The following is a 202,091-nucleotide window of genomic DNA, read 5'->3' as shown; positions in this document are numbered from 1 at the left end:
TTCCCCATTTAGTATTTTTTGAAAGACATATACCAAATTCAGATGAAACAAATTAGCTTGTAGAAAGATAGAAAAACTTGGTATTGTATTTGATATATAGTCTTGTGAACACTTAACTGAAACATATGGAAAGGATTAAAAAATACACCACGTGTTCTACTTAAAGCTTAGAAATAAATATGCACTCTATATTCTCAGTGCCTGAAATTCTTTAAAAACAAATAACTTGGTATAAAATTATATCAAGTAATTGTCAAAAATGAGGGAGATGCACCTATATACCTGTTAAGATTCTGGATGCCTGCATCCCCACTACAAAAACTTGTAAAACTATATGCGCTTTCAAACATGCTGACCCAAACCATAGCCTAGCAAGGGCAAGAATACTGACTGACCTGGGGGAGCCAGTACTCTACACCACATCCCTCAAGACCTTCTTTACTCCAAAGTATTCTCCTTCCATACTGTACCAAGCCTTACAAGTGTAAATGTTCAATCACTTATACAAAAAGCAGCCTTACTGATCAGAATTTGTGGATGCCCTCAAGGCTATTTCATTCCAAGGAAAAACAGAGTACAAAGAAAAAGCATCCTCCTAAGATGATATACGTACTTAATATTATCATAATTCGTCTTCCTCCCTGCAATGCTGATAATAAACAGCAGTCTCCTGAGTGTTGCAGACTCGTTGCAGAAAAATGTCCTGCTCTATGGAACTATTGAACCATTATGGTCCAACACACTAAATGTCTTCTAGTTTAGGACTTAAGTTTACATGAAACTCTTCCCACCTCAGTTACCATGCTGAAGAAGAAAACTTGCAAGGAATTCTTCTTTTTACTTTTATACCAGACCTGGATATCCAATAGTCTTGGCTTTTAGGTAAAGAACCAGGTCAGCTTTTAGGTAGACAACCAGGTCTTGAAATTCTTCCTGTCCTCTTACTTGATACTTTTTCTGACAATGTCACTAGAGTGTGAATGAACTCAAGACTTGCATCGGCTTGGCCAAAGCTAACAAGATAACTGAGAATAGTTTTATTATCTTAAATAACCTTTAGAAACTTCACATCAATCCCAGAATGACAAAAAAACTCTTTGTGGAAATTCATAGTTCTTACACAACCATAACACAAAACTCAAACACTAAAAAAAACAAACCTACCTTTTCACACAGCTAAATGTTGGGGGTTTGGCCCATCACATTTAAAATGAAAGTCCTCTTAAGTAGTGAAGATTTAACTTTTTAACAGATACTATTTCTCTTGCCAAATGCAGCTAGTAGTAAATATAATAATTATTTGTAAAACCAGTTAAAAAGGACTTCCAGACACAACCCTTATTTAGAAGCTTTCATTTTCCTGAGAGCAGTCAAATTAAAAAATAAAAAAAGGTAAAACAAGAAATAAACAAAAACAGAAAATGGTTTTCAGATTGTGTGCTTTAGATTTTCAAAACCTGAAATAATTAGCCAAAACATGTCTTCCAGTGGTAGTAACAGTAATGTATTTCAGGATAAATAGTCATTTTTCCATGGTACATTATCATAGCCTAATTTTCAAGCTAAAAGTATCTCCTTTTGTACATCCAGTGGTCAGCACAGCTCACTGCCCCACTAGCTATTTCCAAGCCCAGTCCTTTTCCTGTCCCTACTCCTTCAGTCTTGTCTCCACTTTAAGCACTGTTCCACAGCTCCATTTCGCATGTTGTAGAACTGCCGTATCTTATCATTACAGCACCTACAATTACATTCCTTCCTTAGCACTATTTATGAGGCGTCAGAGATTTATTTACTTATTCATGTAGTAATCTCAGCTCCAATGTCTGACTACAGTCAGCATGACCATCGAATATGATGTCTCAGCAAAGTATTTTTTCATTGGCCAGATTTCTGTTGTTAGATGAATATTTTTAACTATAAAAATTGTAATTCTCCTGATTTAACACGAGAGCTTTTGAATAGTCAATAGAATATGTGAGGAGCTGCTTGTACTGCAACTAACAGGCAATAGAGATGTGAAATACCCTTTGGAAGAAACCAGTTGAAGGGCTGTACGACAAAGCCTCCATCTGTGGAAGGCACGGACCTCACTACAAAAACAATTCCCCCTCTGCTGTGATCTCCGGATCCACGCTCACCTGCGTCCCTGTGAGGGCTTGTGCTTCCAGCCAACAGCCTGAAGCAGCTTACGAGAATTGGACAATTCTGTCAACAGAAAATATCACAGGAAAAATCCCCTGCCTCGCTATGAACTTGGCAAAACTGAAGTCAAAGCACATTTGACCCTTGGATACCTAATGACATGCCCGGTTTCCAAAAAACATCTAGTACTATTAGGTTAAGAGATGTTTTTTCTTCAACTGTTCACAGTGTGAGAGGAACTACGATCCCATCGACTCTTTGTACTGAAGGGAGCTGGTTCTCATTGCAAAGGAGACCAGTTTAATTCTTGATGGAAAAAATAAACACCACCACAATCTCACTCTGATACTACAGTTACAGTCAGTGTAGGCCATCAGCATTTGTCTCCAGGTGATTGCAGGATTATGTGCAATTAAAAAGGAGAGGATGGCCAGCCTTTGGAAGGCAGCCCAGCATAAGGGAGACCAGAGTCCTATGGAGTTTTGTAGGTCTCTATGTTTAAAAACTGATTATATTGACGTCAGCACAAAACTATGTTAAATTAGTGGAACAATATACCTCCTGAGTGCTTAGTAAAAACCCTCTAAGACAGACAGAGCCTTTTCTAGTAGGGGCCGAAGGAGAAGTTTCTAGAAGTTAAAAAAAAACAAACACAAACTGGAAAAACAACAAAAAATACCACAATTTTCATTACTCAGAAGTTTTTTAAAGGAATCTAGGATTGAAGAAACAGCTTGGCTTCCTTTCACATTCACCATGAGTTTAAGAGAATTGTCAGAAGGCATCTACAATTATATTTGTTTTTTACAGGTTACATTTGCAGTGTAATCTGACTGCACTTGGTACATAAAGGAATCAAGTTCAAAATTCCAATTATCAATTTAGAAGGGGGCTGATTAATGAGTGTAGTAATTTTTTCACAATAGCTCTCAGGAAGTATTGTAATTGCATTCTGAATACATACAGATACTACTACGGGTTGTAGCCATTCAGAGGAGTCCTTGACTGTCATCCTTTTACCTACAGCCAGTAGTCTTTCTAAGCAGTGACAAAATGGTCAGTATGTCACTGATTTTAATCAGAACTCTAAAATTAATCATGAGTTTACCTTACAATACTTATGGCATAACGTCACTGAGCAAAATCTGTAAAGTAGAGCCCTAAATTAAGTTTCAGCCTGAACAATACTTTTCTTTCCAGCAAAACTATTTTAGAAAATACTACAAATGCTTCAATAAAAACCTTTTCATAGCAATGAATGTTTGAAATATTAGACGTCTACTGCATTTGCACCAGTCTGAAACCAAACAGAAGCACGGTGAAGCTAATGGCCTACATGCAACAAGTAAACCAACACACACACTGTGAAAACTGTGTGTTTATATGGCTAGCTTTATAATTTTGCATGTTAGTAGCAAAAATGGGTCATAAAAAGGCTTTTAACCTTAATGGATTTACAGTAAAGTTCTCTCCCCCTACTACTTACCTAACATATATTTATTTTCCCTGAAAGCAAGGAATTTCAAATTCAATGCTTTATGCTTTTTTATTGTAAAATATTTAAGTAAAAGGTTAGACTAGTCCAACAGCAGCCACTGTGACTATGCTAATAAAGTTGTAAAGTTTTTTTTTTACTTGCAATTGGTGAGCTAATCAGCCCCTAATACTTCTGCAGTTCTGTTTCAGACTGCATAGTAAAGCCAAAATGCAAACAGTTTGAGAAGCCACGTTTGAGTAATTATTCTGAAATTTTGCTTGGAGTTCAATTTGCTTGCCCAGGGAGGAAGGGATGAGAAGGGAAAATAGCAGTGATGGTTGAGCATTAATACTGCAAGGTTAACATTAACACTCTTCTGGTTAAGTTTGTAACTACGACTGGAGACCATCCTTATTGCCCAATTCCCATTAGTGCTAACAGGAATAGATTAGTCCTCCGCTTAAAATCGGTGGCAAGAAAATGTAACTGCTAGTATAATTTAATACAAGCAAGTTTCAATCACTAAAAAGAATTAACTTGCTTTATGCCATGGGAAATGAACTTACACAGGCTATTCAAACACAGCTACCAGAGATTCCCCTTCTGTGCATAGGAATTCCTTCATTCCAGAGACAGGATGCTTGCACACATCTCCAGAAACCTCTGCAGATAGCACTGTCATGACTTTACATCTGCAATTAATACTGCTGAGATTAGAGTCAGCAACCAGATGATACCAGTGCTAATGCTTCAGAAGGAAGCCTTTTTTTTTTTTTTTTGACTTTTAAAAAGGATTAAAAATACATAGGAAACCACAAAACTGCTTTCTTTCCTATAATTTGAAACTGAGCAAACTGCCAGTCCACTGCCAGTTTATCTCAAGCCAGAAACTTCATCTGATGTCCTGCCAGCATGCTGCTGCCTCGATTTTCAGTTTCACTAAGGATTACATATATTCACTAAGGTTAACAGCTTTAATTGTGGAGCTCATGATGTGCCCAGCACACCTGCATATGCAGACAGATTTCACCCTAGATGCTCTCTAAGCATTATTAACACCTTTTTATGGTAGGTTCACAACATGGACAACAAAAACTATTTTTAAAAGCAAGGAAAGGGGCAAATATTTGATGAATACCAAGGAAAAAAGCAGGTAGAGAGTGAGGGAAAAGGTTTGCTTTTGATTAGAATCGTGTTAAATGGGATTTTATTTTGGATTGAAAGAATACTTTCACAAGATAACCTGCAACGTGCTGCTGAAGGTGTTACAAAGGTAACAGACAGCCATCTCCCACCTGCTGTGGGTGAAAACACTGCTACAGTAAGCACGCTGGCTTGCAGCTTTTGAATGGGTAACTGCTTGCTACAGTAGGCACCGCATTGGATAAAGTCAATGATGACAAGCTTTCCTGGTGTATTTAGGAGTGTTGTGGTTCAGCTGACTGTTGGTATGCCCAGGGGTGCTGAGACCTGGCACAGGTGCACCCCAGGAAGAGGTGGGCATGGTTCCTGGGGTGCTGGGCATTACGCAGTGTGCAAGGACCTGCTGGCTGCTTTTTGGCTAGCAGTTCATGGCTCAGCTTCCTGGCACAGCAGGAAACATGGGCACCTCACTTCAACTCTGCGGGTGCTTAGACTTTGTCTGATGAAGATGCTGTAGGTGAAGTTAGTACAGGTTGTCATCATGGCTATAGCCGAAGGGAATCTTTTGTCTACTTCTTGAAGACTAGCTTTTTTCCTTCCTAAGTGGAAAGCTCCTTAGCACTGTCTGGAAAATCTCAGAGGAAGTACAGAGCTTTTGGAAATGCTTCTTCATCTTTCTCTATTCTGGGCCCTTGTGCCTGCCACAGCGTGACATAAGCTAAAGCGCTATGGTTGCTGATTGCATCTGCAGGACACAAAAGTTGGCTATCACTTGGGACATGTTCAATGGGAAAGGCTTCCCACACTGAGGAGAGAATATTTCACTCCATAGCCAGGAGGTGTACTGGTCTGACAAAGGTCAGGCTTCCTTTTCTGTACACCCTCCCTGCTTATCTCTTCAGAGCAACAGCACTGCCTATATAATCACTGAGAGCCAGCCACGTGCTCGAGGCAGCACAGGTAGCTGTATCTGGGCAGCTAACTCTTCATCACTTTCAAACAGGATTTCTTGAGAGTCCTCCAGGTGATGTTGGCAGCAAAAGAGCAAGAAGCAGCTTCTCAGTCTCTCTGGATCTTAATGCTACATGGATTCCAGATTTCTTTTGACAGCTGACCCGCTGTTGATCCTATCACATCTTTACAGAATACTGGATCATCGTGACTGATTTCAATTATTTATGTATGCATAAACACAGAACAAATAGGTGTAGTAAATATATTTAAATAAAAACTGACAAGATGCATTTATTCTTCTTGATTTGTACAAAAGCATAACTTAAAGGCAGACTAGTATAAACTTACTGTGTGCCAAATATTTAAACTTTTCATTGCAAGGAGTTTCTGGTTCAAAAATCGTAGACACAGTTTCCACCTGGGAAATCTCCTTTTTAGACCACAGATAACACAGGAGTGTAAAATCAAAATTCTGCAGTCCTTCAACTGAGCAAAAGTTGCACTCTGATTTGAGTGCCTGAGTTTTAGCTACTCAGTGAATGGATCATATGAAACATGAGCCATGCTGGAGTGACCTGATGAAAAGTCAGTTTGCCTACTGCTCGCTCATCCGTGTTCTGAAAAAAGGTGTGCATTAGCATCTGTGATGTGCAATTTTAGCAAAGACTGATAAATATGTGTGTAAAAATAGGGAGATGTTTGGATTTTTCTTTGCTACTTCATGCCAGCCAGAAGTAGAGCAGGAGAACCTATGTTACTTAGGTAACAGTCCCAGATGTCATGCAGAAGCTCAATTATTCCTGAAATCAAAGAATACTTTCACTCTGATTTTGCAAGTGGGGTTTCCTTTGCACAGGTAACACTTGCTCAGGAAGCCTGAAGGGTTTCCTCAGTCTTTGCAGCCACCACCACAGCTGCACCTGCCTTCCCACTTGGAGGGTGGAATGGCAGTCTTTGCTGACAACACCTCCGCTGACATTCACCTCCATAGGAAAAACACTCCCACAGGAACGAGCAGGATACCTCCCTGAGATGCCCTTTCAAGAATCTCCAAAGTGAGAACGTTAAGTTTATTTCAGAGGCTACTATTCCCACGAAACAGGGCATGCTGTGCTTCAGTGCTACCAAGAAGACTAGCACAAAGCTAGATTGATGTTCTTGTCATCCAGTGTCCACGTGCAACTTCCTGGAATTTAAAACATGTGGACGCACTGCGTTACAGCAGCTGTACAAGAAAGTGCTCAGCCGCATTCGTGTTCCACAAGACCATCTAGAGGAAAGTACCAAAAATAGATGCAAGCAAGCCTTGTGTATTTCAGCAAAATTAAGCATGAGGAAATTTGTGTCCATGCAATGTTTGATATACCATAAAAATTCTTTCAAATAACATTTTATAAGAAAACTATTTGTCAGTGAAGAGGCAAGACACAATGAACACTTTACATCTTGTAGGAGTTCATTGATATGAACAGTGGCATTATGACCAGTGACTCACCTTAGAGTAGGTTACTCATAGATTTCCAAACGAGCTAGTGTTTCATGGTGCTGTACAAATAAAAAGTTGTGGGGAGCATATGAAATATCTGTATTAAACTCCACTGCATTAAGTTATCCAATGCATGAAAAATGATCCAGATGCATTTAAAATAAATGCATATTACGATATCACATATAGTATTATAAAATTATTACTTATGTGCACAGTCCTGATATCTATAGACATGGCACCATGAAGAAAGCCTGGTTCCTAAGCGTTTTTATAGATACTTGATAGTGATACAGTTTGCTGTCAGTCAGATCGTAATGTCCCATCAACTTTGGTACATTCAGTGCAAAATATTTTTGGGAGTTTTTTACTCTTATAAAAATAAAAGGCTTTTTTTTTTTCCTTTGATAGTGCTCAAAGAATAAACACTAGCAGAATGTCTGTCCAAGCATGGAAAGTGACAAAAACAGAAAGAGCATTTTTGTTTGTTTCCTGTGTACACTCTAAGAAACGTAATACAATGAGCCTATAAAAATAAACAGAAGTCGCTGTGTTAGGATTTTTTTTCCTGATATGCTGCGATAAATTTCTAGTTTCTTCTTAAAATAGTTTCCATGCAGTACAAACCATAAAATCAGTCTGATTTTATGAAGTTATTAAGTTCATTTAACAGCTCATCTTTTGTCATATACAGCACTGGCAAACACATTTCCACAAACCTCCTTAATGCAAGCCATTGTTATTGCATCCTTTCTTACTGACTTTCCTTCCAATTCACTTCTGTCACAGGAACTTGAATTCTATGGTGCACACCATGCAGGCACTCGTAGTCTTAGGTACAGCAAATACTGAATATGCTGTTATAACATATGGCATAAAGTAATGTACCTTCATGAATAGTCTTAAAAAAAAAAAGTATATCGTATGATTTTTCGCTAATTTACTGAGTAGGTGGGGGCCTGAATGATTTCACATTTTGACTTGAATTTTCTATTCAGCAACTCTGGTGAAATCCAGTTTTCAGGTACATGTCAGTTTTGCAGTAGTCAGGTTGATCACAACACAGGATCACACATTTCTTGTTTGCTCAGAAAATAAAACATAACAAGTTTGGCCAACCTGAAAAAGTGTGGATTGCAAGACTTGTTTTTCCCTGCACGTCAGGCACACTCTAGATTCACTGCAGAGAATTCTGCCACTATCGCAACGCTTTATAATTGCTTCATAAGCTCTTTCATGGAACCTCATTATTTGAATTGCATCATAAAACAATTTTCCTCTAGGAAATCCAATACAAACGTTCATTCATTCTTTGAGAAGGCAGATCCACAAAAGTCCAAAGAGCCGGGCACTGTGGTTTGTGCATCACTCAAGTCCAAAAGTACTTGTCTCTTCAACTGCTGTCAACAGTTTTTCATATAGCATAGAGAATGATGGATAAGGGGGAAGGTCCAGACGATTGAAACAAGTGTGAGCCCTGAGGGGAAATAAAGAGGAGGTAGAGAAGTACATTATTTAAAAAGTTCAAAAGAAAATATGCAGACTGATACATGCATGCATATAGATGGCCAGATGGTATTCTTTCAGAAGACTGTTCTTCTGTCAAATGATGTTTTCCAACTGAACAAGTAGTAAGGTTTAATGCACTTTTTTTCTAATTAAAATAACCAGTAAGGAGCATGTATGAAGGCCTTTAGAAACACAATGACAGCTCAGGAGGCATGCGATAAATTTTATCCATTAAATGTGCAGGAGAAGAGAATGATATAACATGGTACAAATCAAGCAGTCTGTTCTGAAACCTTGGCTTTAAATGGATCTTAAGAAAAGTAATTTATTTTTCTGTATTGATGATATTTGAATACTGTATTTGTAATCATAAACAGTCCATTTCAGTATGATGAATATGCATAAGTTATTAGATTTGATGAAAGATTAAGAAATATGCAAGATATACAAGGAAACAATCCCATAGTAATAAAGAACAGACAAATTGGATGCTCTTCCTCGTACATTTCCTCAGCACACAGATCATGTTGCTGGGAAGTTACTGCTTGTGCTGATTTACACTGTGTGTGTATCTGGCCCTGCAAGTCAATGACCTTTAGAATACTACTTTTTGTAATTACACAAAACTATGCAAGTAGCTATAACATACCATCCTGTTTTCTGAAGAGGAAAACCACGTGGTTTATTTCTCAGTTTCCAAAGTCCATCTGCCTCAGTTTTCTGAGGCTTTGAACTGACTCTTGAAACCTCTTCCAGGGAATGAAAAGGGAGATGACAAAAGTTTCTTCTTTTAGTAGAACGAGTGTCCTTGCCTGGCTTCAGTGTAGGCTAAGGAAGATACTTTCTAAAGCACCATAGTGGATGAGCCTGCTCTACTGAAATAGATAGAGCTTTTAATGTGGTATGTTCTTGAGGAAGAAATGATAGGAAGGAAAGCTGGAGGAAGTATCTTTCCCACTTTGAAGATTTATACTAAAAATTGAATTTTGCACCCCTAAATACAGTATGCTTGAAAGTACACTCGTAGTATGTACTGTATAGTGGAGAGAGCATTTCCCCAGCCTGTACTCCAGGAGCCTGGTAAAAATTCTTCCACTCTGCCACCCCACTAAGGCTCTTGAAGGAAGGCTTTCTCTGTACTTCTGTTTTGCCTTTCCAAAATTCTTACCAAGTAACAGAGTAAACTATTATTGCCTTCATTATTATGATGATGATTTAAATAGAAATTTCCATTTAGAAGAAAGAGGCTGATTTACACCCAGCAGCAAATGGGCAACTGGAGCACAGTGTCTGGAAGGGCTCAGTGACTGCTCGGGTTCAGTGAAGATTGTGGAAGAGTCTTAGGCAATTCACAGCCTAACCACATGCTTCTGCTGCTTGGGGCTGACAACCACTCATTAGAAGTATGGATCATGCTGTGTGGGCTGTAAAACCACAACTTATAAAAGACACAGTATATAATTAGTGAGGGATTCATTACAAGCTGGTTTAATAGTAATTTGGCATATTATCTACATTTATTAAGAGAATTGAGTTTTATCTTAATTTTAAGGGCAATTTTAAAAACATAATCACCTACTTTGGAAAACCAAGTCATTAAAGAAGACAAAAACTTAAGATCTTGGCCTACTGAGGGAATGTATGCCTTTCTCACCCTCACAAGAAAATTTTAAGCCTCCAGGAGGAAAGGTTTTTCTTCTCTGGACAGCATTTTCCCATTCCAACATACCAAATCATGTGGACACTAATTGTTCATCTTCTTGGACTCACATTTGATGACATAAGGAAAAATACCTTGGTTCCTGAAGTCTAAATTTCCAGTTAATCTCCACTTCATTACATTTTGAACGGTATTACAGCAGTAAAATAGAGTGACTTAGGGTAAAGTCCAGCAGCAAGATGCATGCTATTTGCATGTGAATCATTGCATGCATTACCATTAGCTCCTATCTGTACAGCAATGAAAGCTACCTGGAGCACAACCAACTTCTCAGCAAGGAAGTGAACTGAAAGAATAACAGTCCCCCTGTTGATTTAGTCTGATATACAACACAACGTGAAAGAAAGGAATAGAAGTGGCATCAGGGATAGCAATAGTTAAGCCAAACTCATAAAAATCAGCCTTTTCAGGGCCTTTCACATGCTACTGACTTACTACTGTAAAAGACAGTGATATCAGCTAAGCAACCTGATGTGTCTCACAGAAATCTCACTCTTGATTCAGCACAACTGATTACACAGCAATCAGAACAGTGTAAACTCCATATCAAATTAATATGTTTGTTTATATTCAGAGACATTTAAACCACAATCACAAACCTACATAACTATATTAGTTGCCTTCTGTGCCTCAAAATCAAGAAGAAGAAATAGGGACAGGTGTTTTTGTGTGTTTTTAAGCTGTGCAGTAGTTATTTTAGAAACAGGAAAAAAAAAGCAAAATCCACTGACTTGTTGAATCCTAGCTTTTACCACACTCATGCCAAGCATTATCAGATTTTACAAGCACTCCCACTGAAATTAAAAGAGCGATTTACAAACTGTAACACTGCCACAAGTGAGTGATGGTGCCTGAACACAAATGCTTTAGTTATCTGAGAATCAGCAAGAGTCAGAGAGTCCTAGGGCAGCATTCTCATCAGATCCAGCAATGTGTTTACACACAGGACTTGTTTGGAAAACTGAAAGTTTGCTATTCAGGATCGCTGTTAACAATGTCTTACTTTCCAGCCAGTACTACTTGGTGTTTGCACAGTAAGCCTTTGAAGCTGGTGAGACTTGGGCTGAAGCTAGACTGTACACAGGAACTAGATATTTTAAAATGCAAATACAGCTTTCTGCTTAGGGCTTAGTCCATTTAAGTGTAAACATGGAAGATCAGTTATTTTTTATGAGGTCGAAGTTCCACATATGAATGCCAGGAATTGCCAACTCACAACAACTGTAGATGTTTGTCATACACAGTTGTTTATTTTAACAAGCACTGTAGCATTGGGTTACTTGAGCTTTCACATTTGTGAAAGTATGTTAAAAGCTATCTACAGAGACAGAAATCAAATGTTTCCTAAACAAGGGAATCATAAATTAAAACTGAAGTGCATGATTCTCCTAAATGCGAAGAGCTGGCATTTCCCCCTTACTTGCTGAACTGAATATGGTAGTTTATATTCTCTACACATTTCTCCATGTTGCTCTACAAGAAGTAGTTTTATTCTGCAGTTTATGACAGTCAGGGCTCTGCACAATTTTTTCAGAGGACATTCTGAGCATCCTGTTCAGGCAAGTCCTGACCTTTTCCACACTGCAAGCTGTGCTTGTTAGCACCAGGAATTTCAGTATTAGAGAACATGCAGATAGGCTTCCACAATCCACTTTCTTACTTAAACTTAAAACAAATGATTAGATTTAGGTCAGAAATAATTGAAAAAGAAAATCAAAGCTTTTTCTTTTTTAAACAGAATCAAAACTAGCCCATAGGTCATTCATAACAAAGTAGGCTTATCTGACTACAAGGTATCATTAAGCCTCTGAAAGATATTATTTAGTTTGAAATATCCATTTCCAGAATTTGCTTATCTTGTACCATAAGGTGGCAAGATGGCTTTGTTTAAAGGCTACCTGCTATGTCTGTGGATTTCACACTGTTGTTTCTGTTTCTTTGACTTTCTCAGTGTGGTTCAAATGGCAGCCTGCAGGCCGGAGAGAACCCAAGAGATGTCCCTGCCTCTGACATTAAGCTGGAGAAAGCAGCTAAGGGTTGCTGGTCAGAGAAACTCTCCATGTGTTGTACAACCAGTTTGTGCCTAAAACTAGGCTCTGAATGCAAGTTATTCCTGAGGAATCTGTTTAGGAGGAATGGGCTTAGATTTAGGTTGAATTTCTTCCATGGATCACTCCAGTCCAAAGCTACTACCACAAATTACAAGAAGCAGACTAAAAGCTGAGATGTGGCTAATCAGTTAGTTCACCTACATTTTACATGTTAACTGTATTTCTAACAGCTGTTAACTCATTCTAGAGACTGCAGAATTCCAGAACTGGATGAAAGGGAAACTTCCGGAAACGTATCAGCTTCCTCACAATATGGAAAAGGCTGGAACCTGCAATTTTATTTATTTATTTATTGTCAATGAAGTGCTCATGCTAGAAGGGGTTTCTTGTATCAGTCAAATGTCATTATTCTAGTCCTGGTATTGTTACCATTAAGCTTTGAAAACAACTCTCTTTTTCTGTCTTTACAAAATCAAACAATTAAAAAAGCAACTTTTTTTCGCATCCTACTTTTTTTTTCTTATCCTACTCCTCCAAACATGTCACTACCCAATTTAAATGCTGCTTCTTGTCTTCAAGGCCTTGCACAACTCAAATCCTGCTTGCATCTTGGACTCTCATACTCTTAAGTCAAACAACCCTTTACTCAAAATACACCTTTTCTGCAATTCGCAGCTTGCTTCTTCCAGACTTGCACACAGTTTTGGTATCAAATTATAAAAATTACACAACTAAACTCTACTTTAAAGGCTATGTGAATCCCATTCTAGAAGTTTGGCATTGGCTTTCACTCAGACATTGTCACAGGTGCTACTTTATTTTCATTTGCATTAACCTTGCTCCTAAATGATGAACAGCACCTTCAGCAAGTAAATACTTGCAGATTTAATCAAAATGTAACAAAATCAAGTTTAGATGTCGTTAATCATTCTAATATCATTTTCCATTAAAGTAAGCATTGACATATAGATGTCAGCCTCACACAGTCAGTTACACTGCCGTGTCCATCTTATGAGAAAAAAAAATGAGTTCAAAGAAAAATGCACGCATCAGACAGTGGAACAGTGAGGACGTAAATTTCCAAGTAAGGCAAAGTATATTCGCATATTCACTTAAAACTTGATTATGTTTCTCAAACGGCTTATCTGCTGTTCTAGTAACTAATATTCCAATGTACCTCTAGTATTAACATCACTAATGTGATTTTTACACACAGTTGTACCTTGGAAGAGCAGTGATCTTCCCCCACTTCTCCACACAGAACCTTCTTGGACCATTGCTCCCTCTTAGAGAGGCAAATCCTTCGTAAGGTATGCTGGATGTGCCTGTAACAAACTGCCAGCAAAAACAAAGCATCAAGGGTACTGGATGCAGATGGTGCAGGTTAGGAATTTATTTATATCAGCATACTCACTGCAGTTCAAATGCTTACGTGAAAATATTTGTAAAATAAGTAAATTTGTGACACACAAGTAATAGATGCTACTTTAAATGTACGATAAAGGAAAACATGCTGTTTCCTAATAGGGCTCTAGAACAGACAGGTTCCCAGAATAATTTCCTTCAAAGCATTCTCTTTGAAAGCCATAATATGAGAAATTATGCTACCTAAGTACTGTAGAATAAAACACCATTAATATCAAGTTATTTCAGCTTAGGCCTAAGTCATTTTTTCCTTCTGTTTTTATTCTGTATGAAGAGTAACTAAGAAAATGGTAATCATATAGGATAATGGCTTTGTGTAAGGCCTTTTTGGTCATGTGGATTTCAATATTGCAGCAATGAATACTATAAGAAAAGGACTAAATTCTGAAGCAAAGTACTTAAATAGATAAAGAAAATCCTTCATCCTACTCATGGGTAATTCAATGATCCAATGTAAATTCTGATTTGATAAGTGCTCAAACACATGGTATGGTTTGGGGTGTGGGGTTGTTTCTTTACAGTTATAATGGAGATAACCTGTATTTCATAAAATTTAACTCCATAGTAAGCCCACATGTATTCCTCTGTTGAAAGGAGTTTGTCCTTCATTAGCAAAATTCTGCAGGCTGACTTAGTGAAAATTGAATCGGACTAATTTTCAGGTTTTCATCATCATCTTCTAATTTGAAGTACTTCATCTTCCATCTAAGCTCTTTCATAAGCTGTACAAATATTATAATTTCTACCAAATAGCAAAACCAATTACAGTTTTTTAGTTTTAGTAGTCTTTATGCTTTACTGTCTTCACTAGTCTAAAACACTAGTAAAGGATTATTGACATCAGATACTTTATCTTAAACTTATTTTTTACATTAGAAAACTATAAAAATATAGACCGTGAGCTTTAGTCACTTAAAATTTTTCTGAGTCTCTTGAGGTTATTCAGGTTACTCCCATTAGCCATCATCATTGTTTTTGGCTATCATACACCTAGGCAGAACTATTTTAGCATCTAATTTTAGTGATGCAAACTATTTCTACACACAACCTACCTGCAAAAGTCTTAGTCGTTGCTCGTTGTTGAACCTTTCCACAGCAGCCCAGAACCACCGAATTACGATGTGGTTGTCATGATAACCTGTTAAAACAAGAAGAGCCTTTATACCTTTAGTATTATAAAAGTGGTTGAGAGAACAGTTAATAAATCTTTCCTAATTTGGCCCTAGCCACTGTAATGCCATATTTCTTATCAAATTGCAGCGAAAGGCAGGAGCTGAGAGAGAACTCCTCCTGAAATAATTACAAATCTTAGAGAATTAATTTACTGTGACAAAAAAAAAATAAATCTCTTTTGTAAGCATGTCTTGCACTATTCCATCACTAATAGGAAAGCCAATTCTTGAAGTATTCCAGTGCTCTGCTCTTTATGTATTTAAAAGTGCAGTGTTTCTCTTGAAGGAATTCCCAAATCTCCCATCATTTTTAACAGTTCTTAACTAGCAGCCTGCAGTCGCTGGGATTACTTCTGATTTCCTATCTTCTTTGAGAGTGGAAAAGAGGTAATGAATGTTTACCATTTCCATTTATCCCCAGTGTCTTGGTGGTACTCTACTAGTGTGCTAGTGAGTACAGTACCTTCTGCGGAGAAGAGTGCTTTTTGATGCTGTCCAGACAAAAAGAGGTAGGGGAAAATTCCAACGTAGCAAACTAAGATGGACAAAATATCTTCTCCTAAAGCAAACTTAGCCAGAGAAATGCAGAATATACTAAAGATGTATCGCACAGGATGATACATTAGAAACCTAGAAACTGGGTAATTTCAGGTCCCCCAACACTGTCAATGAACAAATAAAAACAGAACTTACCTCCTCTATATTCTGTATTATTTCTCCAGTCACTCAAGTCAATTTCTGCTGTTCCAGCTATAACCAGTTCCAGTTCTCTTGCATCAAATACAGACACAAGCCTTGCATCAACCACCTGTGAAAGGAAAGAAAAAAGGCTTGTCTCTTACTAAGACACTTATCTTTATAAGACATTTGTCTCACAAATAGAAAGAATTAAATGTTTTCTTTTTAAAGGCAAATACACGGACCTAATTTCTTACGCTGCAGTTCCATTCAGTTGCATTGGAGGACCACAGAGTTTGGGACAGAAATTTATTGGCAAATATTGAAGTATTTCAGGACAAATTAAGTTCAATACATCCAATTTAGTTGTTCATGATAAGACAGGTGAGAGAGAAACACCTTGAAATACACTCACATGTGCAATGCTGAGTATGGCATGCACTCAGAACCTCAAAGGCCCAAAGCAGAGACAAACTGGTCACTTTAGCAAGCATTCACTGCTAATCATACAAATAACGATCAAAAGTATTATAACCACAGCATTTAAGTCAATGACTAACACTGATTTTTGCACACACAGATATCTGTAAGGACACTTCTATTTGTATATGATGCTTTTTGTGATTGTGTACTCAGTAAATAGGAGAGAAATATTTTGGGGAGATAAAGGAAGAAATGAAATTTCAGCTGGAATTTTTTTTTTCTTTTTACCTCATAAAAACCACGAACTAGGCTTTCCGTTTGTTGTACAACTCCTCTCTCAATTCTCCATTTTACCATTCTTTCTATATATTCTTTCTTGTTCTTTTCAGTGACTGGAATGTTGGCTCCTCCTGGCTTTAATTCCCGTTCTGTGATCTTAGAGGAAAATGACCAAGTGACAATATAGCATTATAAAGACAAAATAAATAATTATAATGATTTAAACTTCTAAGTTGAAGTAATTCCTCAAAAGCACTAGCCAAGATTGACTTTAGCAAATTGGAATATGTGAAACAAGGGAACATAAAACACATCTTTTTGGATTAAATTACATTTAGTCCAAAGTAAGAGGAATAAACTGAAAGGAAAAAATGATCTTCACAAAAATTAAAGTAGTAAAGTTGCTGAAGTATTGTAACAGCAAAGGTGTTGTGATACCTTTGAATGATAACTCTACTGCAAATAAATTTAGGGAAACCACCTCCAACAAAACAATCTGAAATTTTTATGTTTCAGACAGTTTCAAGAAAATCTCCTTAACCAGAAATTCATGTTTGACAGGTTACAAATGATAACTACTCCTGAGAGTTCAACGTTTTCATCAACTAGAATTTTACAAAACCAAGTTCAAATTAGCATGGAATGACAGTCATTTTTCTGTCCAAGTGAATGTTTATCTAGCAGTAGAATACACAGAGGAAAGGAAAGGAAATAAAGAATATTGCACACCTGCCCAAAAACTTCTTCATTTACGGTAAATGTGAGGTCTAGGATATCATGTATATCATTGTCTTTCATCCACTGCAAACTCTGGTGAAACTCCTCATCAAGATATTCCAGGTCACTCAGGTCACAGAGTCTAACATAAACAAGAAAAAGATACATAAATACAGCTGATAGCAGTAGTGTGTGCTCAGTAACCAAACTCAGAACAGTACTGCGAAATAGACTGAGATTAATGAGAGCTAAGAGAAAAATCAACAGAATAAAGAAGATACCATTTCAAATCTCTCTTTATTGGCTTAACAATAGCAGTTAATGTATAAGTAAAACTGGTTTTGTTCATGTACAAAAATCCAAAATTTATTAACTTGCTTTTCAGGCTTACGGTGAGTCTGTCCCATGTTTTCTGAAAATACATAGATTGAAGAGAGAAAAATTTCAAATCATAAAAGAAATAAGTTTTTAACAACAGAAAACTACTGTCCTTTTTGCTTATGGTCCTACACTGCCACCTCTCATCTCTTTACTGTGCAAAGAAGTCTGTTCACATAGCCTGCTTAGCATAGGAATATCTTTTTTTTTTCCTTAAAGAAAAAAAAGTTTTTGCCATATTTCTCCATACCTGGTCCTTCTTTTACAAATTCAGTCTGTAAGCCAACTGCCCATTGCCAACTTTTAACAGTTTCTTCTCCAAAATTTGAACACGTGAGCTGCTAAAAATGTTCAATACTGGGTTGGTAGTTTCTGCCATTCTCCTTAACTCTGGGTAATATCATGTTATGTGAAACAGGACACTGGGACTAATCACTAAGCAAGCTGCTTTTCAGCTGCAGGGTTCCCTGCCTGCTCCCATTCTTGGGCATGTATAAAGTCAGCAAGTAGTCCTGTACTTCTGTTGGACACTCTAAGTGTAGTTGAAGTGGCATCCTGCAGTAACAGTCCATACATCAAGGCTGATGGATTTGGCACAATGCCCCATCTGCAGAGATAGTCCGGATGGCTCAAAAGCAAAGATCACGAGCTGAGATGGAGAAATTGCATATACTACACTACATACAAAGGCAGCCACACGATCATCCACCATCATCTTTAACTTAACTGTTCAAAGAACCACCAACTTAAACCATTGATTTAACATGGCAGCCACCCAATATTAGTATTTATTAAAGTCAATCTAGGACAAGTCCTCATCCTTACTAGGTCTTAGCACTTAGGTACTTTAAAAACATACATGCAACAGGAATGGATGAATTAACTCCTCACTATTAGAATGCATGTTTTAAAGAAAAAAATATCCTTCCAGACTTCTCAATAACAGCTTTCAAATTGAGGACAAAAATGAAGCGCCTGAAGTTCATTAGGTCTTAACTTCCAGACATGCTGAGCAAGTGCAGCTCTCATTGTTTCAGCCAGAACAGCAGCAGTAGTTCTGAAAATCAAGTCTGAAGCATATCAAAGTAAAACTCCTCAAAATGGTGATTGCCAGCAATCAGAGAATGCGGGTCTTGCAGTCTAGGTTATGAAGTGATTCATATCCTACCCTATGAGTCATTACAAGACAAATTAATAACATCACTAGTATCTGAAATAAAACCACAGCACGTCATTCAACTAGCTCAAATGTAAGATTTTGTAGAAGAAAGCTGATAACATTGCTAAAAAAACATGAGGTTTTCATACAGATCAGCAGGAAATCAGTAAGAAGAACATCCCAAGTTATTAGGTAACTGGCTAATACCATAAGCAGCAACAAGTAAGGTTTTAAAAAATGATGGATTAAAATGAAATGACTGCATAATTTATTGGTACACAAAATGGCATCATCTGTGGGGAAGGAACCAAACAGAAAAGGAGACAGAACAATTCCACTCACATTCGGAGAAGGGCTTTATAAAAGGGTCGTGTAAAGAAGGCATCCAGCAAATATTGATGTATCAGAGCAAGACCAAGGATTCGACCACTAAACCTGAACCTAGAAGAGAAAGAGTTACAATCACTATACTGAGACTGTGGTTTGTACACTGCTCTGTCATCAAAACTTACTTATACTTCCAAACAGCATTTTAAAATGAGACTGCTATATCTAAATTGTGGTGTTAGGTGTTTTTTTTTTTTTTGTAGTTGTTGTTTTTAAATTCTTTTATTTTTGTTTCTTTTACATTCTCACTAGGGCACAGAAAAAATACAAGTCCGCTGAGTATGGAAAATCCCTCAGATACCTAAGTTGCACCTTCTCAGAAATGTCAAATCTGTATTTAACCCAATCAACCTTTGCAATGCTATGCTCTTTTTAAAAGCATATCTTCCAAAATAATAGCCACTATTTATTTTCTTCAGACACCCCATATAGAATTAACTTGTTTTTGTGTCACTGCAAAGCTGAAGGTCCTCCCCTCCTAACCCTTTCTCCCAGCCTGGCACTTGTTGCTGTGTTCCTTTTCTGTTTACAGTGGCTCCTTACTTTTTTTTAAACAACAACAACAACAACAACAACAAACCACATGTAACTTAGTGCTCTCCAGCTCCACGTCAAAGCAATCTAAATGATCTTCAATCCCCTGGTGGCATGGTGGAGAAGAGTTTGATAGATTTCAGATCAGATTGCAGCAACTTTGTAACATTAAGGGTCTTTGCAAATATGCCCCTGAGAATAAAGATCCATTGTGAAAAAACCTCTACATCTCTGGAACTAGATTTTAGTGCTCCTAATGTTTACGAAATCATTTTTCTTAATCTTTCTGTTTATGCATCCTCAGCCACATTTCACCTGGAAAGATTAGGGCTTTACTGTACCTGCCTGTATACAGGCTTTGCAAGATGAGGATGCAATGCACAGAGCCTTCTCCTTCCATGCATAACTGCTTGTCACAGCTACTTTTTCTGAATTCCCCTTGAGGCTGTACAAGAGCAGTGATGTCACTGGCACCAGCACTGCCCAAAAGAGAGGGATCATGCCTCCCTCACCCCAGACAAGGTCTCTGGTCCCACACTGTGGAAGCCAGGGATGAATACAAAGTGCTGGCAGAAGCTTCACAGCACCAAAGGTTCTTTCTCCCCTTTTTGCCATATTGTTCTGCTTTTCTGGGACAACACAAACCATTTATTGCTGCAGTATTGGAATTCAACATGTAGGTTGATTCAACTAACTGAACATAGCCAACATTTAATTTTCTATTCATTTTTAAAACTAGTAATGAGATTTCCCTCAGATATTCACTCTCCACAACTGGTTTCCAGTAAATAAGAGACTAGTTCATATCTGTTGTGCACAGATGAGCAGGTACCATTCCACTCTTACTGTAATCTAACTACTTACACAGCACAATTCTCCATTCACAGAAAACCTTTATCAGCTTTTGGAGATGCCATGGTTTAGATGATGAGAAAATGATTTAAATTGGCTAATAATTGTGAAAATGGCATTAAAAAAATCCTTGCCAACTATTTTAGAACTGTGTGTGTATGTACAGACTTTTGCTTAAGAGCTATGCAACCACCAGTCTTTTTTCTCCCCTATAATTAAGATACCTCCATAGATCTGCTTCCAGTAGATACGTGTTGTTGTTAGTGTGTCCGTCCCCCCCCCCCCAACTAAGGAGACCTCATGCTTTTTAGGAAGTCCCAAAATTATATACAGTAACACCTATTTGAAAACTCCCTTAATCTACTTAGTTGACAAAAAGCCAATGTATCATGCACTTTTTTTTAATGCACGAGGAGTTAATATTACTTTCATGAAATGACTGTCTGCTAATGTACAAGAAATATAGAGTTGTGCTGTGAGATAATCCCATGACACCCATTCCAAATCACACTTTTGCTGACCTTGTGAGAAATAAGATCATTTAAAACCACCACAAGAGAAAACAAAATGAAGAAATGCTGAAGAAATGCAATTATTTTGTTGCTGGATAAAAAGATAAAATTATGTTTTATATGTCTGAGCAAACATGAAGCGTTCTCTGTAAGTGGGAACAGCAGAAAACAATCTGAAAACAAAGAAAGAGAAATAATTCTTACCACTCATGGTGATTGTCTACAAAAGCAGACATGGGACTTATTTGTACTGTATAGGTATCGTTGGCTGAATATTCAAACAAACCATAATATGGATTGAAGAGCTCTCTAGATACCAGGAAAAAAAACTCTCTTGAAGGTCCACTGTAGTCCAACCTTTAAAGAGAAATTTGACATTACTATAAAGTGTTTATTGTGTGCAAAGGAACACTTTCTCAAGTTTACATTCCTTACACTACATTTTCCATTAACATTTCCTAAGATTTTAACCAGAATCCTTATCCTGCAGATTGCTTAATGCCAAGGGATGTGAAGTCCTTGTGGGGATCTTCTGAAATGGAATGGCTTGGAGGACTGGAATGAAATGCTCTACGCAGACTGCCTTCATCAAAATTTTTGGCTCCAGCTGTAATGGTCTTTTGCCATGGGAATATAACCAAATAAATGGAGGAGGGGAGGGGAGACGAGGAAAGTGTCTGAGAGGAGAGGGAAGAAACATGAAAAGATCCAGCATTAGACCAATCTGCATTGGACAAATTAAGAATGAAAATGAAAAATGGTCATATTTTGTCTGTGCAGACGTACAACAACAGGACAGTTTGAAGGGCAATATTTCTGTTTTTCCTAGCAATATAACCTGAGATTACTTAAGTGATTTATCTTTCTTGGTCTAAATTTTCTTGTCTGTCTTCCAAAGTTGAGTGCATTTAAATGTCTTTTGGAGAGTGTATTTCCTTTGGTTTTTTGCTATTTCAAGATTCCAGTACTAATGAACAAGGAATCTAAATAACCCCTTCTTCCTGAATCATAAACAAACTCATTGCTGACAAAGCACTAACACTGAGTTTTGACATTATGCTGCAGGTCACCAGTGAAATGAGTTGAGTACAAAGTTAATGCTTTGGTAGAGGTAGAAAACTAGAGATTTTCCTGTGTGGAGCAGAGTTTACTATAATCTTAACAAATATATATCGAAATGCTTCTTCTTCTATAGCTTGAAGATTTCATGCTTAACTTTTATGAAGGTCTTGCTTTAGTACTACAACAATGCACAGCCAAAAGTATCGCAGAGAAGGTCAGCTTTTACATAGGACTCCTGCAACTAAGGTTTTGGCTCGTGAACTTTTCAAGAAGACAGACACAGATGAGAGTGGTTTGTAAGGATGAAGTTGTCAGGCAAGTAGAAGTTAGGTACCATTATCAAGTTGAGGACAAAGCCTCTTTCTTCAGTTGAAGGAAAAATATTTTCCCTTCAGTCATTTGGAAGCACTTAGCTTCTGCTAAGCTTCAGAAGTGAAGTACTGAAACAGATTCTTACCCTGGCAAGAAGGACAGATTCCATCCTCAAACTGCAGAAAAAATAACAGTTTGATATCATGGACAACTGTTAGATCTTAATCTTGGCACAAATACCAGATCAAGAAAAGGGTCATCTGGAAGAGTCTTGCAAACTTCTGGGATAATTAGATTCACTATGAAATCTGAAGATGGAACAGAAACTGTGTGCTTGACTATCAGCCATTGCACACAGCTCCTTTTGTACACAGTGTTATTGTGAGTCATGTTAAATAAATCAATCATGAGAGTCCTGCACTGTCAGTCAGATTTATCCCACAATTAAAGGCTTGGCACAAGGGTGAGAAAACTTCATACAAGAGGTATGCAACCACACAACAGCTGCAACTGTGGGGCATTTGGGTACTCAGGAGCAGAGCAATATGTTATTGGCAACATGACTCATGTCTCCTGAGAAGCACCACTAATACTTCAGCTTTACCACTCTAAAATGCAAACCAGCTTCTGCTAATATTAAATGGAACTTAGGGAAAGTAACTTTAAAGAATCATATTCTTTGCATCAAAATTTTCTTCGCTTTCACTACATGAAGCATGAATGTAAAAAACACTAAACTAGCATCACAGTCACAACTGTAGAAATTGAAGAGACTGACATTGTGAGACTTACAATAAAAGTTGTATGAATGGCAATAAACATGACTGAATTACCCCACTTACTAACATACAAATATACAATATATACATATTAGTAAGTACATAAAAAAAAAAAAGTTACTCAAAGAGTTTTAATCTGTGAGGATTTAATTTCCCTTACTTTAAGTCTTACATCGAGACTTTACCAAGAGGCAAAGCAATGCAACAGTGAAATTCCAATGAACTGTCTTAAAAAAGAAGCAAATAGGAAACAATTTGCCTCCAGTATTCCTCCTCTCCTCCACCCTGACCTGTCTTTCTACACCTAGCCAAATGAATAGTTTGATGTGATACGTATCCTTGCACCATCTCTGATGAAACAATACTGTTTGCACATATCCTTTCTTCATTCAAAACAGATTTGTAAACAGAGAATTGACATCATTTTAATTTGACTTTGCTCTTAATTAACTCATTCTTTCCCATTAGGAGAAAGTCTTGTGTAAAGCTGGATATAATGGCAACAGTATGTGTCACCTCCATTTCCAGGTCACTCTTCATCTTGCTGTACTGAGTGATGAAATGCAAAAGTCTGACGTCTGATGAAAGGAGACAGTTTATCTGGATCAATCTCTATCTCAGGTATGATTTTCAAAATTTCCCTTTCATTTTTAAATCTGAGTCGAGGTTGTAGCTGTGAAAGTAAAGTCTGGTAGGGCTGCGTAAGACAGGCCTTGTTCCTGCATCCCCACCCTGCTCCGTCAATATAGTGTAATCTCATCCTGCACCAGCCTTGTCATTCCAGTTCTGAGCTTTTCCTCAGACAGCATAGCAACATTATTTATATGAACATGCCCATACTTGGCTCTCAGCTGTCAACATTTTTTATTTTAAGACTTCACTAGGTCCTTATTAAGACTAAGCACTTCAGGGTAAACTTTAAATAAACAACAGTATTTAGGGTTTTCAAAGACAAGTTAACTTTATCTAATCTTGTATGAGATGTTTCTATTACAATTTAGGTGTTTTAAAGACTCACACATCACACGGCAGTAACACACGCTACAGGATTCCAAGAGCTGTGTGCTGCAGTTTCCTAAATATCAAGGAATAAAGTTTTGAATGTATTTACAAATACATTCATGAAATGTATCCATAACAATATCTGTGCCTAATGCAAAAAGCTTTAAGACCTGACAAAGGGGACACAAAACAAGAGAGACAAAATAGGCCAATAGTGCGTTGTTCCAGTTTCACTTGCAAAGAAAATCTAACCACATCTTGCCTTGTACGGCACATCTGACAATCTATAAGACATCAGACTTTCCTGAGACACAGACTGAGCATTCTCTGAAATTACTTTGAAATGTCAGCAATATCTGTGTTTATTTGACAACTGGCAACAGCCTAATTGCTTTTATTTGTGATGCAGGCCCTGGCCTAGAGAGACAGTGAGTACCTCCTGCAGCTCTGAGGGCCTTCCGCTCCCCACGAGCTAGGGATTAAGCATCTAGCTTATTCTGGAAGCATCCCCCATCCAACAAATGGCAGCTGTCTTTTAACAAGCACTAGAGATATACTGTCAGCACTGACAGAAAAGAAATATGAATAACATGAGAAAGCCGTTTGTTTTTCTCTTTGTTTTCCCAGCAACACTCTGAAACACACACTGACTACTGTGAAAATTCACACAAACACATGTATTACTTCTGCAAAGGCAGGATGCATTACATTTCACAAGGCCTAAAAAAAATAATCTTGAACAGCTGTATGTTCTAGGCTTATGTATGTGGCATTTCCTGACCGCAATCCTTCCTCTTTTCACTCTAGACCACAAAAAGTTTGGTGAAACAGCACAGCTGCAAGACAGAGTTTTGAGATCACATTTACTTCCCTGTTCTACTCACCCTTCTTCCCCAACAAATGTGACATAGAGCTTATTTCTCTGCAGGTCTTTTCTTGAGTAACCCATAATCTGGTTGAAGGCATCTTCTAGCAAGTGATCTCGCCTGATGATTAATCTGAAGAGCAAAATAATTTCGAAACAGCAATTCATGAACATGAGCCACACTTGGAAACATTTATTTACACTACAAGGTAACAGGGTGACTTATTAGAGCACTGATACCTATTTTTGCTGGATAATTTGATCCAGATCAGGCAGCTTCTGTCTGTTAGATCCCTGAAGCATCTGACTTTATATTTCAGTAAAATGTCTCTTGTACAGAGATGTGTCATTTTAATTTTTCTACTCTCTTTCCTCCTTACATTACGGCCACAATGGGAAAGATCCTGAAGTAAGCATTTTCATTAAGTCTAAAATCCTTTTGTAAGGCTGGGCCTTTAAATCTGTCTTGTTGTAAGCAAGAATCTAACCTTTTATGTAGAAATCAATCTCTTAACAAGGCAAAAGATGGAGTTGTGTGAAAGTCACTGAATGATAACTCCAGAACTGAACATCCCTACGTTATCCCCAGCATAGGTGTGATGGGACAAGTTTAGAAGCAATTTCAATTATTCCTCCAAAATCAGACTGAGGCATCACATGTAAAAACATACCATACCTTTCAACAGAAAAATGGTGAGAGTAAGGAAACATCATAAAGATCTGAAATAAGAGGTGAAAGAATCCTACTTAAACATTTCATCTTTTGTCAAAAAAAAAGTGTTTAATTAGTTTCCTGAAACTTGGCTTGCCTTATATTCAAATAGTGCCTTACGCATGTGTTTGATCAGTCAGTCAGACCGAAGGTGGGAGCTGCGCCCCACACAGAGGCAGCTTGCCCCTCCACACATCATGTTGCAAAGCCCTTACTGGCCTTACTGCTTGTGCAGTGATCAGTCTGTGGTTGCAGGGTGCTATCCTGCAGAGGACATAGAAGTGGAAAGGAGGAAGCCAGGAACTTGCATGGTACCTGTGCAATAAGAAGACCCAGGCAGCAGGCAAAATGTGCTGGGGTCCTGGTTTGAAAAAAAGGAGCAGGTCAGTGTATGCCTGGGAAAGGAACTCAGGGAAAACTTCTGTTTGAAGCCAGGCTGTCTTTCGACTTAAAAAATCCACGGAGTGAAGGCAAATAGGTCAGGTAAAAAAGGGTGCAAGAAATGTAATAGATCTTACAGGTAGCATCTTTACCAGCAATTTGCCCATGTATTCACAACAAAACCTTTATAGGTTAAGCTTTAACTTTTATGATTTAATTACATTATGGGACAATAATGTTCAATCCCTGCCTCTTAGGATTGTCTGAACAACATGATTTGAACTCTGTTTCAGTTGTGGAAAATTTTTATCAAGGTCATACAAACCAAGTCTGGGCTCTGCACAAATTCCTGCAAAACATGAGGAGTGACTGGCTGGGGAAAAAGCATCCCTTATTCTAAGAGAAAAAAAATGTTTAAAAGGGTTCTAGTGCCTCATGGTTAAGGGAGACAACTAGAGCAATGATTTGCTTGGGAGGAAATGTACTTTCTCATTACAGTTGATTTTGATTTGCCTAAACTATGCGAGTTTTTACCTGGCACAAGACGTGGTAATTAAAAAAATTATGAAGGTATCTTTGATGAAGATTCTTAACATAACAGTATGTAATCACAATTGCCAAATACATGAAGCAGGAGAGACTTCATTCTAAGCACTCCAGCAGTCAGAGTGCTAAACTTAAAAATATTAACAGTTTTTAAGGTGATCCTTCAAATGTAATATTTAATTTTATGAGCCCTCTTTAAAGAGCTCATAAAAGAGGACCTCTTTATTAAAGAGGACCACAATATCAACACAGGCAAGGATATACAAAAGATAAGAACATCTGCTTTTTTTCAACAGAAAAAAGCAGAAGAAAATTTTATTATTTATATCACAGCAACTGCTAAAATAGAGGAGTTCAGATGCCTCCTGTTCTGCACGCCTTTTCAAAAAGCGCTTTTTGCCACTGTTTTAGTAGTATTGTTCATATGACAATACAATTGTTGGAAATATGGAAAAGAAGAGCTTAGAACTCGCTGTATCCTCTGCTATTAATCACATGCTGGCACTAAGTCTTTTATCACAGGCTTTATATTTCCAGAAGTGCGAAGGTAACCGTAACATCTACATTCCTTCTAAAGGGAAGAAGCTTGTAGACATGCAAGACAAGGCAAACTGCCTGAGAAATTAATCCATTTTCATGAGATTCTTCAACGTACTTCAATTTCCCTGGGCCTTGTCCATATCCTTTAGTCTCCAACTTCCTGTAAAAGTTCCTCAGCTTGGCTTCAAAATCTCTTTTGTAAGGAGCAGGAGCTCGGGCATTGGCACGCTGAGTACCTGCAGGAAGCAATAAACAAAGAATGAGCTGTAGTGACATGAATTGATTAATATCCCATGCCTTACCGAAAAGACTCTAACAGCATGGGATGTGTTTGGTTTAGTCACCTTTATAAATGAGTAAATGCTGTGTATCTTCAAATCTGCTCTGCATCCAAGACTTTCTGGTTGCTCATTTCCAATAGTATCATGTTTCTAAAGCACGCCATAAAAGTGCAAATCCAGGTGAATGTAAAAGATTGATCAACTGGAAAGACTTAATTTTGTTTGCCACAGACACTTTACACCTAACCTTTAAAACAGTTCATGCTCATGAACTTGCTCATAAGTGTTCTGCTCTGTTCTGTTTTTAATGTTCTCAGGAAAAACAAGACCTCAGAAATAAAGTATAAATACTGTCCTCTGCTGTTCCCCAGTTGAATATACCAAGCTGAAAAAGGAAGACTTCTGGAAATTCCCCAGTGGAAGTTTTCCCTTGGGAAAGTACAAGGAAGAATGGTAAAGGTACTAGTTTTAAGCTTGTGGAACTTTTCATTTGTAACTGCAAGAACACACATGAAGATCTAAGTGAATTTCTCTTTGAGAATGTGTTTTTGAGGGTCAGTTTCTTAAAACTAGGGAGATCTGCATGCCAAAAAATTACATAGCCCCCACATCTGTGCGTGCAAGTCCAGTATATGCAAATCAAGTGTTCAGTCTGGTCTGTTCTGAATATTACAACTATTAGAACTTGAAACTTCCACTGCCTCCCTGGATAAATTACTTCAATTGATTTAATTGCAAGAAAGCATGCCAGAAAGGCAGTTAACTCTAGCCCTGTGACTTTCATCTTCTCACCCCTACTTTTACATTAAGAAATTACTTCCCTGTGTGAGTGTGTAGGCATCTCCCCCTCAAAAACCCAGAGGATATTAAAAAATTTCTCATGCCTTACAGTAAACATAGGTTTCTAACTACTTATCTGTAACTGGGTATCATCTAACAGGTCCATAATACACAGGAGATACAGTTTAGAAAAACGTATTTTAAATGTGTTTTAAATTGTATCAGTTCCTTACATGAGTTTTCTTTTGTCTTCCTGTATGAAACTAAGCCAATACAGAAACATTTCTTGCTCTTAAGGGTGATGGCATGATAAGGTAAAATTTCAGGCTATAAGAGAGAGAGAACATGCACCCTCACATGGACACATGAACAGGGGAAAAGCCAGCAGCTTGCTGAGCCACAGCCTATGTGGGTCTGAGAAAAAGGTAACAAGTACATCCTGCGGAAGTGGCTGCTGGAAGAAGCTGCAGTCATTCTCTTTGCAGAAACCAGAGAGGGAGAAGGAGTGAGATCAGTATTTACACTGAGTGCCATTCACCGGTGTTTAAAAGACCTATCTGACAAGAAAGACACTTGGCACTTGTTCTAAGTTCACAGTGACATGCAGGAGGACTAGCAAGTGTCAAGGAATCCTCGGAGCTCCAACGGGAACATGCAGAACCCCTCTGGAAAAACAAATCATGGTCATTGATTAATCTACAGTGGTTATCCTATTTTACTGAGAGCACTGAGGGTTTTGAATCGTATGCTTTCTCAGCTGAATTCTCTAGAAAACTTACAGAAATTTGAAACTGTAAACAGCCTTTTAATTATTGGCTTTTTCCCCCTACTTTGTTTATTCCACTTTGGGTCAAAGTAGGTACAAAATGTAGTCACCAAAAAATGCAACCAAAGCTTACTTTCATCTTAACCCTTGAGGGAAGTTTTTGCTAAGAAATACCACAGAATATAAATCTGGTAACGCATTACTTCATGGCTCAGAAATCAGCAGTATATTATTCTGTCAGCACATGACAAGTTCTCATTGCAAATCAGATGCATATGCCAAGAAATTCCTGGGCAATTATAGTGATTACTTCCGCCTTGGGAACAAAAGATGTTGGTGGAAGAGCTAAAAAATGCAGGTGATGTGATAATCACATTTGATTTTCAAAGAGATTATATTCTAAAAAGAGCAGCTTCATGACTATTCATCTTTCCCAAAAGAGAAAGTACAACTGATTGTGACTGATCTAAACAATGGATCCTTAACATGAAACCTCTTGCAGTGCAGCAAAGCCAGTTTAGCTGATGAAAAAACAGAACCTCCATAGAAGTCATGGGCCATTTATAATTTCTGGTAAAAAAAAAAAAAAAAAGACATAGAACTTTATTTGTACACCAACACAAACATGCGGACTCCCAGGCAAACAGGGAGATTCAATGGTCACTGTATCTTTTTCTCTGCAATAGCATAGAGACTAGAATTTTGAGAAGAATGGGACTAAAGCCATCACTGTTCATTCTTTATTGTGTGCTACTTCTTTGAGGAATAGACAAGAGTATCACATGTTATAGATTAAACACATTTTGAAATACTCTGTTGGACTGAAGCCCTGCCCAGCATGCTTTGGTGCATGTACTAATAGCAAACAAATTACAACTCTGAAAGCCAAAAATGTTTTTACTCATAAGAGACTGCCAGGTTTGTAGTTGGAAGTAAGATGCATACAAACAGATTCTTCCTTTCTTTGCAATGAAGAAATGGAACTGGGAAACAGTTCTAGCTAAACCATTTATGTACCTAAAGCATCAATTTTGCACTGCAGAATGCCATAAGATCATTAGTATCTTAGGATACTTTCTCTGAATACGTCCTACAGAGGTCCTATGCCCAGTAGAAGGACGAACTGCCACTCAGGACATACTTATGAATGTTTTCAGTCTGGCTGCCTGAAAAGGCATATCTTTTTGTCCTGATGATTGTAGACCAGGAAATACCCATGAAAAGCACAATACCTCTTCTGATAAAATGTTCATACTGTCTGGAACTACCCAGGATTGGTTGCATCCCAAAGGTTCTCATTTATCTATGTTTTTGTTCTCTAATTTGTAGAAATCACTCTAAGCCACATCTGATATACCTTCCTGAGAACACTAAGAATCGTGACATTCATGAACTTCATTACTGTACTTAGCCTTCAAAGGTCAGGTGAAACTTGCCACATTTGATATAATTTAATCAGCAACATAATTAGTTAAAACATGAAAAATCAACTTCCTTCCACTCTGACGTGTATTTTCAGCCACAAGATGCTCTCATTTGAACTCATCTTGAGACACAACAAACTGGCTTTACGTAAATTCATTATCACTTACTGCCCCACAAACAGCAACATTTTAATGTAAACTTACTAGATCTCGTATTTTTAATTCATCGAGATCGTCAAGATTTGAAGGCATCAAGATCCTGGCATTAGCAGTCACTTGGTTGTTTCACATCAGTGAAGAACAAGTTTGCATGTTTTTACAAGTCAGAACAAAATCATAAACTCTGGAGTTGGAATACACCATTATTTTCTACTTGCAAAACACCTTGTGAGCCTATGGCAAAGGTTCACGTTTGATAGTCAAATTCAATCACACTGGCTGGCTTTGCTCAAAAATAGGATTATATCTTTGTTGTTCCTGGAGCAACAGAGCTTGGATCTTCTTAAAGATGGGAAGTCATTACATGCAGCGTAACGTAAATGAAATTACAGGACTGGCTGTACTGCAATATTGTACAGATACCATCATAATGAAAGTACTGCAATGGAGAATGACATCAATTGCAAGCTCACTGACCACTCAGAAGGTGCTTCAGCTCTTCTAACATTGCCTATGTAAAAGCTGGGAACCGCAGATAGCAAAAGGTTAGGTTACAGTTTCCGAATGGCAGGCTCAGATTCAGGCTGCCATGAAATTCAATTTGGAAAGCAAACAAAAAAATTATAGTCAAGCAAGTTTTCTACTGTCTTTGTTCTCTGACTTCTGGGAAGGCAGCAGGATTGTGCCACTTGCTTTACTGATTTGGAACTTGTCTTTATTGTGTATGAGAGATGGCTTCTTATAGCCCCTGCAGAAACTTGTGCCTGAGCAACTTACCTGGAGAGTTCTGAGGCGAGGACACTGGTGAGCCTCTTGGGGACTGGCAATAACTAGGATGAAGTAAGGCATGTGGCGGCACATATGACATGATCTCCTCTTCGAACAAGCTGGTAAAAAGATGCAAATAAAAAATAACACATTCATTTGAAAGAATGAATGACATTTTTTGCTTTCTAAGAAAAATCTCTAGTAACTAACCCGCTTTCTTTCATAGTCCCTTGCCTATTTCCACTATGCACACTTAGTGTCTTACAATATTATTGCCATTCCCTCAACAGGATCTTGAAAGTTACTGGAAAGCAGTAGTTACTGCTTTGGGGGGACATTAATATACATAATGTGATGTTTGTTTTAAAGACTAAAATATACTTAATCAACCTTTTAATATTTTTTCTGTCACTTGGATTCTTATAAACAAAGGGGTCAAAAACCTTAGTTACTCATTCCTGGAAAAAGGTCTGTCATACTGCACAAAGACCATGAACAAAGGCAAATATTCTAAGCCTCCAGGGTTACGATTCACATCTGAACTTGTTGAGTGTATTGAATTGTAAGCTTGTTGGCAGAACAAGTTATTTCCTTATTTTATCTTTAGGGATAACACTGTTGCTGAAACTGGTATGGCATCTAGTCTGTTCAGGTTGAGTTATTTCATGCCTCATCTAGTATCGCTACACAATATTTAATGGAAAAACAATAAACATATTCAGCCTAATCATTGCATCTGTGTACAGCCTGTATATATTAAAATATCAGGTTTTTTGCACTGCTGACACAAGCAAAGCCAAAAATGCCAGAATAACTAGAATCAGAACTAATCTGATATCAAAGCCTATGTTGGATGTTAGACACAACACAGGTAAAAGTAAACTGCTGAGACCATATGTTAAATCTATTTTCAAAAATTGAGCTAAAGAAAAAATCACAAGCTAATCTTTTACTATAGAGCTTAAAAGCAATCTCAAATAAATGATGTTTCTTACTAAGTCTGTTCAAGGAACAAATACCTAGAAAAATTTTTGCATGAGATTTTTTTCTAATTGATATTTTCTGGCACTTCTTTTTACATTCATTACCATGTGTTGTTCTCCTTAAAACCTATGTGAATCATGAGCACAGTGCTCTTGCCCTCACCCTTCCTCAGACAGAATATCATGTTCTGTCTCTGCTAGGAAAAAAATGTGAATTCCAAGCTAACAACTACCATCTAAAAGCTGAACCCCACAAAAATCAAAAACCTGGCCCTTAGGCTTTAGCTACCCCAGCTGCAAGTCCAAGTTCTGAGGGGGAAATGATTAGTCACTAAATCAGTACACTCTGCTCACTGAAAGACTCCTCAGGAGCTGCCACAGCATATTCCATACATGCATTCAAAAGCAGCAGTGCCTACCTGAGCAACATGACAAGGTCTGCATCACTGGATAAACGCACCAACCCAGGTGTTCCTTCTGTCCGGATGAACTGGATCTTCTCCCTGAGTAAGCAAAAAAAGAGTTCTAAAATATCTCTTGCAAATAAGGCACCAACATACACCCCAGCTAAAAGAAAAAGTACAGGGTATATCATAAAAATCTCTGGGTTATGCCTCTGTATTTCAGAAACCATTTTTTCCCCCTTCTCACACCACATCCATGTGAGCAGTAACATATTACAACCAAAAAGCTAATTTGTTCTCAAGAATGGGTCTCCTGTTGTCCTCATCAATTCGATGCTCAGGCTGCTTCAGGTAGTACAGCCATGCACCCAATAAAAATCAGTCCTTCAAGTTCATGCCGGCTGTGGACCTGAATTCAAAGCAGTAAGCGGAGCCCTGTGGGAGGAAATTAGTATTCAGAAAGTGAACTGCTTAAAGAGGCACTGTCATTTTTGAACCTTTGTACAAATGTAAGGCATACATTACAATGCTCGCTTGTGATTTTAAAAGTGGGGTTTTCAAAACACACTGTATTTAACACATCTTCTAGAAAACCTTTGCACTATTTCTCCCTCTCTGCCTCACCCAAGCACACACCGCTCCTCCCAAACCCAATCTGTTCACTACTGTGGAATCCATACATCCTAAACACTGCACATGGTAACATACTGTGGATTTTTAGAATCTCATTATGGATTTTTATGATCTATATTGAATATAATTCTTTGGATGATTTCTGCTCTTTCTCTCTGTAGAGTTTTTTCCTGCATTCTAAAATGAAAGTACATCCTATTTATTTTCAGTATTATCAGTACAAGATAGAATTTCTCTCTATTATCATCATCATATGATTTGGCCTTGCTCTTAATGAGGAAAAGAGAACCAAATCCTGTAGTTAAAAACTATCCCAATTCCAAAGGGGTAAACAAAACAAAACAGAAAAAAGCTCCACATAAGAACAGTAATATCGGTTCAGATCAGAGGTCCATCTACCCCACTGTCTTATCACCAACAATGACAAAACAAAAACAATCCCTGCAATCAGCATTGTAACAAGGGTGAAGACGAGTGCTGGCAGCAGCATGCAATTTAAACTGCAGTATGCATTTCTGGAGCACATCATTTCATGCACAGCAGTTTCATCCAAAAGGTCAAACCAAATTTCTTGTCATCTGTCTCTAAAACACTGTGCACAAAGACCTTCTCAAACAATGGGCCTAATGTAAATTCCCTGGTAACTTCCAGTACTTTTACAGCATATTCAAGGGTTAAAAAGAGGCACGTTCAGGCTGTCCACAGCTCCTCAGTTCCTCCTTGCCAGGGTGGCAGTTGTGGCTGTAGCAGAAGTGTGTAATTCAGTGTCTCACTGTGAAGACAGGTACTGAAGGTCAAGCAACCACTTTGTCAACCCTGTGGTCCCAACACACCAAGACCCGAGTTCAGTCTGGAAGCCCCATTGCTTCTCTGGCACAGTGCTGAGCCAAAACTAACAAATGCTGCCCACCCATGAGCATGACCCCATAGTGCCCATGTCAGAGACATCTGCACACTTCCAGAGCCTACTTCAATTTACAACAGTACCCAAATGGCAAGGATTGAAGAAATAAATTATGATTTTCAAAATACATTCAGTTAGCAGCAACACTAGGAACCAGAAGGACATTTTCTGGGTTAATGTATGCAGCCCTCCAAATAAATGCAATCTATGACTTCTCAGGGATTACCACTGAGAGCTGTGATTTTTACAATAGTTTTTAAATATATGCCTTTTACCTTCTGTTAGGATAAAAATTATGTTTAAGGTATGATAGCTGCCTTTGCCGGAAGCCTTTCATATAATTTAACAGCCTCTCAGCCTCTCTTATCTATGATGGTTTGCAATGAGATTTGATCTTGGCTACATGCTTAATAATAGTATAAGTACAATGTTCTCACTCAACCATAAAACCTCTGAACAACGGTTTCCTCCTACCTGTAGTACCCTTTCATTGTACATTTTTATTAGACCCTCAACTTCTTACTACATCTCTTCAACCATTTTAGAAATGACAAATCGTTTCAGGCAGAAAATGTAAGACTTTTTTCAAATGATCTCTATCCTCTTCCACTTGCCAAATACTGATTTTCTTCCTCACCTATGTAATAATAATAGCAATAGCAATATTTAATATCACTGTCAATCAACTTTGGTTATACTGAGGACATCAAAGAAATAGTTTACAGAAAGTTGTACTAATCGTTCCTCCCCCCCCCAAAAAAAAGACAACTCATAATTCAGGATTTCACTTAGGTCCTATTTCATTAAGTATTTAAGCAACGATATTGACATAACTTAGTCTCACAACGTGTCAGATATGGATACCAAAATTTGCTAAATCAGGGTCTTAAAAGACTAACTGGTAGGATCTTTATAAAAATGTAAGTGATATTACTGAAGCATCAGCTCTATAAGAATATAGGAGAGGTATAACAGAAGACACTTTAATCAAATATACTAACTTCAAAGAGAAAGACCAGAATAGAACCATTCAGCTTAACAGAATGGTTTCTCTGACCAATAATACTTAATATAAAATGAAACCATGTACATTAAAATCCTTGATCATTCTGCTAAAGCAGGTACATTAGACATATTAAGCAATAGTATTCAGTCTATTTACGAAGTAAATATACCAAAGAATATACAGTCTCCAGTAACTGAGGAGTTGCAGAAGCCAGCATATTTTATCCTTTGATCTCCCATTTTTAATCCACAAATCATCTTTTCTTGAGAAGGGCTCAGCTTGTCGCAAATTACGATTTTGCAATCAGGAAGCAAGGTCATACAAGAGGCAGAATCTGATAATACCAAGAAGTCTTTTGAACAGTCTGAATTCTAAATCATCAAAACCAACACAAAACATGTGAAGAAAATAAAATTTTGATTGCTATCAGAGTAAAGAAAGCCAAGCACCCTGGGGAAAGGAAAACAGAACAATAAAACTACCAATAATTGGATTTTTTTTTTGTATATTATTTCCCAGCAGATAAGTTTGTTCACATCTCAAACCAACCCTGGTTGGACAATTTGCCTGCAGTAATATGCAACATAGGAACTGTTTTGACAGGATGAGAACTGTAGGATTTTTATTCTCCTCCTTTTCATTAATTTCTAGTGAACATGAATTCTACTAGTACTTCATTTCAGGGTTGTTAGCCAGGATTTATTTAGAGGATAAATCAGATTTTTAACACAGAAACCTCATCACAAAACTTGTTAGAATGCAATGCTTTGAGAAACTGCAAAACAGGGCAGCTTGTTGAATTTTGGGCACTTGTAGGATGTGGACAAAAAGGGATCGGTATGTAACACAACATAAATGTGAAAATCATTGCTGGCTGCTGTGCCATCCAATATGAACAGGCATTTGGAACCCTGTACTGCACTGGCAGCTCTCTGCACAGGACAGACCCAAACCAACATAATTATTATTACTACACAACCAGCAAACCAAGGATTTTTAATGTTAGCATCCAGGTAAGAACAGATATAGTAGTTTGTGCACTTAACACTAATATCCAGGTAGACAATTATTCCATCTTTTACACCCAAGAGCGTAAACTGAAGTGTCTTTGTGTAGGATACACTTTAAAAGGGATCTCATCACCTTCGGAATTTCACTTTTTCGCATTTCTATTCTAACCATACTGGGAAGTTACAGCCACTGTGTAACAATCGAAGACCATCCTTCATCAGATCTCATTGGGCTATACAAAAACTTTTATACATCCATTTTTGAAATTTTGGAGCAACACTAAAAATTCTGATTGCTCTAAGAGTAGTAAGGCCATTAGGTCAGGGCAGCCTTTCTGTAAGCGTGCATTGAAAAGATGAGAACAAAACCAAATACCATCCTGCCTCACACTCCCAGCTGTACACATACTCAAATGAATGGGCACATTTGCCTTGCCATCCAGCTGTCCTGGCACATTTTGAAGACATCAGCAAATCTCTTACATTAGTTGTTCTAAACATTATTTTGTTTGTTTGTTTTACCTTCATTTTGTAATACCACATTTCTATTGTTTCTCTAAACCTTATTTCAGGGAATTACAAAGTAATACAATAAAGAAATACTGCCCACAGCTTTATGGATATGTTTCTCTCTCACAGGCCAAAATTCTACAACCTGTTACGTGCCACTACTAATTTTAAAGAAAAACTAATCTGAACTCTCATTTTGTATTAGATTGGAATAGCAGATTCCATGAATTTTATTACCTGAGTGAATGATTCCTGGTAAGATCTGGTTGACGCTCTTGTAGAATTTCAAAGATATTGGGCTGCCGCAAAAATGCAACAATCTTGTCATTGTAAGCTGAAAATACCAACAAAAATATTGTGCTGAAACAATGATATACTAAAAGACAGGATGACATTTCTTTTGGTTTTTGAACAACAATGACAGCAAACTTTATCTTCACAGTTCTACCACCATTTTAGTGGTACTGTGTCAATATATTTATCATGTAAGGCTACTGATACTGCTATCGTGGGGAACATGCTTCCTCTGACAATGAACCAGACCTGATTATGCCATACACTTTCCACTGCTAGCAGTGCTAACTTCGGTAGCAATTTGTATTGCATTTTATCAGTCACACTGTTAGCTGAAGCCAAACTAGAGAATTCATTGCTGGAATAAAACTGCAAGGACCTTAGTTTTCACTGCACTGAACCATGTTCAGTCCTATAAGGGCAATACGAAGTGACGCTGAGCATGAGGGACGTTGCTTACTGTGTTATAAATATACCAGTTAGGGCAATGAAGAATCCAATACCTTGTTTTCTAGTGGTGTATTTAATAGTGATATAGACAAGGTTCTTTATTAACTACCTTTAGCTTCTCCTTCCTAGATGTTCAGCATCACTGTAATCTCCAGAGGCTCTTGAAGAGGAGTAGTGTAAAAGGGATGAACTGCCCTCTGGAGGTGTCTATCCGATTGCACTACTAAGAGACCAGATTAAGCACCTATCTATAAATCGATAGATAATTTAAAATGTCATTCTTCTCATCATTTGTGTGGTAACTTAGACCTACAATGCTATGTAAGAATACAAGACGACTATACCCTTACACATTACAAAGTTCTTACATTCTGCATGTAGGAAAACTAGCTGAATATTTTTCACCTCTTCCTCTGAGAAGTAACATGTAATGTTATTCATATTAAAGGCCCGATTAAGTTTCAGAAATGCAATGTATTCAAACAGATGACTGTACATCCAGGCTCCTCCCCAAACCTTAACCCATACTGCTTTGTGTGCTTACTGTAACTTTATCTGGTAGTGGGATGCAGCTTTTCAAGACTTTGACCAGACATATAATCAGGCCAGTTATGTCATTTTAATAGTAATGGATTTTATTTATCAATTCAAATTATTCAAAGATTAATGTTACTCCTTTTCTTCTTTGTAACTTTGCAAAAGGACAGAAATAAAATTATTAAATAACTTATACTTCAATAACACCTATACTTTCTTACTATCATTCTTAGAATTTTAAGATCATATATCAAAATACAATAGTAAATTCTCTCATTTTCAGCACTTAACAAACATTATCTAAAGCTAAACATACTTCTGATGGTATAAGCATTTCCAGAGTTGACTTACAGCCAAGACATATTTGGCCATGTTTCTCAAGTGCCAACAGACAGCACGTATAAGGAAGTAGGCTGTAGTCATTCAACCTTCCAAGATGAGCTGATAAATGCTAGAGGCAGACTTAGAGAAAAACTATTGAAATGTAATGAAATGAGTACCTACTTTTTTTCTTTTTTTCCTCAATGTCTTTTCTTATCTATGTATTCGTTGTTCTAAAGAGATGCCAGGACTCACTCAACGTTGGTGTCCAATCCATTCTCAAACATTAAACAACCATTGGAAACATCCACATTCAAATCCTCACTAATATCTGAGCCTACATTGAATGCACACCATGTCCATGGCAAGGGGAAGGATTTAAATTAGCAGAGATTTTCAAGTAAACATACTACATTACAAAAATCCAGTTATAGTCAATCGGATTAATTTATCTTGATTCAGCACAATGTGACAGCTGTTAGAGTCAGGAAGCTAAATTCTGTTCTTGGTGGCACAGAAATCAGTAATTTTGTGTGTATGTAACTGAGAACAGAAGTTAAGCTAATGACTAATTCCAAGCTGATTAACTCTTTCTGGACTCCTGCCAAAATAGATGCCCAGAAGTTCTATAAAATCACTTGGAAATACGTGGTGTCAAATTAGAACCCAACTTAACTCACTGTCTTCAGCTCCCTGACACCACTTTGAGTAGGGGGATTAGGAAGCTCAGCACAGGTAGAATTTTTGCATCAGTTGTTCAATTCTTTGTAGACACTTTCCAGTACGATTCCTGTAGGTTGCAACTGAATGATTGGTCGTAAGAAGTCATAACAAATGATAACTTCTACCCACCCCAACCAAATGAAAAAAACTTCAGTGCAGACGGACATGACACATTCAGTCACGGAGTATTTCTCTGAAAAGAGGCCATATGCTGACGTACCCACTGGAACCACATCCTGGTACTGAGCTCTGCTGACTGTATTAAATGTGCTGGATGGTCTTGGTAGAACTGGTGGTCCTGAATGACGGGAGTCCTCGCCAACCTGAAAATGTACAAGTAAGCACAATCAGTGCAGTTTATGTACATCTTTATCCACATTAAAGATCAAATTCAGCTCTTTCATTAGCACCATAACCTCTATTACCTCTGTGCATGAGGGGAACTTCCCTAAACTTAAACTGGAAAGAATTTTGTGGCTGAAACAGCAGGACAAAGAAGTGAGTTCACATTCAGCAAGGCAAATGAGTCCCAAACTGGTAAAAATATGCTTCTTACAATCATTCAGGAGAACTGTTCTGAATTTTTTGTGTTCTCCTTCTGGAAGTGAAACATTGCATACGAACTTTTTTTTTTTTTTTTGGTAGAACCACAACGTAAAATTGTTCCTGGTAGCATCTGTGATGTCAAAGCAACTTCCACAATTTTCTGTATGCTGAGGCTTCCGTTATTCCTACGGTGTATTTTCTATTTTATCTATATAAGGCATTTTGTTCAACCACTTTTTCATCCTCTTGGCCCTTTATGTTTAATTCTCAGTCCCTCGGCCTATATATAATTATTACCATGTGAACTACACTTCCACACTCCAAAGAACTCCAAAAAATCCAACTGCAAAAGATCAAGTAATTATAATGGTTTTGTTAAATCCAGTCTCTGTCATCACAAAGCAGCGGAAGTACTGAAACATCTTCCAAGATCTCTGTGCACTCTGATAATACTCTTTCAGAAGAAAAAAAAAATAATTCCTGTAGGCACTGTGCTGGAAAAGGAATAACATTATTATTAGCTCCAGCTTCATGCTGCAGTTCAGCTTTAGCTGAAAAGGCATTCCTTACACTAGTTATTGTTTGCTTTAGAGCATCTCCCTATAAAAACTGGGTCAATGGCTTCAAAACATCAAAGTTTGTGACAAGGCCAATAAAGTATTTTGAGAATTTTTTTCATTAAGTATTCATCTTTCTGCAATAACATACAGTGCCTTGATCAATGGGTTAAAAATAGCTACAAATATGCAATCCTTAAGTCATAAGGGCAGAAGAAAAACTGGTTTTCTGATTCAAACATATGCATATAAATGAACATCATAACATCATCAGTCCCAGAATGGGAATACTGTATTGAATTGCTCTGTTTCAGATTTCTATCTGGAACTATACCTATATTCAAAATAAAACTACAACTGTAACCATATCAAATAAATATTTCTAAAATGCCATGCAGAAACTAGGATTTAGGAATTTCGTGTATCTTGATGGAATAGGAAATTCATGCAGGAAATCAACACTGTATATGCAATATAATGTGATGACTTTCTGCAGGGTAAACTTACACTTATGTTGCAGTATTGACAACTTCAAGCAGCACAGCTGACATTTATCTCTTTGAGTGCAGAGCTTCTGCACTCTGAAGTGCAAGTGTGTATATTTGGTAAAGTCAAGAAAAAAAAATCTGCTCTCTTATAAATCAAACAAATACTTGTTTTACCCTGTGGAAGACCTAAACAACTATAGGAAGACACTTCCAGCTCTCTTGCTTGCTGCAAGACATGAGTGCCTATGAAACACAACCACATTGACAGAAAATGCTATTTAAAACCATTTGTAAAATATGTAAAAAAACCTGGGAAGGGGGTGGGTGGGTGGCGAGGAGGAAGGGAGGCTCTGGAAAGTATCACTTGCAACTAAACCATATTCATACAGGATATGACAAGACTTGCAACCAATGGTAAAACACTCACTGCAGCTCAGCGGAAGCTCTGTTAGAGAAGTGGCAGAGAAGATTCATGCCTGCTCTGAAGCAGCTATCTGGCAGAACTTCATGTGCCACAACACCGAGCTAAAAATAGGATAAATCAGAGCATCTCACTAGCTATTCTAATGCGTATTCCTCTTTGTGTCAGGGGATAGACTGCCTCAAAGCAAACAGTACGGACGTTAAATAACAACTACGACTGAAGTTTGAGTCATTGTAAATACACATTTGTTCACAAGTGAAAAGAATTTACAACAATATGGGGACTGCTGGTGAAAATGGTCCACAGTGACACAGCAACAAAATAGTCTTTTCCATGTATTTCTGTTTAGAAAGCAGAGATAAAATACATACATAAGTACATATAACAGTCTGACAAACCCATGTGGTAAGATGATTTTTTACACTTATTCAGATAGTTGCACATCTGGATGTACATACACGTGCACTTTCTCTTTTTTCTCTTATTTGCAGAGCTGTTACAACAAAGCTGGCAGACACCAAGCTAGACAGCAATTAAGTATTGACCATAAAAGACAGGATATCGATACTGGTAATCTGTAATCAGATGCTCTCCTGTTGTTAAATGGGGTTACTGAGAATTAAATGTAAAACTCATGCCTGATTTTTTTTTCCTTAAGCCATATATTTATGTATTTCCAAAGGAACAATGAGGTTTCTGGTTGGCAAATAAAATAATAAATGTTTATAGCTGAGTACCATCCAGTTACAGAACAATCATGCTCCTCGCAACAGAATGGAGTTGTGAATGTAATGATGTGAAAGAGTGAATGTAATGTGAATGACCCTAAACACTTGATGGCTCCTGACAAGAAGGGACAAATCAAACTTACTTCACCAGCACTGTGGCTGCGTTGCCTGGTTAAGTGCTGCCGATGGACTAAAGCACTAGTGGGCCTGCTGCTCTGCAAGGGAAGCCGAGGGTCAATGAATGTGGTCGTGCGGGAATTGTGGTCAACGAAGAAAGCCTAAACAAAGGAAAAGAAAAATGAATGTATAGTCAACTCTGTGATGAAAGACTACCCAACCACCAAAGAGTTAAATGTCTAAGGTTAATGTGTATTCAGGCTCTGATGTTAAGCTTTGGAAAATCTTTTTCATGTTGCTGTGGCTCACGAAAAAGATTCCCTTCAGCAGATGAAGCATAACAGTTTTTCAACTCACTGGAGGGATGAATTCTTTAATACCTTACTTCACTCATGTCTATAAAGCCCTTTGAAATCTTCAGCTGACAAGCATCAGAAATTTTATTATGATCGTTAAGAAGAGACTCAAATGTTTAATAAAAGTCATCCTTGTGTGTTTTTTCTCTTTCATTTCCTTATAAACATCTAAAAAGATGTCATTAAGTGGCAAAACTATTCCCCTTTGTGATCTATTTACCATATAATTATGAATACAATTGGGTGTGTATTTGTTAAGTGTATGATTGCATCTTATGATGCACCATGATTACAGGTCAAAAGGCATTTTTGCCATCCTCCGGTTGCAATGTTTGTTAACCTAAAAAAACATCAGTCAGGGACAAAAAGGTGGCAACAAAAACATTCAAACAAGGTAACTGGTGAGAACGACCTCATACTGACTGGTCAGCCATTTGCCGAAAGCAAGGTCACAGGAGCACATATCCTGGAAAATGAAAACCTCCTGCACTTCATTCCAATTTGAACCAAAAAAGAGTTTCTAAGCCCTGAGATTTAAACTTTTTCCAGAGCTAGTGTTGCACTTGGAAACCAGCAGTCCTATTTCAACACACACTAGGTTTTTTTGGTCACAATGCTGGAAACATGTGGAAATGGCAAAAAAATAAAACAAAAAATCCAGGTTTTGAGTAGGAGAGTAACAGGAAATTGACATCTGGTTTGAGGAACTGAAGAGTCTGGACCAGCAGAGAGGTGGTTAGGGACTGCTGGAACCATTTCTATTTGTGATACCAGTGAGGTACTTTGACCACAGTTTCATAAACAATTTGGTCCTGCAGTGTCAGCAAAATAAACATTCCCATCTTCCCCTACCCTGACCACTTGTTTCATCCCTTGTGCACCCCTCCTGACTTGCGCTGGCACAAGTGTTTGTGTGGCCAAGCAGTGAACCCAGCTGGGGAACTGGTCCAGGCTAAAATTACTCTCCTTTGTCTGTTTCCCTGCTTCTTCCTCTAACCTCAGTCAGCACACCAGGGACGAGAAGAGAGCAGAACTGGATCTTTCAGCAGCCTAGAGCATACATGAAATCATTATTTCAGGCTGCTTGGTATAGACAAACAGAGAAAATGGAATTCTTCTGACTGCTATGAAAGTAGGTAGACAAACCAGTGTGCCATGCTATATGGCAACTAAATATTGTTACGGATAGTGGTTAGAGAAAATGTCATTATTTCCAGTTCCCAAGGAAGGGGAATTATATGGAGCTGCTAACTGAGGCTGACACCTGGCTGTGAGGGAGGCAGGAGGGACACCAAACCTGCAAAACCTCAGAAACACTCCAGAAGAGGGCAGCAAGCCTCCTACAGCTTTAACAGCAACGCCTGAACCTGTGACCTGTGTGTACAAGCAGTGAATCACATCACCTGAACACTAATCGAAGGAAGAAGTTTAGAAGCTCCAAACTAAGGAAGAAGCTTTAAGAAGCTGTTCTCATCAACTGAAATAGTTACAGATATTTAAGTGAAACAATGCTCCACGGTTCACAAACTACACAGTGTTATCAAACAATTGCAATTTTAATTGCAGTGTTTGAGCCTGATGCAGGACTTGTTCACCTTGACAAACGATGACGTCAGCTGCAGCACAAGTTTACCTACTGGAGAACGTAAAAGCAGTGGGAAAGCACTGTGAAAGCATTTCTAAAATTTCAGTTTGGGGCCTGGGAAATGACCAAAAGGGACTGCTGCAACGTATCTAAGCTTTTTGAATTTTTTGCTCCTGATTGATAGGTCTACTTCATTTACTAACAGTTACTTTGTTTGTTTTGAAACACTAATATCTACTACTTTATCTAGTCTGGCCTATGCATATTTATAAGCTGTGAAGCACTTTCATCAAACCAAAGGTCGGTTTCATTAAATCAACATTATACTGTAAAATCACATAGGAAAAACAAAAAAGTACCAGTTCAACACTGGAAAAAGTACTACCTACAGATGCACTACACAGTTCTTTGATTCAATGCAGCAGTCTAATGCTGTACGTAGTGCTCTTTAGCATTACATTTAAATAAACAACTAACCTTAAACATTAAGTTTAAAACAATCGTGTCTTATTAAATATGAATGCTTGCAGGCCAGCTAGTAGCAGCATAGTTTCAAATAAAGCATAAATTACTACTTTAAAGCTTCAGTGAAGAAAATAATTGGAGCTTCAAACCTTTAGGCTAATCTGGACATTGGCACACAGCTCAAAATACAGTGCATCTCACAGTCTCTTTTACAAAAATCCCTTTCATATCTCCTGTTAGCTATAATTCATAAGTCTACAAAGCTTGAAGAGAACGACATAAGATTGGTGTGCCAAAACTGCATTTAATCCATTAAATGTGAATAGATGCCTAAGTTGTCTTTCCAGTTAAAGTCTATTACGCATGCTAAAAAAAACTTTTCTTCTTATTCAGGACATTAATAACCAATTACAATTTGACCATAGAAAGAAAGAAAAAAACAACCCTACTATAAACTTACTATTTATTTGAATATCTTATGGAGATCTATTTAAAAAGCACACACATTTACAAGTGTCTTTAAAATATTGTCATGTGCCTACACATATTGCACAAATGCTTATTGGGTGCTTATTGGTAAGTACACATATGTATACATGTACGTGGCAGCACACAATTTCAGAATAGTTGCTCAGACTGGGTTCTGCCCAGGGTCTTCTCTGGCCTAGATGATGCTTCCTGTTGCTGCCTTCCCCAGCAGCCCTCTGCCTCCCTGTGTTCAGTGACTGATGACTGATCCATAATGCTGATCAGATACTCTATCTGAGATATAGCAGACCTTTTCGGGAGAACTGTATGCCAAACAGGTTTTATCCTCTGAAGGGGATATGCAGAGGAGTCAAAGAAGAGTGGGCAATTGGGCTTAGCTGTGCTGCTTTGAAGGGAGTTCAGAGGTAGGAGGTCCCTGTCTGAGTATGAATGAGAGCCTGCAAAGAGGACAAGCCACCAGAACTGCAGTGACATCAGGGAGTATAAACTGCTGTATTAGGGTCAGAAAAATCACTGTGCCTTGTGAGCAAGAGCACCAAGCCTCTTACTACAATATACTTGGAAAAATAAAGGAAAACCTCATCTCAGCAAGAAAGAATAGGCAGGGAAAAGAGACGTAATTATATATTGTGGCATGGCTAATTTCTACTTGCTTCTCTTTAGCTTATGCTTTAATAAAAGTAGATTGAGTTTCGGTTTGGTTTCATAAAGTATTGGTCTCCATATACTGGCCATCATCTCTCTCAACTGCTGAATAAGCTTTCTTACCGGCCACAAGTGCTGCTTGTGACAAAGATAATTCAACATAATGAAAATGAACAATACTGAGCATAATTCAAAGTGAAGAAATCCCAGTGGGGATTTATTCAGTGCTTCCTCTTGTTGATTAATGTTTGTCATAGTATTACTGTTACCAAACACCACACCAGAAACCCAGAGGTCTAATTCTCTCTATGGAACACCTATTGAAGTAAATTGAAATGGCCGTATTCTTCAGGAGAAAACTGGCCTCTGAAGGACTGAACAGAAAAGGATGACGTAGAACAGAAGAGAGAGAGAGAGAGAGAGGTGCAAATGAGAAGGTTAATATAATTGCACATCCCTATCAGTGTTGCTAATGGGAAAACACAGTATTTTCTCAAGTCAGTAAATCCAGGAAGAAAACAACCCTCAAGCACTTTTTCTAGCCTTCAGTTTAGAAGCTGTCTGCAATCTTTTCAAGCATCAAGACTACTATTTATATGGACAGTCACAGCTAAGCCTACAAAGACTGACAAACATATAAACTGATAAGCTTAGTGTGCCTGTAGTCCTAATTAGGACATCTCATACAAACTGCTAAGCCTTATCACTTTCTCACATGCTAATCAGTCTATTTTTAACCTTACTATCTTCTGCAAAGGAAATCATATTCTAGATAGCAAGGATGCACTATTTTAAATTTACATTAAAATTACATTACTACTGTAAAAATTTGTCTGTTTTTCTTTGATTTTAAAATATTTTGTTAGAACTTCAAAAGCAACATCTGTTTTGAAAAGCAGTAGAATTTGCAACCATTCAAGATCCCTGTTACTTAATGGAACTCATTAAACACAGTTTCTACCCAGTTAACACAGCCAACAGAATGAGCATCCCGAGGGCTTTTGAGAGTACATTGATATCTCAGAAGCTGATGAACACTGGAGCTACTTAGTATTTGGATGGAGGATTCACCAAAGAAAATTGTTAACTATTAAAGAAAATAAGACCAAATAATGCATGCTAATAAATTCCACTTGAGATGCTGAAGATGACAGTTAGAGAAAAAAGCTCATATAAATACCTCAACAATAACTAAATCAAAATCAAAAAATTAAAAATTGATAAAAATTAAGTAACCTTACATTTAAATTTTCTTCTGAGTACACAGGCAAAACTCACTGTTTTTTTCAAAGTTCACTGAGCTGCACACTAGATAATTCTTTTCAAAAGAAACTTTTAATATCCAATTTATTTCACAGTAAAAATACTATACCATTTTCTACCATTTTTCCTTGTAGCAGTTAATACACACTTACCAGTCTCCTTCTTTCATATAATGTTTTGTCAGCAGAGATAAGAAGTTACAATCTACTTTTGACAAAAGAAGAAAAAAAGGATGCGCACCTTTTACATTTGGAGAATTATGTGTATTTATGCTCTTGTTAAGAGCAACCAAGTAAGTTTTAACACTGCAACCTCCAAAAATCAAACATTCAGCAGAGCTACATATACATTACAATTACCTTGCCCTGATGGTCGTGTTTCATTTCCCAACCTCTTGGCAGCTCCAGCTGTTTGTTAGCAAACATGTTTAGGAAGCCAACCAAATCACGATTATGCTGGTAGCGCTCAAAATGGTGGGTGTCCCGCCGGACTTTGGTGATCATGTGCTTCAAACACGTGTTATTTGTAAACATGCGGTAGGCACTCTGAAAAACACATTAACAAAAGTACGTAATTTTGAAAGACAAAATTTCTTTTTACTACAAAAAGACATTTCCACCATAAATAAATGATCTTAACCCTTAAAAATAATTTCCAACTAAGCCACACCAATAAAAAAATGGTCCTCTTTCTGCGGTTTTGGAATAAGTGTTCAATATTTCTTTTTTTACTTAATATATATGAACTTCTGTTATTGACTGATTTCAGCAAAGTGTGAAATACTCTATTTCGGACTCCTTCTACCACAGTCTTGTCCCTGGAACTGTGAAGAATCTTAATTGCTAAAAAGTAGAGATTTCAAAGATATTCTCTGATTTCTGGAGTAAGAGTCAAATGCAGCCACAGAACACTGTCATAAAGCTGGTAAGATTTTCTGCAAGATAGACACATATATCCTTGTAGAAATTTTCACAACTCTATATAAATATTGTTTCCACCTACACATTTTAAAAATATAAAAAAATGGGGGGAAGAACCCATTAATTGCATGCCCATGTGTAATGTATCTAATAAAATTAAAATAGAAGAGTAAAATGAGAGCACTAAGGAACAAATAAAACTTTAAATAAAAGGGAAAATAAACAGTTAATACCCTTTCCTCCAAAACAAGATCCCAGACAACCAGAAATCAAGTCTTTGTCTCAGGATTAGCAATAGACAGAAGATAAAACATAGGCCCTCCAATTGCACTGTGCTGTTGCCTAAATCACTCTGCTCTCCTACCTCTACTCCCTGGTCAAATGTCTTATTCACTTCTGCCCTATTTCAAATATTGAAGGTAAAGCAGTGCAGACCAAGCAGAATTATTCAGCCACATTCAGGCATACATACATGTCAAAATTAAATTAACACCAACCAGTAATTAAAAAAAACAACACTGGATTACTAACAAGTGTGCTTGCAGACAATAAATTATTCATCCCATTGCTTCCGTTTATACTATACACCCCATTATGCAAAGGAAAAAAAATACTGAAACAACTATATAGGAAGAATCACTGAAGTACAGCGAAAATAGAAAACATATATTAAGACGTCATTTTGTTTAGTGTGATCTCTAATACATTTTGATATAAACCAGGCAATCTGGGGAGTATACACAATCCCATGAGCAGCAAAAGGACCTTAAAACAGAAGCTGCACTTTTCATTCTGAGAATTGTCTGTCACCCTCTGCAGAGCACAGTAAGAAAGCTATTGTTTCAAATAAACAAGTGAGCTTGGTATCCTAAAAAAGGATGAAGAGTTGAGTCAAAAATAAAAATTGTAGTAGGTCTAATACCAACTATAGCTATCTCTGATAGCTCACCATTTGCAAGGAATGATATGAGCATTTGAATTTATCCTGCCTCCCTAGGTACTATCAGTACCTTAGTGTCAAACACTGAGTAGTCTCTTGGCATGCAAGACATCCATATATATAAACGCGTATTTATGTAAGTTTTTTTACCTGTACAAACTATACTCACAGGGTTAGAATGCAGCACTGTAAAGAACTCTGGGCTGATAAGAAATTTCACAGGGGGAGACTGGAGCAATAAAGTAAGTCTGGATCTGGAGGTAGAGTGAGGCAGCACATTCTCTCTTCGAAAATCTAAAAGCAAAGTGAATGACAAAGACGTCCACTAATAATCATTACCAAAACACTACTGCAAACAACTACATTAAATGGATTCACACAAGAAAGAAAAGCACTGTGTATACAATTATTTCAGACTTATTACATGTTATAATTGCTCCTGAAATGTTTTTAATATAGCACTGATGATCTTGAAAATATCAGAACTTGAGTTTACAATCATTTAAAATAAATAAATAAATTCCAATCATTTGTGTTCCCAAGCATGTCCATATATATAAATTGTAACAAGGTCCCCATGGCAAACCTATGAATGTTAAAAGGCCTTTAACACTATTTACTTGATACTCTCAGAATCATGTTGGGAGAGAAACATGAGGGGTATACAGCAGTTTCAACAATGTACTGAAGAATAGTTACCATTTAAGTAAAAAAAAAAAAAAAAAAAAAAAAAAAAAGGTACACCAAACGAGGTTCCATTGAGATCTGTATGGGTCTGGTCCCATTCATTACTTCTATTAATGACTCAATAGGGAGGACAGAACTTACTCCCACTAGGAGATGCTGCAATAGCTGGACAGCGGGATGGAAAAGATTCAAAAACCACAGTGACACATTAGAAAAATGAAAAGATCTATGTGCAGGTATGGATAATCAACTGCACAAACACAGGATGAATAATCAGTCTTCTGTGCTGAAGATCTGCACACAAAGGTCCAGGTGTGATTTTTGCAGATCAAAGACTGAACATTGGTGGTTACTATCATTCAGGAAAAAAAAAGGAATAATTATGTGTAAGAAGTTTTGTCTGTAAGACATGGGAAGTTTCCAGTCTTTTCAGTACAACAGTCACAGACACATTTAGTTTTCTGAAATATCCCTAAGGAGCTGCAGACTAACTGAAGACAGTCCTGAGTGGACCAACAAAATAAGAGATCTAACAAGAATAGGAATAGTCTGTTTCACAATGTTACAGAACATCCACTGATTGCATACAGTAAGGACACGTTAGTTGGAATTTGGCAAGGATGGGTTAGGTGTAGCTCATCCTATCTACCTTCACCAAGGAAATGAAATAGGTGACTGCTCAAAGTCCTTTCTAGTCCTATATTCTCCCATTTCAAAATGTACCAGCCTATAAAAAAATATTTGTAACCCAGACCATACCATTTTATACTTTCTCTGCAAATGTCTTGCCTATATTTTTACCCAGTCAGGCACTGACAGAAAAAGGCTCTAAATCTCACATTCATCTCTTCAGCACATCAAACAGGGTGAGCCATAATCTTCAAAAGTAGACAACAATGAAAACAAATGGCAACCCAGATTTTCAGGGGCAGAAAGTATGTTCTGCCTTATGTCACTAAATAAATCATCTACAGGATGAATGCTCCATTTAGCAAGAAATAATTTTTTTTTTTTTTTTTTTTTTTACCTGCATTAGAATGGTGAAAGTCAGTTTCCTCTCCAGCTCCATCCACTGCATTTGTATGCTCTTCAGGCCTGTCATTAGTCATTGTTCTGCGGATGCTCTGGTACCTACAGTTAGAAAACTATACTTTATATATAGTATATGGTAACTGTGATCCATCTCCAGTTCCGAGGGACTCTAATAATGAAGTCGGGCTTGCCCTTCTTTTCTGCCTTGTAGGTTAACATACACTAATCTCTCTAATTTCAGCATTAGGAGCCTTTTGAATTTCTGAAAACCATTATCAGGTATTTTTTTTTATCCACATAGCTGTTGAACACAGGTGGGATATGAAAGCCTTAGAAGCCCACGTGCAACATAAAAGGAACAGTCACATAAAAATAAATACATATGGCCAGCTGCAATAGCAACTGGGACCCAGTATTCATTGTTCAGTCTTATCACAGTGAATGCAGTTTTGTAAGCACACAATTCACAAGCAACAATGGTAATTCTTACCGGCGATTCAGCTGTTCCATTTGCTGTATGGAATTTGACCGCTGGAGAATCTGTGGGGCTGGGGGGGCTGTGGGTCGCTGCCACGTTGTTGTCCTGTTCACATGGTCCACATAAAAAATTCGTCCATGGCTGTCAATTCGAGCTTCCCAGTCTAAGTAGCAATAAAATACTGTTAACTATGGAGGTGTTTGGTTTTATTTCTGTATTTATTTTAGCTCTTTGTAACTGAATCTAATGTTCCAAGTTTCCATTTCTCTATTACAGGATGACTTCAGCACAGAACTTTCTCACTGAAAGGCTAAGAGGCTTTTCCCTGACTGTATCGCATAAGTCAAACTCCCTGTAGTAGTTTAGGTTCTATGGAATCCATATGTAACTAAAAGTACTTAAAGATGAGATGAAAACTACTTCAGTAAGCCAATGCCTAAATATCAAAAACCTTGCAAACCTGTCACTGTTTTTCCCCAGCTGATAGCAACAGTAATACTGTCAACCTCTTGTGCAAGCAATAACTATAATGCTGTCCCAGTTTTGGTTTTGCTACAGAAACTATGGAAAACATTAGAAGTCTAGCCCTAACCATTACGGTCTGTTTGATCTCCGCAACCAGTGTTACAAAAGACCAGAATATGACATCCCTAACTATTAAAAAATAGGAACCATTGCATTTATTAATAGTACCTAGCATACAGTCAGGTTGAAAGAAAGAAGATAGCAGCATGAGATCACCTGAATATAGTATTTCTTCTCTGTCCATATTATACATGTGATTTTGCATAAAATGTGCAAATCATTTAACATGTCACCAGCTGAAAAACAATCTTTAACAGCTCAAAAGGTTTTTAGGAGAGACTTTCTATATTTCAAGTCGAGGTGGAAACATCAGTCCCTGCAGTAACATTCAAAAAAGCACTGGCAGGCAACCAATTCTAAATGACCGCTGCTCGACGAGGAAACAGGGTATAGAAAAATCCTGACAGCAGAGAAGGAAAACTAAATTCTACTGTAAACTGTTTAGTACTGACAGCCTTAAAACCTCAGGCTTTGTTACTGCATGTGTATTATGACTTCTGTCAACAACTGAAGGCAGCTAAGCAGCTCGCTGCACTACACTGTAGGGTGAGTTGACTCACAAAGAGGTTAAAAAAAAAGTTCTGAGATAAACTGAATGTATCATCTCTGCAAGACTGCTGTGTATTTTAGCTGGCCGCAATGCAAATTGTTCTTCTATCTTTATGGTTCATAATCAGAACAACCTATTAGTGATTAGAGTATTATTACTGTAAACAAGAGCTATGTAGGAAAGTAAACTTGGAGTAAGAAAAGAAAAAGAAACACCATAGTGTAAGAATAAAGAGAACTGTTTAACAAACAAATTACAATTCCAGGAGAAAATAAGTATGTTGATGTCATCTTTCTCCAAATCCATAAGCAAAATCCAGAATTTTGTACTATATTGCAAATTAAAAGTTCAAAATAAACAAAATTGCAACGATGCAAAGGTTATGGATTCATCAATGTACTTGCTATACAAAATATAATGCATTTCAAAGTTACTCCACAAAAAGAAAAAATAATTTAATTTCTATCTCAAAAAAGCAAACTGAAACATTTCAGCATTCTCTGAAAAAGTTTCTCCCCCCAGAGACAAAAAAAAAGATTGGAAGAGATGATTCTGTGAAAAGTTCAAATTAATAAGCAGTATCTTTCTGATGAAATAAAAATACACGTTTCACCATTCCACATAGATTTCAAACCCTTAAATGCTGTATAACAGCTGAGATTTTTCTTGTAGTGATGTCTAATTCCAACACAGTCACCATTTCTGTAATGTGTTCTTGAGACAGAAAGAGCAGCTTTGCCTGCGTTCGTCTTTAAATAAGCAAGTCTGAATGCTTGTGCAATGTGTTCTAAAGTAAAGGACTTCTATCAGTGCTGTGATGGACAAAAAAATCTTCCTTTAGTCAAACTGTTGTTGGTCAAACGTGTTACAAAGGACTTAGCTTGCTAAATTGTGAAATTTTAATTGATCAAGGGTGAGCCTTCAAGCTGGTATTTGTTGATTTTTCCCCAGGAATGTAGGAGTTTTAAATGTTACATGTTCTAGGCAGACATACTAGGCATATTCTGTTCTAGAGACCTGTTCTGGGCAGAGCTTTGGTGAAGAAAATGAATCTAGGCAACAATTAGTATTTAGGATTTCATTCATATTAGCAGACAAATGATTAACATAAACTTGGCATTGGGCCTTGATTTTAAAGGATTGGTGCATGTACAACTATGTAAAATCCCAGCAAATGTCAGAGATCTTAGAATTCCACACAGCCAAGCCTTTTCCATGAACATTCTAATAGTTTTTTCCAAGTAGTTATTGTATCGTTTGCTTCTGAAACACAGAAAGCAATCTATGTACAAACCATGGTGCTACAAAAGCTGTATCTATGCATTTCTAAGTTATTACACCTGATCTTCCATAACGTTCTCTGTCTTCTTCAGCATGAAAAGTGATAAAAATGCAAATGAACTATACATCTCCCAGGCATAATTTTGTGAAAAATAATTCTGGGTTATTGAGGTGGCAGTTAATTAACTTTGGGATCTGTGCAGAGGACTAATTTGTTATATGCATTGCTTATAACAGAATCCTCGGGGAGCAAAATCTTCTCATCATCTGGCATTCCGATACGTGATTCTATCCATGTTCTGCTGTCAGGCTCTTTACAGCCACCCTATCCAATTACACAGCAAATGCAGTCCCATTTCACACAGCGGAATGGAATCTATTAATTGCACATTAAATACCCGAATACCTGGCTTCTTCAAAATCATAGAGCTTTGCCACTGAGTTCACTGGGTCTGATTTTTTTCTTTTCTAAATCCATGTTTCCTCATTAGCCATGTAGCTTTTTTCCGACCCTCCTGTCTCCTTTCTTTAAGCATCTAAGACTAAATAGATCACCACTGCCCACGTTTAATAAAGAGTGTCAGTCCGAAAACTGTGAGCAATGTGTTTTCTGTATGTATTAAAGAAATGACAATTTCTCAGTCAATTTAGCTCATCCAACAATTGCTTAATATCCAGATTTATTTTAATTTAAATGCCTTGACACAGCCTCGGAAAATGCAAGGAAAACACAGACACCTTTCATGTAATCTATGAGCAGAGAAAGATGTTAGATATTTCTTTGCAAATCATCACCATATATGACATATTCATAGATTTCAGTGTGCTTGCTATCTTTCCCTCAGAGCATGTCACATAGCATATCACCTTACCTCCCTACTCACGTGCACTGCCTGTTGAAAAGGCAGCATCATGCCTTCCTAATTTCTCTGCAAATTTCACTTAGCAAGTCTGTATACATCAGGTATAATTATCATAACACATCCTCATAGTTTGCAGACTGAGCACAATGCCTTTCACGAAACAGCACTAGACTTAATCATCATCCTTCCTCATTAAGAACTCCTCAGTTGTTCATTCTCAGTTCTCACATTTAAAAATGAAACATAATGAGATCTCAGTAATGACATCTTGGCAGCCTAACCCACAATTAAAGTATGAAGAACCTCACTTGGTGGCAGAGCTTCATCCACTCTCTGGTACCGGCTAACATCCTGACGTACCGAAGGCAGCGACCTCAAGGGCTGATGGCCATTGGCTTGAGCACCTAGAAACAAAATGCCCACAAATTACTTTTCGGTCAATGTGGGGAAACCATAAAGTTGCCTCTGAAGAGAACAAGACACACTAAAACTTCTGCAGGACTATGACATTTTAGGATATATCTATTAATCATCTGGCTTTTCTGGCAAAATAAGTCATGTCTACAGATCAGGGTGATTTCTCTGGCATACTCTGCAGTCCTGGTCCTGGAAATGTTACCTCTTGGGACACGATGTGTCCACTTGTGACCAATGAAAGCCAGGGCACTAACAGTTGCATGTGCCTGAGTCATATCCCACCAAGGGACATGGGCAAAGCTACATCCACCTGGCCACCACAGAAATCTGCTCTAACTGTCCACTGACGTTCCTTGCTGCAGCAATATTGATTAGCAATGTATGGTGTAATCTGACACCTAGCAAAGAGTCTTAAATGTCTAGAAAATGATGTAAAAGAATGTATTGACAGCATTTGAAAAAATACCAAAATTATATTTTACCAGGATAAATAGAGTAGATAAGATTAACTACAAACATATGCAGAACAGCATGGACTTCAAAGATAGGGAAATGAGCTCTGAACTTCTGAAATGTTACAAAAAAAGACGCATTCAGAAATCCAATTTGATTGCACCCACTTAATTAGATCCACTTCAATCTCTGTAGAAAGAGAATGGATGATCCATTGCGAAATGTGCTTGAAAAAAATCTGCAATGGACACATTTCTATTTTCTGTGATTTTAGTGAGATATGAAATCCTGAACTGCTAAAATAACTTTATAGATGGGAGAAGTTTTACGGTCTTGAGTAATGCAGTCTTCTTTTCCCATGGTTCCAACTGTGCTAGGATGTGTCCATACATATAAGTAACTGCAAAAGGTAAGATATCAGCCTGAAACATGACTAAAAAATTATCTAGCAAGCAAGGTAATACTGTGAAATTCTTTTCTCTTCTTCACACTCCTTCTCAATACTCTCTCAAGAATTAAAATATGTCCTATTTCAAAATAAACATGTCTTGGATATTTCAGTTTTGGTATTTTTGTTAAATCAAAAATCCCAAGTGTCTCTCAAACAAAGAATTAAGTCTCACAAGAAGAAAACCTTTGAAAGATAATGACATTGATAATTTAAGATCTTTACTTTCAGATGTTCATTTTTAATTAATTTCTACTGGCTGCAGAAAGGTCACTTATTAGAGTGCCTCCTGCAGTTGTTACCTCCAGTAGCTCCTTCAACCTGTGCTGTGGCACCCTCACAAGCTGCTTGGGCTCCTTCCGTTTCTTCATCCTGAGACTGGCTATTGGCAGCTGCTGCCTGCAGACTTCTTCTTTGCCAGATTTCTTCTGCTTCCTCTTGGTCTTGTAATTCACCTGCTTCAGCCTCCTGTACTTCCTCCTGAGGTAACTGTACTGCAGGCAAAGAGCCCGAAGTACTTGCAAAGTCTTGTGTTTCAGCAGCTGGCTGAGTTCTAGCCACATCAGTGGCACAAGCTCCCTCTTCCTCTTCCTGAGGAGAGAAGGTGGGAGTCTCAGGAAACCTAGCACTTTCAAAAGAACACCGCATTTCAACTGAGGAACGACGCACAGTTGCACTTTCGTTGCAAGAGCTGTCTGCCCCTTCCACATCGCTCTCCCCTTCCTGTCGGGTACTAGCCTCGCTGACACTTTCCGTGCGAGCAGGATCACTCTGCTCAGTTTCTGATGACAGCTGGGAAGGTTCAGACCCTTGATCAATGGATTCCGTTTCACTAACACCCCTTCTGCTCCCAGCAGCAGCATCGGCAGCTCCTGCATCTGTACTGCTAGGAGGCTGCTCTACCTCCTGAGCAGCATACGACCCTCTGCCAGCCTGCTCTGCTGGTGTTTCACTTTGAGAACCTTGTGGACTTTCCCCTTCTGCTAACTGTGATGGTGGAAGCTCTGGGGGACTCTCTGGCTGGTCATCACTTGAAGGCAAAGGAGCTTCAGAGGCTGAAACATTTTCATTCTCTGCAGGCCCCTGTGTTACCTGATCTGATGAGCAACTTAAACCATCTCTTTCAACACTTCTTGTAGCACCATTAAGCATTACCAAACCACCATCATCTTCCAAGGAAGATGGAAAACCCAGGTCTTGATGTAGCTCATGTTCCTCTTCATCCGAGTCAATGTGAAGCATCGCATTAAGTCTTGTGTCAGTAGGGAAGCTACTCCTCAGTTTTGGGGAGGCTCCACGTGGACATTCACCAGAGGCAGACGTCCCAGGTCTGGGATGAGCATTGTGATCTATTGCATCCAGATAGTCATTTAGTGAGTCCTGGCGACCTCTTGTAGGTGATGATCTTGAAGCACCTGAGGTTATCTCATCCTGGTCTGTTTCCAGAGTTGTACTAGTCCTTAAAATATGTCTTTGGATTGTTTCTCCAGAAGATTCCTCAAGGACTGGCCCATTGGAACACACTGTGGATGTATCGTGATGTCCTGTTGGCATGTCCTCATCATCAGAGGGGCTCCCCAAGTCTCCATTTACAGAGTTCACTCCTAGCAAAGTGCCGACTGTTTCTGGTGATGCATCTGCAGAGACACAACAACTGAATGTGAAACATGTAATGCATAGACAGTTCATTATATTTTCCCAGCATCACAGAAGTGATACATCACATCTTTCAAGATGTTGGCTTATTTCAATCCGACAAGTAAGTGAAGAAAATGCAATTAAAACAATACAGGCATCTACATCATTATAACAGCAATCACAGAATTTTCTCTGTATAAGTCTACCCTATTTTATAGGTCATAGAAAATTTCACAGGCATGGAATATTACTTTAGAGGACTCCTATTTTGCTTTCAAAAGACAAAGCATTGCCAAGCATCTTGACAAACTGCCTGCAAAACCAGCCTCACAAACAAGGAACGGGTTTTCTACAGCATCTCTCTTATATGCAGAAGCAGGATTTATACAAAACCAGTCACTGATGCCAGCTGTCCTTAGCAGCATGTAAACCCGCACCTGAGATCACATGAGCAATCACAAATTGTGCATTGATACACAATTCTATACACAACAGTTAGTTTGAATAAACTTAACAGACTTTTCCACTGTAAAGAATGGGAATCTACCTAAGCAAAGTTCACAAAATATTAAATACGTTTTGGTATGAAAAAAACGCCTAATAGACACGTGTATCTTTATAACCGTAACACGTAATTCTCAGTCCTGTAAAAGGGGGATAGGACAGAGTGATCAGCATGGACACAGAGGCAGAATCTTACTTGCAACTGCTCATCTCAGCCAAAGGTAGCCAAGGCACATGTCACAGAGTGAGAAGAAAGAATTAGATTCCCTCATCAATCCCATAAAATGAGAATCATAAGCACATTCATTTAAAATATATCTAATAAATCGGGAAAACAATAGGATAAAAAGAAAAATAACAGAATAAATGTTGGTGTTTTGGAATTACTATCTCCAAAGCCATATCTGAAATACCTAAAATATGAATCCCACTAGGAAAATCTACAGTAGAGGGGAGTTAATGGGGGAGTTAATTTTCACAGAAAATGTCAGAAACATAAATACATAGAAATTCTCTCTATACAACTGTCTAGGGATTCAGATCAGTGACAAAGTCTCACCTTCATGAACTGAAGATGTGATTTCCACTTTGAACTGGAGATAGCCACTTACATGATCAGCTGGGAGCCGTCTGCCAAGATTGTAACTGAGAATCTGGTCTCTGCAAAAATAAATATACTGTTGGCTTTGGTGTTTTTGTGTGTATGTGTGTTTTTTGTTCGTTTGTTTTGTTTTGTGCATGCATGCTTTTTTTTTTCCCCAAATTTTGACTGGTTTTATTTTTCCAATATTTTGTATCAGAATTTCTTATCAGGTAGAGTCAGTGTGAGAGATGGTAACTTCTATTACACTTTTATGATTAGCCACATAGAATGGCTTGTATGAAAAAGCACAAATACCAACAATAGTGTAAGATACTGTTTGTTGATGCACAAAACAGCCTAACAAACTACTATTTATCATTTTCAAATTCAGATTGTGCCCTATGAACTCTCACATATCCCTAAATCTGTTTTTAATTCCAAAAGAAACCAAACTGAAAAGGATCCCTCTCCCTTAGCTTCTCCTTCCTCCATCAGAAAATATGTTTTATTATTAACAAAAACCTTTCATTTCTGAAAACCTTCTGCCCCCTTGTGGTTTTTACTGTAAAAAAAAAAATCCTAATAGTTTCTTCACATTTTATTTCTCATTCAGTAAAGCACTTCTGCATCTGCCTAAACACATTATTACTTAGAAAAGCTTTTAATGCTAAGATTAAACTTCAAATACTTTCTTAAGCGTTTCTGACTTCAATAGGACTCAGACTTGATTAAGTACTTGTGTCAGCTTGAGACAGGATAAGATCCTAGGCTACACACAGCCAGAATTTACAGCCCCAGTCACTTTCAGCACATCTGACACAGCTGAAGGGAGAGGAGGGGGCTGCTGAAGACCTTCATGGGAAATTGCTGCTACTTATCCAATTAGATTTGTACTGGTATAATAAAAATCTCTCCCTCTACAGGGAGCATTCTTACTACACTAAGTGACAGACTAAACAGAATATAAGGCAATTATAGAGATAAACTTCAGCAGTTTGCATCCAAACATCAGCTTTGAGCAAAAAAAGCCCTGAGTGGACAACTTAAGGCAAAGCAACCACACTGTATATGGGCCACAGGACATCAAATCATCACAATATTGTGTCCTGAATCTGTGTCACAGATTCATTGCTCAGTACTCCAATTGCAATTCTTCAGTTAGACTTCGGGGAATCCTCAGAAGATTGCCAGCTGTGAATTCCACACTTTTTACATAAGGCTTACAATGCTCTAGGCACTACAAGATTAGAGAAAGCAGTGACATTAACAATGTCTGCTTTGGATTCAGACGAATCAATAGCATCAAATACGAGCACAAAAAGCACAAACAAGCAACAAATACAGATAAATTGGTAAAAATAACTGCAAGATTGATTTAATGTCAGTTCTAACTGCAACATGGCAAAACAAAACTGAATACTTACCCATGTTTTTGCTACATACTTATTATATAGCCTTCCATATCCCAAAAAGATTTGGTATATCAAATACACAGAACAGAGTGTACAGAATAGTACAGAGAAGTGAACAGTACAGAGAAGAAAACAGGAAATGTCTTCGAGACCAGCAGTCAGGTTTCACTTCTCACGCCAATAGAAATCCCAGAGCAGTTTTGGAATATAGCATGGAAATGAACACCCTAATATAGGTTTTGAAGCCAGTCTGTATCACTGTGCTATTTTTGAGTATCTAGCCGTGTGCAAATTTATTAGAAAAAGCTGCTTGCTCCAACATATCACGATTTGTTGAGATGAAGCGATTCTTAGGTTAAAACCTTAAAGTTAGGTTGTATGCTCTTGGGCAGGCTTTTTTTTTCTACTTTTTTTTTTTTAATTAAAATTCTTTATCAGAAGACGTCGTCAGAATTTTAAGCTACTCTTACAATTTTGTTCTTACATTACTTACCAGTGTAACCACCACTTTGGAAACTTAAAGCTGAAAACTCTTTTCAAATTGAGTTTGCTTTTCTCCATTTATGCAACATGTTACTTTGATGAGAGTATCTGTGAAAAAGGAGGCCAGTTGTTTATATCCTACTTTTTGTGTGAAAGGTTGATGATGCTGCCACTCCCTTAAACTTTCAGGCAAGAACATACAGATTTTCTTTCACCATCATTCCTCGTAGGCCTCATCCAATGGCCTCTTAAGTTAATGGAAACTCATTATCTTTGAGTTAGGTTCTATACAAAGCACATTTGAATAATTCAGTTCCTCCCATTGTCTTCTGAGGAATTACTTTTTCTTATTTGTCAAATAAAACAAACAAATGTCAAAATATTTAGACATAATAACATACCCTACAACGACTGCTTTCTCTTACAGGTAAAATTACAGTTTTGCATTCACAGCTGCATCTCTTGCAGACCTCCAGCCATTTGTTTTACACCAGCACTGTATCACAGTGCCTAGGTACCAAGTCTCAGGCTTTTCTGAGTGCATATGGCTGTCTGATGGCCTAATTTGATCATCCATTTGACTACACTACAATATGCAGTCCAGTAATCATCTTGAAGTACAAAACATCTTAAAAATTTGTTACTTGCTTCTTTAAACCATAACAGACTGCCACAAAAAAATGAACAGAACATCTAAAAATAACACAATAGATTAATTTTGAGTTCCATTAGTTCTCTATTCATAGCATAAGGCCATTTTAATTTGGTAGTACACCAGCACTCTAAAAAATAAGGAGTCATAGCCTTGCAGTTCTAGTCAATTAGCTGAACAGATATTAAATCTCTCTTTTAAATTGACAAATAAAAATAAAAGAGATGTAAAAGTGATACAATAAAATTTGCTTGTTCTAAAAAATTTGCACACAATCATACAGCATTGTGATAACAGTTTGCTTCTTGATTAGCTAGCCATAGGGTAACATTTTTTAGGAGGGTAATTACTTTTTGTATAAAGACACTAAGTTGGAAACAAATTATAAACATATATAAAAAGATGTATGTGTATTCAGAATGGGGTTAGAAACACCACCATTTTCCAATTGGGCAATAAGGCTATTCAAATTCCACTTTAATTTCTTACTACAGTTACAGTACAAATTGTGCCTGTGCCACTAAGCCAGAAAGGCTGCTCTGTGCCAGTATCCTAGATGTTGAATCTCCCTGACAAATGAAAGTTAGCATTAAGAATGTACTAATTACCCAATTGCATGTCTCTCCAATAGTCTCTGGACTGGTATGGTTAGCTTCCCAAGAAAGCGCTTGATGATTGGACGACTCTTGGCAAATTTGTCTTTAACCTCAATTTCCAAGACATCTGTTAGAAGTGCAACAAAAGAATATTTCTGGAAGGAAAGAACATATTTGACGCTATATCAATATATCTTCATTCAGAAGGCATGTGCATAATTACTAGTAGCTTGCAGTGAACTCTAAAAGCAGCGATTGGTGACTACGGCAGTTTCCATATTGCAAAACAATGTCAATGTCATTATTAAGCACTGAATTTGGCCTCTCAGAAAACCTCTATCTTTTTACCATTCCTTGAAAATACACGTTTGGTAAGAAGCTGCACTGGATGAAAGCACTTTCATGGTCCACATCAGAAAGGAGAAAGCAATGTATACTAGTGCTTGCTTCAATTTGGATACTAGAAAGCACAAAGAGAAGGAATCCTCACTATACTCTGTCATGCTACAGGAGAGTAGCAGAATCAATGCAGAAGAAAGGAGGAGTGCCTCAGTCTAGTCTGTGCTTAGTGAACTTCCCTTCCAACACCACGTTTTGTTGTAATTTTTTGTATGCATGACATTGGAAGGACAATGCACAGGCAGTATTTTCATGAGCACTGAAACTATAGGAGAGGAATTTTCCATAGATTTTTGCACCAAAGTTCATAAATCTTCCCAGTAAGCTCTAACAGAAGCTTTTCCTGCACTTGAGGCCTTCATACAAGATGGCACTAATTTATAAAAGGTTTTGTGATGTCTTGTAAGATCATCCTTCCACTTTCCCTTGTGGGGGGAAACAGCGTCACAGTCACTCTCTTCAGCCTAGCATCAGTTTTCATGAATTTATGAATACTTCATATTTGGCATCTGTGCTGCTCTGCTAAGTCTGGCTGAAGATGGCCAAAAGATTCAACAGAGGTACAGGGCACGTATTTGAGCACGCATATCAGCAGGGAAGCACACTTACACACAATGTGATGACAAATTCCCTTACGAAAGCAGACTTAGAAACCAAAGATATTTTTTCCTCTAGATTGTAAGATGTCAAACAAACAAAAAAGTACGGGTAAAATCTACAGAAAAGCCAAAGTCATCTGGTTACACTTTTACTGTCTGCCATCTTTAAGACCTCTGAGCAAACTGGCTAATGTACATCTAGCTAAATAGATGACAAGGTACTGAACAAGAAACAAAAGAAGGAACAACTCAGCTCAGCTGTAGATATTGGCTGAAAATATTCAAAACCAGCAATTAAATTGAGCCAGGAATTAAAAAAACTCCCTCATGCTGGGTAGAGCTGGGTTCCTGGGATAAAAAGAACTTAAAATTTGTTTCTCAGTTTAATAGAAAATTGCAAATTATTTTTCAGAAAGGAGTAGATGTAAAACAGGATCCATCCTGCACCACTAGGACAGCATAGATAATGGAATCATAAGCTGGTATCATCAGAGCATTGCTAGAGGGAAGACGCAGCAGTTACAGCAAGCCAATACAATGTGTGCACCAGTGAACATTATCACTTTTCTAATAAGCTTCAAAAAAACAAGGAGAACTGGAGGAGAAAAAAAGGGGGAAAAAATAAGAATAGGTTTTCTTCCTATCTACTGAATAATGAAATGGACAGATAGAAAGATGAAGAATCAGTTTAGAGATTAAAACTCATATACTTCTAAGATTTTAAGTCTTCCACAAATCTACAGTCTTTCCCACAACCAAGCATCCCTGGGCAGTGCTAATGTTCACACTGCTCTCTTCTGCTTTACTGCTTGTTTGACTGTAATTGTGGAAATATTTTCCAAAGCCCACTCAATTTTCTGATCTTCCTAAAGAACATATTAACATTCAAACAGAGTATAGGCATTTGCTCAATAGAAAATAGGCGCAGATCAAGAATGCTGCTAACTGGTCCCAAAAGGGTTAAGAACAATGTTCACAGTTTCCCACTTAAATATTAATCTTCAAAGACACTACCTTGCTCTTCTGTGCTCAAAGACAGTTGTGGGACTGAGCAGTTCAAGTTCCTTCTTTAAGACCTGCACAACATACCTGGTATAAACCAATCTAGAAAACTGGCTTCTAACAAAGAGCATCCACTCTGCCTTGCAAAATTGAACGCTTGCCACCTGCTATGTACACTGAGGATATCATTTCCAAATGAGCAGTCATTGCCATCACTAAGCATAAATGCTCTCTTATTGTACCTTTTCTTAAAGAGTCTTCCCACAACATATAATCCATTTTAATTAATTTATTTTTTGCAATTTCAAGGGATCTACAGGGCTGTTGAGTGATTCCAACTCTTTTAGCAGAGAAGCAAATGAAAACCTCACAGCACCGCAGCTTAAACACATGGCATAAATATGCAGATGATAGCTGTTTCTTTCCAACAACGGGGTTCCTAAAATTACTACAATTTTGGTGTCAGTTTAAATAGCTAGCTACAGAATAAGCTCCCAGCCTTCACAGAGTAAGGACTAATGCATAAAGAGAAAATACAAGCCTAGTATACTGCATCAGCTTACAAAGAGCTCTCAAAAGGCATACATTACCTCTCTGTGCCAAACAGGGTTAGTTGTGTTACTGATGATGGTCGACCTTCTTTCCTGACCATGATGAGCAAATGTAGGAAATGTACTTTTCTTGCCTGGCTGAATGGACATCTTTAGATAAGGATCGGGGTTGAAGAACATGCCTTTTTTAAGCCCAACTGCTCTAATATCTTTAAAGCAAAACAAGGAAGGAAAAAGGAACAGAGTAAATTAAAGCTAGTTCACAAAGTAGCGCATTCCTAAAATATTACCCAGGAAATCAATTCACCGTAAACCACTAAATAAAGCAACTTAAAGTTGCTAATAGAGTAACTGGATCCAATGTACAGAAGATAGTTGAAGCAGGAAGTCAAGTGTTTTCCTAAGAGAACACAGGGAGGAAAAGTATTGACGTCCTCATTTACATTTTGGACTCCAGTCATTTGTAATACAAACTTAGAGCATGAACATTCAAATGAGCAACGAATATTTTTCTCAGCAAGGTATTTCCACCCTAAAACAAACAAAAAAAAAAACCCCGCATTACAGTAGTTGCTCTTTTGCTGCTTGAGGAGAAATAGCTAAAATTAAAAAGACTGTATGGGAGGTAATGTAGTGAACTCAAGCTCTCCCAAAGCTGAGACTTTGAGAAACATGACTTTAAATATTCCCCACCGAGATTGCTCTGGCCTATGATGCACACTTTATCCCAACTTAGAAGAAGATAAGCTATCCCACTTAAAAGGATGCAAGGTTTTCTGAAAATGCTTCTTTCTTGCTAGGGAAATCTCAGTATCGCAGCCCGTGCCAACTTTCAACAATAAACAAGAATTTCCTCAGATGCACATCTTATACCTACGCACTTCAGCGAGAGTATAAGCTTCATCAAGAACAGAAAGAAAGAGGGCATTTGTGCTACAATATTAGATTTTAAACTTAATTGTAAAATATTTGTCTGTTTAGGTTTGCTGAAGCTTAAGATTTTTGTGCCTCTCTCCATTAGGTTCTCCAATATGCTGCACACAGTCTTCATGACCCTAATGCAATTGGCACATATATACTTAGATGAGCAGTTTATACATGCTGGCAAAATTCACTGCACTGAAATCAAATACTACATCTTCACAGTCAGTTAAAAAAAAAAAAAAAGACCTGCCTACAGTTCAAAATTAAGCTGTATAGTAAAATACTATGAAATATAGGGTAACAGCCTTTAGAAGCAACAACTTTGTATATGCAACTACAGCAAGTATATACATTACTCTCTATCACGATCTTTGCACTAAAGCTGTTCAGAAACTCCTACACGAGAGACCACAGCAAAATTTCTAACAAAGATCCTCTGTGTGCAATGGCACATGGTATTTCACCAGCTATGAAAGGGGGGAAAAGCCTGAAAAGACTAAGACATGTGAACAATGAAAATGCAAAGCAGTTCCTCTACAGCCTTAAAAAAAATAAAAAAATAGAAGCATATCCACATAATTTTGATTTATATCAGTCTGCACAAGCACAGATTACAAACCTGTAAGAACTTCAGGCATGTGGCAGAAGATTCTTCTACTCCATCAATAATATATTTTCACACTGATTTACTAGTATAATATGGTAATAAATCACAGAATACCACTAATGATGTATGAGAGATAGAGTCATGATTTATTAACGGTACCTAGTGAGGAAGATATAGCCAAGTGGTTCTCTTAAGTATTCTGTATTCATTTTAGAGATCACTAGAAAATATCTCTTCCCATCATAAGATATTCAACAATTTGAAATGCACTTATCTGAATGCAAAGAATCAACTGACTGTTTTCAGTCAGGGAGTCCATAACCCAGACAATTTATTAGTGATGGCAAAAGCTTATGCAACAGATTTGGTAGTATGGTTGTGAGAGTTGATCGTTTCATCTCTTTTTTTTTTCTGTAATTAAAAAAAAAAAAATTTTCCCACTGCTCGAAACTTATTGCTAGGTAGCATCTTGAAACCTGTCAACAAAAGAGAAGGTTATCACCCGCAAACATTTTGAGAACTCCTTGAAAAAGTGAATTTCTAAGTCTAAAATAATACAGAGAAATTCTCAAAAATAGAATTATTTTTCTGCACACGGAGTAATTCACAAACATATTTCAAAGAAAACAATGCTGTCCTCCAAAGGAGTACAGCATGAAATGTAGGAAATAATGTCATCACTGAATCATGGCTCAGCTTTGATTTGCCACAATTTCAGTTTAAGGTTTAACATAATCTTACATTTAGAGTTATCGTATTTGTCTGTTAACATAGTCACATGAGAAGTCAGGACCAGATAGTTCATTTTGGCTTCAAAAATACAGTTCTCTAGCATCTTAATCGAAAGATGTCAGACAATTATCTGTCACTACACCATGCAAAACCCAGGATATTAGAACATTCTCTGATAAGCACACTAAAAATCCATTAAAGATACAATAAAGTTAAAGAGGCACATTCAGATGACAACAAAATGCAGGCTCACCACATTCTACATGAGCAACCAAAAACGTTCTGGAAAGTACATGACAGACCTGTCAGGCAGTACATCTTTCAAACAAATTTAGGAAACTCCCCAAGCCGAGTTGTAACATTCCATTAAACACAACAGGTTTTTCAGATTTCACAAAACAATTATCTTTCTAGCTCTCTGTGTGACTCTACAATGTATTAGTGTTATACTGATTAACTGCTGCAAGACCATATCAAAGTATATTGTCTTCTGCTCTACTCCTACAGCGTTTACATGTTTTCATTGTCAGCTCCTCAGTATTCAGAAACATTTTTTTCTGTCTTCACTGAAGTTGAATATGCTCTGGTCTAACAAGACTTCCTGTGGAATAAAGTGCTAATCAAAACAAGTGAAGCTGGTAGACTGTATCCCTCAGCTATTTTACTGTAGTGACAGCTTAGCTCTGTCTGTTACAAGTAAAGATTTTTTTTTTTTTCTTTTTAAACCACTACTTGCAGCTATTGCTTTGTTACTACTTTCTTAAAAGTGACAGAACCAGCTTGCATTTTATTTAGAGGCTAAAATTTTTTTTTTGTTCGTTGCACAAACTAGAAATTTTTGTAAATTTCTCATGCTGAGATTCATCAAACTCGTTTCTTTCATTCCTGGAGATTTGTCAATCTGGCTTGTTTTCAAACAGAAGTTCTAAAGAAGTGATATCTTTCAAGCCACTAGAGTGTGCTCCTAGAGAAGCTAAGGAAGAAAAGTGCTCCATTTTTAAAGATTTTTAGAACATCTAATTATTTTTTTATAAAAATAATTTGTAAAAAGCGTATTTGTGTTGTCTTTTTTACCTGATAGGGTAAAGCTGACTAACTTCCGAGAGTGCTGGGCTCCAGAAGCACCTTCATCCGTGCCTTCTACTCCCATCTGAAGAGGAGAAAGAAATAACACGCCACAGAAGTTTTCATCTGCTTTATACATTATTGAAGATGATTATGCAGCTGCATAGAGGCATGCATGGGAAGAATCAGGCCAATTACTGCCTGTTACCAGGGACGAAGCTACAGCATCCATTTCTAGGAAAATATTATTTACACCACATGGTGTTAATACACTAGTCCTTGGAATCTTCCAAACAGAAAATCAATCACAGAAAGGGAAACGCTATTTTCTTGTGAGATTCATTTTTATAAAATAAAATCAACAGTATGGACTGGTAATATATATGTGAAAGCATGAGCTAGCCAGTGACGGCATGTGTAACTTCTGTCACTTTTCACAAGTGGGCAATTTACCATGCAACAAAAAAGGTAATGGGATCAATGAGATCAAAAACCTTCAGATTTATGAATGAAAGGTCTTTGTAAATGGAAAATTACATCAACGATATCAATACAAATGTCATCTAAAAGCTATGCTTATACTACACATATATTCAGGTTTGGTTTCTACAGAAATCTCTGACTAGGTAAAAGCATTACCTCAAAATAAAAGGCTTCTCATGTATTAATGTCTAAATTGCTATATCCACAGAACAGTTCCTTCAGCTGACAGACAAATTTCTGTCCAGACAGAGATGTGCATCCAGCAGAATAATCTAACATAAAAACATCAATGGAGCTATACCGAAAGTCAAACGGTTCTCCGTGTAGGCAGTGCACTCACTCCCAGACAGAGATTATGCACAGTGTGCTAAAAAAGCCTCATCCAAAAAGCTTTATATTAGTGATAAATAGGAAGTCATCCGACCTATTAAACAAAATAAGCTGATAACAAACTTGTACACCTGTGGGTGGATGAAGTATGTAAAGCAGCTTTTAGCACCTGAACAGTTGTCTGAAAGCAGAACTAGAAGCTACGAGACTGAAAATATTTCTGAAGCTGTGGTGGCCAGACTAGAATGTGCAGTCCATGAGGAAACCACTAAACAAGTCAAAAGTCCTTTTGCTATTGCTTTAAGCATTACCACGAGCTTTCAAATACTTCCCATGATGATTAGCAAACAAAAGCACAATCAGAACAAATGCTGGGTGCAATTGATATTGAAGGATTTATTCTGTTGCAAAATCCCATGCTTAGCATATAAAAGCAGTGAAGTCAATAAAGCGATACAGAAACCATGATGACGTTGACATTTGGCATCCCCATGGGCCTCAGCAGCCTCCTGAGGGAACAGACTGTGTCAGGAAGTTGCACTGCTCCCCGCCCGGCCCGTTTCCTGTCCTCATCACTGCGGTCGTGATTCACTGTCGTTTTCAGGGACAAGGTTTTCTCACCAGAACACTCTCAGCTCTCTCACCTCCCCACCGAGCATGGTATCATTACTCCCACAACTTCGTAAGGATACACAAGCAGTGACAGCTGGTAATAAAATTATGAGGGCATTGAAAACACACCTGGTTAACTCCAGCCCGACCAGCATCCTTCTGCTTAAGGAGGGTTGCTCTGGAAGCAAGAAGGGGCCAGTCCCGCTGGGAAGCAGAAGCCAAGCAGGCAGGGTTGCAGGAACTCTGCACATATCAGTGTGCTCTACTTGACTCCTTCTAACAGGCACTGATTTCTTGTTAAGAACTACTCATCAACAAAAAGGTCTTCCTCTTTCTGTATGTATCTTTCCACTACATCATGGACTACAAATAACATTGTTTATATTGCTAATCATTGCTTTAGTATGTTTTACAGAAAATATGATTTGCCCACAATTCAGCTATAATAAAACTAATTATAACAGTGTTCTCTAGCACTTCCACAGTTTCGTTCGTTTTATGCCATTTTCCAGCTCCATTATGATCTGAACAGCAGGTTCAGTTTTTCTGCACCAATTGGAAGACTTGATCCCACCAGACACACTTACATTTTGGCACTACAAAGGCTATCTCACCTGGTGTAAGGAAGTGTTTCTGAATACTAAATCAGTCCTTGCTTTTCCTCTAGCTGAAATGAATACAATATTAACTGCTTATCCAAAAATAAGATGAGCTGAAATTCCTGGTGGAATATTCCATTAGCATGAAGAAAACCAGAAATGGATCTCCCACCAAACCATGCAATGCAAAAATTCAGCATGATCCAAGTAAGCAGGTAACTTATCACAGCTTAAAAAAAAAAACAGAAGGAATGGGCATGCCTCGACTTTTACCACTCTCAGGACCAACGTATCAGTCACAAAGGACATGACACACACAGTGCTTAAGATTAACGCCAAAAACAGGAAAATGGTATGAGGTATTAATGCTTAATTATAGGTATACTTATGTATAACTAACCCAATATGATATTTTATAGGAGGCGTCATCTGAGCTATCATATGACATTCTCATCAGTGAAACTATCAGCTCACTATTACTGGAAGTCTGTGTTGTTAGAGCGAACAAAAAGGTTTACATAAAATTACACCTTCCATCAGGAGTACAAATTCTGTAGAATACCCAGGATCCTGTGCTACCTTTCAAAGGAAAAAAAACACAACAACTTCCACAGTGACAGCAGGTTAACCCCACAAGATGGACCAATGACTCTGACAGATGGGTTTTCAGGTAACTCCCAAGTAAATAAATGCATATTCAGAGAGAGGAGTTCAGATGTCTTTTTGCATAACTAGTCTTGAAAAAATACCACTAAGTGGCTTGTATGACAAGACCAAGAAAATATACAAGCTTAAGTGGTTTCTTCATTACTTTGAGTTGCTCATTTTTTATTTAAAAACAAAACATAAAACAATCAGGCTAGCTTTCATTCTGTAGTTTATAAATTTATATTAAAGACAGTTGCTGTCAAGCTCACTAACTGTAGCACATTTTCTTCTATAAAGTATCAAAAGCTCCTATGCCTGCTGTGAACATCCATTGTTCATAGGTCTAACTATTAAATGATGCTGTCATTTAGGTCAGGAATTCTAAGAGAAAGAAAAAACATTTGGTATAACGAGACATAGTCCATGACAGCGCATACAGTATCACATTGCCATAACATTCACTTGTATATAAATTTACAATGCTGAAGAACTGCAAGATCAGATTAAAAGCAAGCAGCTTAAATAAATTGTGCTCTACAGTATCCTCAACACTGTAGTTGTCAAGACACCACCCTGACAGATATAATCTTAAATACTTGGCAGGTAATATCAAAAAATCAAATGTACTGTGAGACTTTATGTCAACTGAAGATCTAGCCTGTTAGATGAATTACGTCCATCAAATGCACCTGGATACAAGTTTGAAAAGTTCTTCTTATAGGTTTGGAAGGTTCTTCTTATTCTTAATGGTATTTATTTAAACAACTAAAAAACTCCATTAAAACTTCTAGGATTTCAAAAGTGCAAGTAATGAAATTGTAATAAGGCAAAAATAAATCGTGAAAGTCAGAGAATTATCTAAATTTCAATGGTATATGAACACTCCAAAAAATTCAATAATCTCTGCAACAGCAGAGTTTTGTACGTTCTTTTTTTTTTTTTTTTTTTTTTTTTAACATACTAGTAACTGCTATCTCAGCAACAGTTTCATTTTTAATAATAACAAATAAGTGGAGACTTCCGATAAGAATTCTGCTGGAATTAGATAACCAGTGTGAAAAATTTCTAATATGGTGTTAAATTACATCAAACTGGCAGCATTAATTTTGAAAGCAAGTAAAATGAAATTGTTATCATAAAAGATTTCATTTCAACTTGGTGATTTTTACCTTCATTTTATCATGAAAAATACCAAACCATGAAAAGCATTTCCTAATTTAGGTGACTGTTGTCATACAATCTCTCTCTCTCTCTCTCTCTCTCTTTTTTTCCAAAAGTTGCAGTTAATAGTAAAACTAGGAGACCTATATTGATAGGTTTGTCTGGCAGTTAATATCGTATACAAATACAATGAACAAATAGGTTAAACTTACCATCACAGCAGGGTTTTTCACAGTGATACATGGAGTAGTAGCTCGGAGGGCTCCACTAACACCATGGTAGTATTTAAAACAGATCTTTATTTCAGCTAGAAGACAAAACAAAAATCACATTAAATCCATCGTGACTGACAGTAGGCAAAACACAGACAACTAAAGGAACGTGTGTATGGGGAGTTGCAGTTCAGTTCTGTTCATTGCGCGTGAGTTTAGGCTGATTCACCAGTACAGTTCATTGGTACATCTTTGCTGTAGAAGCACACAATAACTGTAAGTGAAATACATTTTCTTTTGACCTGTAGAACAGGACTGCAGACAATCAGGATACAAATTCAGGATACATTTCCCTGGATTGTAATACAACCCTATTTGCTGTAAGTAAACTGTGCTTTTTAGCATGAGTTGACTCTTAGGAAATGTAGGAGAAATCATTAGATCATCTACTCTGATCGTTATTGTGCTCTTTGCTGCTCTTTCTCCACTTCTCAAAATTAATATTGACATATGGACTCCAGAACTATACACAACACCTAGCATTAGCCTCACCAAAGCTGAATGAGAAGGATCATTCCCAGGTCCTACCAGATGCTCCTCTCTCTATATATCCAAGAAATGCAGTAGAGCTCTTAGTCACAGGTTACACAGCAAGTTGACATTAAGGTGTGGCATACACTCACTGACTCTGCAGGCATGGCTGGAATGTCTTTCATTCTGAAGCCAGCAGTATCAAAATTGATCTTATTTGGTTGTGCCCAGCTTGATAGTTCATTCTATATGGACCTTTGATTGCTTTTATCCAGATGAAACCAGTACAAACCCTAGGTAAAATTTGCAAACAGACAATTAAAATATTTAAAAGCACTGCATTTTTTTCAGTAACTCCTGCAGAGCCCCACTAATGAGATTTCCCTTTTGGTGTTTTCTGTCAAACCTTTTACTATCATTTAGCATGCCTATCCAAAAAAAACCTTGATCCTTGTAAAATAAGAGGGTAGTAATAACAGATAATCTTATTTATCTAATATCAATTCTAATATCAATTTTATTTAATATTTTATGTATTATATATATATATATATTTATATATATATAATATATATAATTTATCTAATATCAAATCTAATATCAATTGAGCATGAGATAAAATATTATAAAATTCAGGCTCTTATCACTTGGATTCTGCATTAGCCCTACAGATATCCTGACATTCTGGTAGGAATGGAGATCCAAGTACAGTTGCTCACGGTGGAAAGCTATTAACATGCTGTTCAGAGTGCTCTTTAAAGCTCATTCTGTATGAGTACGATCCATCACTCAGTGATGAGCCATTAGAAATACTTTAGCAGGAAATTAAGAATAGAGCAGCTGGTTATCTATTCTTTGTGTATTCTGCAGGTTGTATTTCTGCTACTATTTCAATATAATCATTATGAAAAAGACTTACTGAACTATTTGCTACTAGCTTGATTCTTGTCAGACTTCGGAAGAAGTTGCATGATACCTATCTGAAGGAAGCTTGAAGCAGTTTATACTGGAACACAGGAAAGGTGAACGTTTCACCACACTTCTGGTCCCACTGAATAAAGTTTTGTTTGCTAAACTGCATTTGCTGCAGACAAAAGAGTATTATGTTTCAGTGAAGCCCAACCTCTACTGTTGTTTCTCTGCATTCTTCTAACATAGCAGAACAGCTATAATCACAGCTGCCCTTGATCCTGTGGGATTTTCCCTATCTGGAACAATCTCCCTGTTTTCCTTCCCCACTGGAACAACTCTTCTGTAGGAGGTTGATGAGGGTTTACCTCTGGGTACAGAAATGACCACGGCCAGACAAAAATGGCTACAAGCATGCACAAATTACAGCAACCAGTTTGGACAGAACCAGAGGGTGTGCATAAAAGTACTGGCAGTTCAACTTCTTTCACTTGGTTTAACAGTATGTTGGAAGCCCAAAAATACAAAACTGCATGTACTGAATATGGTTGTGGGACATGATTCCTTGAGGGCTGAGGTACTTCATCACTGCAAGACAAAATGCCCACTTATCCCTACTCAGAAGGATGAAAAATCCATTCTGCAAGTCTGCTCAGCCAAGAAGGATTTTTTTTTTTAATTTTAATTTTTAATTTGCTGCAGTAAGTCAACATGCATTTAAGAGAGAGGATGCACCTCAGAACTGACCTTCAAAGCCAGGAGCTGGGCTCACAGGGAGGGAGGAGGTGGAAGAACTTCTGATCCCTCTTCCTCCCACTCTCAATTTGTCACTTCAGAAAAAGAAGCTAGCACTGGAAAAGCTGTCAGCTGCTGCTCCTATTTGCAGACATCCCATAATGCAGACAGAAGTTTGTTATACATTCCCACTACACTGGCACTTAAATTCTCCTGCAGGCAGAAATGCAATACTACAAGCTTTGGATCCTTGGATTTCTTCCTCTCAGTGATTTCTACAAGCATGCAGTACTCCCCAACACCTGTATGTGGCTGGTGGTAGAAGACAACATCTGATTCAATAAATAGATCTGACGATCCATTTCATACAAACTCAATTTAGGAAAAAAAAAAAAAAAGCTTAGAAAAACTATTAGAAAAAGAGAAGTTAAGACATGCCATCTGGAGACAACTACTCTCACCAAGAGAAGTAGCATTGATTTGGTTTGGGCTTTATACAGCTCTACACACAGGAACCTTAGAGGTGCTGTTAGCATTGTGTCACTGGGATTAACAGAGGAGAAGCTGTGCTTGAAATTCAGCATGAAATTGAAAAATGGGCTATCTGGCATGCTTATTCCAGATATTGCAGACGTGGATATAGGTTTGCAAAATCTAATCTTGTACACAGCAAGAATACAGTGCCGTCACAGAACCAGAGACAGTTAACTAATTTTTTATATACATACATATATTTATTTATATATATATATATATACACATACATATATAATAGTGCTGAAAAGTACAATTAATACTTAACAGTGAAAGAAATCTCAGAGGAATCCTGTCAATTCAAAAAGCTGAGGATGTAGCTCTTTGACATTTCTTCTTCTGTGTTATCAGAAAAACTGTGATTTGAATATTTGTTCTTCATGTCTGATGGATTTCTGTGCCGCAGATATATTGAAAATATGTGTCTGTGCCTGCTCCTGATAGAACACTTCTCTGCTTCTTACATATAAATAAGGCCCCAAAAATACAAACAAATCTTCAGAAACAGTAAGCTCCTGCAAACAGGACTTGAATATTTAGAAAGCTGAGTTCAATACCATATTAATATACAGGCTTCCTCTCAGCTGTTCCATAGTACAAACTGCTAAATAGCATGCATCACCTACAGTTTTCCTAGTTTCTTTTATTCCTCCTGCCACCTCATTTTCAGGTGTTTCCTTTAAGTGTAAACTTGCCCTTCTCTTGTTTCTCTTTCCTACTACTGCTTCCCCCAACAAGTTAATCAGTTGCTTTGTCTGTGATCTGTACTGAAAAATTTAACAGCAGTAAATCCAGCAAGGGGAAGACACTTGTACCTGACCACAGGACTATTTGCTGTCTTTTTGATTAAAGAAAAATGTGACCTTGCAGAACAAAAACTATTTTCATTCATGGGAAAAAGTGACTGTACCTAGCTCTCCGTTCTTGCTGCCACATGCCCCATTGTCCCTGACGTTCCTCCAGACATCAGACAGACCACGAGGAATTCCTACAGCGACCAGACATTTCCTCATTGTTTAAAAATAGGACAAAATGAAATCGGGGTATCTACGATTCTTTGAAAGATATCACAGAGCCATATAAAAAGGGATAAATGTTAATTAATCTGAATAAGACCATAATCCCATTCTTTAAAAGCTAATAGCTGTTAACATTTTATAACCATAGTTTTATAGCTCAAGTCCATTACATAAAAATGTTGGAATTAAGAAAGGTGTCACTTCAGAAAGGTTTCTGGGACTCAAACAGTGATATCTGAACTTCAAAAGAACTCCTGCCTGAAATGCAGCATAACGCTGAATTTCCCTCTATGGACCATGCACTCTTGCCTCTTCAGTAACAGAGAGATCTGCTTATACAAAATAATAGTTTGCTTTTAAAACATCAGTAGTTCTCCAAAGTCCCCCATGTTATCTGTGTTTCCTGCCTTAAATATTTTATCTTTGCCTTTAAAAAACTGCTTTAGGATAAAAAGGTACTTATAAGACATAAAGTTGGAATACATAAACACAAATATCATTCTAGAAGAATGCATTCTTCCCAGGAGACCAATAATTCAGGAAAACAAATTTGTTCACTTTAAGAACAGTTTGTTCCAGATATATCTGAAACACCTATATGAGAGGTGGAGCTGCCCCACACTCCACTGAGAAGGGATGGCAGAGACACCTCCAGAAAATAAGTCAAATCCTTGCCGGGCTGCAACGGCCTGTGGAGATGACCGGTGCTCCCTGTTAGCTGCACAGGAAGTGCTCAGCAGCTCGTAGCTCCTGGACTCTGCAGCAAAATGCCACGAGTCACTTAAGCTGAATCCATGGCTCTCTGCAGATATAAACATATGTCCCCATAATAAGAAAAAGCTGACATCAGAGAAACTCATATAAAAAACTATGAGAACATGTTTTGCAAAGCATTTAAGAAAACTCTGGTACAAATTAACAAATTAAACACAAAACAAATTAGATCACTCACATTCAGATTTTACAAATGTATAAAGGGAGAAGTAATCCAAGGAAAAACCACCAGGTTAAACCCTAATTTTTCCCAGCTGAACACAAACAGCCAATAGACAACTGCAAGAATTTAAAAGTGCTCTGCACATCCTGTCAGTTGAATTTACTTTCTTAGCGTGACTGTTCATTAAACACAACCTTCTTGTTCAAGTATTTAGCACTCTTTCCTCTGCATCATTCTAACCAAGCATCTCTTGGATTACTTCCTACTCATAACAGCGCAGCACAGCAAACAGCAGAGCAAATGCCAAAGCAGGCTGCCTCCTGGCACCCTCCCTCTCCCTCAGCAGGTATATCACGAAGTTTATTTTACAGAAGGAATAATTTAAAAAAAAAAAAAAAAAGTGATTTAAGCAGAATTACAGAGAGCTTTTTAGTTTAACTAGTATCAGTAACAGACGAATTCTGTCCCCCCTGTGGTCTCTCTGCACCTAACCTGCTTCAAAGGAAACCACTAAGCAACAGTTGCTCAAATAACAGCTTACCTGTCCCTGCCGCCTGCACTCACTTTGCTGCAACTCTTGAGACATTTCTACTTACAGTCATGAGCCCTGTCTGTTACATTCCAGTTTGGGAAAAAGGTTAACCTAACCTTTAAAACAAAACACTGGGCTATTATGTGCTTAAGGAAGTCAACAAGGCTTGCCACAAATTGTAAAAAACACAAGACAAAACCCTATTTCAGTTATTTGTGATACACAGAAATAGCTAGTAAGAGACAACACATATAAATAGCAGAACTATAATAAAAGTATTTCTTACTCAGCGAACAAGTTTATAAATAGGGTTGGGACAATAACCACGAGAAGCACAGTGCCCGGGTAGAGTGCTGGAAGGGCACTGGTTACACAGCACCACCCAGGCAAGCATCCCAGGCTCAGAACAACTCAGTGTGAGGAAAATATGATTTTCACAATTTCATTTAAATGGTCAAAATATAAACACTGGGTACAAGTAACAAGTTACATTGATAAAACATTTATTAGCACTGACCATTGACCAATGTTTTGGGCAGAGCACTAAACTGTGCTCCTAACCCTACTAGACAATAGCAACAACTCTTCACGAGAGCAGCCCTTTAAAGCTAAAAGCACATCAAGTTCAATTATGAAACCAATTTGTTTTTCTTCAATCTATATTAGTTTTTTTTTTGTGTGTGTTTTTTTTTTTTTTTTAAAGAAAAAACGGGGCTAGGAGTGCACTCTTCTAACTGCAAAGTGCAGCAAATTTCAGTCTTGGTACGCTATTTTTACAAACTTTGTAATTTCATCGTAATGGGCACTGAATACAGAGAACTCTATATAAAACCTCATTTGTAACATGATATTGTATAACGCAAACACATGTATCATCACCACGCTTTCTGAATATATCTCAGAGTCATGCCACAAAAGTGAGAGTTTAAGGACAAAATAGAAACAGTCTGTGCAGTCACCCATCCAAGCATTGCAGTGTGGCACCAGCAGTGATTTAACCACAAACATCCCAAGAGTGATTTGGAAGTGATTCATATGACAAGACTGGCAGCGTCTGGATGAATCCCAACAGTCGCCACTATGGATTATTTTTCAAGATGTAAAGAAAATATATGCAAATCCATGTTTATATTCTATTCACAGTAATGGCTATGACATCAAATGTTATAAGTAACAGCAAACACAGTACACTGCAAGTAAAGTAGGTGAAGGCCTTTCTTGTGGATACTGTTAATACACATGGGACCAAGACTATAATGGATAAACACAAGTCAATAGGACATTATTGCTCAATTCAGGTAACTCAGTCTCAAAGGAAGCTCTTGGCCTGCACCTGTATCAATAAACCAAGCAAGTACGGACTCAAGTACAAACACACGACCATCCATACTGCTGAACAGTCACTGAGCATCCCCAACACTCCTGTCCAATGTGCTGGGGAAGGGAGGACGGGCTGGCTGTATGGACACAAGCGCCATGCTGTGCCACTTGCTCCCGGCAGCAGAAAACACACCACGGTCTGTTTTAACTACTAGGAAGTTTGCAGGTTTAAGTCCTAGGGACTTTGTGCCTACGGAAGCACATAAGCACTGCAGTTATGTGTTGCCTGACAGTGACCACACTATACCGGTTCTCCCCCGTGGCACATCCAACACAACCTGTCCTTGCCACATTGCAGACCTCAAAGCTGCTGTTTGTCTGTGAGAGGCAGCTCTTATCAACCAGTCTTCAGAACACCTCAAGCTTTCTATGGTATGTTTTTTCTATCACCAAGATTTCCATGAATCATTTCAACTCCATCTTTCTGCTACCTCTGTTCTCCACAAGGAATGCCATCACCCCTGCTCCAACACCCCCGAAAAGGAGCCCTTGCCATCCTGAGCTCCCAGACTGTGATGCCCCAAGAAGCTCTCTGCCACGTTAACTCTGCTCCTGGGACAACTGCAGCCTCTCCTGCACCAGACACTAAAAGTCCTGACATACTTAAAGAACTTAACAGCCTGATGTCGTGATAAACACCACATGAGCACAAACATAACCATAAACACAAAGGCACTCAGCTGTGTTGCACCTTCACACCGTTGCCATCAATTCAGACTGACACACCTTGAACTCATCCTTTCATTTCACAGCAGAAGGAAGAAAACTGTTTGTAGAGCTGCGGTCATGTCTAGCAATCCTTCTGTAGTCTGTACAGCAAACAACCTGAGGGAGCCGTCTAGTGAGTCATTGTTTTCCTTTCCCCACATTTTTGCAAACTTCAAAGCAGAAAGTTTTAGTCACATCTGTAATGGAAGGAAACACCATCTTGCACATTCACCTTGTTGAATCTCTGAAGTGACAAAGATCCCTTCCATGCTCACAGTGCACTTCTGCTCCTTCCCCAGGTAAAACAAAGGAGCTCCTGCCTCTGTAGGCTTTGGCTCTGCGGTTCAGAGCCAGTCACTTCATCTGGAGGTGACAGCTTAAGGATACCAGCTGTTTGTCATGGTGAGCTGGGCTTTGAACTTATTTTCCTTCCAAACTCCTTTCCTCCCCCTCCTCCTCAGCCACTCCCCTCAGAGGCTGCTTGCACTTCTGGAATATATTAAGTTCACCTCTCATTATTTCACCATTGACTCCTTTGATTCTCTCCTCTCTGCATACAGTTTACGAATTTTTTTGTGTCGATTTTTTTTAAAGCATGTGAGAGTTTTCTTTCATCATCCTAATTTCGCTAATTTGGGTGCTTTGGGGAATTAATGCCTGTTTTTAGTATGAAGATAGTGAGATTCTCCCCACCCTGTTTTCTGAGGGTTGCCTGATCTGAATAGAGGAGATGACCTTCAGCTCTGCCTTTACAAGGTGCTTGCTTGGGAAACAGGAGATGGTGGATCTATAGGGAGGGATTTTAAGAGAAATAAACTGAATGACCAGAAAACTGAGTTAAAAGATTGCAGATACACAGTAATGTAAAATTCAGAAAAAAAGTTTAACCAAGGCTTAACTTTAAACATAAGTATAAATTCCACAGACTTCAATGAAACTATTAATAAGTTTATAATTATCCTCTTGAAAAAGTAGGTTCCCAAACTAAGGCATAAGATGCTTTTTTTTTTTACAAGGTACAAATCTGAGGATTTCAGAAGGAGCTTGAGGCCCAAACCAGCTGACTCCCACTGATTAACATTAATGCAATTAAAATGGAAATCCTCCTTCTTCATAAGATTTATTTGCATATGGCTTATTAGCGACGCTATCATCCTCTGCACTCTGCCCTGGAGAGATCGTGCACTATGGGTGAAAAGATATGCCATGTCCCTGAGCTCTGACACTGCTGGGAAAAAATGCAACCAAACCCTTTGGAATCATATGCACGCTGACTGATCTCAGCTCATCATTCAACATTAGTAACTTCAGTTTAAACACTTTTCTTGCCAAAAAGACAAATACCTTCAGGCCAGATTCATTTATCCTGGGCTGAGGATGGACATCACGTTGAGTATGAGCCAGCAACTGACCTCATCACAGGCACAGCAAACGACCTCACAGGTTACGTTAGGAGGTGCATGGCCAGCAGACAGATGGAATTTGTTATCCCCCCCTACTCAGTGCTGGTATGGATACACCTGGAATACCTCACCTAGTTTTGGGTCCCTCGAGTTCAAGAACATGGAGAACAGGGAGAGGGGAGAGCAGAAGGCTACAAAGATGGTTGGATTGAGAAAACGTGACCTGTGAGAAGAGGCTGAAGGAGCTGGCCTTGTTTAGTCTGCTGAAGAGGAGGTTAAGGCAACATCTAACTGTAGCAGAGGTAGTTTGAAAGACATAGTTACAAAGATTACGAATTAAAACTCTTTTCAGTTCTATCACAAGATTTTAAACCTTGCAATGGCCCCAAATTTAAGCTTCTGAGGTTCAGACTAGATGCCAAGAAAAATCTTCTTTAACTGTAGAAAAGCTGCAGTATTGGAAGCATCCTAAAGCATCTGCTAAATCTCTGTCCCTAAAGGTTTTAAAGACTGAGCTTTAAAAGCCACATCTGACCAGGTAAAGTGTTGGTAATAGTCCCACTCTGAGCAGGAGGTTGGATCAAAGACCTTCAGAGGTCCTTTCCAACCAGCATTTCGACACTGTGATTAATCTCCAGCTGAGTTTAGATTGATCCATTTACACGTTTTGTCCATCCTTTTCCCACAGACATTATCGTCTCTTATTGGATCTGCTGCTTCAAAAAATCAAAGATACTGCTGCTGATTGTACTCCCAGCTTTTCCTTTCATTCCTAGCAAAGCACTGCTGAGTTGGTAACGGTCTGCTGCATGTCATACCAAGAGGAGTAAATACGACAAACCCCTAATACCGTGACATGTATCTGATACATTCTGCCTCTTGGCAAAGACATTCCTAAACACAAGAAATCTAAAACTGTAGAATTCTTTCCAAAATTTGGAAAATAATGGCAAATCAATGCATCAGAGATACCTTAACTTCAATAATCAGGCATATATTTACTGGGGACATGAGCCCTTCCATTTGCCTCTCCCTCTTGCTATGACAGTGCTACAGGGAGTACAAATTATAACAGCACCAGGGCAGGAGAAAGAGCCTAAAGGTGAGGTAAGTTCATCTCCATGGCTGGCCCAGGCTGGCAGTGTCACTGCCTGCAGACCACAGCGAGAACCCAGGCTGCATCTCTCTTTCCCCAGCCCCCTGGTGCTGCACAGCAAGAGGCAACCCCACTGAGGTCGTACCTGAACCATGTGGCCACCTGTGCATTCACTGGGGCTATGATGTAGTGATACATCGCAGGGAAATAACGTGACATCACATAACATAAAGGAGAAGCTGCCTGTAACTGCATCAGAGATGCTCCCCCACTAAAAGCTAAAAGGAAAAGCCTTGCTGAGCAAACTTTGTCATGTATTTGGGGAGTCTCCCAATTTAAAAAGTGCAATTAGAAATTCAGTTAAGCATGTCAGTGCAATTTTTGGCCTCTCACTAGAAGCATAAGTGTCACTGGTGACATATTTATCTGTCACACTATGTGCTATAGCAGCATATGCTCATAAACATTCCTTTTTACAGTTCTCAGCTGCTGTGTAATTGCTTCTCTTTTGTTCATAGTATGCCAGTAAAACTGTTAATTAGGAAAGCTAGCCACAAGCAAGGAACACACATCCTTCTCTCCTTATATCAGTTGCTTGCAAAGTCCCAAGTCTGTTGAAAGCGATTTTAAGTCAAAACTGCTAATTCTTGAAGCATTAACCTAGGTTACTTATTCACATGAACTAAGAGCCTCACCTCCACACATGACACAGCAATGCTAAAGGACACAAACCAGCTGAAGGATACAAATATTCTTGAAGTCAAACTGTCAGTACAGGCAACAATATTGATATAAGTATATATAAGAGAAAGAAGAGGCAAGGAACCCTTCTAACATAGACTTTAATCTGCTTTAACGACGCTGTCTTTGGCACCAGTAAAGTTTTTTTTTTAATCCTTATTATTTTCTTGACCTTCATCTTCAGTTCAGCCATTTTTTTCTGTAGTAAGTTTCTGAAATTGATTTTGATTTTATACCATTAAACCTTTATTTTTTTCCTTGTCAAAAAAATGTGCTGTGTAATGCATAGATTCACTTGGCAATGTTCAATGACAACTTCTAGAAAGAAGAATTTTTAATAATTATCTACAGGACAGGGGTTCCAACACCTGTTAAAATGCATGTATTGATGTTATATCCGTTAATTGGAAGAAAAAATTCTGCCAAAACCTACAGTTAGCAGCACTGCAGTGTACAATGAAGAAATGGAGTGGGAGTATATGTATATATTTTAATTTATGGAGATTCATTACTGTGAGGCTAAACAGGTGGTAGAGCAGCTCACAGCTCTTTTGGGACTGATTGCCACTTTGATGATACTCATATCAGAGTTTCCAACAAGCTCATACACAATGTTCTAGAATTAAAACATCCAATTTCTGCAGGGGATCACATACTTCAGACAGTAAAAATACTCCTTTTCATTAAAAAGCAAACAACAAAGCAAAAATATCTCACAGCAGAGTGGCTTGCTTCCTACAAATCCTGGTCATCTAACGAAGTGGTGAAAAGCTGTGATGTGAAGCTTGGCTACCAATACACTTCCTGCAGAGCTCAGCTGAAGAGTGTTGCTTCCAGTCACACCAAGATTCAGTCTTTCAAAACTATCTAGTGGTTTCCCAGTGTAATGAAACATCAGTTGAGAAATCCTGATGCAACTGGACAAGAGGCTGGCACTTCCCAGAGACAAATCTAACCTTAATACTAACACATACTAGCAAGAACTATTGCTTTTTTATCTTTTCCTTCATGTGTGTTTACCATTAATGCTTTGTCCAGCTGAAATTTTAAACTTCCTAGGAAGGTACTTCATCTTTCAATGCATATATACTACACAACATTGAACAAGGCAATTTTTTGTTCCCTTAAACTGAAGTACATTGTCCAAGAACATCCCTACAACACAAATGCAGTTCTGAGCTCAACTTTTTCTTTTTTGTAAACTCTATAACTTTTTTTTGTCACTCTATTTTTTGTAATGTCTGGCAAACACATTGAAAAATATGCTGCTGCTTAGAAACATATGATCAGTTTCTTTGGTTTATCAGGGTTTGACAAAACGCATACCAAGCACTATCTGGATGGTTTCCCTTGACACAATGGTATGCTTGCTTGCCTTACACTGGATAAATATGTACTCACATTCCATAAAATAAGGGCCAGGTTCAATTCGCCATACAATTTGTCCTTTCTGTGTGCCAGTCACTCCACGATTTTTGGAATCCCAGAAATTGGCTGGAGAGTTCTCATCTGTAAGAGGAAAGAAAAGAAATTGTCACATAGTATTTAGCATTTATAATAACAGGGTTGCTTTTTTTGTTTGTTTGTTTGTTGTTTAGTTCAAGAGGCCCAGACACAAAAAATAAATTCTGTTAAAATAAATAAATATAAAAGCAAACTGGCAAAAGGTAAATGGCTTCTCTTTTACAGTTGATAGATAGATCAATTTATGCAGAGTGAGCAGACATACATACAACCAAAGTAAATATATGGTTTCCTGTAAGAGGTGGCCTGCCAAGGTAAAGCATTAAATCCAAAACTTCCCTGCCTCAATAGACCGGCTATTGGGAATGTATAGCTGCCTGTAACTTCATCACAGAGTTGCCACAACATATTATACAGTGGTCTTGCTCTGTGCTGTGGAAATCTAGCATTCACTCCTTAGCTATGATGTATGGAATTGGTGTTAGAGGTATCAGAACTTGATTTATTTTTTAGAGGATTCCTGCAGTTTAGAAACTGGTGAGAATATGTTTATACATGCACCAAAAAATCTGACACATTCAATTTCCTGGCATGTACTGTATTACCACCTATCAGTAAACTAGAGTTAGAGGTCCAAAGAATTGTCACGTAGTAAGCCAGAAATACAAATGAGCAATTCAGTGAAATACATTCAAAAGAGAACTGAAAAGTAAACATTAAGTCTCTGAAGATCAGCTTAGCACTATCAGTATTTTCCCCTCCCTAAGAAACCTTTTTGTCCTAACAGTAACAAAACCAGACCTTGGGGTTTGTTTCCTACTTACCAGCCTGGGTTCAGACACCCAGCATGCTATTTGAATGAAACAAAAACAGAGGGAGAAGCTGTTTGAAAGGGCACAAAGACAGTTATCATGACCCAGAGGAAGCTGACATAAATCCAGCTTCTTTTGTACAGAAAGTTCTTTGGAAGTATGCATCGTGACATGCTACAAGTGCATTTACACAGCTGTTAGACAAACATACCTGCTGCCTCCAATATAACGTCCTAATTCCTTCCAGTAGTACTTGATAACTTCACTCTCAAAATAAATAAATAAATAAATAAAATTGCTGTTTTAATACACAACTTTGAGTGCATTCTGCAATCTTAAAAAGACTTTAGCAAAAACTTAGTCTCCTGTAGCTTTGTTCAGGATGCTTTTAACCATTCCAGCATACTTTCTTTGTACTTTGATAAGAAGTCCCACATAAACCTAAAGAACTGTCATTCATGTCATCTCAAAAATCCATACACTATTTATGAAAGAGTAATTGACAATGCCGCTTCATCACTCTTACCTTAAAAATACACGAAAGCTTCTCTTTCTTCATTTCATCTGACCGAGCACCTCAGTGCACGCGTTACACCACTGAATTAGGGTTAGCGCAGTCCGTGCGCCTGCATCCCACTGAACTGACCTGCAAAGCACTGCCTGGCAGGCACCGGGGTCTCTGCCTGCTCAAGAGCCAGTTCCACACCCTGGTCACAACCTGAGAGATCTCTGCAGTCGAAAGGCAGCCAGGGCAATCCACTTAGATTTTTATGCTTTGAGGCACAGCAAATTTGAGAATTTTTAGTATGCTGCAGCCTGAACACCTCAACACCACGATGAGTCCAGAAGTTTCATAATTAATAATCAATGTTAAAGAGAAGGGACAGGAGGGTTCTCCTAATGTCTGTGATCCTCGAGCACTTGTATAATACCCTCAGGATTAACTTTCCATGTGGACTTAATAACACAGAAACTGCACACACCATAAAGGTTGGCATATAGACACTAAAAACATAAAGCATGCATACTTACTCTTCAAGACAGCCAAAAAAAAAAATCAGGGTGAACAAAAGTGTATCTCAACTGTGTATTTCATTTTATCAACACTAGATAAAGAGGAACTCAAAAAGCACAGCCTGTAAAAAGCATTCCATGGGCCTCAAAAATCTCTGTAGCTTGCAATGACACTAACTGAAACAATACTGTGGATTTTTGTTTATTTATTTGCTTATTAAGTGTGCTTTCCCTATCCAAGGTCCCACTTCTTCCAGAGACATATCTCATGGATTCCCAGAGTGCTAGTTTAACTTCTAGCATATCTATGTGACTGCCTATTCCATGACACAAACTTGGTTATCCAAACCATTGCTACCAAAAGCATGGAGATTTTTGAGAAGATCAATGGATATTTGAAACACGAATACTTTTAAACTATTCACTCTTCTAATTATGTCTAGGTAAATAAAGATGTGATGTATGGAGAAAAAAGTTCCTCTTACATGCTCTAGTTCTTCACAATAGCTGTATTTAATCAATTGGAGAAAAGTCCGTTCATAATTCCAAGCAGAAGGAGAGATAATCAGTATACTATGACCATAAACATGAATTGTTTGAGTATTTTCTTTTTCAGCAAATCAAGGAAGTTTGAAGGAGTGAAATTAACCCTTAATAGTGAGATTTCCAACACTTCAGGTACAAGCAATTGTTCTTTGTTTTTTAAATCAATAACTAAATAAAGCCAACAGAAATCTTTACCAGGACATTGGTGAGGTTCAAGAAAAGTCCTGCATGAACAACATGCAAGGTAAGCATGAAATCCTGAGCTGATAGTTACAGAAAAAAAAAAAGCAGCACATTTTCTAACACCTTAATTAATAAAACTCAACAATAAAGAAGATTTTCACCCATTTCACCCTGGACTAGTCCATTTTGCAGTAACAAAGACCGAAGAAGAATCCCTGATACTCTGCCCACAGGCACATTGCCATTGCAACAGAAGGTGGTGGAGACAGATGGATGGAAAATGCTCACAGGCCACTGCCTGACAGCAATCCACTCAAATTACAGAATTTATTTTGGGCAGAGTTCATTTTCTCCTGAAACAGATGATTTTTTCTACTTGTATGAAGTTTTTACATAGGGGATAAAACAACATTACTAATGTATATGGAAAATACAAACCCTAGTTCATGGATTTAGAAAAAGGAACCAAAGAGCAAAAGAAATCAAACAGCATGAAAATACTCAAGTATACATAATACTGCAGAAATTCACCTATCAAAATTGTAACCAAAAAGTTTAACTGTGATAGTCTCAGCAATATTCAGCTGGGTAAAATAAAAGTGTTTGAGAGCATGAAAAGCATCACGTCAGAAGTCAAAATTACCACTACCTCATCTCTCCTCTTCTCCAAAACCTTTACATACCCCCTAGGGAACTTCAACTGTAAGAAGCTCTGGTCCCCTTTTAGCTGGTAATTGTTGCTGTTTGTGAAACTGGCTGCTGTTCTAGAATCTGGGCCAAAGAAAAGATAAAAATATCCATTCTCAGAACATAAAATATGCAACCAAATATCATCATCCTTCTGCACTGGTATCTCATCAAGTCAGTCTACACTTCTGAAACAAACAGAGCAATGGAAGAGCCACAGTATAATCTTATCTTCTAAAAGCATTAAATATTACAGAAGTAACTTGATTCTCACTGTGCTGCAAGCCCTGCACACATCAGTGCATGTGAGAATGTATGTTGCTCTGCAATAAAAGGTGGGTTGTAATAAATAACCCTGTACAGACTCTACACTGCCTAGTGCTCTTTGAAATCACTGTGAAGCAAACCTGTTCAGGGTAATGTTTTCTGTTTCAGGCTTTGCCATCACTAAAAAACCCTTCAAGGTAAATGGCACATGCAACGTCTCCAGCTTGTGCCCTTCGTGTCAGCAGTGCATCTGTCCCCGCATCCCCAGCCTTGCTGTGGCTGTGCATGGGAGGCAGCTCCCCCTGCCAGCTGTCAGTTCAGCACGGCTATCTCACATGCAAGGCAATACGCAAGTACTGGATGAATGTATGGGCAACTCCATGAAAGATGGCGGCATCATTTTTACCGATGAGTTTGCACAATAAAACAGCACTTGTACAAGAGTAAGAGCCACCAGAACCTCCAGTGCATCCATGCATCCTCTGTACTGGGAGCCCAGTGCTGGACTCAGCACTGGGATGTGGCCTTACCAGTGCAGAGCAGAGGGGAAGGACCAGCTCCCTCCTGCTGCTGGCAACACGCCTCCTAATGCAGCCCCAGATGCCAGCGGCCACCTCCGCTGCAAGGACGCATCTCTGGCTCGACCCGTCCTCCACCAGCTCCTCCAGGACCCTTCCTGCAAAGCTGCGTCGCAGACAGTCAGCTTGGTAACAGCGTCAGGGGCTGTTCCTCCCCAAGGCCAGGACTTGGCATTTCCCTTTGAACTTCATCACCCTCCTGCTTGCCCACTTCTCCATCCCGTTGAGGTCCACCTGACTGGCAGCACGACTACCTGCTTGACCAACAGCTCCTGCAGGTTTTGTACCATCTGCAAGCTTGCAGAGGTATGCTCTGTCCCATCATTCAGGATGTTCAGCAGCCGAGCCCCATCACTGACTGGCACATCACTAGTGTTTGCCCCCGCTGGACTTCACGCTGCTGATCACGACACATCAAATGCAGCAGTTCAGCCAGATTTCAACCCACCTCACCGTCCACCTATTTAGTCTGTACTCCATCAGTCTGTCTGCACACGTTATGTGAGACAGCAAGAAAGCCCCGCTAAAGTCGGTATCTGACATAAAGAGTCAGGAGGCTTCTGTGGGGTCTGCATTTTATTCTTTGTGTCTGATCATTTTCACTATTTCTGCCCAAGCAAAAAGGATAAACTGCCTGAAATCAATCACCTCAGAGTCACCTTATACACTTCAAACTAACAAATAAAAAAACCAGATACGGTCTTAGAAAACAAAACAAGTTAAAAACAAGAACTGCTACTGGTTATTACCGAAGCCAGCCTGATATTCCCAGTGCACAGACTGCTCACGTGCAAACCAATGCTCAACTTCTGGTCCCACCTTTTGTGGTCTCTAGTGTTAGGCTGTGTGAGAACAGGCTTGTCTCCAGGAACACAAAGGATTTTTACTCTTCAAAACCAAAAGCATTAAAGAAGTTACAAACTCCTAGTAACGAAATATCATGGATTTATTGCATAGGAAAAAAATGTTGAAGTTCCCTACTGCAATCAAGTAACTTATTTATAGATGCTTGAACACAGAGCTCAGAGAGAAGGTGATGCTAAAGAGATTCAGAATGTCGCTGAATGGATTTAATTACATACGATTTTATAATTTTCATCTTTCACTACCGTATATGGATTTTTCTAATTCACAGCTCTTGAAAATCCGTGCAGCTGAGCTCAGAAAAGATCAATCATGTTGGTAACAGCATTGTTTCCCCATGTAATTCTGTTATCCTCATTTGGGATTTACCTCCTAATCTCTGTTTTTTCATCCCTTTCTGGAAAAAGTTCTATGCAAAATCTTTTTAAGAGCTTGTATTGTTTATTCTTAATTTTAAAACTTAATTTAAGTTCAGATTGTCAAAACGCTGACCCCGTAGCATTTTGGGTTAACTTTAATAAATTCCTGGGCACTGAAGAGGATGTGTTACCAAGGGGTGTGTGTATTCTCAGCCCAGAGACGCTCATAAAGCATTGTTCTAAACATTATTTTTTTTGTCAGGTGTTCTCTTACAATGCGCATCAGAGCAGCTGGAAGACTGGTAGATGGCAAGGCTAAGTATAGGTTTGCCTCAAGCCAAGATTCTCTGATTTGACACCAGTTTCTCTCAAAAGCATACTGTTTAGTATCATCCTCCATCCATTTTATGTTATCGTTTATCTTAGTCTTTAAGACTAACAGGATTGTAGTTAACAGCTGCATTGGAAGATAATCCTGAACTTAATTTTGAGTCAAGCATCAGGACGTTTCTAGGATGGCATTTGCAGTGCAAAACAGAAGTCTGATGTACATGCATTCTACTGCATGGCTTCCAAAATCCCAGCCCTGCTGCCAGTAAGTGCCTCCTGCTTGATGTTGTGAGGAAAGGGTTCCAAGCAATAAAAGAGACCGTCACCAAAAATGTAAAATTAGTAAGAACATGATGGAGAGTACCAACTGTGCATTTTGAGCAACTGACGACACAAGTTTATAACACTAGATTTTGTGCAGTATTTTCTCTTTGTACCTTCTATTCATTTTAATTCTACAAATACAAAAAATTAGTAATAATAACCTGTGGGTAATCATTACAGAAGTAGCACAGTGTTCAATGAAAAAAATGAAATAATTTAATTTCTCCCTTTTCTCCAAAATATGCTTAAAAGCAATACAAAACTGCATCAGGACACATTTAATGGAGAAGACAACTTTCAGCACCTGAGGCCTCGTTCCTTTTCTGGAAAGCCGGTAAGCAAATTAGCACTTGCAGGGAGAGCGTTCATTGAAAACAAGTATTAGAATAAATCGCATTATAATTAAATTGCATTAGAATAAATCACATTTAAAATACACCACATATCACCTACTGCTCTGCAACCAACTGTAAACTCACTGCATGCAGCATACAGCCTGGGATATTCACATAATTCTCAGTATCAGTCTAGAAACAGTTCAGGGGCTTTCTAGTAGAACCAGAGTATTTTTCACAGAAGGTAGCACCAGTGTGTGTAACACAACGCTGAAATGAGAGCAATACTTTGTGGCACCATCTAGCCTTACCTGGCCATTGCAAAAGGTTTCTGTGGATCCTAAAGTGCATGCCTCCATTTGAGTCCAATTAACAAACTGGAGAATTAAGAAAAAAAAAAACAGTTTTTACAGGATGGATCCTGAAAGTAGCATCCCTGTTCCCAATCACAAACAGTATTTTCTGCAGAAGTTGCCTTCTGGAGCCAGGCTGTGTAGCTCAACTTTGGAAGCTTTAGCTCTGCGTTAACACTGCTGCAGAGTCACTGCTTCTCGAGCTGCTTCTCTGTTCTCTCTTCCTCCTGTCATGTTAAGAAAAGGATTTCAGAAGGATGTCCTCAAACTCCCAGGCAGTTTCTAGCAGTAACACACAACTGTCTGCCTCTTCTCGTTTAATCAAGGTTTTTATCTAGGTCCAAACAGCCCGTGTTAAAACGTATGAAGTATTATGTCCTTCAAACTAATCTGTTCGTGGCCACTCCCCTCCAAAGGGTACAGGATGCAAAAGCCCCATCCTCCCTGCACTTCCTTCCTTGCCTGTTCTATGGGAGGATACCAAAACACAGCCCACGGCCCACGCAACAGGGAGCAGGCTGGTGTACACAGGAGGACTTTAAACCCTAGAAACAACGGCAAGGCCGACACAGCGACAAGTGCAGCGAGAGCCCACTGGAAGTGCTGGCCTTTGTTTACTCCATATTTCACCCGCCCACAGGACTCCCCTACAAATCCAGGTATTTTAGAGTAGAGCAGACTGCTTTGTGACGTTTAGCTGGGGTGAAGCTGCCGTTAACCCAGGGTGAGTGCCCGCAGTGAGCAGGAGGCTCACTGGAGCAGGAGGAGAAGCACAGGGCCAAGTGCTGCCATCCCTGCACCTCCTCATGTAGGTCAGTAGATGCTCTGAGCTTCCTGGTGGACACCAGCAACAGACTTAAAAATCCTTCAGTTCACGGCAAGGACCCAAACCATGCTAAAGCAGCCCCAGTACCACGCAGACAAGCGGGGTGCTTGGAGGCTGGTTTGCAAGTAGGGTTCAAGTATTGCAGCAGATGCCCAGACCTGGTCCACAGCCAGCAGCCCATGTCCTTCCCAGCACACAATGAGAAACTGTATGCTTGTGGAGTATGGTGTTAAACCTCTCAAGGCAAATTTTACTTTCTCCTAGTGAAAAGCAGAGGGGAAAAAAAAAAGAGGAAGAAAAACAACACTTACGGGACTACTTATTCCTCCTCAGCTTGACAAATTTCCAACAAATACTTCCAGTCACAGAAAGTATGATGGACTTTTTGCTAACACGGAACTGAAAGCTGCTGTAATATTTTGTTTCCATGAGCACCTCTAGGAATTGTACTTTCAAGGGGCACGAGGGGAAGGAACATCAGAATTCGACTACTGCAAGAGAAATTCAAACCATTGCTGGAAATGTAAGACTAAGTGGCTGGAAACTGTTCTCCCTTGCATACCAACAGAGCAAGCCCCTAAAAAGGTGAAAGGAACAAAGTTTCCAGACTGTTGTGTATCTTCTAGCCTCACGCATGAAAAAAAAGCAGCTGTCTGGGCTCTTCTTTCCAGGCAAAGGCATGGCCTCAGGAACAGACTGGAGTGTGTGGCTGGCTCTCACCTCAGCCCAGGAAGGGGAACGCTGGGTGGCATTTCTGAACTCCAGCCTACGTACAAGTACCATCACTACACTTGTAGACAGGTATTTAATACCGTGACCCTGAGTCAAACAAGTTGGGAGGTGGCTGTTCCTCAGGGTACCATAGCAATTTTTTCCCTTGCACACCGGGAGGAAGATTCACATCCATCCCCTTGCTGCTCTGCTCTGTGGGCAAAAAGGGGAAAGACTCTACTTGCACCCTCTTGAGTGTCATGCTCCGTGACTGCCTGCAAACCAAATGTATTATATTATTGACATTTATTGCACTGTACTACTTTACACAGCACAAGCAATTATTCACTTTTTGACCTGTGGCTGGCAGGATGGTGAGGAATAAGCTGTATTTCTCTAACACTTGCCTTCTTCAGCTGCAGAAGCTGAGCAAAGGGAGAAGCCATAACATACACCCCCATCCAAACAGGAAACAACCAATACTTCTTGCCTTTGAAGTTTAAATTAGCAGAGCAGTAAGCAAGGATCCTTGCCCTCATTTTTCACAGACAGCCTTTATTCTGACACAGGCCATAAAATAGACCATTTCCTACTTTTTCAAGAATTGTATGTCTTGCTTCCCTGTATACACACACTAACACTTCAAGTTGGGGATCAGAGCATCTCCACGCACCCTCACACAACATGGTATTTGGAGGCACAGTAGCAGCTCAAAGGATTAATTAACCAGAATACCAGAAATAAAGATAATGAAAAACCCCACAATTTCTCAGACATATCACAGAGTATAATGCCAGGAATAAAGTGCAATTCCACTTCTCTGTATTCAAAGCAAAGACATCATTTACATTCAAAGCATTCCAAGACAAAAATAAATCCTTTCACTCATCTCCTTGGCAAAAATTCAAAAGCGTAACAATAGGAAGGAAATGACCTCAAGTTTAACCTCTTTCCTGAAAATCTTACTAATCCCCTTCCACGAAGTGATGCGCGTTTCATTCTCACTGCACTTCAGGTGTTGCTTCACACATGTGCAAGCCCTACGGTGCAGGCACTCTTCCCACGGGGTCCCTGAGCAGCCCACCAGCCACACCTGGAAGCCAGATCCCACACAACGCTCATACACAGCGCTCGTCTCTCCTGCAATGCGTAGACACAATGACGCAGAGCTTCAGGGGAGTCGGAGTGTCTCACACCTTCCTAAAACGCCTCTACATTCCCTGCAAAGTGCAACACCTAATTCCCACTGGTGAAGCTGCGTATTTGGGCTCATATGGCAGGAGCTGGACAACAGAGCTCCTGCCTTCCCTTGCCTGTCTGTGGCAATATTCAGGAGAGGAAGGAGGGACAGACAACAATGCTGATTAGAGAAATCCATCTCCAGCATTCAATATCAAAGTAAATGCTAAAGAACTTAAGCCTTCTAATTAAAATTAAAAAGACATGCTAAAAAGACACATGGAATGTTCTCAGGATGTAGGAAAAATGCACACTTGTTGGCAGAAACAACTCAAGAACCTGCAACTATCCACACAGGACTATTATCCATTTTTCAGAAAGCCCCTTCGAAAAAAAACACAAACAGACATAATCTTTTACACATAGTTTCTTTTGTGTGGATTTTTTTGTTGTGGTTGGTTGGGGTTTTTTTTTTGCTTGTTTCTTTGTTCTTGTGGGGGCGGGGCTTTTTGTTTAATTTATCTACAGCTTTATGTCCCTATTTAACTGTTGTGTTTTTTTCCCTAGAAATATGGGTATATAATTTTCTGAAGTTATTTTTCTCTGGCTGCAAAATTTAAACCACAAAATATACACGTAGCTTTTCTGATTTCTGTTAAGGTTGGCACATTTCCTCCAGAAAGTCTCCAGCAGTACTGGTACACTGCTGCCCCATCCACCATTAAGAAGAGGGGTGCTCCTTTTGTAGAAGAGTCACTGCAATTGTTTTGATCTACTCAGCTCCTCCTATGTGGCCTTCTATTTCACTGCTTACTTTCTGATGATTTCCAATGCATGACCTCAGCAACTTCAGCTTCCATATAGATAACATATTGAGATCAAACTTTTATCATTTTTGTCCCCATTTTTTTTTTCCTTCCTCCTTGCCCCTGTGCTCTTCCATAGGCACCCTGGCAGAGGCTCTGCCCTGCACCATCCCAAGGCTCCTTGGATGCCATCTCCTAACTCTCCTCTTTCCCATCTCCATGCTGCATCTCACTGCAGGTACAACATACCCCCTCTCATTGCCTTCCTTCCTGCATCTGCCTACAGCGCCCAAAGACTCCTTTTCCTCCATGCAGATGAAGGAAATTCCCTGTTCTTCCCTAAATCTCCTCACTCCAATTGTTCACAGCCCTTAATGTATCTGAGCTTTCCTGAGAAGTTGTTCTGTGCAGGTAGCTGTATCTAGAGAAGATGAAATGCAGGATAAAAGGGCTAGTTGGCCAGCAAAAATGAACATAAAAATAAATCTTTCTTTTTTTTTTCTTTTTTTTTTGTGTGAGGGAAACCATAAATACAAGCTAGCTGAAGCCTGAAGGAACATGCAATAGTGAGAAAAAGGAAAGTACAAGTTAACACTTAGAGGATGAATTTCAGGAATGATGAGGGTGTCAGCATTGCGAGGATCAGGTAAGGAAACACACTGTTCTGCCAACCAAAAAATCAACTGTTTTCTCTGGCCTCCTGAAGACTTAGGTCTTATATTCCCAGTAAACCCACCCTCACAACCACCTTAACTCCCTCTCAATATACTCGTCTATGTGATACCCATATCGCCACCACCATATCCCAAACACATCCCTATGCTCCCACAACCTTGCAGCCTGACAAGAAGCAATGTTTAGTGTTATATGTACAAGCATAAAAATATATACAGTTTCTTGCTTAAGGGTGTTCTATTGCAACCTTTTCTTTCTAATCTTAGATGAAAAAAATTAGGTCCTTAGTTTGTCCTGGTTTGCTAATCAACTCCTCTTGTGCTGAGGCAATGTGAATTACATCGAATGCGCAAAGTAAAGGTGATTATCACCTGCCTTTAGTGGTAGCAAATCCAACAGAAATGAAAACTCTGTCTATGCAAGTATCCTAAGGGCCTGTTAGCCTGGGATGTATGTAACAAATCTAGAAACAAACCAATTTTTTTAAATAACTGTAAAAAGTCACCATTAGGCTAGATACTGTAAAAGCATCTACGCTTTTCTGTGTCATGTTTAATCTGCAAGTCTAGGTCTATTGTGGAATGTTTTTCATCATTTTCCCTCTCAACTGCAACTGTATATGGCCTGAGATAAGCACTTGTTTACTGACAGTGCACAAGCTGCTGAGCCTGCAGAAGAGGACTGCAGCTTCCCAGGAATAAAGAGCATGCACTTTTATGTGCAACCACCTTCACATCACAAGTCTTTACCAGAAAAACTAGAAATTATAACAAAGTATTCCTAGTGTGGAAGACATGATAGCAGCAAAGTTTTGCTTTTGTCAACATCACCTATCCTGCCCCCGGATAAATTCTGTTGGTAAATAAACATTATCAACAAAAGCACAATTTTGCTAGCACAGCTGCACTTACAGAGAGGGCCTTTTCTGGTGTGACCATGTGGGTACAGATCGTATGTTATCTCACAGCCAGTAGAAGTGAAAGCTCATTTATCTCATAGCCTTCATGCTGTTTTTATGCACCAGCAGCATTTGCTCATGAATGCAAATACCCAGTGCAGAAAAGTACCAGAGAAAAGTTTGTGTTTTTTTGGTTTGTTTGTTTTTCTTTCCTGGTTAAATGTTTCTGAGGTGGAAACAGCAAAAATCCCTTCAGGAAAGGCTGGATGTTTGTGGCAGCTCTGTCAAGACTGCCACTCAGGTCAGCAGCCCTGATCTTCTCCCTCCTTCACACCCCCTAAAAGTGCTCAGAAAAATCCCTACACTGCAATAATAACATTGTTAACATTCAGCCTCACGTTTCCATTCCTCAGTCAGTTACTTGCAGAGATCCCGAATGACATTTCACTCCTCATCCCCCTCTCTCCTTCCGCAGTGCACTCAAATGCCATGGCTGTCCCCTCAGAAGCACCAGATATCAGGTACAGGTGGCAATGTGGACCTCAACAGGACGATCACTCTTCTGAGGGGGCACATGTAGCCTGGGAGACACCACAACAGTATGTTCTGTTCCTATGACCACCAGATCTCACACTGGGAAGGGATCTTCCCTCTGATCAGACTAGGAGCACCCTCCAGGCCACACCGTGGCCTACAAAATGGAGAAGCGTCACCGCCAGGGGCAGTCCTGGCCCTGTGAGGAGAACCCAGCCATCTGTGGATTCATACCACCACCAGCCAGGCTGCTGCTGGTCTCTCAGCATGGCACATATTCCAGTTTTCTGAGAATTGCGATACTCAGGCTAGTTAAAAGTTTGGGCACCACTGAGGGGCCTGTAATAGAGGGGAAGTCAGACTGAGTCTGACTGCATGATGTATTGGTCTCTTCTGGGTTGAATTCTGGTAAAATCTAGGCTCACTTGGGAAGCCAGTAAGCTAACCTTAAATGTACTTCATTCCACATGTAGTTCTCCTATAACTAACTCACCCTTCAATAACAGATTTTTCTTGTGGGACCATCGAGCAGCCACAATTGCTGTAACTCAGAGGCCTTAAATAGAGTCAAAATGACCATGTGCTCTTTTTACTTTTATTTTCTTTGCAAATCTAAAAATAAAACACCATTTTGAATCATTGTGAAATATACATCTGCCCTTCAGGAGTCATACACATCACTGAAATGCACACATGGAAAAAGCACTAGAGACTGGCGGAGATCTTTAATGCATGTTAGTTAAAATCTGTATTGTGAAACCGTTCCAAATTTCCTTTGTTCTGGTTATATTTACGAAATTTTCAAATCAGATAACCAGTCATTGATTATTTGGCAATTGTTCACCAAAACATACCAAAACATTCAGCTTTAGTACCAACCTTTTTTCCACATTACATTTTGCAATATGCCTCATGCCACATAGATAGCCATGAAGCAGAATAAATTTATTACCAGCACGGTTGTTATTACCAGTCTGCAGGGTCACACAGAACATTTTCTACTTTCCTTCTTTCCTTTTTGTCCATCCTTCTGCTTCCATTTCCCTTCTACAACTATCCCACCTTGTAAGGGATTTACAATAGCACTGGTGCATGAGTAACAGAAACCCTGTCTCAATGCTAAGATGGGTACCTTAAGATATATCTAAGGAAAATATCAAGACTGTTACTGCCTGTGTAATAAACTATAAAACTTCCTACCCTAATTAGCAGGAGCCATCCCAGCCCTGATTAACAGGAGCCATCTCAATTCCCATGCCCTACAACTCAATAATGATATGATTATTTTAAAAATTCACCTCAGTTTTGCAAACATTTTTGACAAGCATTGTGCTTGTTTCTTTATTTCATCCTCTGGTTATAAAACTAAGGTTATGAGTTACTGTAAGAAACTATATTTTACTAACAAAATATTCAGGTTAACAAATGTACCCAAGTCAAAAAAAAATCACCTGACAAAAAATCACCTCAACATTGCTAGAAAGCAAGAACTGGTTATTGATCACCGTAATCAACAATAATTTTAAATGTCTCATTGCACCTTACTCAAGTGTTACTAATTCTGCAATTATCTTCTACAAAAACTGACTTGAATTCAATGGTGCATTATCCACAGATGCACTCTTTTTTCCCATTCATATTCCAAGACACATTTCTCACAGAAATATTTACATTTTAGCAAGTGAGAGAGAATAATCATACAGCTCAAAGGATAAGCTCAACCACTGCACTTCAGGAACCATTACACACACACTGTGTGCAACACCTTGACCGGCAGACCCTACATGCACTGCTGAGATACAAACTGCCAAGCTGCAGGCCCAAATAATTCCTTAGATACATATAGTAACAACTCTGAATAAATTCTGGCGAAAAATCTTTAATTGTGTGCATACAAACAAACTAAAAGGCTAGGTTTAGTAAACATATTTATTTTCTAGAACAACTAACACACAACTCAGAAAAAAGTACAAGAGGATGAAAGGTAGTATTTCTTAAATCCCCCTGAGGGCACAAAGCATCCTAATGAGCTGAAATCTTGCTCATGGGGAGCTCTCAGGCGTGCAATGGGAAGGAGGCACTCCCTTGCCAGATGGCAGATTCTGCTGACAGCCACCAAGGAAAACAAAGGTAACCACAAAAAAGACTCAGCTGATTGAACTGCCCACGTATGCACACCCTCCACTAGCTATGCCAAGCAGTTTTTTGTGCATGTAAAAGTTTCAATCAGAATCATCAAAAGATTTCAATAAGATTTTTATTTAAAAAGAAAAAAGATTAATTCTTCATGAGCAAGGGTGTAAAATTCAGGGCACAAAACATTCTGAGCTACAGAGCCACCATCACCCAAAGAGCTGACCCAGGCTCTGCACATGATGATTCATCAACAGATTTTATGGCCAGCTAGTTGGGTGATTTTATTTTGCTTTTGATAACGTCTCCTCTTCACGTTTCCCAAAGCTCAGTTTTCTTTCCTGGAATGAACCAGCAAGGAGGAAAGTCAGTGCCTGACAGTCCTTCAGGGTCTTGAAGAAGTTAATTGAACCTCTCCATCGTGTGTGTAAGTTTTATTTATTGCTACAGGGAAAGGACTAAAACAAGCCCTAGATGTGGTATACCCACAGATAAAATGCACAGAAAAAAGAAAAGAGTTGTGCCACATACAGTAACTGACAACTACGGATACAGGAAATTTGGTTTTTGCCTTTTCAGATTGTTGATGGTTTGAACCCTGGAACTATTATAATGGTAGAAGTAACTTTGGATTTCCAGCATTGTGGCATCCTTCAGCACTGCGTGGAGACAACTGATTCATCAGTGAAAGGGAAGTAAAGACTGCCTCCTGCATCCTCAGGTTCACTTTTGATTGCACTGGATTACTGCTTGCCATTTTAGATGTTATCTGATCAATATTCTTCTTGATCTTTTCCAGCCTCCTGACACAGTATCAGCTGGCATTTCACTCTCAGTGTTCAAGTCTATTCCCATGTCTAATACAGAAACATTTCTTAAAATGTTTTTTTTCCTTGCCAGCTCCAAGTAATTTCTCACTGCCTTTTACAAATCCTCCTAGTTTCTAGAAGTTGTCAATAACATGTCTCTGCAGCACACAACCCCAAAGGATCTTGTGGGATTTAATATTCTCTTAGCAGCTGCTTTTTTGTGGTTTTTATCTTCAAAATTATGAGCTGCTTAAGCAGGAATGCAAACTATTCTATTGTTGTCTTTGACAGTAATAGGTTTCTCAGGGAATTTATTAGAAAGTCAGAGAGCTTGTTGGTTTGAAATAGAGAAAAATATTTATGTTTAAACAACATACTTTAATCGTACATCAACTTTCCAGTAATTGAAAACAAAGTAAAACCCTCTAAAAATGGGAAACAGACCAAGAGCATGGATTCAAACACAAGGTAGAAACAGGCATCAATGCTTCCCCCTCTTGCCTTTAATAAAGGGTGAATCCCCTAGCTATGATACTGGGGACACCTCTTCGTAAGCAACTTCTCCTTTCCTTTTTTACAAACCACAAAACCTCTAGCTTAAGTAAACAGTAATGTCCTCCTGTTTTATTTATGTGTGTGTGTGCTCTCTAAGGCATCCAAATGGCTGATAGGCAATGCTGTGGAAAACCCACAGATAGAGAGGAATAATAGGTCAGCATCCTTGCAAACAGACTGCTAAGGAAGGCTACTAAAGGAATATGCCGAATCACTCTTCTTCACTACTTTGTCACTATTACCAGCTGTTTTCCTGCCCTGCTACACTTTCTACCTCCTCCTCATTGCCTCTCAATGGCAAGATTTAATCGAAATATCTCCGTCTTGTAGGTTCTCCATCAAGTTTATTCTAAAAAAACTTTGTTGTGGAATGGCATAAAAGCAGACCTAAACATTATAATATTTTCAAACGTACTGAGGTCATAGCAATTATTTTCCTTCAAATGTGCTGAAATGCTTTACAGTTTTCAGTATTTCATCTTCCCAGTTCTGACCACATTCCTCCTTTCACCTGCCTCCTGCTTTTAATGTAAAGATTTAGTTTAGATTTGATATAGATATTAATATTTAGCAGAATTAATACATTATATGGGATAATATAAATTCATTATGAAGCTCAGCAAAGCTATCAAAAGTGAAATGTCATCTTTAAGCATTTGCTACTAATGTTGCACCTGAAATACAGTATTTCAAACATTCTCAAAGCCATTCAAGTACACATTATTCCATTACTGACAGATGACAACAGCCAGTACTACTCAATATGGTAGAAAATATCCAAGGAGCAAGCAATATACAAGGAAACAATGCACAATTCCACACAGTGAGCCCCAACTCTGAAAACTTTGCTAACACTATTTGTGAAATGAGGCCCTGTGACAAACGTCAGCTGACCTGTGGTTTCTGGGTGTCTGTATATATTGTGTGTAACTGACTACTTGCAAATACAGACTAGCTCATTCGATTTGCCCCATTTTTGGATCTGGCGTAGCATACTGGCACAGCAGAATTTAGCAGCACAACTAAGGAAACTCTGCAGACACCAGAAGGTGGTTTTTTTGGATGAGCATATGACTGAAGCCTGACCTAGTTCACTTTACAAAAGTACATGTTTTTTTCACTCATTTCTACCAAACAACATAGTGTGGTTACACATTGTTTTAAGATTCAAATATACAAGGGATAACCCAGAAACAGTTCAGGGGAGCAGAACATTCTAAATTTACAAATACACTTTCAAAGATGTTATTTTTGCAAGGTATACAAGCACAGAAAATCCAATCTGTTCGCTTCTGTCTCAGTGCCTACAGATCTGTACTGTCTCTGACCTGATTCAGGTCCCTTGGACTGGAGCCTATGGCTTGTTTACTCGGCAGAAATCCACATGTTTTTGTTGGTTCTTTGCTGATGAGACCAACCATATTTTGTCACAATGTGCCTGACTGTTTTTCAGAAAGGTCAGCACTCACACATGCTGATATTTCACTCCTAGGGTCACACTAAAAAGCTTACAAACCTAAAGTTTCACTTTCCAGCTGCTGACACTCACACTCCAATGACAGCACTGCAGCGCATCTATTGCTCATGACTGCAAGTCATCAATGTTTGTTCAGAGACAACTGGGAAACCAGAGGAAGAAGTCTGCATCATCTTCCAGCTCACTCCCTTTTTAGTTTGGGATCGGGGGTAGACCTTCTCCACAGAGCATTGCAGCTCGATTTTGATTTTGTACCTGCATTTATCCAGCTCTCATTATTTTTAGATGCTTTACATGCCATTTTGAACTGATTAACATGTCATTAATGTACAGCCTCCTCCTTTCTTTTCTGCTTGAGAAAAATAAATACTTCAACACATATAGTTTCTACTTTTCTCATTCCACTTGTGTACATGGGCCAACCATTTATGCATATATATGACTGCAGCAAAGGTTGTGCAAACAGCCTTTTCTCCTCCCCTTGTTCCAAATCCCCTGTAACGAAAAACATCGTCTGTTCAGCAAATCCCTTGTACTGTTCCACCACTCCACAACGAAAAAGATAAAGCTCTCATTGCACTAAAAACAACATCTGAAGCCAAATATGACCTCTGGAGAGGATCAACCCTTATGCAGGTGCTCTGTGCTTTCTTCCTTCTGTTGTGATCTGGATGAATTTGGGTTTTTCCAGAGTGCCTAAAAAGCTGACAGTATGTGTCATCTGTTCAGAGATGCAGTATTTATTGCTTGCATCAGAGACCTTCTGTGTAACACACTGAAGCAGGGCAAGCTGGCTAATTAGTGTGGGATCCAAATTTGCAGTTCATATTGGATGCAGATGTCTAACTTCTTAGAAGTTCGGGGTCATTTGGTTTTACTTTTAGTTTGGCTCCTTAGAGAGAAAATCCCAAATAAAGAGGTTTTTTGATGCTTACTTCCTCATTTCTGTCCTTAAATTGCTACTTCATTCTTGGGAAGCAAAGAAAATTCCAAAGGCTTGTCTACCAATAGTATAAGGCATGTATGTTACTAAAATGGCGTCCTCTTACTGTTTTTTAAACTGTTTAGGATTCCCATGAGCTGCAGAGCAGTGACTCAGCAGCCCCCACGCAGAGAAACTCCCTCCCGGGATTCTGGCACCCCCGCACGGATGCTGGGCTGCACACTTTTTCTCACAGAGCAACCCCCTGCTTTGGGCTGCTGCTGGACACCACCAACATCATCACAAAGGGCTCCCAAAAGTCAGGATGCAATTTTCTGGGGAGTTATGACTAATGAGAGAAGCACATTGCCTATGCAGCACTCAACATTTGGGATGCTACTTTACAGGAGCTCAGTAGTACTCATCTCCACCTCTTACACTACACTCAAGCTGAGTGACATCCTTGATTTTGCATTAGAAATTCTGACCGTTAGTTCCCAATCTGCCCCTCTCACACTCTGGTACCAGGGGGTCTGGAAATATCACTACATTTCTAACAGGCAAGCTCGGATGCTCTTTCAGGATTTTTTTTTCCCCAAATCCTTTTGGAACATGGAGAATATAAAATATATTTTAAAGAACATCTATAAATTAATATCCATAGAACTATCAAGGGTGCATATGATTTCAAACACAGCATCCTCTATTCAGCCAGCAATTTATTTCAGGAGGTTGACTCATTTCCTTAAAGCTTTTTCAGCTATCTGTTGTGACTGGAAAAAAAATTCAGAAAATTTAGAAGTCCTCAAGGAAATGAGCCAACACATCCTGGAAGAAATGCATCCAATACGCACACAATAAGATAAGGCAGTCTCAGATTTGTAAAGAAATGAGCAGGAGGAAGTTCCAAGAGAACCATAAATATTTTCTGCAAAACACAATGTTTATTTCCCATCATGGTAACTCTCTTCATGCACACTTTAAAAGCCACTATGGCTAATCAGGAAGTTGTTTGCTGTTTTTTTTCCTCTTCTTTTTTTTTTTTTGGTTGATTGGGTTTTGTTTTTTAATTTCCCTAGAGAAAAACATATCAGATGAAAGAAAGCTGATATAGCTTAGTCAATCCCCTCAATATTTAAATTAAAAAAATAAAATTAAATTTAAAAAGAAAAAGTGATTATGCTTCATGAGAACTTGATTTCAGATTACTAGTGCTTACCCTCAGGGGCATAGGGTACACGGTCAAAGTATACATCCCAAGATGAGGCTTTTCAGCGCCACACACAACACACCACAGAACTACCTCACCCCAGAGCTTTGGGGATGCCAGCTACCTGGTGGTCATCACCCAGAGATAAGGAATCGAGCAGGCCCTACCTTGAAAGGTCTCCAGCAACGTAACCACGTGCACTCTCTTGGAAATGTTCACCTCACTGAAAACAAAAATGAACCAGAAACTTTTTAACAATCTTTCCAAGAACCACTCATATGCCCAGGGCTTCATGTCTTTGGATGTCTGAAATCATGACAGGAACAAATGAAAAATCCATTTGTCACGCAATAAAGCTTTCACGAAATAGTAGCTATTGCAAAAATAGCCTTTTCCTCTCTCTGGATTTTTACATACTTGTGAAGCATGAAGTCTATGATTCAAGTGTTTTGAGTATTCTCAGTCTTTATGTGGGGAAAAGAAATAATCAAGTTTTCATTAACGTTTTTCTATGCTATTGTCTGTGAGACATAAATTTAGCAGCATGACAATCCTGCATAAATGCCTTTGGCTGGACACGTACCAAGTGACAAAGCACACCCACATGCTCAGCTGGAAGAGGTGCTAAGCCTTTTTTCACTCGTGAGGCCTACTCTTTTCACTTGGGAGGCTCACCCGGTCCTCACGAACAGCTCTTGGGGCAAGGCAGCCTGGTTGCAGCGTGGCACCGACTCCCCCACAACGCACACAGCTGCACCAGTTCTGAGAGGTGCTCTCACCGCTGCCGCCCCACCACAGGAGAAGTGACCACGGGGGCTCTCCGAACGGAGGCAAATCACCCCCAGCCTGCAGCACAAAGCCACTCTTCAGATTCAATCAAGAAAAAAAGCCTCCGTGTCTCCATTTTCCCCATTAATTTTGACACTTTACAGCTTGGATCGATGTCTGCACAGTCTTTCCAGCTGACTGCACTGGATTTCATTTTACTGCTTAATGACTTCCCTGTGTCTGACTGTCCCTTGAACCCTCTGTGTTTTTCCCATTTCTTCTGGCATGGCAAACAAAGAGGTTTCCAAACCTTAGCATGCCCCTTTGCCATCCATTAACTCCTTCACCATGTAAATTCTTCAAACACCAATCCCAATATCCAGCAATATTTCATTGTTTCAAAGCTCTTATCTCATAGAGGCAAATCTAGATACAACCACCCTTCTCGTGAGATAACTTCCCGTTAGGGCTGACAGTTAGTCGCAGATCTGCAGCCTCATGCTGCCTCCTGCCACACTCTGTCAGACAAAGCCACCGCTTAGCTGCACAGTAAGTCAGGTCGGCAACTTTCCAAAGGAAATTTATAGCCAAATTAGATGCAACACAACTACTCCAAAACCGGTGTGTTTTTGTTTGCTTGCACTCCCCCTTTTTTTTTTTTTTTAAAGGAGAAAGTGTTAGTTTTTTCTAGGCAAGGCAGATTCAGCTTGGTGATTGCCTTCATGTATTCTCCTGTTCAGACTTCCCCTCACCTTACCACAATATGATACAAAAAAAATAGAAAAAGAAGAAATACAGAGGCAGAAGGAGAGACAGAGGAATAAGGTGTATGTAGACTCTATAATCCAACAGGAGCAGAAATAAAACGTGTATGGAGCTGGAAGAAACAAAATCATTTCCCACTCCAAATTAACTCATTTGTTTGTTCGCTTACAGAATCCACAATGTCGTAAACCTAAAATTTGACAGAATTCCACAGATTCTTCCAAGAAAAGAAACTGTGTGGAAAGAGCAGGACTGGGATCTGGAGAAACAAAACAAACTAAATAGAAGCCAGTGTATCCTTAAATAAATAAATAAATAGGATTTTTCCCCGCCCACCTCCCCCAAAACTCTACGTATTCAAAAATTTGACACAGAAGGTTCTAGCCTTCTTTTATGCACTAACAGAAGTCAAAAATCCAGCACTTTTTTCCAGGTTATGTAGATTATTACTAGGAAGGTAATTTTCAAAATGAAATTTCTCAACCTTTTCCTGAGCAAAACGTTAACTGGCCTAATGCTAAACAGTAATTCAGATTCCCGAAAAGTGAGTTTGTCCTGCTCCACTAGTCTGAAACAAAATACTTCAGAGTCTTCTCATCTTTAAAACAAATCACAAAACTCAAGTTTTAGTCAAATGCCATTTTTAGATGAATGCCCTTCATGTCCTACTACCCCAAAAAAGCTTTCAATTGTTCACAATGTCTGGAGTTTTCTGGTGAACACGTATCTACAAGATTACCATGACGTTAGTTACTAGTCTTGAGTAACAAATAACCTACCTCAAAGCAACCGTTGATTCATTCTAGCTAAACAAAAGACTGTTTTCTATTTGAAATTAAAATGGTGTTTTATGATGAGGTTTGGATTAACTATGTCTAACTGCACAGCAGTCCTAAGTAAAAAGGCATTACCCAGGCAATAGCATCTTGATAATCTATTCTTCATTATCTCTCATGCAGCAGATGCAGAAGATTGAAAAAGGAGCTTGGAAGATTGCCCAGGATCTTTTCAATCTGCTTCACCAAGAGAGAATTTAGAATTTCCAGGATAAATTAACTCCAGAGTAACGCAAGGACAGTATAAACAGTATTATACTTAATAATGAGAAAAACTACTATGTCTTCAGCACTGTCATGTCATTTTATAAGTAATAGGAATGACTTTTTCCCCTCATATATTCCCCAGATCTTTCTCTTGACATGTATGCTTTAGCAGGTTTGTAACATAATTGATTACTTCTTTAGGGTAAGGTTTACCTCTTAAACAAAAAGGATGCCAATATAGTTATTTCTAGTCTCAAATCCTTAATCTCATCTCACGAAGATGAGAGCAGATGAAGCCAAACTCTACTCATAGCAAGTTACTAAATGGCTGTGCCGATTAATCTGGATAAGACCAAAGCTAAAAGAAACACAGAGGTCTTGCTGCAATTCTTTAGAAGCGGTATCATTTTACCAGTGTGCCAAAAATCAGTCAATTATATTAAAATTATCACTAGCCAAAAATAAAGGACATAAATATCTCAGAAGTAAAAAGCTTCCTCTCTCCCAGTATTAACATGCAATAGCCAAAAGGTCCGCAAAATTGTGTAGGTTAATGATGGTAGAGATTCATTAGTTTAAGTATCTTGAAAGCACCTACAGATAAAAACATTTCCACTATTCTTTTAAAATCCTTATCAGAGTATTTTTAAGAACAGCAATTCCCCAGGGACTCCAGAAGCAAACCACAGAACCTCAAATTTAAAGGCAACTGGAAACAAAGGCTCACCAGCTCAGCTACTCTCAGAAATACAAGTAAACCCAGAGCATAAATAAGTAATTACAAAAAGCACAATCAGACTTGTACTCCTATTATAGCAGCCTACAGACCGCATCCCATCACATCATCTCTGCTGGAGTCACTGCTGAATGTCGCAGCCGAGCAGGTCTAGCAGTGACTTACAGCCCACAGGGACAGCCACTCTCCTGGTTATAAGCCACTTGAGCTACCTCTGTTGCTCTCCCTCATCCAATTGAAAAAGCTAAATCAGCAGAGAGAGGCTTGTGCTCTTTGGAGAGTAAATTCCCTGACGGTTTAGCTCCCAGCTCTACTGACTGGAAGAGCCATACCAGTCCAAGGAGGGGAGCAGAAGAACAAGGCCATGAGAGAAGGAAAGGGGGAAAGCAAGACCAAGGAGAAACCACATCCTCAGTCACTACTGCTGATGATGTGAGTTGTACTTCTCGATTATTTCATGAACAGTAAAAGGGGTTCCTGTAAATCACATTTATGTTGCTCTTATGTAAATCTCTACATTTTCCCCTCATAACCTGTACTTTGTATTGCATCACACTCTGTTACCTCTGCTCAGCCCAAGGGGCAGTAAAGACTAGCACTGAAGACATTAATCTACACTAATCTCAAAAGTGGTAATTTTTATTCAACTGCTTGAGCAGAAGAGCAGTACATGCAATTAAGTGTGCTGTAATTAAGACTGGTTTGTAAAATCAAAATCTTATATGATAATGATTCAGAACATCTAGCCAAATGAACAACAAAAGCCATAGCTTGGTAAAATCTCAGTAATGTCTGGAGGGTTGTGTTTGATTTTACTTGCAGGAAACAGACTGTTTTTTTTTTGTTTTTTTTTGTTTTTTAATAAAAAAAAGGAAAATACACTTTACATCCAATCACTCAAATATTTTAGAAGAACACATAAAAGAAATAGTGCTGTTGGCTTTATGATAAGTACTACCCCATCAAAGATTAACAACACTGAAAATCTTACCCATTACTGACTTTGATGGCTTGTTGCATACCTATTCAGTACCTTGAAAACAACTGCCTGACTGCAAGTCTGATAAAATTCAGAGATGCATCTATGTTGAAAAAATGGTCAGCTGAATTTTCTCTCTCCCTGCAGGCTGCCATCTGCTGAACTATGTCATGCATGAAACTCTATATACAAATTAAAGTACCATGAACATAAAAAAGATGTTCCTTTTTTTAAGAGGCCATTATTGAATATTTATCTTAGTGACACTGGTACATGCCTGGTATTGTGCTATAGCTTTCCACTACGTGTATTTCATCTTATAAAGTCAAACCCATTTAGACTTAATTGGCTTCATATGCAAGAAGGCTTCCACACTTGAGAGTAAAGATGAAACATGGATTAAGGTCCTGATCCTCCAAGGCAAGGAATGCCTTCAATTCTTAGTTCTCTTCATGAACGACACCTGGTAGGTCCAAGCTTTCAGTTAGAATCTGTCTAAAGTTATCCTGGTGTACAACTCCTCTCATGTAAAGCATATTTATGACCACCAGAATGCTTAAATCCTCCATGAAGAAAGAATTCACAGACCACTGGTGTTGATACAGTATCTGCTGATGAAAATTTCTAGTGGCAACTGAATAACAATGATCAGAGAATTATTGCCAGTGAAAAGCGGAAACTCATTTTCCAACCATACTTTCTGTAAGAAAATTAGGAACTGGTGACCTATACCCATCAAGCCTCCTGCGTAGGGTTAAAGAGGGCTTGATGTTAACGGTGATGTGCAACAACAGATCAAGCTCAAACTGAATTCTCAAGTACGTACTTTATGAATAAATAACATTTGTCCATTCCCTTTAAGATCTGATTATATGCAAGCTATTTTGAATATATTCTATAAAATTTCAGAATAACCTCCTTTACCTTCTCTGAATCCTTTATATTACACATCTTGCTTCTTCCATGCAAAGTAATGAATTTCTGCGGCATTTTTTCCTCTTCTCCTTAGCAAAATACATGGGGAACTAAAATTACTTTTGTGGAAAATTGTATGCTTTTTTGTTTTGCATTACTGCAGAATATAAAGGAATATAAAGGATTCACGTACTCCAAGGCCAGGTCAGGAATGACAAAGACAATGAACCTACCTTTTTTTTAAAAAAAAAACTTCCAAGGACTGCCGACATATTAGCGATGCAATGAATGATTAGTGATTTGAAATACCCCAGAAGACTAAACAGTTGGACATTAACTTCAAATGACTGCTAGGCAAAGGAGGCAGATCTTGTGAAGAGAGTCCGAGCAGATCTTGGAACAAAGCCCTGAAGCATGGGATTTGCTAGCCAGAGAACTGGCTGCCCACCAGAGCAAGAGCGCTGGAGGCCAGGATGCTGCTGGGCAGAGAGACAGGGAACACTGCCAATGCAGGCATTTGGAAGCTTTGCTTGTCCCAAGGAGTAGACGCCACCTAAGCACAGCCAGCCTGTGTTCTTACAGCACCTTCACCCCACACCAATGCTTCTCTGATGCCAGACATGTCTTGATGGGCTTTGCTAGGAAAGGAGGCCTACCAGGATCAATTCTTCAGTAACTTTCTCCAGTTATAATTTAAAATTTTGCTTATCAGCATATATTAAGTGGTTTCATTAAACACATCTACATATAAACTGTTAGTTTCAGTGTCCTACTATGCATGTGTTCCACCTTTTCAAGGGATACCAGTTTTAATTACATTGCTCGCGTCCTTAACATACATATAAAACACTCAGCTTGTAACACTTCCCCATTAATTCAGATTCTCGGGTTCATTGATAAATCTGTGCAGATAAAGGAGCCAAGAACGTCATAAAAAATTTAAAGCAGGAATTCTAACACTGTGCATAATGCAAAACTAATCCATAATCTATTACTTACATGAAACAGATCCATAAATGAATTAATGCAACTACTTTCTCAGCACAGTTGTCAGTGACTATGAATACATTTTCCAAAATTGCTTTGAAAATACTGTATGGCATGCTGATTTGATGATAGAAAACAGCTCAGGAAGTGTCTTTAAACAGCAAAAACAAAACCTAGAATATTGTAGTGTGATAGTTATGTCTGGAAGACGTTCAAGCTGTGACAAAGTGCTGCCAGAACATCCAAACTTTACAGTTAATTGTGTTTTTAATTTTGAGATACCCCTGACCTCAAAACTAGACAAAAGTAGCTTCAGGGAGGACTCTTTCAGCTGTGTTGTCAGCTTTCCACTGCAAAAGGTTTTGGCATGACAGCATTTATAATCCTTTGGATAGAAAGCAGTGTGCTTCCCACCCTGCCTTTTTGATGGCAAGTGGCTGTTCCAGCAGATGGGAAGACAGCAAATATAAACGTTGGATAATGTAAAACGATATACGTTTCTGAATGCATAATATTCCATTTTACCATAATGTTGCCTTGTGTTAGGGTGTCTTTTTATTTGTTTGGAACGGGCTGGCTTTCATTTTGATTATTTTTTTTTTTAATCAGGGAATTAATTCCTTTCTCCTTAAAATAAATATTGTGTATTTTAATGCATATATGTGTGTTTTTGTTTTATGAGTGTGTCTTAATAAGGTATCTGCTGCATGCAAGGAAAACACAGAGAAAGCACCTTCTATGCATTTCTTCTAACTTTTGCAGTAAAGAGAGGTATCGTACTGTTCACACACTGATTTTTGAGTATAATTTACTAGATTACAACAGTAAAGCACCAAATTCCATGCTGGGGAAAAAGTAGCTTTGCATGTGGGTCAGGCTCTGTGAAGAACAGACAGAATAAGATTAAAATGCAACACCTGGGGGGAAAGCTAGCTTCCAAAGACCCTTGGTTTGTAACTTTTTTTTTTTTTTGTAAACCACCACAGTGCTTAGATACTCAGCTGAGACAATACAAAGCACCCAGATCCCCACTGGCTGAGTAACAAAGAGCACAAAGCCAAGCTCCTGGAATTCTAAGCCAAAGCCTCTACCAAGGGCCAAGCTGGGTAGGGACTGACTTTTCTACACAGAAAGTCATGCCCATGTTTTACAGATTTCAGCAACAGCCAAAACTAGGAGTAATCACAAAATATTACTGCTATGCAGAGTAACTAGCCACAAGAAATTAATAGTACTGCTCAGATTTTCAGGTAAAGTAATCATATTGCTAAAAACAGGAAGGAAAAAAAAAGCAAGTAAGTAATCAGGCTTTTCTGGAAGATAATGAAGTTATTATTTTGTATGTATTCTATAATGGAAACCAGAGAAAACTTTTGAGGATAAAGTATCTTAAAATTTTATAATCTCTCTGTCTAATTTAAGCTACTACTGTAAATGTATTAAAGGCAGTTTACGTGAAAGCTTTTTTCTTTTTAATCTTGTCTCACATGTAATGGAAAGGCTCCAAACTTCACTACCCTAGGAGGCTTAGTATAAACCTAGATCTCATCTAAATTGCCCTATATAGCTCTGCATCAGTTTTTTTTTGTTTGTTTGTTTGTTTGTTTGGTCTGGATCCATGCTGTAGGTAAAACAAAAAGTCAAGCAGCCTGTGAGAAGAAGCTGAGGGGAATAAATATAATGACCTTTGATACCCAGCATTTTAAATGTGCTAAGGCTCTCTAGAATAAGGGCATGCATCTCATAATTAGAACTCCGTAAATTAGGACAAAAATAGGCCAACCCAGGCAACTTGGCCATGGGAGTTAATCTATTTAAACCAAAAGTAGGGTTTGCTTCCCTCTCCTGACTTTTTATTCTTTATTCTCTACTTTCAGAATTCTTTATGGGACTTGTAGGCAACCCATAAAACTCATCAAGATTTGGCTTCACTCAGCATCCTGTGAGCCATGGCCGGTCCACCCTGGTACCTGCTTGGGCTGCAGACCCAGGTAGCTCTTGTTCTGCTCACCTTCTTTAAGAGGTCTCACTTCCCAAGGAAGTCCTGGTACGCTGCTGCTACAATTAACACGCAATGACAAGAAAACCGGGACAGGTTGCATTGACTTATTGGAACTGAACTACCATATCTCCTTTTTGATTCTATCTAGGTCCAATATTTTGCACAATCTTTCTCACTAAAAGACTGATATTAGAAAAAAAAATCACTGAAATTAATGTAAAGATTTAGACAGAGTTCCAGCGTGTCTACAATGAAACATTTAAACTTGCTGATCACTGTAGGACACCTGTAAAACTCCAACAGCTTATATATTGTTTGGAACAAGCATTTGTAACGAACAAGTACAGAGCAAAAGCTGGGTCAGTACTGGACAAGGGAAACTTCACAGGGCTAAGAGGATGCAAGAGGTGTTTGCTAACTAGTGTAGTCTTCTGCTGTTTCAAAAGGTGAAGAAAGTTTTCAGTCTAAATCCAACTGTGTTTAAAAGAAATAGAATTGGCCTCTTATTTCTCATTACAACAAACACTAGAAATTTACCTTTACTCTTAAGATTATTCACAGGTACAGTACCTCCGCTGAAAAGCTCCCCTCTGAATCTCATTCTGCCCTGTCACCTTCAACTGATAATCTTCACAACCAGTCCTGAGGAAGAAAGAAGCCCATTCCAAGCAAACTTAAAGCCAAATTCAAAATGATAAACCTGTATTTTACATTCAACAATTTCAAGTTTCATGCAACCCTGCTTGATTTACCCCAAGAGAAGCCAATACTCAGAAGTAACACCTCTCCGCTTTCATGTAGTCTCAGTGGGATGCCTTTCTGTGCTTGTACAGCTGCACTATCTACATTCTCCACAGATCACGCCTGTGGAGCTAAAAAGCTGCTTTAACAAAACTTCAAGGACAAGACTGTTCAAGAAGTGTTACTGACACTTTAAAGAATTGAGGCAGTACAAAACCAGAAATAGCCAAGGAAAAAAAAGAGACCTTCCTCCACAGAATACACTGTGTCCCTCGCATACACTTTTCTTCTGGTAATCCTTAGGAACACGCTTGGAAAAGAAAGAGACCCTCTGTACACAACAGTCCCTCCACAAGATAACAGATCACATTTCTGCTGTGCAAGGTGATGAAACGGGGGAAAATACATATATGGTAATAAAGCAGAAACCATCAAACTCACGCTTGGGTCTAAAAGCATTCCTTAAAATATAGAATTGTAGAGAAACTGAGCATGAGTTTGGCTATATACAATTTTTCATGGTTAAGTTCAGCTTCTTGCATTTAACTAAAGATGTAAAGATCTTACATTCAACTAAAGATCAAAAGTTACCGCTGAAGAGTATCCTGATGACACTACAGTGAATGAATTCCTAATAAAACAAGCACTATTTTCTACAAAATAGAATCTTTTAGGTTGGAAAAGACCTTTACGATCCTGTCCAACCATCCACCTAATGCTACAAGTCCACCACTAAACCACATCCCTAAGCGCCATGTCCACACGTCTCTCAAACACCTCCGTGGGCAGCCCATTCCAAGGCCTAACCACCCTTTCTGTGAAGAAATTCTTCCTCATAACCAATCTAAACCTCCCCTGGTGCAACCTGAGACCATTTGCTCATGTGCTATCACTTGTCACCTGAGAAAAGAGGCCAGCACACTCCTCGATGCAACCTCCTCTCAGGCAGTTGTAGAGAACAATGAGGCCTCCCCTCAGCCTCCTCTTCTCCAGACGATACAACCCCAGTTCCCTCAGATTCTCCTCATGTGTCTTGTTTTCTAGTCCCTTCACCAGTGCCATTGCTCTTCTCTGTGCATGCTCAAGCACCTCGATGTCCTTCTTCTAGTGAGGGGCCCAAAACTGAACACAGTACTCAAGCTGCGGGCTCACCAGAGCTGAGTAAGGGGAGACAACCACTTCCCTTCTCTATTGCCCTACTATTTCTGATACAAGCCAGGACGAAATTGGCCTTCCTGGCCAGCTGGGCATACAAGCAAACTTTTTTTTTTTCCCCTCATACCTCCCCACCTTTTTCTTCACTTCTAATATGTATGGAAAAAAATGCACTGAAAAAAAATGTCAGTTCTTGAGGATAAGATGAGTCTGCCTTATCCACCTTAGGCTTTCCTGTTTCTAAAAAGAAAAGAAAAGAAAAAAAAAATATTTTCATAAACATCTAACAGACCAACATTTCGCTGAAGCTGTTTCACACTTAGAAAAAGCTCCATCTACTACTCCCTACTGTAAGCTAATTAGCCTTAAACCTCTACATAGTAGGAAAAACAGTGACTGATTACTGACTTTCTTATGATCAACTGTACCAACTGATGTACCTGAAAGAGTGAATTTGTACAGTGATTTGTACACAGTCTCTTAAAAAGAGAGGGATATAGTAAGTCTGGTGAAATTCCTCAAAAGCCAGTGCAATTTTAACCATGCAGTAAAACCACACTTAGAAGAACAGAAATAACTGCTTTCTTATGACAGAAAATGAAAGTTAATTGAATAGAAAATAATGACAGAATTAATTGAATACATTCATGAATGAAAAGCGAAGACAGCTTCCCAGTGTGTCACTTTCAATTCTTTTGGTAATAGATGTACTCCACAAAATTAATTTGAAATGAAAATTTACCTGGATTGCTCCAGACCTTTGACAGATCTCTCTGTACTAAAACCTCAGCTCAGAAACGATGATTCATTTTTAGAATTTCTCCATCTGTCCATTTACAGAATTAACAACCACTTGCCCTCCCCAGTGATCCAGCTTTCATTATGAAAGCTAATTGTACAACCAACATAAAAGAAAAAGCCACTGGACTGGGCTTTTGGTTATGCAACAAGTTTTGTTTTGTTGTTTTTTTTGTGTGTGTGTGCACTTTTGCTGTTGTGGGTTTTGTTTTGTTTGTTTTTAGTGAGGGCAAAATATTTGCCTTTTTCTATTCCTAGCTCCCTGAAAAAACAGTGCTTTACTAGAAGATGTGCGGGGACACTGAAGGTACAGCATCAGGCTGGCACAGACCTGGAGCTGTCTTGTGCTAGTGACCGCACAAAATCTGTGCTGCTTTCAGAAGGCAGTGCCACAGGAGAGGAACTGTGTAAAGGAAATGGTTTCCATTTTAAAGAAAGACCAGAATGGATAACCTCAAACAAATATTTTAAATTTTATTAATGCGTTTGGGAATAGAGCTTTTATTTTTAAATATATTCACCCACAAACATCCTTCTCCTAGGAAAATAAGTAGTGTCCACACTTTCCGAAGTGTTAAATGGGAACTGGGGGTAATTTACAGCAATCATTACAAGGGACTGCAAATCCTGGATTATACCCTGCAGTATTTTGGACCAATTCATTTCTCCCTGAACTCCATGTGAAAGCTTGCAAAGCTGGTAACCTCTCAGAACCAAAGTCCGCAGGAACAACTTCTAAAATACAAGCACACTGCCTTACAACAAACAGCCTATATCTTAGCTCCATATTTAGCTCCACAGCTTAGCAAGGTATATAAAAATATGCAAATGAAAGGCTTTCTACTATTTAAATGTTTATTTACTTTTAAAGATGCTAGATAGTTTAAAAAGTTTACTGAAAAAAACACAAATCAAAGATAGACAGGAATGCCTATCAGATTGAATATGCCTTTACCTCTCTGTTGTGCAAAATGTGCAATCCCATCGCTCAGAATGAGGAAACCACAAGTCTTAAAGAAATCTGCTCAGATCTATTTTACACTGAGTAACAAAACTCTCACCTATGCTGATGGACCTCAAGTGGCAGAGGAGAAGAAAGCTACATGCTGAAGGAGTTCTGAGACCTTTCACTACTTAAAAAGAAAACAGGAAACCAAACAAACATTTCATACTCTGGTATTACACAGTAGCATGATGGGGTTTCTAGACATAAGGACAGAATTTGGCTATTCCTTATAGGATTATAAGAAGTTGTAGTAAATTAACTTTGTTTTGTGCTTTAGGGGCTTGAAAAACAGAAGGTAGAAACATTTTTAATCATGAAAGTAGGATAAAATCACCACAAACGAGAACCTATTAGAATTTTATAGAAGTATGCTCTACTTCAGCATCTTGAATACCAATCCTGAAGTGCTATGAAGCTGATTAGCCTAAAAATACCTGTAAAATTTCACCTTTTTTCAGAGGAAACTCTCAGTGTATTTAAATTAGAATTTTTAAGCTTCATTTTAACGGTTTGTGTACTTTACAGCACAGACCACACTTCAAGCTGCTAATGCTACTGGAAAGATCTGTGCCTTTTGATTATGGAGATGATTGATTTAGGTGGCTTAAACATTAGTACATATCCACAGTTTATTCCAGGAGAGACTGCAGCTTGTGACGCTTCTCCAGTAGAGTTTTTACAACCAGTTAAGCACTGAACAGCACAAGTCATACTGTCCATTTTGTGGATCTTCAGTAAAGTTGGGAAAAAAAAAAAAAGTGGCCAAAAAAAAAAAAGAGTAAGAACTGGCAGCTCCACACCATGCAACATTAAGTGATGCAGCAACAGGATGTCTTGGAAAAAGCTGGCACAGCAATTATCTGTCCAAAATCCTATCGACTGATTTCATTGCAGTTAGCTCAGTCCCAGCACAGACAAAATTCCAATAGTCAGACCTGTTTCCACCAGTTTCTGCTCTATCTGCTTTTGGCAGGTTACACTGACAATTTCTTTCTACATTAGCAATTAGATTCAGAAAAGCAGTGCTATTTTGAAACAGATCACCCAAACATCCCAGTTACTGAGCAAAGGTTTAATTCAGAGAGTAATTTTAGTGCACATGAACTGGATTCCTTGAAAAGGAGACCAAACCCCATATGCCTGTACATGTACCCACTAAATACGCTCCAGTTCCTAGTGGCATTGTAAAGCTTGTCCTTTGGACAGCTCCAAGCCACATGCAGAGCAGGAATGTTTGGATCTAGGGACCTGATTAAGCATAATACAGTGTAAAAACCTAAATCAAATACATTGCTGATGTCAGGGTTTTGGCACAAACTGCTTTGACCTACTGATCCACTCCTTTTAAGCCACACTACTTACTAATGCACACACTGCCCACAGGCCCTTGCCTGCTAGCTTAGAGCTCTTTTCAGCTCCCTCCTATGAAATATACGTTCCTATGTTCCTGTTGAACAGCACAAGAAAGTAGACAAAAAAATTCTTCAGAGGATTTCCATCTATAAGAATACTTCATAAACAGAAATTCTCACTCATTCAGAACGGATACAATTTCATTTCTACAAAATCAAAGAATTACACAAAATACCTTTTCACAGACATTAAGAATTTACTTGTCCAAAAAGCTGTATAAATATTGGACAGTAAGCATGCCAAGTTACATGATGAATACAGTACTCTACATTTTCCAGTCTAAACCAGTCACCCGCAAAAGTGAACACGGAAATCATATGCACATTTGTTGTTTAAGAGGAATGTACTTCATCCTCTAGTAAGTCACTATGGAACCAGACCTACATTAATAATGTCTTCTCATAGCTCACTGCATTAAGAAAAGCAAAGAGCAATCCAAGGTAATTCTCTGCAATCTTACCCTGATTTTATCTTTAGATTAATGAAGTAGTATGCCAGAATGCATATCTGAAAAGGAAAGATGAAGTGACAAAAAAAGCAAGAAACACACCGAATTATTACAACATGGTTCTGGCTTACCTATGTGATAAAGTCCAATCCAGTCAGTCGGATCAACTTCTTCTTTAATATCCCAGAAAATGATAAGGTTCTGAGACTGCCCCAAGGTGTATTCATACATGCTGGCTGTCAAACTAGATCTGCTATCTGAGGTCACTAAATCAGTGTCACTGTTGGCACGCTGCAAGTTCATGTTCTCAGCCATGGTGCCCTGAGATGCCAAACTCTGCAGATTCTCTGGGCTCAGAGTATACCGGAGCTGTGGGCTGCGACGTCGCACAAAAAGCAGATGTTCTCGCGCTGAACTGGCCATGTCTTCTGCACTTTTGTCAATTTATGTGAAAAAGTTGTTGTTCAGAGATCTATCATGAAGAACAAAAAAAGAAACTGTTGAAGTGAGACAGTAGGTTATTCAGTCAAACATTAAATGCAGAGGTCTTAGCGCAAAAATATTTTAATTTAGGACCATTCCTACAGAAACCTAGAATGGATTAGATCTTTTACTTCATTACTTTACCACTACAGCCACTTAAACTTCTATAAATAAAAAAAAGCATGAATCATTAGCAACAACATTCAGAGTTAACTACATACCGTGAAATAACATTTATAGGCCAGAATGCAACAGAAAGCGAAGCATCCAAGATAGAATCTATAGATCGAATATTCAGCGTCAGAGAAGTGTTAAAGATATTCATAATGTTGGGCATATCATTTCAGTAGAAATACAGTATCACAGACCTATGCTACTATAAAACTATTTTGTAAGGATTTTATTATTGTTATTTTTAAGATACAAACATAGGTTCTGGGATTCTCTACATCAAAGAAAAAACGTCACATCACTGTCTGAGGTGCTTTAGAATACGGGCACATGTTCAATTAGTCCAAGTCAGTTTATCTGTGAAGTTAGATTTTGTCCTTCTTTTCCACACATTATAAAGCACAGGCCTTATAAATTCAACATCTTTCTTCTAACCCTGAGTAGATACTAAGTGGTCTTCACTGGAACATCAAGCTAATATCATCATACCATACCTTCACGTGCACAACCTGCAGCTCATTATCTGTAATGTGCGAATAAGCGTACCACTATCTGAAAATAAGCCCTCACATTACTCACAACTTGAAATAAATCATCAGAAAGGAAGATAGAAACAGGAAAATATTAAAACAGAGGGAACAGCTTGCAGCAGGATAGAATCAGAGATGGGAAACCTCTTGGCATAGAAGGGGATATGGAAATTTCTGTAACTAAGTCACGTGTCTTTGACCAAAGCCGTTTGCCTTTTTTTAAAAAAAAGTAAATGTGATATCTGTGTATTATTCTTAGGCTTTCTTTTTGGTGTCACAGCCTTCAGCTATCACACGCAGATACCTTTGTTGTCTTAAAATAACCTGAGCATTGTCAGGCAGCACTGAATGTCAGCTGCTATAACGATCCTGGTTTCCACCAGCAAGTAAGCTTCTAATTTAGAATTAGGTAGAGCCCATAAGAAATAAATGGGTTGGCTGGCCACTTCCAGAGCCTTCGAATTGTAATTAGACCTAGAGTAAACCACTGCTATCAATCACACATCTGACAACTGGTTTATTAAACAGACACCATTGCCTGTAGAGGTCAAAAGACATTTAGTAAGTAAAAATAAAAAACACCTAGAGCACTCTGAGATCCCAAGACTGTGATCAACAGAATTAAAAAAAAAAAAAGTCAGTTTTCTTTTCTTTTCCCATTCATTCTTCTTTCTGCACATGACCCTTCAAAAACTGTTTCTTCCCTTCAATCTATTTCCCACCACTCATCTTGAATTTTCTTTTTAATACTTCAGTGTATGCACCCTTCACTGTATCATAGATTCTTTTCCTTTTTTGCAAATTTTCTTTGATTTTTTTTTTGAAATATTAAAAAGAAATTCAAAAAATAAAGTTCAACTCAGCCAGTTGTATGCGATTCATCATACATTGCACATGGTTCAACATCAAACATTGCAGAAAAGGAAAGAAACAAAAACTGAGGTAAATAACTTTCCGCATCCAGAAGCGATATGGAGATTACCATACTTCATAAAGTATGCAGGACAGTCTTTCCTGACATGAGCAATGTTTTGGCTGCGTACACAAAACATTTTATTTTTGGTACTGGACGTCAGCAGGGTTCACTAACTCATTCTCTGTCATGTTCCTGGGTACTTTGCCTCTGACACCAACATCAATGATGAACTTTGTATAGCAACCTCTCTTAAATGAAAGTCTGGAAAATCAGCTTCTTGTTTCTCTGTGCAGCGTACTATTCTCTAGATTTGATAATACTGGGAGACTTAGAGACCAGAAGCGTAAATAAGGAATGTTGCCAATTGCCTTATGGCAATAACCCATGTTCCCCAATTGCCTTATGGCAATAACTCATGGAAACCTACTGAGATCAGATCAGCCTTTGCTTTCCAAACTCTGCAGGTAGGTGAGTCCCAGAGGACACCAACTTCCAAACTACGTTACGTGATCCTCCTTTTTTTTTTTTTTTTTTTAAAAAAAAGCTTTTTAGTTTCTTTCTTATAGCATGTGCTGTTGCCCAGATCCTGTTAACAGCCACACACAGTGAAAAAGAGAGATTGTTTGAGATTAATTAACAGACTGACTGATAATGTACTAACACGTTCATTTTCTTCTGTCCCCTATCTGGAGTTTTACATCGTTTTGAACCACTGTATACAGTTGTTTTACAACAGTCAGGAAGGGTGCAAGTTAAAGACAAAGTTTTAAATAGGAGGGATGTAAAAACATCTTTGAGCTGCAGAGCAGTACATTGTACCTGTGGCAACGCTGACATTTGTTGGAACATATTGAAAATTTATATCCAGCAGATGGACAAACTCATCCATGTATAAGCACACATGGGAATTAACTTGTAGTAGCTATAACTATCCTGCACTTGGAGAGGCAAGAACAGCCTGCGAAAAACGTTAGCTCCTTTCCAAGAGTTGATTTTCTTAAGTCTTAATTGTTATCATTTTGGTGAATCATGGCGCAATTACAATTTCTAAAGGTAAAGCAAAGCAGAACTCTACCTGCCGGATAGCTGCTCCAATTCTACTTATAAATCTGGGAGTCTAAACAAGTCATGATTTAAACAATGATTCCAACAAATACTCTATCTTAAAGTCATCAATGTCAATTTGCAATGAACCAATTAAACACCCACATAAATGAGCTCCTATTATGGAAAAAAATATTCAAAAAATTCAGGACTCACAGGCTTTTAGATTATTTTTTAAATTCAGTGAAACAGGTTGCAAAGGGGACCCAGTACCACATAAAACTGCTACTTATCAGCTCACAGTAAGCTGGGAGGTTCATTAAGGTTATCTGTAAATAAATAAATACGACATTTGTGTTGTAAGAGAGGAAAATATGATACCTATAAAATCCAAGCCATAAGGAGTGATGGAAGAGAGAAAAAGAGCCATTAATTTAATTATTCGCAGTCTGAAACTGAGATGAACGCCTTACACAGCGCTTTGCTGTCTACAAAATGACTTGCTTATCTACCATTTGGTTAACAATTCCCAAAGCCTGCTGTTAATAACATAACTAATAGCACACTAACAGATACGTCCTACCAGAGAGTGAAAGTAGGAATTATCCTCCCACCTTCACCTCCCGCTAAGCGCCAGTGAAACAGCATTTGCATCCAGAGCACGCCATGCTGACAGCATGCCTAATGGGCTCCGTGCACCTTCCCAGACACAGGAGTGTGGGCAGTCAGGCTGAGTGGGATCAGAGCAGGAGTTTCACTCCATGCTGGATCAAGTGTGCAAAGGATATTGCTCAATGCAAGCCAAAAAATGGAAATGGAATCTAAAGCATAGGAAAAATATAGGCATGTGAGAATTACTGGATAGCAACTTCAGCAAAGTATTTCAGTTGTAAAGTAAAACCAGTACCAAAGCAGCTTATCCGTATCACAGGGTTTTCTTCAATACTTCACAAGAAGCTTAGAGAAAAATAGGACTGAGTTTATTTTCATTTCTGACTGGCACAAAATCAGGATTATTTTTATCTAAATATACCTCTTAATTACTAATCATAGAGGGACCAGAACTGGGAAAAATAAAGAGTTTTAAAGGTTCCATATGATACACAAAATACAAGTAGAAAAAATCCCATTGACTTTAGTCTTCACTTTAGTCTTCACTAAAGGAGATTCCAAAGCAATGTCAAAGCATTTTTAACATAGTCAAACACTCTACAGTTTAAAAAAAATACATGAATGAAAGTCTGGGAATTCCAGCACAGGAACAACCTAAAAAAGCATCCCGCCATACAAAGCAACACGGAGTTCACATGCTGCCCTGTTTATCTTACTCATAACCGTGATTCACTTCTTGTTTACGCAGCGATCTCTCATGTGCCTTACGGGTCTCGCTCACTGCCTCTACCCACAGCATCTGCTGCAAACAGACTGCAGGGGCTGGCCCTGAGCGTGACGGCCGCCTGCTGCACCGCAGGACAAGGCTGGAGCTACGAGCGGTGACCCAGGGTGCTGCTGAGGAAGCACTGATAAATGCATTTCGTCTGGGGACTGGCTGCATGCCACGGCTTTGCAACGCTGCCCATCAGCGAGGATGGCTGATGGGGAAGAGGAGCGAGTGCTCCGTGCACCAGCACCCCATGGGCAGGACACGTCCAGCCTAATGGGCCAGAATCCCACCTGCCCCAAACGATGCTTGGTGTCCCTCCCTGATACCACTCACCTGCAGGGATGAGCAACCCACATAATCATGCGGGCAAGCAGAATGCATTGAGAACACAGAGAGCAGCAAACACACTGGTTTCCCAGTCACACGGTGTGTGACATTGCCTTATGCCATACAAAGATTTCCAATTGCCACAACAGACATTTGAAGTAAAGGCCTCAAACTGACCAGCTTTGAGCTCATAGGGGCTGAAAAATAACTTTTATCTTGAATAAATTCAGAACTTCAAGGGCCTTCCTCCCAACAGAATTCAAAGCTAGCCTGTTTTATGGCTGTAGCTCTTTCCAGCTGATATTTCCATTTGAAATATGCAGTACATCCCAAAACATCTATGGACAAATTTCCTTCTGATACTGGCTTTGACACCACCCTCCCACCCCCCAAATTCTGCACAGAGCACTTCAAACACCTGCCAGAAAGTTAAAATTCTGCATTTCAGATTTCTGAAAGTCTCATGTCAGAGAAGGATGCACACACACTTCTTGCACAATAGCTTTTACAACATATTTGGCGCTAATGTACTGAAGTATATTTAAAATATATATTTAAAATTTATATTTAAATAAATTATTTCAAATTGATATACTTTAACTAAACATCTTTCATTTAGCAATCAGCGATGTGCATCCATCTCCAAAACAAAGACTAGGCGCCTTCTTTCTGCTGTCTTGTAGTGAGATGCAGCTGCTAAACTTCCCCTCACTAGTGCTAACTTGTCAGTTCTTTAGTACTTTTTCTTTCCCTTTATATTGAAGCATTACTATTAATACACATTTTTAGTGATTTTTAACACAGCAGATGTGGACGGATGGGCCCCTGCTGGTAACATTCACCTGCTATTTATTCGGCAAAATCATGGGTAGCTGATCTTGCCTGAGATAAAGGGAGGAGCTTGGTAGCTCTTTAAGTTTCCTTCCAGACCTATTTTCTAGTATTTCTATGACTATCTGGAGACACAGATTTGGTCTGGGGAAAAAAAAAAAAAAAAAAAAAAAAAACAGGCAAAGATGACATGAAGCATCTTTTTCTATGCTGACAGAAATAAGAGAAAAGCTTCATCTTTCTGCCCAGAGGCCCTTTTTCTTGTCATTCCTCCTGGAATATTTCCAAGAATTTCTACTCATCACATTTCCTGTGATCCACGCCATGGAATTTCTCTCAGAAGGTATTTTTCACTGTCTGATCATTAGGACTTTTCCTTGCTAGCTAATGTTTTATCAGATTCAAGGAAAGCTAACCCATTTGGATGCTTCCTATTCAGCCATCCAAATAACAGCAAATGTAAAAATTGTCACAACATTCAAGTGCCAAGAAAGATCAGCCAGTCGTGATCTGTTTTTCTCCACTGTTTAGCAAGCAGAGGGTAATATGGCCTTTTTACTTCCATGACCATGGGTATATTCTAAGTCTTCAAGATGATTTAGCATATGAATTAATCAACCTGCATCCTGTAACAGAATTTTAATATTTTTCCAGTAGATCATGAAGTTTGGTATTTCAAAAATATAACCAACATAATATTATGCAATTACAGTCCTAGCACATGAAGCAGAAAACTTCATCTAAAACTGCATCTAAAACTGCATCTAAAATGTAATTAAACCTGTTCAATATTGCTGCATGGAATGCTGAATACACATTAGATCTGCATATTTTAAATAATAATAAATTATCCAGGTAAGCAATGTGAACAAGTCCAATGACTGGTACATTAGAGGAATAAAAGAGCACTGTAAGCCTACAGAATTTGTGATTGAATTAAAAGAAAAAGAGATACGCTATAAACTTGAAAAATCACATCGTTATAACTCTGACACCACTGTTTCGTTTTAATTACAAGGCTGTTAAAAATACCTCGGAGAGATGAGAAGGGAAAGATGTTTCTCTCTTTTCCCCAAGTTCTTCTAAACTTGGGCACAATGATAGTAAATTCGTATTCAATGATTTTCTTGAGTAGCCAGCTTTGGATATTTCTTTAATTTATGGTGTTCTTTTTACAAAACAGAATATATTCAAATGATAGGAAACTATCATCATAACCCTTAAAAACTGACACATAACTTAGATCCAATTTAAATGACCTTTAATTGCCTTTTTTCAATGGAGTTAAATCCAAATTTAATTCAACTTTATGTTAATTGGATAGTAACCATCCTGAAATATAAATTGTTGTATCCAGAAGATCAAACAGATTAAGTTAAATTCAGAAACATTTTATTTCTCTGCTGATCTGCTTATTTTTTCCTCTACCAAAGCCCTCAGACTTCTATAATGTGACAATTACTGGATACTTTTAAAAGCAGCTTAGCCCAAAGCAATGATGATGAAAGAATTAACTTCTGGAAACTGTATTCAGGTATTTTAAGGTAATAGTAAAAATTACTGTGCTGAAATTTGACAGTGATTGATATTTCCATACAGGAGAGAGGGGTAAGGGAGGGGGGGTGGAAGAGAGGGAAGGGAGAAGAAAAAGGGAAGCAAAGTGCACGTGCACACTCTTGTCTCCTTTGGACTCAGATCTGGTGACTCAGCTCAGATGTTAAACATCAGCTCCGATTACAAAACCAGCATATAATTTAGACTGGCTGAAAATCCTCCCTAAGGTAAAAAGCATATAGTTCAGCATAAATATGCATTTTTAAAAACAGTCTATGCAGAGCATTATACAGCCAGAGAATAGCTCAGTTAATTCAGAATGTAACAGAGTATCTGAGACCTTTTCAATGCATTTCCATACAGTTCATTTGGAAAGCCGCTCCTATATACTTCTGTATCTAGCAGAAAACAAGTATTTGTCACTCTCATTACCTTAGCTGCTTGAGTAAGGCTTACACCTTCCACCCACCAGCTGCGAGCTCCTTCCATCAGTGAGTCATTCCTCGAGCAGATTATAGAGATCTAGCTGTTGGAAGGCTTTGGTGCATTTCTGACAGGTGGACGCAGCGTGCCAAGGAGCCCAGGAGGCACTGCTGTACTCTCAGTACGACTTGGGGTATCGGCTCTCACACAAACGTCAGCGTGGAGCTAGCTGGTACGCAGATCTGGCCACCAGTCAGATCAGTAAAAGGTCATGAATCTGTATCCAGAGACAAGCATTCAGAAGTGATATAGCTTGCTGGAGGCTTTTCTAATTTTCTGGGTTTAAAGGCTAAATTTGTTGTGGCCACTATTTGAGCCTTGCCTTTATTCAAGCAAACCCAATACATTACAGCAAGAGATCCAAGACAAGACTTGAATCTTAGTACCAGAGGAGTACTCCCAAACAGCCATGACAGTGATGCTACAGTCCTGTAAAATGGTCATTTTTCAAAAAAGAACACAACAGTTTTCAACAGTTTCTTAAATTAAGTCTTTCTCCAAGTAAAAAGCTGCAATCTTAGCTCTTGGCAGCATACGTGCAGTTACACTGGTTTTGGGGTGTGCTTACTGACACGCTCTCTGCACTGCTGTCCCCACAGCTAAGGGGACCCTAAAACAGTTGAAGCTAACTCAGCCTGGCCAAGCACAGCATTCAGTAAAGAAGGCTCAGAAAACCTGTCTGAATTTACACTGAGGATATTATGAAGAATTCATACAATCCTTTCTGCTGTGGTTGCCAGGCTGTGACCTCCAGCTGGTCTGCAGACGTATCTTTGTCTTGCTCCACGGATACACAAGAGGATATCCAGGGCCTAAAACTCATCCCTGCCATTCACCTGAGGTAGCAATACAAAAGCTGCACACAGATTTAAGTAAAAAGTACCTGATATACTCCTTTCCTCTAGACTATTTACATAAAAAACAACAAAACATGACTGGAAATGTTAGTACAGTCACACAGCCAAGAGGTTATGTTCAGAAGGCATTACGCAGCCCCTCAACCTCCTCCTGGAGTGGAAGCCATTTTAACCAAGTTCATTTCTTTCAGTAATCTTGTCTGTAGCACAACCCCTCAAAGAGTTGCCAGTCAAAAATTAGGTGACTGGAGGTACAGACGTGTAGCTATCAAACCCAGCATATTACCAAGCTATGTCCTTGGGTAGTTTGCCCTACAATAGTACTCTAGGTAAATTTAAACTCAGAATCCCCACTGCCACCGATTTGATCTTCAGTATTCATGACACTGATCTATCCATCACTAGCTGCTGTTGATCGGTTGTCCTGAACAATTTCCCTTCAAGTACTGATGCAGTTGCTCTCAGTTTAGCTGTCTGCCATCAGGTCACACAATCCACCCCAAATACAGCCCCCTTTAAAAGTCTACAGCAGAAAGACTTCATAGTCTCTGTGAGAAGGTACTTTGCCACAGGATGAGGAAATGTGAACATAACTATTCTCTGAATAAAATACTCATTCTTGCATATGTGAAAGCTTGTGAGAACTTAATTGCATGAAAAACTGGACGCCTGTTTAACTCGCTCCTGTCTTTAGGACTTCTGGAGCACTATCAGTACCAGCCCAGAGTTCCCAATCCATATTCGTTCTTCCAAGGCTACTTTTTCCACCACAAGGCATAGTAAAGACCAAAACACTAAACTTTTACAGAAAAGAACAAGTCAGCATTTGTCTGCCCAGAAGAAAGTATAAAATGCCAAAAGGCCTGACAAGCAGCAAAGAAAAACTGTGTTGCTTTGAAAAAGAAAGGAAAATTGCCAGACAATTCAAAAAGCCATTTATAAAGCAATGTGCTTGACAGAGAGAGAAGTAGCACAATTATTTACTACTGAGTATCAGAGTAGTTCTGCAGCTTCATTCCAAGTGTCACACCCATAAAGGGCTGCCGTATTTTAGCTGTACTTCCAAGAGCCTGATTTAAGTATTGGCTTGGCAGTTATTAAAACATAGGATATATACTATGCAAAATACAATTTTAGATAAATGTTTTAATTCACTTTTAAGCTTGAAATCCATTCTAAACTGATGGAAATCCCTGAAATATAGAACAAATTCTAATTAATATTATCGGTTCCACCCATGCAAATCCAAAACAATCATTCCCCTTGTCATGCCCGTATAAGCTCAGCTGTCTGACACATAAAGTAGATTTCGTTCACTGAAATGGTACCAAGCCACCACAAAACAGGTTGACTTTTCACACTCAGAGATTCCCATGCTATCAGGAAACACAGGAATGCTTTGTCCTTTTTGAAGTGGCACACCCCTTCAGTTCATCATGTCGTTTATTCATTTTTGTTACAAAGGGGATATTATGAGCTTGAAAAATAGCATTTCTGTGTATAAAACATGTTCACTGACTTCAAATTCAAGAATTCCATTACTGAAACATGCTAGCAGACTGAAAATAGAATATAGAAAGACTGTCTATGGAAAAATAATATCCCTGGTTCGTCATGTTCGAGAAGTTCCAGCCTGGTACACTGATCAGCGGGTGGAGCAGGAGACATCTGAAAGAGACTCAGTTGGTCCCCTTAAAGAGTAAAGAAAAATTAAAACCAAACAAACGCTTCATGTACCTGAGTCCTGCAGATAAACTATCGACACAATCAGCAGAGCAAGAAAAGAGGAAACAACTGTTTCAAGGAAACTGACAAATGTTACTGCAATGAATTTAAACTGCCCATCAACATACATTTAGATTTCTGTTCTCCTGTCCCTTTTACCCTTCTGGTATTTGAATGCAAAGCATTTTCCCAGTTTTACTCTCCCCAAAAAGGGCTACATTTCGTAAAGATTTTAGGACACTCTTTGGCTGAAACACAATTCAAACACTTCTGTTTGCCTACAGTTTCACGGAACTTTTTGCCTGAAAACACAGGAATCAACTACTGAAGATCTCCTGAGACTAACAGTAGAACTGTTAGCCAAGCCACACAAAGGCAGTGTCCTTTGCTTGCTGACTGTGCAGCTGTATGTCCTTAAGGAGCAGGTGCCAATAGCAAAACCTTTTCAATTGTAACTGTTTTGCATAACAGTACCCCTAGACTCAACGGAATTTTTTAATCAGCTTTTTTGATTACCTGTTTTCACAGCACTTCAAGACACATCGCAACTTGTAGCTAAAAGCGAACAATTCCACCACATACGCATTCTTTTTACAGCAGATTATAGCGCACTACCACAGTAACTAATGCTGCTAAAGTGCAATACTGGTTATGCTCAGTTACAAATACTGCAGACAACTGAACAGCTGTGAACGTGATCTTTGCGGATGGAAAGCCCTAAAGATTTTCTCCTCCAGTCAACTTACCAGTCCTACACTCCTTTAAACTGTTTCCTTATAACCTGTGGAAAAGAGCCTCCAGTAAGGAAGGTGTCTGTCTGCATCCTGCTTGTCCGTGTTATGCACTGATGCTCATCTGCTGCTGCAACAAGAAAGTCAGTGGGGAGGTTCACCAAGGTGCTGATGATCTTGCCCTCTTACCCTTACAGGATGCATCGCTTTTAATATTCAAAACACGCCGAGTTTATAAAACAAACCAGTTCTATAAATAAAAAGACAACCTAACAGCAATTTTCAGGTTGTCTTTTACGAAGCAGAAAATAGTGGCATGCAAACATTTCCAGATCTAACAAATTGTTTTATAGAAATACAAATTGCAGTTTCATACCCTACTCGAAAAATATATTCTCCCCAGGAACATATTAGCTCAGAATTTCATGCTTGAATGCTACAACAGAATTATTATGCACCAACTGCTTTACTATCTTACTGAAAGCACTACTTAAACAGTTTTAAGCAAACATTTCAGCTGGTTAATTCAATATGTATAGTACTTCAAAGTTTTACTACAAAATAAGTCAGATTGGTCTAGTTACTCTCAATTGGACAAACGCTATTCCACAACTGTGCAAGTCAGATTAATTTCTAATGAAAGGTTATTAACTGAAGATGCCTGCATTTATTATGCTGTAGCATGGACAACAGCAGGACACTCAGTCATTCTCTGTGCCATGTTGAGCCTCTGTCTGCTTAATGCTGAACAACTGCAGAGCAATTGCTGATGCTGACTGCTGATGCTGGCAGGGGTGAGGACCACAGCTCTATGGAAACACAGCCTACCTGGGAGCAGCTGAAAGCACAGCCTTCAAAGAGAGGACTGGAAGGGAAAAGTGATGGGGACAGAAAAAAAGTTTTCCCTATTTAACAGTTTACTGATTTACAGTTCACAGTTCATAATCACACTCCAGAGAAGCAAAAAATAGTTCAGAGTCCTAAGGCATTCCACAACGACAAAATGATACTCCTGCAGTAATCCCATAAACCACCATCACCTGCAGGTATAACCCAGTATGCATTTGTCCAGGTCTGGTCTGTGCTCGGTTCAAAAAAATTACTTGAGCTAGAACACAGACCATTAGGAATTTGGAAATATGAAAGCTATCATGCTTTCTCCCCTTGTGAATACACATTACAATACATTATTTAGTTCAGTAGTTTCTGTTCTTGCAGGATTAGTGATGCTTTGCTCACTTTCTGCACTAAATGAAACAGAAAACCTCCCAAATCTAAATGAACAATTAATGAAAAGACAATAATACAAAGCGTGCTATATAAAGATGAGGCCAATTATGAATTAATAATTTTATTATTAAGTATGCACAAGTTTTTAATAAGTAGAGCTAAAAATAGTGACATGCATCAGAGGATTTCTTCAGGCTCTACAATTTTCATTCATCTCTATTCTGCAAAGAATTGGGCCACTGCTAAGAGCACTCTCGCTGTGCATTTTTACACTGTTGTCATCGGCTCTAACACATCATTGCGGAAAAAAGCCTCTAGGACCCAGGCATAAAGGAAGCTCAAAGAGTGGGGGTCTTCAGATAAGTTTTGAAGCAATCGGCAGAAAACTGTGTGGGATTTCAGTCTGCTCAGCCCTCCTACTGACAGGCACACCTCTCTCAGCAGCCCATTCCCCATCCCCAATTTGTGTGGTTATTAGAGAGAATCCATCTGAGGGAAGTCTCCTGCACCAGACAGCACACAGCAGCAGACTTAACCACTAGAGATGAAACTAAAAAAGAAATATTCAAATCCTTAGGTTTTATCTTTTTTTTTTTTAAATACACACATGCTCCTCAACCTTTCTTCATATTACCATGGAAAAAAGTCTACAATGAAACCAAATGCAACAAATTGGAAAATTCTGTTTGTATTTCAACACTAATTTCTAACACCAAGTCACATTCCAGGCCTAAGTGAACAAAAGATTCTACTAAAGGCTGCACTAATTCTGGCTCAGCAGAGGCCCATTGTGGAATGCAGCACAATTCTATATAAATCCACCCCAGGGCGTAGGTACTACAGCACCAGGAAACGGAAGAAGATTGAAATCAGTGTTTATAAATACAGGCAAGAAATCCCAGTGCACATGGCACCAAAAGTATAAACAGAAGTTAAGACAATCTCATTGGGAGGCCTAAATTTGCTACAATTCATGGTGGGGAACTTTTAAGGCATTTTGTTTTCTGTGCCGTTTTCAAAATGACCTTGGAGGATTTAAATCAGAACACGCATCTTCAGTAAGCAATTGATTATGCTAAGAGACAAAAGGCAACAAAACCAAAGAAATCATAGCGCACTGCATCCAAGTATCACTGTAAATTACTGTGAGATTCACACTTAAAAAATAATTCTGGTTGGGTTTTGAATTTTCTTTGTTTCTCAACGTATAACAAAAATGTAATTTAATCCATATCAGATATATATATGTTTGAACAAAAACAAACCTTTCAGCAGAGCTATGTTTCAAATTCTCATGTCTCAACTTCTACATATATGTAGCTTTAAATCACAGTCCATCCCAACAAAGGTACTTACACCGTCTATTACCATTTTCATCTTTTTTCTAGGGTACAATACAAGAAGTGCGATAACTGATTCCTTGGCTTACTCTTTGTGAAGACGATTTAAAGGTTGAGCACTTTATAGACATATAATTACTTACAATTAATGCAGAGTAAAATTCACATGACTTACTGTATGCTGAAAATATTATGGTCAGAACACGCACACACACCCCTGAGCATCATCCTAATAAACATTCAAGCTGTAGGTGGCACATGATTTTTGAACTGATCAGATGCACATTTTTCCTATCTTTCAGAAAAGTAAGCCTTTTCTGGTTCTATTTCTACTAATGTAAAAAAATAAAAATAAAAATAAAAATAGAGAAAAAAAGACACTTTTCATTATTTTGTACTATCTATGGATGCATTTTGGGCTTCAAAAAACCCTCTTTCCCTTAAGCATCCAGGATCCAGTTTTACTTGGTTGTTTTTGTTTGTTTTTTCCCCAGTTACATATTTATGATTTTTCATCTGCTACAATATAAGGCCCATCTGTTCTTTTTTCTGTCCTTCTCCAGAATATATCATCTCTCAACATCTGATTTTTCTACAATGGCAAGAAGAGGTTGTTTTATAGCCTCCTACCACCCAAAGCCTTTCCGAGTGCCTTGAAGGCAGTGACCCACCACCAACCTGTTTCCTCCAGACATCCCAAGTAAAGTCTGTAGTCTGGCATACATTTCCTAAAGGTGAAAGGTAGCAAAATCTCTACCTAGACTCCTGAATTTGTTACAGCACTTTTCTGCATTATTTCTTGAATCCAGTACAATCTCCTTTTTCTTGCTCCAAGCAAGTATCCAACGCTTTGGGATGTATTCAGGGAAAACAAAGAAATGCACATGAGCAAGTAATGTAGTCAGATCAAAAGTGCGCTAGCTATTCAAAACTTGCATGTAGGTACACTTCAAAATGCTATTAACTTGAATGAACGTTATTTTTCATTAGAGGATGAACAATTACACAACAAGAAGAGTATGTATTTCTTTTAATTTTACAGAGTATTTGTTTGTGCTCCATAAAGCTTCCATTTCCAAAGAAGGGGCAGAGTCAAGTGCTCACCCTGAAGTACGAGGCTGGAAAAGGCATGCTACAGAATAGGACGTGGAGTGACATATATCCCCATTAAAATATTTAGCTTTAGACTTCAGCTGACAATTAGGTAATTATAAAAACTACAGCACAGAGGTAAAAGAAGCATTTTGCAGAAGTATCTCACAGAACCTGGCCCCAGAGAACGGTAAAATCAGATTCACCTATGAGGTGCTGCATTACACTTTTAATTTATGTTTTTATTTTTTGTATGAAGAGGAATTTGAAGAAAGAGGGTCTGTCGTGTCTGTCCATGTGCCACCCCTCTACCCCACTCCACAAAACAAAACCCTGACAGCCAGGTGCCCAACTCAGAGAGCAGCTTAATCTCATTCATCATTGCCTGTACACACCTCCTGTTTCTAAATATCCCAAGAACAGTACAAAAAACTTTGGTTTAACCTAGTAAATAATCTGACTGGAAATAGGTATATACAGCCTAAGTGAAAAGCAGTGACGTAAAAGAAAACTAAAAATAAAACACCCATACTGGTTGGTGGTTGTTTGGTTTGTTTTCCGTTAATGGAAACACCCCTCCAATGTGGAGGTAACTTCACAGGGTGACCTTCCCCAAAAGCAAGATGCAATGCAGCTTTCTGGTTAGAAAATTCCACTGCCTCCGTGTCAAGCCTCCACTCGTGCCAAATTCCCTGTCAGTCAGCCTCTGCTGCAGGTTATTGCTAAGCACAATTAAGAGGGAAATCACTAGAAACAAATACCTGCATACCAATTGGACTTCACGGCCTGCCAAAACTGCAATGTCCTTATTTTAGAACACAGTACTGAAGTCTCCTACTGACATTACAGGTTGGCTGTTTCCTATGAAGTTTCAGGCCACTTTCTTTTTTTTTTATCCTTTATCTAATAAATGACATGACCACATGATTACAGTCAGACTAATGACTACTACCACTCATTTGCTTTGTCCCTATGATGTAATTAGAGTAGCTCAATATTTTTAAAAAATAAAAATAAAAAAAAGTCAGACGTATGTAGGCAACCACCCTTCCATCAGGTTCTCGAGCAATGAGCTTTAGCTGTGTTTCCTAAATAGCAGCAGCAGCCCCAGCAAGCAGAGGATGTTGTGGTAACTTCTCTAACACTCCTACCCGCGCTGTAATGTATACACAAACCTCCGATTAAAATACAAACAAATCTCACAGCTGCCAACATCAAAAACTCAGGAAGGATGCTGGAACTGCTCAAGAATACCCAGGCATTAGACAATGCAGCAATATTATTGAAAAACATTTTATAAAATAATGCTTCTAGAACCCAGAAGCTGAACATTTATTATGAAAGCCATGTTCCATCCAGTCCAACATTTTTAAGTGGCTTAATGTAGTCCTATTATTACAAATTAACCCAAGTGATATTTTTCCACTTTTCTGTACTATATTTAACAAACACCTGCACAAACCAGGAAGCATTTCCAGAAGTCCCAAACACTACCAGAAGTACCAGTAGCTGTTCCAGCCACCACAACCAGCCCGGTGACACCACCACCCTGCTGCTGAGGCGCACCACTGTCAGATTGGCTGAGGAACTGGGTCACTCCTTCAAGGAAAACACTTCACTCAAAGCCTTTCCTAACAGCCTGCAAGATGCCAATACACATCAACAATGCCAACTGCAGTTGAGAAAGCAAAAATCATTTGAAACAAACCTCCTGTGCTACCACAATGCAGACTGCACCAGTTAACTTCAAATTAGCATCCCTATCGGACACGGCGAAGGTTTTGAACTCAGCTGTCACAACAGTGAGTCACTGGTTTGTGATCAGCAGTAAAAACTCCCTGGAAATTCAAAGGTTTCCACTCGTACTGACTGTAGGAAACAGCGGGCTATTTTTGAAGATACCAACACAAATATAATTACTTTAAATCTGCTTCTCCTTGGTCACAAACCAACATAGATAACCAGGTAGCTAACATCTCATCAGATGTTGTATCTTGTCCAGAACAAAAATAAAACGTCAATTATAAAATATGCTACTCTCAAGCACACTTACGTATCTTCTAATATTTCTTCCTATCAGCAAAGAAAAAAATTTCTTTACTGCAGGAAGCATTAGTTTTGTAATTGTGCATCCAGCCTAACACTGAGCTGGAAGTGGCTATGCGCTGGAGTTGACCAGATGTCACCATCAACTCCGGGCACAGGGACACACGACATAAACTCGAGCCAACAGCGTTCCATCAAAATGACTTTATGAAACATATTACTTACCTTCCTAGCATTTTCTAGAAAATGAGCACCCAAAGTGCTGGCTTAGCAAAGCTGATCTGTACTGCAGTGGATCAGCACTGTAACTATCCACCTTCCTTAATAACTTATCTTTGAGATACAGTTCCTGAAGGAAACGCTAATAAAAGACCTTGCAGAGGGCACTAAGAGTGCAGGAGCATACCTGTGGTATTTGAGTGTTAGGACATGCAAGTGGATCCTTCTGATGCAAGGGAAAAAAAAACTAACATACCAACCTTCAAAGCAAACCATCAAATACATACTTTGCAATAAATAGGGAGGAAGGTTTTGCACAAGCAGTTTCAAACCTGAAGTGCTGTATGACCACAGAAGATGAAGTTTTAAAATTTGCTTTCTTTGCTGTGAATTTCAGAGCTGCTTCTGGGATGTAGCTTAGCTCAGGTCCTGAAGAAAATCCAAGGGCAGCCAGAGGCTGCATGCATGCAGGTATCTATGTCAAGAGACATGCTCAGCCTGGCATCGTCCTCGTGACTTGGGGAGGACTGGACATTAACACCAGGGAAGCTGGTGCTGATCTACCCGAGTTCAGCTCTGACCAGCAGATGCGCAGGGCGCACAGGTTGCACAAAAGCAAATCAATAGGCTGTTAATAATGTGTTAATAGCACATTTAGTAGATGGACAGGAATACAGGGATGCTGTTCGTGTTTGTAGGGAGAAAATTCGTGTGGCCGAAGCCCAACTACAGTTGAAGCTGGCCATGTCTGTGGGAGACAATAAAAAAGGTTTTTTTAGATATGTGAACAGAAAAAGGAGAACCAAAGAAAACATAGATCCGCTACTAGATGGGGAGGGTCTCCTCACAGACAATGACATAGGCAAAGCAGAGACGTTTAACGCCTTCTTCGCCTCTGTCTTCAACACTGATGATGGGCTTCAGGACCCAGGGTACCCTGAGCTGGAGGACCATGACGGTGGGAATGACAAACTCCCAACCGACCCTGAATGTGTGCGGGATTTGCTGCTCCACCTGGATCCATATAAGTCCATGGGTCCGGATGGGATTCATCCCAGGGTGCTTAAAGAGCTGGCTGACGTCATTGCGGGACCTCTCTCAATTATTTTTCAACAATCTTGGGAATCTGGAGAGATCCCGGTAGACTGGAAGCTGGCAAATGTTGTGCCAATTTTCAAGAAGGGTAAGAAAGAAGACCCTAGCAATTACAGGCCTGTCAGTCTCACGTCAGTGCCTGGTAAAATTATGGAGAGGATGATCCTTGAAGTTATTGAAGCGCACTTGGGGGACCATGCAGTCATTGGTCCCAGCCAACATGGGTTCATGAGGGGTAGGTCCTGCCTAACAAATTTGATTTCCTTTTATGATAAGATCACCCATCTAGTCGATCAAGGGAAACCAGCTGATGTGATCTTTTTGGACTTCAGCAAAGCTTTTGACACGGTTTCCCATAGGATCCTACTGGACAAAATGTCCAGCATACAGCTAAACAAAAACATCATGCGATGGGTGAGCAATTGGCTGGCGGGCAGGGCTCAAAGGGTTGTGCTAAAGGGGGCCACATCTGGCTGGCGGATGGCCACTAGTGGGGTCCCTCAAGGCTCCATTTTAGGGCCAGTCCTCTTCAATGTTTTTATAAATGATTTGGATGTTGGACTAGAAGGTGTTCTGAGCAAATTTGCCGACGACACCAAACTTAGAGGAGTTGTGGACTCAGATGAGGGTGGAAAGGCCTTGCAGAGAGATCTGGACAGATTGGAGAGCTGGGCGATCACCAACCACATGAAGTTTAACAAAAGCAAGTGCCGGGTCCTGCAACTGGGATGGGGCAACCCTGGCTATATGTACAGACTGGGCGACGAGACGCTGGAGAGCAGCCCCGCAGAGAGGGATCTGGGGGTTGTGGTTGACAGCAAGTTGAATATGAGCCAGCAGTGTGCCCTGGCAGCCAGGAGGGCCAACCGTATCCTGGGATGCATCAAGCACGGCATCGCTAGTCGGTCGAGGGAAGTGATTGTCCCGCTCTACTCCACGCCGGTGCGGCCTCACCTCAAGTACTGTGTGCAGTTCTGGGCACCACAGTACAAAAAGGACATTAAACTGTTGGAGAGTGTCCAGAGGAGGGCAACGAAGATGGTGAAGGGCCTAGAGGGGAAGACATATGAGGAGCGGCTGAGGTCACTGGGCCTGTTCAGCCTGGAGAAGAGGAGGCTGAGGGGGGACCTCATCGCAGTCTACAACTTCCTCGCAAGGGGGAGTGGAGAGGCAGGTGACCTATTCTCCATTATCACCAGTGACAGGACTCGTGGGAATGGTGTCAAGCTGAGGCACGGGAAGTTTAGGCTGGACATCAGGAAGAGGTTCTTCACCGAGAGGGTGGTTGCACACTGGAACAGGCTCCCCAGTGAAGTAGTCACTGCACCAAGCCTGTCTGAATTTAAGAAGAGATTGGACTGTGCACTTAGTCACATGGTCTAAACTTTTGGGCAGACTTGTGCGGTGACAGGAGTTGGACTTGATGATCCTTATGGGTCCCTTCCAACTCGGGATATTCTATGATTCTATGATAGATCATTTTGCAGACAAAAAGGCATGGTAATTAAACGATCAGGGAATACAGCCATAGATCCATCAAGGAACTTTGAGGAACAAGGGTCAGAAAATTAAATCCTTCCCATCATATGTCATGTCATCAGCCTTTCAAAGCTCACTAGAACCTGAGATTCTATTTCTCTTGAAAGAGTCCCTCCCACTTGTCCTCTTGGGCATGCCGGACAGCATAGAGGGTTTCCTGCTCCCAGCAGGTGCCAGACACTGGGTTTCACACTCAAACAGCACCCTCAGAAAAGCTTACAAAGACTTACAGAGCACATTGACCAAGTCATATATGATGCGTGTGCCTGCTGACCCCACATTTTAATCAATATCCAGCTACGAACATGCTAAGAAATGTATGTTTTTTTAATTTTGTTTTTGTATAGTTATTTGTGCTTTGTTTTGTTTTAAACCAGACAAGACTACTGGAAATTCTTGTCAGTCCCCAGGACAGTAAGTGCTGCTACCTACAGGCAACTGGCATGATTTAATTCGGAAGGCATGACACAATAGGCAACAAAATTCCTGGGGATCAGATTGCTGCAGATGGTGTTAAAAGGTGTCATAAGGCGTCATAAGACCAGGCAACAGAAATAATGTGATCTAGGCATATGACACCAGAAAAACAATTCCTGAAAAATAAACGATTCCTCAACGCTAAAAAGTGTAACTGCAGTGTCTAAATTTAATGGCCAATAACTAAGCACAGAATCACAGAATCATCTAGGTTGGAAGAGACCTCCAAGATCACCGAGTCCAACCTCTCACCTAACACTAACAAGTCCTCCACTAAACCATATCACTAAGGGCTACATCTAAACGGCTTTTAAAGACCTCCAGGGATGGCGACTCAACCACCTCCCTGGTCAGCCCATTCCAATGCCTAACAACCCTTTCAGTAAAGAAGTTCCTCCTAATATCCAACCTAAACCTCCCCTGGCGCAACTTTAGCCCATTCCCCCTTGTCCTGTCACCAGGTACATGGGAGAACAGACCAACCCCCACCTCTCTACAGCCTCCTTTAAGGTACCTATAGAGAGCGATGAGGTCTCCCCTGAGCCTCCCCTTCTCCAGGCTGAACAATCCCAGCTCCCTCAGCTGCTCCTCGTAAGACTTGTTCTCCAGACCCCTCACCAGCTTCGCTGCCCTTCTCTGGACTCGCTCGAGCACGTCCATGTCCTTCTTGTAGCGAAGGGCCCAAAACTGAACACAGTACTTGAGGTGCGGCCTCACCAGAGCTGAGTACAGGGGGACAATAACTTCCCTAGACCTGCTGGCCACGCTGCTTCTTATGCAAGCCAGGATGCTGTTGGCCTTCTTGGTCACCTGAGCACACTGCTGGCTCATATTCAGCCAACTATCAACCAATACTCCCAAGTCCTTCTCGGCCAGGCAGCTTTCTAACCACTCATCTCCCAGCCTGTAGTGCTGCTTGGGGTTGTTGCGCCCCAGCTGCAGGACCCGGCACTTGGCCTTGTTGAACCTCATACAGTTGGCCTCAGCCCATCGGTCCAGCCTATCCAGATCCTCCTGCAGAGCCTTCCTACCCTCGAGCAGATCGATACACGCACCTAACTTGGTGTTGTCTGCAAACTTACTGAGGGTGCACTCGATCCCCTCGTCCAAATCATGGATAAAGATATTAAAGAGAACTGGCCCTAGTACTGAGCCCTTGGGGACTCCACTAGTGACCGGCCTTCAACTGGATTTGACTCCATTCAACACGACTCTTTGGGCCCGGCTACCCAGCCAGTTTCTAACCCAACGAAGCGTACGCCAGTCCAAGCCAAGAGCAGCCAGTTTCTCGAGGAGAATGCTGTTGGAAACAGTGTCAAAAGCCTTACTAAAGTCAAAGTAGACCACATCCACAGCCTTTCCCTCATCCACTAAGCACGTCACTTGGTCATAGAAGGAGATCAGGTTCATCAAGCAGGACCTGCCTTTCATAAACCCATGCTGACTGGGGCTGATCGCCTGCTTGCCCTGCAAGTGCCGCGTGATGACACTCAAGATAATCTGCTCCATGAGCTTCCCTGTGTTGTGGTTTAGCCCGGCTGGCAGCCAAACACCACACAGCCGTTCGCTCACCCTCCCCCCTCCCTTTCCGGGATGGGGGAGAGAAACAGGAAAGTGAAGCCTGTGAGTTGAGATAAAGACAGTTTATTAAGACAGGGAAAATAATAACAATAATAACAATAATAATAATAATAATAATAGTATTAATAGTAATAATGTGTATGAAATAAGTGATGCACAATGCAATTGCTCACCACCCGTTGACCGATGCCCAGCCTATCCCTGAGCAGCCGGCCCCCCCACCCCGGCTAGCCACCCCTATATATTGTTCAGCATGACGTCAGATGGTATGGAATACCCCTTTGGCCAGTTTGGGTCAGCTGTCCTGGGTCTGTCCCCTCCCAGCTCCTGCTGCACCCCTAGCCTGCTCGCTAGCAGGACAGAGCGAGAAGCTGAAAAGTCCTTGGCTTGGTGTAAGCACTGCTCTACAACAATTAAAACATCAGCATGTTATCAGCGCTCTTCTCATTCTAATCCAAAACATAGCACCCTGCCAGCTACTAGGAGGAAAATTAACTCTGTCCTACCTGAAACCAGGACACCCTGGCACTGAGGTCAAACTAACAGGCCTATAGTTTCCCAGGTCTACCCTCCGGCCCTTTTTGTAGATGGGCGTCACATTTGCTAGCTGCCAGTCGACTAGGACCTCCCCTGATAGCCAGGACTGCTGATAAATGATGGAAAGCGGCTTGGCCAGCTCCTCCACCAGTTCTCTCAGCACCCTCAGGGGGATCCCATCCGGCCCCATCGCCTTGCGTACATATAAGTGTTGTAGCAAGTCACCAACCATTTCCTCGTGGATTGTGAGGGTCAGATCCTGCTCCCCATCCCCTTCCACCAGCTCAGGGCACTGGGTATCCAGTTAACAACTAGTCTTGCCGCTAAAGACTGAGGCAAAGAAGGCATTAAGCACCTCAGCCTCTTCCTCATCTCTCATCACTAAGTTTCCCCCTGCATCCAGTAAAGGATGGAGATTCTCCTTAGTCCTCCTTTTAGTGTTCATGTATTTATAAAAATATTTACAACATGAGTTTTTATAGCTGTCCTACATCTACATGCAGACTGAGGAACCTTTTATGTTAAGGCACAAACGTGTTTTCCAGCTGTACCTTGGGGGGCCACACAGTAACATAAAATTTCACTGTCCACACTCTTACTGGCTACCGAGAAAGACCATACCTGCAGGTCCAGGCACAGCCAGGAGGGATGTCCCCTCAGCCTGTAAGGGGGGAGCTGAAGCACACACACAAACACGTGCTGCCCGTGTAAAGACTTGCTCAATTCCTGCTGACACTAATGGGATCCTCCCTGTAGCATCAGAGTGCTTGGAATCAGGACCTTATCGAACGGTTCATTTCAGCACGGGGCTGAAGCAGAAAATGCCGTGTGCCTTAGGTTTTTCAAATAAGAAAATAACATTCTTGTGACAAAAAGATGTAAAAAAAAGAAAAAAAAAAGATATCTCATTTTTCCTAATCACAGATCAAAACAAGCTCAGAAATACATTTAATGCACTAGATGTTATTTTACTCACTTCAAATTTCCGATTTGAAGACACAATTTCCTATAAGCACCACTAAGCCTACCCTTAGGCTTAAACAGCCACAGCTCAGACAGCCATTTTGCCTTACCTATAATTCATAAGGAGCTCATTGTTAGTCCACAAGCATGTTTCAGATACGACTGAACTCTTGTATTATTAATAGATCTACAAGAGAACGTTCAGCTTCACATAATCAACTACCTCCGGGGCATTCAATAGTTTCTCTGTATTTGTGGGTGGGTAGGGTTTTGGTGGTGTTGCTGGTGGTGGAGGGGTTTTTGTTTGTTTTGATTTTTAATAAAAGAAGCATTACCATTTCCAATCAGTCAACACAATGGTATAGACGCCCTATACTTCATAACAGGCAATTATTTTTGTTCAAGATGAAAACAGAATTAGGTAATATACTGGAAATACATCTATTTTATATCAAATGCCAAGCCACAAAAGAATAATAGATACAAAAAAGGCAGGAACCAGTCAGAAGCAATCTGTCTGTGCATTACAACATTTCTGAAGTAATCAGAGTAAGAGTTGAGATTTATTCTTGGAAATGCTATTGTGCTAAATAAATACAAAAACCATAGAATAACTGTTTACTTTTAAAACAGATTTTTGTGACTTTCTGGGATTAAGTACAAATTCTTCCTCTGCTACTTACTTCAAATTTCCTTTCAGAAGGCGTCAACATTACCTTAACTCCCTGCAACACCTTTCAAAGTACAATATAGTAAGAAAAGGGTTTAAATCCTCCCAAAAATTCGCTTGAGAACTGCTATATAAACCTCTCCTCGCTTCTCCTTCACAACATCCGTAATGACAGCTTCTCTAATAGGTACCTGATAGGCGTTAGCATTGTATTGCCTTTAAGCATGTGAATATTTAAAACAACTTTCAAAATATATATATGAAAAAACTGAAGAGTATTGTCAGAGTTCCCAACACATCATTATGAAAGCAGATTTGTAAAACTCCATGACAGAGCAATGCACAAGCCACCCTGCCACGAATACTCTTATTCAAAGCCACGCTTTATTTAAAAGAATTGTCACCCTCTAATAAACAGAGGGTTTTATTAGCAACCTGTTTGCTAATTTGTACAATTGAAATGCAGTCAAGGAAATAAAGTAATAAAACTTCCTTGAAATGCATGGTCAGGTATTTGGAGAAGCAGAGTACATCTAAATACAGTACATTTACAAAAGTAGACATTAAAGTTAAAAATTAAAATAAGCTATTAATAGGATGAGACAGCTTGTGACTCATTGTCTAACAAAGGAAGCACATCAGGGAACAAAAAAAAATCAGAAGACTGCAAGTATGACATTTTAAAGCTATATGCACAAGCCATTTAGTTATTAAACACAACAGGGTGACGCATTTTCCAAGCGGACACAGTCAATGAAGAGAAGAGAATATGCCAACCAGGAAAACATGGTCAATGTTCAGATAGAAGAATCCATGTCCAAAGATATGTCACATCCAAAAAAAAGAAAGAGGAGCTCTCTTGCACCTGATAAGTAGAGAGATCTCTGATAAAACTTTTTCATTAGGCTTTTTGTCACCATTCTTTGTGTTTTCCCAAAATATTTTTGCTTGTAAATATTTGCAGATTTCACTCAGACTGGTCCCATGTCCGCAAATCAGTAAGTGTAAAAGAAGAACATGTCCAATGATGTACTTTTGAAAAAAACAAAAAACAAACAAACAAACAAAAAACAAACCACCACAATCTCGCAGTCTGCCCTTAATTTCAACGTTCTCTTTTACCTAGCAAAAAACTAATCTGTGCAGGATGTGGCAGTACAACAGCTTGAAAGTAAGCATTTGAATAGACAGAGTAAAGTTAATTTCACCAAAGACTCCCTAAGATACCAGTGAAATTTTTTTCTTTTAATTAAATACTTAAACTTCACTGCTTTCATATATTTTGGCATCTTGATAAAGCTCAACTTACTTACTAGGAGAAACCCATTTTTATTTTTTTTTACAACAGTTTCTTATCTATCAACAGCAATTCTTCCCCAACCCTTTTCAGGAGAAAAGCTAAAAGCACATACAGTAAGGGACTGATGCTGCAGCCTCTGCAGGCCAAGGCTCTGGCCGGACAACACCAGTATTTTGCCCAAAGTCTTATTCTCATATTGTCTGTTAGAGTTGAGATTATACAACTACAGTTACTAAACACACACAGAGTTTGATACAATTTTGGCATTCCCTTTATCGCTTCTTTTCCTAAAGACAACAATCAACTCTTTTCACCAACTTCATAGGAAGTGTATTTTTCCATACCTCTAATAACAGAGGTTATTGCAGTGATCCAGTGTGTGCTCCTGAGGGCCTTTTATGCCACAAAACAAGATCTTGCAAGTTTAAAGCTCATCAACTCTTCCCACACTCCTCAAAGGTGTACCTCACAGCAGTGAGGCAAGTAACAGGAAGATTTGTTTTCATCTAAGGTCACTCACATGTAAGATCTTTTCACATACAAAGAATAGTAGTAAAGTATGCCGTCTTATTTCTCCCAAAGATTTCACTTTGATAAAATTATCTGCGATGTTCTCATGGACCAGCAAAGTTCAGTGCCAGCAAAGTTAGCCAAAAATAATGTAAAACTAATCCAAAATGCCTAATTTGGAAAGACTGCCAAACTCTCTGCAGTAAGTGGCTGACACACACTATTTTTGTCTCAAAACATTCAACATTTTTCCCCAACAATAGCTACATTTATTTTTAAAGTTATAGTAAACATTTGTAAATGTAAATGTATTGATTCCTATACAACGCATCTTTCATTCTAAGTAGACGCTTACTTTTTGAAGAACTGAAACAATGAAGGGTAGTAAAAGACATAGATATATATAAATAAAAACCGAGTTCTGCACGGAATACCAAAGTTCTCTGCCCCCTGCCCTCCCACCCAACCCACCTCCAAGTTCCTTTCCTCTGCTCCACTTTTGGGCAGACTGTTTTCCGTCAGCTCAGACTGGATGAAGAACCTCTCTCATCACTGCTTTCTCAGTGCTGTGGCTCCAGCTTTTTCATACTACGTATGTCAAATGGCAGAGTAAAATTACATCTTCCTGTCAAGAGGAAGCAGTTTTAAACAGCAAGCATTTTTATATGAAGTTTCAACTTCATATATACTTGATTACTTATGATTTAATTTTTTGTGCTTGTAACTTTTCTTCTTATCACAGCCCATCTCTGCCTCCCTCATCTACCACTTTTACTCAGAATAACTGAAGGACATTTCCATGGCTCTCTCAATAAAGCCTGCTAACACAACCCAGCTTGGCTTACTAACACTAAAAATAAGCCAAACACAACTGGCACCTCAAAATGCAATTGTTAAAAAGATAAAACATAAAACATCAATATAAGCCAGGGCACAAAATAAATGCAATACCGTGAAATGGTACTGACTAATGCTTAGGGCTGTGTATTTCTGAGATTTTATATTTATGGGAAGGCTTAGCAAAGCCCATTGATATTCTTTCAATGTAATTTTGGAGTAATATGAAGAAACAGAATCTAAACTATGAATTTTAACTACACAGTAATGCACATCACCACATCCCATCACCATCACTGGGAAAATAAAAGCTTTGCTTCTTTCTTCCAGGCTGACGCTGAGATTGCAAAGATAGACTGTGGTTAAATGTATACAGCCAGATCCAGTGATTTTTACTGCTGTTTTTTATTAGTGGTGAAACAATTTCCCAGCTATCTTCTTCCTTTCAGAATTAAAACCACAACACATGAGGGTCTTCCCCTCCCAAAATCTCCAGCGATAATTCATACTTAGTGTTCCCTCAGTAAAATGGGAAAGTGGTTAAAAACAAATCCGCAGACACAGAGCGTCAGAGCTTCCAGTCTAGAGGAACACAGGTACATCTGCTCCTCTTAAAGGCATTATCACACTGGCAATTACAAGTCAGCACTCCTGAGTGAAGCGGAATATATACCTTAGTTACTTGAATTTCTCTGTTTAAAAGACTAGAGTGCCTAAATGCCTCCAACTCCGTCTACTTCTCTATTTTCTCACTTCATAATAACTGTTCTGTTTTGGCTTTCTACAAATAGGGGAAAAAAATAAACTTTCACATGGCTTCAGGACTCTAAGTAGCAAATCTGTAACTATGGAAAAAATCTGAGAAATCAAATTCCCAATTAATGCAAAAGAAAAAAGCTGGATTATAATGTTGTTCTACTAATTTCTCAGGAACAGATCTTTTCAATGTAGTTAAAACCCTGCTATATTGTAGCTGTGATTTAAGAGGACTCCTTTCTACTTTTGGGTAAGTGCATAATGCAATGCACTCAGTCTCTCTAATTTAAGGGAAGAATTGAACATAATCGTCAAGAAGAAATCAACAGTGATTTAATTTTATACTGCACCAGTGTATCTACAGGTAGTAGGAGAGAGAAGCATTACGTACTGCAGTCACTGCCCTCTTATCTCAAATCTCTTCTTTGTCCTCTCTCAGTAATGAATGGGACTTTATAGAAACGTTAGTTTCCTAAAAGTATTTAAGGAAGGCAGGAGAGAGAGGAAAGCATTAGAAAACTTATTAATTCATTAATTCATCACTGCACAGAACTGGAAATCAGCATTTCCATCAAGTGTATCAGTAGAGTTCACTCTTTCCTTTCTTGGTGCCCCTTATAGCATCATCCACTACTGGCTTAGAACATAAACCCAAGTTTCACCAAGGAACACACCGAGTTTCAGGAAGAAAATGAACGTCAATATATCATGCCATATTAAGATCCCAAGATAATAAGTACATTATGAAATTTGTTTTCACAATATGTTAGTAGAACAAATAATGAAATAAGGCTACAGACTGCATTTCTGAAAAAACTCATACAGATTTCCAGCACAAGCTTATCAACGAATCTCTAAGTAAAGTAGCAAGCCAACCAAAGAATGGAAGATTTAAGCTGCTTTCATAAAGCTGCTGATTCCAAGGGGTTTCACATCGGATGCAGCATGGATAGTAAAAGCCAGTTGTGCTTAAATTCTCAAAGAATTATATATTCCCATTTTCTGTCTAGAGAGTTTCCTCATATTTTGCTCATCTCTTTCAGGGCCTGAAAGACTTGATTGCGTGAGCTCCCACTTCTCCTCTTCCCTGCAGCATCTTGTGCTCTGCGACTGCTGCAGGCTGCTGGCACAGACCAGCACCAACCCTGGCCATTGAGCGATGCAGCACCCGGCGTGCTTGGGAGGCAGTGCTCGACTTGACATCCTTCACTCTCTGCTATTTATACTCCGTCTTCTAAGAGGTATTTCCTGACCACACAATAAAGAATCAGCATGACCTTATAGCTGTTTTGTGTGTAGATGTCTGCTGCAACCAGCAGAAAGCCATCCTTACTCAACGCTGTTCCGAAATTATGCAGCTTTTCCTGCTGTGGGTAGTAAATCATTCATAAGTTTAGCATCGCTGACTTGGAAATGAATTATTAGCTGCAGTGAGCTTGGAGACACCATAACAATGCGTGAACAAAACTGTTATGAAGATATTCATACATTTTTCTCTTTAAATAAAATGCATTCAGTGAACAGTCCCCCAGTAACCAAGGCGACCTGAGCTGGTACGCACCTGACTCCTGCTACGTTTCAGTCCTGGATTTCCAGGTTTTCTGGCATAAAATGGAAAGGATGCCCGTGTGGTGCACACGCACGCTTACACATTGTATATAATTATAAAAAGGGTATGTATACATATACATATATTTATAAACACAAATCCACTAAGTATATGAAAGAAAATTACCAGAGTTGAAATTCTTTACATCGCAAATTTAAAGGTGTAACTAATTCAAACATTAACATGTACTGGAACTGTATGCAGCCAATGCATCTCACCATTAGTTTTCCGTATTTCACATCTTCCCTATAAGGGTTCCACTTCACCACAAAAACACTATATTGCCTCAGCATGACCCTGACGCTTCAAAGAGATGTGCAAGTACAAAGCCTTGCTCCAGCTAAGCTTCTAACCAAGAAGACATGAATCCATGGTTACTAATGTATTTGTGATGTTAAATTACACAATTCTTATGCAGCGCTTAGACAAAACTCCTAGTCAGCGTTCAAATTCAGCGGTACACAGGTACAGACTCCTAGATATTTTATATAAATAACAATCACTAATGCAGAGTGTGAAGAAAGGAGCTCATAACAGTAATTTGTTAGAGTTGAACCTCCAAAAATATTGAATAGCGTTTAGGCGAATCTTTCTTAAAACGTTATGTCATTTTTCCCACATGAGGATTATTTTTTGAGGTGCATAAAAATATCTGCGGAGAGCAAAGCCTTTGTTTCTTTTTAAGAGGGATATATCTTTACCCCAAATTACTCACACATTTATCATATTCGATATATCATACCTGCTTGTTCGAGAATTAAGTGGAAAACCATTTGTAGCAAGTGACTAATACATAAATACCTTTGATGGGTGCTTCATCACTTTCCCAATGTTACTTTCTTTTGAAAAAACATTACTTGCCCTGTGGGAATTACATGAAAAAACTCCTTATCATTCTTCATTTCTGTGGAGCAGGCAATTCAACTTTTACCACATGCTAGTAATTATTTTATGGAAGATATCCACAAGATGATGTTGCAATATCTATCTATCTATATAAATAAAAAGCTTGCAGCACTAAAATATTTCAGTGACACTTACAGATTAGACATTTACCACTGGCAAGTCATTGGAATATCTGTATTCAATGGTATTTATAACAAACATCGACAACACACAAAAAACCTACATGAAAACAGATGTGTAAAATGCATAAATCATCATTAGGGAAGAAAAAGAAGATCCTCAAAATAAAGACATCCCTTGAACGTGCAGTACTGGAGCAAAAATAATCTGCTTCCACAAAAATATGTGGGAATAAAACATCCAAATAAAATGAATTTGATTCAAAATGTTCAAAAATAAAAAAGTGAAACTGAGAAACTGCCGACAAGCAAGAAAAACCACAAACAATGGTTACAGGCTAATACTTCTGCAACATAGTAACAATCCTCCACCTCTGCATTGTGTTCTTTTGTTTAATACATCATGTACTATCATTCCTCTTTCCCCTCTCTATTTTTTTTTCTCTTCGTATTTCTTTTGCTGGTCCCCTAACAACATTAAACACCACGGAACTATGAAGTTATTAGTATGTTTTTACATTGTTAGGTTTTTGTTTTCCTTCATACGTTAAAAATCCAAGTATTACACTCATTGACATCATCAGAACAGGTTGCTCAGAGAAGCTGTGGAATTGGGAGATTCTCCCTCCTTAGACGTCTTAGACATCTGGCCATACTCCTGGGATGTTTCTCCAGTTGGCCCTTCTAGAGAACTAGAATTTTTAGGGATTAATCTAGGTAGATTAAATACATACAATAAACAGTAACTTCCCATTCACCTTGAAAATGTTTTATGTATATGATCTGTAAGAACGGGTTTTAGCCATATTCTAAGAATATGTAGACTGGCATAAACCAAGGTTAGCTTAGCTGATTCGCCATGGAGCTATGCCAATTTATACTTGATAAGGACCCCACGTTGTAACTTCCACTTCTGTGAGAATGACCTGTTTTCTGGTGTTTGGATATGCTATAGTTTAACCCAGGTCAGAATTCATAGTTGTTCAGCATGAAGTCCACCAGAACAAAGGCAGTCATGAATAAACCATCAGGTTTTGCTTGGGAAAAGACTCCTGCTCTCTATTGAGAAATTCTTCTCATAGCTTTCTTACCTGCACTCTCACACTACTGACATGGAAACCTTACTTGTAAAATTCTAAACTGTTCAGACTTAAAGAAAAAAAAAAAGGTGGGGTGGAAGTAAACCTATACATATATTACAAAGGTGAGTTTCATTTCTTCAGCATTGATTAAATTCATTAAGCTTTCAGAAGTGTGGAGGTTTATAATAGCAAAATATTCTTCCATGTTTTCAAAGGCAAACTTAGTTGTTTACATACAACAGTCACAACGGAAATTCCTCTTCATGTGTCTCAAGCATCACTCCCTGTAGCCACGGCAAAATGTAAGAAACAATCCAACCCTCAAGTTTTAATTTATGTTCTGATTGCAAAGCTGTCCCAAAATTTGCTAGCCCACATACAGTTTCAAAGTGGCACGCTCATCAGAGAGCTGTGGGATCACACATGAGCATGGAGCCAGACACACCAGGAAATATATTCCCTTTCCAGACTCTTAGAGTGGAAGAAGTATGATGGCAGCGGTCTGAACAGTGGGAGCCAACTTGGAAAAAAATAAAAATAATAATTAGGGAAAAAAACACATTTTAACAGGCGAAAGTCAAAATCTGGGTGCCCGGGATGCCTTGGACACTTTGGAAGAGATAGTCTGCACTACAAAAAATTCTCTATCAAGCAAAATTGTTATTAACTAGAACATGAATAAGCATCTACTTTGTGAACCCTCCTATTTAGATTTTCTCATGGAAGGCTACACTCAGTTCAGATTGGCCTATCCAACTCTAATGAACTTGGAAAAAAAATCATTCTGACATTTCAGGAACAAGCAAAGCTCCTTGTACCCTCCAAGCAACTTCTTAGGATTGCTTTATTCATGTGTTAAGATGATGAGCAAGGTGCTGTGCCTAGACAGAATAAGAAATAATTCCTGCCCTGAAGAATGTAAACAAAAGAGAATTAAAAAAAAAAAAAAAAAAAAAAGAAGAAAGAAATGAGAAGCAGCTAGCAGGTCAACAGCACAGCAAAAATCTCACAACAACGACAGATTTGCTAGAGCCTGCATTTTGGAAAGCACTGGGCTCTCAAGAAGTCAGCGAGAACTTATGTGTATTGATCCAAGGATGGAATTTGTATCTTTTCCCTGCAAGTCTGCCAGAGCAGGGCACTCTGTACGCCAGATGAACGGCTCTGACCATCTTATCAACCAACAGTGTTCAGTCAACATGGAGATGAAAGGCCAACCTTTTCCTCTTACCACTGCAGAATCCCTACCACTTTACTAGCACTTTTTCCAGTCTTCATCAGCTTGCCAATGTTCAGTACGCTCTTGAAAGGCCAAAAGCATCTTATAATCTGACAATGTTTTTGTTGGGTTTTTTTGTTTGTTTTTTTTTTTACTTTACAATTACCTTTCAGGAGGTTGTAGCAAGGTGGGGATCAGGCTCTTCTCCCAAGCACCAAGTGATAAGATGAGGGAAAATGGCCTCAAGTTGCACCAGGGGAGGTTTAGATTGGACGTTAGGAGAAATTTCTTTTCTGAAAGGGCTGGGGACATTGGAATGGGCTGCCCAAGGAACTGGTTGAGTCACCATCCCTGGAGGTCTTCAAGAAACGTGTAGACACAGAATTTAGTAGCATGGTTTAGTGGTGGACTTTTCAGTACTAGATTAAAGGCTGGACTAGATGGTCTTAAAGGTCTTTTCCAACCTGAACGATTCTATCACTAACTACTATACAACCTACACTCCCTAAATTAAATGCTTTTTTATCCTAGAAAACAGTGAAACTAGGTTTTTGCTGACTGCAAGGGGGTCCCACCAATCTCACTGGTGCAGCACAGCAAAGTGTTTATGCCCGCAGTGAGAGAATGTGTGGACTTCCAGAAGGTAAGTCTTGGGACTTAAAATTTGACTGCTTGGAACAGGGAACAAAACTGTAATGGGAAATAATCCAGGAAGCACCTAAGTACAGAAACAAAAGCAGATCGGTCAATGAACAGTGGGTACCCAAATTAAGATGTACACCATTGAAACTTGAATTGGAATTGATAAATGGTAGCCAAGAGTCAGACAGAAAATCTGGATGCAGAATATTCTCACCTCTCCAAACCAACATGCAAGTCCTCTCCTCAGGATGAAGAGCACTGTTTCAAGTCAAGCTCTTACTCAGTGTATGTTGTATAGGGTCTGAGGCTGTACTCGCAAGACTACAACTACTCATTAGCCTCACCAAATGCTGAAATAGAAAGCTGAGAAACTAGAGCAATGCTGCAAAATGGCAAACATTTACAAAATAAAATAAAATAAAAATAAAATAAATATTAGCATAACATGAAGTGAGAGTTAATATTTTTGTTCATTGAAAAGAATCAGAGAGAAAACGAAGAAAGATCCTGACAGAAACAATTATCTGGTATCTTCATGATAATAGAAGCAGACCTCATCTCATTTCTGAAGGATTAGAAGCCACATCATTGGCAGCAGGAAAAGCTGAACCCAGTGCAAGAATGACTTTGATTGATTCACTGTCTGTTCTTGTTAGTCAGAAACTCTCGTGAATTTACTACAGACTACGATCAGGAGCACATAGTTACATATGATTCCTACCTGGGAAAAAAAAAAAAAAAAAAAAAAGGAACAAACACAGGTCTGCAGGTCTCAAGCACTTTCCCCACTCCCAAATAAATCCAAGACCCCAACACTGAGAAGAGCCACGTCAATGACTCTTAATCCCAGATTCAGTGTCTTTAATCCTCCTGTAGAACCAGCTGTGGAGCATAAAACAGTCTTAGTGGGAGTTTTCAAAGAGAAGATTGGCCACCTCCTCTCCTTTCATGCAAGTTCAGTTCAGTATACTTTCATACACAGAAGTTCAAAGCTAATTATAGTTTTAGTTCATCTTTATGCTGATACTGAATATATTAATTACTCTGATATCTTCCAACACAGTCATTTCAAAAAGAATCAAAATAGCCAGTTCCTGCAGCAAGCCCTTTTTTATCAGACTAATGAATTATCCAAAGCTTCTGTTAATCCTTATACAGCAGTCCTGAATTTCTTCACACAAGAAAAGACACTTGACAAACCAGAGGAATGATGCCAGAAGAAGAAAGCAAAGGCAACTCTTATACCTTGATTATATAGCTCATTAATTTAAAGCTATACACGTTTTCATTTAACCTTTAGAATTACTGCATTTTTAAGCCCAGTTAAATATTTCTATGGCTTAACCCTGAATTAAATCTCACATTCATCTGCAATTCATCATCATGTTTTTCCAAAGTATAATTCAAAATTCCTTCTTGACCAAAGTTTTATTTAATAATACACATCTATATTCTTAATTACATATATCCTATTTGCAAAATATTTATGGTATTCTATTCAACCTCAAAGCCAGTCTGTGTTTCACCAAAAATAAAGCAGTAAGGGACAAAGATGACTACCTCTGCACTGAATTAACTGGTACAGTACTTTGTTACTGAAGGATACCCATTTTCCCTACTGATACTCAGTTCGTAAAAAAAATACAAAATTCACAAGACCTAAAAACCTACCATTGAGGCTAGTTGCTTAAATGTAATCCTCCAGATGCAGACTACATGCAACTACACAAATTCTGAGGGTCCACTTCTTGTAAACCCCTGATGGTGAGGGGTACTCCCATTCAAAAAAAAACATCAACACATCCATTGCTTTCAGATAGCAAAGTTTCCTTCAGCTACACACACATCAGATTTCTGGACTATCTCTGGGGTTTCTTAAAATCATGGAGCATCTTATTTTGCATAGTAGATACAAATGCAATACCAGAATAAAATACAGAGCTAATATTATTAACAGTATCTGCTTGTCATGCTCCATTACTGGCTTCAAGGCAAATATCTCCAAGGAACAGCGTGCCCCCACCCCGGGACGCAGTGCATCTTGGAGCAAGGAAAAGCTTGCCAGTAACCACGGCCTGTCTTCCCAGTGCTCTCACTTTCTGCTTGTTAACCAGCTCTACACCAAACATATGCATCTTTGGTGGCATGAACTAAAAGGAGCCTAGGGTCTATTTAAGTAATCAGCAAAGAACTCTGATTTCAGCAGTGCTGCATTGCTGTGCTCTTTACACAACAAAGCCATGCAGAAAAAAAAAAAGAAAGGAAAGCTTTTTTATTTCCTTCAGTGTTGTGTGACTTATCTCCTTAGGGTGAGGCAGCATTTGTGAAGACAGTTTGTGTGAGTGCATTTAAACGCTGAGGCTCTAGCCACAGGGTAGCAGCATCAACCTACTGCGCCAGTAATCAGCTATGCCAAGGAAGAGGAGGTAACTGAGAGGCTTGTGGTTGTGTGGACACCATCACCAACATCAGCTTGCAGTCAAAATCCAGCTACCATCACACAAAACTGATGATATCCAAGTCGGGCAGTTTCATCTAAAATGGGAAAGCTTTGGCAGACTTAGTTTCCATTCGTTTTTTTTAGCTGCTACTGGCTTGCTCCCAGATAACATCAGCCAAGTTGCATTTTCTCTCAAAAAAAAAAAAATTAAACCAACAGGATGAGAGCTCATCGCTGGCAAAAGCAAAAAGGACACAGAAAGAAAGCTAACGAATGACGAAGAAAAGAGAGGAAAACAGTAAAGAAATTTGGACAACTGTGGGGAAAAAACAAATGACAACACTTGTACAAAGGCCACATACAGGTCTTGATCATAAACAGTGCAGCAATTGCCACAGAGTTCAATTCTGAAGACAGAATTAAGCCCATCTAATGTGCCTTCCTGCATGGCACAGACCAGGGAACTTATCTGTGAAATCCTGCATCTCAGCTCCCCAGAAGCTGTGTACTAACTCACCCCAAAAGACTCCAAGTTTTGTCCTGTACTCTGCAGGAGAACACAGTATATGCAGTTGCTCCTGGCCAGGAAGACATTTGAGATTCTTCTGGTGTCAACTGAAGACCAAATACTGCACCTCCTCTCTGTCCCTTGAACTTCCATGTGTGCAGTAATCTGTTCGCACGTGGTACTGTGGTGTATGCCCTCTTCCAACAGTTGGAAAGGGTATTTTGCCAGACATCCTGAGGTGTTCTGAAGTTGAGCCCAGAAACAGGGAACAGACCACAACTGCCCAGATTATTCATGCAGTGCATTTTCTGGCACAGCTGCAGAACACACAGAGCATGCTGCAGGCTGGATGAATGGTTCTGGTAGCAGCAACCTCCAATTACCATGCTCCTAGCAATATTCTTAGCCCTTTCCCTTTTACCTTACAAGTCCTTAAACTTAGCAGATTACAACACTGCAGCTCTTTTTGTGTAAGCAGACTCTGCACATCCATAATGAATGTAATGGAAATTTGCACAAAAGCAGTCCCAAAATTAGAGCTTAAATCAATATCTGATACAGATGTAAATGGAAAGTTGGTAATTTGGAGGGGAAAGGTGTTTAAACATTTTCATATACTAGGTGTGATCTTTCATGTTATCTGTTGGTGGTGGTGGTGTTTTTTTTATGAAACAAATTTTCTCCAAGTTTTCCCGTCCCAGAAGTGGGAGATACAGGCAGAAGATCCCAGAAGATCCTTATAGTATTAGGTAGGGCAACTTGACGGTTCTGTGGGGTCTATCCAGGTAGCAGGCATACAATTCTGCCTTCCTATGACATTGTTTATAATTTCACCATCCAGCAAAGATACAGTTGATTTAAATTTTTTTAGTTTTGGTTTGTGTTTTTTTTTAAGTGTATTTGTTTCTAGTATGTTTCATAAATGCCATCCTATTTGCTCTGCCTCCTATACTCTCATCATCATTCACCATTTACTTTCCTGTACCATTTATTTTTTTCCATTTCTGAAGTCTTAGGGATCCCTGTCTACATTAGCTAACTGAAGAGAAGACTGAGAGGTCATCCGATTACCAGACATAAGCACTTTCTCACTGAAAAGGAGATCTGGTAGCAAGATCTTTTCAACCTTGCTGATTACAATGCAATAGGATCCAGTGGCTAACAGTTAAAGCTAAATCAATGCAACCTTGAAACATTCTGCCATTTCCTAGCAGTGATTGTAGCTGAACCTTGAAACATTTTACTGAGAAAGACTGAAAGCAAAAATACAAGGCTTACCATCAGGCAGAATCTTTTTTACATGACACGCTCATAAAGTGAAGGCTTTCCTTTACCTCTGGAAGAATTTATATAAAGGTTGTGAAAGGAGTGAAATGAAGAGCATTTCTTTCTGGGGTCTGCATCGTCAGTTCTACAAGTATTGCCTTTGACTGGTTCTTTGTGAGCCACAGGAAAAAGAACATACCTCTTGTTACCCAAATCATGTTCCTTAGAGAAGTGTTACAAGATGACACATGGAGTGTTTTAAACAAACATATAAATAAGCACAGATCACTTGACCGAAGTAAAGCAGATCACCAGACCTGGTGTAGGAATAGATTATTTCCTCCAATCAGACCATCAGATTTTTGTTTTATATTTTTGTGTGTGCTTTGGGTAGGGTGCAGGGAGCTGAATAGAGGATTTTTTTGCTTTTCTCTGGTACACGATCGGCTGAAGATATCACACTCAGAGAGGCCTTCAGATAGAGGCCCTGAGCATTACTGAACACTGGCTCTCCTGGTTTCTGAGTCACACAAAATTCAGTCTAATGCCACTGAAGTCACTACAGTACCTTCCTGAAACTGAACAGACACAGGCTCACTGATTTGCAGCAGAGGAGGCAAGAAAGGCCCACAGATCTCATCAGATTCAGCTGTTTCATTTATCTTCAGAGATCTGTGTCTAAGACAAGTCAAAAAATGCACATGTAACATGAATAAAACTTAACCTGGACAAAATATTAGTGTTTAAACACACAAATAACCAACTATGAAAGTAAGAGGCAGAAGAATGATATTCTGAGCAACAACATACTCAACTCATCTGAGTTTGTCTTCAAAAGCAATTTCAAAGATGGGAAGCTCTGGTGTTCACTCTGTCTATAAACCCAGATTTTGCCATTCCAACAGGAACTCCTCCATCCTTTTTGGACCTAAAAGCCTCCTCTCTAAAGGAAAAAAGATCCCTATAGGAACCTGCATTTAAAAGATAATCTAGGGACTGATTTCGTAAAAATAGGGCTGATTTTCCAATGAGGAAGGAGTCTGACTCACATTTTTCAACATCTGCAATTACAGCTTTCCTCCAGTCATCCAATTAAGCATCTATGCTAACTGAGTAGGCACGTCAGTATTCTGCCAACCTGGACTGAAAAACGTGCATCACTACTTGGATGATTTGGGATTTCATCTTCAAAACAGTTCAATTCTTAAACATACTCCACTACAAAACAGAGTCAGATTTCTTGCTTAGTATTCAAATTTGGCCCTTGATTCTTTGGCAGCTTTTTTCAGGGCAAGGACAGTATCTTCCTTCATTCTGGCCAGTTTGCTGTAATGCCACTGTTTTTCAGATCCACATTTCTACTACAGAAGTAACTGCCTCTTGAAGACAGTACTGAAGTATGACGCAATTCTGACTAAAAAAATATGCAAAACTCCACTCCTGCACTAAGCCTCTGGCTGCAAGGTACGTAAGACAATAAAGGAAAAAGTCTAAGAGAATAAAGTTCAAAATTAAGTGTGCAATACCTTTTTTTTTTTAAATAAAAATCACATATAAAATTTTAGTTTTGCTTTGTGCTTCCTCTCTCATCTCTAGTTATCAATTTTATTGGATTGTATATATTTTTTTTTACAATTAAGACTGCTTTCTTTTTATGAAACAAAGTTCAACTAAGTAGCCCTACAAATCCAAATACTTGAATTAAAAACATTTTTTTCCAGCAAAGTGCATCAAAGCTAGAGTCCAAATGCCAAGGGTGTTTATTAAACCATTTCTTTGCCCTTTCTTAAAGGAAAATTACTTTAGGTAAATTCCTTCTTACAATTTATTGTTCTGAAAACTGTTATTAACATAAATGCTTCATAAAGACATTAAATGCAAACACGTCTCTGATAGTTAATTAAACATACACATTTTCCTAAATAGCTACTCGTGTGTAAATTTAAACACAAGTGTAGTACCTGCAAGATGTGAGCACAAGTTCTTACTGTTACCAAGTGTTCCTACATACTTAATGAGTGCACTGAAGAAAAGAAGACCACAGTCCTGCTATATCTGAGCCAACATTACGTTAGCTTCGGTTCTGTAGCAGGTGATGCTGTGAAGTTAAAACAAGAAATTAAATTTTCAAAAATGAACATGAATTATATTGTGCATGCTGGGCAAGCAAAACAAAAACCTGCCTATTAAGGTCACATTCTGGATGAACTCCAAAGTTTCTTTTCCATATCCCTCTTAAAACTAAATGCCTTTGAGGTCAACCAGGAAACTTAGTAAGGTCCAAACTTGCCTCTTTTAATCACAGCCAGTGATGTGAACTTTGCTACACTCGGAACATTTCTGGATTAGAGTCAAGGAAGAGTAACAATGTACTTACAGAACCAGAAAAAAATATATACATATATAAATATATTATAAAAAGCTTTTGCCTAAGGCTACCAACCAAAGTTGGAAAACATGGTTTAAACACTGCATACTGAATTCAATATATGGAAAAGCTAAATGTATACATCAATGTACTTAAAATATTGTATTTTAAACATAAAAACATAGAAAACAAAGTAACATGGAAATTGAATTCCTGAATTGCAGGAAGGCTTAAGAAATCAAGTGGTATACAATGGCTTTGATATGACCGATTCTTGACAATATGCAATACTGTATTCTCCAACAGCGACAGTAGTAGAATCACAGTATGGGAAAATCAGTCTCTTCCACTCAGCCTGCTTCCACATTAACATTCAAACACACTATCTCATATGAACAACGTATTGTGCTTATTTAACCGAGACCCATTTTCTTTGTTTTTGAAAGAGAAAACAATTGTGCAATGCTGTTCATCCCCCAAATCATCAGCTGAAATGAAGAAATATAAAACTAGAACAAGCAGTAATAAAATTGCACTGTTTAATTATTTTTAGCCCGTTAAATAAAGCTAACATGCCAATAACAGATGACAAGCCTGGGAACCCTCCAACAGACTAAGTGGCAATTTAGCATGGCAAATGACTTTTAACAGTCATTTACCTCCTTTTAGGCCTCCTCCTTATTTCCTCACAGCCCCGAGTTGACAAGACCCAACTCCCCACTGTCTATGCATTTCTTCTTAAGGATGCTGGTCCACACTGCCTAACCTGTATCTCACCTCCACAACTCTATGGGCTAAGGAACGAGGTGTGCACTATAAGTGCATCCACAGAAATTAAAATGCATTGAAAAATAAACAAATAAAACCACCTAAATCACTAGAACCATCCCATGACTGTTTTGTTTGCTCGTAAACTAAACAAAAAGTACAATTTTTCAGTGATGACAATTTGCAAAATAAGAAAAATTTGCCCCCCTCAATTAACAGCAAACTTTTGCTGTCAATGATACCGTAAGTGAACAGTCCTTGTGAATACAAGTGCAAGACTGCTAAATTATCCCTACCTACCTTTCCTTCCAAGCAGAGAAGCTACTTATTTTTTACTCTGAGTCCCACGGTTTTTCTCAGGAAACATTTTCCTTTTCTAAAACACTTAATAAAGCAATCACAGTGAACTATATAAAGCATTTTAAAACTTCTCTTAATGAATCCAGAGGTATTTTAACAAGCCTGGCATTTCTTCCAGAAAATAAGAACATTTATTGAAACAAAACAGGCTGTTTTTAATCATCCATTAAACACTGCAGGGGGAGGCCACAAATGTATGATTTAGTTGAACTAAAACTTACTACAGTGTGGTTCTACCTACATCTTAACCCTGCTGCAGGTCGTGATGAGGCACTGTTTTCTGGAAGAGCAGCCAAAGCACCACCAACACCTCCAATTTGTCAGGGGGCTGAAATGTGATTAAGCTATCCAAATCTTTTCTCTCGCAGGAATGTCTTCCTTATGCAGAACTACTGAATGTATAAACTGATATAAAACAGTATTTCCAGAGCAAATATCATTTAGTCTCCACACTGAAAGCAAAGCATAACAGGTTCTCACCACAACAGCAGTCAATTTGGTTTTGTATTTTAACAGTGGCTTTGGGGAACCAACAGTCACACAGATTTCCAGTTAAACTCGGAGCTGTTATTTTCAAAGTGCACTTAGTTTCAGAGATTGGTGATACTATCTCAAGTCTGAAAAGGGTCTCATGTTCAAAAGCCTAATTTTGTCCCTCCTCACCCCCTCCAGTCACACCAGTGCACCCAGTCTAAGCTATGTGAGCCACCGTCACCCCTAAATCTTGCCACACTGGTACGCTGTTCTGAACCATTTCCAAGTACTACTATATCAGAATTTATGTATTTTTGGTTCCCACAATACTTTATAACAAGCAGAATTTAACTATGTTCTTTTTTTTCATGTTTCTTCCATGATGGTTTTGTTAGCTACTGCCTAGCTTCTACATTATCTCAAACAATGAAAGAAAAAATCTATTCAGTTTCTCTGTATTAATCATGACTCTATAGGTATCTGTCATCCTTCCCACTGTTTTTCCCCACAATAAAAAAAATTCTACACAACTTAGTTTCATTAAAGCTATTTCATACTTTTGAAATAATATGAAATAGAACTAGACTTCTTGTCTAGTCCTACTATATTTTTCAGTCATTCTTTAAAATTCCTATAGAGTTAGACAGTGCCTTGTGATTTTAGCCCTCTATATAAAGAGTAAAATCTACTGCACTCAGTACTAGAGCAGCTACTTGAGTCTTTCTTCTCCTGAGGCTGATGTTCTTCAGCTGCTAAAGGAAGAACAAAACCTCTCCTGCTTAATCGCAAGTGGAAGAACAAGGCAAGGTACTGAAGGGGCGGTAGTTTTGTTACAAGTGTCACGATAACGTTATCTAAAAGGCTCTTCCTAAACTAAATCAGCAGTCCAGATTTTCCATCCAATTGCTGGTTTATGTGAATGATGGATGCACATCCAACACACAGCTTACATAATTCCCAGAGGCCTTTCCAGACAAAGTTATGGCTAAATACTTAATTGCCTTTTGACAAGTTTATTTTTAATCCTTCTCTCTCCATAGAAGTAAGCTTCCTTCTGAATGTGTTAATAACAGTGAAAATAAGCTGTTAATTGGCTATTGAGTAGAGCAATGCAGTGTTAAATACCAAGCTGTATCAAATATTTACAATTAAACTGTGACTTGTGCCTTTGATTTTGCAAAAGCTGTTCATCTCCCACAAAACTGCTTCCTAGCCTCCACAGACTTCCCAAAGAAAGGGTATTCTAGTTTTCCTGACTGATCTTATGAATTCCATACCTGGTATGTTATTTTGCAGGATAAAACACAGTTGCAGCTTGGCATGCATTACCTAATTTTTTTTTACCAAGTTCAGCAGAAATTTCTCAAGAGCACGGCCCACAAATTCGTGCTTCACATGAGACAAGCACAATGAAAGTGCAACATATGAATCCAGGCAGACGGAAAGAACAGAGGACACTGATAGAAGCTAATGACTTGAAATCCTCATACAGTTGCTTTTTAAATTCTTCTCTATAAGCAGCTGCCCCAAACAAGACCATGAGATATGAAAGCCAAAAGCATTTGATTTAGATCAAAATTCACAGTTTTAGACACAAACACACTTCAGTAGGTTCTGTTATGACAGATTTTGGCCCATGTAGAGTTTCTAAGTGTTGATGCTAATCAGAAATGTTCAAAGCTAACAAAGAACAGAGAAGTACAAAAGGCTTCTGGATATCATAACTGGCAGAGGACTGATTTTTTTTCTAACATCTCAAACTCAAAATATAATTGCCTGCATCAAGTTGTTCGAAGAGTATGCTCCAAAGCACCACTGTCCTAAGAGAAAAAGAGAAGTCTTCTCATTACTTAGTAGTCTTAGAAGAACCGCTATCATGCAGTACCTATTTCTGCAGCAATTATGTCTACATAAGCACATATATGTATCACTGATGTTTACTTATTGCTCACAGCCCTTGCATCTGATAATAATACTTTTCAAGAACTAAAAGCATCATAGACCACTTCTAGACTGATGCTTTGAAATTACTGTATGCAAAAAACATATAAAAACATTACAAATTTGTTCTCAGCTCAGAAATGGCTCTAACAATTGCATGATTTTGCTAAAAAAAAAATCTTAACCTAAAATAGTATTGTGTGTGTGGGAATACCACTGTATTTTTAATTTTTTGAAGAGACCAAAAAAAAATCCAAGTACTAACCTTACTCTTTTATGGCTGAGTTCTATGAAAAAAGCTGTAACATTCCAACTGATAAAAACCACATGCACACCTGCAGCAAATGATTTTGTAAACTGATCCTAATTACTCCTTGCTTCATCTGCCTTGTTGCATACTTTGAAAGAGAGCATCCTTCTCTTCATTTTTGTGGGAAAGAGAGAAATAAGCTCCATTGAATGTTCCTCCTTATTGCTAGTGTATTGGAGTTGTTGGAGGTGAAAGCAAAAGCTAGTATGTGCCATCCTTCCCTGATGCATGGGAGATGTCTAACAACAACACACTTTCAGTCTCTCACATGTGACATCTTTCAGAAAAGTCAGAGCACTGGCACAGTTCTGCAGCTGATTGAAAAGGTGAGCCCAGTCCCCTGCAACACACCAGGCAGAGGGGAGAGGCACCTGAATCCTCATCACAGCCCTTGTTTTCTGGCCACAACACTGCCCCCGATTCACATTTTGCTCATCCCATAGCTGGACAGCATGGCTGTCTCCAGAGCTGTCTCCATGATCTAGAGCATGTCTTCAGAAAAATATTTTCTTCTATTACTCTACTCAGGCACATTCAGACTTAAGATAACTCTCCAGGTTCCCATCCTCACTAGAAAAGAGAAAGAAAAGGACAACCAGGCCTGTGAGAAGTAATGTGTATGCAGAGAACTGCAGAAGTCCAAAATCACTGAAGGCCTGGGGAGGTGTTAGAACGATGAGAACTGCAGAGATCCCTGAAGACACACACACACAAAAATAACAGAGTGAGAGAAAATCAGTGAAGGAAGGAAATCAAAAGACAAAGTGCTTTGGGACATATATGATGATAAGATAGGAAAACTTCAAAGAAAGGAATCAAAAGAATAATTTAAAGATAATGGATATGTGACATTTCTGAATATATATTGTCTTAAAATTCACATTGTTCTTGTTCTGTGGTTAAATCGACTAAAATTCTGAGGTTTTGTAATTAAACAGACACATTAAATGCACACTAATGATAATTAAGGGAAAAAAATCTCATAATCTGCTTTACATAAAATCACTTGGACTCTTAAAATAACCAAGTTTAATTTAAAATAATCAACTCCATAATGGCTGAACTATCACTCAGGAATAGGAGGATATGCCAGCTATAGTTCTTTATAGGACTTTCTATATTATATATTATTTCTATGAAGGAAAGATACTTAAGAAGCTTAATAGTTTTTGGGGGATGCGTTACTTTGCCATCCTAAGTTTCAACAGGAAATAGGAGAACGTATGCACTAGTCTTTGAGTTTTATACTGCTACTACGACTAATATCAGTATCTGTAAAGCAAAAGCAATAGTGAGGTCCTTAGCAGATTGAACGGAGGTTGTCCCATGAAACAAAAGCACAGTTTAAACAAGCATTTTTTATGACATGCTTTCTGAAAGAGAAGTAAGAGCAGCAAGAGGAAGTTTTTCACACTGGGACACCACTTGTCATGGAAATGCTTTCAGAAACAGATGTTTGGAAGCTTCTGTAAGACTTCAGATTTCACTGATCTAGTTTGGAAGACTGCTCAGTAGCTGAATCCTTACAAGCAAGAGCATTTAAGCCCCAGTTCTTTCACCCTTGATCCTTTACTAACTGCAGCACACCAGACAGGCGCACATGGAACAGTTCCCAGCCCTACTCATTCTTCCCACAATAAATGCCTGTACAAAACTTTTCCTGCACTGATAGGAACAATGCTATAAGCACTTGGAATTCTTTATTGCTTGGGTCCTCCCCATGTGTAAATAATGGATAAAGACTTAAAGCTACTCTGTATTTCTGTGCATACACACACACGGAAAAAAAAATAGCTTGCAGTATTACATGTTCAGTTTTGGCCAAAAGGTGAAATAGGTGGTACTCTGTTCCCCTCAATAAGCTTTTTAGCCGTACTATTTAATACAAGCTGCAGGTAAGTAAAATATCACCTGCAGGTGAAAATGTGGCAGTAGCAGGTAACTGCAGCTCGGAATATTCATGCTCTGGAGATCACAAATGGACATTTTTTAATTCCTGTTAACTAACAACATGAAGAAACACAGACATGTCCACTGTAGATATCACGTACCTGAACTTTTAGTGAAGAGATACAAAAACACAAAATATGATTACCTACGTTTCCATTTTAATGACATGAAATGCCTTCAATCAACTCCAGTTAAACTAAACTATCTAACATCTTGCAAAATGAAGTACATGCAACCATACCCATACACACTGAAGAACCTATTTCATAGGAAAGTTGGAAAGTAAAATATTCACACTAGAAAGCTTTTTCCTTATATACATGAAATGTGAACACAGCACCCAATATTTTTGCTGTTTTTATGTAGTAAATTACATCTCACAGTATTTTTAAACAGGTTTCTCAGTACATTGCACAGGTTGAAGGAAAAACTGATCAGATCCACTCATCAAAGCGGACTATATTATTTTAATCCACTTAATTTAAATTGTAATTGACCTGTTTTAAGAAGTGTAAATCAGAGTAGCCCAATTAAGAATTAGGCCCATTTACATTAGCTGTAATCAGGCTTACAACTGTCTCCTTTTTCAGTAAACCTCATTAAGTTTGGAAACTTTAAAAAAACTAACAGTAGTGTTACAAGACCAGCTTCCCCTATCCAAATCATTCAGTACAGAACTCAGTGGAGAAGATTCATTTCTTTTCCACAAGACGCAAGGCTTCATTTTTTTCTCCTTCCTTAGAAGACACCATTTCGAGGCTTCAACAACCTGTACTGGACTTAGGGAGTTGGTCTGAAAGATTTCATTAGCAGCTTCCTGAGACATAATGAATCAGGTTTACACTTACAACATACAGAGGAGGAACAAAGAGGTAAGTCATCCATGACAGCAGGAAGATGCACAACCAGAACCTGTGAGGATAGTTTTGGGATGCCATCTCCCTGTCCCCACTGTTAAGACGGCAGGGGCAGGGAGTGATTTCACAACTGTTTCCGTACTAACAAGGAGAGATTATGACATTGATTTTTTATAGGGCTACTTACATGAGTAAGCATTCATCAGTTTCTGTTAGAGTTGTGGACTCAGAGCAAAATAATTACTTGACAAGCTGAGTTACAGCCTGTGTCACAAGTCACAAAGCATATTCAGTAGAACGCTAAATCCTTTACTCTTTCAACATGCTTTTTGTTATCCAAATGCTATACAATCAGCTAAGACACTAAGTCAACACATTTTACATTCAGAAATTAAGCTTGGAAATATTTCTTATTCCAGGGTTCTCCTGTATCTGAAGTATTTAAAGGGTTGAACTCTTCGCCATCTGTACTTACGAAGATTATTTCCATTCTGTTGTTTCACACATGGTTAATCAATACATATTTTAGTAAAGAAAGTCTTTGTTGAATATACAGATAGCCAACATTGTCTTAGGCATTAAAAAAGGGATGTCATGAATTTAAAAAATGACATTAATCTGTCAGAAATGTTTGAGTGTATGAGAGCCTCAGATAAAACTGAAGATTACAAAGCAGAAAGATTTGAGGAAAAGTATTTCTATATTTCCAGGCTGAGTACTTGAGAGTTTAACAATTCTTGTGTTTTTCCCCCACAGCAGTCTCCTCTTTTGTTTGGGTGGATTTTTATCAAAACATTGGAAAGAAAAAAAGTTATTTGGTAACAATAACACCACAAACCTTGGAAAGGAGACACAGTGAAAGGCATGAGACCTGTGGCTTATCTTTTCTTTTAAGAACAGAGCCAAAATGGACTGCAGTACTGAATAAAAATAAACAGTAAACACACGTTTACAGTAAGATAAAAAGCTGTAAAACAGAAGATTCATTCTTGCCAACATGAGGTACTTCTCCCATTAAAGTAAGAAAATTACATACATATATTAGTCCTCCTTACATTGATTTTATTTACCCCATACATTTATAATCAGCAAACGTAATAGAAATACATTTATCCTCAGAAACAAGAAACAAAACTTGTCAGCCTTTTTTTCCTTAATAAAGCAAGGACTGTCTCCTTATTGCTAACTGAAGACTGATAAAGCTTATGTCAAGAGGCATTGAACATACTTGTGTCTACAATACCTCAAACTCTTTGTAAACTGAGAAAAGCATACAGCAAGCCATAGAAGAGCTACAAATCTCCTGACTTCATGTTCTTAAAGCCTTGGCAGCTGATGGTTTCAGTTGGTGATTTCTCCCATCATGATGAGGCAAACATAACAACTGCAATACAGACAATTAAAAAAACAAAAAAAAAGGCTTTCTGGAGTATATCTAAACCAAAGCCTTATTAATTTGCCTTCGCTAGAAATCCAGTACTTAAGTCTATGTCCCTGCCTGCAGTCTCTATTAATATCAGTAATAAAATAAAAAAAAATTAACATAAAAACAAAAAAATCTTCCAAAACAAACAGTGAAACGGTTTTAGGAAAACAGAAGGATGTCATAACTTCACACAGAGATTATCAGGCAAGCATTTGTGTCAAAAACATAGTGTAAAACAACAATGAACTCTGGCATTTATTCTTGTTCTGATACTTTTCTACACATACTTAGATCTTCACAGCATTTTTGCAATGATCTGGACATTACTCAACATGACATTACTCACAACGTGAAGCCAGATGTTTTATGAAACAAGGTGTATATCTGTACATATTTATGGACACAATAACCTGCAACAACAATATGCAATAAATCTTCTTAAGTGTTGCTTTCTCTTCAAGAGGAGAGTGGTTTCTGTTTTTTTTTTCCTCTCCTGGAAACAAGAATGGAATTGGTGCCTTTTCCAACCCCAAAACAGAGCCTTGCCTTTAGGGCTGTACCTCTACTTGTATGCAGAACAAGCCAAGGAACAGATGCCGAAGCCACACAGCAGTGCGGGACACGTGATAAACGCTCTTCTCACAAAACACGGTTGTCTGATCCACGCTACTTTCAAGTGGCTGGACAGCAGGTACCTCCGCAGCCCTGCTCACCCCAACCAAAGTTTCACCAGTCTCAGAGAGCCCACCACAGTCAGGTTTGTAATTTTCCTACGCAATACGAATATTTGAGGAATTATGTCCTTGATAACAATATTTATGTTCATTTAGTCAATGTAGATATCTTTATTAGAGCAGTAAGCGAAGAAACATAAATGATGTTTTTATGTAGCTGTGGTTGTATTTTAAAGAGATGAGTTCACAATCTCTACTCCTATTTCGTATGAGAGAATCACTATTTTCTCAAACTACCAGCTTCAAAGGTTCAAACCAGTAATGCTGCAGCAAATTAACACAATCAACTGAGCAGAATAGCTGGCTTTAAAATACATCTTAACTAAAGAGAATATACAGCTTCACAAGCATAGCTTTTGAAGCTGGAATGCTGTAGCCTAGAACTACGAATTTCACACTCTCTGAAAGAACAAAGAATCACCCAAAGATGGGAAGATGTTTTTGTGACAAACAAGATCCAAAATGAGTTGCTGGTTCTGTAATTTTTTTGTGGCTATTTTTGCCAATACTGAGCATCTGTAACATGCATCCCCACTTAGGCACCTCATGAATGATCACTTGTGAGTACTCTTTCAGCAGGACTCTCATAGGTCTTGCTACTTCCCACCATCCTGCAGCTGGGCCACCCCGTTGACCATAAGGAGCTGTGGCTTCGGCTGTTGCATTTATTCCTGGCAAACTCTTCTTTCCTACTGTGGTTACTCACTCTGACAAGGATCAGCCAATGTATTTTATTTTTTCTTTTTTAAAAAAATGCTGTTTGTCATTCCTGGAAGAAAATGAACTTTACTGTTGTAAGCTTCAGGCTCATCTAATTGCAATACCAGCCTTCAGGGAATTTTTAAACTAATGACATTGTATTTGTCAAGCACAGAAACTTTTAATCTGATTTTCAAGTGGATCCTAGCCAATGGATCCTGGCCATCGTAGCACTTAAGAGAACACATTTGACTGTCCTCCATGCAATATTTAGGTGGGCTTATTATGTAAATGTTAATTGTTGTTACCTCGTATCTTTCTCCTGTGGTCAATACAAGGCGTATAGGCATATTGACAATGTTATTAAAGTTTTTATGACTAGAAGTCCACAAGTCAGATGATGTGTGTCTCTGTGCAGCTTCTCAAAGGAACAGAGGCATGCCCCTTAAGAAATCTGAACCAAATTACCTAAACTATCTGAACAATTCCCCGGTTTGCCTACTCATTTTGTGATTTGTTGTACGCCAGCATCAAGAACCATCAGCTCAACAATTCAGTTGTATATTTCACTGTTCAATTTCAACATTCTGTTCTTTCTTTCCAAGGGCTAATAATTCCCAGACAATTCCCAGATAATTTCCATTGTTGATACAAAGAACAAAACCCAAAATATTAATTATGTCACAACAACTCCCTCCACTCCTTACCCGCTCCCAAAGTGAATAGCTCAGACCATCAAGCATCCACTTTTTGGTACTTCCCTAATAATTCTAAAGGGCAAACAGCACACTACTTTGACCACTGACTTCGGCTTGATCATACTAATCAGGTCTTTTGGACAAATAATGCCGAATTCACATTTCCATTTCAAATTCAATTCAATTCAAATTGCTTCTCCAGAACACATACATGCTACAATTGTGCCACACAGAAAAGTGTAAGAAAAGAATCTTTTTCACATGTTTATTTATTTTTATTTCTCAAAAATTATTTTTAAATAAAGAGAGAGAAATTCATTTTTATCTCTCAAGACTGTCATTTAAGAAAACGTCATTTTCTGTTTTTTCAAAATTGCATACGTCAGGACTAACGTACAAAACAAATCAGTAAATACAAGTGCTATTGTCCATTCAATAATGTTTGTATCAACATACCAGTCCTCCTCAATCATAAAAATACAAATACAGTTGTGACACAAAACTGCATAAATGTAACATGACACAAGCAATCCGGATAGTAGTCATAACCATCTACACCCAAACAAGGCTTAGCCACAGTCACTGAAATTTTCTCCCCAGTATCATGGGAAAAATCAACAGCTCTGCACAAGTAAGACAGAAAGATATGAAGGCTATAACTAGCCATTTGCCTTGAAATCTGAACTCACATCCTGTCAGCCGAACTCTGGAAGCCTAACATCAACTTGATCAAAACAAATAATAGGATTCCTAGGTGCTGGAGGGGATGACAGAAACACGCACACTTGTAACACGAGAGACTGCATCTCGAATTAAGAGTCCAGGGCTTGTACAATCTGGCTGCAGTCTTTTAATATGACAACTCAGAAGTTTTACCAAGATGCTCAGAAGAGAGCACTCTTCTGTGCTACTTAACTTAGCAGCTATATTTTTCTAAAGCAAATAATACTTTGAAAGTTTTACTTAAACTCTTCCATGAGTACCATGGTATTTCAGTAGAAAATTTCTCCTCGCCTTACCTAAATCCCAGGAGGTAGGCCCAATTCCATTACAAGCTGAATTTCCACAAAATGGAAACTGACAGTCCCGGTACCTTTCAGCCTCCATGCCCAGATCACTTGCAAACACACAGCCTGCTCAAAAAGCTATCAGCACCTGGCAGCGGCAGGCAAGCTTTGAGGACAAAGGCTCCCTATCTCACCCCATGAGCATGGGCACATGCCATGGGCACGTGCCCATGCTACACAAAGCTTTATTATCACTTTTGCTCTGGCCAGAGAAAAAGGTGTTTTCTACCTCTTCCTTAACATCACTGGTACTCCAGCTGACCATGAACAAGCTGCCACAGAGGCCTGATATCATTATCCATATAAATAGTGCACAGTTTTCTTCAGTTTCAGTGGAAATGAGGTGGAACTTTTCCTAGACACCAAACTCAAATACCAATTTATAACAATATTAGTTAATCACATTCTTCTCACCCTGGAAGGGCCCTGGTATGGTCAGACAAACACCTCATACAGGGTCATTAGCTTCAGAGTGCTAACACACAGGCTTCCATGCACACAAGAGTTCGTCTCCTTTCCTTTTACGCTGGAGGAGGACTTCTATAGGAAACATTCAATTCGCTTGTCCATTGCCTTTTCCTTATTTTTAAACCCTGAAACACCATATGACAATTCACTGTGTTTTATTCACCAGTGGTTCCATCTGATGGGCGCTGAAGTTAATACTCTGCCTGCTGGTGAGCACCTTCACTCCAGCCTTTCCCCTGCACGACATAACCAAAAGGTCAGCGACGGGCAGTGCGAGCAGGCCAGGCATGATGACACCGCGACACCATCAACATCACCAGGCTCAGCAACGCTGAGCATCCCATACTCTGAAAGGCAGCACCATTGGCTATGCTCTTGAACATAAGGTTTGAGCATGGTAATTAATTTTAAACACATATTTACATCTCATTTTCAACAATTAAGTACCGGTACCCAAATAGGTATTTTGTCACTATCTCCCTTATGTTAGTACCTGGTAGTCAATGGAATAAATGCAATACCCTAAGCATCCTGTTTCTGTCTGACTAAAGGAGAGTTTTTGAAAAAACAAAATAAAAAAAATGCTGAGTTGGAGTAAAAAAAGATAAAATGGAAAACAAATTATACTTAATTATTCAAGAATGCAATAAGCAGATGCAGTCCCAGACTCAGAAAGTTCCCTGTTTTACAGCATACTGGAGCCTTATCTGCAGTTTGAATAACGCTGGCCCACAAAGAAAACAAAAAAGCCTATTAATTTTTTCAATTAGGCATTACTATTTAATCTTATAAAGTGGGCAAAAGAAAATTTATTCCATTTCTTCTCAGGAAATCTGACAAACCAGTATATTGTTCTGGCTGGCAGCCACTGTAACATCGCAAGGTTTCTTAAAGGCATAACACTGTGAATTTAACAGGTTTGAAAAAACATTGCAAGTGTAAAACAAATAGAAGTGCCCATTAGCAAAATTGCCTTTAAAAATAAATAGCAAGATAGCAAAGACGGTCTTTAAGGGAGGCTGAGGGTCCTTGTGGAGAGACGTGAACACTCCAAGCCAAACCAGTCCCACAGCGCCAGCAGGACCGAGCTATGCCACAAGTTTGCCTTTACAAGCAGCCTTCTCCTGGTGCCAAAGCAAGGTGAACTGAACGCTTTCCAGCCACAATTCTCTGAAGTTAAACTGCTACTAAGCATGACATTAAAATGGTGCCTGCTCAAGCCTCTCAACTCTGCAATCTCAGAGTCCATTCTAAGGTGCTAAGTTTAAATTCCAGCATCAGACATAAACAGGGATAGGTATCTAAACAGATACACTCACGCAGAACAGCACCTGACACGCTCTGAGGTATCTCCAGCTGACATGAAAGGATCTGTATTTTTGAGGAGCGGTGGTGACAGAAAGGAAGCATTGGGTTTGCTCCTTTCATATGCTGATACTGACATCATACCTTGGGTCTGATGCTGCAACCACGCCATCAGAGGACTTTTCCAAAGGAGTCTAACACTTGGGGAAACTGCGCATCTGCATATTGGAAGAAGGTGGTTTTTTGTTTTTTTGTTTTTTTTAATCCATCCACAACACAGATTTCTTTGCGCCCCTTAGTGCTGCAAATAATTTCTACTGAAATATTTATACTGGTGTGACTTTATTTTTCTGATGCAATATAATGGCCGGGGAGTAAAGAAGCTACAAGCGAAGTTTCACAGCATGCAGGAGGCAGCCCTGGCTGTCTGTGAGGGAAGCAAGCAAAAGCTCCTGCCGGATCTCGGGCACAGGAGGCGTTCAGGGCTGTATCTCCCACAAACACTCCAACGCAGTGCCGCGCAGTGCAAGGACTTCTGTACAGAGCATCCCAGAAAGGAAAGGAGGATGTTATAAATACACTCTATGTGCTCCTGCCATCTATTCGGTAGCAAATCAAGAAAAATTAAATTATGTAACTATTACTGTCTACATATAACACACATACACACCATATTTTGGTACCACACGGCCTAAAAACGATTTTTATTTTTCATCCAAATACCCTCCCGGTTTGCACCGACATGAGCACACAAAGGTAAGGAGACAAAACAAGGAAAAATCGTGCTAAGGAAAAATCTCCCCGGTACAACAACAGCAAGCCGGAGGACGGGAACAGAAGCCCATTTCCCCGCCGTCATTGTGCCTCGCACACCAGCCATAACCCCCGGGTGTGAGACCCCCGGGGCCGAGCGCGGAGCCGCCGCAAAGCCCCCCCAGATCCTCCCCGGGCCCGGCCCCTACCTGCCCCTCTCCTCTCCTCTCCTCTCCTCACCTCGCCTCCCCTCAGCGCACTGCGGCGGGCTCCGGCGGAGGGCGGCGGCCGGACCCCCCCGTCCTTGCGGCAGCGGCCCCCGGGCGCCCGCGGCGGGGCGAGCGCCTCCCCGCGCAGGGGCGCCGCGCCTCCCCCTCAGCGCCGGGGCCTCGGCCGGGCCCCCGCCCCCGACAGCGCCACCGGCCCCGGGCCGCAGCCCCGCGGGCCTGGGCGGCGCCGGGGCCGGGGGGAGGCCGCGGGCAGCCGCTGACAAAGGCGCCCGCCCCCGCCGCCACACGGCCCCAGCCCCAGCCACGTCGTGGGGGGCAGCTCCCCCTCAGCGCCCGCAGCCGGCCGGCCCCGCCGCCGCCACGCTGTAACCGCGGCTCCGTGGGGCTCTAAAATGCCTCTTTCCACGTTATTATTTCTTTTTTTCAATTCACTTACGGTTCTGAGCACTGTTATCCGTGTCATCTGGGCGCAGAAGAGCCATCCTTTATCATTTCCTCAATTTCAATTATCCTGGCTATTTGAGAGCAGCCTGGTGCAATCAGCTCTACGTTTCCTACTTACTCGTCGATTTGCCTCGTTCTTTGTCCACTGCAATGAATCCCCGAGTGTTTGCGTAGGAAAGCGTGGCCACAAACGTGTAAATGCAATGAAAACTCAAAACACGCGCTGCAGCAGCAGAGGAGCGGTGATGTGAAACACACCGCAGCAGCGCAGCCCAACAAAAGCACAAGAAATGGGCACACACACACTCGGTCCTGAGTGACCCAGGTCCTGGTTACTATTACTGAGACAACACCTCACGCTTTCCTTTCCGGTCTGAGTTTTATAAAGTCAAAATCTTCCCACAAGCAAGGAACACAGCAGTCCTAACTATTCCGTATTCTACATCTGTTTTCTGTATCAAGCATCTACCAATACATGGCCAACTAAATAGGTCGCTTTAGAAACTATTTCATGAAAATAACCACCTGGAAACTATATGAACGTATATCCAAATACAAAGTCGGTTTTGTACAGCTTGTAGCGTATTCCCAAATCCCTGGCCTTGAAATCCTTTCTCTGTGGAAGCCCACGGCACATCTGCCTTGGGCTTCAACAGAGCAAGGGAATTTGTTCTTCAGCTCTTCTGTACGACGCGAGACAAACTGCTCCAGATCTGGGTGTATGCGGCTCTAATCCAAAGTAGGTCAAGCCATGACAGTCATTAACATCCTTCCGTCTATCTAAAGCTTTTACACTTTCTTTCAGTTGCTATCTATGTATTGTACCTGTATTGGTGCTTACAACATAGCTTACACACGCTAAGGGCGCAAATGGTCAGCGTGACTGATTAGTCTGGCTCTTTATACTGAAGAATACTGTACCACTGCAATATATCTGTTTAGATTTACATTAAAGGCTCGGATTCAGATGATTATGTACAGGTTAATAGTGATTTGGGTATTCTTAGATACATCTCTCTCTTTGGTGGTACCTTCACTTGGTATGGATAACATAGCGCCTATTTTACTTCCTGAAACAAGATCAAAGGGGGAAAAAAGGATGTGTGATGCCAAGAATTTCATAACATTTATAGTTATTTGTGCTTTGTTTTTGGTTATCATGACATTTTTATAACGAGAAGATGAGAAACTGAGAAGATGAAAACCGTTAGCTAATGAATTATTCTCAGTGGATTTGCAGGCTCTAAAAGCCCTTTGACGGTGTGACACAAGTGCGGGCTGTCTTTAAGTTAGACTTCTCATCTGCCAAATGAAAAAAACTGCATAAATCAGACACTGGATTTTCATGTTTCTCTCCCTCAGAAAGGATTTTGAGGATGTCCTTGCGCCCGTGCTTGAAAAAAATCCTATTTCCACTGAGCAAAAGTGTTAATTTATATGAATCTTTAAAATCCCCTTAACTTCCCCAAACATAAAAGGCAGCAATCACAACAGTGATAAAACACAAGGTATTTGTAGAAATTCAGCACTACTACTTTTCAGAAACTACAAAGTTGTCAATTTCTCTGCTTATATTTCTGCTACATGTACAGCTTGCTTATATTTCTGCTAAATGTGTATTTCATGCTACATGTACAGTTCTTTATGAACAGTTCCCATGTCTTTGGTATGGTTTGGGATTATTTTCAATTTTCCTAGACATGGGTGTTACTGAATGGAGTTGAGTGCACAGTAGAATACAAAGCCACTTCATAAAGGAATTGCTATTTCTCTTGTCTCCATGGATGCGCATACATCTACAGACACTGTGCTGCTAAGGAAGAGGCTAACTTTTCAGAGCCATGTGCTGAGGAAATGAGTAGTTAACCTTCAATAGACTCAAAGATAGAGACAAACAGCCTGCTTTTCTGTAGCAAACATTTCTTCCCCTCTTTCTGACTCTAGGGCTCTTTTTTCCCTTGCCTGGATCCACATCCTCTCCTTTGCTGAAAATACAATACAAAAGAAACCAGTGACAGAAATATGAAATCAACTTTGCTGAAGTGGGGATTCCTACTGTGTCCCCTAGGGCTCTAAAAATGTTCAGTAACAGAGACCTGAAGTGCGCAATGCATGGCAGGACATTTCTGGGCTGAGAAATACCTGTTTAAAGATAAGTTACAAAGTGTCTTAGACAGAGCTTTTACTGGATGAAAGTTACAAACATTATTCTACTCTCATGTAAAAATAGCAGAAATTATACTAGAAGATTAAAACTTTCAAAGAGTATTTGTGCTACTTGTTCTTGGAAATGATTTCACTGAAGAAAAAAAACAATTTTCAGTCATCCCACAAAATGGTTTAGTAAGAAAACTGCAAAATTTTATGAATTCTAAAATTTTTTACCATGAAAAATAAATTGGACATACAAAACTTCCAATTACTGCCCTTGCAGTTCTGTCTACAATAAGAACCTACAACATACTGGCATAAGAATGCACCCTCTATAAAAGGGATTTTCAGCCTCTGTAACTTTGGACACTGATGACTTAACAGAAGAGGACATATAATTAAAATAATTTATTAGACTTCAACATTAAAAAGCAATATGCATTTTGCCTAGCCATATTCCTTCATTCCTACACATACAGTAACAAGACAAGAACAAAACAAAACAAAAAAAGGCAAAAGCAAAAATATAAAAGCAAAATCTAACTTTTCAGCTAACATTAAATAAATAAAACAATATTCCATTACTTCCCATCTCATTCTTCTTCCTTTTGGTTATCACTTAGAGCAAACAAAGGAAGAGTTGATGAATCATTATTGAAGATCATCATCTTGCACTGTGTGCAAGAAGAACAATACCCTTTGAGCTGGTAACTGTCCTTCCTATACAAGTTAGAAATGTTAAAAGGCAAGAAATGCACTTCTATATTATATGAAGATTTCTCATTTTCCCAGCAATTCAGTTATCTGAAAGACAACAGGCCAAGCTGAATACCTGAAATAAGAGTTTCTTCGTCATGACCATTTAAAAGCCAAACATAAAAATGCTAAAAATATCTACTGGAAGACCATTCACATGGGATAGAAATGCGATGTTTCACAGGACTTCTGGACAGATTACTGTGCAGCAGGTGGAAATATTAATTGAAAGAATCACCCTAGGTGCCAAAATCTGCAGGACACATTCTTTGGGCTGTCCTGCCTCCTTTGTGCTGCACAAAAGGCTTAATGAGAATGAAAACCATCTGCAGCTCCCAGCTGAGGATTTTTGTGCTGTAAAGGAGTCCCTAAGTGACGCCCTGCGACCTGCGCAGCGAGGCAAAGCACGCCTGGGCTTCACTGCCCCCTGGGCCCTTGGGAGCTGCTGCCATCTGGTATTGCATAATGCCAGGGTAGGCATGCATCCAGCCAGAGAGCCAAGGGGCTTCACGGCAGCTCTACACCCTTATGGTGTGCAGAGGAGAAACTCAGCACACTGGGCCACCTGGTTAGAGTGCTGATCTGCAGACCCTCATCTGGTAAAACTCTCACAGACATACCTCTGAGCACCTATCTGCACTGGCCTGCTGGCATTGGACCCATAGGAACGTTAGCACATGAAGCAAATGAAAACATGGCCAAGTTTGGCTTTAGAAAAATTTAAACCGCCAGTGGGAAGTTGTATATTAATTACAAATACTAAAGCACTCATCTCCTACCAATAACATTTTATGAGATTATGGAAATAGTTCTTAGGTACAGAAATTAAATCTGCTGCAGTTCCTAATGCTTCCAGATAGTTGCTGAAATGTGCATAAAGATCACTGAATTGTGGTTAAAATTATGATGATAAAAGCAATTGTCAGCTTCTGTTGGTACTTGCAGAGATTTAATTTTAGAACTGTACCCTTAGGCAAGTAATATGGAAATAGATCCATACACACTGCATCCAAAGTCATACTGAAATGTCACTTGTAAAACACACCTTCACAATCTTGCTATCTGATGTATAAATGTGCCTGTCAAATCTGCAGAGAAAGCCATCAGTACTTGTAGGCTGTGGTGAGGTGGTATGGATACACTATCAATGGATCGTGGTTTTGTAAAAATCAGGAAGCTTCTACAACTGAAGAAAATGAACACGTTGTTCTTTTGGAATATTCCTGCTGAAGCAAGTAGAAGGAGTCTGTGGGGAAACAGTCCGACATCATGCTGAGAAGACGAATGGTATAAAGATTGTGATGATACGGAGACATTAGCGAGGCTGAAAAGGGGATCACAGATCTGTATCGGAGCCCTAGAGAATTTAAAGATTCATGCTGACAGTAGTGGAACAATTCCTGGTTTTCCACAGTGAAGGGAGAGGAAAAAAGCTCGAGCAGGTGGCACAGAACTGCCACATCACTGATACCACTAGGAATCACATCCCAGAAAATTTACCTGCGGCCCCTCTTCACGTTAGTTTATGCCTCTCTGGACAGTAACAATGGTTATTTGAATTACACATTTGGCCAATAATTTGACTAAAATCCTCAAACAATCTCTTTTAGGAGTTTTACTCCTTCCCACAGTAGCAACAAGTACCACGCAGATGCATTTAGTAAGCAAATAAATCAGGTATTAAGGGGGCAAGCTATACTAGCAATGAATTTTCTTTAAACGATTTAGAGAAAACAGGCTTTTCTTTGGCAACCAGGCAGCAGGTTACCCTAGTGACATTAATTCATTTTGCATCCTACACAGTCTCGAATGTGAAATTAGCAGAGCTGGAAAATGCCCCTGCAGCCGAGGCAGAAATAACACACTTCTTACTGTGAGTGGAAGCTTCTCGTCAGGAGACACTTGTGCTTCACTGCTCTTTGTCAAGCAGGGTAACATGAATATACATTTCACTAACAGGCATGATCAGCAACAGAAACTCAGCAGATCACAGAATGAGACAGAGCTGTCAAACACTTAAGTCACATCTATTCTGCACAGAACATACAAACATTAATGCCAGAAAAATAAAGCCACTCTGAAAGCCCAAAGAATCAACAAAGAAGCTTCTTGCCCATGCCTAATCCAGCTGAACCTTCTTAAAGTGCCATTGAAAACAGATGCTTATAATGACTTCCATCTACAATAGCATTTTTTCCCCATTGTAGCCTCTTCCATTTAAGAAAAGACTATAAGTTTACATTTAAGAATCCACAGTTGTCTAAAACACAGATACTGAGACTGCTATTTCAGCTAAGAATTTAATTCAGAATGGTGAAAATTACTAGAGCTTCCCTTTCCCCAATTCTTATGCCAATTTTATATAGCAAGAGATTTCTTCAATGACTGCGTAACGTACGAATAGTGGTAAACTTAAAGAAACCAGTGTTTAATCAGTTCTCTGTCTAGAAGTGTCATCATAACCATATCCAGCACCACTACAAAGATAACTGCAAAACCCTAACAAGCCCTAACACCCTAACAGCACAATCTCACTCCCTGTTGAGGCTCATAGCCAAAGGAAGAGCTTGTTTTTTTTTTTTACCTTGTTGTTACTGCCAGGTACTATACAACTTCCATTTTAATATTTGGCATTTTTTCCTTGGCATCACTGGGAAAGACAGCAGTGACAAGCCATTAGAGCACAGCAATGGCAACATATGTTCCAGGAGAATATAAACCTAACATATTCTATTTTTTCAGTATACTGGAAGCTATCTGACAACCTCAAAATATTGTAACCCATCCATTCCTAACATAAATTCATTTAACAATAGTTCACTGTGCAGCTCTACTGTGTAAACTAACACTTTTGTTCAGAAATCAGAAGTCTGCAAAACAACCACAGGAATAGAGACATGTAGGTGTACCACTTTCTTACAATCTCTACATAAAATATTATACAAATAACTTCTTATAACACGTTCCTCTGCTTTATAATAGAAAGTTTTACAAAACGAAACTTGAAGTTCTTACTCTGATTTCCAACAGTTGTCATATATATTATTAAAAAATAGGTAAACAAAAAATGAGACTTTTAAGACGTGTAGATTATGAACTCCTCCGTCTGGTGATGTTGTGGTGCAGTGACCATTATGACTGAGAACAGAGACCTCAGCTACACAACTCATAAAAAGAAGTGATCCAAACTGAAGCCAAAATGAGGCGTACAACATACCACAAAGTGCTTGTGCATTAAGAACACACTTAACTCCAAATACAAACATAACTGCTTAGCTGAAGAGAGACGAATTTAAACATGCACTGTGAGTTAAGGCAAATACCAACATTGCAGCATACCTGGGAAAAACAATCCCACTGCAGTAAAAACTGCTCGGGGGAACAGAGTGATGACATGGATAGGAAATAATAGCAGCAAAGAACACTGACAGGAAGCAACAATATTAGAAATCTTCACACTAACAAAGAACAGCAAATATTTGCAGAGTAAATAAAAATACAGTACAGAGTGTAGGAAATAAGACCCAAATAAGAACTGCAGAGTGATCAACAGAACACCTAACTGCTGAGCCTTACCCCCAAATCCCCATCTGCCTGTGGTACCTGTAGAAAAGAGGGGTGGCGTGTACTGCTCGATATGCAGCGCAGCAGTTCTTGCTTCTGTCATCTGCACAATGATTTACACTGGCAACTTGTGCTGGAGCCCTGCAGGTACTTTGGAAGAGCAGAGCCAAGAAAGAGTTCTCTTGAGAAAAACATTTAAAACTCAAAGATAAGGAAAAAATACTTAGAGCATAAAACCACTCCAGAGTGTCTGCACAAACTGTGCAAAAATTGCAGCATGCGGATAATGGAGAAAATAAATCTCTGCAATTATTTATATATAAATATTCTGAAACACAAATGACAGCACTGCAAGGATATTTGGAGCACAGTTTGAACAGATCAAAGTCACTTTTATACTGGCATATTTGGATCACAAATACCTGTCAAGCTTCAGCCGAGCTCACATCACTGTATTAGGCAACCATTTAAATCCCACGTAAGATTTTGGGCTGGTATGGAATCTCAGAGCAGGAATCCAAACTACCGCCTGGCAAATATTCCAGGAGCACTGAAACCTCACAAAAGTGGTTCTCTCACTGACAAATGTGATTTTGTTTTTATAAGCAACACTACTAAGCTGAGGTAGGCAGCATGTTGTTCTGCATTTCTGGTTGGCCTTGCCACTTTGCTTCCCAGGAAAACTAAAATGTCTTAAATCTCTCTTGTTCTGCTGTAAAATTCATGGGACATGTCATTCTTGCCACATTAACACCCCCTCTGTTGTTTTTTTTTTGGTTGAGCACAAGACTTAGTTTTGTGTTTTATTACAACAGTTGTTTTAAAGGCAACTTTTGAGAAATTAAATGCTACCTCTCATTTTCTGGTAACTCTGAATGTGTTGGAGAGCTCCTAACTAGAGATTTTTAAAGCAAGATTGCATACAGTCCTATCATGAAGAATAATCCTGCCGTGGAAGAATCCAGCCTACACGTGCAAAACTGCGTATCTTATTTCATGGACTCCATTCCTGCAGACCAAGATGCTGTTACTTGGCCATAGTTACTGCTGACTTCTGAGCACACAAGTCTGGCCGTGCGAGTGATCTGGTTACTGCACGACCAACTGCTGCAAGGTGAGTATTTGTGGCTGGGTTTTATCAGTAAGTAGGAAAAGGACTCTATATCATATCCTGATCAGATGTGAATAGCAAACTTAATTCTAAGTCAGTGCATCTTATTAAGGTTGAGCAAAATTCATTTCCTACTGGAAAAGCTGGAAGAAAAAAAAAAAGCATCAGGAAAGAAGAGGATAAATATTACTAGTTTAGCCTTGATAGCTAACTCATGGTACTTTACCACACCATTATCAAATGTGTCTGCATAATGTCAGTGAAGTGCAATAACAACATTACTGCAGAAAACATCGTCTCCACATAATAATCCTATGAATAATAAATGCTATTTAGGCATCAAACTACTGCTTTCATATCACGTTATAATATTACTTCCACAAAGGCAGGTAGGCCCTCATACGACACTAAATATAGAGAAAAGTGGAAATTCTGAAAAGTGTATATAAAAGTATATATTCCAGTTAATGTAACCACTTAAAAATCTTTGTGATTCCAGCTTGGCATATTTTGGAGAATATCATTAGCAAATATTTGTGAAACCTCTTAATTTGCCTAAAATTACACAGGATTTGGAGAAGCTTGCTGAAGCTAGTACTTAAAATAAGTATTAGGTCCATTTGTTTCTGAGAAGTTCTAGGTTGAGACATGAACAAAAAGTGGCAGGAAAAGAAATGTTGTTTCTCCCACGGTAAGCACACTAATGTAAGGCTTAAAAATGAAGCAGAAGCACATTTTTGCTTATACCTTTGAACTGCACCATCTGGTTGAGGCTCAGTTAAGATTCATCAGTCCCTGATTGGAATGCATTCAGGACTCGCTATTTTGAACCAGAAAACTAGACAGCCAGAACACATGATTTTGTGGACTAATAAAATATAGAATACACTTTCAAATCCCTGAATCAAATGAGGATAATTTCATATTTTCTTGGGTATGCATTTCTAAATTTTAGAATGAAAATACACCAGTGATACAAAAGCCACAAAAGGCAGTTTCACGTTACAGCTTTAGCCCAGTTAACATCTCACCACCATCAGAAAGATGAGGCCTTAATCCCTCCCAAATCTCCTCAAGCAGTCCCATCACTTACTCTGCATCTGCTTCGGCAATTGCCTAATTGCACAGCAAAGGCTGTTTGAGTCACTAAAACACCAGAGAACCAGGCCAGGAAAAGTGCACATTTTCTTGCTGAGTTAGCACATTATATGGGATCCCCGTGCTATCCCATAGGCACAGGAGCTGATGTGACTGACAGGCAGTCATCCCACTGGGGAGAGACAGCAAGGGAGAAGGGAAGGAGACACCTTCTGTTTGGAAGCACAGTGCTGTTACTCTGACTTGCAACCTAAACATAACTGTTTTCTGCTCCCTGGGCACTTTGTGTCTGCTTTTAGCTGTATGCTTTGTAGGTTTATGTTCATCACACCCAAGTGCAGCCCTAAATTCACAAACAACAGGCAAGCGCATGAATTCAGCGCTCAGAGTACAATAAGAAATAAGGCCTTCAGGACAAATCGAGCAGTTTTATTCAAGGAAATACTGGAGAAGAAATCAACATCTCGAACACAAAAAGTTGTGACTGCATAGGAGAAGAGGGAACTTTCATTCAAGATTGTGTATTTCCATTGTTTGATGCTGGCCCCAAACCCAGATACGGTATTAGACTGAAGTAGGCCATGACTTTTTTTCCTTCAGATAGAAATGTCACAAGAAAGTTGTTTACAATGAAAATCCTGAAACAGGATTTGGCAATAGTGAAGCCAGAGTTTCCCAATAATGTGAAATTGTAAAAGCTTCTTTTAAATTTGATTTAATACTCCATGGTCAAATTCTGCTTTTATAGACAGATGGTAGCATTTTTTTTTCTTTGTTTGTTTATTATAAATGCACTTAAGCACATCTATTCAGTTCACTGGAAAAAAGATGAAAATATAATTTGCAATATTTTAATCCATAAAGCTTAATTCCTTTGCAGTCATCATCTCAATGTAGCAACAGATTTCACTGTTGCTATTGCTACAAAGGGATTAGACTTTCTCCGTTGATTTTGAATACTGGAAAAAATACTGTAACCGCAGGGTTTGATCAGGGGGTTGTTAGAAGGGTTTTGTTTATTCCTTTTTCCATTTCACAGGTTTCACCTTGCCATTGCAATTCATATTTTCATGTTAGACTACAGCTTCTTCTACTCCAATAAAACTATCAGACATTTCTGTTGTGCTGCTTCTCCATACTCTGAGTTTGGTGAACCTCATGGAACAATAAATAACTTCTAACATAGCAAGTGTAACATGGGAATTAGGAGCAATACTTTAAGCCAACTTGAACTGTAAATTTGTAGCAGCACTATACCAAAAAGTACATTTACAGCATTTAGGTGTTCACATAGTTTACAGAGTAATACTGGGGCATTGCAAACAATGGCCATTCCTCTTCCGTCACCTCTCTCAATGTGTTCCATTATACTCTTGATAAGGGAAGATGCTATTTCTTGACTTGACAGATTAATGTATATTTACCTTAATGGGGGGGACTCAGCAAACAACTGCCTGCTGCTCTGGCACTGACCTTTTTTAAGGTTATCATTTTACACACATTGTATAGTTCAGTAAAGAAGCTTCAATTCCTTCAACAAAAACACAGCTGTTCTACGCCCAGTAAGATGCTGTCACAGGCTGCTAGACACATTCTTAGCTAGCTGTGTATCAAGGGACGTTATTCAGTAATTTATTCACTGGAGTTATTCACAAAACAGCACCTTAGCTAGAAACCAAGAATTCTGGTGTCGGACTCTAAAGCAGCATACACTGATATGAAATATTTGACATTACACAAGCATCTGGCCACCAAGCTCTACTTTTCTGTTCTGCAGCACAAAGATGCATTCTTGCTACAGAATATTTCCCCTGCAAATGTTCAGAGCTTTTCGACTTTTTTCAAATCTATTGGGAGGTATGGGAAGGAATATAGTGAGGTCATTTAGTCTACTGCTTCCAAACCTTTTTTAAAATCCAAAGACCAGATACTACTTCAGGAAAAAAAAAAAAAAAAAAGTATATGGAAAATGTATTATTTTTCGGTGGGAAAATAAGTGAAAAATAATAAGCATTCAGGCAAAACAAGGTCTTACACATTGAAAAGTTACCATACATACTATTTCATTTAAAATATTCGTTAGAAAAATTATAATAATTCCTGACATTTCCCATCAAAAGTCAACAACACATAGCTGCCTACTCACAAAAATATACTTGCATGAGATTTTATTTTGCTTTTTCTAACTGCAATTCTTTACAGATGATGAGGCCAGAATCATCTCCTGTTTAGGATACGAGCAGGGTCTGGTATCTTAATATTTAATTATCATTTACTAATAGATGCCTAGTCCATTCTTCTGCCCTAAAGTAGAATGAATTACGACTAAGCCATTTCTAGGAGATTTTATGTACTACATCAGAGCAAGCGACCACAATACTGTCTCTGACCACAAGTTCTACAAGGAATAGTGATTACCTTCAAACTGCACTGTGAGATTACAGCATTATACACAGTTTTAGTGTACATAGCTATGAATTCTGATTACAAAATATAATGGACAAAAAATCTGTCCTATCAAACAGCAAATGCTACTGACTTCAGTAAAAGCCAAGATGTCATTCAGCTTATATTTGGCATGAATCAGTAACTTTGCCCATACACGTATGAATCTGTGCTCATTGCATCCTGCAGCCTATTGCTTACTGAAAGATATTCCAGCTCTGTGCTACTTCTTAAATGTCCGACACTGCCCTGTTGACTGCAATTGTGCATTCTTCCCATAATCACACAAATCCTATTCCAAAGTGTCCCATGCACATAAAAAGAGGGTACAACTCCCAGATTGCCAGCATACCTACCATTTATTGTTATAATTCTATTTGACAATTATTATTTTTTTTACAGTGAACAATAACTAAGTGAAATGGAAGTATCCATTTGCAAAGACTAGAATTTCTATGCCACTTCATGAATTACTAGAAACTGATTCAAGGCAGGCAATCCCAAACTTAAGCATAAAATTAACTGCAAGGAAGTCTTGCTTTCTGCTTTTCAGTTTGGCATATTATTAAATCTTCCTCCTATAAATCAACTCATTTAACAGCAGTGTTCTGCTTTCACCTGTACAAAAAGAAAGTCAGCACAGGGGTTTGTAGTACCACAGATTTTTCCATAAATATTCAGTGGGCTCAATTACAAGTCAGTATCTGGAAAAATTGTACAAGAGCTTTGGCTGGTACAAGCACAAAGCTGTACCCTCAACAACCACCTGCAGAAAGCAACTCCTACATATACAAAAATGTTAATTTCTCATTCCTTCAGAAGACATTTTCTTATCCTTTCCAAGCACTAAAAATCTACTCGTTTTAGTAATAAGAATGGAAGATGAGTACAATTGCTGGGACCACATTCCCAAAGAGTTTGCCTCTTGTTACCTCATGAATTCCACACAAAACAAAACAAAACAAAAACCAAAGCAGTAGTACTTGCAGTATAGCATTGCAGAAAGGAAACACAAAAGAAAGCAAAAGGCCTGTGTGAGAGCTGCCTATAGTAAAGATGGAGATTTGCACAAATAACAGCACATGCATTTGCCCAGCTGAGTGGTACCAAATGCAGGAATAGCCACTTAAAAAATCTCCAGTGCTAGACTATTTCTTTGTGTTCAGAATATCAAGAGAAGCACATTAATTTGATGGTGTGAGCAGGCTGTCCAAGGTCAATTTTAGAAGAATAATTTCAGTGTTCTCTTTAAATAGTGTTTAGTCATCAATACCTTTTCTGAGCACTTACAAGGATGCTGGTTGCAGTTTGACAGAGAATTACAAATACAAAATCCATCAGCCATTAAGGAAACAAGGTTTGAAGGGAGAAATAGTATTTTATAAACCAGTATTCAAGGCAATTGCATTTTAACTTAATTAAATACTGCGCCATCAGAAGTACAAAAAACCTTGCATTGTTTGTAAATGCACTTGAGCCTTTTAAATGAGACCAGCACTTTTTCATAAGTACATCAACAAAAATGACAGCCACTAGGGAAAAATCAATCAACTAATATTAGAATAAAGCTTAAATAAATTAATTAACATATATTTTGCTGAATATGTTAACTTTTTAGTATCAATTAAACCATGCTACTCTAGATAACTAAAAGCATTAGCTGCATTAATAACTGCTACTGGTGCAAATTGTTCTGAGAGATAATAACCAGACTCTGGTGTACAGGACTACCATAATTTTAAAGCACATAAATGACACTTTTGCTCCCGTTGATGAATGAATTCTGTACACAGTGGACACAAGAATTTTGAAGTAAAAAAAGGCAAACTGTATTCTCCATTTGTGCATGCATTTGGTTTACAGTACATGTCAGTCTGCGGCTCCCAGGATCTGGGCCACACTCTGTAAAGCTATGCAGCAGTCCCTGGCTATTTGCAGAAAAATAGCACAGCACTTCAAAGAGACCATGGCGCAACAAAGCCCCTTCCCAAAATATATGCTGACTTTTGATTATTTCAGAAAGAAAACATTCCCTGTAAGGACTGCACAGACAATTCCCAAACTCAAAAATCAAATGTTAATTAAAATACTATGTGTCCCTCCTAGAAAACACAATGCCTTCGTTTCCTATGCATCCCTGTTATCTTATTGTCCAATGGGTTTCTCCTGTGTTGTTGTTTGCATGTTCTCCAGGGGAAGTCATTCTTCCAGTAAGAAACTGAAAACAACAACATGCAGGTGATACCAGTCATGTACCTCTGTCATGTCAGTGTATTACCCTTAGAGACTCTTGCACTTCACAAGTAAGCCAGCAGACCACCCAAATTGATGTGTCACTGGTATTAAGACAAGAGGCAAACGAGGCAAACCCTTACACAGAATTTAACTGTATTTCATAAAAAAACACATACGTAGGATTTAAAGCTTTCAACTTCTGAATTTAAAAATAAGAAAAAAATATATTACTAAGAGCGCTGTTATTGAGTTAACAACTGAAACTGATGATAATACAGATCATGCTTTGAGGTTTTCATCCACATAGCCAGAGGCCCCTTCCTTTCCCAAACATATGGAAAGTGATAACATAGAAAACATTAAAAAACATTCTAAATATTTTTGTTTTCATATGATGTTTTCCTTACATTTAAAAAATCAACATTTACAGTGCCAAAAGCATGAGAAGAGACAGAATTATATCAAGAACAGACTTTTTCTTTCACTTTCACAAATTTATGCAATTGTTTCACATTTTTTGAGAGTTACAGAGATGTAAATACAGAATGTTACTGTTCATAGGAGTACTACTGACAATCTGTTTAAAATGGATTCAAACACCTGGCTGAATTCACTGTACTCTGCTTACATGAAATATTGTTTCTCAGCAGGAGCGTAAGTCACTGTTCTATAAGTGTACCAAGTGTCCTGGTATGGTTTCATTCGATTTCAGTGGAAGACATGCAAAGACTGGCAATTCAAATAATGAAAAACATTTCTGTCATTGCAGGACAATCATGTTTGAGTGTTTTAGATGTCATTTAGATTTATCATATGCCTTTAAATCTATTGAAATTTATGTATTAATTTGTCATGTACAAGGCCACTGATTTCACTTGATTTCAGTATTCTTTTAGTTTAGTGTCTGAAAAGGGGGCATTTGTCTCAGAAAGGTGAAAATGCAAGAACGTCCATTGCCACATTAGGTTTTTACATGCTAAATCCCTGAAGATATAGGGCTGGACTGATAAGCTGATATAAAGTAATTAAAACAGAAGCTGATTCTGTGCTCCCATAGCTCAGTGAAACAGGAATGAGATCAAAATGTTGTCACTGTTTCTTGTCCTCCTAATTTCTTAGTACTGTACACAGAAGTTAAAAAAAAATTATATCACTGTACTTTGGCTAATAACTACTTGCTGAAGTAAATCTGAGTGCCATAAAAACATTATTTATTTAAATCGATGGGATTTTTCACTTACTCCTAAAGGTGGAGATGTCAGCCCAAATTTTGCAGACTTCTCAGAGAGGAGTTGGGCAGCAAACTGACACATTTTCCAGATATTGATTGTCCCTTGGTCGAGTGCACTGTAGCCTGTTTCCCAATTTCCAAAAGTGAGAGTTCAGATTTGAAATCAATATACCACTTAAATTGTCATCTTACTGAATCCTCATTCAAGTGAATGAATAGAATTCAGATAAAATACCAATTATTTTAGAAGTGTTCCACACTTCTCATATACACATTTGCAGACAAGAAATACTAATATTCAGTATTTCAATACTCACTAAGACAAAGTTTGAGAATAATACTATTTGCTCTGTCTGTAAAAGCAGTGGGGAAAAGGCTGACAAATAGTTTTGCTTTTTATCCTTTTTAGAAAATATTACAAACTTTCATATGCAGAACATTGTACATGATGTATCTAGTGCATTTGTTTTTCAAATACTGATTGCATAAGCCATTGAAAGGAAAACCAAAACAGGAGAAATATTAAAGTCATATAATATATACTGATAACCTGAATTCTCACTAAGTTTTGCAGACTTAACAGCACAGAAGACTTTTAAGGATGGACCAGGGAGCACTGCTTTTAAAGTATTTATGTTGAGAGCCTTCTTAGTGTGCAAGGGATGATAATTAAAAAAAAAAGCTTGCTTAAGATTTAGATTAAAATATGATGGACTGCACTAGGATGGGCCAGGCAAACTCTGGATTTACTATCTCATTAATGATAAAACATGCTAGACAAGACGAAGAGGAATCATGAATGGTTCTGAAGAGGAAACATTCAACTAACACTTTCTACAGCTTGCAACTTACAATAAAAGGGGTAGTCTAAAAGAAGAGGACAAATTAATCAAAGCAACACTCGAAGAACGCAAACTTACAGCAGTGATAGGAATAGACCACGGAGCTGAGGCTCTTACTCCTACAAAGCATCTTCCTTCACGGAATGCTAACCTGGATGCACAAACAGATCCAATTTAGCAGATTCGAGTTATCCCACCTTTCAATTCAAACTTGCAAGTTCCACCTACTGCTGCAGCATTTTCTCACACAACCCAAGGAATCCAAAAGAGAGGTCTTTGTGATTACAAGTATTACAGAAGTGCTGGGAGCTTAGGACTCCACCTTGAACAAAGACTTCAGTTCTACTGCAAAGCAGAATTCAGGAAAAATTGACAAAAATATGGTGGGGGAAGTATCTAACATGCTGGAATAAAACTCTGTTGATTAATGACAGTTGTAGCACGCAATTATCTTTAACTGTATGGTAAATCAAAGTCGGAATTAAAAGAAATTATCAATTATCAGAATAGTAAAAAGGCTAAAACTAAAGGAAATGACATTACAGGAAAGTAAAATGTAACAGCACCTTTAAGCAGTGAGCGTTGTTAGAATATGGAAAAACTGCCTATGGAAAACCCTATTCCCTGAAAAATTGGAAACAAGACAGAAAAGCCGATTGGAGCCATCAACAAGCTAGAGCCATAAAACTGCTAAAATAATGAAAATGTTATATAAATTATCAGATATTGTTTTTTTGTATAATTTACAAATAAATGTCATAATTATGTGTATAATTTAAAGTTTTATTGAGATATGTGATCTGTTGTATGTCACACAAAGCACTGGTGTTTTGGTAAGAAACAAAAGTACACCAGTGTTATTAACCACACATTAAAAAACATGCTTACATCCCACTTCAGCTTGCAACTTTGTGCAGTACTGATAATTCCACCAGGCATATACGTAGGTGGCAAACTATGGAGATGATATTGATTTGGAGAAAAAAGTAGGAGGTCTGTCATCATCATGGTGCCTGCCCCAAATCTTATTGCCGTATAAACACTATTAAAAATAAAATAAAACGGCATTTTAGGTTATTTCTGAAGACTACCATGAAACTGTCAGGGAGGATATTTGCAGCTGAAAAGGACACAAAATTGTTTAATTTCAGCACCCAACATTCACTTCTTTGATCACAGTGTTCTTTTAAAAAGTTTTCTGTGGAAAACATGCTACAGACGGTTTGATGTATACGTCTTACTCCTACATTTTTTTATGTGAAGTTATTCTTACTGAACTATACGGCCACTTCTGAAAGTAAAATAATGAATGTGAAGAAGCTCAGATCAATCAGTTCTTTCAGTACAAACAAATTAAGAATACCTTTCGATCTGTTTGTTTCAAAATTTATACAGTACCTTCAGAATTAACTACCCTTCTGTCAAATATTACTACCTTACCTCCGCTCAAAAAGCATCTCTGAAATATAGTTTCAATCTGACCTACATATCAGTTGCTCTTTTATGTTCTCACTTCATATACACAGTATCCTACTGCATAAAGCTAGACATTGCCATTGTATCAATGTGCTCCGATTAATGAACAGCTTAAGGACAACATCAATAGTTGCCTGAATACTATAGAATAAAAACAATATTACTTTTAATATTCAATGTTATTTATGCATCTCTACTTTGGGTGAGAAACTTAAGAGTGACTTAATTTATCATTTATAATCCCCCTTTTCCCTGGTGATCTTTAAATTCCCTCACATCCCACACTTCTTCACAATTCTCCTGGCAACATCCCCCAGGAAAGGTCTTCCAAGTGCGGATTCTCAAGTGGAGCAATGACAGCTTTACATCAGCTGAGAATCTCTTTTTTACACACACATTAGTGATCAAATGTAGTGCAGACCCATCTTCAGTGTCATTCTTTTTGCTCAGAAAAGCTGCAACTCTTCCTCCAAAACAAAACAGTAATGCCAAAAGATCTTAAAATCAAACCAATTATATCCATCAACAGAATGCAAAATTTTCATAGAATCATAGAACGGTTTGGGTTGGAAGGAACTTCAAAGATAATCTAATTCCAGCCCCCCCCCCCACCTACCCCCGCCATGGACACCTTCCAGTAGACAAGGTACTGTCAGTATTAATGGATATCCACCAGCTGCAGTTGCACAAATTATAAAATGTGTAGCCACAGTTTAGATGTTCCAACACTGCTGCTCTTTGCTGCCATCTACAGATAGACTTCAAATTAAAAAAAAAAATAAAATAAAATCTACTTTTAATTTCCAATAAAATCTCAACATACTCTACACGCCAGTTCACCCCGGGTGTGTTTTACCTCAACATATTTGAAGTTTCAGACAAAGATGAGCCCAAGTGAGAGGTCGTTGAAAGGTATTTGGATGCTGCCCAATCCTCGGTGTTCTGCAGCCGGTACAACATCTGCTGCTGGTAATCGGGTGCTCTTCTGCCCTGTTCAATGCACGGGCTTCAAGCCCCTCGGAAGCCAGATGATCTGCCAAAAGTGAAAAAGAAAGTTTTACATCTCTAGTATGGATATCTTAAATACTTTTACTTGAGTCCTCAGAGTATCTAATGCTTAATGTTCACAGCATTGTTTTAGTGTGTTTCAGACAGCACGTTTCCAGTTTCACTGCTGTATGTTCTAACCACGAGGCTACGAAGCCAGGTCCACTCCCTGCATTAAAACGGAACTCAGCAGATTGCAGTGGTACATTTTTAAGAAGATTAACGCCTCAGATGCGTGGTGGAGACAGCATAACCGAGAAAGACTGCTGGTCAGTACCGAAGGATTGCACGCTCACCGAGCGCAGCACGCTGAAGGCTTACAGCCCCCCGGGAAGGCATGCTCCGTGTTGGCACCCCGGCAGCAAGCCGACCCACTGCAGTGTCCCGCACAGGTGCGATTCCAGCACGGCCGCGGGGCGGCGACGGCGGCGGCGGGGCCGGGCCAGGCCGGGCCGGGGGCGGCGTGAGGGGCCACCGCGCGGAGAGCGGGAACCCGGGAACTACAACGCCCGGCGGGCCCCTCGCCCGGTGCGTCTCAACAATGTACATATCAACTAAAGTAAAGGAGACTTAATTCTTCAGTCTTCATGACTAAAGTACCTCTTAAGAGACAATTTTAAGTGGGGCATACAAATTCTCTTCTGTATCCAATACTCCTGCTGATCGAGGCTTTGTTAATTGAAAGAACTTTTGACTCATCTTTGCAAATGATACCTTGGGTGTCGTAACATTTTGGCTAGATTTCGCTCCCTACCCTGGTCGTGCTGAATTGTCTTCTTTTTTTTCAGTAAACTAGGCAGCAGAATAAGAGGCTAGCTATTATGGGAAGGTTGATTCAAATTCCACCAAAAATGCTCCAACTTTTAGATCTGTGTTTTAATCAGGGACCTGTCATTATCTGTCAGCGCACGAAAGCTTGTAAAGTCACGTATGGGCTATTTGTACACTCAGGACAAATTAGTTTCATACACACTAGACAAGCAATCTCAGAGCTGGTATATGTAGGAGATTAAAAATAAGCATGTAGTCACACCAAAGTTAAGTATAATACAGTTAACTTATGGAATAAATTTTTCAAAAGCAATTTTGCTGAAATACTGAAGTTAAAGAAAAGTATCAAAGAACAATGCATTTTTAGAAATCTTATCTGTTTGTGGCGTATTCAATAACTAAACTAAAACATTAAATCAAAATGTCACCTTTTTAAATTACCACACAGGTAACAAAACATGTCCTGATATTCTTTTAAATCTTTAGATTCCAAGAACTGTATCATTCCCAGCTTGACAAAGAAGCAAAAGTAAGATGTAAACAAGCACTGCCGAGGAAAATAGCTAAATAGAAATGAGAATGGGAAGAACTTGAGGCCTTCCCAATGTACGACGCTTTAGAGGCATAATTTTTCTGTCGACAAATGCAGCTGAGGCTACTAACGGCTGAATGTCTGATTTTATTAATTATTTTATCAGTTAAGGGTTGCTCTACATGTTTATTGAAAGATTAACTCTCTTATGCTGTTGAAATAGCAAAACAATGATGTGAGTGCTTTCCCTGGACAACTGACCACAAAACACAGTTGTGACAGCACAAGTATTGCGTAGAAAAGAGAGAAATATTACTATTGGTACTACAGAAAAATCCGGACCTTGGTCAGCTGAGTACTAAATGGGGGAAGAGATATGCTTACTGCCGCTGTATGGACCATGTGTGCTGCCAGTCGTCTCTGAAAGAGTAAGTTTCAGTGAAGATAAAGTAAAAGGTGAGCTCAGATGTGAAGTCTTGCAGGTCTGGGAATGGATTCCTTGTGTTGGGAATTATACCACTTCTAGTAGGAAGACCTTTTTTAAGTTCAGAAGCATCGAGATTAATTATAGCAGAGGCAAAAAAATTGAGCTCAGAAGGATATGAAGTCACCCACAACTTTAAAAGCAAAGTTAGAGCAGGTACTATTCTGATTATTATTTTAAGATATATGTTGGCAAGAGACTTGCACTACAGGAGCCATGTCTGGTCCTTAAAAGTGTGCATAGTCATGTGGCAGTAACTTAAAGGAAATAGGGATGAGACAAAAACTTGATATGCTTGAAGTGCCTGGCTAAATGACATTTTTTATTTTTTAATGGATGTTCTGTTTTAATTGCCCTTTAGAATGCACAGCTGTCTTCTAGCAAACAACACAAAGAGAACTGGCAACTTCAGTCTAAAATGACTGCCCTTAGAGAAACTGCAGAAAAAGTACAGGTAATCCTCTTCAACTGTTTTTAGAATGTAAATAAAGTATAACAAAACAAGTGATTACAACGGGGAATGACCGCACATTTACCAGGAAGCCTCAAATACAGGTCAAGAGACAACACTTTGTACCCTCTGGTAACACGAGCTAATGAACAACTTCTAGTGAAGGAAATTCAGTCAGTAGATAACTGTTCATGATTTCCCAAGCTTAAGGCTGGAAAGTCTAATACTTAATTGACTTGGCTTTTTTTGAAAGTGTCCTCTTCAAGAGACAGGACATGAAGGACTGCTTCTCTGTCAAGTAGGACATTTATATTCCTTTGCACCTTTAGAATCTGCATGATTATGTTTCTGTTTGTCTCTGTCAGAAAAGGAAGATCTTCAACAGCAGGTACAAAAAATTATTTTGAAGTTATTTTCTTGAAGGCTGCTTTAGGACCCTCCTAACTAAAATTCTTATTTACATACCAGTTTTGCTTTCAGAAAGATGATTTGTTGCTATTGTAGTGGCAAATGTGACACACTCTCCTATTTCCTACTAATTCTGTATCTTGACTTATAATGCCTCCTCTCTGGAGCATGAAGAGGGAATGAGGACAGGACAGCTCGGCAGATATTTTTGAACTTCAGAGTTGATTTGTCACCTTCTGATCAACAGTACTGAAGATGCATAGTATTCACTTGAATCTAGACTTTAGATAACAATGATGTAATATTTCTTTTGACAGATAACGACAATAGGAAATGAAATAACACAGGGAAAGAACAAATTGGAAGTAGGAAAAAAAGAACAAGAGGCTACTGGAACATTTGGCTGCATGGGCATATGAACAGGTAAGACATGTAAGGGATGGAAAATATCTACCTGAAGCAACAGGGAAAAGTTAAAATATTCAGGGAGAGACAGGACACTGAACACCCTTTTTTGTTGTTTTTTACTTTATTTTTCTTACAGAAAGGTAATTTCTGCTCTTTTTTCCTCAGTATATCCAGCAGCAGGTACAACAGGTCTTGGCAGAGGTGACTGACAGCAGGAATAAACTGTCCTGTGACAAAGGAGAACTTCAGGTACCCGTCAGTATCCTATTTGTCAGTTCACATGGGAAACTCCATTTATTTTTTATTTTTTTTATGTTCAGCTAATATATGACTGCTTAACCTGAGCTCTTCACTACTTAATTTGGAGGGAAGCTTTTATTTGTCTTTCTGTTTATGTGCTTGACACTACACAAACACTTTCTTTTGAGAATTGTGTAGAAAAAACATCTTTGATCTGGCTCATACCACTTACTGCCTTTGGGTGATAGATCAAGGCAAGATGATGTTGAAGTAGCATCTCTAGGATTTGTGATAAGTTAATGTACAAAAAGAGTTGAATGGCTAAGAACCACCAGGAGGCATTAAAAAAAATACAAGTAGAAAATTGGTTGAAAGATTAGAAACATGGAAAATTTTATGAAATATAGGAATTAACAAGGAGGGAGGCAAACCATGGTGATAAGCAAAAATAAGCAGTGTACATAAGCTTTCTTAAATATTATTTAGCTGGACAGTAAATGAGGTGCTGGAGGTAAAGCTTTTACTTCAGTGTGACCTATGAATTTGGGGCAGTGGTGCAGAAATTCCTGAGGTTCTTTTAAAAACAGCACAGAATGTGTAGTGGTTATTAGAGAAGCTGCATTTATGCAATAGCCCTAGGTCTCATGGTAGTGACAGAACAAAGTGATCCAAAACATACTTAAATTAGAACAAGGTGATTAATTCTAATCTGGAAGTAATTCCATGGAAAGATAAGTTAAAAGCATTTCACTTGCTGCTCATGCTACTATGGGACTTGAGAAAAATAAAACATTTGCTCTGGGCAAAGAAGAATTGCTATATCACTCTGCTTCTGTGTTGCAGTCAAGCTAATGCTTTTCCCTTTCTTCGCTAAAAAGAAGCTGAGCTATTTTGTCACACTTCTTAAAACTGGAGTGCAGAAGCTGGAGGAAGAACTGTAGTGTCTCATAAGATGCACATTTAAATAATAGCGAGCTTTGCAAGTGCACTGTGGCCACAGAGACCAAATACACTAAGGTAAAACAACTTTGAGAACTTCTTACTCTTCAGAATTAGGGTCAGACTAACTAATACTAACATAGCCATTAGAAATCAGATTCAACACACCTTTTCCTGAAGAACAGAGAACACATTTAATGTTAACTTTAGAATTCTAGTCTCCAGGTGAAAACAGAACTTTTTCATTAAAGTATGAGAACTGTGGAAGCTCAGCTAAACTTCATGCAAATTTTTCAATTTTCATGCAAACTTATTACATGTTTTCAGGCTAGAAAACACACAGGTTACAAGACTATAACGATAGTCTTCTTGATTTATCATTAGTTCCAGTTAGAGAACAAATAGTGGCAAACAATACCTGTCTAGCGATGTTGCTGTAAGGCAGGTAGTTACTCTGCTTCAGTCTGTTCACTAAGTTGTAAGGGACAGAAGCACAGAGAAGAGTTGTGTTATCTTGGACAGTGAAACCAAGCTTGTACATACAAGATGGTGAAATGGAGTCTGCTGTTAAGAGCTTGCTTGGTAAATGAGAAGCAATAGGAGTCTGTAAAGAACAGTTACTGTTATAAGTTCATTCTTCCTTGTGAATAGACATCTTGAGACAGTTATTTGAATTTACAGGTTAGAATAGTGATCAAAATATCATTTGTTGTTGGGAAAAAAATATGTATGTTGTTGGAAAAAACAAGGAAGGTGAAAATGACAAACTGTTGATCATATCCATAACCTACATACAGTACTCTAGAAATTACACAGAAGATATAGCCACGTTTAGGACGTTTGCCTGGAAAACAGGAGGTCCTATTTTTGCTGTTTCCAGAAAGCAAAATGAATCAAATATTTCTCTTCTACTTCAATTCTCCATCATAGAGAATGGTCTCTCAGAAAATCAAAGGGAATTGGATATTATGTTAATAGTTGCAATCCATAACCTGAACGCTTTCAGATTTTGGGAGAGTTAAAACACTCAGTTCTGCTGCTTTTCGGTTACAGAGAACTAGCTGTAGAGAGCTCCCATAGCAGGTACAGCCCTGGCGGTGCTTAGAGCCAGGGGACTGCCGTGGCACTGCAGAGCTACGACGGCAGGTGACATCACAGTCAGGGAAGCACAGACTTCTGGTGAAGTTCTATCAGCACTGTGTCTTGCTGCTACTGAGACACAGAGGGAAATTGTGCAGGTTTGGGTAACACGCTATGGAAAGTATCACAGAAGAGAGCTTAAACCGCTTTGTGTGCCTTAAGGCATTTTACATGAGACAAAATATCTTCTAGAATTAACGTAAACTTAGGAATAAAACGTAGTATCTATTTGTTATAGTAAATAGGTGGTTTAGAGAATATTTCATTAATTTCTTGCGTTTTCTTGTACTCTCATCTACACTGCCAATGAGAGCTGATGGATTTTGTGGTGGAAATGGCACCAAAAAGAAAAAAATCCCCAGCAAGGTCTTGGCAGCAGAAGTCTTCTGACCATAATGCTAGGTCAGCTGCAGGCTCAAAAGAAGAAGTTATGGAATCCAATTTACGTACCTGTACTCTCCCCTCTACTTCACACTGAGTTCATTTTGAACAATACAAACATTCAAGAAATTCTGCTTCTGAATGTGGAGATAATCCTATGGTCAGCCTGAAAATTCTGTTAAATGCTGTAAAGAACATGGGAGAAAAACTGGAGGATAAAAATAGCCATTCTCTCACCAAGATTCTTGAGAACTTCATCGTCTACTGGGCTTAACAAAGGAAACTTTAATGTGGTGAGTGAAAACCATGACATGCAACTTATAAAGACAGCTAATTTCAATTGACTAGTTGACGGCAATGAAGAAATGGCTGAAAATTGACAAGGACCAAGTCTTTCATGTGTTTTTTGTTTGAAAACAATGTAGGTGAAAACTTAGGCTAAACAAAATAAGAATTAACGACTGATTTTGTTGAGAAACCTAGCTTTGTGCATTTGTGGCATTTCCTAGGTGCCCAGAGTTCAGAAGTAGTGGAACTGTCAATAAAAAAAATAAAATACAAAACCAACCCGCTCACCTTCTCCAAAAAACAGTACCACACAGTTTGGACTTAAAACAGGGGTAGAACAAAGTTCATGTACTTGGAGGGAACACTTTCCGTGATCAGAACCATTGCATACTCTTAGCACTAGTTAGTTATAAAAGAATCAAACTAGTAAATGGTGATTTTCCTGTTAATTTGCCTGATGATTTCTTGTACTGCAGATGGCAAACTTGCAGCGTCAGCTGGAGGCAGCAAAGGACAATAACAGTAAGGTGACAACAATGCTGGAGCACGCGTTAGCTTCTCATAGCAAGATGCAGGCAGTTCTGGATGCAGTACAAACAGAGTTGGGACACAAGGATGCTGAAATCAGCAACTGCAGATAAGACAGGTAAATGAAGCTGATTCTGTTTCTCTGGTCTATCAGCAGTGTGGTGAAGACAGATTCAGTGGAAGACTGGCACCTTTCCCATGCTCTGGCTAACAAGGTATAGGAGAAGTTAACCTGAACAATTCCTATATTCTTTCCTGCCACACTGAATCATACTATAATGAGCAAAATACACTGAATGTTTGTGGCTATAGCTGCAAGAACTGCACTTACAAAGATTTGGCTTGTCAGGTATCATGAATCTTGTGAAAAGAAGGTTAAAAAAATTAACTTCAGTGGCAGGCAAAACTTACTATGGTCAAGCTAGAGCTCCAAACTTGAAGATAGTTACCACATCAGAGGAGATGTGCACAAGTTGACTTATACATTATTTATCTGATTTCCATTTTCAGAAGCCAGAGTCAGCAGAAAATGCAGATGTTAGAAACGGAATTGGAACATCACAAAGCCAAACTGGTTGCCATGGAAAGGCAGCACAGCAGCCAGGTAGAGAACACATTTTTCAATAGTAACAATCAACATTGCATTTTTGGGGTCGAGACAGTTATCTTTTCTTTTTTGGTGAGGACAGCATGGCGTGACACATTCACATGAACAGAGGCAAAAAAAAAAAAATCCATCAGCCTTTGGCTGTGGAACAGGAAAATCATTATCCAAGTGCTGAAGGTGGCAAGCAACTTCTTGAAAAGAAAAATTCCTTAGTACAGGTGAAGGTTTTATAGTTTACAGCTGCATACAGAAAATGGACAGAGATTCCTGAAGTATACATAAAGCCTTTTATTTTTTCTTATTTGAAAGAAGAGGGAGCAGGAGGAACGGAAGCCCAGGCAGTTGCTTTCTTCCCCCCTCTCTTCCATAATACTTAGCTTAAAAATAATTACCTCACAACCCAAACACAAACCAAAGAACATTTTTTTCCATGGGAGTCATGGTTATATGACAAGTTCTGATTTTCTGACTAAGCTAGTTAGTGATTGGCTTCATAAGTATTCCCATCTAGGTGCCTGACAGGTGTAATGAGACAGCTGGTAAACAGACTTACTTCCTGTAACCTGATACTGACTGGGAATGGAAGAAAATATTCCTGTGTAAACTTTTTAGTTTGGGTAAATATAAATCTGATCTGTTGTTACTGCACAGTTGGAACCACTTTCTAAGGCACTAGAAGTTGCTAGAATGGACAAAAAGACACTTGCTCTTTGTTTGGAAGAAGTTCAGCAGGCCAATAACGTCCTGCAGAGTAAGCTGATCCACACTCAGTATGACCTGAAAAGTAAAGAAGCTGAGCATCAACAGCTGATGGCCTGCAGGTACGACCAGATCCAAGATACTATACCTGAGGAAAAACATTACTTTTTACTAACAGATCTTTTTATGGTTCTTCTTATCTATCAGCATTGACTACGCTGAGCCAGCAGTATGATAGTCTCACACAGAGCTACAGAAATGGGCACTTCCACTCAATTCTGTAATGACTCTTGAACCTGTTCTGCTGTACTGCTTACTCAGGGTCGTTATGGTATTTCTAAAAGCACCTTTTCCATAAAGATAGCAGATATCACTTCTACTTTAAAGCGGCCTGTAGTAAGTAGAGCAAGGAGAGCATAGGATAGCTGTTAAAATCCTCTAATCCAAACTTAACACCAGTAAGTACAACCTCAAAGCAAGTAAGTGTTGGTGCAGTCTGAATATACATGTTATCCTTGTCTAAACAGGCTTAGCCATCTAATTTCCTGGAATCGTCAAAGTTTTTTTTTTAAAAAAAAAAAAAGCCTTGTATAGCTATTTTAAACCTCCTTGGAAATAAATGGAATATGAAATATTTAAAGCCACTTCAATCTCTAAACAAGTGTTGCAAAGCATATATCTAAAAAACATTTAATGGAATTCTCTATCCTATTCACATATTTAAAAAGTAAAGCATTACTAAATATACATGTGAATAACTGAATTCACCTCTTCTCTTTAAAGGGAGCAGTTAATGGAAAAACTTAAGACTGAGGAAAAGATGCACATAGAAAACGTAGAGACTTTGAAGAAGCAGTTCCATGCCAAACAAGAGGTTTCTAGGAAGGCTGCCCATCGAGAGTCTACTGAGGTGAAAAGGGATATAGTTAAAAGATTTCAGTGAGTGGCTTCCATAGAAAAAGGCCCTACAATGTCCAATTTTCATCAGAACAAAAGCATCTCATAACAAATATCTCCTTTTCCATTCATCATGGAGTTATCCATCACCTGTTCACAGCAAATTTTGTTATGTGGTAGACAGACATCTTGGTGGCCACACACAGCAATGTCCGTACTGTCTAACTTCTTCCGTGTCCCACTGAATATCCTGCAACACTATGTACCTTATTGTACATGATGTCAACATTTATATCAATCATTCCAGTGGCTTCAAAAGGATAGTCTGATGTCGTATAGAAATCACCAAGGATATGCTATAGGATATGCTATAGGATGGATGCTGCTTCGTTTTTTGTGGACTGGCTCATAATACTCAGCATGACCTTAGTATTAACTCAGATCCCAGCATGCATTTTTTGTTCCTTTGTTACAATGATATTTAAAAAAAAAGTCAAACCACCGGGTGCTGTTGCTTTTTTCAGATATAGCCAATCAATTGGATGCTCTGCTTGTTGTTGTAGAGAATTAACTAATTTTTACAGTTAATGTGTAATCACTTTTTCCTGTCCCTTAGCTAAAGAAGGCTCTTCAAGGCTCATCCTCTAAATTTGCTGAAGTTTCCTGTGCTAACAAGGAGCTGCTGCAGAAAGTGATAGAGCTGGAGAAGACTTTGTCCAGTTACTGGGAAAAGCTAAAAAGCCAAAGAGCTCAAGTCAAATGTTGCCTGGTCACTAAGGCTAACACAGGGAGAATAAATGTACACATTTTTCAATGGACACAGGTAGTCTAGTTGAGAACTCCTTTTTCTCCTACTGAATAGGACTGCTGTTGTCCCTTTTTAGTGGGGTGAGACAGAAAATAAGACTAACTCTGCCCCAAAATTCTGACCAGATCAATAGCATAAAATTGCTATTATGCATAGAAATTGCATAACCTTTCCAGTCATATCCCTCCCTGCTCCCTGTATCCAGTATGATGCCACAGAGCCCTATTGTGTCCCCCCACCAGTTTTTTTTATAGTAGCATTTACATACTTTATCGTTTTGTAGATAGTCTATTTAATGATCGACTGGACCAAAGATTGCTTTGTCTAGTGATTAGTCCCTTCCCATTCTTAGTAGGGAGTAAAATTTACAGTTTGACTAGTACCTAATCCCAAGCGAGAATCTAAACTCCTCGGCAACTTTGTCACCTGCTTGTTCCCATCTCCACAAGGGGGCATGCGTCATCTTGACTTCAATAATACTTCCAATGTAACATCCTGAGAAATTCCTGACGTTTTGTTTCTCTTTCAACAACTTCCAGGAGATTGAACTGAGAGAAATGGAAGCAATAAAGGAGGAATATCAGAAGAAGAATTACGAACAGGTGAGCTTTCTTGACCAGTTCCCTGAAGAGACCGATCTGACGAAATTATTGGAATGTAATTCTTGTGTTGTCTCCAGTCACAGCACATCCAACAATTTGTGTCAGAGTTGAAGAGTTTGCGTAGTGAGATGTAAATATTGTTGGAAAACCAACATAAAGTGCAAGTACAGAACAGGCAGCTGGAGACCCAGCTAGAAGTGGAGAGAAGGCGAGTGCATCAGTTGGAAAATGAGCGTCAGGTAAAGTGGTAGCAGCATGAATATATGGCAAGACAGCTATGGAAATATTTTTATGTAAAGTCCCTGGGGATGTAGAAGAAATGGTAGAAAGACTCTGAATCCCAGCTCAGAGATGTTCCTGTAAATCTCAGTGTATTTGCTCCAGTCTAGAAAGACCGGGTAACAACATAAATTCGCTACATAGCTGACTTTAGAGAGATTCTTTTAAAGAATAAATCTCTTAAGTTATTTACAGTAAAAATTGGAGAATCCTTCTACTATATTGCAGATTTTTATTTGTACCATGAAAAAATTCCTAGAAAAATTTTACTTTTTCTACCTAGATACTAGAAAAAAACAACCCAACATCTGAAGAAATGTAAAGAGGAAATAGAAAACCAACTGAAACAAGCCAGTATGGTGTCAGAACAGGTGAGACTAGTTAGCATTAGAATTATAATTCACTGGAAGTAACAAGTTGGTGTTTCAGTATTTGCACCAAGTAAAACTTCGAATCTCAAATATAGGTCTCTGGTGAAGAAGGAGGTACATTCTTGACCTTGTCAACTCCAAAGTAACTAAGTGGTGTTTATCTTATTTTTGTTGTTTACTTTTAAGATTACAGTTTCATCTCTTATGTGAAGAATTTAGTTTAGCAGAGCTTGTAAGAAGAGCTTCCCTCAGCTTTTTTTTTTTTTTTTTAAATTGGGCTCAGGGTATATGTCTTAATCAAATAAAGAAAAGTGGTGTGGCCAAGTAAACTGTCCCCTAAGCTGCTCTTGCATCACTTTGTATGTGACATCATTCCAAACCACATTCACCACCATCCCCTGAGAAGTCATTTGCCCATGCATCACCTTATCCTTGTACTACTTCACAGCAGCAGCCAAATTACTGTAACTTGTGTTAATAACTATAGTAGTTTGAGGTGGAAAATCTAGGGTTTTAGATGCTTTATAGGGTACTAACCAGCATAAATTAAAATTAAAAAGGAATGGAGGTGCCCTACCTTGAGGTCTTATCAATTCAAGTACTCTTCTGTGACTAGAAAGAGAACTTGATAGCAGGATAATGTTTCGACAGCACTTGTTAGTTTTCTGGCAAAGTTAGTCTTCCCAGATATTTCTCAGGAGTTTGTGGTACTCAGCCTCCCCCTCTCTCCCCAATGTCCCTGTATTTTACACTGTGTTGAAGAGAACTGTATTGACTTCATTACTCTCCTAAAAGCGGGGCAGCTTTGTAGCAAGGATGTCTCTATTACACCCACTTCACCTCAATGAAAGAAAGCATTATGGTCAGCTCCTACCCCTAGGTACAGGAGAGAGATTTGAATAAACATTTGTATGCCATGCTGCCCTTTCTCACACAGCTCAAGAACTGGAACACAGCCTGCATTAACTGTTCTCTCTGCAGTTCTAATTACCACTGCCTTCCCTAGATGACAAATAACCTGAAAGAAGCCCAGCGCTGGTTCAAATCAGAGTTTGACAGCCTGCAGCTAGATTGTCTGAAAAACCACTGGCCAGTGAACTTCGAAGACAGCAGCTCCAAGGAGATAGTAAAAAATGCAAGCACATTCTTTTCAGAGAGCAAAGAAAATAGGCTCAGGGAAGTATTTGATAGCTCACATCAGTCAGAATTTCAGTTGCCTAAACTTTTTATTAGCCCTTACACATGGATGGAAGACAGACCTTCTTCCTATTCTAATTTAGTTTGTTTCCTCCTCTTTTGCCAAAGGAGGCATTAAATATGCAAAAACATTACATATGCAATTACATAATTACATAAGCTTCAAGGTACTACTTCCATACTTTGAGAAGTTATATTGCACATGCTTCATGTTTTGTTGCTGCTCATAAACTAAATACTTGTCTGAAAGTTAACAGCTAGCTTTTTTTTTTTTTCAGCATCCACCTGTTTCAGTGGTTCTCCTTCCCCTCCTCCAAACCTTTGCAGAAACCCTTTTGAAAGCTGTGCTTACCTTGGTTGTGTAGATTCATCAGCCTTCTCCATAACTGGCAGTTCTTAGATAATTTTACTAGCTTTGTAGAGGTTTACATATTAATCTTTAACCTCTTCATTAGTAATCATAAAGACTCCCCCAAATAATCATCAGCATCATAAAACATTGCATTTTTTTTCCCCAGGAGAAAAAGCAACCAGAGCTTCCCCCTTGCACCTCCCCGGAGAGCAGGATGAGGACCCAACACCTCCAGCTCAGCACCAGGAAGGCCTATGTGAGCTGGGCAGGAAATGAGCTCATTTGACTGGGTGATTCCCAGCCCAGGGAGAGCATCACCTGCCACTGGGAGACTCCTTGCCAGCACCCAGGTACTAGAAGAATCAGGAACCTTACTTATCCAAGATAGTTTTGTATCACTGAGAAGGTATTGCAAATAAAACATACTCCTAGGACACATATACAGGTGACCAAGGAATTCTTGTTTAAATTGTAAATTCTGGTTTGTTACCTCATACCTTTTACCTACATTACAGGGATTGTTCTGTGTGTGTCTGCATGTGTGCATGAGAGACAAGCTACCATGATTGTCCTTTTGACTCAGGTGCTTTGCATCATGAGGCTGACCATAACAAAACCACTATTTATAGCAAAGCAATTATTCTTTATGTATCATTACTGTAAACTGTATGCTGCTGATCTGCTACATCTTTGCTTTCATCACTTTTATCAGCTTTAGAATAAGGCCTGGCAGGTGCTAGCAAAACATCTCACACTGGCTTGCAGAGGGATCAGGTGAATTGCTGAAGACAGTGTCATGCAGCTGTGGCTAGGTGGTGACGTGGCCAGGACAGGGAAGAACTGGCAGGACTGGCTTCTTCTAATGACAGATGATGTCTGGGTCATGAGAGAACATAAGCCTTGGGCTATTTTAGGTGCATATAAGGAATTCATTAGGTGTGTGATGTTATACCTTCATAAGAATTCGTGGAATTTGTTTAACCTATCTTAATATGGAATAACAAACTTGGAAAAGAGTGCCTGAAGAAGATAGATGACTTACATCGTAGTAAGTTGAAGATGTTTATAACATGTTCAGCTTTTGTGCTTGTTTGACCAAGAATCAGTTCAGCTCTGCCCTGGCTTACTCTTCTGTGTGGACCTGCCAATACAATGTAGCTTCAGTACAGGTGTTGTTGCACTCTGATCTGCTGCAACAGAACTGATTGCCAGCTTTTCTGCAATCAGTGGTATTACTTATCTCTAGGGAACCTATACATGTTATTTGCAATACTTGTTTAGTGCAGAGGGAAGACTTGAATATAGCTGGAGCCTGGGAGTAGCCCAAGGACATGGTAGGATTAGATCATCCTACTTCTACAAAGATTTGGTCCTAAACTTTGACTTTACATGATAGTAGTCTGGACTAAGTCTGAGAGACCTGAACTCAGAGACCTCCTTGAAGCAAACAGATGTTCCAAGGAACAAGGGGTGGCTGAGCACACTGTTAAA

General features: G+C 38.8%; 2 protein-coding genes across 16 annotated transcripts; one reads left to right on the top strand and one right to left on the bottom strand.

The window, feature by feature from the left end:
- Positions 1-7,010: 7,010 nt before the first annotated feature.
- On the bottom strand, positions 7,011-188,594 carry HECW2 (HECT, C2 and WW domain containing E3 ubiquitin protein ligase 2). Of its 15 annotated transcripts, XM_035536958.2 has the most exons (31): positions 188,028-188,212; positions 185,774-185,846; positions 184,864-184,976; positions 116,523-116,863; positions 83,186-83,293; positions 71,260-71,354; positions 67,224-67,299; positions 63,926-64,095; positions 61,348-61,490; positions 58,169-58,269; positions 55,770-57,104; positions 54,458-54,553; positions 50,883-51,033; positions 50,388-50,491; positions 48,843-48,967; positions 47,173-47,358; positions 42,037-42,171; positions 39,371-39,473; positions 37,063-37,159; positions 32,778-32,861; positions 31,385-31,494; positions 27,313-27,433; positions 25,038-25,151; positions 21,203-21,355; positions 19,056-19,154; positions 17,189-17,318; positions 16,469-16,615; positions 15,773-15,887; positions 14,960-15,045; positions 13,705-13,817; positions 7,011-8,679 (listed from the first exon to the last, which is right to left on the bottom strand). In XM_035536958.2, the coding sequence occupies exons 4-31, from the start codon at positions 116,812-116,814 to the stop codon at positions 8,568-8,570; spliced, it is 4,701 nt and encodes a 1,566-aa protein (XP_035392851.1). In that variant the 5' UTR covers positions 116,815-116,863; positions 184,864-184,976; positions 185,774-185,846; positions 188,028-188,212; the 3' UTR covers positions 7,011-8,567. The 15 variants fall into 15 exon arrangements, with proteins under 15 accessions (XP_035392851.1, XP_050567375.1, XP_035392850.1 ...); XM_050711418.1 differs by lacking the exons at positions 184,864-184,976; positions 185,774-185,846 and adding an exon at positions 188,496-188,594 and having other exon boundaries at positions 188,028-188,204; XM_035536957.2 differs by lacking the exon at positions 184,864-184,976 and having other exon boundaries at positions 188,028-188,512.
- A 2,436-nt stretch (positions 188,595-191,030) lies between these two features.
- CCDC150 (coiled-coil domain containing 150) lies at positions 191,031-200,634 on the top strand. The gene is given in 12 exon segments (XM_050711642.1): positions 191,031-191,287; positions 191,438-191,521; positions 194,737-194,906; positions 195,299-195,392; positions 196,047-196,216; positions 196,878-197,004; positions 197,614-197,745; positions 198,339-198,401; positions 198,479-198,640; positions 198,971-199,051; positions 200,058-200,177; positions 200,614-200,634. Coding segments are annotated over 10 exon segments (1,140 nt in total). The 5' UTR covers positions 191,031-191,287; positions 191,438-191,521.
- Positions 200,635-202,091: the final 1,457 nt, after the last annotated feature.

The sequence above is a fragment of the Cygnus atratus genome, chromosome 6, assembly GCF_013377495.2.
Source record: "Cygnus atratus isolate AKBS03 ecotype Queensland, Australia chromosome 6, CAtr_DNAZoo_HiC_assembly, whole genome shotgun sequence".
NCBI classification, from domain to species: Eukaryota; Metazoa; Chordata; class Aves; order Anseriformes; family Anatidae; genus Cygnus; species Cygnus atratus.
This window is presented reverse-complemented; position numbering and strand designations above follow the sequence as displayed.

Bases quoted from the DNA above. Each gene is read 5' to 3' on its own strand.
- HECW2 (XM_050711418.1), bottom strand. From the start codon at position 116,814: ATGGCCAGTTCAGCGCGAGAACATCTGCTTTTTGTGCGACGTCGCAGC. The intron at 61,491-63,925 runs GTAATGTATGCC...CTTTCCTTCCAG, and splicing joins ACCCTGTTTGGCACAGAGAG to AAATATTCTTTTGTTGCACT. The intron at 57,105-58,168 runs GTGAGACTTTGT...GTGTCTCTGCAG, and splicing joins CACATCTTCAGTTCATGAAG to ATGCATCACCAGAAACAGTC.